Here is a 250,638-nt window from a genome sequence, read left to right as displayed (position 1 = left end):
TTCTGGAGAAGGGATTCCAAAAAAGTTCTCCGATTTTTTCAAATACCCCCAAACAAACTCACAATGTGTTCAAGTCCCCCTTCTGACTAGCTACAATTTTGAAGTCCCCCTCAAAGGTAGGCAAAATTAGGCCGATATAGTGCTTCGTCTAAAAATATCAAATCGTAATAATACATGGGAGTCTATTTGCAAACTAATAAAGGAATTTGATATTCAATAAATTTTCCAGTCCCCCTCCTATGCAATGTCATTTTTTTTCAAAATTCTCCTGGCATGTTATAAATTTTTTCAAGCCCCCCCCCCCCCGACCCCTGAAATCTACCGCACCTCCAGATGTGTTTGAAAATGCAGCCTTTGGAAAAGTAATCTCACCTGCGTTTGTCTAAGGGGTCCAGTTAAACAAAGTTGATTTGGCTACGCATGATCGCCGCATTGATAAAGCCTACGTCATCTACCGTTTTGCTGATGCCGTCAGTGTAATGAGACAACTCTTTGTTATCAGTCCTGGTACGTCATTTCCAAAATTGGCGACGCTATACCATAATATTATTGCCGTGAATAACCAATCAACGATCGGACTACGTCATCGATAAGATTGCAGTCACTGCAGGTTCGCCAGCATTATGGTAATTACTATCCTATATTATCAAAGAACACTTTGACAAAAAATAAGACCAAAAATATTTCGATTGATTTCGACTTCCCCGTTAATGTATATGTATTCTACACGTATGAATGAATACACTATATGCGCGCATATGTTTATGTGTATGTATATGTATGCATACTATGTGTGGCCTTTGTATGTATGTATGTATGTATGTATGTATGTATGTATGTATGTATGTATGTTGTTTTGTATGTGTGTGGTGTTTTGTATGTGTTAATTCAATTTCTTGCGATTGTATCTGTGTACGTGCGTACGTAGGATGTGCGTGTGTATGTATGTATTCTACATGTATAAATGAATACACTATATGCGTGTGAGTATGTTTATGTGTATGTATATGTATATGTATGGACACATATGTCGGCAAATGTATGTGTATGCAAATATATAAATTGAAATTTCCTCTCTATATACATTTTCCATTTGTTCAATATTAATAAGCGTGATTGTGTAAATTACATTTGTTTACATTTGGCGCATCGTAAGCAGGGTGTTAATACACTTTGAGCAGTTTTATTACTTTTATTAACGATACCCACGTTAAAAACCACTGCTAGATTTTCCTTGTCAAGTCGAGGGTACTCATCTCCTTTCTGACTTTATCCATGAAGCATTACTCACAAGTAGTATTTAGCATAAATTTGCTTGGAATGGTCATATTCTGTAACAGCAGAGCTTTAAAAACACGATAGGAACTAATTTTGGATAATTGGATGGTGAAGTAATATTGGTAAAATCTGCAAATGTAAGCTTATCTGCTTTTCTTTTTAAGTTACACACTTGTTTTTAAGAGTAATTTGTAATATTGCAACAGTCAGCTACAGGGCACCTAACTTTTGATAAATTGAAAAATCTGAAGAGTCAATTATCCCAAAATAGATCCAATCGTGTTCAATGCACATTTAAAATCGGCGCATTCTTTTGGTACAACACATTACTTAAGCGTGTATAGTTTTAAAGTATGCCTTCTCTGCAGGAATCCAAACTCTAACACATCAATCTGTAAGAAGTCATTGTATATCATAGTGTAATAAAAATTGCAGGGTGGTGATACAAGATTATTATAAATGCCTCTCTTTCCATATTATCTGTTTTCATTAACTTTATCCCTTCCACTGAGCACCACATCCAATTGGAAAACACAGGCGGAGTAGTATCAACAAAGTATGTACACATCCCAAACATTGAAATGCAACAGCAGATAGAATTCTGTCAGGTTTCTGCACAAACAAATGTCCACTTCCTAAGACAGCGCACAAAGATAGCAAGGTTTCATAATTTATTTCAGTTTCTCTAACAAAAACAAATAATATTATTTCTGATTGGGTGAAATTTCCTGTGATGTGCTTTGCAACGTATGTTGTACCGTATGCATTATCACAATGAAGGATGGCCTCTGACCAGGACAGTAGAGCTATTGCTAAACCTACAGAAGTATTCCATCCCTGTCAGTATGTAGATTATGCACTGTACCTAGTGTAATTGTGAAATTATGTGACTGTATCATATGCTTGCATCATATTGTCAGTCTGAATAAAGGTAATATGAAAGTATCCTGACATCATTTTGACGTAATATCTGTGAAAATATCATTTTCTGTAAACTTTTTAGGCTTTACCAACCTTGCTACAAGATAGCACCCTATCTCATGGTTGACTCAAATTCTTTGTTCTGCAAAATTTGGGCAGAGTGACAATATGCAATGTTCCTGCAGTCCTCAGGTCATTTTCAATTTCTTTCAAAACTCCGCTTGGCATTTTAACAAGACACATTGAAACACAGATGGCAGTGCTTGAGTGTTTGGGTCAGATATTGTCAAAGTCCATTAATGAACATATCCACAACCATAGTTTGGTCCAACCTCCATTGTTTTCAAAAGTGAGCGTGGACCTATGTACATGGAAATGGGTTGGGTGGGTGTAGGGTTAAAAGGTAAGCGTAGAGAGCGTGAAGGTCCAAAAACTACCCGTAGTTATGATAAATGAAACACTGTCCTGGTCTGATCACATTGATTACATTTACAACAAGGTTTCAAAACGTCTGCAATAACCTTCTTGAAATATTTGGGCTTAGCACAAAGCATTTATTAACATACTATATGTCAATCGTAAGACCTGTGATCGAATATGCATATCCTTTATGGCATGACAGCCTCACATTTGATCAGTTCAATCTTCTTGAATCAGTCCAAAAGAAAGCATGTAGGGCATCATTTTACAAGTGGTGTAGCCACAAACTGATGACGTCTAATCGCGGTACACAAAACACAGACGCCTTGTAATTATGACACTGTGTATTGTAAGCGGTAATTTGACGTCATCAGTTTGTGGCTATACCACTTGTAAAATGGTGCCAAATGTAGAATCATATATCCTGAAAAGTCATACCAAGAAGCTATTGGAATTAATGAAAACACACTGAACCAGAGAAAAGAGAAATTATGTCATTCTTTCTTTCATAAAATTTGTGTTAATACTGACAAGTTGAACTACTCGATCAAGCCAGTTTCCACCAGAGAGACTTGCAACTCAAAAACATATGCTACTCCTTTATGCCGTATACACAGTGATTGAATAGTTTTATTGCTTATGCGGACCTTGTCAAGTATGCTGCCAGGGAAGTTCCTAGCGGACTGTACCATTATTTTTAGGGTTACCCGAAAGGTGTGAGGGGCTGAATATAGCCGTTAGACAATTTGCGTTGTTTAATAAGTCATGTGTTCTGTCTTCTGAACACTCTTAACTAAGTTCAACAACATACTAGTTCAATAAATCCTACATGGCAACGGGTTATTTAAAGTCGTAAGAACTTTCTTGTGTTCATTATGCACATTGTACAGATGCGTTTGAACTGTGGTTCAACTACACTGACAAGTACTTCTGTAATAGAATGTGTGCAGAAAGATGCCAAAATAAATAGGTATAATTCTCGACAAAAAGGGGTTCTGCTCGACTACAAAGATGGTTGTAGAATATGTGAAGTGGGATGCCAATATTACAGGACAATAAAATTTGTATGGAATGAATATGTCTTTCCCATCTTCAGGAACGGCAAATTTTCAATAGATGCTCACTGGTCTCTTGGCCTTCAGTGCTAGTGGTATTCTTGCAGTAATTGGAAAGAAGCTGTCCTATGACATTTTTCAATCCTCCAAAAAGTGACATACCATTAAAACAAGTCATTGTTAATGACACAGTCCCCGCCCCATTTCATGTTGTATACACTGGGAGAGGTGATAATGAGTTGGTGGTGGTAGAGTTGTTGAATGTGGGTTATGTGAATTTTTGGGGAGCTTGTTTGAGCTTGGACATTTCTTTGACATTTGTTTGTAATGAACTGAAAATCAGATTCTCTATTGATGTCAGCATGTATAAATGGTGTGTAAGTTTCGAATTCTCTACACAAATTATTATAGTCAGGGTATGAAGAGAAACTGATGTAATTTCAAAAGGTACGGTTTGTTGTAAATGATTACAAAGCCCAGTCAAAGAGTCAACAATAACTAGCACTGCATGTCCATTGGAGTGTAGATAGCCTTCATCATTTCTGCTATGAGATTCAAATACATAGAAAACCATTCTGCTTAGATAATGCCATGCCATATTCTTTGATGAAAAGGATTGCTTGTGTATACGTATGAAAGGCAGTGTGGAGAGCAGAGTATAATGTATAAATGACATTATCAATTGTACAGACGTTATCCAAGAAATAACCAAACATAGATGAGGTTGGATCACAAGCAAAATAATATTGTCCAAATGAAAAGCTCATTTTCAAATCTGTTGCCTGTAATATTTTTACAATGCTTGTGTGGATACAATTTGTCATACAATGACTTTCCTACATAAAGAATTGAATCAATAACAGTTCTTTTCCAATGTCAATTATTTTTAAATATGCTAAGGCTATTACGCTATTAGCCATGCATGTGCCGGTACAAGCAGCACAGCGTGAAAATGTAGATGACCCTGATGCAAGTTGCCTTAAGTTTAATAACCTTTTTCATCACTGCCTTAGTACATACTTGTGCAGTGGCCTGGCCTCCCAAAACAAGTAGAGCTTTCATATCTTGATTACATAAAAGAATTTGGATGATCCATGTTATAGGAAAATAATGTTGTTGTGCTATTTTCAAGTGAACTTTACAGTGAACACAATGAAAACAGCCGATTGATATTGTGTACTGCTGCAAGGAGAGACTCATGATTGTGATATGTTTAAAGTCGTATCAAAGATATTCGTGAAGGAAAATATCAGATTTCTTTCTTTTGATAGCTCACACTGTTGTATATTTTACTTTTGAAAAGTTTTTACACAGGAAGTATACTGGTATGTCTTTGTTTCTTTGACTTTGTTGGTGTTATCAGTCAGTAACTTGTGTTTAGCAAGTGACAAGTTATATTAGTAACATGTGTTTCGAAACCCCTTGTTTTTGACTCCTGTATACCTTGCTATTGACTCCTTATATGCCTTAGTTTTTAGCTCCTTAGTTTTATATACTGAGGAGCTATTAGAATTGTAAAACCAGTATGGCGGTGTCAACTTTTACTTCCTTCTGTCAAGATTTGGCCAATTAACTTCCGTCTGGCGGCGTCAACTTTTACTTCCTTCTGTCAAGATTTGGCCAATTACCTTCCGTCTGTGTGTCCATGTATCATGTGATAAACCGGGGGCCAATTAACTGACTGTCAACTTCAATGTGGTTTTGGTACATAGGGATAACTATGGGAGCAAAGTTTTTCGACAAAATGTCACATGATCAGCCATTTCCTGTGTTAATTATGCACATACCTAATTCTGGGCTTAATAATAGAGCTAGAGGTCTGGTTTTTGGTGTGTAGGGATAACTATGAGATACAATTTTTTGACAAAATGTTATGTGACCTGGATGACCTTTGACCCCAAATATACGTATATGGCCATAACTCAATAACCACAAGTGCTACACCCTTCATATTTGGTATGGTGGGAGACCTTATGGTGCCATACCCTGTACCTTATTAATTATGCACATATCTAGTTCTGGGCAAGCCAATAGAGCTAGAGGTCTGATTTTTGGTATGTAGGGATAACTATGGGATACAATTTTTTGACAAAATGTCACTGACCTCGATGACCTTTGAGCTCGATTTCACAAATACTACTGTAGCCTTTCATCTTTTTTGCATATTTATTTTTCTATTGCCCCTGTGCACCGAGATGTCTCGAAACCTGGTCATCGCTGCTTTGCAGCTATATTTCATTCTGCTTTTAAAATACCAGCAAATCAAGGTTTTTGTAACAGTTATAAACCATTACACACTGACAAATTAAACACTCTACAAACAAAATATATGAATTTATCAGTTGTCATCATTGATGAATTTAGCATGGTTGGTAACAACAGTTAATTCAATTTTATTAATCTCCGTCCCCAAGAAATCAAAGGAAATAAAGATATTTGGTGGTGTGTCAATAGTCAATGTAGGTGATATGTTGTAACTCAAACCTGTCATGGATGGATGGATTTTTGAAGATCTATACAAGGGATATGGCCCTTTATCAATAAACCTCTGGAAAGAGTACTTTACAGTGCATGAACTGACGGATATTATGCGACAGAAAGATGATAAACATTTTGCAGAATTACTTAATCGTCTCAGAGTTGGCCAATATACACAAGAAGATATAAACCTACTTCAGCAAAATCATGCCGTATATACAATTAAATGTATCTAAATGTATCTAATACAAATCTCGTGTATCCCATATCCCAAACCCATGCCTCAAAGTCAATTACTGCTTACCAACAACCAACTATTTCAACTGGCCTCACACTTGAGGATCTTCAGTGTGCTTGACGCTATTTTTATCTCCTGTTATGCCTTGTTTTTGACTTCTTGTTTTTGGCCTTATCTGGCCAGTGACTAACTTGATGCGCTTGCCAAGTTTCACTTTTGTCCCTAATAACTCATGCTTTTAGTAGTGTTTCGCATCAGTGTCAGTGCTGTAGAATGTATATGTTATATGATGATGTGTGGATGTCAAGCCAGACCAGTTACCAATTACTAAAGTATACACCTGCAAAAATAAAAAGTAGAACATTAGAAAATTGAAACTATTTGAAAATTCATTTTGTCCTTAGCTCATTACAGTATATTGGCCTCAAATTATTTGAACCACGCTTGCAATGCTTGAACAAAACTACAAATCAGAAAGGTTTATTTAATATCCGAATTTAATAAAACTATGTGTAAAAAACAAATTGTTCAGGAAATGATTCATTCCTACTATCAGAAGAGCCAAACTTACATGATATGGATGGACTGGCAGTATGTCACAAACATCTGTTGTTGATAAGTTATTCAACTTTGCTGTGTGCACCCAATAGGACATCTGATTACATAAATACAATGTCAATGATGTCAGCAAAAAAAAACTGGAAAACTTTTGCATTGCCCAAAATTGTTCAGGAAATCATTCAAAATTTCTACCGTGAGATATTCCGAACTTATCTGATATAGAAAGGCACTGTGTTACTAACATTTGTTGTTGATAAGAAATATAAATATTGTTGTGTGCATCCATTATTACATCTTATGTCAATGAATGCATACATACACATCAGCGACGTAGGCCTAAAAACAGGAAACTTTTGCCATGCCGGAATTCAAACTCAATTGGCAAACCCTACGCGAATAGTTTGGCATTGTCTGCATTTCCTTATTCAGACCGATCGGTAAACTCGTACAATGAGATCGCACAAATTAATAAACTTTTCATAAAACCTGTTGAACCTTAAACATCACAAATGATCTAATTAAAATCTGCGCAGTTTACGAACCCACTTAGTTGGAGCCACAAAAGTGTTCTTTTTATATCGTCTGCTGCAGTTGCAAAGTCTTTTGTACAGTATCACGCTTCGCTAAAGGTGTAGCGGTCAAAGTACGATTACAATAAGTGCTCCTCCATCTGTGACCACAACTTAAGGTAGAAGGCTGCTCATGGACAGATATTCAGACTCTCAAATTTCTACAATTCTTTTCCGATTTACCACTTGTGGGGATCTTTTTGAAGATCTTGGGGAAAGAAAAATTTGCACCTTCCTATTTTATTTTTCCCCAATAGAGTTTACACACGATTTACTGTTGGGTAATTTGTTTCGCTAGTTCCAGAATTTGCTCGTTAACCACTGACTTTTATCGTTGATTTGGTTAAACAATGGTTGAAAGTTTCATTTAAGAAAGTTTGAGCAAAAGTTGAAGTCTTTGACTTTCGAGATGCAGATATTTTATCTCGTTACTCATTAGTTCTCCATTTAACCTTCGTGGTAAGTCAATCCGTCAGCTTGTACTGCAATCAAACCCCAAACGATCAGATGTACTGCAACAGTGTGATATCTTTTATTCATTTAAATCTACAAACGTCCTCAGCTGCCATCAAAACACACACACACGCACACCACACACACACACACACACACACACACATATACAGACTAAAACACGCCAACCTATGACATAGGTCCACTTAGGTGGGCTACGCCAACCGCATGGGCCAAAAATGAATTATAATCCGGACCTTATTTGTCAAAAACAAAGTATATTGTACTCCAGGTGTTATGGTGCAAGATTAGTTCTCTCTAATTAAGCTTGTTTTAAGGAAGTTAGTTACCACAGCTCTTGTCTTTTTCGGTATCAATTGAAGAATAAAAATGGTTTGAATGCCTAGCCCCCGCCTGAAGGATAGGATTTTTTTGTTCTATTAAGCACTTCCTTAGATTGCTTCTTTTCATCATTTACCCGAGGGAAAATCTCATTTGGTATATAAATTTGTTTCGGGCAGAGTAGAAAACAAAACCGCCGCCAGTATGATAAAAAGGGGAAAAAAGTATTGTATTAAATACTAAGTATTGTATTAAATACTTGTATTAAATACTGAGATTCTGAGAAAACGGGGATATATAACAGTGAATGCCATCTCCCTTCATAGTGCTATGTTTTGAAAATTGGGCATGTTTTCTCACTGAGACGAACGCTAACAAATTCAAACTACGATGAGGTCAGCTGATGAGAAAATGCAATATTGCGTATATCTGTGTTAAGCGTTCAGTGTATCAAACTTGTGAAAAGTTGCTATGAGCAGATGCAATATTGTTTAAAATTGGATAATTTTATTACTTTTACATTACAACTATCCCCGTTTGCCAGACTGCATTACATACATACACTTCTTGGTCTTTTGGCCAGAGGTCCATATATCTTTCTTTCATGAATTTGACTTTGTTTGTGTACCGTCTATTTACTGTCTGTTCTGTGCTGTTTTGTGTCTATGTTTACAACTATTGTCTTACAAATTTTGACCTAGTGTTATTGGATTATGAATTGGTATGATTGCGATTATTTTATTCAACACTTCCAAGCACCATGAAATTATAGCTTGGAACAGAACTAACAAAGTTAATGGATTGTGATTTTTCCAAACATAAATTGCCTATAGAGAGATGTTTTTAGTTGATAAGTACAACTTCTGGGTCATAGCTATAAATGATATTTAATAATTTCGGTTATTTTTAAAATTAAAGAATAAGGTTACTTGTGAAGTAACACAATGTCCTTCGATTGCACAAAAGGATTTGGATATACCAGTGGGAGCATACTAATATAATCATCAGATTATCAAGGGACACTTTTTGTAGGGACAATTTTGGAGTGATATTTATTCTCATCAAATTAATAGTCGGTTTACTGACTTCATATGCGCAGATTCATAATATATTTTGCGAGTAACTGTAAGTGTACCCGGCACAAAACCACGAATTCACTTCCGGGTTCGTCACCCAAGAAGATAGTTCGGAAGAAAAATAGTGCAGACTTGAAGTTTTGATACCTGCACGGATGCATGTTTAGTTTGAACTTTAATGTCAAGAATTTTTGTAAAGATATTTTTCTGCCTGAATCAAAATGCAGACTGTTGTGAATAATGGCTGAAGCATTCGGTGGTAATATGAGGAGTTCTAGGTCCTATAGAAATCATAACAATAAGCCTGAATTTCGTCAAAAACACCATTGTGGGCGCTATTTTCATCGCTATCTCAAAATTTCCGTGGACTTGCCCACACGAAAAATTCATCAGTAATCAAGCTGACATTGACCTAACACCTGTTAAGAGGATTCGTGCCGCTGTATGTTTTAAAATAGGAAAATCGAGCTCAACACTACTGTGGTGGCCTTTGGGAAATTAATTATTGGTCTTGTGCCACCCGACTTAATTCATGGGCGCTTCCATGTTTTTTGAGTGCTCGTAAATGAACAAATAAGAAACGTGCAAAGTGCTATTTTATAACACGCCATTGACAAATATGTCTCTTTTATATAGCCAGTTAGTGTTATTATCCACCTTGTCACTGGTACAAAATTTCGTTACTATCACACTTAAAAAATAGAAAAAAGAGAGAAAACTGTCGTGCATATGAACGAGGACACACGCAATGAATGCTGGAATTGAATTTTAGAAAAGCGCCCTCTGTGTCAATAACTAGATGCAAAAGTTGCCAGTTATTTGACGGAATGCCATAGTTTTCAGCTTGCAAGTGGACGTTCGGCAGTAGTTACTATTGCAAAGATAATGATGGCCACAATACGTTCCTTGTTAAACACAAGAGGTAGTTATCATGGTAAAATTGCCAATTAATATCCAACATTATTACATATGTAACAGAAAGTTTATACCTGCAGGGTCTGACATCGTGTACATGAACTGTTTTTATCAGAGGGTAAAGTGGGCATAGTAGTTGTACAAACGTATATAGAGAGTAAGAATTAGAATAATTTTATCCATTCCTACTATTACTAAAGAATCAGTGCAAATAACAGTTCTAATCTAATAAGCCCTGGTGCGGCAATATATAATATTACTAAATGTTGGACAAAGCCATGGAAGTGTACCATAATCCTATCAGTAGCTGATTTTTTACAGTCCTTTGGCACTTTTTATGTCAAACACATCCCTTTGATAAAGTAAAATTAGTTGGATAGAGAAGTGGGAGCATATAATCATCAAGATTGTCGGGGGATACCTTCGAGGTCATGGGCACACTTTTGGAGTCGCATGAATTCTTTTCAAATCAATACCAAAATTTGAATCCATGGAATAGGATGGTTTCAATCGGGTTCGAACTCACAACGTACGGTACCCATCGCCTAGCGGAGAAGCCACAGACAAAACCGCTCGGCCAAATCCCCAATCTCAAAAAGATTGGTTCAATAACCGAGGTAAGATGTTACAATTCTGACTGCGCCATCTCCAAACTCTGTAGAGTTCGTGAAGCACTCACGCTCGTACACACACTATCATACATCGCACACAAACTTTATCGAAGCGAAGCAATGATACATCGCTTAAACTGGGCGGAAGACAGCCTCGGAGACAATTCTGTCCACCAGCAGAACTATCAACCCAGGGTAGAGAATACGATGATTTCAATTCGGTTCGAACTCACAACGTACTGTACCCAATCAACTAGCGGAGAAGTCACAGAGAAAAAAGTTTACTGAAACACGACGAAAAACATTTTCAAATTTCCGAAAAAGTTAGATTTCATGATATTTTTACAGAAAAATTATAAAAGGGTACTAAATTTCTCTTTAAATTCATAAATTTCTGAGAAAATAACAGCATGAGGCATTTGCAAATCACTTCCTTCTATTTGTACCACAAGAAAAATGATTTACATCATTTTCTGGTTGCAAAATGTAGTAAATTTGTCCCATGGAAATAATCGAGATTTTATCTTACTCATTTACACAGCAGTACCTTTCACTTTGAAATTCAGATTATTTTTCTGTCTCTCTAATCCAGGTTATAATTCTACGGAATATTTCAGAATGCGATAAATGATCAAGAATTTACAGCTGAAAAAATGAAACTGCCAAAGTTGCATTGTCAAACCTTCATTTTTTCAAAGTATTTTCCCTTCTATGTCTTTTTGCCATGTAATGCAGTAATATTTAAAGAAATAATTGCATTCAACCAGTTCAATCCCAAGTCTAGAAAGAAATTGACAAATTGCTTTAGAAATTAATAAATTGTTAAACATTTTGGATTTTGATGAAGTAGTTGCAGGACATGTCTTGCAACTGAGATGGATGTCAGTTGCAGGACATGTCTTGCAACTGAGGTGACATGTCTTGCAACTGAGGTGGGTGTGTCAGTTGCAGGACATGTCTTACAACTGAGGTGGGTATGTCAGTTGCAGGACATGTCTTGCAACTGAGGTGGGTGTGTCAGTTGCAGGACATGCCTTGCAACTGAGGTGGGTGTGTCAGTTGCAGGACATGTCTTACAACTGAGGTGGGTGTGTCAGTTGCAGGACATGTCTTGTAACTGAGGTGGGTGTGTCAGTTGCAGGACATGTCTTGTAACTGAGGTGGGTGTGTCAGTTGCAGGACATGTCTTGCAACTGAGATGGGTGTGTCAGTTGCAGGACATGTCTTGCAACTGAGGTGGGTGTGTCAGTTGCAGGCCATGTCTTGTACCTGAGGTGGGTGTGTCAGTTGCAGGACATGTCTTGCAACTGAGATGGGTGTGTCAGTTGCAGGACATGTCTTGCAACTGAGGTGCAAGATTTGGTACAGCAAGTGTTGGTTCAAGCGAGGTGAATGAAAACTCAATGATGTTTACCATGGGAAAAATTACATTAGGAACATAAAGTTAGGAACATAAAGTTTTTTCTTTGAAAAAAAAGTCATGTTTAATACCTTGTGTTTAATACTTATTATGAAAATACATTATAAATCTTAACTGTATTACAAGTATTGACTGTGCAAGAACATATTGCACTCATGCAACGTGTCAATGAATAACATTTGTACTTTTCAATGAGAAATTTCAAATAAAAAAAGGTTGACAGAGCATTTCCAGAAAACTCCCTGACAGGCTACATTGCAATGGTCATCATGAAAAAAACTATGTACATACATATATAAACAATATAAAACAATAATGATAGCAGAGAACATTATTGTCAACCTTATCAGTAGTCTACATACCAACATCAATATTCTCTGTTAATCTATTTCAGGTGGCAAGAAAGGCTATTTTTAATAAAAAACATGCATTTTTTAAGCAAGTTACCATGATACAGACTTCAAACTCTCAGTGTAGCTGTGGTACATATTAACTGTCATTAGAAAAATGCATAGGTGTATAATCACTGAAATTTGATACCTTTGAAAAATACTCAGCTTTTTTTTCAAATTTAAATTTTTATCTCAGGTTCTTTCCTTGATTTTAAATTAAAATTACCAAAGTATGAGTATAATCCAGACCGTTTATGGCATATTTGTAGTTTGGATGACCCCATTATGATAATATCCATCTGTAAAATATTGATGTTTGTGTAACACAGTTATCAAAAAGTAACAACTGGTTGCATACCAACCACACTCAACAGGAGAAAAACTGCTGTGCATTTATTTAAAATAACCCTTTAAAATGCATTGGAAAAAGATCAGTAGTGTGTGTTGTTTGGTTTGCAAGAAAACTCCAATCTAAAAAAAAAACATAAAAAAGGCCAAAATGTTGAAATTTCTGAATTTAGGCTATTTTCAGGCATGTCTCTAGAGGTCATTAAGCTATATTTTCTCAAAAACTCAGCTCTTTTGAACTCTCAGCAACATTATGAACTGAAAAAGATTACATTTACAGCTGTCCTCCATGTTACATGTATATGCAAGCAATGACTTCCTAAACTTTCACAGATTTGCTTTTTCCTATAAAAACATTTTGGCAGGGAGTTGGGGTTATTACAGTCTTTCCCAAACAACTATAAACAATATTTGTTGATCTAAATGTTATCACAATACTGCAATTGGTTTCAAAAATTTATCCTAATTTTACTTCAGCTGGTGTACTGAGTTGTTGACGTTGTGGTAAAATTCAAAGAGGTTGTATAACAATACTAACAGTGGGTAGTAAACTACTGTCTAACATTAGGTGATCATCTTGCAATGTTTGCTCAAAATAGTCTACACTTTAAAAGCAGGAATATTACTTGATTCACACTCCTATCTAAGCATGGCCAGTCTTCCCTTTTCTCTGTCTAAAAACTGTTAGCTGAAAATACACAATGATTCACAGAAAAAAAGATATACCTACACCATGTACACCACAAGCTGTACAAGAGAAAATTGTTTAAAGCTAGTCAATACCACAAACACTGTCAAGGTCTGTGTTACATTCAAACTGAAACATAAAGGTGACTTCATCAGTTGGTTTCTTTGTGTAGTTCCAGAGCGGAATCCCTTATTCACCCATAAACTTGGACACCAACTGACGCTCTAGCCTTTCCCACTACCTTCTGAAGATTTCTGCTATCCAAATTAAGGCGATCAAAGTTTTTGAGAGCATATAAATTACCCAAAACTGAGGTCATTGCAAGGAATTTATGGAAAAAATAATAGAAAGATCAGCACAAAGATGTACAGTAGCACTGCGTATGGTTCAAACAAATTTTTAAAGATTAAAAAAACTCTTACATGTAATTCTTTGACCTTTTCTCACACATTTTAGCTCAATTATTCAAACTATACCACACAAAATCCCATTACTCAGTACTGTTGTTTATAGTTTCTTCAAGACATTTTCGTTCTTCAAAACATTTTCGAAGACTTGGAATCCAGAGTCAAGAATGTAACTTCACTCAAAAGTTCTGTCTTCACAATTACCTTTAAGATATCAAAACTGTTTCTCACACCTTCTATTATTAAATCTATCTTTATCAAACTGATCCGGGTCACCCCTTGGAATTTACATATCAAATTTTACAGCAATTGAACAAGAAGTAGCAGACAAATATATGTATGCTTCTTGCTGAAAATTTTGATGTGATAAGCTCTGTGCTGCTGACAAAGTTGTACACTAACAGGGTGAATCTAGGAACTAAAAACCAAACTTACATGTAATCTAGTAACTCACTTATGTAAACTGGAATCTCAGCATCAAATTATTTATCATAAGCGCTGTAACAGTATATAGTACAACACACCCAAACATGTCCTGGTATGAAGCTTGTCAAGGATTTCTGTTGAATTACTGTTCATCTGAGTCTGTATCTTCACAAGGGACAGTACCTGATATCACTTCACACCATACTTTGCAAAAGTTAACACATCTCTCCCAGTCGTCGATGCCAACAACATTGAGACCATTTCTCAATCCAAACACCAGGCCACTTCCTGTAAAAGAAAGGAAAGAAATGACAGAAAGTTAGACAAGGGAAAAGTAGAGGTCCTAGGAATTATTTTTTGGGGAAATACTGACTCTTGGAAGTTTAATTTTTCATCATGTGTTGCAATGTCAGAAATACCCTACAACTCTTTCAGTAATGGGGAGACTTCCATTGTCCATTTGTGGGTTATACTAGTTGTCAGCATGGTTACTTGTGATACAGGTTTGACTACTGCCTGCATGAGCCCAATTATCAAATAATTTTAAATCTCAGATTACAATGTATAAGGGGTTGAGACATAGTCTTAAATATTTATTTGATATGTAAGGTATGTGATTCATTTGCTCAGAAATATTTGTGATAAACATACCTGCACCACACCTTCCGTTTAACATCCATTGACCTCGATGAGCAAATTTTTTACGATGATAAAACATTTTTGCAGCATTGTTTCTGAGCAATTGGTAATTTAGAAGACAAAAACAAATTTGAGGCAAAGGACTACACCTGAAATTTCCCAAGCAATGCATTTAGGTACATGTGTATGTTGTGTCAAGATGAACTTTACAACATGATGATGATACAATGTACATGTACAGTGTATCTGGATTGGTGACCCTTAATTTCTGACCTTGATTTTGAAAGAAAATGGTTGAAAGTTTGCTTTGAAAATGTAAGTGTAACCAGTACATTTTGTTATGGTAATTATTTCGATACGACTAGCGAGACAATTGTTTATTATGACTCAGCTAGGGGGTTCAGTTTCAGAACTTTCTAGACTTTCTGGTATGGCGTCAAACTTGGACGCAAGTTTGAGTGTCATTGTGAATTTTATTTAGATGTATCAGTGTTGTGAGCGCACAGACGGACTTGCCTTTCCGTGTCAGACTGTCGCCAAGTCTGACGGGTCGGCAGAAACCAGATTTCCGCGGGATAGACTGTTTTCATGGAACGAGTAGAGCTATCCTGGACAGTCGATCGAGCGCGACTCGATCACTACATGTGATGCAGAAGAAGCCGTGCGCAGTGGTACCAGATGCCGACAGAGCGGAGAGGTAGCCGTTCGTCATTGAGAGTGAAAGCGGACAGTTTTCAGTAAGTTTAGTCAGATTGCTGACATTTTATGTGACCCATAGACACTGGATGTCATTGCGGTAAACATTTAGTGAGACGATTTCAGCGTATTTCGTCGATTGATTGATGTAAACTCTACAGAAGTATCCCGGATGTAATCGCCAACCCAACAAGGAATCCGACGGTTGCACGAAGTTTGCCGAGTACTCGAAGAGATGTAACTGCAGTGTTCGTGTATATGAGACGTCGACCCGACGAGTGTTAACTTCGAGTTTGAGTGTGTGATCAATACGGACATTTGTCGCATGCTTCATACAAGACCCCAAGTCGCGTGTTGATATTCTGAGTATAGTTTCTGAGTATTTTTATGAGTCAAGTGTACCATTTTAGTAAAGTGTTGTGCAGACAGAGGTATTTCAATGTTTATTGACGAACACTTTAACGCATATAGTTTTCGATGACATAGTCTTAACTGAATGCAGTTTTGATAATTCAGTACAGAGATTTTTTATATCTTTTGAAGTCTGTATTCGATACTGATGTTTACGGTTTATCAGTACTAGAACAAAGCAGTTCTCTGACATTGTTGTTATTGTAAACAGTTTTTGTAAACAATTTGAAGTATTTGTTTATCAACATTGCACGTGTTGCAATTAGTAATACAGAGTATATTTCATGTTATATGAGTGTTGTGGTTTCTCATTTCACACCCTGCTCCCTGTTGTTGTATACTTACAAAGCCAACGCCAAATTCGAACCAGGTGGCCCCAGCTCGAGAAATTAATTTGGCTGAGCTTCGGACCGGCTTGTATCGATACCGTTGTCAGGAGCTGGTTACATAAGCATAAGTATTTTGTTTACTACCAGGTGTCAACCACATGTATCTTAACATGTGAGGTATTTAGCCTCGACCCTACTTGTAGAAGTGTGAATATTTGCATGCCACCCCTCCTGAAAATAAGGATGAGTCCCTTATCGTTGGTGACTGTAATGACAAATCATTTCAATTAACATGTCCTAACCTCGGATAACACTGAAAATATAGCTTTGTACGTACCATCCAATAAAACGTAATCTCCAAAGCAAAGGGTCCGTTTGGCAGTGCTTTCACCTCTTCATGAATCATGCATGTTCACGCTGCGATCACAGTTGCCGACATCATTGCTGCCATTCCACAAAGGACCGTGGTAAACAGACATCGAATTCATCGGCGATATCCAGTACACGTATTAAGTTGTATTCCATGTAGTCCTGTCACTAAATCATCGGAGTAACGGACGTCCTACATTCAGAATCAGTAACCTTTCCCGACGAAGGAATTAGTTCAGTGGATAAAACTCATTCAAACGTCGCGCCGTTTATGCGCCAGTCAATGTAAACCCCCACCCACCCCACCTCGGGGTTTAGTGGGGGATTTGGAAATTAGTCCTGTGAAATCTGCCAAATGCCCCACCCCCTGGGGCAAGACAATCTGGAAAATCCCCACCTAAACCAAGTAAATCCCCCACATATGGGGATGGGGAATTTGTAAATTCCTACACACAACCACTCTTTGGAATTTCCATGTCGTAACAACCTGCATCAATATAAAAAGTTCATGTTCAACTTTAGAACAATTTTTATCATTTAAAATAGGGTTTTGTGACATTTATGCTGTTCACAAATGTCTATCACAATCAACACAAATAGATCCAGGAAAATAACATACTTTTCGCATTTGTTTTTCAGCCACTTATACTGTGACCAGATAAAATTTGTTGAGGTGTCACTGTCACGTAATTCACCTATTTTGGAGTAAGAATTTACAATATTTTTCAGTCTAGTTTGCTTGTATGTTGATTTAAAACAAGTAGAGGAATGAAAATTCACAATGGTCCGTGTTTATTCATCACAAAACACGGCAGAAAGATACTGTGTAAAACTCAACAGAACAGATGATCAGAATGATCACACTGAAGAAACAGAACTGTTTCCCTAGCTGTATGGGTCATCATGAATAAATTTGATAATACATTTAGCGGTCATAAAAGGGAATTCCGTCGTGACCGAACATGTTTTCCAAATACATGAGCAATTTAAAGGGACAAAGTCGGCCATTTTTCATGAATTTTGTTTGATGTGAGATACTATATTGTTTGACATGTCGAAAGATACCGCATGAATGGCTGACCATGCTTATATTCGACCCCGGTTTTAGACACGATACATGCAAACCATCAAGGAAAATGAATTCATGGTCATGACCATTAATTCCTTTTCGCGATGGTTTTATTTAATTTGTATAAAACCGGGGTCGAATATATGTATGGTCACTCATTCACTCAGTACCTTTCAACATGTCAAACAAAATAAGTAGTATCTCGCATCAAACAAAATTCATGAAAAATGGCTGACTTTGTCCCTTTAAGTTTTATCAAAATAGAGTTGACCCGGAGGTCTTTTTAGTGCTGGATCATGTCGATGACGCATCGTGAACGTCCGAAATGTCACGCTCACGTGGAAAAATGTGGGAAATTTTGCGCATGGTATGTTCAATTTTCCAAAAAATAAGAATACACGGCGGATGAATCATTTATTTGGTTATCGATATTTCAGCCATCAATCACAAATATACTGTCATACACACCTCTGAATATTGCTGCATCGCGTTCATCAATAGCCTGTCGAAAAGCTGTTGTAACCGGCCCACATGGCCTTGACAGCCACCTTCCGCCATGCTACGGCTCTGAACAACAACATACCATTTCAGGGCCTGAAAATTTCTGTTTTTTCCCACTGGTCCCAGGACCAGTGACCTTTTTTTTTTCACTGGTCCAAAGGTAAAATCCACTGGTCCTCAAAAATTTGCATAACAATACAAGAATGATTCATTTCTCATAATGTTATACATGCTTTTCTATCAGATTTGCTTGGGATTTACATACAGCATAAACTGCCAATCTTTGTAATACAGACACACTGCATAAACATTTACTTGGTAGTTTGCTCAAGTTCTTGTACACACACTTGAAATGTTTTTTTTTACTATTGCTATAAAGTTCACTTCATTTTTATAATTGCCCAGCGGTTGATTCTTTTCCGTTCAAATTGTAAAAAATAGGTTGAAAACACCAAATACCTGAGAGGAACTTCTTTTTCCTTTGATAGCAATAGCAAATTGCCATAACGCTGTTTTGACAAGCTAGGCGGTTCTTGTTAAGGTCAACTACAATCGAGCTAGGGGATCTTGACTATATAAGGAATTCAGCATGGTGACCTTCTAAATTCAGAAGCTTGCTTACTACGGACGATCGGAAAGTTGTAATGAGACTCCTTTCAGAGAATTTTACTGCAAAATACTACTTTGATAGACAGAGATATAATATTTTCACACAATTGTGGGGTTGCTGATATTTTTAGCTGAGGCTATGGTCTGGTTTTTGCCACATTAAATTTTACATGTAAAATGAGTACGTGGCCCGTCATTTGATTTTTGCAGTACAGTGGCTAGTGGAAGCACATCGCCTGGCTCATATCATGAATCGCAAACTGTAATAGAGTAACTGATTTTCCTTTAGAGTTTACGTTGTGATGAAAGAAATAGACTAAATTTTAAATGTTTGACTGACTTAAAGACGCAATAATTATTGTAATTTTGTAGGTAGAAGACGTAGTCTCTCAATGGGCTCTTGGTTTTAGTGTAACCATGGAGCCATGGTGTAACTGGCTTTAGTTCGTCTCTGCTACCTCCATGGTTTCAGTAACTTCGGTATTTTGGGGGGACGTAGTTTCTAATTTTTCGTCAAAAGACACTAGAACACAATCTGGGAAAAACTGGAAATTCCCTTGCAAAATAAATTGGCTCCCGTTTGCACTGGTCTGCGGACTTTTTAGAGGTAATTTGTACTGTTTCGGGATAAAAAATCACTGGTCCGGGACCTCGGATCAGGGTAATTTTCAGGCCCTGCATACGTGCGCATGCGTAGTTATTTACGAACATTTTCTGGGCCTGTCCGTCAAAGGAATAGGGGGATCAAAACGAGGCAATTGCCCCACCCCCTCGGGCACAGTTTTATGGCACACACGGTCTTATCCCCCACATTTTTCCCGTATCGCCCGAGGTGGGGGGGTGGGGGTTTACATTGACTGGCGCATTATACACTCGACTTGAAACGATACAGAGTCTCACAACAATGTTGGCTGGTCCCCGCCTCAGTATGTGCAGGAAATTTGACTAAATCTTTTCAGTGATTCCTCTGTCTGTCAGCTTTACCAAGTAATGCTTGTGAATGCACAAGCTGACGATCGAACCGTGAATCAAGGTAAATGTTATATTTGTTTACAAACCATTGTTTACAAATCCAAGCCCCTCTGATTGTGGAAAGAAGGCCACAGCCTGTATACAATATGGGGGGGGGGGGTATGTCAATATATTGACCATTAGCAAACCATTTTTATGACCAAACAGAACTTTGAAATGTGATCCATACTTTTATTACATTGTAGTAAGATCACTTGATTGCTTTTCTGAGCTGTAATGATGATTTGTAAATTATTACTTGTGTGACAGGAACAGTACACTCAGTGTGACAGTTTTCGGACAGGGTAGTGGATTTCGCCCGAAGTCGTTTCGTAAATGACCAGCAATACGAAATCTTATTACCATACCTTTCGAAACTTAATTGTGATTATCCTCAAACTCAGTTGACACGACAGGAGTGGTATTTCGGGGTCAAAGTTGCCAAAGTTTTGACCCTATGTCAAGGGCGTAGTAATCGGACTGCAATCCCAGAAATCGGACGTCGTGTTTGGAATGTGATTAGGAGCTAAGTATTGATAATTTGAAACTTCAAGCCACCGATTTTTAATTTCGATGTGTTTAGAAAACAGTATATAAGAATATTTCATGATAATTAGTTATGTTTAATCCATGGACGACTCAACTATATTTCGACGTGTATAGCGCTTAGATATCGGACACGGGCTGTCTCTGTATGTGTTGCTTTCGGCACCTTGTACACCCGTGGCCACTTTAGTGTTGATTAAGCCTGTCTGGTACAAACAGAAATTCTGTAAACGAAACAAAGTGGTGGTCGGTGTAATAAATGTAAGGTTCACTATCGGCACCCCACTGTTAGGATTGAGATAACGTTCTACTAAAATGTCTCGCCTGCCCAATTCATATCGATCACAACACTGCACTGTAGACACGCTGTAAGTCTGCGCTCCGACAATGAACATCAATAACAACGGTCGCGAATATCATAAGGGCAATTCCTTCAGTGAGGACATAGCAAGCTTGATTGTTCAAAATATAAGAGATTGTGGTGGCAATCCGGCACCTAGCGAAGTACCATGAGGAGCTTACAAAGAAACAAGCAAGCGTTTTAAGATAAGCGTGGAGGGAGCCAGAAAAGTTTGGAAGAGATGTATATGTATCAGGACAAGTTCCCTTCAACCGGGATGAGAAAAGTGTCGTTCATGGTTACACACATGAGAATACATGTACATGTAAAATGCTACCCCGGCTGTACTTTACTCTTACCTTTTCTCTTGTACCAAGTGAAATTGGAGTTTTATTTATTCACGGTTTTTAGGAAAGAAACATGGCTTAGTGCAAGTGAATGTTTATTTCGAAAGTGTTGCATTCAAGACGGGCGATGTCTGTAATTTAATCACTAACATTTTCAAAGTGGCATTTTCAAAGTGGCATTTTCTCAATTCCCGCGCGCGTCTGAACAAAGTCTGAACACGACACTTGAGATACACGCTATAGTATCGTTGGTATTCATTCACTGCAATATTGAAATCGACACAAAATGTGTGATGTTCTGTAACACTGACTACATTTGAAACACATTAATTTTAGCAGATACTTAGTACTGATAGGGCAAATGCTGTGGTCAACATCATTTGTATACAGTGTATTTTACAATCACTCCCTAATTTCAGGCTAATCGGCGTGTCCATGGGGTACCGATAGCAGGATCATTATCACCACTGATACAGGGTAAAGTAACCGTTTTATCACCCTTCTGCAGACAGAATTTCTGCTTGTACCAGACAGGCTTGATCAACACTAAAGTGGCCACGGGTGTATCGTACGGTGCGGCTAACTTCGCTAAGTTTGTTCAGTGAGTATTACTTATAATTGTTTCCATTGCATATTTTGTTTGTATTAGAATCGCACAGGCATTATTTAATAAAAATCGCGAGTATATTTCATCGTATGGCATTATTTACCTGTCAAGTTTTTACGCGATAAGTCACTTACTACGTTTACACAATTATGCTAAATATTGTCTGTCCGAAAACTTGTACACTTCTTACGTTCATTAAATGTACTTTTTGTTCTCGAAACAACTGCGCAGTTTTCGTTTAAACTACATGCAATCGTAGCGAACAATGGAAAGAATATTTTCAAATCATTATTCTCCCCGACATTCAAAATTCAACGCTAAATCAGGACTTAAGTCAAAATTTCAGTTACTTTGACCTGACGGCAGTGTGTTGACAGTATCACTGACGCGATGTCAGACGACAATTTGTGACCGCCGCTCGTAGCGAACTCAATAGCTTCTACCAAAAAAACTATCGAAAACGGGACAACAGTGTCACCTGACTTAATATGAGGTCACATGACCCGTAAAACGCTATCGATACGGAGCGAAGTGAGTGTAACTAACAGCATGTCACTAAATGTCCGAAAACTGAGGTCGTCCGGAAACTGTCACACTGAGTGTAGAGTTTGAGATAGAGAAGTAATCATTACATTATCAACTCTTTATTTACTGTATTTATTTTTGCCATACAAACTGTCAGGTTTAAGCTGAAATGATCCCAGGAGAGACAAACTGCCCAGTTATTATCATGATTTAGCATAAACCTTCCCTAGGCAAAATTCACAAAAGAAGCCCATCCTTTCATTCTGAGTGCTGAGTATCACATTCCATAAATATTCCATAATTTTGAGCAGAACTTTGTCATTTCTCATCCCATACATATACTTGTATACTGTAATTATTAATTTTATAGACAACAATCCAACTCCACTTTCTGTGATGTAATAAGGTGTAAACTATATCATTTGAGTGTTCAGAGAGGGACTGTGATTTAGATCACTCTTCCAATATATGACTCCTGTAAAATTTTCTTTTCCAGGATTTCTACCCAGAGATGATGCATCAGAGACTTATTACCTGTAAGAGAAGGCCACCAGTACACCAGCCCTTCAGTAATCCTTAAAACGTAAGTGTGATCTTTTGACAAAGATAAAATTTGCCCAAAGTCCTCTTTCTTGCCAGTAATAAGGCTACATGTATGTTCACAAACACTTCTGAAGGGGATGGGGGGGGGGGGGGCAGTGTTCTGCCAAACTTTTGCATCAGTTGGGTCTGAGGGCCAATGGAAGCTCAAAAAGCGGTCACTGTTGAAAAAAAGGGGTCATTCGCAGACAATTATACACTTTATTACATGCCATACCCGTGTTGTTGTTTGGAAGTTCAAACTCACACTCAAAGTTTCTGCGAGTACTGCGGTTTTATGGTCCTACACAGTCGACATGGCGAGCAAGTGTACTCGTTCCGAAATTCATGTTGGCTCAGGTCATCGTATTCTGTTTATTATTATGCTTCATGCATACTTTGCAAGTCATTGAGTTCTTTTTTACATTGTAGTGGAGCCAGCTGAAATTGTGTAACCATTTTTCATAATAATGTTGAACATGCCTAAATGAAGGCTGAGTTTCCGATGAAAGCTGCTCAATGTTTTGAGACTGTACTGTTTTTCACTGATATATGTTTCCAATGTGGATGGCTGTGATCTAATAAGCATTTGATATTTGATATTTGACATGGTACAGTGAAATTGGTGTTGAAATGCGATAAAAAAATCATCAGGTTTGGTTTCCAACAAATTATATTATATATATTCCAAAATGAATTCAATGTTTAAGAGTACCAAGGTTGTAAAAAATTGACACACTTCCTACCATCTGGTCATTGTACAGTATATCTCATGCAAAGATGGTCAATACATAGAGGCGGACCATTTTATCACCTGGGAGGGGGTCCTGGCAGATTTTGAAAAAAAATCCAAACAAATGTCAATAAAAAAAATCAGCCAGAAAATGTTTGACAAAAAGAAAAGGTGGGAAAAAAAATTATGTACAATGGATCGGATAAAAAAGATAATGTACCTTATCAATTTTCATTTGTACTGGAAGAAAACAATATTTACTTTTCCCTGTAAGATTTCTGAGTTAATCATTGTATGTTGAAGTCTCTCCATGTATCTGGTGTATGGGCAAAATGTGAACATTGGTTGCATGTTATGTATTCAGTCTTTGTCAAATATTGTTCATAAAAATTAAAGAACATTTTGCTGTATGGTTGTAAAGATAACATATTTGTCAATACATAAACTGCCTTGCAGATTGATTGTTTTAAAAAAGAAAAGGAAAAGAAACTAATCAAATTGATGTAACATATCCACCCTGAGTGCCTGTAGGCCTATATTTAAAGGGACATTATCGCTATTTTTTGATCTTTTTTCACCAATATTGTTGCAAACGAGCAGTTGTTGATGTTGTTTGATTTATTGAAAGATGTCTTAAAATGGTCGACCATTGACAACTTCCATCCAATTTTGCCTACACTGTGTAGAAAAACCTCAGGTCAGAGGTTTTAGGTTGGCCACTGTTAACCTCTTTAAATTTCAGTGGTTTTGTGGTGCTTTAGAGTGTGCAAACGCTTAAGTAATATTCATGGCATCAGGTTTCTTCAGCCAAGGCAACAGATTTGTTTTGTGTTATTTTTTATAGCTCAAAATATTTTTACATCATTAAACAAGTGACAATCATCTGAACTTGTGTAAAATAATACCTGGAATTTGGACAGTAACGCAAATCCTCATTTTAACTTGACAGGAACTGGAATTTTAGCAGCAGTAAATGTTGGAAGACACTGTATCTACATGAACAGAAATCTTGAGAGGCTACACATTGTCTGCGACATTTTAGGTGCAGTGATGGACATTGAATCTGATGAATGAAGACCATCTTGTTAACCTGTTATCTGAGGTGTATAGCGAAGGGTGATTTTACTGATTAGATGAATTCTGCTGTCCATAAATTTACTGTTCATTCATCTGTCCACTGAATTTGGTATTATAACAGTGTTTAAGCTGTTTTGAATAATTTTCTTGTTTCTTTCTGTATGTCAGTGTTAAATGTGGAAATGAGTTTCATAGATCAAACAGTTTCAAGGTCACATTAGGATAGTCCTTGAGAGATTTAGGGTCACATCTTGATGGTTCCTGAAAGTTTCAAGGACTCATCTGGGTGGTCCATCTCAGTATTTGGTGTACAGGTAGATGCAGGGGTTGAGATGTGAATTTGTTCAAATGAACACATCAGTGTCAAAAATGTACAAATGAGGTAAGAAAAAGTGAAATCCTGCAAATGTGCAGGAGTGATAGCATGCCAGTAAGAAAAAGGCCAACTCCACTGATCTTGAGTCATTGCCTGTCATTATTTATGAACTTTTACATATTAACAGACCTGCTGAAACCATAGACAGTAGAAGGGGGAGACCATCTATACTCAAACTAAGAGGGGCTTGTTTCTGCTGTGCATGTTGCCAGAGTTGACCTCCAGTACCTAAAGTTTCAGACCTTAATTAGGGGCCCAAGCCGACCGGCTGGGACCCTATTGTTATTGCTCAAGTTCTACTACTTCCTCTTCTTCCTCTTTTTCTTCTTCTTCTGCCGATTCTTTGTCGACCTAGATCTCTAAAACGGCTGAACGAAAACTTCTAAAATTTGCAGGGCTAGTAGGTATCAATTAGTACTCGTGCACCTGACCCTTCAAATTTTGATTGGTCACGTGACCTGGTGGCCATATTGGATTTTCCAAAAACCTAAAAATGGCTTCTCCAGAAGACCTAGGGGTCTAGTCGATTTGAAATTTTTTGTATAGTAAGCATGACCTAAGGTCTCTAGAATTTGCAAATAAAATCGCATGCGGTCATGTGACCTTGGCCACCATATTGGATTTTCTAAAATAGTCATTTAATCTTTAAAAATCTTCTTCTCCAGAACCGAAACATCGATTAAGCTAAAATTTTACTCATGTCATCCTTACAGTGATCTCTATTAAGTTTGCAAAAGACATTCGATCGTCACGTGGTTTGGCCGCCATATTGGATTTTTTGAAATCACAATTTAATCTTTAAAAATCTTCTTCTCCAGAACAAATTCACCAATTGAACTAAAATTTAATAAATGTCATCTACAGTGTGATCTCTTTCAAGTTTGCGAAAAGCGTTTTGATTGGTCACGTGGTTTGGCCGCCATATTGGATTGTGCAAATATCGTAATTTAATCTTTAAAAATCTTCTTCTCCAGAACCAAAACACTGATTAAGCTGGAATTTTACTCATGTCATGCTTACAGTGATCACTTTCAAGTTTGTGAAAGGCGTTTTGATCGGTCACGTGGTTTGGCCGCCATATTGGATTTTGCGAAAATCGTAATTTCATCTTTAAAAATCCTCTACTCTAGAACCAACACACCGAGTAGACTGCAATTTTACATGTATCATCTATTGTAATATCTCTTTCAGGTTTGTGAAAGGCATTTGGATAGGTCACATGGTTTTGCCGCCATATTTGATTTTGCAAAACTCGTAATTTAATCTTTTAAAATATTTTCCTCCAGAACCAATACACAGATTGAACTAAAATTTTACACTCATAATCCCTAGTGGTAGTTCTTTCTTTCAGTTAGGAGGTTTGTTCGCTGTAGTGGATATAACGAAAATCGCAATTTAATCCTTAAAAATTTTCTTCTCAAAAACCAACACACAGATTTAACTGAAATGTTACTTCATATCTTTCTTAGTGCGAGCACTTTCAAGTTTGCGAAAGGTATTTGGATCGGTTAAGTCGCCCCAATGTTCATAAGGCAGCAGTTTAAAACTCGTCAGTCAGAAGATCGATCAGTGATGTATGTTATATTGTACACTTGAGAGTCAAAGACGGAACAACAGACTGCAATGCCCGCTGTCAAATTCAACTAGCAGTCGCACGAACCCTAATCTCGGCCCATTGTGTATAGTAACTTCAGCGCCCAGGTTTTGTACGCCAGGATGACGTTGTCAAGTATACTGCCACGGAAGTACTTAGAAGAGCGTGCCACTAACTTTAGGGGTGGCCGACTGCTTTGATTGGGCCGACTGCTTTGATTGACTGAAATAGAGCGGGACAAGGTCCTGCCACAATTACTGGGGTCTACACACAGCTGTTTTGTGAGTGTCAAGGATCATAAATGAAGCTATTCGGGTAATTTTGTATGTAGGTGTCTGAATGCACGCTCACTTGTTCATCACGAATAAAAAAGTAAGATATATGACATTGCAAGGTGTGGTGATTTTTATGTTTCTCTATCTGACATGCATGGAGTGGCCCTGGTGTGTTGTGTAACTGAGAGCATGTAGCTGATTAAAAATGTAAACAAGACCACATCAAAATTGCTGATACACATCGATTAAAACAACACCTTGTGTAATGAAGTTCGTGGTGACGTTGAGATCTAATTGAAACTAAAATGTCAATATTATGAAGTAAGGGTATGATAAACATTATAGGCTGTTTGTCATAAACATTTTGAAATCGGAAAGTGAGAAGTAAAATACTTGTAGAAAAATGTATTGCGTCACTGTTGCTGAAAAATAACAGGCTATCGACTCAATGCCGGCGAACTGCAAAATCGTCACTCACAGCCTGCAGGTAAAATGGTTAATCAGAGCTGGACGCTCTTGCCATTGTTCTAGGTCTAATTAGGTGCGACCATATCAGTTGTTAGTGTAGCTGTTCAGAATGTTTGTTTGCGCAGCTTATTACAGTGGGAACACTCAGTAAATATGCACTTCCTCAATTCCAAGGTTTGAATATTTAAGCATGTGGACTTGAGTGACACCAACGTTCAGAAACAACAATGCTAGAAACTTTTGCTCCAAGTACCACTACTGTCACTATTCAGTTTCAACGATCAACTCCATGAGTAATTTAGAACGTTCTTGTGTATGTTATCCAAACACTCTACATTATGTGCCATACAATAAATTCTTTGTTTGCCGTTCGCGTGCTGGTAGGATTTTCAATGGACGAAATCTGAAAAACAAACATAAATCGCCTGCTTGAAAATAAGGTGCGTTGTGGCCTTCCTTTGTTCGCAATGACGCAGGCAGTGTTTCCGCTGCCTGCTCGCAAAATCGCAAATGCGAGAAAAAAGTAGCGTTTGCCGAGAAGATTTAGCAAATATTATCCAAACTTGCGGATCGAAAATTGCAGATGACGTCATCACTTTGTCTGTCCACGCGCTGTCCTGCATTCAACTTGAGAAGTAATACTTTATCTCTGTGCATCCCCGACCTTATGCGTCAGAAGATCGCATTTGTAACACATACAGTAATGAATAAAATTGTTACGAAATAGCTAACAAACCAAAAGTACCATGTTTACCATGACTATTTGACTAAGATGTTACTAAGTTTTGGGTTGGACAACTTCGCACAATGTACCTACAGATTGCTCCGTGCACTGTGCAGTACAACGTCGTCACAGGCGTGCTGTTTACTTGGTAGTTTGTATAAGTATAGTTTATGCTACGTTCCGACGTTCTCTTCCGTAGAACGTCAGAACATAGCATAAACTACACTTATACAAATACCTAGCTCTGCATGACAGGGCTGTGTGTTACCGGCGTTATACGATGTGGTGGGAGGCCGTATAACGCCGGTAACACACAGCCCTGCCATGCAAACAGCACGCCTGTGAGTGTCATCATCAACACTGAAGGATCGTAGTGACGGTGAAAGTAAGCAAAAACGGCAAAACTTTCGTTTTTGACTTTAGGCAGCTCCACCAATATTGGGGAGAAACCACCCCTAACACAGGTTGTAAGCGCAAGTAAAGCTATGAAATGGAAAGAAAGATTATGATCAGAGTAGGAAAGTCGACTGGAATTTGCAAAGTTAGGAACGGCATGGTTAAAAGCATACGGCTTTTTTCAACGTAGAGCGAGTAAGGCACTCCTGAACGGCGAAAATGTTGGTGGTGTATTGCTGCCAACAAGAAAATATCTGTACTGACGTTAGGAACTTGTGTGAATTGGCTTCCTTAAAGATGAATTCGCAAGAATTTTCAGTGTATTGTGACGTGATATTGTAAACAGATTTTCAGAGAAGGCGCTCGCTCGTCCGCAGAGTACAGTCGACGTACTTCCGCATTCATATTGTGCAAATGTGCAAGTCTTGTCGCGATATTTGAGCATTTAACTTGACCGTCAGTGAAACAAAATGATGTTTCTCCATATCAAATCATTATGTGTTTTATATTTTCGGGTTCTCTTTACGTATTAGACATGAACATTTGGATATATGATCCGTGATTTTCGCGATCCGTGGCATGATTCATATCAAGCTGGCCGTGAATAGGCACTGACGTTTTTTGATGATGACCCCTGACCCAAGTGTCATCGATGCGCTGTGCGCTGCCAGTGTCCGAGCATCGCTTGTTAAATTCATAGAGCTACCAAAGCTCCATGCTAAATTCAAGCGTAAAGCAAATTTATCGAAAGTCTAAAATGCACACATTTCTCAAGTCTAAGAGTATTTTACTTTTGAACTGCTATGAGAATGGATATCTAATTCGTTTGAAAAACTGGTATGCAGAAGCAGGTTTCGTGCCGTTGTCTATAGCGATATGTGCAGTACAGCATTGATAGCGATTACAGGTTTGTAACTATTAAATATAGCTGCATCGCATACGCCTAACTTTTGCCTCAGGACTAGTATTATTTGACACTTAAAAAGGAGGATTCGTACTCAAGGCTGTTATGATTTGTTCAGCTACCCACTCTTCTTACTGCAAAACTTGTAATCTTATAAAAGAGACTGTAGTTTCAACTTTTACCACGATGTTTAGCATTTGTTTCCTGAGTAACAACTCCATACTTTGTTATTGCCAGTAACTTTTGCATTTTAATATTTGGAATTTTCAGGTTTTGAAGAACACCCTTTTGTTCTACCCAACATTTCGAAATTCATAGTGTACAGGTCATTAAAACAACTAGTACTACGCCAAGAAAAATAAAACGTTTCTTTCTTATTCTAGACATATTTCAAAAATCATGTGGTGACGCGGGTTTCTTTTTTCATTCTTCAATCAACAACGCGGGAAAAATGACAACATCATACGAATACACGCAGAGACAAATGTACAGCAGCGTTGCTTTATTATTTTTGTACAGCAACAGTTCAGCGGTTTAAGTGCAGCATTTGCACGGCAGTTTTCACAGAGTAATATAAGAGTGAAATATGTATACAGTTCTGATCTGAATGTTAGTGTCAATAATTTGTACAGTTCTGTTTTATACATGCACTATCGTGATGTATTTTTTGCAGGTTTTTTTCATGTATTTCCTCATTAGCAGAAAATAGGACGCAGAGGAAGGAAAAAAAACTTTATTTTTCTTGTCATCACATCAGTCTGTATGGCTGACAAGTGACCACACAATTAATGGACTTTTATTGTAATACTATTTCCCATTTGTCTATGACACACACTTTTTAAAGTCATGTAAATGGGAAATGGGGAAAATGATCTTTGACACGAAATTTTCATGTATAACAACTAGTTCAAGGATATATCAACACATAGGACACACATTAAATTTACAGAATGAGCTAGGATGGTATACATTAATTTGGCTTAAAATGCTGGTTCGCCTAGACATAAAATGATGTGGTGAGGCAGGAATTTGTTACTGTAATTTTTTTTTATTCTTCAATCAACAACACGGAGTTAAACATGACAACATCATAGGAATGCACGCAGACTGCACAGCAGTGTTGCTTAATTATTTGTGTATAACAACAGTTCTTTGATTAACTTAAGCGCAGCATTTGCACAGTTTTGACAGCGCAATATAAGAGTTACATATGAGTACAGTTCTGAATGGAATATAAGTGTCAATTATTTTTTTAAGCTTCTGTTTTATACATATACTATCGCCGAGTTTTTTGTGTTTATTTGTTTTTTAATTATTTCCCCATGAGCAGAATAAAGGCTGACGCGGCGGATCTGAATTGACGGGCACGAGGATGACAGACAAAATTTTTATTTTTCTTGTCATCACATCAGTCTGTATGGCTGACAAGTGACCACACAATCAGTGGAAATTTATTGTAATGCTATTTCCCGCTTGTCTATGACACAATTTTCAAAATCATGTAAATGGGAAATGAGAAAAATGATCTTTGACAGGAAATTTTCACTTATAACAACTAGTCAAAGGATTTAATTTTGTCAACACATAGGACACATGGTAAATTTCCAGAATGAGCTATGATGCTCTACATCAATTGTACTTAAAATGCTTGTTCGCTCTCTCTGTCAAGCATACTTTTCACGATCATTTCACATGGGAATTGAGATGCGTGAGCTTATAAATGTATTTCCACATGTGTTAACAACTAGTCTAAAGATTTCTCTACACTAGAGACACATGGAAGCTCAAAATTTGCACATTGTATCATCAATGCAAGTACTTTCAACCATGGCAACCGCTTGGGCCCCGCCAACGCTGCTTGCAGCTTTAATTACTTTTGTCATTCTTGTTTTTCTGGTTTAAATATTTCTTGTTGTTTTTCTGGTTGTACTGTGCAGAAATCATTGTCATAACATCAACGTAGAATTTTCCTCCACTGAATAGATAGAAACAACATTTATTGTTGATCATTGGTAACCCATACTGGTATATACCAATTCTGATCAAATTTGAGCGACACCGTATTATTGCGGTATTTTTCTTTAATTGTTAAGGAGAAAATATGTCTTTAATTTTACATACATTCACTTAAAAGTAATCAGCGATTGAACTGTTAAAGCTGTTCAATTATTAATCTTGAATGAAATTTTAATTTAGGTTATTTTCAACTATGTTGATGGATATAGCTTCTTATCTCACATGGCTTTATTAGGAGGCAGTTTAAAATCACATTTTGATTTCTTCACCATCAAATTTCAGAGTTAGATTCAAGCTTCTTTGTGAAGGCTTAAGAAACCTAAATGTAGGCATGAATGCATATGTGTCAGTATGTGTCTAATGGCAAGGACACATGAGTTCAGGTTTATTCTAGACTGATGATTTCATTGCAGTGGACATGCAGAGGAATGTAAATACTTGAATAACAGCATTAACAAAAGGTTATGAGTTGCAGTATTGATGATGTTCTTGTATTGTAATGAAATGTGACTCAGTATTTGTGAAATATGTTTTTACAGTCCTTTACGTCAAAACTTGATCTTTTTACACAGTTTAAGAGTGCCATATGAAATATAATGGAACTCAGTTTGGTACCCTTATGTGATGTAATTTTTCAGATGACATTATAATTTATGGAAAATTTATTATTTCCTTATATTTTTTTCAAACTGATTTCCTTGAAAGGCCCTAAGTAGGTGTTCTTTTTATGTTTCAAGATGTGATTTGACATGACAAAGTTCGGTTGTAATTAGTTATCTTGTTAACAATACAATCATTTCAACAGTGAATAAAAGTCCTGTTTAAACTTATATATCTTCAGCTGGTTTTGTGATTAAAACCTCAGTTACAAGACATGGCCTGCAACTGACACACCCACCTCAGTTACAAGACATGGATTGCAACTGACACACCCACCTCAGGTACAAGACATAGCCTGCAACTGACACACTCACCTCAGTTGCAAGGCGTGGCCTGCAACTGACATACCCACCTCAGTTGCAAGACATGTCCTGCAACTGACACACCCACCTCAGTTGCAAGACATGTCCTGCAACTGACACACCCACCTCAGTTGCAAGACATGTCCTGCAACTGACACACCCACCTCAGTTGCAAGACATGTCCTGCAACTGACACGCCCACCTCAGTTGCAAGACATGTCCTGCAACTGATACACCCACCTCAGTTGCAAGACATGTCTTGATACTGCGGTGGGTGTATCAGTTGCAAGACATGTCCTGCAACTGACACACCCACCTCAGTTGCAAGACATGTCCTACAACTAACACCTCACACCCCCTTCATCAGTACAGTTGCAGTTATTTTCCTAGTCCCAGTTAGAATGTTGGTATTTTTTCAAACTTTTTCCAAGCACAAGCCAAATTTTTATGTATTTTTTTAATTTGCTTCATTTTTTTGGAAACATATGAAATTAACATTTCTGAACTTATACCCCAATTATTTCCCCATAAATTGTGAATTCTGACGGAAGCTGATAGAAATGGTGCACGAATCTAAGGAATTAACTATAAAAAAATTAAAAAGAATACTGTTTTGAAAAATATAAATATTTATCAAGGAAAAAGACGAAGAAAAGCTACTTTTCGGAAATTGGAAAATACTTTTCGGGCTGTTTACAATATATCCTATCAGTAACTGACACTTTACAGTCACTAGGCATATATTTCAGTCAAACGCATTCTTTCCATTCTGTAAATGTAGTTGGATAAAGCAGTGGCAGCATACAAACATAAGAATTATCCGGATACATTTTTACGGTCAATGGGAAACTTTTGGAGTCAAATGTATTATTTTCAATTCAATACTAAATGTTGAACAATGCCGAGGAAGTTTACCATAATCCCATTAGTAATTTAAACTAGTTAAAGCGATGTATTCATTGCTTCGCTTCGATAAAGTTTGTATGTGCGATGTGTGATAGTGAGCATGCGAGCGTGAGTGCTTCACGAACTCTACAACGTGTGGAGCGGTCTCAGTCAGAAAAATGTAACAACTTAGCTGGCCATTGAACCACTCTTTTTTGGGGGAGTGGAGATTTAGCCGAGCGGTTCTCTCTGTGGCCTCTCCGCTAGGCGACTGATGCCGTATGTTGTGGGTTCGAACCCAATTGAAAACTAGCCGTATTTATAGGTCACCAGGAACCTATTTCAGCCAAACACATTCTTTCCATCAAATACTTAAAAGCAGTTGGATATAGCAGTGGGAGCCTTTAATTAGTAGAATTATCCGGGGACGCCTTTGAGTTCATGAGGATAGTTTTCGATAAATGTATTCTTTTCAATTCAATTCTAAATATTGGACAAAGCCGTGGAAGTGTGCATAATTCTATTAGTGACCTTAACTTTATAGGTCACAGGCACATATTTTTTCAAACACATTCTTTCCATTATGTAAAAGGAGGTGGATATAGCGGAGCATGTAATCATCAGAATCATCCGGCGATATTTTTAGGTCATTGAGATGCTTATTAGTCAAGGACATAAATTAGTTCAAATCAATACTTAATGTTTGAAAAATCCATGGAAGAGTACCATAATCCAATTAGTTACTCTACACCTTACAGGTCACGTGGCAGACTTTTGAAGTCTAATGAATTCCTCCAATTAAATAAAAATAGTTGTATTAGGCAGTAGAAGCATATTATCGTCAGAATTATCCGGCTAATCCATCAATCAATCCAACATTTTTCAATGTTGTACTTGTTCAGTTCAGAGTATTCATCTTTGATATGTACCTTGGAAATCTACTGTTAAGTCATGCCCATGAACTTGCTGGACTGGAGCGGGTGTAAGCGAACGGTTGTCCAACAAGATTGAAGAACTAGCCCGAACCCCATGTTAGTGCTACTCATCGTTTGGCGTAACACCGAGCAAAAGATAAAGCTATAATTGTTTTATTATTAGATACAAATATCCATTATTTACTTCCCACTTTCATGGACTATTTTGATAACATCAATTGGGTGACATCACATAGTGGAAATACAGACCTGTATCATATCCTGAAACCATAAATGGTAAAAATACTAAGCCCAGCAAAACGTACGACGAATAAGGAGTACATCAGGTCAACATCAAAATTGTACACAACTATGTTCACATTGATAACGATAGAGCTGCAGACGTCGATATGGTATTTTGACCATATATGCACGGTCGTCGCAGACATCATCGCGACAAGCGGAACTGATGCAGTCATTCCGGTTAATAAACAGTTAACATACGACGTAGAAGATAGGCACAACGTAAGCTGGCAAACGTGACGATAAAATGAATAGGATTTAAGTTGAAAATAAAATATTAATATCTTTCCCCGCGGAATTTAATTTTGTTTGTTGATCTGTTACAGCAGCGAAATAATAGCATCATAAAAGCCTGTCTCAAACGCCTTTTAGTCACAAGTTACTGCTGTAAACAAAACAAAATCGGTAAACGACGGTTTCATGGATGTTTCTATGGAAGGCATTTAAGCAATAACTCACGGGAGGGTATACACGAGATTTTGGTACAATGCACGAGCCGACAGGAAAGTGTTATATGGAGCGACTTGTACCAAAATCGAATGTATACCGGACAGCGGCGGGGGTTATTGCTGTTATATTATTATCAACTTGTGTGTCTTTCATGTCTTACTTGAGTATTTTCGTCACTTAAAACCCAAATGCAGAAAACGGACGTTTGAGAAATCGAACGTCGGAAATTCAGCGCCCGAGACCGAGCATTTTTATAAGTGGGGGGATTACGTTGACAAGGCACGCACACAGAATCATCAGCATTACCAGACTACGTTCACTAAAATTGCATTTTATTCACATGCAACGCGAACACTATATTTGTTAACAGCTACTAGCTACAGACACAGAAAATGGGCCAACAGTTCAAATCAAAAGAAAAAGTAACCTTTTTATCGTAAATTTACATAAAAACAATAGTCCTGGGTTTTTTCGCATACTAAAATTAGATTTGTATCATTAAGTACCGAATGCGTCGACCGTCGCAACATTCAGAGACGGTACAGGGAGGTTATAGGAGCTGTTTTGATGGATAATTTGGACTTTAATTGTACGAGAAAAGAGTTTTGAAATAATCCAGAGGCTGGATGACTACAACTGAGCTGAACAGTTATGCAAAATTTGTTCAGCGAGAGCTGGACGCTGACACTGCTCGTTGCATCTGATGTCAACTTTTCGTCGCAATCGCATTGTTATTTTGAATTTGTTGATCTACATCGTTAGATCACTCTGGTCTGTTACAGCTCAAACTTTGGGAAAGAATATCTGACAGACCGTTATTGTGAGGAAGTGTCAATTTATTCGTGTATGAACGAATACCAGCTTCATTTTAAAGTTCCATTAGCTGTATCTTCTGGCAATTTTTCCGTTAGTTTTGATTGAAATGATCACTGGCTCATGTTGAAGAGCCTGTCAAATAACAGAGAATCGCATATTATTCGGAAACATTACATGCCCGACAACTAAATAACATGTGATTTTACAACGAAAATTTCAATTTTTGTCCGGACAGAAATACAAACTCTGTTGACACGCGGATTCCAACGTAGGCATTCTTCTGCACCTGCGCGAGCCATTTACAGCAATTTAAAAATAAATATTCGTTACTTATGCCCGGTACTTACGTCGTAGTCCATTTTCCGAACACTTTGCGTAGCCAGATGTCTGGCAATCCACGACGCAATGTTGTTTTGATCCCGCAATAAAGGTGAACTTGTACATCTCGCGTGATCGCGGCGTCACCATATCTGCGTTCTCCCTGCACGCTGAGCATGCCAGACGTCAACAAACGAGCTCGGAAGGGCAACACGTTTGGACAAAAATGAGCAGTTTTATGTGGCTATAACATCACTAATCATGGTTGTTTTTTCGTAAAACAACATTTTGCAACAAATATGAGCCCCCAACATGGAATTTTCCGGGGTAAAAATGGTCAAAAGTTACAAATAATGGCCCTTTAAAGAGCGGTATGTTGCATCTCGGCTCACACTAATCAAGCAAAAGTGCACAGTGAACTGTTGCACTAATGCAATGAATTGTGTACATCACACCCTTATATGCTGATTCAGAGATGTCTTTCATCATCGACCGCAGCTTATTTTCACCAAGAGGTGAGTTACAGTCCCATACTTTATCTGTGTATCGAAATTCGGACTTAACGGTATTTGAAACAACACGGACTCTTTCGGATTAAGTTTAGATAGGTGCGTTCAAATGCACCGACAGGGGAATTTTCGAAACTGCTGGTTTTAGGTGCCCGTTTTACCACTGCTATCAGTGCTAAAATAGTATTTCAATATCGGTGGGATAAGCTCTCGTCTAATCAGAATGACGCAACGTAGCATAATATAATATGTTCACTTTTTACTAAGTATATAAGAACACTTCCCCTTCCTAATGGGTCTATAAATCTTGCTTTACTGTTAATAAATTTATTTATTTATTCATAAATCAAATGTCAAACGGCATGTGCCGAATAACAAACCTATTATTCACAATTTTCCTACACAAAAACATGTCAAACAAGCTCAAAACGAAAAAAGTACTCCAGTAATATAAAATGCAGAGAGTAAAATAACGATCTGAAGTGACATGATAAGGAAAGAAATTCAGGAGGAGAGAATAAAACTGAGGAATCACAACAGGGTATTGTAAGCATACATGTAACGACAGACATATGAGCGGTAAAATATGTAGGATCGTCAGTACATTATGGCAAAGGAGTCGGCACAGCTCTTGATTCAAAAACCAACTTGTTCCATCGCATTAATGGTCAAAGCTTCAGCTGTAGATGCGATAGAGAGAATGAGAATGACGAGAATAGAGATATGTGACAGAAAAGAGTGTAGACAGGTATCGGGTGAAAATGGTTATATCCGGCTGTAGCAACCCTGTTTTTCGGTATATATCGTAAAGATTCCAAGCAGAAGTTTGATTCCAAAACCTATGACTAATCCACTTGAGAAAGTAACATTCAACTTTTGACCATATTTCCGTAACTATACCCACTTTCACAGCCCGCAATATCTTGATAAGATGGAACCTTGTGATAGCCAAGAACCAAGTTTTACTAAAAATTGTATCTATATGAATATACAGCATGTATGAGCACAATATGGATGAAGATAAGCGAAGAAGTGTATCTATTGGTGCTTGCTATATAAGTCATCCTTGACTCTGTTCCGTGAATCATGGAGCTCCATGATTGAAGCATGTCAATTTACGAGGCAATGTCTGGATTTATAAAAGAACTAACTTTCCTTCTACCTTTTTCCTGAATCAAGAGATAAAACCTTAAAGGCTTCACCATGAATTCAGTAACTTGTCCATCTATACTGTTATCCAATGTTCCTTATTCAAAAATAACATGATCACTATAGCAACTGAACTTATCAGAATGTAGACCGATTGGTATTTGGCCAATTGTGAGAACGAGATTTTGGATTTTTAAAACATTTTAGTGGTCTGAAAGGGCCCCTTAACTATAATAAAATTATTGAGTGGTATATGTTCTCAAAATGCGAATCGTAAAGCTTGATCTACCTAAAGATTGTCTCACTTAAACAATAGCATTTACGATTTTCAACATTGAAGACTGCATGTCACTTCATACGATTGTCACATTAATATATAGAGCCAACGTGTCACTATCACACTTGAGTGCCAGCCTACCTACGCATCCATTACGAAACTGACATCTCACTTCTCAAGTGGACAAAGCAAGGGTCATAGTACATGTGAACTGTCACACACTGGCCACACGTGTAAGAGGCAAGGTTTCGTCCTTCGCAGACTCTTTGCGCGCAAAAGGTTTTAACCAGTTGTAGTTTTGAAATTCAGAGTCAACCATCACCTGTCTGATATCTCAACCACGAAGTTTCTTTTACACCTCAAAATCGAGATCATTGTACCTCATCTTGATATTTCTGTGTTTAGAAAACTTTAAAACAGCATCATTCTCGAGTGCCGGCTTGCCTCTACATCCGTTGTAAAACCGATACTTGATTTAAATTCATAATTTCCCAAAGACATCCCCCTCATCTAACGGCAAAAAGCTTACGGTGTTACAACTGTCACCCAGTTGCTCCACGTACATCATAAAGCGCTTATGTGCGCAAGACTATATCACAACGCTATATACGGAAAGGTATCGTATTTCACAGAGACAGTTCCGATTTTTGAATCCCGCGTCAACTATTACCGTCTCTGACTGGCACTGGCTCACTTCACTGCAACACTGTTACTTCATTCTTGTATGCTCAAAGCTGATCAAGCATCATGTAGATCCTGTACAATCCGATCAGAGACACCAACTTTCAGGTTTGCATTTTAATAATGGTAATGAGCCTTTCTTCCGTCGCCTCGGAAGCAGCATGTAAAGTTTACAACTTCACTTACGTTGACTGTAGCTACTGAGATTTGACGACAGTGCCCAGAACTTTGCCATCGACAATAACTCACCTTGACATTTCTTACAACTTCATCTCGAGTCTTACACCGACCTCCTTCGAAAATCTTCGCTCGCTGGAGGAGCTGATTATGTTTACCTCTATCAACCTTAATATTGACTCTGAAACATTCGTGGGACTGAAAAAGCTACGGAAGATGGAATTTTCTCTTGATGTCTCCGTATCATTCGGCAAGTGCACATTTAGGCACCTGCAAAGTCTATGTATATTAAAAATTCCGTTGAAGACTTTCACGAACATAATAGAGAGTCCTTTCTCCAATCTGATCAATTTATCTGAGCTGACGTTGTCTGTGTTAGATCTATCGGTTGAACATTCTGCATTCCAACCTTCATCGCTGTTTCAAGGCCTAAAAAGTTTAGAAAAACTCTCCGTGCACGGTCCTACGATGGGATACTTTTTCTTTAAAGCGTTCCAAGACTTAGTTAACCTCAGAAGCCTAGACCTTTTGATCAAGGAAATATATTGTAGAGATATCGAAAACTTGATAACTTTAAAAAAACTTGAAAGTATAAAAATCATGTCTTTAGATGTGGGAGAAGACTGTAACTTTAGCTTCTCACACTTTCCTCTATTGAAAATATTGCTTGTTCAGAATATGCATATGCCTGGTAATGCACTTCCGATATTTCACTTGTCGAAGTATGATTTAAGTGAACTAACAATTACTACCCTCATTTTGATGGAATACCAAACAACACCATTTCCTTTGCATTTTACCTCAGTATCACATTTAAGAATTCTCGGGAGGCATCAAATATATATTCAGATGCTCCAGATTTTTCTTAATAGTCTAATGAACGTGACCATTGAGGTTCTTACTGTTAGTAATATACTTTATGGAAATGAGCGACACAATCTTACAGACTCAACGTTTAAAGGTCTTAACCAAAGCGGTGTACAAGAACTGGATATATCTGAAAACCCTGTGGGTACAATTGCGATAGATTCGTTTCAGTGGCTGCCTGAACTTAAGGTGTTGGATATGTCTCGCTGTCAGGTTGATGATGGTGTTTTTGCACCACTTAGTGGCCTGTCGATTTTAAGAACATTGACACTAAGCGACAACAGCTTACAAGATTTCGAAAACTTCATCATTGCAATATCAGAAATTAAAAATCTTACAAATATTAATGTCAGCGCAAACCTATTTAATGGGCAAATGCCTAAACATATGTTTCAGAGAAATCAAGCGCTTACTTCTATCAACTTAGGTGGTAACAAGTTTACCTCTATATGTCCCAAGAGTTTTATTTTTCTTTCGAATTTGAAACATCTAGATTTGTCTAAAAATAGGTTTCATACCGTGCCTGAAGGGGTATTCCACACGCTGCTGAAATTAAACAGTCTTCTTTTGGACACACAGCAATTTTATGAAAACATTTACCACCCATTACAAAACCTCAGAAACCTCAAGACACTAACATTAAGTTTAGGGTTAAAATACGTATCAGCTCTGACTTCATGGATGCACCAAATCTGGAGAGTCTTTACATAGATGGACGTCAGTACGGAGACGATTTCTTCAAGCAAGAAAAAATTCAACTTAAAAAATTGAGATTCTTAATCATAGAAAATGTGAAATTCTCAGAAACAGATAGCGGTGGCATAATACTAAACTGTGAAGTGATAAATTTAAAATCTGGGCAAAACCTCAAATCTCTTCAATTGCCGAACAACAATTTTAACCAACTCAACTTCACAAGTTTAAACGAGTTTCAAAACCTCAAAAACTTGTCAGTAGCAAATAACAAATTATCAACGATTCATGGCATACCCGACAAGTTAGCTAAGTTAGAAATATTGGATTTAAAAGAAAATTTCATCGCAGTTCTGTCATCTGAAATATTCACATCAATGTCGTCGTTGAGGTCATTAACAGTTTATGGCAATCCATTTGACTGCTCTTGTAAAATTAAATCATTTAAAGATTGGTTAAACAAGGATACACGAGCCGTGATTGTTTTCGATCACTTTGAGAATCCTAATCTGAGGAGCTTGTGCTCTTTACCTGAAGCAAAATCTTCTGATCCGATAGATACTGTTGAACTCGGGGTCGAATGCAATTTAATATTCGTAGTTTCCGTACCCTTGACATGTTTCATTGTCATAGTTGTAATCACCATCACACTGCTGAAACGCTTTCACTGGCACATCCGCTTTGCTTACTTTCTCATTAAACTGAAACTGGGCGGATACCAACTCCAAATCAATGACGAAGAACAACTAATACATAAACGATATGACGCATTTATTGTTTACAACCAACATGACAGCGATTGGGTCATACATGAATTGGTACCTAACCTGGAAAATATTGACCCGCCTAATTTCAAACTCTGCATACACGAACGGGACTTTTTACCTGGGAATGATATTTTTGACAACATTTTTGACAGTATCGAGCAAAGCAAGAAAACCATGTTGATACTATCTCCACATTTTGCTGCTAGTGAATGGTGTTACTTTGAAATGAGGATGGCACAAAGTTGTCTATTTGAAGAGAAACGAGATATCATTGTAATGATATCACTGAAAAGAATTCCTGATGCAGCTATGCCTCGTATTTTACGCAATATTCTGCTGACCAAAAGTTACCTTGAATGGCCTGCAAATGAAATGGGTAGGAGACTGTTCTGGAAAAAGTTGAAAGTCGAATTGCGATCAGACCGTAGAGTGAACAGAGCTGCTAACTTGTGAGTACGTATGAGAAATGATAGTTTCTTTCCACTATAATTATTCCATTTACACATCCGTGAACCATTCCGATTTCAAAAGAAGAAAGGAAAAGGAATTTAAAAAACGAGCATTCTTAAATCTATTATATACTCAACCCAACGCGAAATATATTGTTCCAATAAATACGGTTGAACTCGGGTTAAAAATTCTTTGACATTTTTCCTTACTATTGTGGTAATCTCCGCCGCATTGGGAAAAGTTGAAAGGGAAACTGAGACAAGACAGCAGGTCAACAGAGTAGCTAACTTTTAGATAAACAAATTAGTTCCAGGAGACCTTTCAGCATGTACGAACCTTACATGTAGGTGAAAATCAAAATGTGTATGTTGCAGTATAAAACAGGGTGTACAGTATCGATCAATTTGTACACAACTCATTTAATTTTTGTTTGAGCTTTTCTGAAAGGTACACATACGATTTCACTGTAAAGAGATACCACAAATTTGTTACATCAGAAAAAAGACACCTGAAGATTTGGCATCTAGTCAGGTGTCTATGAACAGATAATAGGATTTGGCTCAAGTTGTTGTCAAATTATAGAATTTCGTTTTACCATCGTCAATATATCAGTAATCTAGGTAATTATGTAGTAGCAGCTTAAACTGGCAAAGTTATGCTAGTTACTCAAAAATATTTATCATTAGACCTGTACATCGATATACTGAACACGATTGGAACTAATTTGGAATAATTGGATATTCATATTTTTCAAATTTCTCAAAAATGTGGTGCCCTGTAGCTGAGTGTTGTAATATTACAAATTATTCATAAAAGCAAGTGTATAATTTCAAAAGGAAAGCAGATGAACTTACATTAGCAGATTAACAGACATTACTTCACCATCCGATTATCCAAAACTAGTTCCAATCGCGTTATTGTTTATACGGGACACGCATGTCGATTTTTGGATAAAACTGAATTTTAGTGAGACTTTTCAAAAGTAATTTTTATTATTTTTTCAATTATTGAGATTTCTTGTACTATCAATACAAATTTTGTAAATTTATAAAAAGGAGAAAGACAAGGATTTCCTTTAAGGGAACTAAAATTTAATAATAACACTTAATTTTAAGACAATAAGAGGTCTCATTACACATGGAAATGCTTTGTTTGGGTAGTTCAAATTTTTCTTAACCTTTACAGATATTTTCCTATGTGTTTTAAAATTTCAAATGTATTGTACCTTGCGTTTGTGTTAATTTTTCTCTGGTAATCCGTAAAAACTGTCACTGGATTATTTGTATTCTCCTTAGTGTAAAAGAATGTTCAAAAGTTGGTATTGGATGGTGGCTATTAACGGCCTAGTAAAAAATTCAATCCATTTAGGTTCCATGATTTTAACATTCTTTTAATAAGTAAATGAGTGTCAAGCAAACATTTTCAAAAATACAGTGTAAATCTTGAAGATACTCTTTGTTGTTTAACTCAAATGTAGGACAGTCGTTCTTACAAATCAAATTGCAAATAGAGTACCATGTTCCTGCAAAACGTTTTCCATTTTACAGGCACGTCTGGTGGTGAACATTTGTAGTCTATCGCTACCTCGTTACTCTTCGAACTTCATTGCAGTGCTTCCTATAAATGAAAGTATTGCAAAACGATGATATAAACTTTCGGTAACAGACGAAGCCGTTTCATAACAAACAGTAGTATATTACCGTCTCACATATTAAGCAAGATCTTGTAGGTCCGCAGTCAGCCACACAGACTTGTCACTTTTTGGAACTGGAACTCGAACAAAACCTCAACGAACATCACACCTGCGGTCTAACCAAACAAGGCACTTCACGCGGTGAAATCATTAAATCTGCGGGCCTCCCAATATCCAGACGCGAGGGCTGTTTCGAAAAGAAGCGTGCGAAGATACACTGTGCAAGTCATAACATCCACTCTCAAAGTAAACTTTGAAATTTGTTCTATTCTGAATGAGGCTGTTTCTGTTCTTGCTGTTTCTGTTCTTGAGCTGTCCTATGATTCCAAAATCGATCAAGGTTACCTGCAGCTGAGGTCTCAAGGTTAAGGTAGTTTCGCCGGAAAAGAGTACTGTAGCCATAGTAGATCTACAGCCTCTGATGCAACTAAGACAATGTCTGTTCATGTGTCAACCGCGTAAACTGTGAAGTACACCTAATGCAAGTAGAAGTCACACGGTATAATTACATGTTTAAGTTGATGAGCTATCCAAGAAGAATACGAGAAAATATGATGAAAGCTACAGATTAGTCCTTGAGGCAAAAGCTCGAAGTGTTTGAACATCAGGTTCGCTTTACATCTGATCTCTTCTGTACATTAGATAAATGCTACTGCGCATATACAAAAATACTGCAACGGTGAAAAATATCGTTAGGATTAAAATCGATAATGTCTTGATCTTAATGCGGAGAGATACCTAGGAACAGCGGCTATGATTCTGCTGGTCTCAATACAATCATACAATAATTGTAACAGTTTAGGCTCTTTGCGTGCTGAACCCCCTAAGGGACTGGACACAAATTACAGGGGGGGGGGTGGGCCGGTGTTTTTGGGGGGTGGGTCGCCATTTTTCGCGCAAGCATTTTTGAAGGGTCATAAAATTTTGTGCAAGCCTATGGGGGAGGGTCACCTTTTTTCATGCATCAAAGCTGAAATTGCATGTGCACGTTATGGAATACTGAAAAAAGAAAAAATACCTCCTGGCACTTTCATTTTCTGCCATTACCATTTTCGGCGCGCCCTTCGGGCGCAAATTTCAGGTATAATAAACAATATATCGATGATCCAAGCAGCCACATTGATTTAAGTTGTCATGATTTCTACTTATTCAACACTATTGTGCATAACTGTCCCCTATAATAACTCTTTCAATAACAATTTGGGAGATTACTTATTTGACATCATTCTCCATTGACAATACATTGGGTATAGGTCGGTGTCAAACGTTCATGTCGCTGTATGTACATTTTTTAATTTTTTGAGGACATTGACAGAATACAAACTGTTCAGAATAGTGCATAGTGTCATCAATAACAACTGGAAGCTTCAGGTCGAACAACTTTTGAATAACAATTTAGGATCAGATAACCTATGAGTTATTTGTAGTTTCCTCATAGCCTACAATGTATAGTGAATCAACATTTTGGTGAAATTCCAAAATCAAATTTCTTGCACAACCATTGACTTGAAACCACTCTAGTCTAACCATGAATATTAATACTAATAATTAGGTGTACATAAATGCACAGGTTTACCAAGTTTTGTATTGGAAAAAAATTATTCATAGTTTCATCATAGACTGCCATGTATAGTGAATCGACATTTAGGTGATATGCCAAAATCAAATTTCTTTTTTTTTTTTTTTTTTTTTTTTTTTTTTTTTTTTTTTTTTTTTAACTCGTTTATTGCTTTTATGAAAGTTTTACATTCTTATTTGAACAAAATTGGTAGCCATCTTATATAAATTCTCCCCTTTTGAAAGCAGCTTTCCTTTCAGTAAATCAATAATCTAAATAAAAATATCAATACATAACTGGTTGTAACTGGGTGAAAAACATACAGAATAGTATTAAATTTTTTTCTTTACTTGTCTTTTACAAGTTGTGAGAAATCACTTTCATGTTCTCTTAATCGCACTTCGGCGTTAAAAAATTCAAATAAATTAATATTTTGCAGCTTATTTGTATCTTTGTAAAGCATCCATGACTTATAGATGGTGAACATTGCTACTACTATAAGAAGATTAACAACTTTGTTTTGATTTGGTAGACCACGTAAAAGTGTCTTCAAGGTGATCTCTACATGAAAATGAAAGTTTTGTAATAAAAAGGATTGAAAGTCTCTCCAGAAAAGCTTAACACGCTCACACTCTATGAACATATGACAAAGGTCATTTGTTGACATACAGATCTGACAAAGACTGGTTTCCATTATTTTCCACCTGTACAGGTTTAAACCATGTGGAAGTATGTCATGTATAAATTTGTACATAAAGTTTGACAGTTTTCTTTCCTTAGTTACAGTTATAACTCTGTTATACCATAGTTCTGACCAATTAAAGTCTTTCCTAAATTTAAAACTCGATTCCACTTTTTGGAAACCCAAGGCTCGACAAATTTTTTACGAATGAAAGACCAATAGTATTCCTTTGTTGTGATTTGTTGACAAATTTTCGTGAAGAAAAACCTGGCAGAAAGAACAGAGGCTGTCAACAAGTTCAGCGGCTCTGGTTGAAAAATAGAAGTTGACTGCTCTACTTGAGCACGCCAGCCAGCTGGTATGGCATTATACAACATAAACAGCTCACATACAAAATTTGACTTGTCATGAATATTACATGAAAGCCATCGTATACGAAAACTACCATCAGTATCAATGACGTCATTTATTAAGAAAATATTAGACTCGACCCATGATTTGAATAGTAGAACTTTACCCTTAAATTGTACATGTTTGTTACACCAGATAACTTGTTGTACGATATCTTTTGCATTGTTGACTGGTGAACAACCCCCACCAGCCTTGTGCCATGCGATGATGGCATATCTATAAAAGTCCGGGAGACCAGGTGTGGCCGGACAATACTTTGAGTCATCAAAATTCATGTGAAAAATCATTTTATCAAGTCCTGCTCTATACAAATAAAACAGGGGAATGCATTTCCATGAAGGCATAATATTATCGGAGTTTTCTCTCAGAAAACGTGAAATCCAAGCAGCAAGGAAGGAGTTATATTGAGAGAATACGTCATACATTTTTAATCCACCTTGGTTATAATCACCAATAATAGTTTTGCGCTTAATTTTGTCGAACTTTGATCCCCACAGAAAGTTAAAGAAAATTCTTTCTAAACGTTTGAGAAAATCTTCCGAGACAGTGCAGATATTTAAAAGAAACATGATTTTTGCAGCTGCCAAGGATTTAATAACAGTAATTTTGCCAAACAAAGTAAGGTTTCTATGAGTCCAAAGATTTAGAGTGTTTTCAACAGATGACAGTTTTTTATCTAAGGCAAAACGAATCCCATCATACGGGTTACTTGAAAAATAAGTACCAAGAGATTTTATAGGTTCTGTTGGCCAACGTATGCCTGCATGGGAGTCTTTTATATTTTTCAAGGAACCAATCCACAAACCTTCAGTTTTACTGATATTTAAAGTGGGGCCTGCTACTAAACTAAAGTCGTTAACAATACCTAAAACCTTAGTTATTGAAGTTTTATCAGAAACAAAAATGGTAGTATCATCAGCTACCTGGGAAATGCGTATTTCTTTTGATAAATTTTTTGAGTAGCATACCCTGATTCCATTCATGTCTTTTTCAGATCTAATTTTAATAGCAAGAATTTCAACGATTAATAAGAAGAGCAAGGCAGATATGGGGCAACCCTGTCGTATACCTCTTTTAAGTAGCAATGGTTGTGATATCCATCCATGATTCAACACACTAGCTTGACAGTCATTATACAGGACTCGAATAAAATTAATAAAATTATCCCCAAAATTAAACTTCTTGAGAACATTGAACATAAAATTCCACTCAACTGTATCGAAAGCTTTTCGAAAGTCAAGAAAGAGGACAGCACCTGGTAAGTTTTCATTATGTGTATACTCAATGATATCGTAAATTAATCTAATATTTTGCCAATAAAGCGCTTTTTCAGATAGGCTGTTTGGTCATGATTAATAATCCTACCTAGAACGGGTTGTAGTCTGGCAGAAAGAACAAAGGCGATAATCTTTAATCCAAATTAAGAAGACTTATCGGTCTCCAGTTTTCAAGTCTGTCTCGTTCATTCTTTTATGAATTAAACGGAGGAGGGCATGTCTTTGTGTATATGATAATTTACCATCTTGCATGCATTTGCATATGGTTTCATGAACTATAGGGCCAACACAATCCCAGAATTCCTTATAGAATTCCGCTGTTAACCCATCACTCCCAGGGGCTTTATCATTTCTTAAACTGGCAACAACTTTAGTGCATTCACTATATGAAATTGGCATGTCCAGCAGTATTTTTTCCTGGGCATTTACACTATATTCTCGACAATGATATTATTTAAATAAGTATTGACACTATCACTAGAAACCTTATTTGATGAGTATAATTGATGATAAAAACCCCGAGTGGCATTTAATATATCCTCAGGATTTTGTAATGTGGTCTCGCCATCCTTCAGACTTACAATATCATTTTTAGAGCTGCGCTTTTTTTCAAGATTTAGAAAGTACTCAGTCGGCTTATCACTTTCTGCATACCATTTTGCTCTGGCCCTTACTTTTGCACCCTTTACCTGATCAGCATAGAGTTGCTCAATCTCAAACTTCACTTTTTCATACTCATTTAGGACCATCGAGTCAAGGTTTGAGTCTATTTTCTTTTCAAGCTCTACAAGTTTTTGTTCTAGCACAGGTAGGCGGTCACGCTTTTCTTGTGCACGTAATTTGGAAAAGTTGATAGAGAAATCCCTTATGCGTGTTTTACAGAGTTCCCAAGTTAAATCAATGGGACAACTACGACTTTCTATTTTTGTTTTTTCAATTACATTGATTATACCTTCTTTGTATTTTTCTACTTGTAGTAGATTTGCATTCAATTTCCAGACTCCCGGTCCTCTCGGAAAATCGGAAATCTTAACGGAGACAAAAACAGCACGGTGATCAGTGAGGATGGCTGGCTGGATTTTACAAAAATTAACACTTTCCATGAGAGTTTTCGGAATAAAAAAGAAATCAAGCCTTGACAGGACTAATGGTGTCTTTTGACGAAAAGTAAATTCTGATACATTAGGATTTTTAGAGCGCCACACATCAACAACTTTCAAAGACGAACAAAATGATTTAAGAGCAGTTATTGAACTCGAAGCAAAATTAAGACTTCCGCCTTTTTTATCCTTGAACTTGTCGAGAAAACAATTAAAATCACCAGCAATTATAAGATTGTGTATCACATTGGAAAAAATCCAATTTGGAGTATTCTGGAGAAAAATATTTCTCTCCTTTGGCCTATTAGGAGCATAGATATTTACAAACGTGAAGTGATTCTCAAAAATTTTGCAATTTACCAGCAACTTTCTGCCATCAGAATCGTTTTCTGTAGACGTAACAATAACATTGATATCAGGATGAAACAAAATAGCAACACCCCTGCTATTTGAGGTTCCAAAGCAATGAAAAGCTTGACCTTTCCAAGAATACTGAAAATCAGACAAAATGTCTTCAGTGATGTGCGTTTCCTGCAAGAAAACGACATGAACCCGTTGTTTAAGAACCCATCGAAGCAGTGATTCACGTTTAATTGTGTCACGAAGACCTCGAACATTTAGAGTTAGACATTTCAGTTCATGGTCATTCATTGTAAGACGAAAAGATGCAAGTTATATACAAATTGATGGCTTACGGTGGTTTATCTCGTTTAGGAGATTGTTGTGAGTCAGGGGGTGATTGTAGTGGACGCTTCCTTCTCGGTGACGCGGTGCCCTGTTCTAGCACGGCATGTTTCGACGATTGAGTATTGCGCTGATGACGCAGGAAGGTTACAATCGATGTTTGTGGTATTGTTTCGAGGGACCTCGTGCGTCTAATGGTGGCACTCGTATTGGACGATGTTGCGAGAACATCTGTCCCCGTAGTCCTGACAGGTGTTTCATTTGCGGCGCTTCTTTGCTGCATCGCGTCTTGGGTTGTATTTCGTTTATCCGCGTTCTTACTTTTCTTCTTCTTTTTCTTCGATTTTTTCTTGCCATTCTCCACCGTATCATCATCCCGCGCGACGGTAGACGCATCATGATCGTCGGCTGGAGCACTTTCAACATTCTGTACATACTGTTTATCAATAAACGATTCTAGGTCAGATATAGTGGTAGATGATATCGATGATTTTTCTGACCGATTCTCGGTTATCTTATGCTCGACATTTTCCATCTCAGTAGCCGTCGCATCAGTACTAGTTGCGTCGTTCTCATCGGGTTCATCACTCTCATCAGGTTCATCACTGAACTCGGCAGCTCCAGCATTGTTCTGTGTTCTGCTAATAGGCTGCACAGATGACGTGTCCTGACGCTCTTGCTGACTGGCTGACGTTACACTTTCTCGATAGTTTTCATTTTGTTGTTTTTGTCCTCTATAATAAATTCTAATGTTATTAGATTTTCCCATTTTGATATTATGAGTTGGAATCGGTCGGGCGACAGATTTTACGAACACATAGCGATTTCCGGTATAGCAGTCCGTTAGCTTGCCATTGACACGGAGCTGTTCATGGTTTATTCCAGTAATCTCGCATCCGTACTTTTGAAGCCCAGCATGAATTATTGAGTTATCTGCCGAAAAAGGCAAACCTTTGAGGGTTAGCCGTACACCTTCAGAGCGACGAATAAATGGATTGCGTTCTCTAATTTGTATGAGTTTACCTCTCAAAACAATACCTGAAGCCATGATCCGCATACGGTTTTCCAGTCCGTCAATATAAATGCGGCAGAGGCCACCAGCAAACTGTATACAGCGAAGGAACTCTGTAGAAATTGAGCCACTTGCGCTGATATAGACCTCTTCATGGGTTAGATAGAGTTCGGTATTTCGTTGTTTCTCTGGAAAGACATCGTTGAAAGTGAAGAACACGGGTCTTACGTCATCGTTGCCACGTTCTTCCATGCTGTTTCTCTTGGTTCAGACTTCTTTTTTGAAGTATGGATATCTCAGCTTGATAAGCAAATTTTCGAGAAATTTAAGCGTAGATTCAACTCTAGGGTATTTACAATACACCTGAGAGTGATTTTGGACGAGAAAATTTGTAGTAATACAACAGTAATCTTGAATCAACCTGAGCGCTGCGTTCGATAGCCGTGGCTTAGTCGAGCCTCGTTCTGGCATTTAGGTGATATGCCAAAATCAAATTTCTTGCACAACCATTGACTTGAAACCACTCTAGTCTATCATGAACATTAGTACCAATAATTCAGTGTACATAAATGCACAGATTTACCTATTTTTGTATTGGAAAAAAATTATTCATTGGGTTTCACCATAGACTGCCATGTATAGTGAATCAACATTTCGGTGAAATTCCAAAATCAAATTTCTTACACACACATGGACTTGTAACCACTCTAGTCTAATCAAGACCATAAATATCAATAATCAAGCATACATAAATACACAGATTTACCAAGTTTTGTATTTAAAAAAAATTATTCATAGTTTTTTCATAGACTGCAATGTATAATGGATCCACATTTCATGCGAAATTCCAAAAACAAAGTTATTGTACACAGATGCACGTGTTACCACCCTCTTCTAATCAAGCACAATTATGTCAATTATTCAGGGTTATATATACACAAATAGTGCCTATTTTTAATTCTGAAAAAATTTTTTTACAGATTTGTCATAGACTCCAATGTATAGTGGATCAACATTTTATGCGAAATTCCAAAAACAAAGTTATTGTACACAGATGCACATTTTACCACCCTCTTCTAATCAAGCACAATTATGTCAATTATTGAGGGTCCATATGTGCACAAATAGTACAAATTTTTAATTCTGAAAATTATTTGACATTGTTGTCATAGACTCCCATGTATAGTTTTGTCATAGACTCCCATGTATAGTGGATCAACATTTTGACAGAAATTCCAAAATCAAATATCTTGTTCACATGTGCACTTGTAAACAACCCATGCTAATCAAGTATATCTATATCAGTTATTAAACATCTGTATATGAACAGATATAGCTAGTTTTATACTGGAAAATACACGTTCGTAGTTTTCTTATAGTCGACTACATGTATAGTGAATCAACATTATCGATAAAATCTAAAAATTACATTTTTGTACAGGCATGCACTTTTTACCTGCCACTTCAAGCAAAGTACATTTACATGAATTATCACACACATATGATTTGATATTTCTTGGACAACGCATTATATCTGCCACATTTTGCCTTCCTTTCGGGAGGGCGACTTAAAAAGTATAGCAAGTCAGAAGGGGGTCTTTAATACATTGCGGGTTTTTTTGGGGGGTATTGAGTAACAGGGGAGGGTCACTTATTTTCATGCACGGATAAGGGGGAGGGTCACTAATTTTTGTGCATGAACTTTTGAAGGGTCACTATTTTTTACGCAGCGGTTTTTCGAAAAACACCGGCCCACCCCCCACCCCCTGTAATTTATGTCCAGTCCCTAACTTTCAAGTAACACGGCACACCATCGATTGCAAATCAAAATACTATTCAAATTGTGATTTGATTTCAAAAAAAACGAGTATCCGAAAACAGAAATCATCACAAAAATAACAAGTTCCAGATTCACCCTGTATTCAAAAATATGATTGCTTCATATTCGTTCGTCACTCAAAATAACACCAGAAAGCTAAATAGCCTCAAAAATGAATAAGAAACTCACTTAGCCGTTGTTGGCAAAGGAGTAAAGTTGCACCCTGCTTACTCAGATAGCAGGATAGGGTTTACAGTTACTTTGATCGATTATCAATCATCAATTTCACCAATTTTGATCGTTGAATTGCACGTTTTGAATCATCTGAAAATAGATCACTTTTCCGTGAATAGATTTTCCTTTTGAAATGATTCTGTTAGCATGAGTTAAAGTCTTTCAAATCTTTTGAACTTATAGCGTCTGTCAAAAATGTTCCCTTACACGTTGGAAAACTGTCGATGTCTAGTTTTTTATTCCCCCGATTGTGAAAACGTACTATCTAAAAAGCCGCACACTACCAGCTCAAATAGCAAAATCATATTTTAACGTATCAGATAATATTGATGAGTTATCAAGCTTCTAAGCCATTTGTTGTTTTGCAAAGGATTCGATCTTGGTGATGCACCTTTGCGAATCTCTGAAAGTGCCTCCAATTTCGGTTTATTATATTGATTTTCTTCAAGTTAAGTTCACTATTTACCACCTTTTAAATAGATTGTGTGAAACTTTGGTTGACTATTTTGCTATATTTTTACATAAGTTTTGGTTTATTGTTTGTTTGGTTTACTACTTTGCACATTTTCATCAGAAGTTTGATTTTCTGTTTGCTGTCTCTTTCCATTGATGTCTTCGAGTTTGTATACTACCAATAAGTGTTACAATTTTACATAGACCTTTTTCAAGTTTGGTTTATTAACTGCCACATGAAATTTTAAGTAGACTGTGGTCATATTCGGTAAGCTATTTGCTACCTTTTTGCACAGATTGTCTGCAAAATTCGTTTTCTGTTTGCCACATTTTACAAACACGGTTTTCAAGTTTAGTATTGTATTTACCACATTTTATATAACGTCTCGGGTTCAGTTTAATATTAAAGATTTAACATTCTAGATTGCCCTTAAGTTTGCTGCACTGTTTGCTACCGTTTTACACAGATCGTCTTCAAGTGATGTTTTCTCTTAACCATATTTTACATAGATTGCATTCAATGTTCGTTTAATGTTTGCAACATTTTACGGTTATTGTCTCCAAGTTTGGTTTAATATTTGTTATACTTTCACAAAAAAAGTCTTAATTCGTTTACTGTGTTTCACAATTTTATATACATCGTATTCAAGTACGGTTTACTTGTCAAATTTGAAATATCAGTTTTCAGTGCGTCTGTCTTAAATTAAATTATATTTTTTCATAAAAGGTCTTCAAATTTGGTTCAGTATGTTTGCCACAATGTCACAAAGAAACTCCTAAATTTTGGTTTACTATGAGTTCAAACACTGTACGGCGGAAATCATATATTCTGGAATTCGTGATAAAATATCACTGTCTGGATAAATGGGCAGTTTTAATACTTTTACTAAATAAGAGTTACTGCTGATATTCCCAGGGGTACAAAAAGATGTAATAAGATTGTAGATTGCAATTCATTATCGGATTAACCTAACACAATATTTATTTAATTGTTAAGTATTGCAATAGAGAACAAAAGTTCACGAAGTGGTAATGAGCACTTCACACATCCACCGATGCGAGAGCACAGCAAGAGATATAGAAGCGCACACTTACTAAAGGCTGTTTAATTTAGAAAAGAGGTCGAAATAAAAATTAAATTAAAAGGTGAATTTCAGATAGGATCATGCCAGTGACAGAACTCAAAAGGTTTTCACTGGAAATTGACAGACAAAAGGGTGCTGAATTGTTTAACACATTTCTCCTGGTAGAATGTCTACTCCCTTTTATGTAAACGATGCAAGGTGTGTGATACTTACCAAGTGATTTCAGGAATGTATTTCTGCTACAAACATATGGACTGTCACAACAACAGGGAGTCCTGTGTGTTGTGTTAGAGTTATCAACAGGCTAAAATTTTGCAAATGTGATCACTTTATTTCACTTTAGAGAGAGAAATTTGATGATATTTCATTTGCATTAATATATAATAACAATAGTTATGAGTTTATCATTATTGTAGCGATGTGTTCAATAAAGTAATGTGTGTGTGTTTGATTGCGTAAAAAAGTTGGTATAGCTCTCTCATAATTGAGTTTAAAGAATGAAGACAAAATATCCTATATTCAGTAAGAATGTGTTCGAAAGATGTATACGTGACAGTTAAGTCGTCTCGTCGAAACATGTTGCAGGCAAATTCTGTGTACGCAAGTATCGTCATTTTGTGTTCTATATAACTTTTTGTAACAAGTTCAAATGGTCGAGATCATCTCAGGATGTCTACATGTTGAAAACAAACAAGAAAACTCCAAAAAGTTTGAAAATAGTTTGTATTGTATAACTCTTCGACCAAACTCATCCACTCTTTACATTAAAGTGGCAGTCGCACTTGGTAACATTTTTAAAACACATTTTTTAAATGCCAACGGTCGATATTTGATGTGGCGACTGTAAAATGTGTTTTAAAAATGTTACCAAGTGGGAGTGCCTCTTTAAATCCCCAAGGCTGTAACATTTTCCGTGATTTGTGTATGGTTTGTAAAGTACAGTTTGTTGATCTACACTCCACATCATGTCGAAATGCCTCGTTGTCAGTACAGCCTGTGTTGTGTTTAAATTCCAGTGTTATTGACGAAACATTATTTATAATCCGGACTTTATTTGTCAACAATAACAAAGACAGAGCGTCGATGTTTTGCCCATAGCGTTTGCTACCACTTAATGGCTATACTGCATAGCAGATGGATATTCTCGAAACGTGTCGGGGGTAAGCGAACGTAGGTCCGACAACATTGGAAAATAGTCCGAACCCCTTGCAATTGCTGCTAATCGTCAGGATTAAAGTCAAGCAAAAGTTAAGGCTAGACTTATTTTATGATGAGAGACAAATATCCATGATGTACTTCCCACTTTTAACGACAAATTTAGGAACATCAAAGAGGAAAGATCGCACAATGGAATATATCTGGGAACCACAAATGGTAAAAAGCTCTCTCTAGCAGAAAGACGGATAAGGGATGACCACATTATGCGGGTAAGTATGTTCACATTGATAGCGACAGAGCTGCATAGGTCGATATGGTATTTTGACCATATATGCACGCTCGTCGCAGACATAATGGCCATAAACAGAACTGATACCGTCATTCCGGTCAATAAACAGTCAACATAGGACGTGGAAAATAGGCACAACGAAAGCTGGCATACATGGCGATGAAATAAACAGGACTAAGTTGAAAATAGAATATTAATATATATCTTAATACTAATATACCTCTTTCTGGAAATTCGGATTTTCGGTTTGATCTCTCATAACAGTGAAAAAAAAGCATAATAAAAGGCAAACAACAGCGGGAGATTCCCAATTTTATGTCGTAAGATGCTGAATATATGCTGAATATAGCATCTCCAAATGACAGGGAGTTTCAGACTAAAATTTATTTCTGACTGCTCTAAACAAGAAAGTCAGTAAACGGCGATTTCATGAACGTTTCTATGGAAGTCATCTATTCACTGTATTACTATGTACAAACACTTCTCCCTTCTTTATTGTTTGAAAGATAAATAGGTTTATAAATCTTGGTTTTCTTATATATTTATTTACAGGAGTAGAGGATTAAACTAATGAATCACAGTAAAATTGTAAGCATATATGTAACGACAGCCATCGGATGGTAAAAAGGCTAAGAACGTCAGTACATTGTGGCAAAGCAATATGCAGAGCTATTGATTCAAAACCAACTTGTTCCCTTGCATTGATGGTCATAAACATGTTCTCAATGCAGATAACATGGAAAAAAGAAAACACAAGAATAGAGATGGATAAAAAATAGGAGTGTAGACGGGTACCAGGTGAAAATGGTTCTATCTGTGTATAGGAATATTTTTTCTATTTTTTGTCGTAAAGGTTCCAAGCTAAAATTAGAATACTATCCTAAAACTTATGACTCATCCATTTTAGAAAGTAACATTCAGAATCTTTGACCTTATTTCTATAAAAACCAACTTTTACAGCCTGCAATATCTTGATAAGATGGACTTTGTGATAGCAAAGAACCCATTTGAACTATCAAATTATATTTATATGAATATACAGCATGTATGAGCACACCGTGCATAAAGATAAGCGAAGAGGTGTGTCTCTCGGTGTTTGCTTTAAGGAACCCGTGAAGCTGCTCCGTGAATTATGGAGCTCCATGCTTGAAGCATGTCAATTTACGCTGCAATGTCTGGATTTATATCTTTCATTAAAAGAACTGACATTCCTTCTACATTTTTCCTGAATCAAGAGATAAAACCTGGAAAGCTTAAAAATGAATCCAGTAACTTGCTCCATCTATACTGTCATCACTGGTCTGAAAGGGCCCCTTAAACTACATTGAGTGGTAGATGTTCTCATAGTGCAAATTGTAAAGCTTGATTTACCTGAAAGATTGTCTCACTTAAACAATGCATTTACGATTCACAGCATTGAAGACAGCGTGTCACTTCATACGATTGCCACATTAATATATGAAGCCAACGTGTCACTATCACACTTGAGTGCCAGCCTACCTACGCATCTGTTACAAAACTGACAATGCATTTACTATTCACAGCATTGAAGACAGCGTGTCACTTCATACGATTGCCACATTAATATATGGAGCCAACGTGTCACTATCACACTTGAATGCCAGCCTACCTACGCATCCGTTACAAAAGTGACATCTTCTCAAATGGACAAGAGTTCTAGTACATGATGTGAACTGTCGCCCACTGGCCGCACATAAAACAAACAGTGAAAATTGAAGCTGCAAGCAGCGTTGGCGGGGCCCAAGTGGTTATCATTGTTCAAGATCTTGTACTGATGATAACATATGTGCAAAATTTGAGCTTCAAAAAGCCAATTGGTTTTTGTAAAGAAGAATTTTGAACACCGTTTCATGGTAACTGTAGCTTTTGCTGGTAATCGTATGTTTTATGCAAAATCCAATATGGCGGCCAACCTGACCGATCGAATTGCCTTTCACAAGATCTAAAGTGCTCGCACTCAGGAAGATATGAGTAAAATTTCAATTAAATCGGTGTGTTGGTTCTGGAGAAGAAGATTTTTAATGATTAAATTGTGATTTTCGCAAAGTCCAATATGGCGACCAAACCAAGTGTGACCAATCCACATACCTCTTGCAAATTTGAAAGTGCTCATACTGAGGATAATACAAGTAAAATTTCAGTTCAATCGGTGTTTTGGTTCTGGAGAAGAAGAATTTTAAAGATCAAATTGCGATTTTTCGCAAATCCAATATGGTGACCAAACCACATGACCGATCCAAATGCCTTTTGCAAACTTAAAAGAGACTATACTTTAGATGGTACATGAAAAATTTCTATTCATTGGTGTGTTAGATCTGGAAAGCAATATTCTAAAGATTGAAATGCTATTTTTTCCAAAATCCAATATGGCGGCCAAACCATGTCATCGATCGAAATGCTTTTCGCAAACTTGAAAGAGAACACACTCAAGGTGATAATTTCAGTTCAATTGGTGTTTTGGTTCTTGAGAAGATTTAACAGATATTTTTCAAAAATCCAATATGGCGGCCAAGGTCACGTGACTGCACGCGGTTTTATTTGCAAATTTAAAATACCTAATAGAGTGCTTGCCATACAAAAAATCTCAAAGCGACTAGACCCCTAGGTCTTCTGGAGAAGCAATTTTTAGGTTTTGGGAAAGTCAAATATGGCCACCAGGTCACGTGACCAATCGAAATTTATACACCCAAGTGCACGAGTACTCATAGGTACCTATAAGCCCTGCAAGTTTGAGCGGTTTACGGTAATCGATCATTGGGTTCTAGTCAACAAAATGTGACGGAAGAAGAGGAAAGAATTAGAAAAGAAGAGAAAGAAGAGGAAGAAGAACAAGAAGAAGAAGACTGAGAAGAAGAGGAATATTGAACTCCTGTAAAAACAATAAGGGGCACGAGCCGCAAGGCTTGGGCCCCTAATAAAGGTCGCTAGTGAGGCGAGTTTCGCCTTTGCTGAAACTTCGCGCGCAAATGGTTTTAATATTGAAATTCAGGGTCAACGATTACCTATCTGATATCTCTTGCAACTCAGTATTGCGAACATTGTACCTCAGCTTGATATTTCTGTGTTTTCAAAATTTGAAATCAACTTCACGCACGAGTGCCAGCTTGCCTCTACATCCGTTTTAAAACCGATACTTGATTTAAATTCATAATACCCATCTAACGGGAAAAGGCTTTCAGTATTACAACTGTCGCTCAGCACAGTTACTCCACGTACATCACGAAGCGCTAAAGTGCGCAAGACTATAAGTGCGCAAGACTACATCACAGTGCTATATAAGATAAGGTATCGTATTAATAGAGACAGTTCCGATTTTGAAATCCCGCGGTCACCATTACCGTCTCTGGCTGGCACTAGCTCACTTCACTGCAACACTGTTACTTCATTCTTGTGTGCTCAAAGCTGATCAAGCATCATGAAGATCCTATACAATCCGATCAGAGACACCAACTTTCAGGTTTGCATTTTAATAATGGTCATGAGCTTTCCTTTCATCGTTTCGGAAGCAGCATGTAAAGTTTACAACTTCACTTATGTCGACTGTAGCTTTCGAGATTTGACGACAGTGCCTAGAAACTTGCCATCGACAACAACTCACCTTGACATTTCTTACAACTCCATCTCGAGTCTGACGCCGACCTCCTTCGAAAATCTTCGCTCGCTGGAGGAGCTGATTATGTTTACCTCTACCAACCTTAATATTGACTCTGAAACATTCGTGGGACTGAACAAGCTACGGAAGATGGAATTTTCCCTTGGCATTTCCGTATCATTCGGTAAGGACACATTTAGGCACCTGCAAAGTCTACATGTATTGAAAATTCCGTTGAAGACTTTCACGAACATAAAAGACAGTCCTTTCTCCAATCTGATCAATTTATCTGAGCTGAAGTTGTCTGTGTTAGATCTATCGGTTGAACATTCTGCATTCCAACCACCATTGCTGTTTCAAGGCCTAAAAAGTTTAGAAAAACTCTCTGTGGACGGTCCTATGATAGGAACCTCTTTCTTCAAAGCGATCAAAGACTTAGTTAACCTCAAACACCTAGAACTTTACATCGGAGAAATGTATTGTAGAGATATCGAAAACTTGACAACTTTAAAAAAACTTGAGAGTATAGTTATCATGTATTTAGATGTAGCAGAAGACTGTAACTTTAACTTCTCACACTTTCCCCTACTGAAAAAATTGTTTGTCTACAATATGCATGTGCATGGTATTGCATCTCAGATATTTGACTTGTCGAAAAATAATTTAAGTGGACTATCAATTACTACCCTCATTTTGATGGAATACCAAACAACACCGTTTCCTTTGTATTTTACCTCATTGTCACACTTAAGAATTCACGGGGGTTTTTCAATAGACATTCAGCTGCTCCAAATTTTTCTTAATGGTCTACAGAACGTAACCATTGAGGTTCTTACTCTAAGCGGTATACTTTATCAAAATAGGCGATACAATCTCACAGACACGATTTTTAAAGGTCTCAGCCAAAGCGGTGTACAAGCACTGGATATATCTGGAAACCCTCTTGGTAAAGTTGCGAAAGATTCGTTTCAGTGGTTGTCAAAACTTAAAGTGTTGGACATGTCTGGCTGTCAGGTTGATGATGATATTTTTGCACTACTTAGTGGCCTATCAAATTTAAGAACATTGACACTGAGTGACAACAGGTTACAGAATTTCGAAAAATTCATCACTACAATGTCAGAAATGACAAATCTTACAAATATTAATGTCAGCGCAAACCTATTTAATGGGCAAATCCCTAAACATTTGTTTCAGAAAAATCAAGCGCTTGCTTCTATCAACCTCTGTGGTAACAAGTTTACCTCAATACATCCCCAGAGTTTTATTTTCCTTTCGAATTTGAAACATCTAGATTTGTCTAAAAATAGGTTGCATAGCATGCCTGAAGGGGTATTCCACACTCTGCTGATATTAAACAGTCTTCTATTGGACACACAGCAATTTCATGGAAAGATAGACCACCCATTACAAAACCTCAGAAATCTCAAGACACTAACATTAAGTTTGGGGTTAACATACGTATCAGCTCTGGACTTAGCGGATGCACCAAATCTGGAGAGTCTGTACATAGATGGACGTCAGTACGGAGACGATTTCTTCAAGCAAGAAAAAATTCAACTTAAAAAATTGAGAACCTTAATCATAGAAAATGTGAAATTCTCAGAAACAGACAGAGGTGGCATAATACTAAATTGCGAAGTGATAAATTTCCAACCTAGGCAAAACCTTTACACTCTTCATTTGCCGAACAACAATTTTAACCAACTCAACTTCACAAGTTTGAACGAGTTTCAAAACCTCAAAGACCTATCTGTAGCAAATAACAAATTATCAATAATTCATGGCATACCCGACAAGTTAGCTAAATTAGAAATATTGGATTTAAAAGAAAATTTCATCGCAGTTCTGTCATCTGAAATACTCACATCAATGTCGTCGTTGAGGTCATTAAGAGTTTATGGCAATCCATTTGACTGCTCTTGTAAAATTAAATCATTTCAAGATTGGTTAAAAAATGATAGACGAACCGAAATTCTTTTCGATCTCTATGAAAATCCTAATTTGCGAAACTTGTGTTCTGTACCCGAATCGCAATCTTCTGTTCGGATTGACAGTGTTGAACTCGGGCTTGAATGTAATTTATTATTCGTAGTTTCAGTACCCTTGATATGTTTCGTTGTAATAGTTTTAATTACTGTCACAGTGGTGAAACTGTTTCACTGGCACATCCGCTTTGCGTACTTCCTCATTAAACTGAAACTGGGCGGATACCAACTCCAAATCAATGACGAAGAACAACTAATAAATAAACAGTATGACGCATTTGTTATTTACAACCAACATGACAGCGACTGGGTTGTAAATGAATTGGTCCCTCACCTGGAAAATATAAGATCCGCCTAATTTCAAACTTTGCATACACGAACGGGATTTTTTACCCGGTAATGATATTTTTGACAATATTTTGCACAGTATCGAGCAAAGCAAGAAAACCATGCTAATACTCTCTCCAGATTTTGCCTCTAGTGAATGGTGTTACTTTGAAATGAGAATGGCACAAAGTTGTCTGTTTGAAGAGAAACGAGATATTATTGTAATGATATCGCTGAAAAGAATCCCTGATGCTGATATGCCTCGTATTTTACGTAATATTCTGCTGACCAAAAGTTACCTTGAGTGGCCTGAAAATGAAATGGGTAGGAGGCTGTTCTGGGAAAAGTTGAAAGTCGAATTGAGATCGGACAGTAGAGTGAACAGAGTTGCTAACCTTTAAGTACGTATGAGAAATTTTCGTTTCGTTCAACCGCAATGATTCCGTTCATACAGTGGTAAACCACCCCGATTTTATCGTCCATATATCAGTGAACTGGTTAATTATGTAGTAGCAGGTTAAAGTGACAAAGTTATAATAGTGAATCACAATATCGTTAGACCTTTACATCGATGTATTGTTTATAAGGGACACACATGTCAGTTTTGGGATTATGTGTGATGTATGTAGTAAATGTCGAACCTTTCAAAAGGGATTTTTATTTTTTCCCCAATATTGAGATTTTTTGTGCTATCAAGAATAATGGACGGAATACAACTTTTTTAAATTGATAATTTGTAAACCAAAGATTAAATTATGGTTGGGTTCACCTTTTACCTTGTAAAGCTGTCGTAAGTTGCATGATAATGAATTGTTACTTTATGCAAATGTATGCAAATCACCCGATTTCCTGACTTCTCTTTTCTCCCAATTTCAAGATTACTAAAGAATTTAACTCCATTCTGGCTGAGTCAAATTTTTCTGAAATGTTCATATTCTGTTCTTTCATAATTTTACGTTCTTTTGAAAACTAAATAAGCGTAAAGCAATCTTTTTCTAAATTCCATCGTTCGTCTTTGAACTTCATTGCAGCGCTTCTCATAAATGAAACGATTGCAGGACGATGTCATAAACTATCGGTAACATAAATTACGTCGAGATACCCCATGTGAATTGATCTTTATGCGACGAGAGACTTAGGAGCAGCGGATATGCTTCTGCTGGTCTTAATACGTTAACCCGATAATTGTAACAGTGTGTGTGGAGGGGTTTTGTGTCAAACCACCTGAATTTCAGGTATAGTGGCACATCATCGATAGCATATCGAAATACTGGTCGTGATTTGACTTCAAAAACCGCGTATCCGAAACCATCAACTATCGCCAAAATAGCAAGGTCAAGATTCACTCTGTATTTAAAAAAATGATTGCTTCATTTCGTTCGTCAATCAAAATGACGTCAGAAAGAGAAGTAGCCTAAAAATGATTAAGAATTTCACTTGGCCGTTGTTATAAGCCACGACCAAAGTTGCACCCAACTGGCTCAGATTGAATAGGGTTTACAATTACTATCTTGAATTATCAATCGTTGCAATGTTTGTTTCACCAGCTTTTGATAATGGTATTGGACCATTGTGTTTATTTGAAAATATGCCACTCTTTGAATAGCCTATTGAATGGTTTTGTTAGCAAGAGTTAAAGTCTTTCAAACCTATTGGACTTCGCGACTATTCAAAATATCGATTGTCTAACTTTTAATGCTCTCGATTGTAGAAATATACTATCTAAAAAGTCTCCCAATACCATATCATACTGCCAGCTCAGATTTTAACGTATCAATTAATATTAATGAATTATCAAGTTTCTAGCTTTCGATCTTGATTATGCACTTTTGCAAATGTATGAAAAGTACAACTTTTTTCACATACGGTAAATTGTCTCTAATCTTGATTTATTACATTGACTTTCTTCAAGTTTAGATGACTATTTACCACATTTTAAATAGATTGTGTGAAACTTTGGTTTACTATTTTGCTACAAATTTTCATAAAGTTTGGTTTATTGTTTATTTAGTTCACTACTTCGCACATTTTCACATGAAGTGTGCTTTACTTTTTGACACCTCTTTACACCTTTTTATGTCTACAAGTTTCGAATACTACTAGTACGTGTTACTTTTTTACATAGACTGTTTTTCAAACTTTAATTTACTATTTGCCTCATGAAATTTCGAGTAGATTGTTGTCAAATGTGAAACTTATTGTCATCTTCAAGTTCGTTTTTTATTTGCGACATTGAACATGTATGGTCTACCAGTTCGGCATACTATTTGCCAAATTTTTATAGAAAGTATCTTTTATTATTAAGATTGTTGTCAGGTTTATTTCCCATTTGTGATTTAACATAATAGATGGTCCTAAAATCTGATGTACTGTTTGCCCACTTACACATCCAGATTGTTTACTGTTAACCATATTTTAGATAAAATTTCTTCAATGTTCGTTTACTGTTTCCTCCATATTACGGATATTGTCTTCAAGTTTTGATTAATATTTGTAACACTTTTACTACAAGTTTAAAATCTGTTTTGGGTACATTTTACGTACATTGTATTCAAGTTTGGTTTACTCCTTTCACATTTTAAAGACCAACTTTTCATTATATTTTTATAGACGGGCTGAAAGTTTGATTCAGTATATTTGCCACATTTTTACAAAGTTAGTCATAAAATTTGGTTAATAATTATGCCAAACACTGTAAGGCGGAATCCATATATTATGGAATTCTTTTTAAAATATCTCTTGCTGTATAGATGGACAGTTTAAATACTACAACTTAAATGAGAGTTACAACAGAGTTACAAATATATGTAGTAAGTTTGTACATTCAAATTTATTATTAGATTTACCTAACACGATTTCCATGTATTTCTTAATTATTTCAACAAAAGATTAACAAAGTAGTAATGGGTTTTGGAAGGCACACTCACTAAAATACTGTTTAATTTCAAGTTAGGAAAGACATCGGAATCAAAAATGATATGGAAAAATGGTGAATACCTGTCAACAGTAAACAGGGCCATGCCAGTGATATATTTAGTTTATTACATTGATGTTATTGAAGTTTTGTTCACTTTTTACCACATTTTAAATTGACCGTGTTGAACTTTGGTATACTATGTTGATACATTTTTACATAAAGTTTGGCTTAGCGTTTGTTTAGTTTACTACTTTGCGCATTTTAAACTCAAGTTTGATTTTCTGTTTGCCACATCTTTACATAGATGTCTTCAAGTTTGGTGTACTACTAGTATGTGTCACAATTTTACACAGATTTTTTTTTCAAGTTTGGTTTACTAACTGCCACTTGAAATTTTAAATAGATTGTGATCATGTTCAGTCATCTATTTTCCACCTTATTAAACTGATTGTCTTCAAGTTTCGTTTTCTGTATGCAACATTTTACAAACATGATCTTCAAGTTTTGTATACTATTTGCCACATTTTATACAAATTATCTTTTATTATAAAGATTGTCGTCAGCTTCAGTTTACTATTTAAGATTGTATATGCTAGAATATCCTAAAGTTTGGTGTACTATTTGCTGCTTTTTGACACAGATCGTCTTCAAGTGATGTTTAATGTTAACTATATTTTACATTCATTATATTCAAAGTTCGTTTAATGTTCTTCATATTTTATGGATGCTGTATTCAAGTCTGGTTCTATATTTATCACACTTTCACAAAACATTGAAATGTGTTTACTGTGTTTCAAACATTTTACATACATTTTATTCAAGTTTTGTTTACTTATCAAACTTGAAATACCTTTCTTTTCACTACGTTTGCCTTACTTTTAATCGTATTTTTTATAGATGATCGTGAAGATTTGTTCGTATATTTGCCACAATTCCACAAAAAACTCTTAAATTTTGGTTTACTATATGAGTTCAAACACTGTAAACGGCAGCCATATATTGTGCACTTCTTAAAAAGTATCACTTTCAGTATAAATGGACAGTTTAAATATATTAGTGAATAAGACTTGCAGCTGGCATTTCCAGAGTTACAAAAAGATGTAAAACGTTTATACGTTGCGATTTAATAACAGATTTACTTAACGCGATATTTATATAATTGTTAAGTATTTCAATAGAGAACAATAAGTTCACTAAGTGGTAAAGAGCACTTCACACATCCACCGGTGCGAAACCACGGCAAGGGATTTAGCAGGGCACACTTACTAATACGCTGTTTAATTTGGAATAGAGATCGAAATCAACAATGGCATGAAAAAAGGGTGAATATTTGTCAACGGAATCAAAAATGGCATGAAAAAAGGGTTAATATTTGTCAACAGTAAATAGGGTCATTCCAGTGATAGAACTAAAAAAGTTTTGACTTGAAATGATTAACGAAAGAGTGTCGAAGTTATTGGAACATGTCTACGGTAAAATGTCTACTCCCCTTTTATATAAACGTTGCAAATTGTGTGATACTTAAAAAGTGATTTCAGGAAAGTATTGCCAATAAATATATGGACTTTCACAGAAACAGGGAGTCCAAGGTGTTGCGTTAGAGTTATCAAAAGGCTTAAGTTTGCAAATAGATACAGAGAAATTGGATATATTCTTATTAGCTTTAATATGTAATAAAAATAGCTATTAGTTTATTATCATTGTAGCAAAGTGGTCAATAAAGTAATACTAAGAATTCAAAAAAAATGAGTTTGAAAAGGAATTCACTGTAAAATCAAGTAAAACTACTCTGAAAAATGTAAATATCGGTAAAACATTGTTACCTCTGGAGAATTTTAGATGTACAAATTGTGTAATCAACATGGACAGCACAACAATAATCAGTCAAGTAGAGTTTACAGCCATCCGTCAAGCAGTGGTGGCGCTTGCCAGAGTGACCACTTGAGTTGGCAATTTTAAAGAGCGCCACCAACAGAGTGCGGCAAAAGAATACTGTATTGTACCAGGCCGCTAAAGAACTTCCCTTGTCAACCCCTAGAAAGTAAGAGCAATCTCTTCCAAACTTTGAATTCAAATCAAGCCACGGTCAACTAGATGGTTATTTGTAGCATTTTCCCGTTACGTTTGTCAAATTTAAAATTCCGCCTTCAGAAATCACAGCTGTCTACGAACATGAATTTGGACACAGGAGCGCCTTTGTTCACATACAAACAAAATGTAGTCAACTCAAGTCTCACTGCACCACGTTCGAGAAAGATACAAATTCTTCCATCTCTCTCTCTCTCTCTCTCTCTCTCTCTCTCTCTCTCTCTCTCTCTCTGTTTTCTTGTGCTGAGACAAATAATTAAACAAGGAACGCTATATAATGTCCTTGCCTAATTTGTCGATGTGTGCAATAACAGGCGTTAGTCACTGAACTCGGAAAAAAGACATACCGGCGAAAAAGAGAGAGAATCCAGAGCAAGAATTTCGTGTGAAAACTGAAAAAGGTGATGGCACGGAAAGGCGCTTTTTGACTCAACAACACAATCTGCAATGTAGTTTGGCCGGGGAATAATACAATGAATAGATAAACAGTCATCAGAGAAAAGAAAAGTTATTGTACACAAGAACATCACTTTGTACATTTCCAGTGACAAATTGCCATATATTGACATTTTCGACAAGGAAATTGACGAAACCTATTTCTCTCATTATTTTTTCGAACACTGTTTGGTATTTAACACTGATTAAATATTTGAATCTAGGAAATAACTTCTGAAGCCTCAACTATACTCACATATTATGCTTCAAACACATTGACATTGATTTATAGTGGCCGTGGGAGATTTTTGTATTGAGATGTTTTTAGAATTAATTATTTTTTTATATGGATGCACATATAGTGCACAGTTTATTGTATTCAAGGCCTCTTGCCAATATACAAAGGGCAATACAGTGAATAGTATCCATGTGACATGAGAATACATATACAAGCGTGAGCATCGATAGTAATACTGAAACAAAGTGTTACATATGCATGGGGAAAAGAGGAAACTAATAACAGGGAAAATGTAAACCTCTTTGATAAAGAGTAGGATCACAAAGACATCCTTATTGACGATTTGCAGCCGAATTACATTCAATTCCTTTACTTAAAGTCAGTTTTGCAATTTAGCCAGAGACTAATATCAGTGACTGAAAAAGCAAAATAAAATAGTTAATCTCGGCACAACGTACATTTACACAAAGAACCCGTCCATGATTGCACCATAGCTTTGAAATCAAGTAAATAAGTAAATTTTTTTCATATGTTGGGTACTGAGTTCCAAAGCCTTGCATCATAATTTGACAAATGACTTGTCAAATCAGTAACTTTTGATCTAAGTGTACACGCTTTATACACAAAGTGACAAAGATTCAAGATGCTATTCTTGATGGTATTAGTCTTCAACACATTGCTTACAAATTCTGTGGTAGAGTCGATGTTGTTTCGCCTTCCTTCTTCAATGACCAGCGGTAATGTAGAACACCGAAAACATGCAAATATTTGTATAAACTTTCTGTTACATTTCAAAAGTATATACCTTTCGTGTTCTAGTAAACTCCTGCATTGTCTATACGTGGTAATTTTAATATTTCTGAGATATCACTTATCCACTGCTATTTATGTAAGTCCCGGATTCTGGTTTCGAGGATATTGAAAAAACTTGTTTGGTTTTATTTCTTGGGAAAACCAAACATAACCAAGTCAATTTGGAAAAAAGTGTGTTTTTACTGATGTACGATGTTGCCAAGTTTGCCTTCCAAAATCATCAGATAACATAACATTATATAGGCTTGCTTCGGAAGTCTATCCCAGGGCTTTTCAAGAAGTTTAACCCAGAACTTAATACACCGACGTAGAGTACAAAAATAGATGGGGTAGCGACTACATTCACCCATGATAGCTTCACTTAAAGTATGGCTTGAAACACCTTAAAATGTTCTGCACCACTTTCTTTGACCTTTCTCGAGTATTTCGTAATACTGAAACCCCCAAATTTGGATCCCGTAAGAATAAATGAGTAATATTAATGAGTTTCATGAGAGAAGTGATCTAGCTGCCACCTTGCAACCGAAAGGACGTTTAATGCTCTACTGGCCTAGCTTGCTAACGTTTGCACAGCCTTCCACCATACATTTCCTGATGAGAGAAATAAACCTAGATTTTTGAAGTATGAGACTATTTCCACTCTCTGGTTGCCAAAATGCCACTTTTTATGTCTGATCTGTGACAACCCTACGAAAAATACTCTTTGTCTTATTCAAAAAGTAATAATCCTCTCTTATAAATTTTATCAGTTATCATTTCGTCTCAAATCATTTACCATCTTGTGTACATTTCAAACATATTAACAAGTTAACGATTAATTATATGTTGCGAAAATATACAATTCTGCAGACATCATTAATGTTGGGTTGACAGTGTATTTGTTATCGTACATCGTTCAGCCTTCAAAGGACAAAGATAAAGTGTATGTATTTGATTGCGTAAAATAGTTGTACTTACAGGCGTAGCTTTCTCATAATTGAGTTTACAGAATGGAGATAACATAACCAATATTCAGTAAGAGGATTACGTGACAACCAAGTCATCTCGTCGAAATATGTTGCAGGCAAATTATGTATATACAATGCAAGTATTTGTGTTCTATGTAAGTTTCTGTACCAAATCACTTGAGTTAAACTGGTTGACATCATCTCAGAATGTTCAGAATGTCTACGCGTTGAAAAAAAAAAACAAAAAACTTCAGAATGTTTGAATTTCATAATTTTACAACCAGACCCAGCCACTATTTACATCAAATCTCAAAACGCCGTAACTTTTAATTTATTTCCGTGATTTTGTACATTTTCAAAAACTGTTTCTTGATCTCCTCTGCAAATCATGTCAATATGCCTACTTGTCATCTTGTCAGTACAGTCTGTGTGTGTTTAATGTCTAGTGTTATGTGTCAACAATAAAAAGCATATTGTACTCAAGGTGTAAAGGTTGCAAGATATGTTCTATGTAATTCAGCTAATTTGAAGGGCGTCAGTAACAGCTTTTTTATGGAGTGAGTGGCTTAATTCATTTTCTCGATGGTTTCATTTAATTTGTCTTACGACGGGGTCGAATATATGCATGGTCACCCATTCATTCAGTATCTTTCAACATATCAAACAAAATAACTAGTATCTCGTATCAAACAAATTTCATAAAAAATGGCCGACTTTGTCCCTTTAAGGATAAGTATGTCTCCTGAAATTAGGTGAATAATCACATTTCATTGGCAATAAATCCCTACGGAAACTAAAAAACAACGACTGTACGAGTGATGCGCTTTTTCTTGGCTTTTTTAATTTGCGATGTCCACTGTGTAAGTGATTATTTAAAAAACTCTAGACAAGAAAGAGCGTCGTTGTTTTGCCTTTGGCGTTTGATACCACTTCATGGCTGTACTGCATGGCTGATGGATATTGTGGAAATGAGGCGGGGGTAAGCGAACGGACGTCCGACAACATCGACGAATAACCCGAATCCCGTGTAGTTTTTGCTCGTCGTCTGGCGTAAAATCACGCAAAAGTTAAGGCTACACTTATTTTATCGTTAGAGACAAATATCCATGATTTACTCCCGACTTTCATGTACTAATTTAAGAACGTCAATAAGGCGAGATAACACATTGGAATTACAGACCTGTAACATATCCTGACACCATAAATGGTAAAACATCTATCCCTTGCAAAACGACGAATAAGGAATGACCACACATAAGCGTCACAACTGTGTGCAACCATTATGTAAGTAAATATGTTCCTGTTGATAATGATAGAGCTGCATACGTCGATACAGTATTTGACCATATATGCACGTTGTGGCAGACATTCATCGCCATAAACAGAACTGATACATGTATGTCTGTCAATAAACAGTCAACATACGGCGTAGAAGATGAGCACAATGTAAGCTGGCAACTGGTCAAAAACAAATCTTATTCCTTCCATCGTCATGGAAGGAATAAGATTTGTTTTTGATCAGTTAAATCAGTGAAAAGATAGCGTAATAAAAAGCAAATACAGCAGCAGGAGATCCCGACTTTTATTCGCGAGATGCTAAATACACGATTGCATCCCAAAATGACACGGAGTGTGAGACGAAAGTGCGTTTTATTTATGACTGCTGTAAATAAGAAAATAGGTAAATGACGATTCCATAGACGTTTTTAAGGAAGGGATTTATTATATGTTTCAGATTACGAACACTTCTTCTTTCTTTCTCGTATGAACCATAAATATATCTACAAATCTTAGTTTTCTATTATTTACTTATTCATGAATCACAGGTCAAATGCTGCATCCATTGTAAAACTGAAACATGATTTAAATTTATAATTTTCTTTAGACCTCCCATCTAACGGACAAAAGGTTTACAGTGCGTGTCACAACAACTGTCATCGAGTTGCTCCTTGTATATCGTGAAACGCTCGTGTGCGCCAGATTTTATTACAAAGCTAAATAAGAGATAAGGTATCGTTTGTCACGGAGACAGTTCCGATTTTGAAATCCCGCGGCAACCATTACCGTGTCTGACTGGCACTAGTTCACTTCACTGCAACACTGTTACTACCCTCTACGCTGAAAGGTGATCAAGCACCATGAAGACCCTCTCCATTCCAATCACAGATACCAACTTTCAGGTCAGCATTTTAATAATGCTCGTGATCTTTCCTTCCATCACTTCGGGAGCAGGATGTAAAGTGTACAACTTCACTTACGTTGACTGTAGTTACCGAGAGTTGACGATCGTACCCAGAAATTTGCCATCGACAACAACTCACCTTAACCTTTCATACAACTCCATTACGAGTTTTACACCGAACTCCTTCGAAAATCTTCGATCACTGGAGGAGCTGATTATGCGTACCGATGCCGATCTTAATATTGACTCTGAAACATTCGTGGGACTGAACAAGCTACGGAAGCTGGAAATTCCTAAAGGCCCGGTATCATTCGGTAAGGACACGTTTAGGCACCTGCAAAGTCTACAGGTATTGGAAATTCTGATCAAGACTTTCCCGAAAATGACAGAAAGTCCCTTCAACAATCTGATCAATTTATCTGAGCTGGCATTGGGTATGCCAGATCTTTCGGATGAACACCCTGCCTTAAAGCTATCGTCGCTGTTTCAAGGCCTGAAACGTTGAGAAAAACTCCATTTGTACGGTTACATGTTAGGACATTGTTTCTTTAGAGCTTTCAAACACTTAGTTAACCTCAGAAGCCTAGAACTTTTTCAACATGTATTGTAGAGATATCGAAAATTTGACAACTTTAAAAAACTTGACAGTATAGCAATCACAGATTTGCATGTGGGAGAAGAATGTAACGTTAGTTTTTCACAGTTTCCTCTACTCAAAGAAATACATTTCGGCTTTATTCATATGTCTAGTAATGCTCTTCCGATATTGGACTTGTCGAAGAATAATTTGAGTAAACTTTTCATTAGTACCGACATATTATATCAGTACCAAAAAAGACCGTTTCCTTTATTTTTGACCACAGTGTCACACTTGGCAATTTACCGGACGTCTGACATAGACTGTCAGGTCCTCCAGAATTTTCTTAATGGTCTACAGAACGTAACCATTGAAGTTCTTACTGTAAGTTATATACTTAATCCTACCAAGCAAAACAATCTTACACACACAATTTTTAAAGGTCTCGCCCAAAGCAGTGTACAAGAACTGTATATAGCTGCAAACTCTTTGGGTACAATTGCGAAAGATTCGTTTCAGTGGTTGTCAAAACTAAAAGCGTTGGACATGTCTGGCTGTCAGGTTGATGATGATATTTTTGTACCACTTAGTGGCCTGTCGATGCTAACAATATTGACACTGAGTGACAATACGTTACAAAATTTCCAAAAATTCATTACTGCAATGTCAAAAATGAAAACTCTTACAAATGTTAATGTCAGCGCAAACCTATTTAAAGGGCAAATCCCTAAACATGTATTTAAGAGAAATCCAGCCCTTGCTTCTATCGACCTAAGTCATAACAAATTCACCTCTGTACACCCCAAGAGTTTTGTTTTCCTTTCAAGTTTGAAACATCTAGATTTGTCAAACAATAACTTACAAAGCTTGCCTTATGGGGCATTCAATACTCTGCTGAAATTGAATACTCTTTTCTTATTGGGTAATGCATTTCGAAACATAGTCGATGACCACCCATTACAAAACCTCACATGCCTAACAACGCTAACATTAAGTTTACATTCCCAAAGCACGCTTTTAGCTATTGACTTAGCGGATACACCAAATCTAGAGAGTCTGCACATAGATGGACATAAGTATTTACGTTATTTCTTAATGCCAGAAAACGTTCGATTTCAAAGATTGAAAAAATTAATCATAGAAAATGTGGACTTCATAGGAGCAGAGAGCGGTGCCGTAATATTGAATTCTGAAGTGATACAGTTTCAACCTAGGCAATTCCTCAAAAATCTTCAATTGCCGAACAACAATTTTAACCAACTCAACTTTACAAGTTTGAACGACTTTAGAAGCCTGGTAAAATTGTCAGTCGCAAATAACGAATTATCGATAATTCATGGTGTACCTGACAAGTTAACTAAATTAGAAACATTGGATTTAAAAGGAAATTCATTCGCCGTTTTGTCGTACGAAATACTCATATCTATGACATCGTTAAGATCTTTGACAGTTTATGGCAATCCGTTTGACTGCTCTTGTAAACTGAAGTCTTTTCAAGATTGGCTAAAAAAGGATAGAAAAGCCATGGTTGTTTCCCATTTAGATAGTGCAATTTATCCGCAAGAGAGGAACTTGTGTTCTCTACCGAAAGCAAAATACGGTGTTCGGATTGAGTCTGTCGAACTCGGGCTCGAATGCGATTTAGTATTCGTAGTTTCAGTACCCTTGACATGTTTCGTTGTCATAGTCATAGTCACCGTCACATTGGTGACACGCTTCCACTGGCACATCCGCTTTGCCTACTTCTTCATTAAACTGAAACTGGGCGGATATCAACTCCAAAATAATGACGAAGAACAACAAATAAATAAACAGTATGACGCATTCGTTGTATACAACCAACATGACAGCGGTTGGGTCATACATGAATTGGTTCCACATCTGGAGAACATTGATCCCCCTAATTTCAAACTCTGCATACACGAACGGGATTTTATACCCGGCAATGATATTTTTGAAAACATCCTGGATAGTATCGAGCAAAGTAAGAAAACCATGCTGATACTGTCTCCACATTTTGCTGCGAGTGAATGGTGTTACTTTGAAATGAGGATGGCACAGAGTTGTCTATTTGAAGAGAAACGAGACATCATTGTAATGATATCACTGAAAAGAATTCCTGATGCTGATATGCCTCGTATTTTACGCAATATTCTGCTGACCAAACGTTATCTGGAGTGGCCTGAAAATGAAATGGGTCGGAGGCTGTTTTGGAAAAAGTTAAAAGTCGCACTGAGATCAGACAGTAGGGTAAATAGAGTGGCTAACTTTTAGATGAACGAATTAGTTCCAGGAGACCTTTCAGTACGGAATGAATGTGCTACCCTTAGATGAAAATCGAAATGTTATGCGGCCGACTGAAACAGGGTGTATAGTGTCGGTCAACAGCTCATTTAATGTTTTACGTAACTTTTTGTGAAAGGTACACATACAAAGTCAAAAGTAAAGAGACTGTCAATTTGTTACCTGAGAAAGAGAAACCTGATTTAGAAGAACTGACATCTTGTTACGCTTCTGTGAACAGATAATTTGATTTGGCTCAGATTTTCGTCAAACGATTGAATTTCGTTTTCCCATCGTCAATATATCAGTGATCTAGTCAGTTATAGAATAGCAAGTATACGTGGTGAAGTTATGATAGTGATTGAAAACATTTACCACTAGGCCCATACATCGATATATCATTTATACAGGCTACTATTTTACATCGATTTTTGGATTGAGTACCAGATATGTAGCAAATGTGGAGAGTTGGGTGAAACCTTTCATGAGTAATGTTTTATGTAAATATTTCCACAATGAGATTTCTTGTACTAGCAAAAAAAATGGAGCGAACACAAATTTTGTAGAATGTTGCAAAGGAGACCGACAAGGATTTCCTTTAATGGAATTAAAATTTAAAAAATGTAAAACACATTTAATCCTAGGACGATTGAAATCTCATTCCCAATGGAAAGGCTTGGCTTTAGTAGTTAAAATCTTTCTTAATCTCCATTTCTGTTTTGGATATTGACTCATGTGTTTGGAAATCTCGAATGCTTCTAGCTAGCGTTTGCCCTGGCAAGCAGTAAAAGCTGCCAGTGGATTATTTGTAATGATTCTCCTTTTTGTAAAACAATATTCAAAAAGTTGGTCCTTGGATGGTGGCAAGTGACGGCCAAGTGAAAATTCAATCCATTTCGAAATGAACATTTTCATGATTTTACGGTTTGTTTGAAAAATAAATAAGCGTAAAGCATCCGTTTTCAAGAATGCAGTGTGAATCTGGATATTGCTTTTAAACAGTCTGTAGTTTGTTACTCACAGTTCTGACCGTCATTCTTGCAAATTAAATTACAAATATAGTTCCATGTTCCTGCGAATAGTTTATTTATTTTCATTTTACAGGCACGTTTTGTAGGGAGCATTTGTCTATAATTGCCACATCGTTACTCTTTGAACTCCCTGCAGTGCTTCATATAAATAAAACGATTGCAGGACGATGCCATAAACTGTCGGTGACAGACAAAAGGCCGTTGACGGATTTTGTGCCGATCTCCCTATCTTTAAAGAAAAGTGGCACATCGTCGATAGCATATTGAAACACTGTTAATGATTTTGTTTTCAAAAACCGAGTCTCTGGAAAAAGAAATCATCGCCAAATTACCAAATTTAAGATTCACTGTGTATTCGAAAAAGTGATCGCTTCATATTCGTTCGTCACTGAAAATAATGTCAGTATGTGAAATGGTCTCAAAAATGAATACGAATTTCACTTAGCCGTTGTTAGCCACGGACCAAAGTTGCACCCTACTTGCTCAGACAGCAGATAGGGTTTACAATTACTCTGATGAATTATAAATCGTGTCAAAGATTGTTTCACCAACCTTAAACTATGGTATTACAGCTTTTAAATCATCTGGAAACAAACCATTGTATCTAAGTTTGGTTCACTATTCACCACATTTTAAAAATATTGTGTGAAACTTTGGTTTACTGTGTTGTTACATTTGTGGATAAAGTTGGTGTATTGTTTGTTTAGTTTACTATATTTCACATTTTCACATGAAGTTTGCTTTACTGTTTGCCACCTCTTTACACCTCTTTCACTCCTTTACACCCCTTTATACCTCTTTTATGTCTTCAAGTTTGGGGTACTACTAGTACGTGTCAATTTTACATAGATTTTTTTTGAAACTTTGGTTAATTATTTGCCACATGAAATTTTAAGTATATTGTTGTCAAGTTTGATCAGCTATTTGCAACCTTGTTGTATAGGTTGTCTTCAAGTTTCGTCTTCTGTTTACCAGATTTTACGTGCATGGTCTTCAAGTTTGGTATTAGGCCTATATTTGCCACATTTTTATACAAAGTTTCGTTAATTATTAAGATTGTTGTTAGGTTTAGTTTAGACAACATACTTAGTTGTTCTCAAGTTTGGTGTACTGTTTTAGGTCTTTTTACACAAAAAGGTTGTGATGTGATGTTTACTGTTAACCATATTTTACATTGTCTTCAAGTTTGTTTTCTGTTTGCCAGATTTAAATAATTTGTTTTCAAGCTTGAATTGCAATTTGCGAAATTTTATTATAAAGTGTTGTTTATCCGTAAGATTCTTGTCAGATTTAGTTTTCTATTGTAACATACTAGATTGTTTTTAAAGTTTGGTGTACTATTTGCCACCCATAGACACATTTAGTCTTAGCATTTAGTCTTATTGTGATTGTCTTCAAGCTAGCTTGGTTGAATATTTGCAACATTTTCTCGAACATTTAGAATTTAATTTTGAGCACATTTTACATGGATTGTATTCAAGTTAGGTTTGCTTGGCATATTTTAAATACCATTTTTCCCTACGTGTGTCTTACTTTTAATCATATTTTAAATCGATAATCTGGAAGTTTAGTTTAGTAAGTTTGTTATAAGGCTGCAGACATATATTATGGATATATAAATATCACTTTCTGTATAAATGGACAGTTTTAATACTTGAACTGAATAAGAGTTATCACATAGTTACGAAAAGATGTACTAAGTTTGTAGATTCCAATTTATAATTAGATTTTCCTAACACGATATCTATGTATTTTTTTAATTTGAACAAAACGATTGACAAAGTGGTAACGAACACTTCCAACATCCTCAAACGCGAGAGCAGAGAAAGGAATTTAAAAGGGCACACTTCCTAAAACGCTTTTTAATTTCAAGCTAGGATAGAGATAGGAATCAAAAATGAAATGGAAAAAGGGTGAATATTTGTCAACAGGAAATATGTTCTTGATAGTGATAGAACTAAAGAAGTTTTCACTTGAAATTGACCAACAAAAGGGTGCTAAATTGTGTTGAAACATTTCTACTGGTAAAATGTCTTCTCTCTTTTATGTGATAGTGTCAAGATGTGTGATACTTACAAAAATGATTTCGGAAAATTTATCTGTGCTATGGATATATTGATTTTCAAAGTTCAGAGTACTCAGTATTGTGTCAAAGTTATCCATTGGCCCAATTTTGCAAATGTCATCAGTTGATTTCACTTAAGAGAAAAAAATTACATTATTTTTCATTGCTTTCATGCATAATATATAGAGATGAATTTGTAATTATTGTAGCAATGTGGTCAATAAAGTAATTCTACTCTGAATTCAAAAGAATCAGTGTAAACAGCCTTGTTGTCTCGGGAGAACTGTCTCCAGTAGATGAAAAAAAAAGTTATGAACAGGGAAAGGAAAACAATGATCAGCCAAGTACGGCTTATATCAATGATCAGCCAAGTACGGCTTATATCACAGCCACACCTCAAACATTGGTGGCGCTATCACAGTGACCACTAAAGTAAGCCTGTCTGAATCAGTTCAATCTGACTGATGTTTGGAGAAGATTACACCCACATCTTCTCCAATACACGTGGCACAGACTTTGCAAAGACAAAAAGAACTATCAGACAAAAGTCAGACTGGACCGGTGGCTCTTCACGAGTGACTTGTTTACCGAGGTTAAAAAGTGTGAAATTTTATCTTGTGTTATTTCAGATCATCAACCAGTTGTAGTTGATATGGAATCTTTAGAAGGTGTAAAACGTGGGAAAGGGACATGGAAATTCAATAACAGTCACCTGTCATGTACTCATTTCAAAAACCAAGTAGAAAACCTCTGGAAATTTTGGCAAAGTCAAAAGCCTCTTTTTGATGACATTTCAGTTTGGTGGGACAAAGGCAAGGATAAACTTCGAGAATTGGCCATTAAGTATAGTTTACAGAAAAACAGAAGTAATAAGAAACACCGTAATCTGTTGGAAAAAAGACTGCACAATATGATGACATCAGATCAATCTGCAAGTGATATTGAAGAGGTTAAAAACCAGTTAAAATCATACGAATTAAATCAAATACAAGGACAGCAAATTCGATCAAGGGCCCAATGGGTTGAACAAGGAGAGAAGTCTTCAAAATATTTCCTCAATCTAGAAAAACAGAGAGGTAAAGAAAAACTATTCAAGGAGGTTAGAGACAAGAGTGGCAAAATAGTCACTGATATTGATTCTATATTAGACATACAAGCAGAATTTTATGAAGATCTTTACAAACAAGAAAATGTTGACACCCTACTACAGAGGGAATTAATAGATAAAACCAACATTGTTTTAAGTAATCAAGATAAACAGAGTTGTGAAGGTCAAATTACACAGGAAGAAGCTCTTAACGCTTTAAAGTCGATGGCCAACAATAAGTCACCAGGTTCTGATGGCCTTTCAGTGGAATTCTATAAATGCTTCTGGCATATTTTAGGGTCCGACCTAATTGAAACATTTAACGCTTGCTTTAATTCAGGGGAATTAACGAACAGCCAGAAACTTGGTTTAGTTTATTTGCTCTATAAAAAGGGAGATAAGGCAGACTTAAACAATTGGAGACCGATAAGTCTCCTCAATGTAGACTATAAGATTCTTGCAAAAGTAATTGCTAATAGGGTGCGGAAGGTAATTGGCAAAATATGTAGCCCAGATCAATGTGGATACATCCCCGGGCGGGAGATAGGTGATAATATTGTCTTTACTAGAGATATTATTGAATACGCTAATTTTACTGATAAACCTCTTATTGTCATAAGTCTTGACCAAACAAAAGCTTTTGACAGGTTAAACAGAGACTTCCTTTTTCAAGTCCTTGACAAATTCAACTTTGGCACTGACTTTATCAAGTGGATAAAAATTCTTTATAATAATACTACATGCAAAATTAAGTGTAATGGCTTTCTTTCTCGCAGTATTCAACTTCAGAAGGGTGTGAGACGAGGGTGCCCCTTATCACCATTACTGTATATCATGGCAGCAGAAGTGCTTGCCGAAAATATTCGTAAAGATGACAGCATATCAGGATTCATACTACCAGACAAACAAGAGGAAAAAATTAAGAGTTTTGCAGATGATACGACTCTTTACTTGAGAAATTTGAAAAGCATTACTCAGTCATTGAAAATGTTCAACAAATATGAAAAAGCAACAGGTGCAAAGCTGAACAAAAAGAAATCCAAAGGTTTATGGGCTGGGAGTTTTAAAAACCGCACTGATTCAGTGGAAGGGATCGATTTTTCAAACAAGGTTTTACAGATCTTGGGAGTTGGGTTTGGAAACAGTAACACATCTAGAGAAAACTGGAAAACAGTGATGGAAAAATTTACGAATTGCCTTAAGATCTGGAATACTAGAAATCTGTCGTTTAAAGGCAGAGCAATAGTAGCTAATATGCTGGCTGCATCAAAATTATGGTACCTGGCATCATTTGATCACGTACCTAAGAAATTATTAATGAAGCAAATAGTAAATTATGGAAATTTATTTGGAGAGGTAAACGAGAAGTTATAAAAAGGGGTATTTTCATTCAAAGATATGATGACTGTGGCAAAAAAGTTGTCGACATTGAAGAAAAAATTAATGCACTCCAATTAAAGTGGCTTATGAAACTATTTGAGAAAAATCCAGATAAGGGGACCCCTAAATGGGCCAGCTTATCAAAATATTTCATAGCGAGTTATGACAATAAACTTAATAGTGATTATCACTACCTCCATCTCAATTTCAAAGTCAACAACAAACGACCCCAATGGTGTATGGGGATATGTTAAATACCTGGAAGTCACTTAGACTTACAAGAGTGAATCTGCCAACATCAAAACAGAATCTTCTTAGAGAAGTTCTGTGGTATAACGACAATATTAAGAATGAAGGAAGTGTCCTCTTTTATGACAAATGGTCAAAGAGTGGAATTTTAAGGCTTAGGGACATCTGGAATGATGACAGAAATGACTGGCTTCAACAATGGGAAATAATTGCAAAAATTAGAGGAGGTACAAATAGACATGTGCAAGAGGAAATCAAAACAGAGTATGAAACACTCCTCAATGCTATTCCAGATTCCTGGAAACAAATCATCTCTTCAAACATCCAAAATAAAGAAAACAATGATATCTTAGACTTAGAGAATTATGGTCTGACAAAAAGTGAGGTCAAAACCAAGTCACTTTATTGGAAATTAGTTGATAAGAAATGGCATGCAGTCAGAGGTCAGATTGGTCAAAAATGGGCTGAGAATCTAAGTCTTACTGACAGTTACAAAGCTACTCTATTCAGCCGTCTTAATTCAACAAAAATTGTCAGCAATTCAGTAAATGATTGAAATTGGAAGATTTTCCATCGAGGCCTAGTCACAGGAAGCTTGGCCAAAACTTTCAATTTAAGTGATGGGAAATGCCATATTTGTGGCCAAGAAGAAACACTGGAACACATCTTATTGAGTGTAAATATGTTAAAGAAATCTGGCAGAAATGTATTTCTTCTTGTCAGAAACCACAACTTTGATAATAATATCAATATCAAAAGATTAGCAATTGCAGGAATCGAAAATGATAATAATGCAACATCTGACATTATTTACTGTATTACTTCCTACAGTTTGGAATATTCGAAATTCGGTTACTCTTGATGGGATTAAAGTTTCCTTCAATCCTATGTCATGCAATTGAAATGTCATCTCTCCTCATGGATGAATACATTGTATTTCATTTATAAGATGATGAACAAAACTGAGGATTTTATCACAAAGTTTTCAAGCCTTGTAAGACTGGAAGGAGAAGAATGCATCCTGAATGCATTCATATGATGATCTTTGTAATCAAACAGCTAATTATTTGTTTTTTCACACAAGGCGCATTGTAATTTTAACGCATTCACAGTTATGTAGATTTGTTTTATTTGTGACTATGTTGAAATAAATTTATCTTTTTCAAAAAAAAAAAAAAAGCCTGTCTAAGGAGCGCCGCCAAGAGTGTGCCATAAGAATGCCGTGCAGAACTCAGCCACTGAAGAACATTTCTTGTCATCCTCAAGAAAGTAAGTAAACATGTTTAAAAGACTAGAAACAAACAGAGAGTCAACTCGGTTTCACTACATTACGTTCGCTGGAGAGACAAATTCTTCCAGTCTCTCTCTCTCTCTCTCTCTTATGCTAAGACGAAAGAATTGACAAGGAGTGTTGTGTAAAGTCCTTGTCTAATTTATCGGTATGCGAAATGCCATGCGTTAGTAACTTTAAAGCAATATGCATGAAGCTGGAAAAAAAGAGAATCCATATGATGAATTTGGTTTGTAAACCTAGAAAGGTAATGGGGAGAAAAAGGCGCCTTTTGATTATCAGGCAGCCAGATCATGTATCAACATGATGGTATTTGCATCTCTGGATATTGAGCAGTGTCCATTGTATTGAATCGCTTTTCATGGTAGAATCAACAACACAATCTGCAGTGTAGTTTGGCTTTTGGAATAACACAATGCGTTGACAAACAGCCGTCCAAGAAAAGAAAATATGTGCAAAGGAAAATTACTTTGTACATCTAAACTTACAAAATTACCGTATGTTGACACTGTCGACCGGGGAAAAGTCGAAACCTACCCTCTCTTGTTATATTTTCGAAGCCTTTTTTGTATTGAACAGTGGTCAACCCTTTCGACTTAGACGATAACATTTGAAGCGACGAGACGGTATACTAGAAGCGGGCATAATTTCACACTATAACGAAGGCTACGAAACTGATACGATAATGATCAATTTATGACAAAATGCAATCTTGCTTCAACGAATGCCTGTGTCGTGGACAGCGTGATCAGAAATGCCGTTCATATGTCGTTCGAGTACCGGTACATGTTGCAACATGTTCTTCCTAAAATATCGACCACCACTGAATATGGTCAATCAAAATAATCCACTTGTGCTGCAATGACAGCTACTATCGTCAATAAATACGGTAGGAAAGAGATGGCAATACTATTGCCTAACTAAGTCTAACAAAAAATGACCCTTTGTTGAACTTCTTTGACGCCAATTGATCGGTAGGGTAGAACATCTGTTCATGAAATTTGCATATGCATTGTTTACAACTCTACTTGATTTGACCTGAATTGAAACAATATCTGACCTGAAATAAAATGTCTCTTCTTTGTTTTGACACCGTCACTTCTTGAACATTAAAGTTATTCTCCGTTTTTTTTGTGTTTTTTTTTTTTGCAGTATCGCTTACGTAATCTTTCTTTTCAACAATAAACGGTTGTGGGTGAAGTGGGCGGGTGTATATTCAAAATGGAACAGTCCATTTATGTTTTGGGAATGAATGATATGACATAGTTATTAATATTTTCAAATTAATGTAATATTTAGGAAATGTAGAGAGATTAAAGGTTTCAACAAGATCGACCAAGAATTTTAATTCGGTAATTAGGTTTTGCTAGCGTCAACGCATTTATCGTATTCAGTCGGCAGTACATATCGTTTTAATGATGAAATAAGGGAGCAGCATTAGTAACTGCAAGAATTGTTTTTTTCTTTTGTTTGTTTGGGAGAGTCAAATCCTGCCATTCAATTACAATAAATATAAGTCAAACAACCAGAACTGACTTGTACCCCATAATCACATATCCAACACTGTTTTCTCTGCATCTTCATTCAAAGGTGCAATTTCTGCCCGATTCATCAAAATTACGGGGCAGACTTGACATTTGAGTGGGCAGTCACTGTTTATGTTGATTTTGCCTTCTTCGTTGAACTTCTTTGACGCCAACTGATCGGTAGGGTAGAACATCTGTTCATGAAATTTGCATATGCATTGTTTTACAACTCTACTTGATTTGACCTGAATAGAAAGAATGTCTGACCTGAAATAAAATGTCTCTTCTTCCTTTTGACACCGTCACATCTTGATAATCAGTAAACTTATTCTCCGCTTATGTTATCTTTCACTTCAACCATAGACGGTGTGGGTGAAGCGGGTGGCTGCCTCTTAGTAATGGAACAGTCCACTTATATTGTGGGAATGAAGGATGTGACATAATTATTAATATTTTCAAATTCATGTTATATTTAGGACATGTAGAGATTAAAGGTTACAACAAGATCGAACAAGAATTTTAATTCGGTAATTACGTTTTGCTATCGTAAACAATGTGTTTCACTGGCCTTTGAGTACGTAGTTAATTTCGCCCAATATAAATTATGATATTATATCCATCGTTTCAAAATACCGACGCTATATCAAAAAGCTTAGTTTTGTCACCCGCAAGGCATTTGTTTTCACTCTATCGAAGTATTAGCATCGTTGCTCTAAGTATTCAACCGTGCCGATCATCCCACCCTCATGTAAAAGTAATGGTTATCCCTTGAAAGGGTCTCAACCGCACTTATCTCCAAAGTCGCTCTCAAAGCCCTAAACGGGGTGAATTTTGAGATGAAAAGAAACGATCAGCAAAAACTTTACCTGCCATTACGAAAGGCCGGATTTCAAGACTGTTACACAACGTACAAACTATGGCTTACTGTCACCGTCATCTCCAACACTAGATCTATGATATAGGTGTGTTGTATATCGTTATGTCAACGACTAAGGCGACAAAACTTGACTATTTTACTCAAAATCGGACCAAATTTACTAACGGTGGTGGCGTGATTCCTGGCCGGAACCACTCGTCCCAATTAAGGCACTGGCCAACTGAAAACCTCCGGTGGGTACAGACAGTCCGTTGATCGATCTTCAATTCTGCCGTTAGCTTTTACAACTCTGTAAATGGAAGAAGAAACCTTTTATACAATGGATATCGGTGATGGGCGTCAACGCATTTATCGTATTCAGTCGGCAGTACATATCGTTTTAATGATGAAATAAGGGAGCAGCATTAGTAACTGCAAGAATTGTTCTTTCTTTTGTTTGTTTCGGCGAGTCAGATCAGAGTCGCTCTGTCAAATCCATAAGAACATGTTGTATCTTAACGGAAGTTGGACCAAATTTACTAACGCAGTGATTTACAGGAAAAAGTACTCCAATCTATCTCGTCTCCTTAATTGTGATTTAAATGTTCTCATGTCTCGAGATTATGTTCTATGAAGTTCAATTAGTGTCGCTCTGTCAAATCCATAAGAACATGTTGTGTCTTAATGGAAGTTGAAACATTTGCAGTGATATACGGAAAATACTCGAACCCTTCTCGTCTCCTTGCGATTCAAACGTTCTTATGTCTTGAGATTATGCTCTTTAAAGTTCAAAGCAAAAACACATCCATTCTCCTCTGCCCATCTCAGCAAGCCTGCCTGACGTACGGGCCCTGCAATATCAATTACAATAAATATAAGTCAAACAACCAGGACTGACTTGTACCCCATAATCACATATCCAACACTGTTTTCTATGCATCTTCATTGAAAGGTGAAATTCCTGCCCGATTCATCAAAATTACGGGGCAGACTTGACATTTTAGGGGGCAGTCACTGTTTATGTTGATTTTGCCTTCTTCGTTGAACTTCTTTGACGCCAATTGATTAGTAGGGTGGAACATCTGTTCATGAAATTTGCATATGCATTGTTTTACAACTCCGCTTGATTTGACCTGAATAGAAACAATATGTCACCTGAAACTAAATGTCTCTTCTTTTCCGGGGCAGGGGAAATCGACAAGCTTTTTTCGCCACAGGGCAGGGGCGCTTCAAAAATTCACAGTGGGAGAGGAAACAGGCAAAATATGTTGGGAGTGCGTAAAAAATGAAGTTTGAGTGCGGGAGGGTAAGTCGAAAAATTTTCATTTGGGGGGCAAATTATGAACAGCAAATTATTACTCTCTCGACTTAATATTAGTCAGTTCACATTACTTGCCATGGTCAATATATGTTATCATAATAAGGACCCCCTTTAAAAGTACATTGTTCGTTGTCTGCACCTGATATAACGTTACAGAATATAGCTGTAGCATTGCGCAGTAACTTGATGCGTGGTGAGGGGAGAACCATTTGATTTCTAGTGGGGTGTGAAGGATTTTGAGGAAAAAAATGTAACCAGGTGAAATAGAAGAAAAAAATGATCCTGTAATGGCCTGAGGAAAAAAATTGTCATAACAGACAGAAATGAAAAAAATTGTCACAATGCACCAGAAATTAGCAAAATTTGGAAACCTTATTCTCATGTATTCATTGCTGGCGCCGCCATAGGCGGCGCAAATGTTTTTACCACAAGCAGTTCTTATGTTTTTTTCCTAGCACTTATGATACAAGCATGCACTACATAGGTCTACTTTACACTTCAATGTTTTCCTTCCCTTTTCTGACCCAAGAAATCATATTTCAAGATTTCTGTTGCAATATCTCAATGGCATAGGCACTATCTAAAGGGGACTATTTGACTTCTGTAAATTGTGAAAATTTAAAACACAAGACAGGAGTCAATAAACTAGTGTTAAAACCAATGTATTATTCTCTCAATATAATATGTTAGAAAGATGTACAAGTTGACAATGGAAAATTGAGGAACAACAAATATAATAAAATACAATGTGTGAGCCTTGTTTCTCTGACCACAAAAGATAACATCTTCCTGAGAACTTAAAATCGATGCTGGGTCATGTTAATTATAATACGACACCACTCACCGGATCGCTCACTATAGAGTCCGTCACTATAGAGTCCGTCAATAGTAGCTAACTCTCTCAATAACTAATCTACCTTCTCCTCTTTGAGGACTAAGATGACTTACATATAATCACACAACCAAGCGGATGGGATACAAAACAAGAGAGCGACTGATGAAGGAACCCCATTTTTGGTTCCGAAACACTGTTAAGACGAATCACTCAATCAACAAACCGGTTTACCATGTACAAGGGACTCAGATCACATGACCAGGGTCAAAGCACTATCGATTCAACGGTGTCTCCCCATGTATTCGGAGGAATGTGAGGGGGGGAGGTCACTCAAAAAATTGAAAATTTCAGGGGGGCGTTACCCAAAATGTGGAGAGGAAGAAGGGCGGCCGGGGTTACTCAATTTTTTTATGCGAAATAAATTGAAACACCTCTCAGAGTGCACCATTGCACACATCCATTTCTCAAAATTACCAATACGAGAGGGGGAACCCCCTCTCATGCTCTCCCCCTTGGGGTGTTCTAACAGTTTCACTTAGTAAAAATAATTAAAAACCTCTCAGATTGCACCAGACTGCACCATTGCACACATCAATATCTTAAACACTTCTTTGCTAGATAGGGGAAAGACCCCGTAACTCTTTCCCCCTCAGCCTCTCGCGTGTTCTCCCTGTACTTTCAAATTCTGCCCAGTCATATATCCCAGTGAAAACCTTGTCGTAATACCCATCCAAATTAAAAAATATACTACATGTATATGGTTAGATACTGGTTATAGCGTGAGCTTTTATGTCTGTATTTTGTTGTGACTTGAATTTGCACTGCTACTCCATTTGAAAAAAAAATTGATGCAGGTCTGACAGAAGAAAATAAATTGCTGTCACTCTGACAGGAAAAAAACATTTGTTCCCATACCCACTTCCTCCATACCCCCCCCCCGCAGAAATCAAATGGTTCTCCCCTAACCGTACTGCCTCGGCAGTCACTCTAAACATCTTATTATTTACTGTTTGGAGAGACCGCCGATCCAGTAATGTGACTGCGCATCGAGTGCACAATGTAATCTACTTCGCCTTGCTACGATGCCAGAGATCAAAACCACATGCACAAAAAATGTATACAAAATCATATATTTATCTATTATCCGCACTCCTGCTAAGACAAATCTTACGGCCAAGGTGACTTTATACAAGTACTTGGCAATGATGAAAGAATCCGGAGACTAAAAAAACATTCTCCCTTTTTTCCGCCACAGTATCTGTCACTGTGAGATCAAGTTAGTAAGTTACAAAGAGCGTTATAACATAATATAATCCTTATACTGGTTTTTTTTTCAGAGGAGCAAACTATGTGAAGAGCTAAATTTTTTTCACATGCCTGTTCTTCTTAGACTCAGCTAAATCTGGTGATTAATAATGACGTAATCTGATAGTTATAGTGCACGTCACAGTTGTGTGTCTGTGCCACTGAACCTTGATTTTGAACTACCCGAAAAAAGTTCAGTATTTTTCCACAGTTAGCGGAACACTTTGCTGCAGAGGCCTAGCACAGATAACCTGTAACTGGTGTCAAAGCTTATTTTTCTGAACGAACGCGAAGCATGTAACACACACATCATTTCATCAAACATTTTTTGTCATGGCTGGCCCATGTCCATCAAACTCTCGCATTTCCTATGAAACAAAAAAGTTGAAATGAAAAATGATAACTTTCGGGGATTAGGCCTACAGTCGTTGAAGCAATATTCCAACAATGCACGCTTAGATAAACGCGGCGGAAGCGTTGGGAGGGGAATGAGTGTGTTTTCACTAATCAGTAGAGATGGAAGAAATCAAAACGGAAAACAGCAACACCACTGTGATTCTCTCAGAACCTAGCAAAGCTTTATCCCTGGAACCGAATATCATCACCGCTGAATTGAGATGAAGTATATACAAGTTTTGTCTCCATAAGATCTTGTCTCCCTACATCGATCCGAACTCAAATCATATCATGCGTAAAAGTGCTTTGTATAGTCTAAAAGCAACACATAATACTTAATTTTTAACATTCTACACTTTTATAAAAATATTGATAGACCTATCTCGAGTGTTTTGTGTGTCTTTGTACATGCCTATGTGTCTCTGTCGTATACTAGTCATGTATGGTCTCTTAACAATAATGTTACACCATCGCATCCTCAGTCGATACTGACAAATTAGCAGTCGCTAAATCGGGTGAAAGTCATCACCCCACATTCCATAAGCTTAGTATATTTTTATTCAGCCAGACATCAAGCCCAACTCGTACAATCATGAAGTGTCCATACAGTTTTCGGGTGTGAAAGAGCAACTTTAATATTTGGCTCCCAAACTGCACCAGGTGCTCTTCTCATTTCATCATCCGGTGTTCACCGTGAAATACAGGGAATTTAGAACCAGTGTTTACACTCGCATATTCATCACACACATTCTCTTCAAAAGTACACACAAAATGTGTTGATAAGTCAGACATTAAATTTGCCGACTCATTTAATTACTGGTTAGAAAAACATGGAAGTCTTTCGGGGTCTTAGGAAAGACGTATCTTTAATTTGCACGAAAAACATACCAGGGGTTATAATAAGCGGTTATGATCTCGGCAGAGACAGATCAGTACTTTATCCAGAACACAGGGTGCCAGCCTGTTTATGATCTCTTTCACGTAAACAGAAACGCAATTGACTGCAGACACACACAAGTTGACCACACACAAAAATTGAACAAGGCACTGCATTAAATAGTAACGCGACGTTTTCACTTGTATAAAATCTCTTTTCATAAGCACTACGGCTATACAAATCACAATAAACAACAATTTCTCGAAAATTTCTAAATCGTTGTTTCACTAGTCCATATTTTCTGCAGATGTGTGAAATACAGATATGGCTGTAGAATGCATTTCGCAGTGAATACACTAGAAATGCATAAAATAAGACAATAAACAAAAATAAAAAAGTTTAGGCGGCATAACCGCTTCCTCCTGTAATAAAACCACATCGGGTCGGTAAAACCTCACCATCGCTTTTCTTGCATAATTATGAATACATGTAATTGCACACACATATGTTTGAGGTAGGAAAGTATAATCTTTTTCTTTAATGTGATCGATTGTCTTTTTAATATCGCCATGCTCTAAATTGTGAAATTCTATTCGTTAAGATTCAATGAAAACGTGACACAGAAAATACTCATGAACTAAAAGTTGCCTGTGGAGTGCAGATCAGTAATCGATGCTAGGAGGAAAGGCCCATATTCCTGTCTGAAATTTTTCACTCCCCTTTTCCAAAATTACTCTTGTAATCTACCTTCAATCCCTTGATTACACCCTTGGAAGATTGAGGTCAGGATGGAAAGTCGTCGAGCTCCACCTCTACTTATTGGAATTTTCTGGACGTTTTTCAAACATATCAAGAGTAAGTTTGCTATGTTTTTTCACACACCGGCCGTGTGGGGTTCATGTCGGGCCAATTCAACGGTGAGCCACTCCAATGCTAGAGTCGAAGTGTTTCACGTTTGTTCTTCACTTCTCATCGCCAATATACCTAAAAAATCTGACACAGAATCTTCTCGATTCCTTCCGTACATGCTTCTGGAGTTTCTCAGCATTTTTTAACGTCTGATCATCTAGAGTGTATGAGAAGAAAGCGAAGTTTCTCGATAGGGATGAGTCAGACTTAAGCTACTCGATTTGTGTGCGCTTGCGTGAATAAATTATTCAGCAACGTGACCCGGATCCGAACACAGCTATATATGAGCGTGTGAATATTGGGAGATTTACTGGTGGTTTCTATTTTTGTCGGTGTGTGACTGGCCTGAACAAGTGAATGTACGCCTAGGCTTTTCAGACGATTAGATCCGTTGTTCCCTGGCTTTTCACGTTACCACGCAAGTTATTCGGAACAAGGCCTTTACATCCAGTCAAACATGTCGCGAATTCCTTTTAGCCACCCTTTCTTCGACGATTTTGACTTTCCAAGCTCCCGTGTTTTTGATGACGACGTTGTCGGGCGCATGGAGGACAGGATGCGGAGTATGAGAGCGGCGATGGCGGAGCGATCGCAATCCAGCCCCGGTGGCGATCCCAACTATATTCGCGGATATTACGTGACGCCCATGCCGGAGTCGCGAGTGTACCAACGACAGAAGACTCGGCAAGAGGATACAAAGGACATGTTTCGCGTTATGTTGGATGTCCATCACTTCACACCTGAGGAAATCGAAGTAAAATTGACGGAAAATAAAATATCGGTGCACGCGAAGCACGAGGATAAAGAAGACGAACACGGGTTTGTTTCCCGCGAATTCACCCGCCAATACATCCTGCCTCCCGACACTGACCTCGACCAGATCAAGTCACATCTCTCAAAAGACGGCATCATGACGCTCGAAGCGCCCAAGTTAAAAGCAGTCGAAGGACAAGAAGAAATTCCTATACCGATCCCCATCAAGCGAGAAGAGCCAAAACCAGTGGAGGGCGCTGGGCCTGCTGAGTAGTGCATTGATCACACTTGGATGCTCGTTATCAGGTTTCATGCAAACTGTGAGCGATTCATCGACTGTTTGTCTAAAACTTTTCTGATTTTGTGAAGTTCTACCTGAACTTAGGTATTATCAATATTATCTTCGGCCTTGACATCATGCAAAACACGTCATTTAACCGTTGAGCAAAACTCGCCATGTAATAGGTGAAACACGTCGACTGGTCTTTAAAATACAATTTTCATAGCTAAGAACCATCTTGTAGATGATAATTTATGAATGCAGCTTTCATACAGCAGCATTTGTTCGCAACAATTCTCTCCGTAACTTGACACTTGCAAATGGCATAGCACGCATACGTTATGCATTTTGTAATTTATCGCAAAGCAGTGTCATTTGCATAGTAATTTCTATGGTCAATCTCCAATTGGTCATCGACACGGTATGAAGAAGATATAAAATGACAAGGAAAGTTTTGACAAGATAAAGTTATAATCATAATCAATTTATGTGTCGGATATTGATAATTGCGGTAATTTGCATTTACTGATTGAATTTCTTAATTGATTGTACCAGAAGATATATCATGTATACATCGCATTGTAGACTTATGAGCTTACCGAACAACCGTCAGCAGTACTTCATGTAGTGCGGCGTAACGTTTTAGAATTAGTTTACCATTAATAAATAATATTGTCTCCGATTTAACCCCATAAACTCGCCATTATTAGATACCAGGCGTAAAAAACAATATATGAGTTTAACTGATTTCAAATTTCGAAGCGAACAAAACGGTGTGAAAAAATACCTCATGTTTGTGATGTGTATGTTAGTAATATTGCAGAAAATTCGAGCATTGGGTCTTCTTGTTTTGACACAATCGCAGCTCATAGCGAGGTCATCGCCGTGGGCAGGGACTACTGATATCGTATTGAAGTATTGCGAGGTCATCCGGGGACAATATAAAAGCCTATCGCAGTTAGTCGTCATCTAGCGAGGGCGCCGCCGTCGGAAGGAATGGAACAGTAAAGGTCATCTGTCGATGTGAACTGTTTTGTATACAATGTTTTCAACTACGCACTGTAATTCGGATATGTGTATAACAGATCTACCTTGTATGCGGAATGATTGTTCACGTTAAACATGAAAACGCAAGGTAATAAAACTGCTCTTCATTATATGTGTGTTTGTGATGTATCTGTGGCACTTTGAGGGAAATCCGTGAAAGATTCACTTGTGGGCCAATTCACAAAATGTTGAATAGGAACGCTTAGCAAGGCTACGACAAATGGATCGGATAATTGAGTTCAAATAAAACAATTAACCTAAGCAGAGACTCTAATGCCGTGCGGATTATCACTGCATAGTCCCCACACAAGAATGCAGCACTTTAAATGAACACCATTCAGGAGTTGTTTACTGTGAAAATAATCTTTGTCAAGGAAAATAGGAAATGTAAATTGGAATTTTTACTTATAGGAGACGCTCCATGCATGACTTAGCACATGCACAGGTTACCTGTACTTATCCCCAACAGTTTACATAGATTGAAAAATACATAGATAGATACATAGATACATAGATACATAGATACATAGATACATACATACACACATACATACATACATACATACATACATACATACATACATACATACATACATACATACATACAATAGACAGATTGATTGATTGATTGATTGATGATTGATTGATTGATTGATTGATTAATTGATTGATTGATTGATTGATTGATTGATTGATTGATTGATTGATTAATTGATAAAGACATGCACGCATAAATAAAAGTTTGGGAGCAAACCGAAATCGAGCAACCTTAACTCTGAAGAAGAAAACAGAGAAACAAAGAATTGTTGCAAGTGAGTGATATTTTCTTGGTCGCTTTATTATGTGTAATGAAATTTACAAAAACTGACAACCCAACACTCTTTACAAATCTGAATAAAATACTACAATAATACTACAATATCTAGAAGGGAAATAAAATCATCCTCCAACATGACTGACCGAATGTCCCGCATTAACTTCTAAAACATCAAAATAGTATACATACACGTATATATACATCAATTACGAAAAAATGGTTGAGAAAATTACTACTCTAAAAAAAGTTAACATAGTTTCTGGATAAACATGTGTACATTTAAATACAGAGTGTTTAATAATTACGTATTCAAAAGTGGTAGTATGTTACATTATCTGCTGATGAAGTTTAAGCACATTTAGAAAAACTTTTATGCAGACAACTCAATGCGGTGATTGTTTGAAATTTTGCTGACTGTCAACAGAGGGCTGTCACAGATATATTCTTTGGGCCAGCCATTATCTATGGTCTTGGCAAAGAACAGACCGCAGACTTTAAAATTATTTCATTTCTTTTCTTCTTTGTTTGCCATAGTTAGTAGATAAAGGTAAGCACAATATAAAATAATTCCAAGGCAACAAGCACAAGCTATTCTTAAAATTCGCAACTTTCTGAGGAAAGTTACTATCTTCGTGGTCATAATGTACTCTTCCACTGAAAGCTTTCTGCCATAGAGAGCCAGACTTGTCCATTCCTCCGAGGAAGTTACCAACTATATGCTTTATTATATTGCTAGCATTTTCGTTTTTACAAAATGAGCAAAAAAAACAAGCAAGACAGACAGACTAATAGTAGAGATGGAGACTAGGTTCCCTGCTGTACTACACAAGGTAAATAAATGTGGCAATAGTCAGATTAATCTGTTAAATTTTATTTCAGTCAATTAGAATCAAATATTCTTGAATTAAAACATGACAACAGTTGCGGTATGTATATTCGCCTGTTTGAAAATTGTAGCAGACGTTCTAAAAAGTGACATGGATCTTTGTACAGAGTCATTGACAATGCATGGAAGTGAAGGTTGGCTACTGTGTTACGCTGAAGCCTTTGACATGTTGAACTTGTTCGGGGTATAGAAAGCGACCAAAATGAAGTCACATAACGTTTTGTTTACGAAAAGTAACGGGTGACAGATAGATGAGCATGCGCATCGGACAGGGCGGATAAATTATGGCATTGATAGTCAAATAAGCGGTGAACATTATTGATATCGGTCATTATTTGATCAACACTAGAGGTCCCCGAAGGATGTGAATTTAGCAAAAAAAAATGTCCAGAAGTTAAAAAGGAACATGTGCCTGCAGACTGAAACTTGAAGTGAGTGATTTTTCCATAATTTCACAAACGTTGGAAAGTGTAAATAAGTAGCCACTATAAAATCGTGACAGTGTGCTAATTGTTAATAAATATGTAATTACATTAAGGTCTCGGGTGCAAGCATGATATATAACACAATCTGAACTAATTTTGGATAATTGGATTTTCATAGTTTTTAAATTTCTCAAAAGTATTAGGTGCTAGATAGTTGAATGTTGCAATAATACAAATACTAATAAAAACAAGTGTGTAATGTAAAAAGAAAAGCAGATGAGATTACATTTGTAGATTAAATCGACATTACTTCACCATCCAATTATCCCAAATTAGTTCCAATCGTGTTATATACAATCAAACGGCCGTATGCTCGTTCCAAAGAAAGGAAAGTTTATCTATTGATGTAAAGAATACTTTTTAAGAAATTCAATCATACTTTTTTCCATTTCCATAGCATTTTCTTTTTTACATTTGATCTCACATTTGTCAAAAAATCGTTTGATCATCGCAGATACAGGATTCACTTTAACTCGAAATCAGTTCGTACACTGTGATGAAAGACAACAATTCCTGATGTAAAAATGACCCCCATCGTGAATATTCCATTTTGGTATCTAATTTGCAAAGACTGGTCGCATTCTTTCGGTAGACGGAACGTACCCTCCTCCCCGACGACGCAGGAGTGTTCGGATGATTTCGGAAACGACCTTCGCATCGTTCAACGCCTTGTGCTTTGTTGTCGAGCACTCGAGACCGAGACCCGCGCACATTTCGGACAGCTTCGGATAACGTCGGTTATGACGTTGTTTGTATGATTTGTATTCTCTCTTCAGCTCGACGAAATTACGGGCGAAACTTGGGAAAGTCATATTAGAGACATCAGTGAATTGAATGAAAAAGTATTTTCCACAATCAAACGGCCTGCGGATGAAAAACAATAACAAAAACAAAATAAGAAAGACAATTGAACATAATCGTTTTTTCTCATGTGCAGTTGGCGATGGGGCAACAAAAATGAGTAAAAAAGTAAAAATACCAAATGTTCAAACGAAGAATGTGATGTAAGGTATGAAGGTAAGATACAACAAGAATCATGGTTATACAAAAAACAAACAAACATAGGTCTGCTGTTTTCAAAATGTATCAACATACATTCACAAATTTCAGATTCATCAGTTTTTATAATATAATTCCACCAAAAGAGACAAGTGTGAAAATGAAAACGGTTACAATTAACTTAAAGGGATACAGTCGTCGGAACTGTGTACAATGCAAACACTGTATAAAAGGTACGATGGTGATTGATGAAGTTAAAACATGTCTGTCATAATCTACATCGTACAATTTAAATATTTCAGCTATGATAATGTGCATCTACATAGCGTGTTTGAAATACATTATTTGTAAACAAGAAACTCGCATAGGCGCAGTTCAGACGACTGTTTCCCTTTAAAGAGTGTAGAAGCGTGTAGACAATAAATCTACATGTATGTGACGTAATATACCACAGATGGAGCAAACAGTAATTACACTGTCTCAGGTATTAAAGCCTCATCGGCGGTTTTTTTCGACAAGAATAGTTTGAAATCAAAAGCATCTTATGTAAAAAACGCTTACCATAGTGTGGCAACACAACGTTTTTCAAAGATTGACAAGGACGTAACACTTAAATTTTAACGACTAAATGATTTCATTCTTGCTGCGAGTCATAGATGGCCGCTACGAGCGAGCGAGACAGTACAAATAAACTGTGAAAAATCGACCGAATTCATCGTCAAGGGTGAAAATAATGACAAATTCAAAGCAGTGTGGCTTAGTGAAGGCAATGAAGATTGGATAGTGTTAGTTTGGTAACTAAGAAGCAAAAAAAGGTAAAGATAACGGTGCTTTGAACAGTGCTAAGGAAGTGCTATTGCCGGATTTATTGGAGCGGTAGACTTACTCCAAGTCTGTAGGCATATAAAGTATCAAAACATATAATAAATCGAAAGACTAAACATCAGTAGACCGTCGCGCTAAGTGGTAGGCTGTTGTGCAGATCGTGGGGTGAACGCATTGGCTAACAGCCGGTTACTCAGCTGCCGAGAAAAGCCAGGCGAAGGGGGCCAGTCTGTGGGAGTGGCAGAAACACCGAAAAGTTGAATAAATGTAAGAAAGATTTCCTTAACATAGCAGAAATTAATCACTATATTTTCCTTCTAAAATTGTTCAAAAACTCAGGGCTACTTAGGGGCTGCAATGCTCCGACCGCAGATCATGGCAATGATGTTTGCGTTGAGATGATTTAACAAATTGGAGGGTGGGGGACGCGAAGTTTTGAACAACTTTCTGTGGTCACACTTCGGTAAGCATATTTACATGAGTTGCGTTTAATTTAAAACCGTCTTATCGACAAAAATTCAAAAAGAGACAGCTAATGGCGGTTTTAATCACTATTTACCCTCTCTACCGTACGATGCCAGTTTGGTTAAAGGAAGCGAATGGGTTACACTTTGAAATGAATTATTATGTATTTCATTGTAAATCCTTATCGTAGGAGCAGGCTCAATATATTTTTCTGCATTCAGCAGAACCTTTGAAAAAAGGCCGTGAATGAAACTCGATTCTCACTACAGCTCGTTACTCTGATTAAGCAGAAATACAAAGCCAGTTGCCATATATGGACGTATAATTCGCAGAACGGGACAAAGGTGTCACCATGACAGTACTAGTGTTACTATCGCAATGTATTGTCAGCTACACCGTAAACCTTCGTTGCCAAGAATTAAAAACAGATACACTGACTTAACAAGTCCTCAAATGATAAGCTTAACTTTATTCTCAACAGACAATTCCATTTCTATCTGCATAAACTCACCCGTCTGTGACAAGCTGGAAATTTGGGGTCTGGCTCTGTGTTTTGAGACCTTTGGATTTCATCCAATCCATAAAGCGCCCCCACACGACAGAGAATTCATCGGCATCGTCAACAGTTTCCTGGAAGCGGTAAATTGCCGAGAAATTAAAACGAAAGCTGAACGTGGCTCGTAGAATTATATTTTTACATATCGACTATTCTAAGAAAGGTATTCCTATATTTTAAGACAAAATGGAAACGTGATGAAAATGAAATAATCACAATTATGAACTTTTTCGCTATTTTTACAGTCGTTATCACGGTCGTTGTCACCGGGCCTGTCTGATCATTCGGAGGGACTGCATCGTAATGATTTAAAATCGAGTGAATTACTCCCGCCGCTGATCACACAGGTAGGTACACACCAGAATTTGGTACAAAATTCAGCAAGAAAAGTAACACGAGCGGCTTGGCGAATTGTTTTTATTTTTACGGAAACAAAATAATTTACAACCGAAGAAGTAAACTCCAACAAAAAAGTTTTAAATTGAAATGCGTCGTTCGTTTCTCGTTGATGGGAATAATTAATGGATGATTTTGGAGCATTTTTATCTAAGCCTGTCACCGAATCTGTCGACATTTTTAAAGTAATTTTTCGTGTGTCAACTTTGTTTTTCATTTCTGTTAAAGTACATTGAAATGAATATTTGGTTTGTGAATACAGTGCATGTACCTGTCAGGAAGAAATTCAACCGCAAACTTCAATGCCGCGCCGGCAAACCTGACAGATATGTGTAGGCAAGCGTTGACAAATCCATTACTGAGTATTTCAACATACCCGGGAGTAGTCCTAGACACTGTGTATGATAACGATGGAGAAAACTTGCAAAAATTGCTAAAATTTGGTCCTCATTTGCCGGAGATGTAATTCGTGAAATACACCAAAAATAAAATAAAATATCGAAATATGTTTGTTTAGTATAAGCTTATAACGAAAAAGAATAGGATACCTGTGAAATCCTGGTTAATTGCAGACAAAATTCAGACAATTTAGGGTGTTTCACTGGACGGCAGTAGGACTGGAACTCACCTTTCTGGAATCACAAAACAGATGTACAGGATAGAATTGGGACAGGCCATTGCAGAAAGGGGAAAGGCAATTGCAGAATGGGAAAAGACAATTGCACTGAGAATGGATTGCAGAATGGGGAACGACAACACAATTGGGACAGACAATTGCAGAATGGGGGCAGTCTATTGCAGAATGGGGACAGAAATGGCAATAGGTACACGTACAAGAGGGACACACATGAATAGGCATGATATTAATAGACGCACAAACGCAGTAAGTATATTAAAAAACTTTCAAAGTGATGTACGCCAACGATTTCCACGATACAAGTTTTCAATCATTGCCTTACTTATTAAAGCAATAATGAAATCACAGGTACATGGCAAATACATGATCGATGGCAGTTTGAATAAAGTGTTTACAATTTACGAGGGCAAACCTGTTCGAGAGTTTTGGAATCTAGCAAGACTGCCCCGATGTCGATAATCTCTGGTTTGAAGCCATCTGTTACACGATTTGCCGGACAGGCAGGATCCACGCAGGTGGCTTCTAAGTCAACGCAGAGGTAGTACTCCGGTCGCGGCATGGTACATCCAGCTGTACCCCACTGTATCTGTTCCCCTCGTCACCGACAGCGGCGAGTCTCAACTGGTCTTCCGACGACCTGTACACGAACTGCACCAGAAGCCGTGGCAGGTCTGTCGTGAATGACAACTCATTTCGTAAACTACTCTATTGTATACATGGGGTCACACTCACGTGGTTCAGTAGACCTGGTCCCATTCGTGACTGTTGGTTTCCTGGAAGTGGGCGTCAGCGGGGATCAGATGAGGACATCGGCTTTTGATCGAGTACTCGTCACAAATTGTCAAAGTCGATGACCATGCGAGGGAATCAATTTACATGCAATCACATCTGTCCATATCTGTTGTTTTTTATTTTGGTTTTAGATATTTGCTGGATAAGTTTTCTTTCGAGGCGATTTTGTTTTCCCCAGAAACACAGAAACATAAGAGGGCAACAATGTGAAAACGACGTTTCGATTATCAAAGTGTGGAGGTACGTTTAGCGTCTCCCTACCTCCATGATCAAACACTGAAACTGGGCAAAAAACACTTTACGGGGACATATAAGCTGGACACGCGTAAACACAGTTCACGGTTCTGCTTGACAAGGGTTTTGTTTTAAAGTGGCCAAAAAGGCGAAAAAGAAATGCAGTTTTAACTCTCACAATGTAAAATACATGCCTGATAAAGAAATCATTTCTTCACTAATATAGAAACTAAACGTGAAAATCATGATGGAACCACAGAATTACGTCATGCAAATTATTAATTGCAATATAATTAGTATCAGAATGTAGAATATAATAAGTATCAGAATGTAGAATATATATATATATATATATATATATATATATATATATATATACAACCAGACGGACCCGGGAATCAAAGTGAAAATACAATTGCAACTTTATCAGGGACAGGGATGCAAATCAGATGTAACCATAGACCCTAAAAGGAGAGATCTATTAAATAACCAGTTGCGAAGGCCATGCATCGGGATCTGGATGACATACAGAGGAGCATGCCAGTTTTATGTATGGATCCCTGCAAATTTACATCATATTTGCATGCATATTAATTTCTAATCATACAAGATTACACATAGCGGCGCTTGTGTTTTCAGTTTGGATTCTAGGTACACAGTATAGTTCTAGGTACCAAATTCTATTTCTAGAAGGGCTGTGACTTATTATATTTGGAATGCTTTAATCTCTGGACATAGCCAATTTAACACTGTATGTGTGTATTGATAAAAAAAACATCATTGGATTGTTGCCCATTTGAGGAAGAGAAAGACCACTACAGGTAATTTACACGAGGTGGAATGTAAATTATGTACCTAAGTGCATATTGGACACCTTTACAGTTGCCAGATTTGAATTCGGTCAATTTTTTTAGAATCAAAGGGAAGAATTTGCAATTACAAGAATGTGGTCAGATACGGCAGCTGCCCTGAAGCTGCAATAATTGTAGCATGAGGCTGTGTGCTTCCTTTTTCGTGTTTTTCCGTTTGCTGAGGGCCAGTGCGACAACAGTCTGAACAAAAAAAAAGCCAGCACACAGCCCTAGGGCTACAATTATTGCATCTCGCTGCCGTGAAAGTCAAAAAGTCCTCTCAGGTGTTTGTTTTCACTGTTTTAATGAGAGAAATCCTTTATTGTAAAAAAACCCTAACCGATTAAAAAATTAAACTGCACTGGAGAAAATTATAATAACAATTGTGAAATGCTGAACATGACTTTATTCTGCAAGCTTTAGATATTAAATGATCACAAATAAAGCACTTACTTTCGAATTGATGCTAACACTTCAAAACATGGCTACCTTTTACAACCATTTGCAGTAATAGAGCGCGAAGCCTCTGCAGTGAACTGCAATAAAACTGCTCACACTAATTAGTTTCAGCTGTAGCCGTGGCCACTTTGGTGTTGAACAAGGCTACTTGATAAAGACCAAAAAGTCTGCTTGTACAAAGGCAAAACTAGCTCTGTCTGAGGCTCGAGTTGTAACTGAGAGTTTACGATTGGCACCCGGTGTTCAAGATTAAGATACAATGTAACATTACCATGCACTGGTCCATGTACAAATCTTTTTTATTTCAACTTCCCCAGACAAACTGTCTGCATGGGACATACAAAGTTGTCGACTTTGCCAGCTGGCTACAGCCGAAACTAATTAGTGTGAGCAGTTTTATTGCAGTTCACTGCAGTGGCTTCGCGCTCTATTACTGAAAAGGGTAGTAATCTCTGAAAGTGGCCGCCATCACTTTTTGCAATTGCTACCAAGCGAGCAAACCTGACAATCATGGCTTGATGGCGTCTTCTGAAACCTTAAATGTTTTATCTTCAGATACCCTGATTGCTACCTTGTCTCATTTTTTTTCATTTTCCCAATTTATCAGACTGCTGGGGTCAAGTACCCCTAAACATGCCACCTAGGTGAACTAGTCAGTGTGTGTGACATTTGAGCACTGAAACTGTCAATAAACACACAAGTCTTCCAACCTTATGTTTCTCCTGTGACCTTTGACATTGCCATATTCCATACAGGCACAAACACAAAGCAAGTAAATTCTGAATGAGACTGAAGACTGTATTTGTCGACATATAACATAATTTATTACACAAACTGTACACGGATGGGCAGCTTAGTACAATGCAAAAAATATGGCAAAAACATACAGCACACACAACTGATTTAAGTATACATGTTACAGGGCCAGCTGAAATTCCATTGGATGGAATGGTATAATGAAGATATGAAACAAATACACCCTCTACTTGTTTATTTCAAAATGGTCATGTACCTGACATTCATTTTTAAAGGAAATGTACAGCAATGTCTCAGAGAACTTGGCACCTTATTGAAATACGCACTAAAATTGATTTTAATTTATTTATTTTATCCCATCATAAGCTTCTAAAAATTGCAACTCCATGACAGGGCCAAAATTCATATTTTTTTCCAGACATGTTTCATTATGGTGCACCAAGAGAATTCATTCATGATGTTGTCTACACACTATATCAAAATGCCAATCAGCATGGAAGCTTGCAGCACAGATTTCCTACAGCATGGTTTGGTACATTGAGGAGCAGTGTGCGGGATCAAATTGACAATTCATCGCATGAGTTACATTGCATTACTTACATTGATCAACATAAAATGACTGAATGGCTGAGCATAGTAACTTGGAAGTACAGGTACACTTATTGAAATACAACTTGAAAATTTTGTATATGACACTAAAAATGGGTGAAATATATACATCAGATGTTCAGAAAATTTGAGTTAAAAAAATTCAAAGATGGTTATTCTGACAACTGTTCAGAGTTTTGTTTTCTATGGCCACACTGGTCTATGTAATGATGGGGTTTCAGGAAATTCAAACTATCAGGAGTCAATACTTGAAGATTGTCTGTCTCTGTTGTAGGCTGGTAGAATGTACAGTTTTCACTGAACTGGCTGGAAACCAGTAGTAATTTGGGACAGACCAACAACAGCAGACTTCTCATGATAATGCTTTAAATTGTTAAATAGTAGAAGTCTATAAAGGGACAATAGTTGTAACTTATGTTTTACATTTTTTCATTCCAGTCATATTCCTACAGTATGTTGATATACAAAGTAGTAGATTTGTGTACACAACGCAATTCCCACAAAATGCCATGTTATTGTTGACAACTGAATTCTAGACCGAAATTGAATTGGCATCAATAACATTGATCATTAAATAATTTGCAGCTGTGTTGACAAGTTGTAAACACTATGCATTCTAATATGATTGTAGGAGAAGAACAAAAACACTGTATTTTACCAACAGGACAAAATACTGAAAACTGTGACATAAGTTACAGCTGTTGGAGCTTTAAGGTAGAATGCGCTTCCAGAGAGTTATTCAGACTCGAATATCTTTCCAGAACTTTCCAAATCTAATCTACCTCTCTTGTGAGGGCTAATTTTGAACCTCTTGAGGTAATGTAAGTAAAGTTTCAACAGGCGAAGTTTTGTAAAAATTGAAAATTTCATATTTCCCCATAGAGTCAACACGGGGATGGAAGCCATTTTAATTCCAAATATCAGTAAATGCGGGTAGTTTGTTTCTTTGTACCAAAATTTGCATGGTGCACCCAAGATTTTGATCCTTGATTTGGTACACAGAATGGGTTGGAATGTCCTGGACAAAAGTTTGAGTAGCAGTTTGGGTATTTCAATTTGAAGGTGCATACTACCTTAATCTGCTCACCCCCAATTCCAAGTAAAAATGGCCAACAATAACCATTGGTAATAATGGGTTTGGGTCAAACCACTGAGGTGACAGGAAACACAATGTGGTTTTTATTATTACCAGTGTTTTGGGGAAAGTCTCAAAATTCATCTTGAAATCGCAGCAGAATCTGCACTGCCCACAGTGTGATGCATGGCAACTCACATATGAGGCTGTATAAATTTGGCAATAATACTTAATTCATCTATACAAGACTTTCAGTTTCGCTTTCATCACAAACCCCCTTTGAAAAGATGCTTCTTGTTAAATGTACAGTGAAAAGAAACAGACTACATTCAAGTAAAATGCAATAGAAAATGAAAGTTCATTGATAAATGTCCAACAGATTCTGACCAGAGATATGCAATTTTGTATTTGATAAAACCCTGAGGATGGGAAAGCCAGTTCATTCATAGCTTTTTGATTTCATTGAAAAATGACACCCTCCTGGTAAATCTCAGCCTGCATGGGATGTATGGTAGTTTATTTAACCCTTTGAGCGCTGTAGTTTTTCCCACCAAAAATGTTAGTGCAACATTTCACCAAATTTTATGAATTTTTCTGTAATTTTTTTGATAATTTTGGACCAAATGGAAATCACATTTCCTTGGCTACAGTTCTTTCTCAAAATTTTGGCAAAAATCTGAAAAAAATTTGACTGAGGTATATTCTGTAAAGGTGACAAAAATTGACTTCGGCGCTCAAAGGGTTAAGCAGTCCTGATAGCACACAATCAAGAGATGGATAGTACATCAAGGATTTTCAGCTGACTGTAAGAATTGACAAAGGCTCTGTGAAGGGATGAACTGGGAATTATACAATTCTTTACAAATAAAAGTATTGGGGCAAAGTAATCAACTGAGTTTACAATATACATGTGACCATCATTGATGTCTACAAAACAATTCATCAAAATATTGAACAATTTGTGTAAATCAATTAAACAATCTACGAAATCAAATACCTTTCCTAGAAACTGGCTTATTATCTTATGACATAGCAAATGCTTTGACTATATGATAATGGAAATTTTACTCTGAATTAATGTCGATCGAATGATTTGGTGACATGCATTCCATGGGCTTACTTGGTATTTACATGTTTGCAGCTATGGTGTTAAAGTTGGTGAATTACATCTTATAGTAGAATGTGCTTTGGGTACAGACAATCAGACTTAAATTTTTACACCACTTTTGTGATCTATCGGTCGTGAGGGGGGGGTCCATTTTGAAGCTCTTGGAGTGTATACTATGTATTTTTTGTGAAAATTGAAAATTCAATTTTAAATATCAGTAAACTAAAGGTTATTTGTTTCCATATTAAAAAAATTTGCACCGTGACTCCTGATTTTTACTCTTGATTTTGAAAATGAAAGGTTTAAAGTTTCATCGGGGAAAGTTTGAGCAAAAGTTTTTCTTTCAATTTCGAGGCACATACTACCTTAACTGCTGCAGTGATTGCTGATAACAGAACTAGCATATAAGAGTGAAAGAACTCCTGAAGAGTCTGTTTTGAAAGACAGGACTAGCATCAATTTCTTCTGAACACGATACAAAGCTACTGTTAAACCATTCATATTCTCTGAGATTCATTCTGACGGCTTAAACTTTCTGGAGACTGGGCATCAGCTATATTTGTGAATTTGATTTCCTGTGAGAAACTGAAAGCTTTGCCAGTTATTCATACAAAGTGTCACTAGACCGAATGTATTTTGATGAAAACTGATACTTAAAAACTCAGAATGGATACAACTTAGAATTGAAAAATCACAGCTTCCTTGATGTCACTGATGCGAAAACGAACAAGTCCTAACTTTTTTAATGTTCATTTAAATGGAATTGTTCAACAAAAGCATGTGATTGCAATTATTTTTGGACAAACTAGTTCAAGTCCGCAAAACAGAAATACGAACAACTGCTTTGATCTTACTCTTGAAGTACCTGGAGCACAAGACATGAGACTGATTATTTCAGAAGCCCTGGCGAGCATTACAAGCGATGAATAACACCACTCCGTTTGTGGAGTAAAGTTCTACATTCCCTTACTTTGGACACAATATTACTATCACTGCATGGAATGTCAAATACAGATACAGAGCTACTGCCAAGTTGTACTCTAAGTTCACTTTTCAAAATTTCAAAACAAAAGTAAATTTGCCCCTCCAATTTCCACATCAGTTATCAGGCATTATGGTAAATCGGATGCTCCAATGTGGGTGTTCTGTCCAAGCAACAAAACATTGGCTTGGATTAAAATCTTACAAAAACTGAGACATTAAATATTTACATCAGACAGGAGTAAGAAGTTTCAATACTAAGACTTTTTTCTGATGAGTTGCATACCATCAAGGTAGTACAATTATTCTGACAAATATTCTTAGTGGACTGTATTCAAACTCTAATGCAGGCCATTAGGTAACTTTTGAATCCATGGGTGAGTATGATCAATATTTGACATTTCAATACCGTTGGGATTACAACCTGACAACTTGGTTTTAATACTCAAAAGTCTTCTGACAAACACAGCATTATACATGTATGTAATTCACCAGATCAATGATTTATAAGTTAAGCCGAACATGTCATGTGTTTTACCACATACGTACACAGATGAGCTTGTATTATCGATAAGACCAACATGACAACGTAGGCCTGTTCTAATAGCACATGGTTAAGACATAGGCCATCCACCATCCCCTCATGGTATGTGTTCTACAGAGCTCTGTGTTGCTAACAAGTACACTATAACAGTTTGCATGCATCAGCTTGGAGAGCTATATCATCAAGCCACCTCACTTTTCCCTTGTGATAGATCCAAGTCTCAAACACTGGTGACTAAACCCTCAATGGTACAGTCGATGGAAGTTGATGAAATGTTTGCTACAGGTTTTCAATACAGTGTCAGGCTAACAAAACCACATTGATAAGATTTTTTATCTTGTTTCAGATGACATACCACTGTGATACCACTACTTGGTTGAATTTTATCAACATAAACAGCAATGTCTATCTGCAACAATCGGTGTTAGGCAGCCAGTGGTTATAATTACATGGAACACCATAACACCAAGACCCATGGCTACTCCCTGTTTCTTCGGCTTCTTAGGTATATACACTAAGAGAATCAGTCAGCAGAACTCTTGAATGGGGATGATATGAGGTAGACAACAAAGCATTCACACACTCACTGGCTTTCATGACGTTGTTGACGATAGCTGTTTGGATTCTGATGGATCAGGTTTCACAATTTGATAGGTGATCAAGTATTCAGGATACGCCTGGAAAAATCACGGAGAAAGATGGATGAAGGGGAGACAATTGTATGTGAATCTGAACTTCCACTGGCAAGGAAAAATCACTGATAAGAACACATGTGATGTTAGAAAATCACTGCCACATATTGTTTTTACCCTAAGAAATGGACGCTCATTTTAACAAGCCTGAAAACAAATACATACATCAATTACTATTTCTTGACTCAAAGGTAAATTTCACCATAGACATAGGCTAAAGCAAGCGCAAACTAAAGTCAAGGAATGTACTTGTTTGTGAAAATCTAACAAATTAAATTCAGTTTCATCCCTCAGAACTGACAGTTTAACAAACAATAGTTGCTTATGACACCTTTGAGTGTACGCTTTCAAACCGATCTTCTGTTTCCTGTGACTGTAAACTGAAATCAATGATTTCATTGAAAAGTGAAATATTTTCATCTCTGAACAGTGTGTCTCATAGACTTTTTGAATTAAAGGGCCTATGAGTTGCAATGTTTTGCACTGATTTCACAATTTTATTGCTAAAGTAAAATTACATCATGTAAATGTCTGTACTAACTAGGAAATGTGTGCTATTCTTTGCCACTGACAGCAACTACATGTGCCGGGTGAAACAAAATAAATAATAATGTTTAATACAGATTGAGATAATGATGTACCTGTTCTCCTCTGTAAATGACATACTCTGGGTAAGAAAGTCCTCCAACGCTGGGTCGACCAATCACAGAATGATGGCCTGGTGGTGCATGTGCTAACTTCATTGCACTGAATTGAAGGAAAGACTTGCCCAAAGCCACACGACAGAAGACTAATTGTCTATTGATCAGAGGGAGAAAAGTATGAAATAAGTTTAATGTAAGGTGTAATTCCAAATTCCAAATGGTATTCTGAGAAACTTTTCTTTCATGTTTCACGAAAACAGGTGTAGTTCTCAGTATAACAGCCATTACTAGGAAGTTAGCCTGTTGTTATTAGCAGGAACTGAGTCACACCTTGTAACAAAAAGGCCAAAGGTCAAAACCATTCGGATAAGGTCAGTGGGGTGATACAGAACAGATACATAACAACATTCCGACAGAGATTGTGTGGGTGTTGTAAAGTTGGTGCATTCAAAGATCCGAGTAAAACAAATATTCTGTGGTTGGATACACTGGCTGAGTTAGTTACCATAAATGGAGTGGCAATGAAGAGACAAGACAAATAGGTGACTCGTTTTAGGTACTAGGTAATCACGTAACACATGTAATTCCAAAATTTGATGTAATTCCAAAATTTGTCTTTTTCACAGTGGACAAAGTCCTTTCCAGAATGTATGTGTACACATAATAAAACCTGTAGAATTTTTCTGCCAAAATGTCATCATTATGCATGTACAACTATTGAATGTCTATTATATCAAAAAACTAACAGACATTCAAGTTCAAGACCATAACAAACAGTTTTCTCTAACAACTTCAATTTACACAGACGTAAGTATTCAGGTTATTGATGTGCATTGAATGAATAACTTATCAACATCAAATTATATTTGTGGAATATAGTTTGTTCTGCAAGTTCATCGAAAACAGTCTAATTTCAGATAGATTCAGTCTGGTAATTGTGAACTGCTACATCTGGAGAGAAAAAGGGTTCAATTTGTCAGCGGAAGTGACAGAGACAATATTTTTTTCCCAGGTAAATAACTTAGAGCATAATCTATAAAATATAATTTACAACACATATAAAGATATAATACATAGTCTCAGAATTGCAGTGAGAGGTTTTTTTCTTCAATTTTGGAAATAAACATGGCATAAAGCAGAGAGCAAGTATATTTTGTTCTGTGAAGACAGATTTTAAAAAAATCTTACTTGTAATAGACAAAGGTACTTAATACTATGGGCACAAGGCTGCCATGAAAGATCATATAAAATATGCACCTATTTCTGTATTTCAAGTGAAAATGTGAACAATAAAAAATCTGTGAATAAAGTTCAGTATGATTTAAAAGTACTAGACAAGGTTCAGAGAGATTGAAGAAGTTCTAAGGTTCAGTGAGATTAAAAAAGTACTAAATAAGGTTAAGTAGGATTTAAAAAGTGATGGATGACTGACCTGTGACATATGTAACATGACCTATCTTTGTGCGCAGGACAGCCTGTACCGCCGCCAATACCATAGACATATTGATTGCTCTTGGAAGAATTCTCAGCAAAGTAAATTCCAGCTCCAAACATTCCACCAATGTAGGCATGTCTCTCATCAAAACCTTTATTCACAATGGCATTGATGAATGGAGAACCTGATAATAAATTGATTATATTACATGTTTTAACAGTTTAATTGAAAAACATGAAATACTGATCTGTACTTATATTCACCTAACACATCTGCCCAAAAGAAAGAAACAATTATGTGCATTATGAGGCTGGCTGTAGCAAAACTATTTACTTAGACAGGCAATCTTTTTTCACTATCCTAGTGTTCCTAGTGTTCCAACATGTACTGGGACATGTAGAATTGTATACTGTTTAAGACAAACAGCACTGATGTATGTCACTTAATCTCTATTACAACTATCGCACATGAATGGCTGAGCAAAGACACACCTATATTAATGATGAACTGAAATTTTCAATCTGTCAATATTGACAAGTACTTTTCAAAGCTATATTGTACATGTCCAATTCATCAGAGTCTGACGGGGGCACAGGCAGATTAGTATTATTTTGAGCTTTGAGACTGTATCATATTCTATCAGACAACGATCTGCACACAAAACCACTTAATATACAAGTTGAACACTTGAGGGCGGTAGAGCATAACTCACAAGAGTTTTTTGCTTTTAACAGTACCAAGCAAAAACTATACTACACAAACAAGTATGTGTCATAAAGAAATGAGAGAAATAAGTTTTAACTTTGAAATTCAAAAAGAAGAAAGTTTTATTAGAAAACATATCGAATTGGTTGGGCAGTCTCAAACTGAATTGGGACATAACAGAGATAGTTTAAACGATAGCTTCACTGATTATTGCATATTCACAGAAGACTACAACTTACAAGTCCTACTTGTAATGCACCAGCAATTCAAGTTCAATTACTTTATTGAAATATAAATTTACAACGAGATGAAACCAACTGCCTGACTTGAAGAGTGAAATGTACAGTTTCATTCTTTTAGAATGCTATGTTGCTATCTTGTTCTATAAGTTATCTTAGCAACATTACAGACAGAAAGTTGCAATGTATGTTATCACGTCTGATGACATCCAATCTTCAATTTCCTAAACAAATATATTCATTTATGCAAAGTGTATTTATGAACATTGTTTGAATATGCAAATCAACTGTTAATGAGTCACTATCCTTTGAGAATATTCATTAGCCTAAACTCTTGCACTGTCTACTTATTTATCCTCATTTGATAAGAGTAAAATCTGAGGAAGTACTACCCTTCATCATGTGCAAACAATTCTGTACTGTCACAATGATATATTTAAACACCACAAAAAACAATACAAAACCAAACTTATATCTTAAAATTTGGTGATCATAGGCCTCAGCCAATCAGATTTTGTTTTGCTTTAGTTAGTTAACCCCTAACACACTGACCAAAAGTATGTGATAGTTGATACTTTTAAATCAAGGACAGCTAAAATAAAGATTACTTACCATGAAACAACATTCTTTCATTGTGATGGTTATGATTTTCAATGGCAATCTCTTTCCTCCTGTGCACATAACGTTCCCAAAGCCTCTTGTTTCTCACTTTCTGTACTTTGATTATGTTATACCTGTTGAAAACACCGCCTGCATGGCCGTTGTCTTTGTGTTCACGCACTGTGTTCTGCATCTGCAAATGCATGGACAGAGGTCTCCATTTTAATATCGTACAGTATATATACGTGTAAATTCGGTGAATTCTTGATCAGATTTGAACTCACAACGTAGGGCACAGAGTTACATTGCAAAGACATAGCAGTGAAAACCAGTACACACTTGGCAATGATGTCTTCACAGGGTAATCAGAATCACCACTTTAGTTTCACGATCCTTTTTTGAAAGTCTCTTCTCAATGTAGTTTGCAACATATTTGAGTCTACCTGTAACAACAAAATGGGCTTCCAGAAACTTTGACAAAATAACTTGTTAACACTCTTACTCTTATTAATATAAACTTTTAAATCATAATATTATAATAATATTTAAATTTATAATATATATCATTACAGATAGGAAAGAAAGCCCTTTTCAGTACAACATAGTTTAAAATTGCATTACAATTTACTATATCACAAATTTTTTCATCAAAGTAGAAAAAGTTTTATACAATTGAACTGATGTGTATCTCCAACTAGTGGTCCATTACTTCATGGACACACATCTTACAGTAACTGTTTATCTATTACACAGAATAATACTGTCAATACTAACCTCTTCTGACACTTGTTGAAATTCCTTATCGTCATGGGTCAAATCCACCAATAGCGTACCACTTCCCATGGAGCTGGCCAAAGTGATCAGTGGATTTCCACCGCCCTGTCCACCCAACACTCTCTCCATTCCCTTGATCAGTTTGTGCCGGTGGCCGTAGGCATTTACTCCTATGTCCTTCAGTTCCTCGTGCCCCATGTCCATCAAAATATCCATTGATATCTGGAGAGGCGGCGAAAATAAATCAATATTCGGAAAAAATACAAAGTCACAGTAAAAGTATTAAATGTTTGCCTACTTGGCCTTTATTAGTTGTAGAAAAGACCAACACCATACTAATTACATCATTACTTGTGTTTAGCAAGGCAGTCTAGTAAATCTGTAATTTTAAGAAATTATGATAAAATACAAATTTAATAAAATATTATGTATCACACAATGCACAAAAGGTATTGTTTATAGTTATTATGTTGCCAAACATTAGAATGCTGAAAAAAACTACACTGTCTGACGTATTTTAAGTGAAACTCACTTGTTCTTTTTCAAAGATATCTCTCAGATGATCAAGCCCAAGGTTCTTTAAGAAAGTGGTGATGTTTATATCCAGAATGCCCTCGCTGCCTTCAGATGCTGTCCTCTCAACTGCACCATCTCCCGCACCTACAGGAGCGATGGCGACGGGAGCAGCAGCTGCAGCAACAGCAGGTGCTGACGCAGCTTGGTTAGCGATGGATAGGCCTCCCATGGCACCAGCTAACTGTTCAGTGCTGGACGCAAGCACGCTGGAAGGTGTTCCGTTGCTGGGAGTTGATGAGAGAGACACTGATGCTGACGATGCTACGCTGCTTGGCGATGTCTTTGTCACTGCCATTGGTTGAGTTGGTGGCATGGCGTCTACTAGCAGTGATCTGACATCTTCTGCAGTGGCAAGGTCTAGAGGCGTTTGGCCTTCCTGGTTCTTCATGGTTGGATCAGCACCATGTGCAAGCTGAAAAATTCAATAAATTTCTTTCTTTCCCATTGCAATCACAAATATCAGCTCATTCACTTTTTATTGAGGTTACAATTCCACCATTGGAAAATACATGTAGATGCAGTGCAAAGCAACTGCCTCACTGTGAGCTGCTCACAGTATTTCTTTTTTGTACAAACTGATCCGATATACAATCCCTTAGTGCCCATGTGTGAATATCAATCTCATGTATAAAACCTCAAAACAAACAGCACAATTCACTTACTTTGACCTTGAATTTGTTACATTGTAAGAAGTGTCAAGGAAATTGACAGGTATTCAAAATGATTTCATTTGATCGAAGGTGATAGGACAATTCACTATCAACATCAAAGCTGACCTTTAGGTTAGAACAATTCATAATCAACATCAAAGCTGACCTTTCGGTTATGTACACTACCTACTGTGATGACATTTGTGACTACATTGATATTTAATTGCTTTACAATTGCTTGTAAAATGTAACGATTGCAGAGGACAGGAATGGTGCAACCTACCAGCAATGCACAGAGTTGAGTTCTACCCTTCTGAGCTGCTTCATGTAGCGGTGTAAAACTCCATCTATCGGTGGCATTCACACAGGTGCCGTACTTGATCAGCAATGCTGCTATGTCAACATGCTGTGAATGGAAATGGAAGCAATTATTTCATTTTTGACGACCACAATGAAATTGAAATAGACCATATGACCTTAACTCACACAGCAGAATGCTAGTCTCTGGGTTCAGTTTGCACCATATCTCAAATACAAAGGTTATGTCACGTCCATAACTTGACAGCAGGATACACTGTGAACTGAAAACTACCAGGTCTTTGTTATTTTCATGTGACTATGTGGTGCAGTAATGGTCTGTTTGCATTAAAATTTGATATTACTGCTGTGTCAAGATTGCAACTAGCTTACCCCATATGATGATGCATTATGCAGCGGGATTAAACCCCCTTTATCCCTGGCATTGACATCAGCACCATTCTCCAACAACAATTCTGCTACCTCTACGTTGTTGTAACCCGCTGGAATCAGAAACAAAATATGTTGTCAGAAACAGATAAAGTTGGATTGGCACATTGTCCAGCAGAACTCAAACTGAGATACACTGTAGTTCTAAAACCAGCTAAAACTTATGTACGACACATTCCTGAATTGCACATTCAGTATCTGGCTGATATCAAAAGTAAGACATGTAATGGATGCACTATAATACAGTTAGGATCAAAGTATGATACATGCTTTATTGTTGCCTGATCACATATTTCAAGATCAATAAGTGAAAATCTGACACTAATATAAATCACATGGCAATTCAAAACTCCATCAACTATTTGAATTTTGACATCAGCAGCTTACCAGCTAAGTGCAGAGGAGTTGAATTCCTGCCCTGAGAATCACGGCAATTGATGTTTTCAGGACTGACTAATTTTTGTACCCTGGCCAGACAGCCCTTCTTGGCTGCGTCTAGCAGTGCAGCATCACCACGCAACAAGTCCTGGACGTCTTGGTCCCCTTCTTTGACAAGATCCAGTGGAGTGTTACCGTCGCGATTTTTCTTATTTGCGTCAGCACCATGCTGCAATCAAAAGTGATGTATTCATGTTGTCATACAGCATGCACTGAGAACATGAACTTGGAAATTAAATTGCAAAATCATGGAAAAAGAGGTCTGTCCACTGTATGGAGGTATTATTAGTAGTAAACTGTTCATTTTGCTTTGCAAGATTAGTGCAAACATCAAGCAAACAAACAATGCAATTTCTTGCTAATGTATTTCAGATACTCAGACTTTTTTCATGGTACTTTGTTCACCCTGCTTTCCTCAATACTAAATAATAACTAATGTACAATTATTTGATGCACTATAACTTGAAAACAATGTTTACATTGACAGCCTGCATTCAAAAGCAAACTATAGTAAACATACATCCGCACATACATGTACATACATACATACATACATACATACATACATACATATTTACATACATACATACATACATACATACATACAAACATACATACATACATACATACAGACGCCACCGACTCACCACATAGGCTCTTTTTGGTATTTATATACATACCAAATATGAGCTACAAAATTTTCTGAAACTGTGTATGACTGAATTTTGATCATCAAAAAAGAAAAGATACCCTGAGAACTTTATTTGAACTAGTTCTGCACAGATTCTAATTAAAGGTCTTGCCACAAAGCACTTTTGACAACAAAGTTCACTTGCAATTAAAGCAACAGCATTACTCACTTTGAGTAAGAGTTTACAAATTTCATATTTCCCTTTGGCAGCAGCTTCATGGAGCGGAGTGAACTTCCAGAGATCTGCAACGTTGACTACAGCACCATGTTTGACTAGCAACTCAGTGACTTCATAGTGACCGTAAGAACAGGCATTGTGAAGAGGAACTAAACCACTGGGAAATAGAAATGAGAAATATCACATGCTGAAAAGATGCTACAGATCAATAATTTGTCGTTTAATATCAAATACACAAGAATGGTAAATTTGGGGCAGTTTATTCCCCATTGAAGAAATCCATTTATTGTTTTAAATTTCAAGGCACTCATTCACAGTTTGCTCGAGAAAAGAGTCAACACAAATTACAACTTACATTTTCGAAGAATGTAGTAGTGAGATCTGAAGTATGAAATTTTTCATAATCATTATTGGAAAATATAACATTATGCAGTCTTACATGTATGTCTTCAGTCCATGACAAAGTAAACACTGGAACTAGTACTTAAAATACTTAGTATTGAAACATTTGATGTTAAATACAGCTCATTTCAGGGAAAATTACTTTAGGAAACTGTTACATTTCTAAAGGTTTAACTCACCCTTTGTCCTTAGCATGTACATCTGCGCCATTTTGTAGCAAATACTCGACTACAGCAACTCTGTTATAACCAGCAGCAAAGTGAAGTGGAGTGGAATGTCTCCCCTCAACGTCTCTACAGTTGACCAAGTGTTGCCCTTTGGTCAAAATTTGCTGCAAGACAAAAAAGTTATTTGTGAAACTAAAGTGTGATTTACACAATGTTGGCTTTGTTTGTTGGTCATGTCTTTACAATAGTGCTGATTGCATATAAAAATCATTTTTTCTCTCATTAATATGCACAAATAAATATTAGTCTGAATTTTCCGCATAAATGACAAAACTAAAACCTGCTAATGTTACAATGCTCACTAAAAGTCACGCTAATTTGTATGAATTTATGGCTCAGACTACAAGCTGCAACAACACCCGTGCATGCAAACAACAAAATTTGTCAGAATTTTAGGCAGTGTTGTCCGATGTTGCGCATGTGCAGCTATATCAAGTAACAAACCTGAAATTGCGATCAATGCTATTCAAACACCTTTATTATATTTGGCACAACATGGTTTTGTGTTTTATGCAAAATTCACAGCTGGTGAATACAAAATTTTCAATGTTTCAGTCCTTCTTCTGGTATTTCAAAGAGTGAAAGGAATGATAGTTTTCTAATATTATGGATCAAAGTTTGAAAATTCAACAATTCCTTTATTAAATTCATGCAAAGAATGACTTTGCTTTGTGATACACTGTTACATACTTATACAGAGAAGAGAGTTTTTAACAATGAAAATTTTCCAATGGCTTTACCTGGCATGTCTCTAGATCTCCAGCTTTGGCTGCTTCAAGAAGCTGATAATTTTCATCTGGAGTACTAACTGGTGGCTCTTCTGTTACGGAAAATAATATAATTTTCACAAATGTAAGCGTACAATGCTCAGGGCATTATTGCGAAGGTCACAATTCACACAAATGACCAAGGTTCAAGGAGCACAAGAGCTGAAATGCTAGTTTGCATGCTTCAGGCCTAAACACTGATAGTAGCATTATTTACACATACACCAATATTCCTTTGTGGCACATATGACTTTCTGGGGTTTTGCTGTGGGAAGTCACCCTGGTGGAAATGTTATAAGGACTCCAATGTCATTTTATCAGGCTTTCAGTCACTACATCACTTCAACTGGTGAGATCAGAAACATCACACCAGTAACAAAATCATGTATCTGTTATCCCCTGTTTATCCATGTTTATTTCAAATCTGTGATTGATTCATTCTCTTCATGCTTGTAGAAAAAATTTACATGTGTATAAAGGTCTAAAAAGCCATACAATACATTCTTGGGTTTTCCATACAATGCACAGACTTCAGAGCAAATTATCTTGAAAAATTGAATGTGCTTCAAAACTGGGCAGGGTTATCTCAAATACACTGCCTTCATCAAAGTCTTTTAATTGCCATAAGTTTAGTACTGCTCTCACTGCTTATGCTAAGCCTGTCACACAGCTGAAAACAGTTTAGGTCATTGAGTTGAAATAACGATTTAGTTCACAGGAGTTGATGAATGTTTTTCAGAGAATTGAGTTTTTACAAAGAGTTCTCACAGTAGATATTGTTTGCAACACATTTTTAACAAAACCTTGAATACTTCAAATTTGTAAGTGTTACTGTATATTTAGATACTAGTATACTGCCCATTTGCCTTCAAATGGTTATCTTAATTGAGCTTGATGCCACCATCCACGCTAGACCGTTTTCAATAACTCAACAATTTTATGAACTTCATTGATATTTCATGTAACTCTCCTGAGATATACACTCATTCCATGAAACACGACTATCATGACAATACAGACAGGCAATAAAGCTTTTATGGTGAACAGTGTTTGTTGAAAATTGCCAGTGAAGCATATCACATATTATGAGAGACACACTAATGATGGTGGCACCAATGCTGATTTCAATTTAATCCCAGCTTATATTTCTGGTTTCATGCCAAAGCTATTACAAAAGACCCATCCATTCTGGGCATAATGAGGTTGCCAACAGCATTGCAAGCACACTGAATCACTGAATACCAATGAACCATAAAACATTGATCAAGGCTGATATCTGCTCTGATGACAGATGAACACTGATGTTATTGAAATTTCAAATTTAATGGCAACTATTGTGGCTTTGTCCACCATCAACGTATACATTGATTGGTTATCCACTGATGCATATGTGTGATCCAATACGAAAACGACATCTAAATTGCTGTCTGTACCTTGTAACATCAGTTTGATGTTCTCGGTGGCCATCTGGGCTGCAGTTAAGCCTTGAAGTGAGACAATACTAGAGTCAATGCCATAGGTCAGCAGCAGCCGACAAGCCTGGCTGGAACCATCGTGGGCAGCTCTGTGCAGGGCTGTTTGTCCAAGACTGTCCAGTGCATTTACCTAATATTCACAGAAACAGAAAATTTTGACTGAAAGTAAAATTGCACGTAGCCAAAATTGGGCAACACTTCAAATATTCAAGACAATGTCTGCAAGTATAAATGCATGCATACCTACTGTGTACACTAGAGGATGTCGGTGAAATTTGTGACAGCCATGTATTGACACAGTGCGTGTCTCATAGATTAGAAACAGACTGAAAGAACAGATCATTTGACACTACTGAGCACACGTTCAGAATAGTGGTTGTCAAAAGTAATTATCTGAAGGGGATTCATTTCAGTATTATGTTAGGGTTAGTGTTTGGATTGCAATGCTAATCTTGAAATGTATACTGTTAGTTAATAAAAATCTGACAACTATTACCCTAAAGGGTTCACCAAGCTTAGTGTGCAGTTAGAGTCGAAGGGCGAATTGATTAAATTCCATTGATCTAACGTTCAATTCAAAATACATGTATCCATTATGTTTTCAGTATCAAAATCAAACTCTATCCAAGGAAGAATATTCTGAAAATGCACGTTACATTTTCAATACACAAGACAAGACAAGACTATCTGCTCATTTTTTCTTCACCATCATTAATGCATGTAGAATTATTAAAATAATGATAATGCATTTGTAGCTTTGTATCTGTCTGATTTTTGTGATTAAAGGATTTGTTGAATTTTTTCATCTCTTCCTTGATCACTATAGAAGCAATATTATGTTGATAGAGTTTGGCATCAGTGTTAGATAAGATAAGATTTTCAATTTCAATTCGCTGATTGGAAAGTGCAGCTGAATGTTTTTGCTAAGACCTGTGTCAAGTTTGTGCAGTAAAACCAGCAGTTATATATTTTTTTCTGTGCAGATTAATGGAATGATGATTAGTTTTTTTGTTGATTGTAGCAAAGAAATGGGTAAATTGTCCAAAATTGCCCTAAAAATAGTGTTCAAATCATTACCACAGTAATGATTAAAATAGACAATGGAACAAAAAACTAACCTTTGCATTATGTTTAAGTAGTGTTTCCATAACATCTACATGATTCTTTTCCGTGGCGACATGTAGCGGTGTCAGAAAACTGAAACATAAGTAACAGATAAGTTGCAATATCAAATCCCTTTCTCTGAATATGATACAAATCCTAAATGATTTCTACAGCTGCCTACACAATTTTTATCAGGAATGACTACAGTTATATTTTAAAATATACAAGTACACATAAGATTTGGAGGGTGTATAACATATGGTAACTATGGCTTGTATGACCTTGAAGTGAATCTCTGAGAATCAAAGTGATTGCACAAATTGAGAGATCAATTCAGAATAGAGCTGATTATCACATCTTCATGCTAAATTAAATATTCTTTTCTTCAAGGACACAGACGCATCTTTACTCACTCTTTATTCTTGTCATTCAGATTGGCTCCTTTCCTTATAAGCAGCTCAGTTACTTGTTTTCTCTTGGGAAACCCTGATCCCACCGCACAGTGCTACATCAATGCAAATCAAACGTATCATTAGTCTCCCACTACAGAATGATGAAATATTTTATTTTATGTACACAGGACATATTTTTAACATAAGAAAATGCAGGTATAAGAGGCATTTGGACATCATTCACAAATGGATTATAACAACTGGAGGCAGACCTTCACACAGCAATTTTGATTCAAATCTAGTCTAATTTGTCTGTGCTGGATACAAATCACTACTTCCCATCTCATTATTAAACAAACAAAGTAACATATATTCTATTAAGAGCTAACTTACCAAAAATATTGTAAAAATTCCAAAAAGGAACTAGTGATTTTAATAGTCTTCTCCTCAAACAGGAGTTTCAGTTCACATTTGCAAATTTGTATTTACCAGTAGTTAAAAGTGAGCCAAATGTCAAATTTTCAAGGAACTAGTATCTCCCACTACTTCCACTTGATATAAGGTAATCCATGCAGTGCTCATCAGTAATCCAAACAAACAAACACTATTGTTCAATATCTTTCAAATTTTCATTAATTTTTCATGGAAAGAAAACAAATTCATCAGCATTAATGATTATAAAAAGAGAATTCAATTTGATGGCTGACAGTTGTACCTACCATTGGTGTGTCATGAGTGTGGGGATGTTTAAAATTCACAATATCCAATGTCAGGTGTTTCTTCACTTTCGCTACATCACCTTGGCGACAGGCTTCTAATAAATTTTGGCCTTTGAACTCAACTGAGAGGGGACAAAAAGGGAGGAAGATTATTACAATAACATAGAAAGACAATTGAAACTTTAGATAGAAAACAAAGTAAATTTATTTTGGCAAATATTTGCCTCTTTTACATCACCGCTCACTATGGATGCATGAAAATTTTTCTATCGGAATTTGAGATTTTTATCATGTAATCTCCAGTTTCACAGAAGATATTCCCATTTTCATGGATCAAATTAATCTCAAAAACAATATTGACTTGTTACATATTTTCATTTGAAAGACTTCCCTTCTTAGGTCAAGTATTTTGAAGTGTCGACGCCATTATGAGTTTCAGATGTTTGATAGAATCTGATTCTTAATTAAGATAACAGTCTAACCTGCTGGTAGGTTTGATATTAAGGTAGTATGCAAATTGAAAATGTAAGACTTTTGCTCAAACTTCCTGCGAGGAATCTTTCAACTATCGTCTTTCAAAATCAGGAATAAAAATTGGTGGTCACCATGCAAATTTTGGTACTAGAGAAACAAGTTACCCAAGATTTACTGACATCTGAAATTCAAAATGGCCACCACCCCCATGTTATCTCTATGAAGAAAAATGAAATTTTCGATTTTAGAAAAACTAAGACTGAAACTTTTCTCACACCGAAAGTTTCAAAATTAACACCCACAAGTGGTAGATCAGAAAAGAATTGTAAAACTTTGAGATTCCAAATATCTGTCCCCCAGGCACATTCTACAGGGCTTGGGGCAGTCAACCAGTAAATTTAACCAGGGTTCCAAACTCAGATTATGGGGTTGCAAGGGTACATTGATGTATTCATACAAATTTGAAATATTACAACAGTTCCCTTAACCATCTATGCACATTCCCTATCACAAAAACACTGAAGACTTACACTGCAATCTCTCCTGTAGTTCCCTGGTGGGCGCGGCATCAAGTGCATTCTTGGAATGGCAGTTGACGATGGTTGGATCAGCACCATGACTGAGAAGCAAAGAGCACACTTCAACTCTTGACTTGGATGCTGCTTCATGTAGCGGTGTAAACTGCCACAGGTCCATGGCATTGACATTGCCCCCATGTTTCAAGATCATCTCTGTGACTTCGTAGTGTCCATAGGAACAAGCATTGTGCAGTGGTACCAGTCCCCTGTTATAAGCAATGGCAAATATTGGAAAGATGTTCTACACAAAAGATGCAATAGTCAAACAGGATAGCATACTCACAGGCAGATTTGAGCCACTGGTAATTCTGAGATTTTACTCTTGTACTAAACTATGACCATATGAAAACACTGAGAATAAAACTGAAATTTACACAAATACTGGAAAATATGGAAGCTAGAAGACAAACAAACATGATCAATATGAATCTTTTTCTTTATACAATGCAGTGGACTCCTTTTCTCCAGGGTCCACATTTTTCATGTTTACATAAACATATTCCATGCCAAGTATTAAAATTCTAGTCAGAGATTATAGAGATAATTTACGATGTCTGTCTGTTAAAGCCGATTAGAATTCATAGCAATGCTTACCCTTTGTCCTTTGCATGTACGTCAGCTCCATGCTGGAGCAGCAGTTGTACAATTCTTGTCCTGTTATAACCCGCAGCTAGATGTAAAGGTGTTGACTAAAAAAACAAAAATACATGTATGAACTAAAACGAATGACCTGCACTAGACCATGATCTTTTAATACTCATTGTAAAATCTGACATAAAATTTTTTGGTAAAGAATGAAATGTTAGTGCTCAATTGATGTTATAAAATTTTCTATATTTTCAATAAAGTTTTGAAGTTTGAGCTCCTGGTTGTAGCCACCTAATACACCCATTATTATGATTAATTTTGTGGTTTCCCACGCTCCATTGACGACTCAAACACTGTGGTTGAACTGAATCTTTTTGGAATACTGAACACAATGCCATTATACATCACCACATTTCAATGTTCTAACTGCATGATAAATTTTGAAAGCAGAGAACCTACAGCTGTAGTGCCATGTATTGTTCAGGACACAGATTTACTAAATAAGCCATACCGTATTACTAGTGAAAAAATATACACAACGCATAATATTAAAGAAAAAGTTAAATAGAAACACAACACACAGTGTAGCTGCATGACATCACGATCTTATTTCTTTACATGTATATCCCATGTTTTCCTGGTAATGTATTAGTAATATTACAGGCATAGAGACATCTATATTTGCTATGAGATTAGCATGTTTCTGGATAGATGTCACTCATGTCATTACATGATGCTTGCAAATGTATCAAAAACTCACAAAGTCAATAAATGACGTTTAAAATATTTGCTTCTCTGTGCCTATTTACTTCATATATTTTTCCTGTTTACCTAATTTTTTTTCTTCATTGAACATTACATAAAAACAATTGTAAACAATTTCTACATTCAAGAGTTTATTTGATGAAACCAGAAAATTTTGTTTGATTGAGAAAGACACAGACGATAATCATTAACAGATTGTAATGAAGAAATGCATGTACAAAATAGGTATTTTCTTTGTTTTGAATTTCAAACTAATAACCCTTTACCCCTCATCCTGCCAAGTCTATGTCAATGTCAACATCAGGTCAGATTGGTTAAAACCAGTGAGGCGTGACATTTCCCATATGTTACATTTTAAAAAGACTAAAACACTGAAGGCATCTGAAAATACACATACTATAAACATGATTTTTCCTGACTCAATTTGCTATAACATACCACGCCCAGAAGATGAAAATATGTATAGGATTCAACTCAATACTGCTTTCTACTGATTTGGCAGATGGGGAAGTGACAGGTCTGGCAGGATATGGGATAAAGGGATTAAATAAAATATGATGCATCCACAAGTACATATATATTACCAATATCATTGATAAACTTCTTGAATTTGAGATGTAAATGGTGACAGATACTATGGATTAGACCTTTGCAATAAGAGGATTCATTGAACTCTGATAGATTGGTTACTATAAATGTATAAAGAGAGAGTGAGAGAGATGGTGCCATCATCGTTTACTGTAACTCATTAAGTGGATGAACTGTTACCTTTCTTCCATCACTTGCATGACAGTTGACATTTAATGGTGTCAGCAGACTCATCAATTTATCTTCGTTTCCGCTACGAGCAGCTTCCAACAGCTCATCTTTTTTGTATTCCCCAGTAAGTACAGCCCTTGCAGATGGCTCAGCTAAATCCAATGCCGTTTTGCCATCAGTGTTCCTTATATTAGGATCTCCACCGTGTTGAAGTAAAACTGGTAAAACGATAAAAAGAGGTGGACTTGTATGTGTATTTTAATTCATTTCTCCAATATTAATGACATAACAAGGCCTCAAGTAATATGACTGACTGAAGTAATATTACTATTATTCAGTCTTGCAATTTTCTACAGATTAAACGCATGGGAAGTGTTTATTTTTATAAATCTCCTTTTTCAGTAATATTTTATTTAGTCATCATTGATTATCTATTATGGTTGTCCGTACAAAACACAATAAATTTAGTATTACAATTGCTATTTTAACTTACACATGTACTAATACCAAATTGCTTCTTCTTGTCACAATATTGATAAAAAGTGTTTGTGTCAGCAGTAATAACTGACAAAAATATATGATCGCACAAGAACAAAGCTTAGTCTATACAGCACACTCAATTTTGATAATGATATGCAAGATGACAGGAAGAGTACTCACCGATGCATACATCAATCTTTCCTTTGATGGATGCTTCATGCAATGGCGTATAATTCCAGTTATCTCTTGCATTAGCATCGCCTCCATGTCTCAGTAACAAAGTCACAACTTCAGCATGCCCGAATGAACACGCATTATGTAATGGTATCAGGCCACCGTCATCTCTAGAGTGTACATTAGCGCCATGCTGCAGCAGATGTTCCACTACATCTTTACGTCCAAATCCTAACAATTTAATGAGGACAAATCAGTGAACTTCACATTATGGATTACCATGTATATCTTAATCCTCCTTTATAGGCTTTTAGCGTCCATGACTGAATCTTGTTAGATAGCAGTATGAGTAAAAAGGGCACGCATTCAGTGTTTTGGAGCACTGCACACTCACAGCTCCAGTCAAATATACAATTAAAAATTTTTCCTACCAAAACAATTTATTTAAACCTTGTAAATATTTACTTTACATATGTTGCACAGATAGATAGAATGTATTTGTTTTCCTGAAATATTATACTGATATACTTAAAATCTTTATTTTGATAATTCCTTTACATGGTAAATCAATTACTAAGCTCTGTCTATTTTTACAATGAAGATTATGTGGAAATATAACGGGAAATGAATTCACTTATGACATGGTAAGCCGAAATAAATCATTCTGCAAACATACAAAATTGTGGATGTGAAATTTTTCGTGTAGAAGATAATCGTCAATTTGATGTAAAATTTGATTTAATCTGACGTATAATTAACAGCTCATAGCAAAAATATTCTTGACAGACGAAATAGTAAGGATACTCTAATAACATTCTACCAAACTGAAACACTTGAGGTAGAATGGATGACAAAATATGTCCATAGTAGTACAGTGTAATGTATGATTTAGCTTATTCCCCAAATTTATACATTCAGTAAATTTCATTTTATCTGTATTAATTCTGTTTATCCCCAGCTATGAAAAGTAACGGCTCATAGCAAAAACCATACAAAGCTTCACTTTCAATTAGCACTAAGATAATATTAGAATACATGAAGATAAAGCTATTCCATATAAATGAAAATATTGGCAGACTTCACAAGACCAGACAGCATGCATATATCCTGAAGTGCCGAGCATGACTGACTTTTGTAAGGCCAAAAAAAAAAAGAAATGTTTCTGGTCAGGCCTTTCTTAAAAAAATGGTGCGGCGACGCGAATTTTTTTTTAATTTTTTTTTCCCCTCAAGGGAGGGAGGAGGGTCAGTTTTATAGTTTTATCAATATAGTAACATTTAACTCTTCATGCAGTCACTGATCATGTGCCCCAAAGAATTTTCTCTTTCTCTTCAGCCATTTTGGTTTGGTGTCATAGTAATCAGTACGTAGTTTGCCGCGGCCGCCGGCCACAAACCAGGAAAAAAAAGGGTGACGCGCTGTTGTTCAAGTGACGGGCGCGCTGACCAGAAACATTTCTCTTTTTTTTTGGCCTAAGAAAAGAATAATATTTGCACAATTGGTAATGTGGCAATGAAAAAGTCTAGTGATATTCAAAAAAGACAGGCTTCTCTTCATTTTTGGTAGTGTTAAATTTGTGGCCAAAGGTCAGCCGCCTGAATATCAAATAATACAGGAGACATTCAGTAGACATATCCTGCTGATAATCCTTGGGTACAGAGCAGACAGATTAAGTGCCCTAGGTGTGAAGTGTAGTATTTTAGAAGCAACACTGAGAAAATCTATCAAGGTCACAGTAATAACATGCAATTGACTTTATCATTCTCTTCGGCCCTTTACACTCAATGAAAAATTTGTTTTTGTGTATTGGTATCTAAATAATCACTTGTAGAAATTCGAATTTATGGACTCTTTCTTTGACGTATTTACTTGGTTAAATAAAGTAACATTCATTCCTGGTATGTGCAATTCTCAAGTCAGCACTTAAATATTAGCTTTAGTTAAAATACTGAAACTTTAATCACTTTGAACATTTTTATTCATAATTTACCTTAGTATGTAATAATCAATTAATTTGGTTTTCTTTAATCAAAGCAAAATCTTTGCCTTTTAATGTTAAGTTTGATTTACAACATGGAGGTAGCTATATTAAATTTGAATTAAATTCTTCGAAGGATGAAACCATTACCCCCACTGTGCACCACACGGCAATTCAGTCATCAAATACGCAATCGAAAATGTGTTGGAATGCTTTTATGTTTGAAGACATCTGAATTCTCATTGTTAACTATAAATTACAATTTGGCCGGATATCTCTGAAGGACTTATCGAATTGTAATGTAAACAAGCATACATACAAAAACATGTGTACCATGGCTGTAGCAACGAAAATCAATGTATCATAAAAAATTCTCTCTTAAAATAAAGTATCAAGGCTACTGGTAGTTTTGTTGGTACAGAAACAAACGTTCGTTTTTCTCTCAAATCAATCCCTACATGGACGTCAAGCGATTAGAGTTATTTGACATGTGAATGTTTTGAGAAATATGCAATTTTGGGTGACTGATTCATTTCTGACGGCGTCGAAACGCGTCGCTGCGACTTCACGACTGTACATAGACGCTGATTCATCTCAAGTTTGCGAAATATACATTTCATCAATAATAGATAGCAAGGTAATTTTCAAAGCTACAGACGATTCTAGTATATTCCTTCTCTCATTGTAAAAACATTACAGAAGAGAGATTGGAAAATCACTCAGATCGGACATAACTTTAGCCCAGCTGGCCTCTCCCGACACCTCTTACCTGCGGCGAAGTGTAGCGGTGTACTTTTCCTCCCGGCTGTATCTCTAGCATTAACGTTATGTGAAGAAACAAGTTTCTTCACTCGAACGAGATCTCCATTTCTGCAGGCTTCAAAAAGCTCTCGATTGGGGTCTACATTTTCAGACTGCTGAAGAAGTGACACCGACCGTCGGGAGGCCATATTTGATGTGTCCTTTCCGCAAGATCACGCATTTTCTCGCAGAGAAAGAAGTCTCGTCCGACAAACTATCAAGCGGTAACTTATAAGATTTATTTGTCACCATGATTAGACCGGAAATAAATCATTTTATTTCCACAAATATTAATAAATTTCACCTAAAAATATTCACAATTGGGGATAAGGATAACTGCATGAACAGGTACGCTGGCATCTATAGTCACGTGACTATATTCATGCATGCGAAATTTCTCGAGAACGAATTACTCGCGGGAAATATGCATATCATCATCACTCAGACTGTCTGACTCTGTTTAATAACAACGTACGCTACTCTTAAATTGTCGCCAACCGCTTCATCGGGAAAATGGCTGATCAAGACAATAATGACGATTATGACAGCGAAGAGGAAGTTGAAATGACGGCAGCAGACGTTTTGGAGAAGCTTGAAGAGGTAAAAAAAATACACGACCACATCTAATACAATGCGAGAACAAATCAAACTCCGTAGTTCCGTCGCCCACAACTTCTCCGGCTATTTGGGGTGCCGGGTGTTTTTTCCCACCATTCTATAATCGCCTGGGAAAGTTGTGGACTAGCAAGACAAGGCGGATTTGTATGATTTTGATCAATGCTAACCCCAAACTAATCGTATAATCCAGCACTGGGGTCCGGATTTGCTGCATTTTCGTAGCCCACAACTTCAACAGTTGCCTGGTAAAGTTGTAGGCTATGGAACTGCAGCAAGCACAGGCATAGCTGCAGTACAATAGCTCGAGGTTTTGCCTGGGTAATTGTGTCGGGAGGCACAAATACCCAGGCAAAACCTCGAGCTACTGTACTGCAGCTAGAACAGGCACAGTCAGGGGGATAAGGCATTATAAGTCATGGCAAGAGTGTAAAAGAAATAATAAATTTAGGATTATTAATACTGTTGTAAAATTTGACATTTTTATCAATATTGTTTACTTACAAAAGTACCCTACTGAATGATTACCAGTATTTATCCCAAATTCACACAGTTGTAGCACAGATCCTGTTATTTATAAATTTATGATTATGAATATTGTTGATAAAAATTTAATATTTCTGTCGTTATTGTAAACTTGCAAAAGTACCCAACTGCACTGGAATTCTGAATGATGATGGGTATTTATGCCATATTCATGCAGTTTTAGTTCAGACCCTCAGAAATGTAGTCGAAATCAAACAATATAGTTACAGCTGTAGCATTGCATAGTAACTTGATGCATGGCCACATTACTGACTTGGCGCTCTCTTTGAATAGTGAATAATAGGAAGGGGGTTGATTCTGAGCATAACAGCAGTGCACAGGCCTTCAAATAACCCACATTTTCTTCACCACTGGCTCTTGATTTAAAAGTTTTACCACTCAGGGCAGCTTGATAGGTCAAGCATCGAACCAACCTTGTTATACCCTCAGCTATGTGATGTGTAAACCTGGGCCATCGAGAAATAATGCGTCTTTGAGAGTTCATGCAATTTTTTAGCGCATTCACATTTTAACAGCAATATGTCTGATTTGCATTTGGGTAAATACTACTATATTCAAACTAGCGTCTCACACATGCAGGACATCTATTAGAGGTGGACCAATCATTAGCATTCATCAGGTATGCTTACATCACTAACAGCAGACAGAGATAGAGGCATTCAGCAAGTTGCCATTATTGAATAGAGGCATTACCTCCTAGCATAATATGAGGCATGTAATAAAAACATTATAGCCCAAACATGGAACTATGTTCCTGAGAGCATGTGACCATTTGCCCGACGTAAGGAGGGTAAAAGTTCTCCTGCCTCGATATGCTCGATGGATATGCTAGATGGAAATGCCTCTATTCAATAATGGCAACATGCTGGTTGCCTTTCTTTCTATATTAAAAGCTCAGGATAAGCAACAGTGAAAACGTTTGCCATCTGATTTTAACCACACAGTCTTTGCCTGAAAACAAGAGCAGTAGATAGGACAATATCTTGGAAAGTGTAAAAAAGGCATATCCTCAATGTGACCAATCCCTGTAGTCTAAAGATGAAGGGTCCCTCCCCAAAGCCACAGGGATCACTGACCTCATGTCAAGTATACTGAGATTATGCCATATGATTATTGTTTTGTATGAAAACATTAGAACTAGAACTTGTTTATACCATAGCTTGGCCGCTTTAATATGTTGAAATTAAGAATAAATGTCAGAAAGTACAGAAACACTTCAATACTGTCATAGATCTGTAATTGCTTCCTCATGAACTTTAATTGATACTTTTAAACTGGTATGTGCATTCATACGGACCTGACTCCTGTACAAATATACTCAGTCTGTATGACATACACATACAGCAGTGTTTGTCTCATTTGTTGGCCCTAGTTCTTCCAACATAGATAATAATTTTCAGTGCGCAACACAATGGTCCAATGAAGTGAACAGATTTTCTTATCCAACAATTATTCCACATTTTTTGAAATGTAATACTTTCAGGCATGGCTGAATGAGAAGTTTGCTCCAGATCTGCTTGAATCCAAATCTGAATTGGTGGAGTGTATGCTGGAACAGATTCAACAAATGGAAGAAAATCTTCAAAGATGTAAAAAGGGAGATTTTAGGATTATTATCCATCGAATGGAGGTGAGTATATTTCTGGAAAATGAAGATGATAATATGATATCTGGTCAGTTTGGAACGATAAGGAGGTACTGAAAAATCAAAATCAAAATTCAAAATCCACATTTTCCTTGCTTACAGTATACATCATGCTATCACAGTGTTCATTCATACTTTAGTGTTAGTTATAATTCCTACTGAAGATCATTTTATTGTCCTAATAACACAGGGTATACATGTATACATTTCTGTTTTGAAAAAGATGAACGTGATAGAAACATGTGAAATTGCCAGAAATTTTCATGAACTCTCTTTCTCTAAGATGGTTTTAGGGTTGTGGTATTCAACTAACATAACATAATCTCTGTAATCTATCACATGGTAGAACTGGAAAAATATATCAAAATCACTTCTCCTTGAATAAATTTCATGTTTTGCACAAATCTCAGGAAATCTTTAAGCCAGTAACAGTTATTAAGGTTCCCTGTGTAGATCAAAACAATCATTTTAAGCAGGAGAAGAAATGCTACAAGAGTTGCAAACTGTGTAAATACATGAATGTTTCCTATCCAAAGTAAAACAACTTATGTTCCTCCCACCCTTTGTCAGTTTGTATGATGAATATGTAACAGGATGAAAGCAAGGTTTGCAACAACCCAATCATCTGAACACTGATTAAAGTATGCTGTAAATGTTTTTAGCTCCCATAGCCATATGTATATATGGCAATGGAAGCTATTCTTATAGGCTAGGAAAATGTCTGTATGTATGTATGTCTGTATGTCTGTATGTTGTATGTCTGTATGTCTGTCCGTCAACATCAAAAACTCCAAAACCGCTGCACATTTCATCTTGATATTTGGTGTGTACATGGATGATGGGCTGTAGATGAGATTTTGTTCAAATGAAGTTGTCATTGCCAAAAATATGCAAATTAGTGCCAAAAAAGGCGTTTTTGGTAAAAAATCTCCTTCTTCATAACCGCTGGTCAGACAGCTTTGATATTTGGTGTACAGGTCCCTAGGGATAACCCAACTTGGATTTCTTCAAATTGTGATGAAATATGCAAATCTGTATTTTAAGGAATTTTTTTGTCATTTTTGGTCAAAAATTTATTTCATCAAAATCGCTTGTCTGACAGCTTTGATATTTGGTATACAGGTCCCTAGGGATAGCCCAACTTGGATTTGTTCAAATTGTGATGAAATAAGCAATCTGTATTTTTAAGGAATTTTTTTGTCATTTTGGTCAAAAATTTATTTCATCAAAACCGCTCGTCTGACAGCTTTGATATTTGGTATACAGGTCCCTAGGCATAGCCCAACTTGGATTTGTTCAAATTGTAATGAAATAAGCCAATCTGTATTTTTAAGGAATTTTTTTGTCATTTTTGGTCAAAAATTTATTTCATCAAAACCGCTCGTCTGACAGCTTTGATATTTGGTATACAGGTCCCTAGGGATAGCCCAACTTGGATTTGTTCAAATTGTGATGAAATAAGCAAATCTGTATTTTAAGGAATTTTTTTTGTCATTTTTGGTCAAAAATTTATTTCATCAACCGCTCGTCTGACAGCTTTGATATTTGGTATACAGGTTCCTACAGATAAACTAAATATGATATACAGAATATATGATGAAATCTGCAATTTTGTATTTTTGGTGCAATTTTTGCCATTTTTGGTCAAAAAATGTGTTTCTCAAAAACTACTTGTCTGATGCCTTTGATATTTGGTATACAGGTTCCTGGGGGTTCTCTTAGTGTGATATAGTGAAATTTGATGAAATCATCAATTTTTGTATTTTTGGGTCAGTTTTTGCCGTTCAGTGTTCTCCCCAGGCCATTTTAGCGTAGCGGTCCCGCTACGCTTTCGCCTCTCCCCGCTACGCTTTGATTCTCCCCGCTACGCTTTAAAATATTCCCGCCATCCTTTAGTTCACACGCTAGCGCTCTGCGTAGCTACCAGCTGTTGCATGCATTGTCTACACATTAGCGCTCACTGCAACTTTCAACCTTGTGAAAGAGTGGAAGGTGTGAAGTATGGTATGCGTCCGATAACTTGTCCGTAAGTGTTGAGAGGAACGTTAAAACAATAGAAGAATCGGCTGGGTTGTTCACAAGTTTTCATTCTACAACGACTAATACGACCAACAAAGACCTTTAGTCGGTATACATCGAGGATAAGTATTCACAGAGTTAGGCGGTGTAGCACTAGCGGGGCCTTTGATCACATTCCCATGCTTTGATCAACGAAATGGACCTCAAAAGAAACAAAAGAAGCAGTTGACTATTGAGGTTGATTATGATTTTACAACGATAATCTTTTTTTTTGTCCGAGTACGATCACGATCGCGATCGAGTTCACATTGCATAAATTCCAATATGGCGGCGGCCATGTTGGCCGACGTGTTGACATTGATCCTGGCGTCGCGTGTGGTTCCACTCTGACACGTTCTCTGAAAGATTTTACACCTGATTTTTGAGTGATTCTAGTCGTACTTAGTTCATGTCTTGTGATCATCTTGGTGGTATTTTTAAAATCAAGAATTGAACGACGATGTTCAGCGGCAGTGGTAGTTACGCGGGGGGGGGGGCGGCTGGTTGAAATTGATCCCCGTGATGAAACATTATTCGCGGTGTTTGTCGTTCAAAAATGATATAAAACTCAATTACATTTGAATTGTGTAAAGCTTAAACTTACGAATTTTCCTCTTTGTCGGCAATTTTTGACAATTTTATTAGCAATATATGTATTAAATGAAACTCCAATCAGACGAACCATTTCTTGCTTTCAATTTGAACTTGCTGTTACTGTGTGAATCTTCTATTTTAATTGAAATTGTACTATACTGTGATGATTTATTTAAGTGTAATAAAGAGTTTCCATGATGTTCAAATTGCATACTTGTGTGTTACCATTGCATTTTGTTGTGAGTGTACATGAATGCATGGGTGCATGCGCAAGCTTATATCCATATGCAAATATAAATTAATGATATGCAAATGATTATGCAAATTAGCCGCTACGCTTTTGCTTGATCCTGGGGAGAACACTGCCGTTTTTGGTCAAAATATTTGTTTCTCAAAAGTTACTCATGTGATAGCTTTGATATTTGGTATACATTTTTATACATAATTATGATGAAATCATCAATTTTGTATTTTTGCAGCTAATTTTGCCATTTTAGGTCAGGCCATCCTGAAATGAGCTATCAAAGATCTCAACCTTCTTCATCAATACATATGTCACAAAACGTTGCTCTCTTCATAACACAGCAGAGCTCTGTCGACCATTGGGTCGTTTGTTAGCTCCCATAGCCATATGTCTATATGTTTACAAGTTTACATTTTATTGAAAATCTCAATAGCCACTGAGCAGATTAGATGAAAAATTAGCATGTAAGTACTTTGGGCCAACCTGAAATGATTGTGCACATCTTGGGTCAGTATCTTGGACTTGCTATTTTTCATGAATTTTTTTGTAATTTTCTCCCATTTTTGGTCAAAAAATCTTCTTCTCTGAAACCACAAGTCTGATTGATTTGAAACTTGGTATGGAAGTGCATAGGAGTGACCTTTCTCAAATCTGGGCAAATCGTGGTGAATTTGCATATTTGCATTTTTTGGCTATTTTTTTCATTTTTGATCAAAAATTTTTTTTTAACTCTGAAACCACACGTCCGATTGAGTTGAAACTTAGTGTAGAGGTTTTTACGGGTGACGTCAGTAAGATTTGATCAAATTCTGGTGAAATTTGTATAATTTTATTTTATTGGGGGAATTGTTTCTATTTGTGATAAAAAAATCTTTTAGCTTGATTTTAGCTTGTTTTGATAACTATATTTTTTATTTTGTTTCAGATTGATCGCATCAAGTATATAATCAGTAGTTACCTAAGGATACGACTTGAAAAGGTTGGTAGTTTATTTTACGTGTGATCTCCAATATTCAAGTTATCACTGTATATATTTTGTTTGGTTTTTTGAGAAAATTTTTTCTGGTCCAATTTTTTCTGGTCCCTTTACTCTAGATATGAATGGTAAATCACCATATATTTTTGTTAATGTTGGTAAAATTTTGCTTCACTTTTTGAAAATTGTCTTCACTTCATCCTTAACAATATAATACTGATAATTCTAGGACTGTGTTATATTTGATATACACATGAGTAATATTAAGAACAAAATTTCAAGTCATTGAATGTGTCTCACTGTTGCTATTCGTGCTGCAACAGTGTCTAGGGTATTTTCTCTTCAAAAGTAGTCATATGATAGCCAATTGAAAGTTTAGGCAACTATGTTTTGTATACATATAGTAATTTAAGTCACTCATGTATATATTCTCATGGAACATACTACAACGTAATATATTTTTGTGTGTCCCTGTAAATTTTGATTTGTTGATGGTCTTCACAGATAGAGAAATATGTTCATCGTATTTTAGATGAAGAGTTCAACAGAGGAGATGATACAGTGTCTAAACTTTCCAATGAAGAATTTGTATTTGCAAAAGAGTAAGTGCTTCAAGATGAAATCTGGAACTTAAAAAAGACAGCAGATTAAAATAGCCATCATCAAAATTGGATTCATCAGCATTGGATTAAAACTCGGACTCTGCTACAACCAGCTAAATCTGACTATGAATCAGATTCTTTGATATTTCTCAACTTGTGGCTTGGATTGTAGGATTATGAATTATAGCAAAGTTTAACAGTTTTCCAGATTCTGATGTAGCAAATTCTAATGTTTCAAATAACAGTTTGAATGTGCCTTCTGTTGATAAATCCATTTATTGTTTTGCAGATATGCAGAAAATTTAGAATCTCATTTGAAAACAGTTGCAATGAAACATATGCCACCTAATCTACAAAATTTAGACAAAGAAAAAACAGGTAAGTCATTTATTTAAATTGATATATAGTATCCAAAGTCTGGAAAAACATTTTGCCAAGTGTTTCAAAAGTGCGAAAGGATTAATCTCTTTTCTGCTCATCGTACCTCGCTCCACTTGAACATAATTCAGGAAAAATACAATCTTAAAGTAAATTACGTAATTTACATTGGTTTATTAAAGGCTATACCAAATATGTGGAAAAATTTATCGAAAAATGAGACGTTTATACACGTAACTGAAAGAGATGATGGGGACTGTCTCAGACAAATTAATATTAACCCTTAAAGTGCCGCGTCGGTTTATAAACCGACATGGCATTCTCGCTCTCAGCGCCACGTCGGTATATAAACCGACAGTGGTTACGTTCTATGCTTATGCCTAACTTAGCTATGCATTGCCGAACTCCGCCAGAAGGAGGGTATTCCTGACCCTTTGAACCCACTTTAGTACCACATAAGGAATAAAATAATGACATCATGCAGCCTAACGATCGAAAATTCCAGTAATTTATGCGAACTTTCTTCAAAAGAGGTCAGCGGTTTACATGAATATTTAATCAGGTCTGCAGCGTACGCGGATACAGCCACAGTGCATTGAACGAAACACGTACGTACGTTTTGAAAGCTTTACCATGCCGTAGACACGGAAGACAACTATATTATGCCAAGCTACTGCCCTCTGGGTGATAGAAATGATAGATTTTACAGTTTTTTTGAGAATATTTTACGGAAAAATGACGCGATTTGGTGACCAAATCGATCGCGATAGTGAAGTTTTGAACGGTATCGGCGGCCAAGATGGCGGCACTGTGTGATGCCTAACTCTCTACATTGAACCCGAGGTTAAGGTTTTCGAAGTCCAAAACATGCAAGATTGAGAAATTTGTAAGAATTTTGATAAATTGAAGTGTATTTTGTGAATTTTCAAGCGTTTGACTGCCAAAAGGCCCCTTTAAACTGTTGATATTTGACCTCCGGCCGTCCTGAAGCGAGACGGCCATGACAGTCGACCCGGTTTGTAAATGAAATGTAGTTGTTCCGAACTGCTGACGTTGCGAGACATTTCCTACGTGTTACGCATGTTTTTAACTGAAATAAACCGGATATGAAAATTTTTCCTCAATACTTAGTGGTTTCTTTCCATTTCGTGGCGGATTTTGTGGCGTGCTTGTCAAAAAACGTGATCAAACTTGGCGAACGGATTGACTAGTATGTATGGTAGTACGAGTCCGTGACTCGATAAGCCACAGATATGTGAAATCAACTAATGTAAGTTGGGTCAAACACCAAAATTAATCGATAAAATGGTTAGTGAAATGTGTTTTTGTCTTCGACTCTTCATTATAATTATACTGGCGGTTCAAACTATACAGAGTCAGTTGAATATGCCCTATAGTTGTGTGCATGTGTTGCACAATAGTTACCCCTCCATTTACAATATGGAACCTTGTTGTCTCTGTGTATGCAAATTAATTGTTTGTGTTTACAGGCAAACAAGACTATAATTGATTTCTTCTAACTTTGAAGACAGATTTTAAATAACAACAACAAGAAATCGTATGATAGATAGTTAACTGATGACAAAGTGGATATGTACACTGAATTTTTCTCTGGGAAATCATTTCCACTAGAAGAAATAAAAATATATAAACAAGCAAACAAATACAAACAAACAAACAAATACAATAGACAAGTAAACGACAATGCTTGGGCAATGCAATCATGCCGATGCTTCATACAAAGTAGTTGTCAGTCTACATCTAGTGTACTGCATGTAAAATATTATTTGTATTTTTGTAGAGATGCATTTGCACAGGAAGCATTTGTATTATTTTGAAAGACACTAATTGTTTGTTTGTTTTTGTTTATTATTTACGTATGATGTTACATGATGCTGAAATCGTGTCTCTGAATTCGTGTCTTTCCATAACATGAAAATTTTATTCAAGTTTGAAGGCCGATGATGAATTTTTTACATTTTTAGAAACTTTTTATCATTTTCAGTGAATTTTGAACAAAAAACGAGCATTTTAGCCCAATTTTACACCTTCAATGTGTAAATTGAAACTTTTCATTGTCATAGAGAGCTTCTTCATATCCTGAGCTTTGGAAATAATAATGGGTTGTTAGGGTTTCTCGTCACAGAAAATGAACTGCACCGGTCTGAAAAAAGCATAACATGTTGAGAAGTTGGGTTCAAAAAGTCCTTGGCCTGGCAGTTGCATTGCATAGAAAGTCTATGGCACTTTAAGGGTTAATAAAGCTTCCATGAAAGGAATTTTATGAACTATTCAAAAACCGTACGTGCCAGCCTGCATCATCAGAGATTGCATATACTAAAAAAAATTATGCAATCAATACAGAATGGAAAAAATCATGGTTACTAATTTATTCAACAACTAAAGAGACCAAACTGAGAATTTTCCAATATAAAGTTATGCACCGCATTTTAGCTACAAACTCGTTTCTACATAAACATAAGATTAAGGATTCCCCACTTTGTTCATACTTTAATTCAGAAGAACATATAGAACACTTGTTTTGGAATTGTCAAGAAGCTAGCAACTTTTGGGCCGCTTTCCAGTCATTCTTTCACAAAAAGACAAATCATGCTTTAGATTCGACATGTAAAGATGTTGTTTTTGGAGTACTACCACAAAAGGGGAACAAACTTTTAAACCACTTGTTGCTAATAGCAAAATATTAACTGTATTCCAACCGTTTTTCCCTTTCCCATCTTCCTAGAAAAAGTAAGAAATGTCTTTTTCTCAGAAAGAAGTATTGTTAAAAAGACTGGGAAGATGGAAAGCTTTAGATTGAAATGGAAATCCTTTTTCCCTTTTTTGAAGTGACTCTTTAAATTCCTTGGTACTTTTTTGTAAAGACAGTGCCTCTTTGTTGTTGTTTTTTGTTTTTCTTTCCTTTTGTCTTCTGTTTTTGTAATTTCTCTGTTTTGTATGTTTTTCTTGTCTTGTTTATTTGCAATTAAAAAATTAAGAGAAAAAAAAATCTCTTTTCTGCTCTTGAAATGTTTATGTCAAACATGTAGCATACTTAATATTACAGCAAGTTCTTACAATTTTTCTCAGTTACATGAAAAGAATTTTCAGGAACTGAACATTTCTGTTGTTAATTTTTTTTCAGAACTCTTCTAGTCAAGAAATTGGTCATTTTCCCTGTATCAACAAAAGGAATTGTTAATAATTATAACAGCTGCCACATATGTTTTTGTCTGAATAATTTCGGTCAATGAAAGAGGGAGAAATTTTGGTTCATAATGGTAATTTTTGATCAGTTAAGCAAGGCAACAAGTATGGTACATACAGTATTGTATGTGGCATTGAAGTTAGCTCAATGATGTTGACATTGTCCTTTAATTATGGAGAAGTACTGTTAATGTCATTTCACAAATTTATAAAGTTGAAATTTAATTTCCCCCGTTGGCTTTTACAGCACCAAGACCAAACTTGGATAGCTATATATTTTTTAAAGTGAATGAAGATCAAGAGGGTGTCCTTGTGGAAGAAGAAACAGATGAACATGAGTAAGTGTATCTTGTTCTGGCAAGCGCCCTCAATGGGACATTTGGCAGTTTTAGTTGTTTTTAAGAAAATTTTTCTTCGGTCTCATTTGTGTATGGTCAATCTACAACACAGTGTTAATGATGAAACTTTTTTAGAAGCTGTTTTTATCTCATTTTATTCCTTCACAGAAATGAAGTAATTAATTTAGAAAAAAGTGCACAACACATAATGAGGTATCGGCCTGTGGCCAGTCTTGTTGAAACCGGGAAAATATCACTCATTTAGGAACAAGGTAAGGAGAAAACAAAATGATCACTGCATTTGAGATAATGCAGTTTACATGGTTGAATAATGAAATGTAAAATACAATTGTCCTAACATTGCCTTGTTTTGAAAATCACTTTACAATAAATTGTTTTTTTCCCTAAATGACTCACAGCTCAGAATTTTGAAGAAGTAGTACGATAGTGATGCCATGTAAATGAGTGTAGGGAAATTGTGGGAAATACTGCTGAAACTGATCCTGTTACTTTATTAATTAAATCAGAAGCATGAGATCAAAACAGTAACCTAGTAGAGGAATAGCAGAAGTGTGATTTTTGAACTTTGTGTCATACTCTAATAAAGCACACACCTGCTTTATACATATTTGTAATGTTTTTCTAAGGAAGTAAACTGCAGACTGAACAAGTTTCGCATGTTATAACATTTAAACTGATCACAAAAGAGCTTTAGTGACATGTATTGTAAAATCTCAGACCAGACAATGAAGTGTAGCACTTGTTTAATCAAACCAATTATATGAATTGATGGAGAGATTTGGGTTAACAGTGTTACTAACAAACCAGGCATGGCACTAACATTTTTTAATTCCTATGCCATTCACAGGTGTCCTTTCAGAGTAGTTTACAATTCAAATTAAACCTGTTGACTTTTTCTCAAATATGGTAACTAAGATTTACCATATTCAGTTTCGTACAAAGTATGTAAGGAAGCTTGTGGAATGCTTCTGATCTATTCTGGAAAAAGTTGGAAATTTCAAGAACCAAAGTGTGAAAAAAACTTCGGGCAGCACATGTAATTTATGTTTCTGTCGTTGGTGGCGCTCTTCTTATTTCCTGACTTATCTTGACCTGGACTTGCCCCTTGAGTGAATGAGTGCACATATTTCTGGTGGCGCCTATTCAGTTGGTCACGTAAGCCATTAACGTCAGCAGCTTTGGTATTAGGTTTCTTGTTTTTCACTGCACTGTGTAAAAATAGCCCAGTAACGATATTTGAGGCATACTTGCAGGCTAAACAATCTGAAACTAAGTAGAACTCACAACATGGTTCATCCCAGCTATAGAAATCAGATGAAAGAGGAGAAGTCGACTTTTCTCTGTCCACTTTGAAATGAATGTATAATAATCCTTAGTCCTTTTTTTCATGACTGCCCTGAAATGTTTATTGTATTGAAAAGATTAAAGTATTATAGTCAGAAACAAGCATATATGAAGTCAATTTTGAACTTCTGATTTTATTATGTTGCATGTATGTAAGGGATCTGTCACAGATTTGTGCTTTAAATCTTGGGGCAACTTCTCTATTGATGTTGCACGTATGAATAAACAGCAGTTTGAATGTTCAGATTTTAACCATGGATAGGAAAAACAATCGCAGCCAAAAGGTTAATGTAGAAAATACCAAAAAAGCCCCCGCACGTTGAGTAACCAGGTTGTGTAGTTTTCATGTATCATCTTAGTAAAACCTAAAAAATGTCAGCAATTTTGCAAACTGACCGCTGGCCATTTCTTTGTAGTGTCACTTTTTATCCCAGCTGCTGATATGAATGCAAGATGAAATACTTGAGATGGTTCATGTCATGTTGATCCTATACTGTACCCGTGTTACCCATGGCCATGGCTTGGCTGTTTTGAAGCATTGCATATCTGCTTCACAAATTCATCAGGGAGTTACTTTCAACTTTGGAATATGGCGTGTTATGATGGAAAGATGTTTGTTTGAGATAACTGTTTTCCTCTGAGTTTTGATGATACCACGTTAGTATTTACCAAGCTCAAGCAACTGTAGAAAACATTTTTTATGCTCACGATCTTGTTGTACTTTTGTCGAAATACTTCTCAGGTCATATGTTGTTTCTCATCTCCTGTTTTCTCATTTTGAATTCATTCACTGACTCAGCCATTTTCTTTTTAGTTGCAAAAGTATACACCAACCAGAACTTGTGTGTGTCTCCATAGGTTTTACATGGAAGCCTGCCATGAGGTCAGTTGTGCTGTGATCACACGAAAATCAGTTGATGAAAAAGTGCTCTTGAGTGTGTGGAACTGCAGCTCTTGTTTATGAAGCATATTTGATACTGTGTGACTGAATAATAATGAAATCAAATGATATCCTTGCTCATTTTCATTTGTTTCTCATCTTCAATGGCTGAACTGACCCCTTGACCTTGGTGGAAAGGATGATTGGTGTATTTTTTGTCCATTTTTTCTCCCTGTTGTTTCAAGCATTTCTCTGTTGACAGAATAGAGAAAAAAATTGGATTTCTCAAAGATCGTTTTTCTTTATTTTATTTGTGTATTTTGTGACATGTATACTACCGGCACATCTGTACATGAGCAGTGAATTGGAGTAGTGAAATTGATTTTTCTTCAGCCAACAAAGGTTCTAATTATTGAGTTTTTGTACAAATGTTGTACGGTATGCTTATCAAAGATTCCGTGAATTGACTCCTGTTGCAAAATATGCAAAGAGAAGCCATTATAAACTGTAGTAGGGAATCGTTAGGCTGAACTTTGTTATTGTAAAGTAAAGGGACATATTGCACTGTGTATTAGAGGTATTGATTTTTATAATGGATCTTATGGATTTACACAAAGTGATAACCTCGCTTCATTCAAGTATTGAAATTGTGATAAAGTGGCATTGCTGTTTTTAAAAGTTTTAAACACTTTTATTAATGGAAAAGGCCAATAATTGACCCCGCCAACATGCCCAGAAATAGGTAAAGAAATGAGCAATTGAAGGCAAGTGTTGTCTGGATGCAACCCTTGAAAAGCTGACATTCACGACCTTTTGAGCCAATGCATTCAGTAAGTTTATATCATACTGTATATCCTATTCTAGGGTAGTCCACAGGAAGTAATGCAGGCACCATTGCAGTGTGCTATTCCGTACTTTCACTAGTACTTGAACACATTCAAACTCCATGCTTAGATAGCAAGAGTGCCAGAGATGAACATCTGCCCTTCAGGACATAAAATTTCCATCAAACTGGCCATCAAATTGCAAGCTCCTCCAAAAATACTCTTTTCTTTCATTGATTTCTTGCCATTTGCACGTAGTGGCAAGGTCCAATATTGTAATTGCAAGGTGAAAGACCAACTTGGTAGACAAAACCAAGTTCAAAAAGCCAGAAAAAAGGGCAATGTAACTTTAAAACCCCCCGTTGAATTTGACGGAAATGAAACATCATTTGAAATAAACTAAACCTGTTTTTCCTCTAAAATGTGTTTACCCTGTTCAATAATATACTACCTGTCTTAGATTTTATTTCTACATTTACTGCCTCTAAGATTTCCCTTGAAAGTTTTATGAGCTGTGTCCTATAATATTATATAGGGCTCAGCCCTTGGTGTCGCGCCAGGGGTTATTAAAGATTGGCAATGTTATTTGTATTGATTCATGATAAACTGTAATTGTTACTTCATAAACGTTTATATGACAACTACCGGTATGCCCAGTTTCCCTCTGATGAAAGCAGTTCACGTACGTACACGACGTCAAACCTCATCATCATTTTAACATACATGACGTCAAAGGGCAGGTATAGATTTTCTGTAGCGTGTAAAAAAATTGGACAAAAATTGGCAATTTTTACAATGATAACAGCCTATTGCGATAAACAAGGGACGTATTATGCAATCATTATCATTGCAATGGTAACCGCACTGCCCACCTTCCACTTGCAAGCTGAAAACTATAGCGTTCCGTCTAAAAACTGGCAATTTTTGAATCTAATTATTGACACAGGGGGCGCTCTTCTATAATTTAATCCAAGCATTCTTTGCGTATGCTCCCGTTCAGATGCACGACAGTTTTCTCCCTTTATCTATATTAACGATATTTTGTATCAGCGACAATGTGCATAATAACGTTTACTGGCTAATAAAAGAGGTATATTTTATAAAAGGCATGTTATATAATAGTAATTTGTTTCGTTTTTGTTTATTTACGAGTACTCAAAAAAAAAAACATGGCGGCGCCCGTGAAAGAAGGGTACACTTCCGGTTACTCGCATAGTATATTATGAATAAGCGCATGCGTAGTCAGTAAGCCGCTGGCGCGACTATTAATAGCTTGCAACCTTAGGTCACTCGATTTATTGATTGATATGAAACACTATCATCAAAACCACAAATGGTCCTTGCATTTCTGCCAAACACATCATTTATTTTTGAATTGCTCTCATAAAATTAGTGTCAATTGAATGCCTATTTTAATTTCTTAGTTTTCAATACACGGATTGAAGGGTGTCACGTTTCTGAGCAGATGCCCTTGCTTAATGTATCACATCTCAATGCATGCTGGGTAGGGTTTAGTTACCAGAGCTATTGTAGGACTAGTTCGATTTGGAGTGTGGCCAGAACACTGAGTGTGTCTGTTACGTCACTGAGGCTGTAGCATTAACTTGGAATGCTTACAAACAGGCATGATTTAATTTTCATGTATGTATTTATAGCAGATAGGAATTATGGCGTGAGCAATTTCTCAAATTGGGAAAAACAGCCACAGTCAGAGAACAGTTTGAGATTTGACTCAACCCAATTAATTCTGCAAATAGCTGTATGTAAGTGTGATTTTGTCAATTTGTTTCAATTAGTGCTGATATTAGAAATAGTTATTTTAATCATATGGTGCAATTAATTGTTGTGTGACCATTTCATTTAATTAGATTACCACATCAGTATGGTTAAATCAATCTGATCTTGTAAAACAATATGGGAACATTTTATAAAGTTGTTGCTGATTTGTCAGTATTCTCGACCGCGGAGTGACGTCAGTAGGTGAAAAGAGTACGAGCGAGGTGAATGAGAGATCAGACGATACAGAAGAGTGAATGATACAGAAATCTTGTGGAAAAAAGGAGAACTAAAAGTTATATCATTTAAGTATTTTGAAACTTTGAATATTGTTTTGGCGGTTGAAAAATCAGAACCCCTTCACGGCGCTGTGACGCAAAAGTTGACGTAAAAAAACGCAAGTACCCGGATGATCCGCGGTCGAGAATGCTTCTTCTCATACTCTGTGTACACTTCCAGCACTTCAAGGGAAAATTGCAAGGGAGCATTGCAACCTCACCAGTGTAAAAACTCAACCATGCAATAATAAACACAGGCGTTGAACCATATAGTGCAAAGGGTGACACATAATTCTACCCAAAAGATAACTTTGACAATGAAGCAAGGCAAATTTTCCATTTCTTACTCATCTAGGGTAAGGCGCATTTGTATTCTCAGGAAAACCACTGCCATTTAAACCCCAGTAGCTGTGAATTTTATGCATAATTTTCGTGATTTTATTTTCAAACCAAAGTTGGTTCATGTAAATGTGCTAACTGAAGAACGTGTTTCAAAGTATCACTGCTCCCTGATTTGGACCATACCTACACGTTTTAACAGTCTGAATAATAAACGGGTGCCACACTCATAAAATGGCATCCCACGGCAAAGAACGAAAAGCAGTATTTCCTGCTCATACACATCATGATCATACCAGAAACAAGCATGATGCCATTTACTTGCATGCGCACAATACACGATGACCAACATTTTCTCTATCACATGATGTTTTTTAAAATGGTGGGAAATCTAAAATGATGTTAAAACATTTGAATTTACATGCCACTTTCGACACTTGTGACAGTCTCATGCACTTTTTCAGTCCTTCAAAGAAAACTCAAAAAACAGGATATTTTGAAATAGGTTTATTACACATTATTGGGGCTTTGAATTACTGTAGTGTATGCCTTGCAACTGAATCTTCTCAACTTTTGCTCAGACTTTCCTCAAGGAAACTGTAAACAATGCTTTCTCTTGATCAACATAAAAATCAAGAGTTACCTTGCAAACTTTGTTGCAAGAGAAAAAAATTACCTAGCTTTTATTGATATGTGAATGAAAAAAATTGACGTTATTCCCTGTGTAGAGGAAAAAGTCTATTTCTGATTTTCACAACTAGGTTAAAATTAATTTTCAATTTGCAAAATAAACTAGAGTATGAAAATATCATTTACTCTATGAGTCCACACAAGTAACAAACCAGTTGTAAGTTGTAAGAGTTTGAATCTGAAAATCTGACAGTCATAGGTGCTTTGTTCATTTGATCAAAAAATGTAGTCTATCAACTTTTGAGAATTCAGTCAAACTTTCTTAATGTAGAAGAATGCATCTAATGCAAGGTGTAACTGAAAACCTGACTTTTTCTGTGTCTTATTCTACATAAAGATATGCAACATATCACAAAATGTAAGTCACCACTTGAGGGCGCTGTTCACTGGGTGGTTGCTCTGATGGCATGTTGAGGGTCAAACAGCGGACAGTGGCCAGTCCCAGTTACCGGCTATTGACACTGACCTCAATTTAGGATATGTCGACCAGACAGCATTCAGTTAAAGATCGCTGGGCTACTAAACATAAACTCTCACGTAAAATAAATTTGAACACTTACAGGGCCTGGATCAATTCACCCAGCTATTAAATCAATTCTCGTAGGTAGGTTAATTGATGGAAAATAATTATGTATCTAGGCTTGTCAGTCAGTGTGTCATTGTGTTGTGAGCACAAAAAGGTATACCATTTGTCATTTGTTTTACTTAAAAATAAAATTAAAAGTTATTTTTTTGCACATGGTGACAGTAAGATCTGAAGCTAATTGGGAATATTTCAAAGTGGAACTGTCAGGTTGCATGGTTGCTATGCGAAACTCAAACCATGTCACGTACGTTCTTTTCATTGTTACTATTTAACCAGCATTAAGTGTTGAGTCAAACAGCATGCATGTCAGCATGTGGCTGTTTTCAGACAATGTCTAAAGAATTTAAATGAAGATTTTTTTCACTGGACACAGAATGGTAAACCAAGCGGGAATGCTTTAAGATACAGCTGACTTTATTTCAGTGTCTTTGCTTTGAGATGTCAATGGTTATTATTGCATATCCACATTTGATGATTTTTTTAAAAATAATTATAAGGCTGACACAAGGAAGTGATATTTTCTTTTCTGAACTTCTGCTTTTCATTTGCCAGCATTTTTACAAGGCCTGTCATAATTTGAAAAAATAACTGGAAATAAACCTTTTTTGTTTTTTTATCTTTCTTTAGAGGATATTACAATCTGAAAAATTTTTACACTGCGGTTATTTGGTATTGTCATGGTAACAGTAAAGGACACTACCTTCTCACTTTCACTACAGTGCAGGGCAAGGTCGATGCCATTGTTGCATGTACTCTGCTGCTGAAAGGAAGATTCTAATTGTCAGCCTGCGTTGAAGTCTATTGTTGTTTCAAACAGCAGACAAGACAGAACCCTGCTTGTGAAATAAATCAATGAAAGCAATGGACAGCATTGGTATTGTTGTGGACAACAATCCTAAAAGGGTTTAACTGTACTTTTATGTTGATTTAAATAAGTAACCTTGTCTGCTTAGATGTACAAGGTCATCTTCATCCATGGAGCTGATGATGAAAGGTGTTATCAAGCTTTATGTTTGTGTATTCTTTCAGTTTTATATATGAAGGGTAACAATCAGGGCACAAGGAAGCAGTGTAAACCAATCCCAGTTGTTGCAAGACATGGTGGCCAGGTTGGGTCATATACCATTCTCAAATAGGCAAATTACCAGTACTTTTCACCGAGTCAAAGGTCATCCTCATTTATGTCAGAGGGCATGAAATGAGAACTCATAATGTTTGTTTAACATAGTTACATGAAACATTTGATGTACTGACCTCTTGTTTGTTGGAGAATGAGAAAGTGGTCAAAATTAACAAATAAAGATTCTTCATTTTTCTGTATTCTTTTTTCACATATTTGATTCAGCCAACTTCACCATTGTAGGTGCTCCCTTTGTCTTTTCTGGGATTGCAATTAAGCTAATACTGTCAAATTAATGAAGTAGGACTACATCACTTTGAACAGAAAACATATTAAAATCTCTTTCCAATAAAAAGTTCATTATCGCTTGTATCTGTTGGTATGTTGCCCGAAACATGTTTATTTTCTGAAATGTATAGAAATAAGAACGACAAGGACTATCTTTGTTTGCGAAAAATAACTTGATTGATAATTAGAGAATTTCATTTCAGGAAAATGCTTCTGCCCCTTGCTGAAATCATCTTTGTATAGGGTAGTTTGCCAGTGCAATACGTTATATAGGTGTTTATTTGGAATATGCTAATGCAGTAGTAGAATTATATCATGGTGCATTGGTTCTGAGATGAAGCAGTCCGTAATGGTTCAGGCTGGTTTTGAACACAGGAAGACATGTTGTAGGAAAAAATCTTGATTTCCTTCCTGACAGTGTTTCCCTTCGTTCAAACAATAATTAGCTGTTTGAATTTGATTATATAGATTCTGACCCCATGTTTTCAGTGAAGGAGTAGTTGTGTTTGTATGTCAAATACAGAATCTATTTTTGAAGAAAGTACCTCATCTTCCATTTATGTACACTACAACATTATGATTGATCTGTTTTCATTCTTCATGTCTTCCCCTCTGTGTTATGTATTAACCCTTTTCCTGCTATACGTTATCATTTCCCCATCAGCCAATGCAGTGAAAAGCAGTATTGAGCCAAAACCATATCTATTTCCACCCATTTGGCTTGGTCTTTTCCAATAGCTTTTGTCCATAAAAATCATGTTTACAGTATCTGTGATTTCAAGTGGCTTCAAATGTTCACTTTTCTGTTAAAATGCACCAAGTCGGACACATTGTACTTCACTAGTTTTAGCGATCTGGACCTGATGGTGAAATATGGACTTTAATAGCAGGAAAAGGTTTAAACCAATATGAAGAGGACTTACATGATTCTATTTCCATTCAAGGTCTGACACAATGTTTATTATATCAAATACTGAAGTCAGTCGCTGCCTTGCAGGAAGAATATGTTTATCTAATATTCCTCAATTGACATAACGTTACATGGTTGCAGGTCTAAAAAGGTCCAAGTGACTAGAAGTGCAGTTGCATCATGGGATACAATGTATCCATGGCAACCAAACCAGGGATAAACATAATGTGTGTGCGTGGAAACCTGTGAAATGTCGTTTTCCATAACTTACTTGACTTTCAGAGTGAACAATGTCACCAATAACTCTGACATTCCCAGTTTGATCCATGATCCAATTGTGTTAATGACATTAGGGCCCTGAGCATGTTGGCATACCTGATTAGCATGGTTGGAGTATTTATTTTGCGGTGTGTTCAAAATCAGAGCATTTGCATATGTCATCCGTGCATAGTGTGATTTGACTTTTTCGCCATCTTGGCGCTGTGGTTTGTCAGGAAATCCAATTACATCATCCCATACGTGGAAAAATTAAATGTGGTCGCTGGCTATTTCTAGCCAGTGTGCTAAGCTTGTTTGCAGAGAATGAAACGTGATATCAGCAAATCAGTTTCAAATTACAGTTGATGAAGAAAATGGAACAGAAGCTGCTATGCTTGATGTAAAAATACATGTACATGAAATAAAATAGCCTAGGTACTTTATATAATATAGTTTGAGAAACACAAAGGTATAAATTTCACTAGAAATCGCCTATTTGTCTGTTATCTTTTTACACAGCTGCAGGACTTGCTAAGTGAAATATGAGAAGAAAGTTGTTCCCAGATGACCTCTGACATTCAACCATCAATATCCCAACTGCCGTCCCTGATATGGAACACAGGGCAGATCGTCCATGTAGCCGACACGAACACGAAGTGTCTGTTACCGGCTACCAAAAACTATGAAATATAGTAAAGAATGAGCTACAAAATCACTATCAGTTTTAAGTTGCAGGTAGAATAAGTCTGTGCCTTTGTAAAAAATAATATAAAAATAGTAGAAAGTGAAGAACCAGCTGAAAGTTAGTTGAGGAGACCTTGACCGCATATCATTTGCATCTCATTGTCGGCTACATGGACTGTGTGCCGAACACAGTATGAGCATATCCACTAACACTAGTAACAGTCAGGCATAGCTTTTAAGTGCAAAATCTAGAGTCTGCCTGGGGACGCAGAGAATCTTTTCCGCATTCTAAGACTGTGACACTCAGATTGGGCAGACCACACATATGTTTTTCCTGGATTTCCATATTTTCCATACAGTTTCCAGTCCACATGAATATTTGCCTTTGCAAAAGCAACAGCACTACTATTGCACAAAACTTGTTTTAAACACATTTTGTTCTTGAGGTTTTTACCATGTCTGACCATCACCGCTCCAAATCCTAAAGACTGGCCCCTTTTAATCGTCTATCCCTGTATGGGTAAATTTATCTTTCTTTTGATGATAATATGCATGCAAGGATTTCTTGTGTAAGAAAAATGCAATAGCCAGGAACAGTGTGTTTCAGATCCTTTAAAACTGATGTCTTAACCCTTGAGCGCCAAAGTCAATTTTTGTCACCTTATACAATATGCCCAAGACACATTTTTTTTTATAATTTTGCTAAATTTTTGATAAAAAACTACAGCAAATGAAATGCAATGTCCATCTGGTCAAAAATTATCAAAAAAATATTGAAAAATTACTGAAAATTGGTAAAATGTTGCAATAAAATTTTGGTGGAAAATTACAGCACTCAAAGGATGAAATAAAAGCGTTACAAATTTATAATTTTCAATTTCATTACAACGTTGTAAAGCAAAAGCAGAAATCAAGAATCAGAAGATTTGGATTTCTTTGCTGAGCTTGCTATCCCTGCAGTCAAGGAAACAAAACAGTAGTTGGAATATGAGAACAGATGTAATGGAGACACTATCAGCTTCCCAACGGATGTCATTGGATCATTTATTAAACCTCACATGTCGATGACCTTGTCCAACCTTAAAAAAGATGCTTATGGGTAATTGTATGCAGATTTTGCCATCTGATTTTAAGATAAGAAACAGATGACCCTTTTCACAAACCAATCATTTTGTTCCACTTTTTTAGTTTGATAAGGGATGAATATACCGGTAGATTGAAGAAAAATAATGCAATTCAAGGACAATCAAACAATTGTTAGGAATGATTTGATATGTAGCAAGTCTCTGCTATCAGATGAAATCTACCATGTTGGTAACTCTGCAGTAGTTCCTTAGTTACAGACACACCAGAAGGAGAAGTTTGATAGATAAATGATTGTAACTGTTGACATTTTTTTTTTGCAAAGCATACAAAAACTGAATTGACTGAAATTGAGGATGATGTACATCAAGTATCTGGGAATGTCCGACAGTGCCTGAGACTGAAATATATGAAGTTTGTTTAGTGAATCAGTCACACCATCGCCATAGTGTCCTTGCTGTAAAAATACATGTCTGACGGTATGTTTACCAACAACACATTGTTTGTATTGATCAGCTCTAGGGGACCTAATCAATACTCCTTTCAGAGGTTATTACCGTCTTAACTCGTGTAGAGTAAGGCTGTTGACACACGATTACAGTCTCACGTTTCTGTCTGTCCAGTCAAGTCTTTCTGATTCAGGTGTTAGTCAGCCATTTAGGGGGTAACATCCCCAGTTCGGGCTGCAAGTTTTGCCAGAGCCATGCCCCGCTCATATCTCTTAATACTATCCAATTTTCTACTCTGTTGACAAAGTCAAGTCCTTTGGTCCAGTCCAGGTTTTTAAAGCCCTCCACCTTCTAATTTCTTTGTTTACATGCAGGAAATGAAGGTGAATGTCTGGATCGTGATGGAATAAAGGGAAAACTAGTTAGATTTGAAAGAACAGATGTGATAATGGGGAACAAGTGGATATGTTATCAAATGTAACTTTTTGCTGCTTTGCTAAGTGGTCTGCATATTCCTGGCATACACAAGTACATGGTAAAATTTGTTCACATAAAACCTCTACTACACTAACATCATTCCACTTACTGTTATGTGGTAGGACCTCTACTGAACCAGGTTGGGAAGAGGGCTGGCTGTGAAGCGCACTTGAATTCTAGTGTAAATGGTACCACTAACTTCATTTATCAAACTTTCTCTATGCTTCCAAATGCCATAAAATGAGATTCAGTCATGTGCTGATTACCGTACATGGGCCCATGAAAATACCTTTTTGTCCTTTGCGCAGTATGCAAGTATGTACATATGTTGCCAACAAAATGTTGAAACTGTGACAAGAAAGGATCACCATTTGTCTGTCAGTGACTTTGTTCAAAATGTATATCCTCTGTTGATTTTGATGTTTACATAGGCAAGCAGTATATCACTTCAGTTGTATAATTTTCTAATGAACAAAATTTTGTCTAAAACTTTATTTTTCAAGATAACCTGGCCTAAAATTTTCCAAAAGTCTGGAATGAAAAATGTGCTAAATGTGATTTTGTCAGGAATATGCATGGCTATGCCTTCTCATATATAAGATATGAAACAAATGTGATTTTAATTTCAAGTGTCTTCAGCGAGAAAAATGCCATAGATATGAAGAAAAATAGAAAAATGTCTCATTGGTACTTATTTGACGAGGATAAAGAGTTGATGAATTGCGGCAATGAAAGACAACAATGATGGACCAACACACTTGTATAATAATAATAATAAAGTACATTTGTAGTGCGCCTAATCTCTTAACAGAGCTCTAGGCGCAATAGTGACAATACAATATAACAGAGGAAATGTTGAACCACCGGGACTGGAGACTACGTAAACGAAAAAGGTTAAACTACTGTTTAAAGAGAAAAGTCTTGAGGGAACGGCGGAAGGAAAGGGTAGAGTTGGAGTGGCGAAGGTCAGAAGGAAGTTTGTTCCATGACTCTGTCTAAATTTTCATCACACTCTTGGCGGTGGCAGATATGAGAGCAGTGTGTACGATTTATGTTCAATCCTTGTAAAAGAGCACATACTGCACAATGTGGACTCATATTAAAGCTTTGTCAATGAACGCAACCAAATAGTTTGTTTGTAAATGAGCATCTATTTACGGACAGTCTACTGGGAATGCAGTGTTATGTAACATTTTGTCCTTCAGGTGTGTTGTTACTATCTTGGCGAGGTCATTAAAAAAATGTAATGAATTGTGTTCCATACAAATGTTTACTTGACTTTTGTAATTAAAACGATATGTGTACCTGCTATCATGTACTGGGTTGACGCCATTTTTTATTGTAACATTATTGTTTGACCCTAGGGTTCAGCTATGTGGGTCAAGATATTTATTTTTTATAACTTTGTTCACCATGTGCAAGTTTGCATCATTTTCTTATATTTCTCTTTGCACCTTATGCAAATAATTACACATCAATATTCATTTAAGGTAGAACGCACCTCGGGGACAAAAATTCAGGCCTTCAAGTTTTATCAATTTTATTCTGACCTGCCACTTGTGGGGGCTCATTTTGAAGCTCTTGGCGAAAGAAAGGTTTTCACCGTCTTACTTTTTCGAAAATCGAAAATTTTATTTTTTCTCATAGAGTTAACACAGGGGTGGCAGCCATTTTGAATTTAAAATATCGAGAAATCACAAGTTATTTGTCTCTCTAGTACCAAAGTTTGCACGGTGACCCCTGATTTTTATTCTTGCTTTGGTAAGAGAATGGTAGAAGTTTCACTAAGGAAAGTTTGAGCAAAAGTTTAAGTCTTTCACTTTTGAGATGCATATTACCTTAAGCAAAGCATAAATGAATGTTTCAGTATGCAAATATGGAGATAATGAGTCATCATGGATGGAGAATTCTCATGTGCCTTGGATTGTGCACTATATAATTTTTTTTTTTCATCCAAGCTTTGTAATTGAATATAAATGCAAACGTATCCCATTCTGTGCAACCAGAAGCGATAACTTTATGTAATGTTTATAAGTAATTTATGAATGAAAGAGTGACATTTGTGAAAAAGTGATGCAAAAGTTACTTATCGCAAATCATAGTTTCAAAATGACAGGTAATGTTTGAACCTTTTGTAATAACATTATCTTTATTCTGTTTGCAAATTAGCATTATCATAAACAACAAGTTATAATATCTGACAAATCAAACATCTTTCTTACAAACTTTGCAAAAAAAGGGCTTCACATTCGACAATTTTGTAAGGTGTAACTTCTGAAGCAATGGACAAACAAGCTCTGTGCATTGACATCAACATTGTACATGTTATAAACTTGAAAGCTTGGAGTTGTGTGACTCAGTTAGGATGTCTTCTTTTTCCCCACATATGGCTGTTCATAAAATGAGAAATCCAGATGGAAGATAATTCAAAAAGTGGAAGAAAACGGTTTTCTTAGCGAGATGAAACATGCAAGAACTCTTGACATTACCATTTCAATCATTTCTTGGTACAGAGAAACCTATTTCACAATTCACCATTTTTGGACACCGTGGTGCGAAGCACCAAAGGTGTCCTATGTCGCCACAATGTCTGTGTGTGTGTCCGTCTGTCCGTCCGTCCGTCCGTCCGTCCGTCTGTCCGTCCGTCCGTAGACAGATTTTGTTCCACTCATAACTTAAGAACCCTTAGGTCCAATGTCATGCAATTTGGTATTTGGTATTATCATGATGAGACTTAGATCTGATTAGATTTTGGTGGGTGTGGCTTATTAATTAATTGCTCATTTGCATATTTTATGACTTTTTTCGTTCACGCAGATATCTCAGAGACGCCTGGAGCGATTTCGTTCAAACTTGGTAAAAGGATAGTACTCTACCTCATACAGATGCACGTTGATTTGTTTCACAATGCGATCAAATTTGGCCGTGTTAGAGGACTTTTTAGTTTTCGCCTCCATAGACTCCCATGTATAAGGCAATCCATAGACTCCCATGTTTAAGGCAGTCCATAGACTCCCATGTATAAGGCAGTCCATAGACTCCCATGTATAAGGAAGTCCATAGACTCCCATGTATAAGGCAATCCATAGACTCCCATGTATAAGGCAATCCATAGACTCCCATGTTTAGGCAGTCCATAGACTCCCATGTATAAGGCAGTCCATAGACTCCCATGTATAAGGCAGTCCATAGACTCCCATGTGTAAGGCAGTCCATAGACTCCCATGTATAAGGCAGTCCATAGACTCCCATGTATAAGGCAGTCCATAGACTCCCATGTATAAGGCCAAGAAAAATAAAAATTTAGTTTCTCATCGTATTCATATTGCAAAAAGGATGCAGTGACACAGTTTTTAGTCCCCACAGATAAAGTCCAGGGGGCTCATAGATTGGGTCATGTCAGTCCGTCAGTCCATCCATGTGAGTCCATCCTTTCACGCAGATATCTCAGACGCTTTCACAAAATGTCGCGTGACCTTTGACCTCAAATATACATATTTGTCCATAACTCGGTAACCACAAGTGCTAAACCTTTCATATATGGTATGATGGGACACCCTATGATGCCACATATTGTACTCATTAATTATGTGCATATCTAATTTTGAGCAAGCCAATAGAGCTAGAGGTCTGATTTTTGGTATATATGGATAACTTAGCAATACAATTTTTTTGACAAAATGTCACGTGACCTCGGTGACCTTTGACCTCAAATATACATATTTGTCCATAACTCAGTAACCACAAGTGCTACACCCTTCATATTTGGTATGATGGGACACCTTATGACGCCACATATTGTACCTCATTAATTATGCACATATCTAATTTTGAGCGAGCCAATAGAGCTAGAGGTCTGATTTTGGTGTATAGGGATAACTTAGCAATACAATTTTTTTGACAAAATGTCACGTGACCTCGGTGACCTTTGACCTCAAATATACATATTTGTCCAAAACTCAGTAACCACAAGTGCTACACCCTTCATATTTGGTATGATGGGACACCTTATGACGCCACATATTGTACCTCATTAATTATGCACATATCTAATTTTGAGCGAGCCAATAGAGCTAGAGGTCTGATTTTTGGTATGTAGGGATAACTTAGCAATACAATTTTTTTGAAAAAATGTCACGTGACCTCGATGACCTTTGACCTCAAATATACATATTTGTCCATAACTCAGGAACCACAAGTGCTACACCATTCATATTTGGTATGATGGGACACCTTATGACGCCACATATTGTACCTCATTAATTATGTGCATATCTAATTTTGAGCAAGCCAATAGAGGTAAATGTATGATTTTTAGTATATAGGGACAGACTATAGGATAGAAATTTTTTGACAAAATGTCATGTGACCTCGATAACCTTTTACTAAAATACACGATTATGTCAATAAATAAGTAACCACAAGTGCTATGTCTTTATATTTAGTAGGATGGGAGACCTTATGACAACACATGCTTTACCTCGTTAATTATGCCCTATATAATTGTGGGCAAGCCAATAGAGCTAGAGGTCTGAATTTTGGCATATATGGATTAATTAGCAATACAATGGGGTTTTTTTTCAAAATGTCACGTGACCTTGATGACCTTTGACCTTGAATATGCATATATATGCATTACTTCATAGATCTAAACATATACACTCCAGTGATACTTCTTAATGACCTCATTTCCCTGCCCATCAAGACTAATACTCCTATTACAAGTGGGGACTATGTCAATGTCAATGACTTGTTACTTCTATACAGAATATTATCTCACATAGTGAGTGTCTGAATATTATTCTGAATTGTATTCCAAAGCACATTCTGAAAGGACTCTTCTGGAATATACAGAATATTATCTCACATAGTGAGTGTCTGAATGTTATTCTGAATTGTATTCCTAAGCACATTCTGAAAGTAACTCTTCTGAAAATTTCACATTCTTTGCCACTGCACCATCTCCCTAATACATACTGGTGACCCACGGTGTCCACTCAAGTCTCACTTTGATTTATTATTTATGAGAAATTTCAGGTTTTAATTTAGGCAGATACGATACTAAATTGCATTTTTGTAACTATTTATAGGGACACGGAAACCTGTTGATAATCCACCATTTTATTTACTGTTTAAAAAGAAATCCATTTTGAAATAAAGTACAAAGATAGCAAAATATATTAATTCAAAATTTACCATGAGTTTCCAAACACTTCTGCTCTCTGAAGTTTAATATTTGGTTGCCCTCAATATCTAATTGTAGTATCTTTCATTGCTGTGGTACCCCTGAAGGCTGCCAGTGTTTACATGTACTGGTACATGAAAGTAGTCCAGGTTATGTTTGCATCAGTGAATGTGTCTGTGTTCGCGCTGCCCATTCGCCACGTTCGCAAATGCGAATTGAAATCAGCAGTGGCGAAGAAAAATCGATCCTAATTCGCCACAGTGGCGAAAGTGATTTTTGTTGAAAAAATTCCGCAAAATAAGCAAAAACGTGGGTTTTTTTAGTCTTTTGTTGATCTGCGCTTCTCTTTCGGCGATTCGCGAAAAAAATAAATACTTCCGTATTGTTCTCTCCGACGTACGCAATTGCAATCGAGCCAAGTCTCGCGAGAGATTTGACGTAAATTTGTGTACAGCATGCACATAAATGACTATCGCGAGAATTGTAAATTGCAGGCAGACGCAATCGAGCCCTAGTCTCGCGATAAATTTGACGTCATTTTGTCTAGTGTACAGCAAGCAAAGCGAACACTCGCGAGAATTGAAACTTTTGCTACAGCAGACATACGCATTTAATCGTGGTCACAACGTTCGGTGTTGAAATTTATTTGCATCGTGGTCTAGACGTTCCGTGTTGCGCATTTTAATCGAGGTCTTATTTTAATGGTGGTCGATTTGCATCGCGGTCCTCATGGTCCCGTATTGATGTTCATTAAAATCGCCATCCCAACGACGCGTTCCATGTTGCTGTCAATTTGCATCGCGGTCTCGACGTTCCTAGTTGTTGTTCATTAGACAGGTTATAATCTAATTTACGTTTACGTCTGAAGGCACACAGTGGCGTACGCGTAGCCATGCTCAGTTGTGATATTTTTGGGTTGATTTTGCAGTATTGTTTTTCAGAAACATACGAAATTCGTCTTAGTTTTAAGAAACAATTAATTTCTCTACGCGAGGACTATTCAAGCTCGTTGTATCCTCGCATTAAATTTACCGATTTTCTGTAATACAGTTATTTATGTGGTTTACGGAAATCTTTGTGACAGCTTCAGGTAAAAAGTTGAATTAGACGACAACATTTCATTTATGTCAGGAAATCATAGCACGTACGTCTTGTGCAGGTGAACTCTACGGAATTTTCTGATATCAAAGATGTTTGCTAATTTACAATGATACTCATACTTAACGAGATTTCCTGTCTAAATTCCCGAAAATCACCAAGAAAATCTAAAAATTACTACACGTAATTAATTAAGACTACGTGTAGAAGTGTCGTTTGATGACGTTCCGAACGTCTGTGCCACATGTACGCGACGTCTTGTATGACGTGACAAAGACGCTACGTGTACTGATAGAACGTAATTACGTGTAACCAAACACGGTCCCTCTTCTATTTTAATCGCAGTCCGAACGTTCAGTGTTGCTGTCATGCTGTTGATTTGCATCGCGGTCCCAACCTTCCGTGTTGCAGTTCATTTTAATCGTGGTCTCAACGTTGCGTGCTGCTGTCGATTTGCATCGCGGTCCAGAATCAAGCAATTTCCAGTGTTAAAATGAAGACAATTGGATACAAGGTTGATGTGTTGATAGTTTATTCTTGTGCATGCAACCGACATTGGAGATTATAGCATTATAGAAAGCTTTGTTTTCGTAAAAATGTGTGGCTAATAAAATTTGTCTGTGGCTAATAAAAATTTGAAAATATTCGCCACAGTGGCTAACAGCTTTCCAAAGCCAGCGCTAACACAGTGTGTTGTTAATTTTAACAAAAGAAATTCCAATTAAGACTTCTGGTCAGTTAAATAATCAATCACTTTGATGGACATAATCATGAAAGTAATTGTGGAAAAGAGCAGTAATTTCAGTTTAATCAGAACTATCTCATAAATACTATTTTTCTTCCTGTCATTAAATTTTATGAGAGAAAGTGTGAAATGCCATACCTGGAAAACTGAAGGACTAAGACAGAAGAAAACAGGGAAATACGCTTGTGATGGAATGTGTATCTGTTTTTGTCATGAGGGTGTTCTTCATCAGAAACAGCAGGTTTTCTGTAAGAATTTGACAGCAGTCAATTGAAGTTTTTTCAAATATCTGTTCATTTATGAACACAATATTTTTTGCATTTTGTCCAAGTTTTACACTTTCTTTGCTGTGATTCAGATGAGAGAATATACATGAAAGTGTACAAAACTCAAACTGTGTACTTTGTCACCTGTAGTACAGGATTATGTACAAAATCCAGACTTAATATCCGAATATGCCGCACAACAGAGGTATTGTTAAATATCTGTATTGTGTTACGTGCAGAGAAAACGAACAAAAGGGTGAACTCAGCAGTTAACGTTTAAACAAAATTTATTACGAAAATAAAACTAATTGCTAAGTCAGGGATAGAGTACAAGCTTTAAAAGTGTACAGACTACTTATCTCAGCTGGGACGGCAAAGCTCCAGTCTCAGAGTTGTAACAGTCAGTTGGATGAATGAACAGTCCTTTGGCTTGCAGGCTTGAAGTTGCACAAAGTCCACAGTATAAATCCAGCGTTGGCAGTGAAGGTCTTGAAAAGTCTTGAGAATGACTACTGCTGGAGTTTAGTAACACACAAGAGACACATCCCAAAAGTCTGACTGGAAGCTGAGCACGTCCCTTTTATAAAGGCATATAAGAACAATCTAGAACTTTTATTGACATGCTAATTACTGTTCTAAAATTATCTCCCTTACACAACTAATCAACTTTCCAGAACATTCCAAACATGACTAATTGAATTCAAGGTTGTGAGGTCATTAAGGGCAGTGACCTTGAGAATGTTCTAGACTAATTGAACTCAGGTCATGATGAGTGTGGGGGAAATGACCTACATAAACACACCCCTCTTCAAAAAAAGAAAATTTTTCAAAGAAAAATCTTTCTTTTGCAAATGTAATCTTGAAAAAGATTTAAGTACTCAATTTTTTTTTCTTACTCTAAAGTAAAACTTCTTGAAAGTGAACAACAATAAACTCTAAATACGAGAGGGACAGTCTGCAATTAAATTGTCTCTGCCTTTGATATGTCTAATGTCAAGATTAAACTCCTGTAACATTAAACTCCATCTTAGCAATCTCTGATTTTTGCCTTTAAATTTCTGCAGAAAAACAAGAGGGTTGTGATCAATATAAACCACTATTGGCTGATTTGAAGAAGTAACATAAACTTCAAAATGCTGTAAAGCTAATATCAAAGATAAACACTCTTTTTCAATTGTAGAGTAGTTTCTCTGGGATTTGTTAAATTTGCGTGAAAATAGCAAACAGGATGATCTACCCATGACTATCCTCTTGCAATTTGGTATTGGAAAACTTGAAATGGCACTGAATTTGGCATAAAGTATGCATGGCAAAGTCCGGTTATTTTTATTGAGTTCGATAAAGTCATTGTTCGGCATATACTTTGCTTCCTCCTGGAGATATTCCGCTTTCGCAGGATTCAGTCTGTCTGGATGTTGTTCCACTGGATGACTGTCGCAGACATCTTCGTTGTGATAGATGACGTTTGTCCTTGTTGGAACATCTTGAAACAGGTGTTTATATTCATGGAGCAGTTCTTTCACCTGTTGTTGTTGTTCTGGCTGGAGGTGTGCCAACTTTGTAGACTCCAGCTACTCCAGGATTTCTGAGTTCTGAAGCTTGACCGAGCCCAGCTTTGAGTTTAGAGTATTTTCACTCAAGTCAGTTTCAGTATCACTATCTTCATAATGGCCAGAACTGACTGTACTGACAGGCTTTGTTTTAGTAGGATTATCCCTATCCAAATATGGCTTAAGCATATTTATGTGACATAGCTGTTTTTGTTTTCGCCTGTCAGGTGTTGTTATGATGTAATTTAAATCACTCAATTTCTTATCAATTAGATATGGCCCAAAGTAACGAGCATGGAGTGGTTTGCCAGGAATTGGAAGTAGAACAAGAACCTTTTGACCCGGTTCAAACTTCCGTTTTGAGGTGCTTTTATCATATTTGGTTTTCATTGACTGCTGAGATGACTCAAGATTTTCTCTGGCTAATTCACATGCTTTAGAGAGTTTTGTACGAAAATCTGACACATATTGCAAAATATTCAGACAATCATCATCGTCTGATAGGAATTCTCTTTAACGAGCTTAAGTGGGCCACGGACTGTATGTCCAAATACAAGCTCAAATGGGCTAAAACCAAGAGACTCCTGAATTGACTCTCTAACAGCAAAGAGCAGAAAATGAATTCCTTCATCCCACTGCTTCTCTGTGTCAAAACAGTAGGTCCTAATCATGTTTTTCAAAGTTTGATGAAATCGCTCAAGAGCACCCTGACTTTCTGGATGATAGGCGGATGACCTATACTGTTTAATGCCTAGCTGATCCATTACTTGTTGAAAAATACCAGACATAAAGTTGGAGCCTTGATCGGACTGGACACATTTAGGGAGGCCAAATAAAGTGAAAAATTTGACTAAAGCTTTCACTATAGTCTTTGTCTTTATGTTTCTCAGTGGTATGGCTTCTGGGAACCGAGTTGATGTACACATAATTGTCAACATGTACTCATTTCCTGATCTTGTTTTTGGTAGGGGCCCAACACAGTCTATTAGTATCCTACTAAATGGTTCTTGAAATGCAGGAATTGGCTGTAAAGGGGCCTTTGGAATGGTCTGATTGGCTTTCCTACCATTGACATGTGTGACAAGTTTACAGAAATGTGTACATCCTGCCTGAGATTAGGCCAATAAAAGTGACTGAGAATTTTATGATAAGTTTTCCTCACTCCCAAATGACCAGCCCAGGGCGTTTCATGGGCCAGGCGCAATATTTCAGCACGATAGGGCTTTGGAACCACAATTTGATGTTTTATAGCCCAATCGTCATCAACCAAAACATCTGGAGGTCTCCATTTACGCATGAGAATACCAGATTTTGTATAATAGGAAACAGAGCTATCTGAAGTTTTACCTTCATCATCTACCCTGTCAAACAAAGACAAAATATCTGGGTCTTTGTGTTGTTCTGCAATGAGATTTGATCTAGAAAATGTCTGACTTTGGTCAGCAGAAGTTTTACTGGAAGTTTCAAATCCACGAGGGATAACGGAATGATCCGTGTCAAACACCTGACTGAGAAAGGTGTCATTTAAGTCAACATCTGTGACATTATTTTTGAGAGTATTTTGATTCTCGGAAGTTTTCTTTGACATGGCTCGAGTAATGGCACATGAAGGAAATAAACCGGGTATCTCTTGTTCAATTGGCTCTGGATCCTGATCTAAACTAGGATTATCAGTCACAAGTGGATTAGTAATGACCTTGTCCCCAGCAAGGTCGTTTCCAAGAAGAAGGTGAATCCCTTCAAAAGGCAAAAAAGGCCTAATACCTAAAGTCACAGGTCCAGAAACAAAGTCCGAAGACAAATAGACATTATGGAGAGGAACAGGAATGTAGTCATTGCAATCTACCCCCTTAATAAGAACTTTAGAACCTGAAAATGACTTTTCAGAAAACGGCAGGGTATCTGCCAACAAAAGAGACTGGGAAGCCCCGGTATCTCTTAAAATTTTGACAGGGGTAGCGGAAGAGAAAATCACTAGAAAGTGATATAAAACCATTATGAATAAATGGTTCAAAAATACCCATAATGCTATCTTGAGAAGAATTGACCTTGACCTCATTAATTGGGGATGAGAGGGGTTTAACCTCAGAAAATGTGTTGCACACATTATTAGACTCTAATTGAGTTGATGAAGAAATAAAGCCGGTGGGCTTAGATCCACTTCGACCACTTTGACCTTCACGTTTTCTTTTCAATTTGAAACACTCTGACATTAAATGGCCGTCTTTCTTACAATAATTACAAGAAAGTGTACCAAACTGTTTGTCAGAAGGAGATTGAGACTTGGGATCTGATGATGTGGGAGTGTTACTTGAACTGTGTGAACTGCTGTCATTTGATTTCCTACTCTCCTTTGAGAAATTCTTGGATGAAAAGGAGGAGTTAAATTTACCTGCATTGTTTCTGTATGAAAAGGACTGGGATGGTTTGCTGAGAAATGAAGATTTGTGGGTCAATGAATAATCATCGGCCAAACGTGCAGCAACCTCCAATGTATCTGCCTTTTGTTCATTGATAAACGTCTTGATGTCACTCCGAATGCACCTTTTAAATTCCTCAATCAAAACAAGTTGTCGTAATTTGTCATAATTCTGTCTGACCTTTTCAGAAGAACACCACACGATCAAACAGTTGTTCTTTTGTTCGAGCAAATTCAACATAAGTTTGATCCTTCACCTTCTCACAATCCCTAAATTTCTGACGGTAAGCTTCAGGCACCAACTCATAGCCCTTGAGAATTAATTCCTTCACAGAATCATAATTTGAAGCCTGCTCTACTGACAACTGAATGTAAATTTCTCTGGCTTTACCCACCAAAGCACTCTGCAAAAGCATAGACCAGGACTCCTTAGGCCAATTCAGACTCTGAGCAATTTTCTCAAAATGGAAGAAATATTTGTCAACATCCTTTTCTTGGAAAGGGGGAACTAACCTGAAATGCTTAGTGATGTCAAACTTGTCTGAAGGGAAGAATTTTCCTGACTGTCCAAGCTCTAAACGTTTTATTTCTACCTGCAATCGCTGTTCTTCTAATCGCAATTCTTTTTCTCTCTGTCTTTCTTCCATTTCTAATCTTTCCTGCCTTTCTTTTTCTTTCATTTGTAATTGCATTTGTATTTTTTCTTTTCTAATGCCTGTCTCTCTTTTTCCATTTGTAATTCTAGTTTCTTGATCTCCAAATTTGTCTGCATTTCTAATTCTAATTTTCTTAGTTCAAAGGTAGACTCGGGCTCATAATCTTTCAAGGTGGATTCCTCAAATTGGCCTAAATTAACTAAATGTTTTGCAATGTGGTACTGTATTTCCCGCTTGCGCATAGATCTTTTGACATCTACTTTAAGGAAATTGGCCAGTGCAATGAGGTTGTCTTTTTTGAGGGAATCAAATGCGTCCTGATCAAGGTCATCCATAAATTCGTCTGGCTTGAATTCCGCCATGATTGAATTTTGCTGAGTTCACAGTATACAGTAGTTTTGAAAAGGCAGGCAAAAATGTTGTCAAACGGCTCAAAATATTCGGCTCCGGACGAGCCCCCAATTTTGTTACGTGCAGAGAAAACGAACAAAAGGGTGAACTCAGCAGTTAACGTTTAAACAAATTTATTACGAAAATAAAACTAATTGCTAAGTCAGGGATAGAGTACAAGCTTTAAAAGTGTACAGACTACTTATCTCAGCTGGGACGGCAAAGCTCCAGTCTCAGAGTTGTAACAGTCAGTTGGATGAATGAACAGTCCTTTGGCTTGCAGCTTGAAGTTGCACAAAGTCCACAGTATAAATCCAGCGTTGGCAGAGAAGGTCTTGAAAAGTCTTGAGAATGACTACTGCTGGAGTTTAGTAACACACAAGAGACACAATCCCAAAAGTCTGACTGGAAGCTGAGCACGTCCCTTTTATAAAGGCATATAAGAACAATCTAGAACTTTTATTGACATGCTAATTACTGTTCTAAAATTATCTCCTTACACAACTAATCAACTTTCCAGAACATTCCAAACATGACTAATTGAATTCAAGGTTGTGAGGTCATTAAGGGCAGTGACCTTGAGAATGTTCTAGACTAATTGAACTCAGGTCATGATGAGTGTGGGGGGAAATGACCTACATAACAATGTCTTCTGCAAGGTTACAATGTGGCGAACACTTTCTTTCTGTGCTTCTTCACTAATTGCCAAAGAATGAGAAAAATTTGCATACGTCTCCAAGGAATATAAGGTCATGTTAAAAGAGAATTGTGTTTTCTGTTAAACAAAGAATATCACTTACTGGCACAGGCATAGATTTCACAAGACGCAATGTGTACCTTTAATTTGTGAAAGATTTATGGTTGAATTAACATTGCATTTGAACTGTATGTACATTTTGTTTTCTGGTTCAGTGAGGTTGTTGACCCCTAATGATACAGTACCTGGATGTTTTCACTGACAGCTTGTGTATCCAGGGGCCTATAGCAACATGTATTTATGGCTTCCATGTGCTACCAAAACACGTGTTTGTGGGTTTTCTTTCTCTGCCAAGTGCCATATCAGTCTGCCAGCCATACCATTGACACTGCGGCTGTCTATTGAATCCAGTGCTTTTGATCTGTAACAGAGTATGAAAATGTAAGTGAAGTGAAAGTCGAATGTAGTTTCAAAAGCAGACTGATTCAAAACACTGAACATCCTGTTAGATAACTTGGTGTAGTTTATTTTCAAAAGCCATTCTATTGTCTCATCTTTTTCATGGAAACAGTCGAGTGAAGACATTGTTGAATCATGGGAGAACATAATTTTCTTTCAAAATTTTGACCTTTTTGTATGGTAGAGACCTTCATTGCTCGATGTTTTGCATCAATTTAATGTGGTTACATCACCAATCATAAGTCAAACCAGATCTGAAACAAGTGTCTGACAAGGCAATTTATCCCTCCAGGGTACCTCTCTTTTAAAATCTTAGGTCTCTATGCCACGCTGTGTAAAGCCTGATTAATGTAAATAGATCCGTATTAAACTTGTCACTTCAATGATCTGGTGTCAGCATGCCATCAGTGTTTAGTCCAGGTGTTGTTTTTGCTCATTCATCTTCAGTCTGCTTGTACAAACGTACAGTTGATTTGAATTCTCACAAATCATTGCAAACAGCAAAGCACCAGAAGTAAATCTTTTTATTTCTGTTCAGTGGTAGCATAAATATCTTTTGATAATCCACAATGACTTTTGCCACTCAAATCTGTCAAAAACTTTGTACCCAGCATTGCAGTGGTAGTTTTTGGCACACCGGAAGATCTCGAACATGGGGCCCATCTCCTATGCAATGTTAGTCGGTACTTACTTGAGGATGCTTTTTACGATAATTAATACATAGAAACCCCCTAACATGGTGTTGAATTATCCTGTAGCATAGTACAGACCCAGCATTTCTTCAGTTTGGCAATCATTTGCTAATCGAATTCTCACATAATTTTCTGACGGGTATTTTTATTATAACTGCAGTGAGGTACTGCTTCATGAGCGGATGCTAAGCCTTAAAACGGATCACTGTACTGCAGGATGAAAAGATTTACAAGAGGCCAAAGTTTGGCCACGTATTCTGAAAATGGTGAGCAAATCCTGTGAAATTGTCCAGCTCATCACGCATACAACCCTATCTTTGAGTCTGTTCATCCTGATTCCATGTAAATAGGTCCTCAGTCACCATTGATGACAATAGGCTTGGGCCAAACCATAGCAGTTACAGGGTAACATCAGTAGTTTATAACAATACGTAAGGGAGGTGGGGGGGGGGGGGGAGTGTCAGAAGGTCAGTCAATCAATATTTATCTCACTGAGAATTACAGTGTCCTTCAGAGTTTAAAATTAACCATTATTGTCAGTTTGTTTAAAAGATGTCTGTGGTGACATGAGAACTCAGATATGTTTAAAACAACATGGACATTGCCATTATTATTTGCAATTTTCCAAATGATTTGAAATCATCCGTTGTTGAATAAATCAAAATGATAAATTATCACCCAGTCACAATAAGAATGTGCTGCAAATGATAATCATTCTAAACTTTGCTTTTACATAGGTTTGTGGTTCATGCTTACCAATGGCTATCCTCTTCCACTGTGAAATATCTTCTCCATACATGAACTGAATGTTCTATTCTATCTCTATTTCAGATCTCTTTATCTGTGAGACCAGAAAAAAAAATTTGTTTTGGCTTTTCAACACAACTATTATCATACTCTGTTGCATTGAATTCATGTTTTTGTCACCACTAAACCATTAAAGATACGTCTGATCAGGTTGAAGATGATTTTTTCTTACAAACAAATTCCTTTTATTTAGCATCATGGCTCCATGGAACTGTTGATAGATCATACAAGTGAATAAACTACAAAACAGGCCTATGGATTCAACAGTGGAGGTTGAACTCGTCATTAATGTCATATCCTGTTCTCAGTCACTTGTAAAACGGCAATCCTATCATGCCAGTGCCGATTTGTCCCACAACTACTGTACTGCCTACAAAGAGAGTATGAACATAATTAAACTGACAATGAACAAAATTTGGACAGAACTTTTTGAATGAAAACTGATGCGTATTGGGAAAAACTTGTTTTCTAGATTTCTCTTGTGAATATGAATGTTCAGTGACGTGGCATTCTAAAGCAAACAAAATTCTGCAAGGACTGTCCCACTTGAGGTTGTTCCTGAGCCTCAATACACATAATCGGAAATATAACAATACCTCATTGTGTATTTCCACTGAAAAAGTGTCCCAGCCTTTTCCATGTCCTTTGATGCATCAAATGAATAACTTCTGATAATAGGCACACTCAAAGCTGAGTGTATGCGCCTTGGGACTGGTAAAATGGTGAATCAAATGGGTGAATTTCAAATGTTAATGTGTTGAACCACAAAGAGAGAAAATGTTAGTTAGTACAGTGAAGACATTGTAATTTGTATCCCCTTCCTACACTGTCACCAAGTCAATCAGTTAACAGCAGAGCCTGCACGTTGTCACAGGTTTTAATTTTATGACCAATGTGTTCAAAGTCATTTTTAATTAAAAGTCACAATTAAATGTCCTCACAAGAATACTGGCCCATTAAATATTTCTATTCACTGCAAATGGTGATGAGATGTCCTGGGAAGGGTAACATTCCATTCTGAAAAAGTTTACTGGCTTATGAAGTATGTCAGTGTCTTGATGAGATTGGAGATGTTTAAATGGTTTTTGTTTAGATAGATATTACATTTCTGCTGTCATATGATTGCATTTAGCAACATTTTTATGTAACATGAAGCGCTGGTTTCATGTGCAAAATAATTCTAAAATATCCCAAAGCAATAGGGTAAATTCAGAATCAATTGTATAAAGCCACTTGTAAAACGAATAGTTTATTAAAACGGGTTGATTTTAAAATGTCACACGAAATGATATTAAAGTTGTGAAACTGGTTCTTCTTGTTTCAAAATCCTGGCATGTATCTCACAACTGCTCTGTCAGTACATGTTGAAAGACAATTCAAAGATATCCAGCAAATTTTCACCTTTTTGTAATAATTGGAAAACTAAAGAGCGACAACCTAATACATATGTATGCACTTACAGAGGGTAAAGTGTTCAAGCTCTCCCAAACTTTCCTTGATCAGCTGTCATGTAAAACAAGGGGGCAAAACGAAAACTGTTGTAAAATAAGCTCATTTTCTGTAGTCATCAGGTTGAAAATAATTTCTGCAAAAGCAAAAATGCACTAATTTGCATGTCTATTGTCATTGAAATTACTGTTCAGGTCATTGCCGGCCAGTCACCCTAAGTCATCAAATATTCATGAAATAAGGTTAACTGGAAGGAGTCTGCAGTTTATACTTCAGGATGCATTGTTGGATCGATACAGATCTCCTGTTATGTCAACAAAATAATGGCAAGGAAATTATTTGCATCGTAGACAGTAGATCTTCCCTCTTCTACTGTCTATGCTTGCACCCTGAAACTGTGAATGTCATCTATATGCACAACTAGAAACTGCTTATCTATTGATCTATAGTTATCCATAGCAATATTGACTGCATTCCCCCTGTCTGTTACAAAGGAATACCTAGATTGCAAACAATAGATAAAGAAACAAGTAAAGGGTAACAAATGTATACATTTACAAATAAAGTACTACCTACGTTTTGCAACCATGATTTGTATTTCGCACACTCGACTAGAATTCTTTTGTTAACAATGAGGAGCATGAATGAAGAGCTTGAAAGCGTCAAGGCCAATTTCAGGCAGGCTGTGCACACTATCACTCTTTGTCTGCATGATAGAGGGGTGAATGCCCTCTCAAGGCAGGGCCAGGGGGGGCTCCTCTCCATGCACGCACCATGTGAATGCCTCATGCCCTAGCAGAATGTACCATGCATGTATGCAAATGAGCTCAATACTTGGGACGCTGCTGCACTTTATGATTTCAGTTTGAAAGATAGCAAAGTCACTTAAAAAAATACGTTCTATGTTCAGATTTTGTGACCATGAAGGACAATTGCAAGAATCAGAGTTGAAAATTCAGTAAGACAGAAAACCTATACAACTATCATGTGAGTGGACCAGTGGTTCTTTAATCAAAGATCATTTCAAGCTTTGAAATTTTAATTTTGTTGTAACTGACTTGGTAAAAGTATTGTAACAGTTACTCTTTTGGCTCTTTTGCTAATAATGTCCCATATCTGTTTGCAATGTTTGATTTTGTGTCTTACAACTTGCATCTATATTTTAGCTCATTTCCAGAATCTTTACTCCAACAGTTTCTTTTGCACAACATACCAAGATAGCGGTTTAATTGTTGGATTGTGTCCCAAGATATCCTGCTTGATGACATTCATTATTGTAAAGGGGGAAAGTTGAGACCACTAATAAATTTTGAGTGAAGATGCCCGTACGAAAGCTACCAGGTTGTGACAAGATAATGGTGCAAGTTTGCAACATTATTTGTCTTACAACTTTGTTACCAGGAGGTTACTAGAATGGTATTCAAGGTTGGTATTCATTGTTGACATGGGAATGGCTAGAACTGGGGCCAACTTTGTCAGAAGCTTGTAGACTTTACCTTGTCTGAACCTTGGAGACTCCCCTTATCGCTTATGGCAATCTTTGAACAGAGATTGGATAATGTTACATAACAGTTTTACATATCCTCCTTCCCCCCTCCCCCCACCCTTTCCATTAATTTGGGGATTATACCAATATTCCTGCAGGCATTTTAGCAGTATATTGAACCATCACAAGTGCATCCTCATCTTCTTTCCTTTACAAAACTGTAGTGATAGTTATACTGGCACATTAATACTGCACAGGTGTATGCATAAGTATGTTTGAAAACTCTTACCACTTAGGGACAGTGTCACTCATACATTCCACAACAGTCAAGTACAAGTTCTTAATCATGAACCAGATAAGACCTAATGTAGGATGAAAGAACTTATTTATTGCTAAAATGAAAAGGAATAGCAGTGTAAGTGAATAACACTACAAAAATGAGAGACAAAGCTTATATTGAAACTTGAAATAACTTTTGTCAATTGTCCACCCTTACAATATGCTCAAAAGTGAAGGATATTCAGGACCAACTTGTCAATACATGAAAAAACCTGACATACTTTCCTTTTACACATGATAAATATATATGTATGAATGCAGTACATTATAAAGTGAAGGATAGGTTTATATTGATTACATCATGGAAATGTAAAAATTATTGTTAATAGGAAAGGTTAATCATACTCATCTCGTTTTTGAAACACGAGTTTGGTAACAGCAATTACATTTTGTGAATGTAAAATGCCCAATGTATAAAAATTATGAAGCCTTCTTCATCATAAAAATTTCTATCATTTAGGTATTTGTTGCATGCACTTGTTTCTATGTTCCTGGTAAAATTTGAGATGCCTCTATTTCATAATTATATTAATTTTAGAGATTAAACTCAGAATTCTAACTATCAATGTCATACAGTTCTCAACATTAGGTTGAAGTAATTATATTAGGTTGGTGTTTGGATCAGATTCTTAATATCTTACTATCATATCATTGTCAGCTACAAAAATATTTCTTCATGTAAACTATGCAACTGCAATATCAAAAATTTGTGGCAGTATGACTCGTAATGTAAATTACCTTTGCAAATAAAAAAATGAATACAAAGCATAAAAACAGTGCTTTTCTCGTTAGTTTTAAACCTATCATTACAAAGCAACTTAGTAAGCTAGAAGTTATAATGACAGCACAAAATTGTAGACAAATCTGTGAATTATGCAAAGCTTTCATTTTATGCCAGTGATGTAGCTTGTCATGATTGAAGTCAAATTGACTGAAATAAAACACTCGGTACAGTAGCGTCAAAAGTCCCATAGATCTACAAATTACTGAAATTTTTCCTCAGTGGAATTATGGCTCACCAATTTATATGTTTTTCTCTTTCTGCATTGTCTTGCTTGAGCACATTAATCATTGATGATATCGTTGAAATTTGGTACACTTAGTCTGTCAGTTTGATATTTTTTGTGACTGAAAGCTGAAACGACAGAAATTTGGAACGTAAATGATGAGTAATATAACCTTTGTCCAGTGCAGGAGTACAAGGAACAACCTCTGCTTTTTCATCTTGACTAAAGCCACTGTTTGTTTAAAATTTGAAAATAGTAAGTTGAACTTACTATGCCTATTAATATTCATACATTGATTTAGAACCCCACGAAATTGGTCCCCTTGTCTAGATCTACGTACATGTACAATCATTGTATGAGCTGCAGTATTTCTTTCAAAGGCATTTGCGATGTGGTGATTTGCACTGTTTCTTGGGCTTCATGATTTTACTTTGGCCTTTAGCACTCCATTTCTTACCAGTTTTCACAGGCAGTGTGATTCCTTGATTGGTGTATTACTGGTTTGGTTTTGGTGACCTTCGACCTCTGCCCATGTGTGAGATTGATTCATTGCTATTTGATGTTGCCTCATTCAGAGTTTTCCTGTCTCCTGAAAAACAATGAAATCATGCATGAAACATAAAACCTTGATAATTTAAAAAAAAAACAGTATTCAAGTGTCAGAGTCCTAAAATTTTTTTGCAGTTGAAAGAATTTACAATACAACTGGCAGTCCCCATGGTAATTAAATGAGCACAATTTTTTTGGTCAGGTTTTCACAAACAACCATGCATATTTAAACCAACCTTCCCTCTAGGTCTTCATAGTGTTGCAATAATATACACAGTCTGAAAGATTTTTTATTACTACCAAGATTACTTATTTTCAAAATTCATCATGGCTCAATTGCTTTTTGATTAAAAAATAAAGAAAGAGCATTTTTCACAAGTTAACAAAAATGATAAATAGAAATCTTTTTTCTTTGAAGTTTACAATAGTAAGCTGACAGTCATTTCACTTCACAACCGTAGACGAGCAGTCATAAATGCAAGGTTAGTTTGTAGGTGACTGTTACATAATACCGGGTGGATATGCGTTCTCAGATTTGGAAGGAGATAATATTCCTCAGCTCACAAAGTACAATGGTATAAATTACGTTGAGAAATACATAATTCACTAATGACTTGCAGAAAGTTTTCTGCATAATAAAATTTTGGAAGACACACAGTATGAATTCTCAACCATACTGATTAACGCAACATTCAGAAAATATGAATGAAATGATCATGCTTGAAATGTGGAGAATTGTAAGCTGACCTTCACAATGATCTGATGTTACTGAAGCCCTACAACCACTGTCAATAGGTGAAAATGTACTTGGGATTTTATTCCCGTTCATTATCGAGTGTAATGTATTTAACACAAGACTGCACTGCTCTTGCTCTGCCAACCTGACGTTTTCGGAAATACTGGGCACAGAATATGATTATAGAGACACTGATCACTGATGGGGTCAATTGTTGTTTCATTTGATTAAATGTGTAAACAGTTCTCCAAAACCCAGCCGATACTGCAACCTTAAAGCTATCTCTATAAAGGGAAATTGAAGAAGACAACACTTACCTGATTTCTTTGCTATGGCGCGAAAATAACGCTGATTAAATTACCACCAAATTTCCATGCGATGCTGTACGGTATTTTCCCCGACCTTATACATTTGTCCTCAGTGACAACGATGAAAGAAACAGTCTGAATACTCCATGTTTCTTCAATTCACCAATACACGACAGCAAACTTGTTCGAAGCCAAATAAATATCAGTCAACGAGAAAATATTATCAAATTATAACAATGAAGTAGTATTTAACGCAGCAGAGCCTAGAAGCAGATGTAGTATATTTCAACGGTAACTTTGTTCAGTTCAGATATTTGATTTGCCACCAAAGATAACAGAGCACATCACGTGTTTGATTTGGACCAATCAGTAAGAAACATTCATATGATTGCTGATGTCATCCAGATTGATCAGGTTGATTGTAGTTGTTTTGTTCATGTAGTTGATTTGGCACAAGAGATAACAGGCATATCACATGTTTCATTCGGGCCAATCAGAAACATCAACATGATGTATGACATCATCGGACCACTGGACTTATAGTCTTAGATTTGATGTAAACAATAATGGCAGTCTGCAGGTCTCATGTGGTAGAAGTTGCTTTGGTCAGGTGTGGTGTTTTTCTTCCAGTATCTTCAAATTACTGTGACAAGTGTAATATTGATGAATGTAGCTGTAAAATGTAAACTTTGCTGTGGTTAAAACACATTTGTTATTCCCGTCAGTGGTATAAGGGAAAAGTGTATGTTTATTATATGTAAGCAGGTGCAGATGAGCCCCTGGCTTTGAAGTAAATTTCCAAATACATGTGAAAGGGACTAGGACAGCCAAGTTTTGTAAAACTAATGAATCTGTATTGTAGGTGGCAATGCACCTACTATTAACATTTATCATCTGAATGGAGTTTAAATGCCTTAACATATGGTTCAGTATTAAAATACCCCTGTTCAAAATATAACAAAAACATCTCAAAATATTTCTGTAGCAATTTTATGTTTCTGAAAAAAATACATTTTTTGATAAAATAATTTGCTGCAACTATAGGTTCATGAATATCACTGGATGAAAAGTGAACAATTACTTCGTAATAAGTCTTTTTTTTGCTTAAATGTAAGTGTGTTTGTTACAAAAGACAGAATATTTCAAGAAATTAGAAAAAACTACAAACAATTGTTTTCCAACTGAAATATCTCAGTATCAATGTTTTCATGATCTAACATTTTGCCAGCTCACTGGTAATCTTATATTATGGACTTACTACAAGGCTCACACATCCTTATGTAATCTCCATACGCCCTGCCTGAATATCATACAAGCAAGATGGACTTTGTACATGGATTGCACAAGGTAGCCAGATTCTTGTAGATATCGTGTGAGGGTTGTTACAAAGATGGGCAACTTCTAAGTCAGTATCAGGCAAGTTTGTCAAGGATGTCACAAAGTCTACACTACGTTGCAGTTTGTTGGGGCAACCTTGTAACTTTCGTACGGGTACATTTGAACAGCTCCTTTATCTGAAAATGTACCATTCACAGTCTCAATGTTGGAATTTCCAAACTGTCTTCCAAAGTTTCAACTTTGTTCTATACTTGCCTTGACATATGTCATAAAGTAGACTCAAACAGGTGATTGTTTGTCAATGTCAAGCATCCAGTGTTGGCTGTGGACTTTTACAACATTTTGAACTGAATTCTCTTACACACTTTGAACATTACATATGATATTTTGTACACATATTTGTTTACATCATATTATGTACTTAAAATTCAAGCACTGAGCCTCTTGACTTTTAGACATTTAAGTTAAGATCATCTCTGTATTTCTGGGTGCCATAGAATATTAGTAGTTTGTCCCCCGCTGGCTATATGTTCCTGTAAACAACCCTTTACTGAGAAGTTCAACAGCCTGAGAAGTAATACTTCCACCTGAAGTTCAGAGAAATTGTTACATAATGATTGTCGTAGTACATTCTTGCTAACACGGGGATAAACAGCTTTTAGGCTGGTTGATCAATACAAAGCTGTATTGTCACGAACAAACTACTCATTCAGTCGTGTAATGAATGTCTTGCTATGTACTTCTTTCTGTTTTGACCTAGACCATGACGTCACACTGATCAAGATCCATACTTTAACAAAGCACAGTCAGTGGAGGGACTGTACTTAAATTTACAACGTCAGCAGTTTTTCAGGGTCATACAGCAGTCCTGTACTTCTGCAATTGTTGGTTCTGGGTGTTAATCCCGGTCTATCTGTAACAGCAGATGTGTAAATAAAATATAATGGTTCCAGTCATAACCAACTCAGGTTTCTTCCAAAAATAATGTTATTCCCCTTTAGTTTGATTAAACATTGCCAATATTTTTACATATGTGTGTGTCAGTTGCTTTGTTGTTTATTCTGAGCATGCGAGAAATATTAAAAAGACCATTTTCCCATCATATGTTGTGTTATTTCCAAAGTTGAAGTTTAATATGATGGGGATAATGAAAGTGAAATTTGATTATTTGCTCAGATATTAAGTTTATTCAGTGATAATGAATTTCCAGAAATCAGCTGTGGAGGTGATGATGGACAGATTATATTCAACAATCAGAATTTTCACACCAGTGTATACAGCTTGCGTCTTTGTATTTTTCTATTATTTGTGAGAACTAACAGATGTAGATGCATAATGGATAGACAGGTAAATAAGGGTAAAGATGGATGAATGGATAAAATATGTGATTTCTGACTTAAAAGTTCAGCTTCTATAGTTGCATTATGTCACCCAATCTGTTACATGCACCATATGTAGCAACATGTCTATGGTTACTGTGCTGGGATCTGATGATATTCAAGTGATTTTATTGGTGGGTTTGTATCACATGAATACAGCTTGCAGCCAATCAGCATAGCAAGGAAGGCCCACAGTCAAAATCATTGACCCTAACCTTGAACAATCCTTGAAGTTGACTTTCTTTAAATCAATATTCATTAGACATATTGCAATATATCAGATGACAGGAATTGAAAGTAATGTTACCATGACAAATTTTCTTCTTTGCACAAACTCATTTCGACAAAAAATACCCCTGACATTTTTATGAAAGTCAGACCTATAAGTATTCAGATTATGATAATTATATTAATTCTTTATTTGGCCATTTTTATCATAATCTTCTTTTTGTATAGAAAACTGGTTCACATGATCATCAGAATTTAATTAAGAAATTTGAAAAAAATGTATCAAAGTGAAAGAAAGTTAATCCTGGTTACTGCTGATGTTGTCCACTGATGGTACATCACTTATTTCAGTATTCAGTCGTTCAAGTGTTTACTTAGCCACAGCAAGTGTTAGATTGTTTTCTGTGATACTTGATGAGAATATTTAGCGTAAAAATTCCCATTGAATATTTTTCTAATCGCAAGTATACTGAAATGTTGAATACCCTGAGATCAATTAGCAAGCTATAGGCTATCATGTGAAATGTACACTGGAAAATGTCAAAATCAAGTGGAAGGCATGCTGGCTTCTCATGACAAGATGTCTGAAATTGTTTATTCCAAGTATGTAAGTGTTGGATTGTAGGTTACTTCAAGTGGCAAGGATAGTGTGTGAGAAGTCATGGTGAAAACTGCCCCGATAACTTTGAGTCTTCAAATATGTCAAACATTTTGAGTTCAAGTGGCAAGGACTCTTGGTTCAAGTGAATGTTTAAAGTCATCCTGTATGATGTGATCACTTTCTGCAATGAACACACCACTTCAAGAAAGTTGCAGAAGTTACAAATACAACAAAATTCATCAATTGTCAATGTCTGTTTGAAATATGTAATGGTCTTTACATGAGAGGTAGTCATAACAGTTTATTAAAATATGTCATTCAAAATATTCCAATATAATTCTTCTTTATTTCAATTATTTCAATTGATAGCATGCCTTGAATTTCATTGTCATTTTTTTTTTATTTCACTTTAGGCTTACTTATTTTGTTTTGTAAATAAATGACCTTTTGCTAAGACTCCACAAATGGCACACGATCGTGTGAAACTTAGCAAAACCATAGACAGACTTTGTCCAAAAACATTTACCTTTTTTGTTGAAAATTCTTTTTTCGAGTGTGTCCTTGCCCTGCAGGAGTTATATAAGGTCATTTGTTTCGATGTCACTCAGAAACTAAAGAAATGATCTGTCCTCATTCATATCATTCATCATTCCTTAGATTGATCAGTCAGTCTTCACGTGGTGTTGCATCAGCCAAAAATACAAACACACCGAATCAACCAAAACTGAAAAATGTTTTCCTGTTCTGGACTTCGTCACTGAGCCATAAGGCTTCACAAGAGTGATCATGATGCCTTCACGTGGCAATGCATGGGCCCTTTATGTTGGCCCTTTGCTGTATATCACAGCAGTGAAAGCTATCTTATCAACATACACTGAGCGTCTAGACATGCTGACTAACTGACTGCAAGTATTGGCAAGTGTACACATGTGGCCAACAACAAGATAAACAGTGCCATGACATGGGTGAAAAAGTCTGAAAAATATCTTACATTAGATATTAATATCAGTCCAAAGCTTCAATACTGTAGAAAAATAGAGAAAGTGATTATGTATGACCATTCAATAGCTGTGTTTTTGTTTCTGACACATATTTCATAAAATATTGTCATTTTGTACTCTGACATACTAAAGTCATCTGTGTTTATCTTCATTTGTGGTAAAAAAATGTTTTCTTGAAAATAAGCCTTTATATCCTTAATAACTAGAATGAAAGTATCGTTGTGTTGTATTTTTGGCAATTTTGAAAGTAAAGGTCAAGGAAAGTGTTGATATAGAGTTTATCTATCATCTTTTCTTCACGTGTTCCTGCCTGTGACAATGTCCCATCGGCACAGGGTCAGTGCATGCAACATGGCTGTCTCACTCTACATCAGAGGGAGAACACAACTTCTGAGTCAACAGTCTGGAGGCAGAGATACAGAAAGGCGTTGAAAAATATTTGCCATTTAATTTGATTTGCTTTGTAGAAAATTACATCGGCAAACTGTACAGTTTCTGTAAAATTAGACTAATTTCTCCCCTCCTTTTGTACCAGCAATAGAATAACCCTGGCACAGGACATGAAGGTCATACCAAACAGAATGCAGGGTGGGTAATAAGCTTGTTTTGAACAGGATTCGCCCTTGCTCAGACTTTTTTTAGCATGCAAAGATTGCTTTCAATCAGGGACAGTCATAATCTGAATTTAATTCACTTTGCACCATTCTGTGTTCATGTGTCAGTGTGCGTGGTCGATTGATGACAGTAAAGTGAACAATAAAGTTGAAAGCTGTCTTTTGTGAATACCCAAATTAAAAGACAGAACAGAAGAGAACAAAGGGCTTAGATTATGATTAGAAAAAATTGAATGGAGCAGAATTTGTTCTGTTCCTCAGTTATTGAAATCTCATGTAAGCTGTTAGTCTATTGTGTAATTAATTTGAAATGGATTTAAAATGTTCTCTAGGTGTAAATTTTGAAAAATCTGAAAAGTTCATCAGCATTTTACAATAACCAGTTGAAATACTGATTTCTCAGACTTTTTGAAAACTTTTAAGCTCACGTGTACAGCCATGTGCTCAGCAATTAAATAAGCTTATGTTTCTATCAACCGTTGACAGATCCTTGAGAAATTTTATGTTGGTAATTTGCATAGAGATCACGTGATCAGCTCCGACAATTGCAGTCATGGTTGTTCTTGCAAGCCAGAGCTTTTTTCAAATTTTTGCTCCATACAAAAATCAATCAACCTTAGCTGCAAGTAGCTGTTGCAGTAAAGGGGGCCTGTGGTCTACGATGACTGTCATGGTAATGCACTGTACAGCAAATCATCAATCCCTTACCATATTTATGTATTAATACTTTGAAAGATATTTTGCCTGGTGCAGCAAAGCATACATATAGACAAAGAACTGTCAAGGGTTGTACATTTTATTTGTAAAACTGGGGGTTTTTTGTTGTAATGCACATGATCTAATAATGTCATTCATAAAATTCCTATCATCATAAAAACATTTCAATGATAGAGTTTGGACCTCTGCGAATGAATTCTTTATCGATACAGGCTTCATTTAGACTAATTGGTTAGTTCATTTAGGTCTTGCACATGTCAAGGGAGTACAGATCAGACCTCAGAAGGTCTCATCATGACTCAAACACTTGAACAGAGTGATCGATGTATCTGTGAAGTGACACTTGCAAGATTAGGATGAGCCGTCAAGCTGACAGTGAAAAATCCTTCACTTAATTAAGTCGGCTTGAAATGTCATCAAGGCCTCTACCGTTGAATTGTGTATTGTAAAATCTCTGTCTAGGTCACTGTTTTCAAACTTGTGTACAAATAAATGTACTACGTGTTGTCTGAAGGTGTTTATCATATGAAATTCGGACAGTGATGTGAAACTTGCAACGGAAATGTACAGATCCTAAGTTTTATTCTTACCTGTTCTTTGCAAATGGCTTCTACCTTTTCTGCCTTGGTAAATGTAAATTTTCACTCTCGATATTGCTTGAAAATTGTACAAACATAGAAAAACGGACTTTGCATCAAAAAGAAAAAACTCAATGTCAAGATTTCTGTCGAAAGTAACTTTCAAGTAGTTTGGGAAAACCTAATGATTTCAGTGTTTATGGCATACACCGATATGAATAGCTGTGATAAGATCTGTGAAACAAGAAGTACACTGTGACAATGTTACACCTGTCTTTGAATAAGCAAGAAATTCCATGCCACTTCATTTAAGGTCGTGCATGTGTCATGGGTGTGCAGATCGGACCTTGAAAGAACTCATGACTCCAACACATGATCAACACATGAACAAAGTGATAGATGTATCCGTGAAATGACACTTGCAATATTAGGGTGAGCGGACAAGCTGACGCTGAAAATCTTTCGCTTAATTAAGTTTATACATGGTTTGGAATGTCATCAAGGTCACTACCGCCAGATTGCATTTCCAGTCAGGATCATTGTTTCCAAATTTTAATATTTTAAAAATAAATATCACCACGTGTAGTGAGTGGCCATCTGTGCAGTGCACAAGGATGTGCCAATATCTGGATTCACATACATATGTATATACATCATATTCAGGTATAGTTCTCAATTTCTTTGTGCTGGTCAATGACCGATTAATGTTCAGTCATGGTCAAGTTTCATTCAAATTAGGAAGAAAAAGGTCATGTGCAAAACATTTGCAAAATAAAATAAGTACCAGTCCACAACATGTAAACTCAATACTCCACCTAGATAAGCTCCTCAAACATTTTTACCATCAATAACATATCAATGAAGTCAGTCTTATGCCTCTCTGATGAAATTGCTTTTAAAAATGGTGGTATTTGTACATTCCTGCAAGGGAGGATGGGTAATTTGCTCAGGTCAACTTGACTCAGAGTGCTGCAAGGACAAATGCAGAGCATGTCAGTTCATTGACATTCTTTATGGATTATTGTCACAGAGGATAACGTTATTCTAAGCCTATCCTTCCTTAATATTTTTAGTTTAGCCATTCAGTATCTCTGTAGACAATCCAATGCCGTCTGCAGCTAGCTTTCTATCTGTAAATTTTATTTTATATTAAGAAATCAGTGAAAAGTATGAAGTCTTTTAAATATTATTTGAGGGGAGATTTGATTTTGCCGGTTAGATTTTTTAAGATCATATTAGGGCTGATTTGTGATGACATCCATGTTCTATCATTAATACTCAAAAGTAGATATTTGTCTAAAAAATTTTATGAGATGTTTTGAAATTAATGTGACAGGGGTCTTTAAAATACATGTAGTATTTTGATACGGCCAGTGTTCTGAATTAAATTATAAAAATTACATGTTAGAGGTACAACCACAAACATTTACAGTTAAGACAGGTATACAAGGAAAAATATGTTCAAATTTCAGTCAACAGCATAAAAAAATCACAGGCGTCACAATATTTAGCAACAAACCTTCTAGCAAAGACTATGAATGATTTATTGATAAGTTGAACAAACAGAAACTTCATTGTCTGATGTTTAAAGCCGAGACTTTGAAGGTTAATGTCCTTTTTTGTGTAAAGAATTGGGATGTTTTGATCACTAAAACTATGTATAGCATTGTGGAATGTCTACATCACTCTATTTCAGCTCTAAGTATGCTCAACTGCTCTTATTGTCCTTGTGAAGCAGCCATGATAAAAACAAATGAACACATCTCCATGGCAACAGTATTGACTGGGTATATTTGCTTTATCGAAGGCCCAGACTTTACCTCTCACGTTCCCCAGTCTGTGTGCTTGCAAAAAGTATTACCGGGTAATTGTGTATGCCAACATCTATCAAGCTGATGAAATATGTGTTATTGAAATCATTCAGAAAATACCTGCCTAGCCAATCACATTGACAGGGTATATTTAGATTTCAATATTGAGTTTTCTCCGAGGGTTGACATTTCGTCTGTTGCATCATCTAGCTGTAAAAGTGTCAGTCATTGAATTGCAGGCACATGTGCAGACAAAAGAAAACAGTGTGTTCATATGCATTGAACAGCCTCACTATAGAACAGCCCCAGTAATAATAAACAGTGTTTGTGAGCAAGTGCTTTAACTTTGCTGTACATCTATGATCCTGCTATGGGCCCCAAGGTATTGACTTGGAACACTCACTGCATCACTTTCACTGAGCTTTAAGCTTTTATGTAAACTCTGCATGCCGCAACCCAGGGATTGCAGCCTTCAGGATGTCAGGACATAATAATATGAAGAATTCCTATTCATTATCGTTTAATTGTTTTATTGCATAGTTTTGCTTTCTTTTTGCTTGAAAATTTTTGATTTTTTAGCTCATATTTTGCAAAGGAGATTATAATGACAATGGAATACTGTCTCTAGCAAATGCACATTCTGATATAGGATTAATGCTGTTGCATGATAAGGAATTACAAAGATGCAGCAGGGTTGTATGATTTTACAGACTGTAATTGCTCACTTTCATTATTCTATGGAGCGTTGAAACATTAATGATTGATTGTTTTTAATTTGTCAAAAATTACTCAGCGGTTGAATTCCACATATTGAAAAATGTCATGGCAACTGACAAGTTTTTCATACACTTCCCATACATGATTTACATGCTGAAATTTCTCATTTACATCTTCAATAACTAGTAATTGGATATAAAATCATTGTTGCAAGCAGTGCAAATAACAGCTGACTTGATATTCTGGTAACCATGGAGATTTTAACACACTTGTCAAGGTTGTCATAGAAACCTGTGAGTCTTCTCATCTGCCTGAGTGTGGATCAATATCTTGACGATTTCTTTGTGAAGAAAAAGGCCTGCAACATTCATCTCAATGGTATTTTTCTGTGCTTTATTATATTGTGATTCAATGGCATACAACGTTCATTTTGTGATAAAATTTCACCCTCGGCACTGGTAGACTGACAATAAAATGTGAAAATGAGCAAATGAGTAGCCAGTATTGGTTGTTTCCTGTGAAAAAGGCCAGTATAAGAGAATCATTTACAGTGTATCAACTGTTAGAGCTGATTGTTGTGCAGGTATGCCAGCAAGATTATTTTTATCACTGTATGAAGGAAGATAACAGGGAACTGTTATCTCAGCTATATCACGAACCATTGAAAGGGAATGTAAAGTACATTGAGATCTGCATAAATGATTGCATAGTCTACTTCAAGTTTGCACGTCACAATTAAATTTTCATTTACCAGAGAGAAATGCTCTCTGAATATACTTCAATATCCGATAAAACCTCTAATGGATGATAAATTCTGCCATTTTAGTACAATGAAATAATGCTTTTAATTTTCAAATGTATATGTGTGCATGTCTGTATCTATACCTTTGTCTTTACATGCTTCAACAAAGAAGGAAAGGGCTCTGAACTTTGTAATCTGCTCTCAGACTATAGGGTGGTGTGATATCCACAAACACTTGATGTACCAGGTTGTGATTGGTTTGTTCAGGTCGTGGAGGGGTCAGACACCACACCTACAGGACAATTACCCTATGGAGTCAAAAGGCCACAAGTATAGGCTGACCCATGTCGGCACCATTGCTAAAATATGTCTTGATAGCTCAGTAAAGTAAAGATATGCTACAATGTTTATGTAAAATGTCAAAAAAGCACGTTCTTGTGTCTAAATTGCGATGAAAAGCTAATAAAAGTGTAAAGTGGCATCGTCTGTTTTCTGGTAGTCATATGAACTTGTATATCCCTAAATTTAGACCTGTAATGTCGTCATGGAGACAAGCACTGTTTTGAGGAAAACCTGAAACCACCAATCATGGCTACTGTAACAAATGAATAAATGGTTGGCTAGTAAAGGGAAGGTATTATTTTGCAGTGCCCAAAGCCAGAGGGGTTGTGACCTTAGTGTGTCTATTGTACCATATGATACTTAAATTACTCCCTTCTTTATATTGTGTACTGGCAACTCATTTTCGTAGACCCCCTGAGGTAAAATAGAAAAGTGCCTTCATTATTGGTTTGTTATTGCGATTGTTTTCTGTAAACAGAGAAATAAATTACCTCGGACAGCCTGCTCAGAATATTTAGGCAGCAACAGTAGATTTATAAATGAAGAAAATTTTAGAAAGAGAACCACTTACATGTAAGTTGCAACTAGTTTAATCCTAATTCCTTCATTCATCAAAGCAAGTGTTGACATGCAGAAAATCTTGCAATACTTTTCAGTCCATTTAACTTTGCCCTGCCGCCAATTTTAGTGGGACAGAAATCTTTACAAATGGCTGCATTGCTGTTACAACCAACATTTTGACTAGTTTTCAATCAGTGTCTTTGAATTCCATTTATTATGTAAAGTTGGTGATGTCTTTATAAATACCTGTTTTCTGGAAAACAGCAATGATGAGATCTTCATGCACCTTTTGCCAATTATTGACCATTGCTTGATATTTGTGACTTTTGAGTTCTATGTGTTTCTTCAAAGTCAAGTTCATTAACTGAGCTTTGCAAGAAATTCAGTATGTACAGTACATGACACAATTACAAATCAGCTGTACCAAGTTGTCTCCAGGTTTCTCTCAAAAGGGGGGCAATGTCTCCCTTGCTTGAAGATTTAGGGGATTTGGGTCTGATTGAGGGGGACTACAATAAATTATGCAATTAAGATTTTTTCATGGTATTAGCAAATTAAGGTTATAGCATCTATCAAATATCAAATAAAAGACACTCTTGTTTCTTTATATTTTCCATCCAGTAAATGTTGAATAAATTAGAAGCCTACACAAATCATACACACTTCATTCAATTTTGTAATCTTGAGGCAAACTCTGGTTGACAGTCTTTCAGCTGCGTCACATCCTTCTGCAGATAGGAAGCTTATAGTTGTGGCTAAAGATAGTGGATTACATCAACTGTATGATGTTACATCATAGACAGTAATCGTGAAGTGCAATGCTACTATAAATACTCTGTGTAAATCATAATCTCAAACCTCAATGTAGAAGGGCAAAACGTCACCAGCTTGTGATTCTTAAAGGGGGACTTTGATTTAAGGGGAGAACCATTTGATTTTGGAGGGGGTATGGAGGAAATGGGTATGGGAGCAAATTTTTTTTTCCTGTCACAGTGACAGCAATTTTTTTTTCTACTTTCATACTTGCATCATTTTTTTTTTTCCGAATAGAGAAGCAGTGCAAATTTTTTTTTTATTTGTCATCAAGTTTGTAATGCGTTGTATATAAGGGAGCCGTCTTATTTACGGCCTGAAACTCAGAAATTTCGAGTGACACCCAACACACACATCCCCCCCCCCCCCCCCCCCCCCCCCCGTCAACCATGATGAATTTGAGTAACTCCCCTCTCTAACTCTGAAATTTTGACTGATCCCCCCACTTAGAAAAGTTAAATACAAATACATGTATTTGTAAAATTTACGAAATACAGCAACAGTGAAGACCTTTGAAATCCTGATGTACTCTGCTAGACTATCGTCAGTTATCTCATGATGGTTCAAAAAAGGTGATTCCATCAAAATGAAATTGAAAGTCACAATAAAATAAAGATATAAAAAACTCACGCAGTATCTAGCCATATAGTATATTGTTTAATTTGGATGGGTATTATGACAGAGTTTTCACTAGGATATCTGACCGGGCAGAATTTGAAAGTACAGAGGGAGAATACGCAAGAGGCTTAGGGGGAGAGTGTCACAGGGGCTTTCCCCTATCTTGCATGGAAATTTTTAAGATATTGATGTATGCAATGGTGCAGTCTGGTGTCAGTTTTGTCCTAGATCCTGTGAAAATTTTGAGAATTGATGCAGTGTAGTGCAATCCGATAGGTATTTTAAATTTGTCTTTTACTAGTAAAACTGTTAGAAGACCCAATTGGGGAGAGCACGAGAGAGGGTGCCCTCCTCTTGCATTGAAAATTTTGAGAAATGGGTTTGTGCAATGGTGCAATCTGAGATGTGTTTTCAATTTATTTCGCACAAAAAATTGAGTAACCCCGCCCCCCCCCCCCCCCTTCCTCTCCACATTTTGAGTAACGCCCCCCTGAACTTTTCAATTTTTTTAGTGACCCCTCCCTTGTATTTCATTATATTTCTTGTTCCTCAATTTTTCATTGTCAACTTGTACATCTTTCTAATATATTTATATTGAGAGATAATATATTGGTTTTAACACTAGGACTCCTGTCTTGTGTTTTAAAATTTTCACAATTTACAGAAGTCAATAAGTCCCCTTAAGATAGTGCCTATGCCATTAAGATATTGCAACAGAAATCCTGAAATATGATTTCTTAGGTCAGAAAAGGGAAGGAAAACATTGAGTGTACTGAGGTGTAAAGTAGACCTATGTAGTGCATGCTTATATCATAAGTGCTGGGAAAAAACATAAGAATTGCTTGTGGTAAAAACATTTGCGCCGCCTATGGCGGCGCGCCGGCAAAGAATACATGAGAATAGGGTTTCCAAATTTTGCTAATTTCTGGTGCATTGTGACAATTTTGTTTTTCACTTCTGTCTGTTATGGCATTTTTTTTTTTCTCAGGCCATGACAGGATCAATTTTTTCTCCTTCTATCTCACCTGGCGATAATTTTTTTTTTCTCAAAATCCTCCATACCCCCCCCCAGAAATCAAATGGTGTTCCCCTAATAGGTGGGTTCACACAACTGGATGTCCCGCAGAAAACACCGGCTGTAGCATGTGTCGGTTGTAGATGGATTAAACATCAGTGCATCCATTTCCAAAGGATCTACTGAGTATTAGAATCCATCCATCACACCCTGGTGAAAGTCACTTAGACTCTACTCTGTGATTGATTACAACACTGCACTATGTGTTGCACAGACTTCAATACAACCTCTGAAAAACTCTGTACATACACCAAATACTGTACTCATTACAATTGGAAAAAAAAGCTAAATTAAAATTATTAGAATAAGAAGTGGGACTTTTAAGAGTGCCAGTCATCAAAGTAGTAGTGTATTTGCAAAATACAATTTTTATTGTATAATTGACATCAGTATACACATCAATTAAATACAGTATTCATAATAAGATGTTTTGCATCGCGCTGTACTCTTCTCCCTTTCCCACAGACTGTAGAAAACACTTTCTATGGCATACCTGGAGAACAGTGGGTAAACTTTTCTTTGACGTAATAATCTGCTTGCCTAAGGATGCCATTCATAATAAATATATTGATACACACCCCTTAAGGTAATGTTAATTTGTAATGCAATCATTTAGCCTGCTTTTCATTCCTCCTTTTACTTTCATTCATGTATTTCCTGATATAATTATTTCCTTTGAATTTGAGGTTTTATTGGTAACAGTATTGAAAAGTCCTACAGTGTTGGTCATAATTTTCTCAACTGTGCACTGTTATCGTGTCTGCTTAGATTTTGTCAAAATTGTAGAAGAGGGAGAAGATTTTAGTTTACAAAAAAGACATGTTAAATCAATATCAGTTATGACTTTGAGAGTAGGTAGCCAGTCCTGATATGAGTAGCAAATATCCAGGTCTGTAATAGCAGTGACAAGTTTTGTGGCATATGTCCAATTTATACTCCATCAGTAAACAGTAAACTGCTTGATCACCGTGAGTTGCTGTGTTGTCTGATGTGAATTGAGTGGGAACGAGGTCTTTCTAATTTAGTTGAATACCAACCATATGGTTTAAGTCGCAATCTATGTTGCCATAATAACATTCAAACTTTACTTATACATTTATTTTTATTTTGTAACTTTACAACAATTTAAATCTGGATAACAAAGCCCGCAATATTACACATTTGAAATGCATACCTTCATCTTTTGTTGTCTGCCATAAAGTGTAGAGTTTAGAAATACCACCGATTATCCATGCTGGTACACAAACAAAGCCATAAATGCCAAACGTATACATCTGCAGAATTCAGAGAATGAATTCATCTTTGCATAGTCTGGTTGTCAGTCAGCTCTTTGAAACAAAATTTGTTATTCAAATTGTAATTATTGTTCTTGTCAATAATTTATTATCGATATTTTTTTATATGTCTGTTTCTTGTACTTAGGGTGTTTTGCAGTTAATAATTCTTTTATGTTATTTTCTATTTAGCATTGAAGTGAATGTTGTTTATATATTTAGTGAAGAACAATTAAGATCTTTGATAGTTTTGCTTTTGATGTCTTGTAAGTCAATAATTTCCATGGGTTTGTTCCTAGCCTTTACTATGATGAGAGAGATCATGTTTTGCCTGCTGAATTCCATGTTAAGTAGTCGTAGAAGGGATATCTGCTTCTGTCTCTCTCCTTGGTTTTCCTGCAATCAGGTCTGCACTCACCATAAAAAACAATGGGGCTTGAAGCTTGGTAACCATTGTGAAAAGGTTTAAAATTTGACATGTATATAAGGAAAGCTGTGCAGCATATTGTCTACATATGTCTAAGTCACATGTCACTATAGATATCTTGTAATGAAAACAGTCATATGTTTACTAAGTGTTGAGTTGTGTGTGAACAAGTACATTATTACATGTTGAGCTTATCCTCAGGGTTTTGAAATATTTGCTGAAAGACCTGCAATTTAAGAACTAGTTGGAAATAAAGCAATAATACATGTACTTGAATAGTAAACATTATATTTAAAGTTAAACAAATTAGTACATGTCTTTCGTATTGTTATTTCTCGATCCTTATTAAGTTTCAAAACATCTCGCTAGCGATTTCTTGTTTGCTTTTTTGATGAAATCCTCCAAAATTGTACACCTTGCTTGATGGTAAAACCTGCACCATATTTGGCAAAGCTGTGAGCTTATTTTGACCAATCCTTTCAGTTTACAATGTGATGTTTAGAAGGAGTTCTACTGCACGTTATTGATAACATCGGACAATCTTGTTTACGTGAAAGTGTGGATGAAGAAACCTGCATAATACCTTTTGTCATTCTGCTATTCTTACTGCAGTGTATTGTTCATCATACAATACAATACATAGACCGTGGTACAGGTAACCTTCTAATATTACGCTCTGACTCACAGGATCAAATGTATGCCATGCATAGTATTTTCAGTCAGCCGCTGAGCTATTGGTAACAAGAATGCTTCCAATGTTGTTTTCTTTGTCATTGACACCTATGGAAAAGGTAAAAAAAAAATTGTCTTTTTAGCAGTGGCTGGCCCATGAGTTTTGACCCTATAACCCAGTAACCACATGCGTTTATTGACCTCTTGTGGTTAAGTGTGTTGAGCTTTGGAACTGCCTCCCACATGTATTGTTGTCTGGACCAGCTGAAGGAAGGTCATCAAAGTACAGGCAGTCATTCGTTTCCAAGGCATTCAAGGAGCTTGATCACTATGTTCATTTGAAGCCAGTCACTTTTTTAAGGGTTTCTGAACTGCAGCCCATGAGTTAAACTTTTTCTACCTTTTTCTTCTGATTTTCCTTCTATCTTCTTTATTCAGTCATGATTATTATGTGACAGAATATCACTGAATGTGACAAATGTATGAGTATAGAATTCAAACTCAAGTGATAGACTGTATGAAGTGCTGCACATTTTCATCATACACTGTTCAAACTAGAATTGGAAAGCCAGTCCCAAGAGGAAGAAGTGCCCTGCCTATTGTGGCAGCTATTTCAGTCCATTAACCTAGGAAACCCTGTTTAATTTACCATGTGTTCTGTCCATTTCAGTTTCCCAAAGCTGTAAGTACCTAAACTAAGGGAAATAGCTGTATTGCATGGAACAAAAGCACAACAGTGAGAATTTTCATTGTTAACTCAGCTATGTACAAAGCTGGTAAAACTTTCAGCAACGTCCTTCACATTCCCAGTGGTGAACTATAGTTACCACAAATAAAACCCAGTCTAAGGCAGTTGAGAGGTTAAATGTTTCGTAGCAACAATATTTATACCACTTGAGGTGACGTGACACAACGTCTTACTGATGATTGCATCATTCAGAGTAATTCAAACTTTTGCTATAGACTAACTGCTTAATGTCCAGCAATAGGCAACTTGAAATGAAATTGAAACTAAAGGCCACTAAAACAATTTTATTGAACCAACACCAAGATGTATTTGGAATTTCAAATTTTTCATGATGGCTTTAATATCACATATACTTTCTTGATCTGTCAGTAATTTTTGTTTTTTCAAATGTGCACCCTTATGCCCTAAATGTCTGGCAGCGGGGTGATGAACCCTTTGGAAACAGGATGTGCCTAATGGTTTCAGTTGCAGTTGTGCACGTAGTCTGTGGTAATTTGTATCCTAACTTCGCTGGCAACAAATTTATGTGAAGATTCAAAGTTAATGTTTAATTTGTTAAAAAAATAGACAAAGTAGTGAGATTGCTAAAGTGAAAAATTTTCACCTGTCCATTGACACCTTGGTATGAATTGGATAACTGTTTTACAGTTATGCTCAACGGAAAGTAGACGATGAGATTAAATGATACCTTACTCAATTACTAATTTACATCAGACACTTTATTTCTAAAACTACACTAGTACCTCACAATATTGCTTGCGAGCGGCAAGTTCTCAAAGACAAGAATAACAAATACCAGACCTAAATGATTCCTTAACATAACAGTTGCTTGCCTGCTTCTCTGCCGACATGAGTGCCTTATCTCTTTCCACTGGTTTATTGCCGTAATCTTATACCACGATACTAATTACACAGCGACAAAAAGACAACTGTAAGTTGGCTGAAGCATGAAGTAACGTATATGCCTCTCAAAGAGATATATAAAAGGCAAATAATGAAACATCTTCATCATTCATGAATCAAACGTTTTGTCTGAAAAGCTCTTGCAAAGATATCTTGAGACAGACAATAATTATATGGTTTCTCTGGTTTGGTGAGTAAATCTTGTAGAGGATTATACAAATCTGTAATTGACCCTCATCAATTTTGAGCCATTGAATAACAGATAGACAAAGTCTCATTTGATTGGATATAATAAACACAAAACGTTAAACATCCCAATCAAATGTACTTGGAAGAGTATGCATGAGAATAGTTGCACCACTGTTTGACTGCTAGAAGAGATACACAGAACAGTGGACACATAGACAGTATTTCACATTAATCATCAGTAGCTTAGGTAATTGTAAAGTTGGCGATATGGTACATAGCTAGAGACCCCCATGCGTGATAACATTGCCAAATTAAGTCAGTTTTATCCAAATGTTTTTGTCCACACTTATCTTCACTCTAGCACAAATTACAGAGTGGCAGTTGATTGTAACATTTTCACCACCATGGTTTGGCAAAATACCCATTGTTATCAATTGTAAGTGTGGACCTGTTTTACAAAGAATTAGGGGGGTTAGGTCGAGGCATTTTCATACAAAGAATTAGGGGTAATCTGTTTTAAGGCATTTTAGTGTCAAAGAAAATGAAAATTGGCAAAAGCAGAAGTCAAGATTTTAAAGATTGAAAAATCCAATCTACTTGACACTTACTGAGCAGTGTCTCAACAATGTCGACCGGTCTACCCCGGCGATGACGTTCATTTCAGCAAGAACTACAGTTGTCTTTTTGTCGCTGTGTAATTAGTATCGTGGTATAAGATTACGGCAATAAACCAGTGGAAAGAGATAAGGCACTCATGTCGGCAGAGAAGCAGGCAAGCGACTGTTATGTTAAGGAATCATTTAGGTCTGGTATTTGTTATTCTTGTCTTTGAGAACTTGCCGCTCCCAAGCAATATTGTGAGGTTCTAGTGTAGTTTTAGAAGTAAAGTGTCTGATGTAAATTAGTAATTGAGTAAGGTATCATTTAATCTCGTCTACTTTCCGTTCAGCATAACTGTAAAACCGATTCCTTACAACAGCTGCCCAGATTAATTTTATGGCTTGTGGGAGTTCTGGAGGGTGCGGTTTGTACATATTGTTGGCCGCCAGTACTGTGTTGATTACAGGTACCTAAGTACCTCCCTCCAACAAATTCACTCTTGTAATAGTGTGGGAAATATGAACAGTAGTGTGAAGACCAGTGATTATAAAACTAGAGAAATATACATTTGAACAAGTGGTAAGAAAGAAATACCCTTCAAGCTATGTTTACTTCACAAATAAAGTTTGCAGAAACTGGAACAATGTTGTTTACCTCATACAGTATTTGTAGACTGGTAAATTTATGATTTTTTTCAACTAGTGCAAACTTTGCAGAAACTTTAGGCTTTGTAGTCAGAGTATGAGAAATCACATTTTTTCGTCAAAATTTAGTTGTAGATGAACAGTGCAATATTGTTTGTTTGAAACTTGACTGTTGTTTTACTGAAATGGCAATTTTTAATGAAAATTGTAATATTGTCAAACCTTTCTTTAATACACCTGCTGATACCTTTACACTTTGGTTAAGATGTTTGAAGATTTGATCTCCACATGAAATTATTTGAAGATAAGTAATCTTTTGATGGGTATAATGACAGAGGAATTCACATATAAATTGCAAATGAGTTTTTGACAGATAGTCGAACTTGAACTTGCCATTATCCCTACATGTAGCCTAATGAAAAGATCGCTAAGTACATTTGTAAGAAAGTTTAAAGAAGATTTTGAATACCAAAGTCTTTTGTCTCTGCAATTACGCCTTTTAAGCTAATAATATGAAGATATACGTACTGTAGGCCATGAAGTTATTGATTACACATTAGTTCTGGCCATTCTTCAAGCATATTTTGTCATTGGCAACCAGTCTTCCAGTACACGTTGTACCGGTATTAGTAGCCGCTGCAAATAACCAGCAAAATCTGTCAGCTGTGAGTGCAATTAATGCTCTCTGTCCAGTTTGTTTAGTAAGCTGCTTACAGCCAATTGTCCCTTTATTATATAATGCCCATGAATTGAGGACTTTTGACTGTTCATAGACAGTAGTTCCATTCCGCTGTCTACGGTTCAATAGCGTACTTGCATACAATAGCAGTTGAAAATCACAACATTTCATATGGAATTGGTTTATCACTGGCCGAATGCTGTCTGGACAGAATGCACATATAATAGGTGACAGTATATTGATTTTAACTTAAAACATCTCACTTTTAAAAGTTGAATTTTATTTCAATATTAAGCACAATCTTAACACAAACTTTGGTGAAAAAATTTTTGGGGGCAATTGCAGGTTGCAGCTTACTGTGCAAAACGAGAATGGTAAAACTGCATGTTTTCACTATAGTTACTGAACTTGGAATAGTCAGAATAGTGAGAGGAGTTTAATGCGTGTATGTGGTCCATGTATGCGGTGCATGCATGGATGTACAAAAATCTATTTTTGTACATGTACATCCATGGTGCTTGTTACATCATGGAGGTAAAAGCAAGACATGTACAATTAGATCCAGCAAAGGATTTACCCAGACTGGCAGTTGCAAATGTTTGATTATGCACATGTCATTGACACAGTTGTTTGACCCTTTTACAGTGTTTCACACAGGGCAATGACACTGTCTACCATAGGACCAGTCAGCGGTGCGGCCTTTGTTCTTGATACGAGTGAGTTGCGACACTTCCAGTTACATGTAGATACAGAGGTTTACATTACGGTGTTATCTTATCTTGGAACTAGTGGTCAGATAGTGTATCAATAGTACAACCACAAGTAGCACCCCATTACCAATCATGCACAATGTCAAGTCTCCTCCTGACTGTCACAAACCATGCAGTCAGAGCGTGAAGGATAATTTGATTACAATACTGGCCCTCAAAATGTCACTGAGGTCTTACCCATTCCATTCCATTTCAACAAAGCTGTTCTGTTTCTTATGAAGTCTCATACAGGAAACAAATAGGGATTTCAGATTTTGCTAATTTCAAGGTATTGAATATGAATTTAATTTTACTTTTATAATCCTTCTACCAGTTAGAAATCATGCAAATTAAAATTATAAAATTTGCATAACATAGTGGTCCATATGTCCCCCCCCCCCCCCCCTTACAAAATAGTTAGGGTTAATGGATGTGGCATTATATTGCAGTATCAAAAACATTTTGCAGTTTGCTTTTGCAAAAACAGTAACTGATCAAAAGAAAGAGTGATCATGTCAGGTATGATGAACACCAGCCATGGTGGTGACATCATGAAGTTCACAAAGAAATTGGAACGAATTGAGTGGTTATTGAGAGAAACTGAATGTGTACAAATAGTTAGCTGGCTGAGAGCATACATCTGCCAGGTACCATCTATGAACAGTTACTACAATGAAGACAAAAGAAAAAGAACCAGCCATATAATATCACTTAAAATGTAAAGACTTTTCTGGAGAGTAATGGATGGAAATCTTTCCAAATGGACTGGCAACATTAGTAGTTTTTGGTAGCACATTGTATATGATAAATTTCAAATATTATTCATGTGTAATATGATAATGATTAATTTATAATTAAGTAAAATTACACGGACTGGCAGCACTATTCAAGCCTCCCTTGTTATATTTCAGTCAAATCTGTTAATCTAAATCCGTTCTTTCTTTTTCAAAGGGAAATTATTTTACTATACATGAGTAAATAGTGTCATTTTGGACTGACCTTTGAAAACACAGAAATATCATATTGGTAAATTTTCTTCCACATACACTGTCTGTCATTTTTGATGCACATCAAATTTGACCATTGCACAACAAATTGGGTGTCTGCAAATACAAGAACTTTCCTTTCTGCAATCATGATTACATAGATTATACGACTGCTTTGTATTTTCCAGCTCGCAGAATGAAATGTTTTTGCATTCAGTTTGCAATATTAGTACAGTACCCATCCTTTACAATGGCTACCATAATAACCTAAGCACACTTAGTGTACATGTATTGTACTGCTGCCTTTGATCACACTGACTCAACCCAATCCTATCACAATCCACAAGCCTTTGTTCTGATCACAATGTGCATAATTTAATTTTCATGAAATAACACTATGTACAGTCAAGTATGCAATGGATGCTGGTATTGTCCAAGAAAACTGTACAAACCATCACTTTCAAAAATCTTCTCAATCAGATAATTTTTTGCAAGTGATGGGTTATTATCTTTTCTTTTCTAGGTTTGGATAAAGCAGGCTCAGCAACTAAACATGGTATAGATTACATGTGTACAGCTGAAGGAAGAGAATTACAACTTTGAAGAGATTTTTTTTCATTTAGACTGCCTTTGGTAATTTAATACAAAAATTTGACAATTATTGATCATGTAGTTTTTTTATAGCTATCAATTATAATTTCTGGATTTTTAACATTGCTGCTTATCCAGAATGTAGTGTGTAACATTGTTAATGACTTCTAATATTAATAAAACAAATTATTTAAACTTCAATTTTGTTACGAATTTCTTTCTTTCAAATCTTTGTGTCCAACGGATATTTCATACCTTGTTTCATTATGAACTGTTCAGGTCAGTATACCTTGTAAGCCTAATTATGATAAGAACATGCAATAGAGAAAACATATGATAATGTCTCCAAACTTTACCCAACACACACACCGGTAGTACACAACGATAGCTAGTCTGGGCCGTAGCCAACTCTCGACTCCTGTACATTGTGTCATTTGAGTTTTACATTGATTCTGCTTACATGTGAAACAATCATTGTCAACAAAGGAAGGTTGTTCAGTCATAAAGAAAGCAGTAAGTCCATAGGTGCTATATTGATTTCATCATTGTTTTGTTGAGCACATGACGCTTGATTTGCAGTTCAGCCAAGTATTGATAATGATAGCACAATAAATAGTAATGAACCTGACTCCACCTTGGACTTGCATAGTCTCTTCTGTCAAATGAAAATATGACTGACAAGTTTCATGCTTGCCAGTGACATCATCAGGTTTAAGCCACTATTTCATACATTACTATATTGTAAGTTTCATTGCAAGCAGTTGAGGAGAGTACAATAGCTGGTAAAACTTGATTTCAAAATTTTAAAGTGTTGATCATATCATAGAAGATCATATATGGGACTCTCATCTGTCATGGATACTGTACATAAACTCAACTCTATTTAGGTATTTCATGTATATTTCCAGAGCTAAAGCGAACCGAAGTGGACACAGTTAACAAGTTAGCTCTTTTCGGTGGATAATAAATAATGATTTAGCCATATATTTAGCTAAGAATCCAACAAGTCATATGCAGCCCAGTCATAGACACATGAAAACTATAGCTTTTCTTGGGTGGGCAATTTTTGGATGGATTGAATCAAAAAGGGAGGATGGAAACGTGGGTGTACAACATAGGGTAATGAACAGTGGAAAACAAGAACACTTGCAGGGAGGTTCTGAGCCTATCAAAACTTTCTCTTGAAGTTGCTGTCCAGTATGTAGATTTTCTGATGTCGTATTCCAAGTAATTTAAATATAGTCTTTGAAACACCTGCTTGATTTCATATCTTGAGAGTTGTGCTTATTTGATGACAGAATGTTTGTGTTGTGGCAGGGGTTAGAGTGCCCTGGAAGATTAAGGAGCTTGCAGGGACAGGGTAAAATCTCATGAATATCAGATTTTGCAGGGTTAACAGGCACTTTTGAGGAAAGTCTTGAACCTCAAACCTGCCTTCAAAAATTTAAATCCTTTCCCAATTGAAAAAATTCAAACCAATGTGAAATTAGAAATGTTTTTTTAATCAACAGATAATTACATTAAATATCCCTAGAATCATCCTGATGTTCTTTATTGTTGGTATATATTTTATTGACTTATTTACATGTTTTGAAAGAGGGAGAGAATCTATTTATAAACTGTTCGCTGACCAGACAAAAGATGAAGATATGCATTTTATTGGGTTATCCTTGTAGGCTTTGTGATCAGCTACTGAAGTGTAACAAACAGACCAATTACCAGCAAGGGACAATCTCAATTTCTGTCAAGGCTGCAGTTAAGCTAAGCTTTAATATTTTTACATTTTTTTTTAATTTCAATTGTGAAAGATTTTATGAAAAGTGACTTTTGAATACTCGTTATCATAGTAGCAGTCTAGAACCTCTCCATAGTTTCTGGGCGATAACTCAACGCCATACCAAAACTATGGACAGTCAAAACAACAATTTTGACAATTCCTCATTCTTCTAGAGAAACAATGCCGTTTCCTTTGTCAAGTCAGGCTCAGTAATCTTGTTAATTCACACCTGGATAAATTTATCCTTTGTTATTGCATGTAATGTTTCATGAAAATCTGAAAGTGTGACTTTGAATTCAAGAGTTTAATGTTCCCTGATACATAGACAGAATAAAGATCCAGTGCTACCATAGTTAATCACAGCTTTTGGAATATGGCAGTACAGATAGGTGTTCCAACCTGAAGATTTCATGTATTGGAGTATTTTATCCGATAAGCAGTGACCTTGTGTTGTAGCATCTTTCTAAAAAAGGCTTTTAATTGTCATGTAAAGAAAACAAAACATGATCAGGCTATGCAGTATTGGTCACTGCAACAGATATTCATTATTTCAACATTTTAATAAATAAAGAAATAATACTTTATTGCTTAACAGCACACTTCGGAAAGTGCAGTATAGCAAGAACAAAACTAAACATTTATGCATGCAGAAACATTGCTGTCAATGTCTTAACCTGCAGCTGCTGGGGGAAACTGTGTGTTTGTAATATAACTCATGAGAGAGTTTATCATCTGAACCGTAAAGGTAAAAAACTTATCTTGCATTTTAACTATCAAATCTTGGACAATACAACTCCATTGAAGAAAATAGAACTTTTCCATTATTACTGTATTAAATTATTATATTAATGTTCCAGGAACTTGTTGCAAAACAAAGCATTGTAACCTTTTATTTTTTTTTCAATTTCATGATATGAAAAGACCCTCATAAAACACTTCAACAACAAAAGAACTTCACAACTTAACCAAAACTTCAGGATTCAAGTTTGGTTCCCTTTAATCCTATTTACCAAGTGATTCTATCGTTCCAAAGTTCCAGTGTCAGGTAGCATCATGACTAGTATGTGCTCACTGGAAAATAAAGTTTCAAGCTTATTGGAAATATCATTATATGATAACCACCTTGAGTAAAGTGTTGAGTGGTACTTTCCTTGGATCCGGATTTTTTACACTTCATACAAACTACATTGGTTTTGGTCTTGCGCTTCAGAATTAAGGGGCTCAAAAATGTCCACTTTAAATTTGTATTCTTGTCAGTATTTATTTATTTACTTACTTATCTGTTTGTTTATTTTTAGATTTTCAAAAATATTAACGATTTCATATCTGGCCTTTAAGTTGATTGTCCCATTTTAAAAATTTCTAGCCCCTCCGAAAATATAACGTCTCGATGAGTTAAACCGGGGTTGAAAGGAATTGAGCAACGTGAAATGCAGATATTTGCTGTACAAGCTGACAATCGAACGGGGCAATATTTTAGCCGATGCGCTCTGCAGCGCTGCAGGCATGAACAGATGAACGGATCATGCAGCATATTAAACGTGGCTACATGTTCGCGTCACCCGGTATCCTCATGCGGTCTCAACCCAAATTTGGATAACCTGTTGCGAGTAAACAAAAACATGATCACGAGCTAGTAGGATGTATGGAGCTTTGCTATTGGTAAAAGGCTAGATCAGTTCCTGCTGGAGTAGAGAAACGTGTGCTAATTGGGTGAGCGACGTTGTTCACGTGAAGCGACATATTTAAAAATGTCAGGCCATTTGGGTTACTACCATAGCTATTGATGGGCAGATATTTGTAACGTTGTATTCCACCATATTTTGCCAACTTTTAAGTCAGTTTGATTGATGTATACGAAGAGATGGTGCATAAGGTGTTAAAAACTGACGAATGAAACCAAAATTGATGCTGATGTGAAAGATTACATATTGATTCAAAACCCCTATCAGATAATGCAGTAGTCTGGTTATGTTAATTATTTATTCCGTCACCCTCAGACAGACTTGTTGTTCACTCCGAACTGCCAGTGGACAGACGAACTACCTACAAAGGATCGGTACAGTTGGCCGTATCGATGATGCAACGTCAAAAACCGTGATTCCAGTCTGTTTAGAAGATCTACCGTTTGGTGATAGACACACTTGCAAAGTATACCTCTCGACGTGATGTGACGAGCGTTCTCGTACGTCAGTAGGATCTTTGGTCGACGTGTGTACGTGAGCCATCCATACACATCTGAAGTTAAAGTGCAACATCGAAACAACATCGAAAATGCCTGTCGATTGTTCGTTATTTTTGCTGAGCTCAAGTCCACCAACTCACAACTATTACCTGAAGAACCCCTACGATTTCACCGGCTTTAAATTGCGGCTCAACGATGTCGCCCAAAGGCCAGTTACGCTGCGATCCTGTTTGAATGCGGAATTCGAGAAAAGAAGTAATAATATCATGAATTCGTCCATAAGTGAATCTACGGAAGCCAGTCCCGTATCAACAACTGAAGTAAAAGCGAAGACCAAGAAGAAGGTATCGTTCGCCGACAGTAAAGGACTTTCCTTGACATCTGTTCGTATAATGCAAGAACCCAGTGATATGCCTCCAGCGCTCAATATTCAAGCTATCGGCGACCTCATAAGAGATGAAACTCCCCAACCGTCGTCGACGACCAACTACATACTTGATTTTGAGCAACCGGCATCGAACTATCTTGACTTCCGAGACAGGTTAGAAAAGAACAACGTAAGTCTAGAAAATGTGATTATGAAAGACTCGCACACCATAATGGGAACTGTGAAGGTACGTAATATTGCCTTCGAGAAATACGTGAAAGTCAGAGTTACCCATGATAGCTGGGCCAGTTACAAGGACGTGTTGGCAGTTTATTCTCCACCCAGTTATGCATTTGGTCTTATGGGCTCCGCAACTCCAGAAAAGTACGACACCTTTTCTTTCGAGTTTCAGATTCCGTTGAACTGTAATGCAAAGAAAATTGAATTCTGCGTCTGCTACGACGTCGGTGGACAAAGTTACTGGGACAATAACTGTGGGAAGAACTATAACATTGTGTCGGAGCAGTGGAAGACTGTATCTCAACAAGAACAGTTGCGGGATGACTATCGCAGTCTCCGAGCAAATTCAAATTACGAGTGGAGTGGTTTCTCATATTGGAAGACTACGGCCAACGAAAGTGATTCGCCGTACTGGTGACTTTACGCGGAAAACCTAGCTGCTTGAAAGACAAATTTGTCCGCCACCAGAGATACCAATATTTGATAGACATCGAGTGTGCTTCCTCGTTCTGTAGCGGGCGACATGTACATCAGCTGTTCGAGGCATGATCAGCTGAGTCAGCCAAGCTGGGTAGCTCTCTGCAAGCTGCAATCTAACCACAGGACATTTGCATAACAAAAGGAAACACGGGGTCAGTTCACTGATGACAAAAGCACACAGTCACATCACCACGGACTACCCACGTGTGCATATTTAAGATTTTTTCGTGAAAACATGATATGCGTCCACAATAACCTGAAATCATGATTTCTACATGGTCACAGCGAAGATGGCCGTGAAGCTGTGCAAGCGTAAGGACATAACACCGTTTTTTGTTTGTGAACATCAAAACATTACTAAATCATGTATCGTGTGAAGTGAAGGACTGTGGGTGAAATATAATCTGTAGTACATTACAGTAACTGCAGACACTGTAGAAACAAATTTACAGGATATTTTACATTTCATATTTTGGCAAAATGAGTGCATCCACATTTGTTCAAAAGGCAAGGGAGAAACCTTGGACAAAGAATGACCTAGCTTTGTTACTTCTTATTTATATGTGTAATGTATTATTATAGTAGTTGGGAGTGAAAGGTTTACAACTCCAAAGTTTATTTGTCTGTAAATACAAATGTGCCGATATCTTACAATATAATTTAGGTTTTTGGGTTTCGGCAAATTTAGTTTTGTTTTTGCCATTGTCATGAAGTATTTGAGAGCAGGTGCCACATGTACTGCTGTACATGTTTATTGTGTAATGAGGATATTTTGAATCTTGCAAACTTGGCATTCAAAACAAAAAAAATTGTAATATTGTCAGGAAAGTTCTCGCATACAAGTTTTCTTTGACAACTCTGAAGTGTAGTGTCATTCATTGTCTGGTTTTTGTGACGGACATTAAACTATATGGATTGGTTAGGAAAGTCTGGTGAATGCAACTGAAATGTAGATTGTCTTTGTATTTAATACTTGACCATGTAAGCACTGTCGTTGTGCTTGCAATTTACTGCTTGCCTTTTCAAAGTAAGTTTGGAAAAGTGACATGCACGATAAACAATCGCTGAAAGTGAGCTTTGGAAACTGACATATCTAGGCTGTGCCTCGTCTGGCTTGTAGCTGTTTTGCCAGGAGCACAATACTGCCAAAAATCGGTTCCAATGCAAACGAAAAAGTGAAAAATATAAAAAAAAACTTCTTTGCATCAAACACTTTGACTGTCCTTTAAGTGTCAAATATCACAAAGAAAGTACAACTGGAAGTGGATAGAGAGAAGATGGCCAGTAAACAACCAACTTCAATGGACATTGCTATTACAAGGACTCTGTTGAGACCAGTACTACTGTGCATCTCCACTTCCAGTAGCATTAGTGAATCAAAACTTGATAAAGGACTTGTTTCAGAGCACAGAAGTTGAAAACCTGTCGGCTGAAAACCTAAAAAATGTCCTTTGACCCGACATTTACACAATTTTTTTTATTCATTGAAAATGCTTGCATTATCATAAAACAAAACTACATATAGCAGGCATATCAAATGACAAATTTGTTTTTGTGTTCAGCATGGAAAGATCATACAAAGGAATGATTTTACTTACCCTTTGTGTATAAAGAGATCCTTTTGATTGTACACATGTATATAAACCTCATTGTAGTTTGTGTGTCAGAGATAGGGCGTTGTGATGCCTTGATGACAAAACCAAATATTTTGTAATAAAGGTAACTGCGGATTTTTCATGGTACTCAATGTGTGTGTGTGTGATTAATTTGCCTTATGTCGCAAAACTTGTATCTACTGTTCCACATACGTTTTCATTGAAATCATTTATGACAATCAATGGTACTCCTGTCTGTATCACTATAGACCCTAGAAAAAAATTCCCGTTTTCTTGGGTCTATGGTATCACTTGGCTCTAAGGAAATGAATTTATGATACCTCTATAGGCCCAAGGAAACATTTGTATTTTATGATTGGAGGAAAAGGGTCATAGAACAGGTTACATTGTCAGTAACGTTTGATAGATTCTCTAGATCAATTATTGATCCGTGTTAACCTTCATGAATCCATTAGAGCATTTTGTAGAAGGAGACTAGAGTCCTGTTGTCCGGGTACCATCCCTGAACAGCCAGTGACAAGTAAACAATGCTGACAATTTTATGTCGGGCAGTCTATTGATATATGCCAACTTTAAGCTAGGAACTGCAGAATATTTCAAAACTATCAGCTGTAACCAAGAGGTGAAAACATTCCATCAACTCAAGGAAGGGATGTTATGTATTTATCTTTGTAAAAGCAGACTGTTATCAAAGGATTAAAAATTTGCTGATGCAGCAGAATTACATTACAACGTGCAACACAAAGCCTACGTCACCTCTCTCCAGGGTCTGTACCAAAGGTTGGTTAATACTCTACTTTTGATTACTCTGCCATCTGCTGTTCACAATTTTCAAAACCACTGTTCACTGTGCTTTTTTCCCCTTTAAATGCCAGCATTTTCTCTTTTATAGCATGTTAACAAAAATGTTCCTTGAGCTCGATCACTTTTTTCATCAACACATTTGATGTGATTCTATGGCACATGATGACAAAATAATAGTTCATCAGCAAAACGCAATAACTGATGCTTATTGCTTGTGAAAGGCAATTATGAGATGGAAGGGGCTCCATTCAATTAGCAATAAAATATTAAACCAAAGGAAAATAGAAACTTGGTCACCATCCTTCCATATTAAAAGTTATCACACCAGAGTCATAATTTCACAAGATAACTAGTGGCTTGATTGTGAAATCGTGTTACTCATTAACCGGAGTGAAGAGCGGGATGAAGTCGACGTCTCCATTCTACCGAGTCAGCTGTTCGCCGGGGTGGCATTTTTTTGTTAATGGCGTGATTAATATTTCCCATGCTGTCACTAGTACAATTCCAATAAGAGCTTGGATGATTATAAGTGTGCGTGTTGGGTTTTCGTACGGATTAATGATGACGGCTGGGTGGGTGCCTGGAAATACGCGAGACTGTTGCTACGCAACATCCATGAACGCATCCCTTGAAAGAGACGTCAGGTAGGATTTGTAAAACCCGGCCGCATGCTTGCGGTGAATACATGATTGAAATATAAATATGCTTATGATGAATTCACATTACAAAAGTGAAGTCTTCTATTCGCATATGATAAGTAGCTAGGGCGAACATCAACGCGAAACCCAACGAATCACGTCACGCGATGCGCTACTACCTCCGTGCGTGGCGGGACCACTCGGAAATTGGTCAGCATAAAACGTAACCCCGTCCCCTTGAAAAAAAAGAAAATATATTTTTGTCGAAAGTGATTAACTAGGTGAAAGAAACTCGTGTTCGATATGGTTGATGTAATCGATCAGCGACATCGAAAACCGAAATTTAGTAGCCGAATTTACACGAATTACATGCAATAAATCACGGAAACCCGGTTATCGGTAGATGGTATTCAACCGCAGCATAAAAAAAACACTGAATCATGGCCTCTTGCCAACACAGCTTCATACAATCATGCCGGTTAACGCACCCTTTGTCGTAAACACCGAGCAGACAAGTAATACAAGTATTTGTGCAGTACTCCGTGCCATATATGGGCAGTATAGGATGCGAAAGTTGCCGACAAGATAAAAGTACCGAACCACGGGCGCTGGACACGTCGCTTCGCGATCGGTAATGATTCTTTTCTCTCTCTGGTTACCGATCGCGAAGCGACGTGTCTGGTGCCTGTGTACCTAACTGCCAGCGATATTGCATAATCAACACCTAAATGCAAAAAGATTGCCAGGCGATGCCGAATACCAAAATGTCGCCTAATTTATTGCATCTGTAAAATTAATAAGTGTTTGATTGTGAAAGCGGTTGGGCAGGCGAGAACATTAAGTTGTGGCCGGAATAGGCATGACCCGGAACGGCCTGTGATCAGAGTCACCACCCTGAAAATGTGGCTTTAAATTGGCCAAACTGGCTGGAGGGGTTGCCAACATTGTTGCAGCAAAGTGATGGCAACCGCCCACTCATCATGATCATCCCACATCATGGATTTCCCGTTGTCAAGCACGCGTTGCGGGTACTGACCCGGAACTGCGGGAAGTATCAAGCCCGCAGTCTGCGTCAGACTCCCTGTCACAAGCATAAGGGTGTCCTGGTTGTGAAACAGTTTTTATATATTCTTGATATGAAATTAAATAATATAACATTTTACACACCGCGCTGGTTCATCGACTGATCTGATCAAGAACAGTGCTCGCTTAATTGATAAACGTGAATGTTTACACCTGATAGGCCTATTTAGTCGGAAATTTTAAGCGCGCACCATCAAGATAAGACCATTTAGCCGAAAGCTTTCGCTTTTCTATAACTATGACTGTAAACTTAATTTGCAATAGTTTTTCTCAGAAAGACGGGAAGTCTGTTTTACATGGCTTTATAAAGCTTCTGATAACGCTTCAAATGTCCGATGTTACAATCCACATTTTCGTTCAGATAAGAGGGTGAAAGTTGTCGACATTAGAATAGGGATTCCCGTTGTTCAGTTGTTGGTCAAGGCAACATTCTTTGCCATGTTCTGTCAACTGAATATTGTTGATGATAGCAAGAGATGAATAAATTGAGACTATCTTCTAAGTGGCAGGTAGACCGACACGTGGAAAGGTCGTCCGGGGCATCTTAAATAAATTACCCGACGGACCAGCTAAAGAAGGTTGTAAATCAAACCCGGCATGCGGCAAGTGTATTATTGTTTGTTGTCTATATGCCGGTAACGGTAATGTAGTTTCGTTGTTAGGATCAGCGTCTAATAGGCTCACATTGTTTTCGCAAGTTATAATATCGCAAGGTTCATCGACGAACGCGCCCATGAACAAACTGACCTTCCGTCACAACAAAACAACACCGACAGAAAGATTTGAAAACAACAACGACAACAACAAAGTAATTGGGCGCTCCTGGCAAAATGTTCGCACGGAGATAACACCCACGCAATTGCCACAGCAACCACGCATCAAGGGTAGCCGATTGGCATGCCTGTTGCTTGTACCGATACCAGTGCCGTGTTGCAATATGTTCAAGTTCATAGTCCCGGCTCCGCTCGTAATTCCAACACACTATGACGCTCACTGTGATTCAGACTACAGGTACAAAAAGGTGGTAGGGTTGAAAACACGAGTGCGGACAGCATGGAAAAAATATCGTGACACTACGGGTAGAAAAAAAGTTAAGGCCGGAAAACAACATCCGTTGTTATATTTTTTGGAATTTCGTAGGATTCGGTGTAATACTTGAAGATTTAAAATTTCCACCAATTTTTGTTGTCCTTGTCGCAAGGAGGCGCTATTACAGATGTGGCGCTATTCGCCCTTGCTACCCAAATTCTGAACAAGTCAGCGCAAACTGAACTACATGTCCATGGTAGTCATTATATGAGTTTTCAAAAAACTGGTCCTATATCATATATAGTGATAATGATGCGAAGTTATCTGAATTAAAGTGATTTTTCCAATTAACCTTGAACTTTGAACTTTGGAACTGCTTTGTATATGAGCAAAGTAAACATGTGGCACAAGAATATTGTCAGATGACAACAGAGTTTGTTTTACACTTTCTGGGATATTTTAATCGAAAACCCATCTGCCTTTTAAAATTTTGAGTGAAGGATAAAAATAAGAAAAAAAGCTTACTTTTGCCTTACTTTTATCGAAGTATTAAATTTAATTTTTACACTGCTTTGCAATTTTGCCTTGCACACTTTACTCCCTTAGAAAGATACTACCTGGTAGTAGCATATAGATGAAGTCTAGAATTCCAGGATTCTTGTGTCAACAAGGTAAAAACTTCACCAATCCTGTATTTGTTTATTGAGGTTTTGGCTGCCTTTCATGTCGGGATGACCTTTAGTCCTTGGCGTTTAGGAATACAGGATTGTGAAGGATCGAAACTTGACTTACTATCCTCATATAACTGAAATTTCCAAGTGAACAGTTACTGACAGAAAAGAATAACTAGCACCTGTCCATAAGATTCTGCAAAGAAAAGAAGTAACTGTAAGGCAAAAAAACCCAGTGTTTCTGGTACTTGACATTCAGCAAAAGTGATGCGGTGATGTTTTTTTTTTATTTTTCTTGCTTTTTTCCTTTCTTTTTTTCTATTCCTAACAATACTGGTTTGGCACTATTGTTGCAACAGTTATTGTCTTTTATTAATACTTTCGTTTTCTTTTTAGTTTTATTTTTGGGCATGCAAACAGGGATATCAAGGATAGCTATACAGATGAGTATGTAACACCCACCCTCCTCACAACCCCCCCCCCCCCCCCCAAAAAAAAACAACAAAAAGACATGATGCTCAGGTTCTAAAATCACGTGTGCAGTGACCAGAAACGTTCCTTTTTCTTTTTTGCCTAAGCTGTAACTGATCATTTTTTCCGCTATTTTCGTTTTCACTGGTAACACAATGTCTTGTTCCACCTCAAGAGGACGTTGAGATACACAGTATTCAGCTTGTCAACTCAGCTTATATACCGGTATGTATAGACTGCATTGTTATTGTAGACAAATGACTTTTAATCTGGACAAACATACAAACAATAATGTTGCCCTTTGCACACATAGACAATCATGGGCAATAGTTGGTGCTTCAACATGCTTTGGGAAGTTGAACAAGAATTCGCAGTTGACATACAAAACAAAAATAGTGACTAAAAATCATCAAAAGTTACAGCTACTGTCCCTTTAATTACCATACCATCTATTTGAAATAATTCAAACATAATAAAATGCCCATGTTTTCACCTTCTGAACTGTTTACTGATCAAATCAGAGAAAGACATGTTTTTACCGACATTACATTTCATATATGTACATTTCCTTGAGTGTGAATATGACTGACAATACTTTGCAATGGCATTGTCTGTGTCACTGTACATAAAGAACCAATGTGTCATCAAAGATTTCTCCCTCAGTGTCCATACCACCATGTATCAGTATCAATTGATATGTCCTTTGTTCTGCATTACTTTCGGCTGACTTGGTCGCATCATTGCTACTAGCACCAGCAGCAGCAGCACCTGCCTCTGCACTGGGAGCCTCACTCCCACCCTCACTTGCACCCCCACACGCACCCTCATCCCCAGTATCGTTCTCCTCTTTCTTGCTTTCTGCACATGAATCATTTTCTACAGTTCCTCCGTCATCCCCTGTTTTTTCAGTATCTTTTATTTGATCTAAACTTTCAGAGTGTGGCGTCACTGAATCCCCAGGCTCTCGTGATGTCTTCTTCAATTCAATGACACACATGCAGTGATCTAGTCTTGACGGCGGCGGTGGGCCACTGATGTCTACTTTACTCCACTTGAAATTACCTGCATTGAGAGGAGAAAGAAACAACATAAAATATCATTTGCAGTGCTTGTGATGTATTTCATTTGAAATATACAAGGCTAGAGGTAGGAATCATTACAAAAGAACATAACAACGTCATGGTTGTGCTATCAATGAGATTGCAATTTCAACAAGATGGCCCTGACATTGTGATGTGAGGTTGAGGAAGGAGAGCAAACTATTCTTTCATTTAAAATTCAGAGAAATTGTGCTCAGATGATTGGGTATTCATCCTTAAATGAACATGCACAAGACTCAGATGCATCGTATAACATTTAGTACTGTAAGTGCGGACAATGACTAAATTGATGAACTCAATGATACAGACTACAAAATAATCCTTTTCAACGGTGTGCATCATAAACAGCATCACTCATCCAAGGCAGTTGTATCATCATTGTGAGTTGTCAACAGCTAGCTTTTGGTATGAAATGAATTACAGCTATTTTGTTGACATTGTCACTGCCATACCTTTCCCACAGGTGACTGGCACCAATTGTGTACCAGGCAACAATGGAGTGTTTATTAATTGTGTCCTAGATTTGTGTTTATGAAAACAATTTTTATTGTCAAACCCATCTAATCAGGACTATTCCTATGGTGTCTACGTGTTATGATATTATTTCTCACAGCATAACAATTTTGTTTTCATATATTTCGGCACTCCTGAACGACAGGTAACAGTTCATCAACATATTACCTTTGACCCCAAAACTAACAGAAATGTCTAAACCAAATGGCACATTAGGTCAAGCGATGGCTTACTATGTTGTCAGATGCTGAGTGGCATATTTGTGCAATATTACAGTCGTTATCGTTACATGATTACAGACTTGGCAACATGTCTGAAACATTTGCGTCAGAGATAGGCAAGTTGCTCAGGTCAACCACTCAATGCACCGTGACGTTCACAGATGTATAGCAGATTGACCTTTGTTCCACATTGAGAAAAGGTCCAAAGTGAAATGGGCAGATTTATTGGCAGGTCATTGTCCGAAATTCAGTTCACCTAAACACAGAACCATGACGTCTATTCCAAACCTTAATGACTTCCTTTGTACTTTTATACAGGTTAACCCTTGCGGACACAATTTTGTCATTATTGTGACGCATTTCAGAAATAAACAACCATAAAAAATTACAAAAGACTATGCACATAAAGATAACAATAAGTTAGGCGATATTTTCAAATAAACATTTGAATGTCGACAAGTTCTGCTTGATGCATATTAACCTCTGTGTGTAGTATCAACTGATAAGAAACAAATATTTCATAACCTATTTCATATTTCCTTCTATCATTTGTCTTTTTGAAAATCAAAATATTTTCTCAAATGTGTACATTTAAACACTCTACTGAGAAATTTTTTTCTGGTAAAAGTTTGTGAACAGCACATGAAAACCTTTTTAGGTCACTGATCAGAAAATTGCAATCTTGACATTTAAAAGTGTAGTGTTTGTCTACCTATGTTTTTACCTGTCCATACATATTTCTTAAATACAACAATTCTTTTGAAAACAGTACAAGCAGGAGATTTTTACAGAAATTGTATTCTTTTGAGCAAAGCTGGATGTAAATATTCAATCTGAACAATAAGTCTGTTGTCGATGAGCAGAAAATCTTCAGATGTCTAGGTCCTAATAAAATGTATGTAGAAATATGATACCATGGTGTGTATTGAAGGAATTTTACAAAGTTAATTTCAGCAGCATTTCGGTAGAAAGAAGCATGCTGTACATTAACCCTTTTCCTGCCAAGTCCATTTCACCACCAGGTCAAGATGGTTAAAATTAATGAAACACAACATATTCCATATGGTGTATTTTAATATAATACTGTACATTTGAAGGCTGTTGAAAACATAAATACTGTAAACTGATTTTTATGGACTAAAGATGCTATAACAGACCAAACCACGTGGGTGAAAATACGTGATGTTTTGACTCAATACCGCTTTTTACTGACTTGGCTAATGGGGAAGTGATACTGTCTGGCAGGAAAGGGTTAAATTTAACAGCAAAAGGACTTGACACATTGCTATGATACAGAAATCATTGAAAGGAAAAGTTGTGCTAAGTCATGCATGTCTTGTTTCATATGGTATATACTACATGGTCTTACATATGGTCTAACAGTAATACCAACAAATTTTATTCTAAAAATATCATTGATTTTACCACTTTCCAAACACTGACAGGTAAACTGCTGGCAGAAAGATCTAACCCTTGCAGGGTTTATTAACCTTGTAAAATATTAAAATGCAACATCACCATGACACAGCAGTTTTTAGTTTCCGCATGACGCACATTGTCATGGGACCATAGAATTTCACACGATAACACACCTCAAACCACTCAACTGAATCGTAAACACAACTGAACTTGTTTGGGAGTGTGAGTTAAGTCTAGAGCACTTTTCTGACAATCATGTTCTACATCTACAATGTTATTGGCTGAAAAACTACAAGTGAGCCATAAGTGCAGTGTGATATACATGTACATGTAAAACTGACGATTATCGTTCAAAAGTGTGTCATATAGTGGAGAAATATCATACTGATACCAGTATATGCTAAACTTGTCATATTCAGTACTACTGTAGGGAAAAAACACCCTCAGCCTCTTCTTACAAAGACCTTTTGTGACATACATTTTGTAAAGCCATGGGTTCTCTGATTTGAGACTGGGACTAAAAAATATCTGAACAACATTAGCTGTATACCAATATTTATTGAAAACCAAAATAGTCCTCTGTCAGTATATGCCATTAGAGCCCTCACTTCACGCCCTCACTATTACCCGCACTTTTATTGAAGGCCCTCACTTTGGTCCCGTGCTGGTCGATTTCCAGTACCCTTACATACCTCAGTTACGTAGTGATTATTTGTGAACCACTTTTGCGGTTTATACTTAGCCTATGAAAAATATAATACAGGACATATTTCTTCAAACAAATGAAAAGTCTTGTGCAGTGGTTCTACTGATTACAAAATTTGGAACACAACAGTTGGAAATTTGTGTTACGACTAAAATTTATTTTGGCATTTAAGTTTTCTGTATCAGTCCTGAAGACTAATTTTGAGTGATTTTGTATTATGTAATCAATATTTGTCTGAAAGTACAAGGAGGGCCTCTTAAAGTTTGAAAAACTACCGGCACTTTGGTGAAACCATAGACCCTTGAGTCTTCTTGAGGGTCTACAGTGAAACCAATGTGCAATCTGGACTGCTGTTGTTAATATATCTACTTTGAATACTGTGCATAGACCATGCATAATACAGTATTAAGATAAAATGGGCATTTGTAATGCAGCAGGAAGCTGAGGAGGAACTGAGGCGAAGCAAACGGAATTACTCATTACAGACCCATCTTAGCCAGAAATTTTTCAACTCACCTGTGTCGAGGACATACATGTCATCAAGAGCGCCCTCTCTGTTCATTCCACCAAAGATGTACAACTTCTTGTTCAATGCTACTCCTGTGTGGGCTGTTCTGTTACAGGGTACATTGCCTTTGCATTTCACCTGCCTCCATGACAATGCCACTTGAAAAGAAACAGAAAATATAATAATGTCAATAGCTTGCTAGGTAACTTACATGTAGATGTCAACTGATACTAGCAACAGAGAATGCGACATAACAAAATAGAACTTATTGACTTTTAGCTTGTAGTGTGATTAACTATCATTTTTGGCTCTATTGTCACAGGTGTCGCAGTTACAATCTTGATATATTGAAGTCTACAAAGCAAAACTTCTATGTCAAGAAAAAATGTAAGACAACTCATTGCAGTGTCAAATACTTTAAATAAATACCGTTTGACCCTACACTTTGCACTTACATCTCATTTTTTGTATTAAAGGTACATGGACACTTTTTAATCCGCAATCGACTTTTGTATTTTCTATTCAGGTTACTAGTAGTAGACTACTGGTACTACTACAAAATTATATTTGTATAATAAACTTCATATTTGTATTATATATTTATAATGTAAGCAACATACTTCAGAATAAATACCCATGTTTCAACAGCATGGGTAAACATTTCATTAAAGGAAGTCATTTACTGGTATGTATTTCCATCCTTTTCAACATTTTAATGATATTTTTGTTCATTAAAATCTGACTCTGCCACTAGGTCAGTTTTACCATGAGATGACAACGATCAGATTAAATCTCTACAATTTCACATGATGAGGAATAACAACATATTTCCTTTTTTTTATATAATCTATGATCTAAATTAAGTACAATACAATGTTTGAAGTAGCACAATGAAAATTTGCTTACCAGTGTCTAACTCATGGACGTCATCATAAAATGTTGTCCCTGCCATACCGCCATGGATGTAAATCTTGGTTCCTATGGCAACCATTACATGACCATGCCGTGGTTTGGGTGAATTTCCTTTTATGTTAGGTTGAGACCATGTCTGTGTACCTTGCATGAATGGGAAGAGTCATGGGGAGTAAATATCAAAAGCAGGATACGAAATTACAGAGCCAACTGTAGAGGGCGCTACACCCAATATTCCTCTCAATGCAGCAGACTTCAGCAAGTACTATGAGATTTTGATAACAAGTTATTGCACATAATACCTGCAATTGAACCTTGCTTCCATGCCACTTGCAGCATCATATCATATGTTGCCACACAAACTTTTTGTGGGTAAATTAAAAAAATTATTACAGTGTTACTAAATTTACAGCAGTTTTGATTCATTATTGGAAATTGAAGTTCATGCATGTATTTTCCTGGACTGTCTTCTGTGATATTGCTGTGGAAGGTGAACTTCCACATTTTCCACAATTTTTTTCAACTCATTTGTCATTCGAGGTTTGTAGACCAGACTTACATGGATACAGCTGGAGGGAAAATACCAATAAACTGAGTTACATGCTTGATAATACCTCTGATCTGTTTTATTATAAAGGTGTTGTTCTGCTACAGAAAACAAAGTGTCTTGAACCATTTATATGTGAACAGACTGAGATCATATGAACACTTACTTGCATCAAAAACATGAACTTTTCTGTCTCCAACTGGTTCAGCACCAGCCTGGCCACCACTAAAGATGTACAACTTATCTCCAATGCTGGTCATAGAATGGCAAGTCCTGACACTAGGGGGCTTCCCTGATGCACTCACAACACTCCAGGTACCTAAACCTTCAAAAAGAGAAACTTAATATCTGTATACACTGAAAATCTCACTGTGAAATATTATGTTAGAAAAAAGGTTAAATATATGTCTTTCACGAAGTTGTTTCAGCCTGCTTCAAAATTGAAACTGATGAGAGTGTAGATTACTGGGATCACACTACACAATATAATAATTCAACACTGTCCTAGGTGGTATAAATATATTTATTACACATGAAAGCCCCCTAAAGACAAGCAGATGGCAATAATAAGGAAGACTGGACCCAGTATTCTACACATGTACCAATATTTGATTATTGATAAACTTACTTGTATCAAGTACCTGCACATCGTTGACATTGACATCTTTTTCTGCTCCTCCAAACACATATAATTTCCCAGGTTGGCTCTCTGGTACATATGCACTGTGCTCATAGCGAGCTCTGAGACCATTCCACTCAGGCTCATCCCATTCATAAAATTCTGTCAGGGAATGATTATAAAAACTGTCATCATTTACAGTGGAACAATCCCATTTAAACAGATGGTACACCTGTATGTTCTGACATGTTCTCTCTTGTCAGTGCACTAATGACAATGCTAATTTAAGAAGTATCAACTCGTATCATCTGAAAGTCAAACACAATTAGATGTAAATTGGTGTTGAGTAAATGAGCGACGGATCTTTCAGTCTAGTTGTACAGAGGCTACAACCAAAACCGTTTTACTCAATAGATTTGCTATCCTTAAAGTTCTATGGTCCAATGAATAATAGAGCAACTGTGCAACAGACAATAGAGTTCAAAACTACTTGACAGTGTTGCAGAAATACAGGATCAATTCTTATCCATCTTGTTGGGGATTCCAGTACATCTACACACACGGTTTGGTCAGTATTTATGTTCACATAATAATCCTAAACTGAAGTTACCATGGCAGCAAACAAATTTCCTTACTACTGGAAAGCATTAACTGCAGAAAATTACAGCTTGCAGCTTTTAAATGTGATGTTGACATCAAAGGTTTGATAGAAATAAGCAGACTGAAAAGTTTGGAAACAGGCTACGCTTTTTACAGCATTCAAAGATAACATCTTTGATAGTAAGTGCAAGTTAAAACAAAAATATTAGAATCCACAATATAACTTCCTCAATAACATGACAGCATACCTAGATTAAGTACATGAGTTTCATTGAAAGCTCCACTTGGATTAGCACCACCAACAATTATCACTTTTCCTTGAAGATTATCTTTTCCAGGTAGAAATGTACATGTATGACCAACTCTCATTGATGGGGGCTCTCCTTTTGGTGAGAGGACATACCACATCAGAGGCGATGGTGTGTCACCCGGTTCTAGGATCGGATGCAATTCCATTGGAACAAGCTATTCTGTGGAATCTAATATCAGACGAAAATATGTTAAAAGTGGGTTTAGTATTAATGGCTGTAAATTCACCTATGCATAGAGACAATGATGCTATGTATTTCAAAGAATAAATACAATATTGCAAAGTTAACAGTATTGTAATCGATGCATCATCATCATCATTTAGTGTATTCCAAGTTTCTATAGCTGTATATACATGGTACTACAGTAGTTAACTTTACTGGCAGGTTCTCTACCACTTCCTCTGTTGTGCCAAGGGAATCCCCTACAGTTATGTAGCCATTGTAGGTACTAATGTACTCATTGCAGAAAAATGGGACTCTCTTTACACCAATCAGTAATTGTTTCCCTTCTCCCAGTTCACCTGTAAATATTGATGGAGAAAGTTTTAAGTACACACAATCATACATTCACAGATTTTTTGAGAACTAACAATTGAGTAGACATATGTGATTTAGATGTTATCAAGGCCCTTGAATAGTTTTCTTTTATTTCTTGGAACTTCTGGGAAATATGCACAATGTCCCCTAACCCCAGCACAGCAGATCAAACTGGTTTGTTTACAATATACTGTACATGTACAGCCCCATCTAGCAATGGCTAACAATCACAGAAGCAAAAATATCAAAACAATAAAAAGTATCAATCACTAGGGATCAAGATGTCAATAATTATTTTCCATGGAGTCAGCTCGGGTCGAGTCCTACCGCTACTGTTATTATTACTATTTACTGCCCGTTTATAGGAGAATACCTGGGGACTGCGCTTCTAGTCGGATCCCCATGGTGACGCGATGAAACAACATGTGCTGATAATTATTTTCCTTTTGTTTTGGCGGCTTAAACGATTCGATATATTTATTAACCTTCCTACAGCGTTCTCTACTTACCAAAGTGACTTTATACTATCCACCAACGAAGTGTTACTTTCGAATCACGCTCGCTCCGGAACGTTGAATTTTGCCCGGGACGTTTCAGCTTGCCGTGTCATGTGTCAAAGGTCAAAGTTAAGACATAAATGCATCTAAAACTATCCAATTAGTTTATACTTCTAGTTGCGAAAATATCTTTGAAAAGAGGGGATAATTTGATTAGATTTGCCCTGCAGACCTTAAATAGAACTGAAAGCAACGTCAATGAGAAGTCATGAATTGAGTAAGGTGCAGCGCTTGTATGTTGAATTCCCATGATGCTTCTTTAGCCACCATATTGGATTCTGGGATTGCAAGCACACCACGCTGTCTGGAGAGATTAACCTGAAAAGAAAAGAACTGTTGATCGTCGGTTGCTTCCCCGTTTCGGGGTTGTAAAATCGCCATGGTAAGAAAACAGAACAAAATGGTCATAGTCATTGACTTAAAATTAACTGTCCGCCGTTACTATTTGCGTGTGACTGAGAGTTCACTTCAAACTTTTGCGCCGAAGCCATAGCGTGTGTCCACCTTCTGAACACGTGAACCGCACTGCTGTGCCAGATTGGAAGAACCAACACCTCAAATTTTAAGGCCAGAGTTGCAATTGTTGATCAAGCTGCATCACTTTTGGAACTCGATGCTTACCCCAGCGAGCTTGTACGACCTTCAGGTTTATATTAATTTATAATTTACGCTGTGGAAAAGTACTGTCTCCAAAACGGATTGGGTACGATCATTGAGGTGCAATTAGACTCTCCACAGTCGCTGTGCCTTGTTTTGTGCGCGCCGCGATGGGCCTGCATTCGAAGGCTGTGCAGCTGTGAGCACGCGCTGCCAGACACAGCGACTGTCGGTTCTTGCAAGTATATGAATATTCATAAGGGTAGTGACCTCAAAAGAAACACCTATCTAACTGGGCGGAGAGAATATATACTAGTAGCTGGTAGACCTATATACGCGGTATGTTTTTATTTTTCATTTTTAATTTTATTTGGCTATGCTACCTGTCATTTTTGTTTTGATTAACGGATGTGTGGAGTTCTATAAAGTACCCGGATCAGGCAGAAATCCGACCGGTCGCTTGCAAGAACGTCCAGACCCTGGGATTCGCGTCGCGTCTCTGAAGGGCGCGCGCTTGTTCCAACAGGGAAGAACGCGAATCGCAGGGTCTCTGCCAGACTAAGGTGCAATGTGCGTAAGACATGATGATGGCAATTTTTATCAGGTATATTCAAAACCTCTAATAATGGGCAGGGAGATGTCTTAATCTGTTCACTGATTGATACTGGTCAAGCTTGGTCACTGAATTGTTTAATTGTTCTTGAAAATTTGGAAAGTTCTAAATTTTATATGAATGACTGAACTGAAGGAGTCTGATGAATATCATCCTGTGTGCAAGGCATAGCACAGCTGTGGAAAAGCCCCTCACCCTTGCCTTCCCAGGCAATTTTCCCCAGTGGATGATAGGTTTCTCTATATACATAATTTATTTTGGAAGGTTATTCACTTATTGCTTATAATATAACCACTGAAATTTTCCAATTCACTGTTTTTTACAATCAAAAGCATAGGTTATAAAGGTCATTAATGATTTCATAAATAATGGTCGTGCCCATTAAACTTGGAACATCGCTGAATCCAAATTACTGTTGGCAATAGAGAGACTCAAGTGATCAAGAGGTAGGGGCTATAGGAGGGCTTCATTATGTAGGTTCTGTTTTGACAATACTATGTGGGGCAAAAAGTTATTCTATATGCAGATAATGAGATACCTTGAAATGTTAAGATTTTTACATCTGCAAATCAAGTTGCGATATTTGCTATGGATGGTATCATTGACCCTCTATACTGTTCAATGTTTCATGGGTTTTGATATAGAAATCAAGCTTTTGACCGCCCATACCAAGCTCTATTCTTGATTTACTCATGTCTCTTTTCAGGGTTTGTTGGTTCTCTATGAGCATGCATCGGGTTATGGCCTGTTCTCAGTCACTGAAATGGAGGAGATCTCCATGCAACACCATCAAGTTGAGCAGAGTGTGGTAGACTTCGGTAAATTCTCATCCATGGTTAAACTCCAGGCATTCTGTCCATTCAAGACAGCAGGTGATGCATTGGATAATATAAACTGTATTTCAGAGGGTGAGTATTGTGTACAGGGGTGCATACATATGAGGTTGTCAAGACAAGGAGTCTCCTGATATCAAGGCACATCACCGGATATAGACTAACTTGTATGATTCTTTTTAACTTCACTGCTGGCATGTAGTGAGAATCTGCATACATTTTTCAACTGTAGATGGAAAAACATGGTGGAACCACTTTTACCCAATCTGATTAAAATCAGATGTAGAGTACGGCGACGTCTTTACTTACACGGTATTCTCTTGCTGTCGCCTCTCACTACATCTGACCAACTCCCATAGAAGGTCGCGTTCAAATCTCGCGCTCTGGCCAGAACAGCCGACCTATCAGAAGGCGCCTTACAGAGAACAATAGGTATGACTCGCAAGCATGCATATGCACGAAGAAGACGCACGAAAATCAGAAACATGCCTTTTATTAACAACTGTGCAAACAGAAATCATGTGGACCGACTTTGAGACTAGCCCTGCGTCCGATATGCTGTGTGTTCCCGGCGTAAACGCGGCCTCCCACTACAACCCTGCTGACTCTCACAGGAATACACAGCAACATCGGTCCCGAACTACTTTCGGCCAAATAACTCATTAGATAACGCCATTAGATAACGTTCATGCAAGATATGGCCGGTCCCTGGACACCTGACCGACCGTGAATCGCTGGTTAACGACGGTTTGGGACGAGAGCAAATTTTTGAATACACGGCTCAGAGGTCGGCCAGTTACGAGCTCGGCCAGTTACGAGCTCGGCCAGCTGGAGATGTCAGCCAGTAGGCGAACTCGGCCAGTAGGAGCATGGTTATATGATGAGACTATAGTGTTCTTCTATTTTCAAGGTCTCACCAAAGTTATAATGTGAAAGCGATGTCAATGTCATTCATGAGTGCGATAATGTTTGCAAATTTCCTTCTGCCATGGAGGTTACCTGGCTTCAACGCTAATTACACGATGACATCGGACGCAGTGTGGTACATCGTGTTTTGCTTTCCATTAAAAAACCTTTAAACCTGCAATTTACTACAGTCTAACCATAACATAAAACGTTATTCATCCAAAGTTCAACGATTAAGTCATTGTTACTGCCAATTTTTACCTCTCATCGTACGCCCTACTCACGGTCAGCAGAAACGCTGAGGCCGACCAATGTGTTTTTCAGAGTGGAACGTCTTCTCGTTGTTTTCTGAATATTCAACAAAATAACATCAAAAAACTAAAATTGGCATGCGTATAAAAGCATCTGTTGACTGTGAAGAGAAAATGTACGCCAGTGTTCTCCCCAGAAAAAAAATCATAGAATAGCGGCTAATTTGCATAAATTTACATAACAATACATTTGCATAGTGTGATATTTGAATTACTTTACCTAACATTTGTTAAAATGTCAAATCAAATGTACATGTACTGTACATAGCCATTTCCTAGGTTTTTATGTTGAAATATACATATTCTGAATGAGTTAGGTGGTCTGTAATCACCAACCAGCATCTTAGGGTATCCACCTATGATGTAGCAAAATGGCGATGTCTGCATGACTTAGACAGTGGTCCCAGATACACAGTAGACCTTAGTTGACAAGATTCACGACTTGAAAATGTCACATTTTTTCATTTTATGTTGTTTTGAACTGAATAGAGATGGATTCTTTGAACAACGGTTTGTATATGACTGGTTGGTAGATTATCATGAGTGGAAAAGACGTACCACTCGGTATACATTACAAGTATGTTGACGGACGGATGCACGCGGACATATGGACATGAACAGACACTTGCACATTCTGGAAAAGTAATTATTTTGAAGCATGAGGTTAATTTCAAGGGCCAACGGCTTTTATTTCCTTCTTTGGTTACGTTGACAAATTGAATTTGACAGCAGAGTGTATTTAGCATGTCCGTCTAAAAAAAATCAACAATGACTTTGAGCGTTTCACTCTGCACAACGTGCCTGGTAATTATGTATTCACGACATGACAGTCAGGCAATGAGTGGTCGGTCCAGTCCGTCCGACCGAAGCCGGGGGAATTACAAGTCGCCGGTACCTTGAAAGGTGGAAGGTGTGAAATTGTTCTGAAATTGTTTCAACCATTCATACAGATTCAAATGAGTAGCTGGCTGTTGTTGAAAATAAAGGACAGCATGTTGACAAACTGAACGAAGTTAGTCAAAACAAGGGTAGCGGAAACTGTTCTAAGCGTAGCGGGAACAATGAAAGAGTAGCAGGACAAAGTGTAAGCGTGGCGGGGCCACTACGCTAAAACTGGCTGGGGAGAACACTGTACGCAATCATGGCAAACCTCTCCCACTGGCCGAGTTGGTCGGCGCGGGCACTGGCCGACCTCTCTGGTCGCCGTACGCTACATCTGATTTTAATCAGATTGCACTGTTACCATACCAGAAATGAGGTTTGTTTTGAGGAATAAGATTTTGAAGACATTTAGGCCATCTTTTCCCCTTACCTGTCATAGAATATGGTAGTTTACTTACTGCCTCAACAGCCATATGTGAAGCATTTCTTTCGGCAAACATTTTCAAATTTTACAAAATAAATTTTAAATCTCGGTAGATTGTTTGCATACTGAATATAACAACTTTTTTACACTCTTGTAATGAGAATGTAAAGAGTACTTGGGCTATCAAACATCAAGTCAGCTGAAATCTTCCAAATTTTTTTTGTTCAGAAAATCTGCTAAGCCCGTGTATATTTAAATAATGATGCCTAAGATGCAAGGTGTGTAAATGCACAATAGACTCTGTACTGTCTGTATTATAATGAAGTCTGACAACTTTGAAGGGAAAACTCCATTGTCATAATCAAGTTTTGACCTGTTACAGGTATTCTTAGCAATGACTTGAAACTCTTTCTTGAGACAAATCTGCCAGCAAAGAGAAAGAAGGTCACCCTTGGTGTTGCTGATACAAGAATTGGAGGTGCTGTTACTGAAGCACTCGGTGTGTCTTGTCAGGCGTCAGGAGTGGTTCCTGAAATTATAAGAGGTAAGAAAACGGTGATGTCTGAAAATTTGTCTGTAGAAATACTTACAAACTATACTGTCATCTTTAAGTCTATGATATCTTATAGTAAGTCTGTAAGATATAATCCTTCATGATATTTTTAATCGGCATTTTCAACTAGAAAATGTCATTTGTAAAGCTGTATGATATCATACAAAGTCTGTAAGATATTATTTTTCATATTTTTTAATCAGCACTTTCAACTTCAGAATCCATGTTTCATTGTGCTCCCGACTACCGATGATATTCATGCAGCTAGACATGAACTTGATTTTAGTTCTCGGGATACCAACAACAGTTCCCCACTACTAAAGATAAACATAAGTTGTCACTGTGATTGATAATATCACATTCTGTAAAATCTCATCTGACTCCTTGTGTATTGTAGGTGTTTTTTACCACTTCCACAATGATTGATAATAATTAATATCACAAACTTCTGTCAAGTCTCGTCTCACTCCTTGTGTATTATAGGTGTTCGCTACCACTTCCACAAGTTACTCAAGGGCTGCACTAAGGAGGCAGAGTGCAAAGCACAGCTTGGACTTGGACACAGTTACTCCAGAGCCAAGGTCAAGTTCAATGTCAGCAGGGTTGATAACATGATAATCCAGTCTATCAGTTTATTAGATCAGTTGGATAAAGACATAAACACATTTAGTATGAGAATAAGGTAAGAAGAAAAATGTTTATTTTCCTTTTGAAATAGTGAGTAGCTGAGTGTGAAGTATGACTTTGTAAAACTGAGTGACTATCTCCATGAAGTATGTATTTGTCTTGAACCGATTAGTTGGTACTCAAACCTATGAAGGTGTTCTCTCAGACAGAGTGTGTCGTTGTCTAATGGTACCAAAATTGTGTGTAGTATTAATTTCATCAGCATGGATTGGAAGAGTCCTCTCATCGGTCAGAATTGCATATTGCTAACTAGTCATATTGGGTAAAACAGTAAAGCATAACATGTCCTGTGTACAATATTTTGAAGGACATGTTTTACTGATAGACCTTAACATTTGAAGACCCCTAAAAACAAAGAGAAGTAAGAAGTTTCTGACTTTTCTTACATATGTACAAAGTGATGTGTCAAAAGTGATTTTTCAGGAACCATAGTTTCCATGCTTGAACAAATTGAACGGCAGCCATATTTATATTTTAGCAATGTTATTGTTTACTAACATTTCTTTCTGTTACCAGGGAATGGTACTCTTATCATTTTCCAGAGCTTGTGAAAATAGTCAATGATAACGTAATGTACGCCCATGTTGCTAAGTATGTGAAAAGTCGCAAAGATTTGACAGAGGAGAAGTTGGAAGGCTTGGAGGAAATCGTGATGGACAGTGCCAAGGTTAAAGCCATCTTTGATTCATCAAGGAGTTCTATGGGTAAGCAGTATAGATGTGTTACATCATTTACTTTTTTCTGGTGGGTAGTAGTTCTGTTGAGGTATGTGTATGTGTTGATCGTACCCATTCACAACTTGCTCTTCTAACACAGCAAATACACAGAATCTGTTCCAGCTTTGGATTAAATATTCACCTTGACATGCTAGTACTCATTAGAGCAGATTTGACACTATCCTGACAAGCTTATGACAGTGTGAAATGAGAAAGAACGTATGTGGGTAACCATTACTGATTGAAGTGACATGAGTGTGTACAGTAGATTCATTTGTGTCACCATCTTCTGCCAGCCATAACACTTGCAAAGTCTGGTTGATATATTTAGTGATCATCTATGAGTGAATTTCCCTGTAAACTTCAAACCATCCACAGCATGAATATCTGTTTGCATGAGTGAAAAGCAATACTCCACTTTACAAATGAATGGTACACTATACCTTAATCTTACAATACATCTTTTTAGAAATGCACATCACAAAACCTTGCATGAGAAAGACTCTTATCTGTTTGGCCATGAAATTGAATTTCTTTCATTTTCTTGTTTCAGGTATGGACATATCACCCATAGATCTTATAAACATAGAAAGCTTTGCATCAAGGGTGATAGCACTGTCAAATTACAGAAAACAGTTACATACATACTTGAGGGAGAAGATGTCAGCTGTTGCGCCAAATTTATCAACACTGATTGGTGATCAGGTAAAATTTATTCAGTGTTTTTTGCAGTTTCACAATTCATATTTTTTTTGCCCACATTGACATTGCACACATTTGTCTTGACAAACCTCTAATTAATATCACCACATGTACGATACCTGGAAAACTTGTTTGTTTGATTACCGTGTAAGCTGTAGTGATGTTTTGTTTGGTATTTCAGGTTGGTGCCCGTCTAATATCGCATGCTGGTAGTTTGACCAATCTTGCCAAATATCCGGCATCCACTGTCCAGATCTTAGGTGCTGAAAAGGCTCTATTCAGGTGAGGAACTGTGGTCATCTATCGTTGTTTTGATGATATTACATGTCCACTGTTTGCCATAGCCCAGTAAACCTAATCTATTACACTGTCAAAGATGACTGGAGGAAAGTTTAGATTTTATATCACTTTCATGATTTTCACTCACTGCATGATGTTATACTTCACACTTGTTTGTATATGTTCACAGAGCACTGAAGACCAAAGGAAATACGCCCAAATACGGCTTACTGTTCCATTCCACATTCATCGGTAGAGCTGGTGCTAAAAACAAGGGTAGAATTTCTCGCTACCTTGCAAACAAGTGTTCAATAGCATCCAGGATAGATTGCTTTTCCGGTAAGTTGATGTCTTCCATGTAAAATACCCCACAATATTTTACAACAGCATTACAAAGCATTCTTGATTCTCATTGATGTGTTTGTTCCCTAGTTATAGATGTTCTTGAAGATCATTTAGCAAATACTGACAATACTGCATTTTGTATAGTTGTAGTAATATGCTCATTAAATTACAACACGCCCTCTTTCGTCTGCACAAAAATTACTGCTAAGTATCGAATTATCTGAACTGAGGAAGCATTGTATTGTTGTGAATACAACTGATTGTGATACAAGTAGTATTAATTTTCATATTTAGTGATTACAATTTATATATGGATGTAGTGAATGAGTTAGTAGTGTTATATACGTTGATAGGTTTGATCGTCGAAAGTCACTTTTACAAGTAAGGTAAATACACCTTAGGGATAAAATTCTGACTCTCAACATTTTGCTGTTTTGCCTCTTGTCCGGACTTAATTTTGACTCCCGTGGAGTTTTTGTAAAAATCACAGTATAGCAGCCATCTTGAATTTCAAACATCATGAATTTTAGGTAATTAGTTTCTTGAAAACCCAAACATTGCAGGGTGACCCTAATTTTTATACTTGATTATGAAAGGGAATGACACGTTGAGGCAAAAGTCAAAAGTGTTCAGTTTCAAGGCTTATATTACCTTAATATCTAATAGACTAGTACGTTGCTGTGTTCTCAAGCTTCCTAACATCTGTGTAGAATTCAGTCACCTTTTGATAGATATTTCAATATTTATTTTAACTTTTCTGTTTCTGTAAATTCCAAGGAAATAGTTCACCAAACATAGTTTGTACATAAAAAATATTCATGTTTATAGATTATGAAGGAATGAAATTGTTCATAACATGCAATTTATGAATATTCAACAATGAACCATTATTACGGCATTGCACATTTTAAAACATTAACAAATTTATACTTGTTGCTGTGAGGCTGTGCTTTGAGCATTGGAAGATCACGACAAGTGATGCATTTTGACTTTGTCTTTGTACTGTCTCAATACAGTACATTATGCAAGACAAATGCTAGATTAATCCCAGCTTCCCTCTCCACCAAGATTTCTCTTCGAACAGTGAGATCTCTTGACTAAATCAGGAAGCACAGACATGTCTAAGTTGAGGCAATAGTCAAAAGCGTTCAGTTTCAAGGCTTATATTACCTTAACATATAATAGACTAGAACGTTGCTGTGTTCACAAGCTTCCTAACATCCGTGTAGAATTCAAAATACCTGTCCTCACTTGTCACACTTGCCCTCCTGACTGTTTTTTTTCTCATCAGAGTTTCCAACATCGGTTTTTGGTGAGAAGTTGAGAGAGCAGGTTGAAGATCGACTGAAATTTTACGAAACTGGTGAAGCTCCGAGGAAGAACGTTGACGTCATGAAAGAAGCAGTATCTGCAGTGAGTCAACACAATCACCTTTGATTGACATTTAACTTTTCTGTTTCTTTAAATACCAAGGAAATTGTTCACCAAACATAGTTTGTACATGGAAAAATATTCAGATTTATAGATTATGAAGGAATGAAATTGTTCATAACATGCAATTTATGAATATTCAACAATTAGCCATTATCACGGCATTGCACATTTTAAAACATTGACAAATTTATACTTGTTGCTGTGAGGCTGTGCTTTGAGCATTATAAGATCACGACAAGTGATGCATTTTGACTTTGTGGTTGTACTGTCTCAATACAGTACATTATGCAAGACAGAATGCGAGATTAATCCCAGCTTCCCTCTCCACCAAGATTTCTCTTCGAACAGTGAGATCTCTTGACTAAATCAGGAAGCACAGACATGTTTCAGGATGAAATTTTCAAATTGTTCTGTTAGTTACTTGCTGTGTAGCCTGTATGTTAATCACGGCAGTTGTCTGTTCTTACAGGCAGCAGAGCTGGAATCAAGTGAGAAGAAAAAGAAGAAGAAAAAGAAGCGGAAATCAGAAGCCGTGGAAGAGGAGGAGACTGAAGAACAGACTCCAAAGAAGAAAAAGAAAAGAAAGTCAGAAGCTGCAGAAGAAGCAGTGGCTGATGACAAACCAACCCCAATGGAGGGAGTCACTGAGGGTGCAACTCCTAAGAAAAAGAAAAAGACAGAAGATGTTGAAGAAGTTGTAGAGGAGACACCAAAGACCAAACAGAAGAAGAAGAAAAAGTCAAAAGAAAAAAGTGGTGGTGGTGATGCAGACGAAAGCATAATCAAAGATGCAGATGACAGTGTTGTCATGGAAACACCGACCACAACGCCAGCTTCAGGAAAGAAGAAGAAGAAAAAGTCCAAAGAGAAGAAAGAGGGTGATGCAAATGTTAGTGTGACACAAGACGCAGATGAAAGTATTGTCATGGAGACAGAGGTTACGTCAGCGTCAGGGAAAAAGAAAAAGTCCAAAAAGTCTAAAGAGAAAAAAGATTCAGAGGAGAACTTACCCAATGGTGGTGATGACAGTGTTGTCATGGAGACAGAGGCCACCCCAACCTCAGCCAAAAAGAAGAAGAAGAAAAAGAAACAAGATGACTGAATGAAGAATTAAATTCTTGGATCCTTTAACTTTTGAAACATCAACAGAAGTAAACAATCCTAAGTCAAAATGGCTGACAAGAAGACAGATTTTAGGAAAAACTCATGAAAGGTTGTGAAAATGTTAAGATTAGACTTTTGAAGTTTAGACTCCTACTCATGTACTGCTTCACACAAATATTTTATTTTCATATTTCTATACTTACACCGTCACAGCTGTCTTTGCTGGTGTTGATTTGAACCTCACATAACTTAAGATCTCATGGAAATGGTTACATGTAAGCATTGAATATCTACCCTCCTGAAATATTTTTGTACTTTACATCTGAAGTTGTCATTTTTCTTTTCTGAACATCCACACTGCCCAGGCCAAGTTATCCTTCTCCAGACTATTTATGGAATACTGTACAAGCCATTGATGTGTTTATCTTTTGTTTGATCCAAGTAAGTGAAGCATGATGGGAGTTGACTGGCGTGAGATTCTTAAATATTTTAATGAAGAAACCTTTACCTTCCCATATAAGATGACCAGGGTACAGAGAATGGGAAACAATCAAGGACTTCAGTTGGTTGACCTTTCTGAAATTTTTTATGAAAAACTTGAGTCCATATTTTTGTTTTTGACCTTTAAGCATACTGAACTGCTTCCACAACTTGGTATCTGCGGCATCACATACAAACACAGTAATGGTAGTCAAGATTTTAATCCCAGGCCAGTTTAGTATGCCATCATCAACACTGCTATTACATATATTGGTATATGTTTAGTCTCATGTCTTACACAAAAAGATTGCTTGGTAATAACTTTGCCAGAGACCATTTTGTCGTACTGTAAAAAGTAGATGATAAAATATGTTGTGGCAGTCAGGTTTATTTTAACAAATCATGACTGTATGAAGTTGACTAAGTACGTACATTGAATATTAAACATCTTATTAAATCCATCCTATTTGTGTTGTGTAGTACTGTCATCTTATTTCAGTAGACCTACACATGTCAAGCATGGTTCTGTGTCTGGTCAGAATATAACTTCAAATTACCAAACTATTTACCTCAAGACTGCCCACTCTGCAGAGAAAAAATTCAGACACTTTTAATACAGTCATCACAAATGCTGGCTGGGATGTCTCCATTTTCTCCTTGTTTACACATTTTCATAGAGTGCGTCAAGTGATTCGCCGGAACATGTGTGTTGCCTTTTCCATATTCCAGTTAGTAAATTCATAACCCTGATCTCTTCTCCTCTAAAATCTATGAAACCAAAGGAGAACTACCAAGTAGTCTGAAGCAGATTTAAAACAACTTCATTTTTCACTCTTCACTTTCTGGTCATTACACTGCAACCATCCCATCGCCATCCCAGACTCCTTACATGTATGCAACTGGTGAAACAATACCTAATTAACTCTACGCATGAGGGATATATTGACATTTCTAACACCACCTGTACACAAGTCTAATCACATCCTCACAATACTGAGTGACTGACTATATGTTTCTCTGAGTGCAGTCTTGAGTCCTGAAGTGGTTGATCCAGATCGCTTTCCTTTTTTTTTTTTCACAATGCCCAACTTCGAACAACACTTAATGTTTAATTCTTAAAGTGTAATAGAATTCATTTACAGAAGATGCCAATTAAGTCTTGTTAATATACAAATCTAATGAGCCTGGTGTTTCATGCAATAGGATTTACCACACAACACACACTGAAGATCCCTCATTTGAGTGAACAGCCAAGAGCGCCCTCAAGTGATGGATCTTGTCTTCCAACACTATTGTGACCATTTCCCAAGTCTGTATTAAAGCTCCATAAGCTGTATCTTTTGGCTATTTTTTCAGAACTTTTTTTCGTGGTTTCCCTACACTTTCTGCATTGAATGCCAAGTATTTAGCTTATCAACACAGCCTATATGAGTATAATCTCCATTGTTATTGTTGAAGATCGCACTAAAGTCTGGACTAGAATTCATTCGTAAACAATAAACAATGATCACTACACACATACAAGCTGTGTTGACAAAAAGAATACTCGAAATTTCAACATGACAAACAGATTAGGGTCAGACAAGGTAGTTGATATACAGAAGCAGAATACTGAGAAACTTGCCACAAGTTACAGCTTATGTCCCTTTCACAGTGCATCTTTGAGACACTTCCAGCCTCTTCTTGGCAAAAAATTGCACTAGTTTAGCCAAATCACAGTCCCTCTATCACAGACCATGACCAAATGACATTGATGCAAATTTCGGGATTCTCCAAACACCTATTTATCCGTACATGGTGTATAGAGGGACTGTGCTGAAAACAACTGTGAAGCACATACATACATAGTTCTAGTACAGTGTTGGCGTAACCCATGGCATGCACAATTATTTTAAAACCAGGACACTGGCACTTCTTTGAGGAAATACCCCTTGTTAAACCAACAGATCCATTTGCACCTGGAAAGAGATTTCCATCAGGCAGTCAAATGGTTTTAATAATTTAATATTGGAGTAAACTTTTTACAATCAGAAAGGAAGGCCAATCTGTACTAGCCTGTAAGTATGAATATTTAATTTTTTTACAAGGCCATCAGGGACAGGGTGACCAGGGGTCTTAAATTGAAGTTTTGGTTTGGTAAGTACAGTGCGATCTCATCTAGCCAAATTACAAGGATCTTTCAAACTCCTCTTAGGCACTGTTTTTCTATTACACGAACACACAAGAAAAAAATAAAATTTAACACACGAAATGTTTCAAATAAACAAAATTGTTTATTGTCATGATCGGAATTCCTTAATACATGGCATGCAGGTACAGATTAAAACAAGACAAAAGTGAAAACAAAAGAAAGTTTAGAACACACCCTGCACAACATGCCTCCATACCAAACACTTCAACAAAGTTGAAGAAAACAAAATGGGGCGGGGAGGATTTTGGTAATCATTGCAATTATCAGATGACGACTATTGCACGAACGTACATTTATATTAAGAACTGAGATGTAATATTATGAAGTATTCTGTCAATACAAATCTGACCTGAATCTAAATCCCTTTCAGTTGTCAAAAGACAAAAGTGAGTTAACTGCATTCACATTCTCACATTACAATTTGCATCTAAACCATATTACCATCAGCAGATGTTCAGACACTTATATGCAAATTTGGTGAGTGAGCAGTAAACATTTACATTCCAAGTTGTAATCTGCCTGTAGTATTTTTATTAATTACAAGCCACTGAGAACTAGCTTTCCCTGGCATTTCGTTGACAGGTGAATGGAACTGAATCATATTTGGGGAGGGGAATCATGCATCAACTTACAGAATTGTCAAATCAAAGTGTTTTCGCTATTGCAATGTTGATAAAAATCACCCTGAAATTGATTCAATACTGATCTATTCAACGCTTGACTAGCAGGCATTTCAAATTCACACTTGGCAAAAAAGTAAAAATCCCATCCTCTCAGGACAAATTTTTAGCCAAACAAAATTCAAGAATTTGTCATGCATGTCTAGTCTACAATTTCTCTGGCATTTGGGAACAAAAAACTACCTTTTGGCCCAAGGACATGCCAGAGAGATCGCAGACTAGATGTATTAAAAGGTACAGAACTATGGTCTTCAAACAACACACTGGATTAGGATACTGTGAAACAGGGGTGACAGGGTGATAAACTTTTTTACTGCTAAATCTTGGTACAACCCTATTGTGTTCAAAGGGACAGTTGGATCTCAATATGAGTAAATTGGAGGGGGGGGGGGTCAAAAAATGAAAGGCATCATGGAAATATAGTCTTTATCAATTGAATATCAGAAACATAACACCTAGATTTAAAGGTCTCACAGATGGAATACTGTAAAGTATAGTTTACAATAAACATCTTGATAAATACAAAACAAAACAAACACAACCTAGATAAAAATCGGTGGCATATGAAATAAATATTTTAAAAAACCCTTATACAGAATTATGAACTGTAAACTTTTTTTAAAAAGTTCATGATAGGACCACAGTTCAAATGGCTGATTTTGAAAAACATCTTGGTTTCAATAAAGAAAGAGTCAAATACAAGTTCACTGTCTTGTCTACACTTGTACAAAAGTTGACAATTGACATGTCGCCGAAAGCCTAGAACTGTATCAACTTATCAAGTAGCGGACTAAATTAGTAAACAACAACTTAAAACACCATTGCATCACAAACTAACATAAATTATAAAAAGTTGAAACATGCTTTCATTCAGTTCATTTCAAAATAGGTTGTAAAAAGTTGACTAAAACACCGACTTTGATATGTGTACAGCAAGCGCCAAAAGCAGCATCGAATAATGCCATTTTGAAATTTCTGATTTCCTACATTACAATGTTACAATTTTCTCCAATTATTATTGTCACATTCCTGAAAGTTTGAAAAAACATTTGGCAAGTACTTTATAAATTTTGCCTTGGTGCTAAGATTTTGAAGGATGCATAAGAAACACCAATGTGCAAACACTAGAAAATGTCAATATTTCTGACGTGACAAATAACGTAGAGAAAATGTGATTATAACTGTTAGTGGATGTATTTGAATCTAAAAATTACTGTGTATCACGGGCAAGATACAAGATACGCAAAACTTTCAATGTGAGTGAAAAGTACGTCACAGAGTTTGAATCAGCTGTAGCCAGATTTGTCATTTTGATCAAAAACAAAACTTGTTTATTGGCATCTCCAAGAAAAGTCACAGAGCTAAGGTGAATAGTGATACTTTGACTGGGTCACAGATCAAAGTATTGTTATGTACTGAATTTTATTTATAGCTGAGCTCCATTGAGGTTTTCTAGCCTCGAAAGCCTCGAAACTGCTGAGAAATTTTCAAAAGCGATGCATTGCTTCTATGTCAACCTAGATTCTTATGCTGAAACCTGACAAAAAAGGAAAGTGTTTTCAAAATAAAGTTGTGAAACTCTGGCAGGGGTATGGCTTTTCCTGACCACTAAAAATTGTAACAATCCCATGGATTGATCAATTGTACTCACATGATGGAAAATTCCAGAAAACTGGAACATGAAGACGGGTTCAGTGACACCAAAATAATAAATGAAGTATATTATTATTATTATTATAGACTTTATTTCGGACTCATTGTCCATATAACAACAAAAAAAAGAATAATACAAAGTTGATAATGCCCTATGTGTGCCACTTTGACTACAATCTGACTTTGAACTTTGATTTATTAAGGGGAAATTGTAGATTTGACAAAACAGCAGGATGAAAAGAATCCTTATGAAATAAGTTCTTGTATATTATAGCAACAAGTGTGGATATCATGACTGTACTCTGTCCATAGGATTTTATCACACACTGGGATAAGAAATGCTAATATGACAGAAGAACTTTTGTACATGTATTCATTGTTGATGTGATCTCTTCAAAGTGAAAGTGAATCTGGAAAACTGCATTCATCATTCATGATTCACAGTTTTATGATCAAATACTCCTGTCAACAGGTACGTATATATTGAAGTGACTCCACTGAACTACAGCATGGGCGAGAAGTGTTAAGCTGGTGTAAAAAAAATTATCAACACCACAGTAGTAATATGATCAACTGGAAAATCCTGGCTGCCAAGTCTTGCTGAAAACTTATGAAAATCAAATGAAGATGAAGAAATGCTCTCTTCCGAGTTCTGTGCAAAGTCCCCAAAGGACATGAGTTGTCTCTCAATTGCTGGGTCATATCAGTAGGAACCATTGGTACATGTCTAAAGCAATCATGCTTTGGGTGTTCATGGTAAAACAATCTCTGTGTTGTGAGACTAAAACTTTCTCTGATTCATTTTGACAGAAACCTTGGTTAACTCGGATGCCAAACATGTATTATCTATGCAATAATAAAGCACACCCAGCGATGAGTATACCACAAGATTTTGACCAGTTCACAAAATATATGCACATGCAATAGTCTATGCAAATGTGTTGTGAAGTGGTCAACTGTAAGTGATATATTCATCGCTGAGGTGATTTATAACTATATCAAAACAATATATTGAATTTTTGGCATGGAACATTATAAAAGGCATTTTTCTCCAAGAGTTAATGAGTTCCATCTGTGCATATCGCAAATATACCACTGTTATTTTCATGTCAAGACCAACCAGATTGCAGTTAACAAACTATTCTACCATACAGTATATTGATGGTGCAAACGCAGTGATCTGACTGGTAAAAATGCGAAAAGAACTATGGTATATTCACGATATAGCACAGTTGGCACACGAGCAAGCTCTCAGCAAGAGGAAAAATTGTCTTTTTGACATTCCATGTCCGAATTTCAATATATTGTTATGATATAATATTGCTCGTGCATATATGTCAAAAACTGGTCAAAATCTTGTGGTATACCATTGCTTATTACTTAAGTATACAGAGGAAGGTACTGCCATGCAGGTATAGCATCGGAATCAAAGCATCCATGTTGATTAGACCATGACTTAAGAACAATAATACTGAAATAGAAAGCAAACTAAGAGAAAAATTACCTTTGCATTATCATACCAGTTCACCTGCCTACTACAAACATCTTGAAATAATACAATTTTACAAGTGACTCTGATCACTGATTTATCACTACAACTCATATATATGACTAATATTCCTCAATAAAATACACACTATGTACATGTGTAACGTGCAATAAATTAAAATTACATATTGCAAGTACACTATAAAAGTGATATTACAATCATATCACACTTGGGACAAAACGCCAAATCTAAATGAAAGATATACAGTTGGTATGGTGCCTATTTGACCTAAGACCTCAACACGGCTGCCCTTGTTTTCTTCCCATATCCCCACTCTTTATTCATTATCTATAGTTTAACTTGAAATTCCCGTCACATTATGAAATTATGCAAATTTGACGTTAAATATTCCATCCAAAATGAAACCCCTTTACCCTTTCACCCCCAGTTCCCTGTGTACAGGTCCAACTTTACCATAGAAAACAATGGATTTGGGATAAACCATAGCGGTGAAAGGGTTAAACCGTGACTTTCATTTCACCTGCCACTGCTGTGCATTTTAACATCTTAACGGATCTTGATTTTACAATATTTTGGCTTTCAACAATAATGTGGTATTCACCCTAGACAGAGAGTATTAATAAAAACGTCACACAAGATAAATTAAACTGCTCAATATATTAATCTAACATATTATATTTCATCACCCACAAGCTTCAGTTGTAAGCTACATATTTCCCTCACCACTCTTCAAACACTATTACAGATTTCTCACAACACTATTCACCCAATCTGCAATTCATGTTAAGTTGAACATGCTCATGTTTCTGAAACTTCAATTCGTTCACTCAATAGTTGACCTGCCATTACCCTGTGACCTGACCTTTGACCCAACAGGTCACAGCAGATACTTAATCCAAATCTTATGATAATTCCCTATATCAGCATTACTTATGATTGTGAATACAGAAATTTTACTTTGCATCCATGTTCCTTCAATGCCAATACCTTATTCACCATCTGTGTTAGAGTATAGCTGTTTTATGGCATTTCAAATATAGTGTGAATTGATGTTTGAAAAGTCATCCAAGAAAAATATATTTTGAGAAGAAACTGGAAACAAGATTGCATAATTGCTGGTATATGCTACAGCACAGTATACATATGAGTATAATCATGCAGCAATGAAGCAATTCTGACAAGGTGTGTGAACTTTGATAGCCATAGCTAAAAACAGAACCTACCACTGCACTGTTCATTTCTGTTTCTTTCATTTCTGTTCATTTCAACAGTCAAAGTTTAACCTCATAATCTTTCCACTTGATCACTTAAAATCTTTATTTTCATCAAATTAAATTATTGGATCATCACAGAGCTCGTCTTTATACTTCACATAACTGGTTCATTCCACATTTACTTTAAAGTCCAAAATTTCCAAACATTCCTTTCTGTAGAGTAGCTTACAGTGTGAAGAATCAGATTTTTCCCAGAAAAGATCGAGTCACTTCACTGTGGCAGTAAGCTAAAAACTATCGCTTGAATAATCTAACAACAGGTCAACACAATTTATATTACTATTGGAATTTTTTATGCTACGGTTTGCTATGAATAAAACACACATTCCTAATGCTCCTTCTTGTAGTACTGTGTGTAATTAAACAATGCGGTTACTCCAATGCAAGCTGCCAGCATGAGTTTTGCCATGACCTCCCTATTCTAAAATGGACTCACCCAGCCCTAGAATACCATAGGATTGTACCATTATGCCAACACAAACAGAGAGTGACAGAATCAGCAAGATGCACATGAGGAAAATGCCCTGAGCTAAAATATCATCTGGTACCTGAACTTGAAATATGATAAATCATAGGACAACTGTCTTTAACCTCTTGCAAAAAATTATTATCCCATTTTTCAAACCCATTTATCTTTCAGGTTCAAATGCTGCTGGCAGATGATATGTACATTGCATTTGAAAGAAAAAGCTGAGTTTGGAAAACCTGATTTAAATGGCTTTGAACATTACAGGTATTCTATGTTTACAATTCCACACTCCTTCAATGTGGAAAAGCATCATTAAATTTGGAGGTAATTTGAGAAAATGTGTTTAAATGGGTGATAATCCTCACTAGGCATTCTGCTATGATTCTACATTATTATTATTATTTAGTACCAGTAAGTTTGTTAAAATGTAGATTTTTTAAATCTATTTTACAAAAAGATCAAGTTTAGCATCCTTTTGAACTCTTTCACATCACTCAGCACTGCAAAGACGCATCATCAGCATGCGTACATATTCTCAAGAGATTACAAAAGAGCAGCATGGTTGCTTTCATAAATACAGGCCGGCAATGCCTCCCACAAATGTGACATGCCCTGTATTATAACACTTCATGGTGAGATCAACCTGTATTATGAAATATCTAAAGTCAAGGTCAAAGTGAACTTCAATGAAGTATCACACCAACATGGTATAAAATATCAGCAGTATTAGCGGACTATAGTCAATCAGAAGTGTTAAGCCTTTACTATATCATTTCATGACATTCATTCAATGTGTCATCAACAGTATAAAAAAATTCAAAATATTCTGCATTGCATTAGACCCTGTTTTGCTCTTTTCTTTTGGTATTTTTTTAAATTTTTTTTTTAATATTTGCTGTATGCACATTTTCTTCTGACTACGCTGACAGTAATCTGTTCAGAGTTGTCAGAAAGCAACTACTATGCATACATTTCTAATTGAGCCACAAAAGTTTGGGGTTTTGATTCCGATAAACCTTTTTTTTATAACACTTCACAACTTGAAAATGAAAATATGACACACAACACATGCTTTGAAAACTGACACCATTGATGAGTTGAGCAGAAAACACATCAAGCTAGCATTTCCCTGGCTTGCCTTAAGTTATAAATTACTTTTTATTCTATTTTGTTGTTATAAATACTAATTATCATTATCATATCTTATTTTTGGCAGCAAACCACTTTCTTATCAGCACAAGATCATTCCAATGTACACTGGTATTAAGGATGTACAAACAGAGTATCACAATTTGCATTTGCGACTTTTTTTGAAACTTCACGCAAGGCAAACAAAACGAAATGATGAGGTCAAACATCATATTGCGATCGGTGAGTTGTAGAATGATCAACTTCATACATTTTGTGCAAAAGAAAAAAAAACATTGTTGTAAAAATGCTGACTTAGTTTTTTTTGTGCCAACTGTCCTACCATAGTTATCATCTGTTAGCAGGATAGTGACTTAACATTTTATTGTAGGCTGAGAGAAATATTTGTATGCAGAATATCAAAACAAAATGACAATGCTTTCAATTGCACTGATTGTACATCCCTAATACCTCGTACTAGTATAACAAGCACCCATACGTATGCAAGGGCAGTTTGAACAAGACTTTACTACCATCATGTATACCAACTTGCCAGCACAGGTCAGGCATCTAAATCTCATCCTTTCTATCACTCATAGTCAAATGTTTCATTCCTTTTTCGTTTGTTTCCATGGTAGCAACAGCATTCTCTTTCACTCACAAAAAGTTGATTACAAATAAATTATTTTCAGAAAATCTTCTCAATCATGTTCTTCTGCTCATCTTGCGATATCTCTCCAGCCATTCCTCAAGCATCTGACTGACTTGTACCGGACGTTTCCGTTTGTGTATGATCTGTTGTGCCACCAGATTTCCACCTTCTGTCACCATGCAATCCATCCACTCATGGAGAAGACGTTCTTCTGTTCCAGCCTGGAAGGGATATAAAATATAGTATATCTCTATATTAACAACCTATCATACCCACTTCCCTCTTTCAGAGATCAAACTTTGTCACAGAATCAATTATGATTGCACTAATATTTGGAATAAAAATGTTGACCAGTGTTTTGATGGCATATTCTGAAAAATATTGTCTGTTATTACCAAGTATTGGATTTTTGCTATCTTACAGGACCATAGCGATAACAAGACAAGGATACATCACTTTTGAACAGAGAAATACACATAAGGTAACTAAATATTGCTAAATCAAAGAAAAGTGATGAAAATATTTACGTTGGCTATTCTCTGGACAAATTTAAGTAGATTTTTTTTTTACAGGATTGCAGGGTGAAAGCACAGTTGTCATAGAATACAGTTATCTCCTGTCAAGACAGGATTCACAGTATGACACTAATGATTACAAGTAGGAACAGTGCGTGACAGCTACACCATAGTTGCTGTTCATGTATAAGTTATTGCCACTACATTTAATATGTAGGACAGATGCACAGAAATTTCCAGACATTTCTTATTCCAAATGATCTGAAATTGTGTATGTGAGACACAGCACACTGCCACGAAATGAGTGATCATGATGAATTTCATCTATATCTGAGCCATATATTGAAAAATTACCTCGGCAGCTGTTATGAAATGAACTGGTAGAAGTTTTCCTTCACTGTCTGTCATTGGTAAATACGTGACTTGAACATCATCAATACTGTCAACATAAGCACCAGCACCAAGATTGCTATCTGTGTCCATCTCTATTGGAACCAATGCTGAGAAGTGACCACGCGTGTATCCAAGTGCCACTGGGCTTTTCCAGCAAAAACTAGATTCCCACAGAAGGGGTAGGTATACACCTTCATATGCAAAAGAGAAAGGCAAAATAGAAAGAAGTGTTCATACTTACCACTAGATGGCAGTATGGCTGTTGGTGAACAGAACTGAGGTTAATCTGGGTTTACTTCGGGTTACACATCTGAATTATTTGTATTAAACATGCAGTGTATTGTAAAGATCCGGAAACAAAAGGGTTTGTGAAAACTTCTGATATCTCTTATTATCAATGACTACAACAATCTACCCAGTGTAACCCTCAGTATAATGATTTGAGAACTATAGAATTGACTACCTTGAATGTCAAAAATTTCTGGCGCCATATTAATGTAATACTACACATATACTTTGTATATACTATACATATTCATATTGTGTTTGGTACATAATATAACATGGACAATGATAGTCACGACATTAAGCCTAAACATACCCATAAATGGATTAATGTACATTTATAACATACTAGTACTCTATTGATTGTTTCTGTCTCACAAGAAAACTAATTTATTGTACGGTATATTGGTGTTTTCGTTGCAAGTTTGCCTCTCAGCAGACGTGATTTCACTCATGTGTGGTAAAGAAATGTATTCAGGTTCCATGACAAATAATTTCATCTCAAACTGATTACATAAACCTAACATATTATATTTTTTGAAAGTATATAGCTTTCACGACAAAACTTTGCAACAGAGATCACGTGATGGGAAATTTAAAATCTACAAAAGAGATCTTACACAATTCTTTGAGATTTTTCATCGTTAGCATCTGTTGTAACATTCTTTGGAAATCTTATATTATTTTCTTGTGCTCTTATCATTAAATATCAGGTTGTCACAGAATTTTATCTATAGTTTCAATTATTTAAAAAAAAATGCATTTTGGGTCTGAAGTCAAAATACTGTACCATGACATACTGTTTTGAAACTTTCACAACACAGACATATCGGATGCTATACATATGTAGCATTATAAACTTTTGACAGCCTCCAATGCCTCATTTCATAGTTTACACTTGTTACATAGAATCAGAGATTAGTCATAGGTATGTACTCAGTACACTGGATTTCTGATGACTTGCTGAAGGCCAAAGGTTATTGACTCATTCCACAGTTTCACCTCAAGATTAATGAAGTTCAGGCAAGATCTGCACAGGCAGTTGTTGATGATCTGTATTAAAATAATATGGCAGATCCAGAAACCTGGCTGGTCATGTCACGGAAATCAATTTTTACGGATTAAGAGAACATTGCTCAGGACGATGACATACATGTTTTGAGATCTTCCCATCATATTTCTATGAATAAAGACGATGTGACTGGCAGATATCACCCTACTACCGACAGGGACAAACCATTATGCAAAGATACACAGTCACAGGGGGTAACAGCTTACCTTGAAACCTGGCATAACCCAGAGTCTCCCCTCGGAAACTTTTGATGAATTTGACACCGTAGACTATAATGGGTCTTCTCAGTATGTGTGCTAATGCAAAGATGTGTGTCTGTTCCAAGGCAGCTCCTGGCTGACAAGCTAGACTCAACATAATGGCCCAGTCTTGCTGCCATTGTTCCTCATCTAAGCTGTACTGTAAATTCTCAGCTTGCATTCTCTCATAGTCTTTCCATCTCACATAAAACCTGCAATAAAACATAAAAGGACATGGCTCCCGGGTAATTGAAGATCGACAAAGAAAGTTCTAATGTATGCCACAGTGCATAGATATACTTGTCACTGTATTTAATCCAGTGGAAGAATCTCTTATTCTTTATTTTATGGACCATTTCAATTTATATTTTTGCATAAACAGTGGTCTTGAGTTCCAGTGTGTTTGATTTTTTGCACAGTAGCTTCCTATGCATTCGAATGCATCTTATGATGTCCCTGGCAAATACAATTACAAGTTTTGTATATCAGCACGCAACATTTTATCAGCACATTTGAACTTCCCTCATCTATAACAGTGTTGAACCTCGCCAAGGGCAAACTAACATTAAGACATAATAACAATCCAACATTGCATGGAATGAAAAGCAGAGCCATAGGTAGATTACTTTTGACTTTCTCTCACTTTACAATATCTTAAGGTAGAACGCACCTCGGGGACACATATTCAGACTCTCAAATTTTTACAATTCTTTTCTGATCTACCACTTATGGGGGTTCATTTTATAGCTCTTGGTGTGTAAGAAAACTTCTCACTGGCTTAGTTTTTCAAAAATCGAAATTTCTATTTTTTCTCCATAGAGTTAACAGAGGGATGGCTGCCATTTTGAATTTCAAATATCGGTAAATCTTGGGTAATTTGTTTCTCTAGTACCAAAATTTGCACGGTGACCCCCGATTTTTATTCTTGATTTTCAAAAAGAATGATTGAGATATTCCTTTAGGAAAGTTAGAGTAAAAGTTTAAGTCTTTCACTTTTGAGGCGCATACTACCTTAATAGACCCTTCCCTAACCCAAAGTATATGTGTACACACTCTGTATCCTAAAAGCAGATAGAACATCAAAGCTTTGCTGTTTTCATGTGTTACCTCATCAGGGTAGCTGAAGTGATACCTAGTTGGTGACACTCCTCCTTACTTTTAGTTGGCAGATATTCATCGATTATGCTCTACAATTTGAAACTGACAATGGCATATCTGATTATCAGGAAATTCAGTGAAATCAATTGGTCTTCTTAATAGTGGATTGTACATGTATTTACTTTGGAGTAGTTGTCTATGACCAAAATATTCATAATACAATAAAAAATCACATTACAATTTTTTTTCATGAAAAGATTACAGAGTGCATTTGCACTGATGTTAATGTCACTGTAATCGGTAAAGATCAGATATTGTACAAAAATGTAACGGGGTCATTGACTGGAAGTTCATTGCCCCTCAGTGGACCAGACAGACACTATTGTGGAAACAATACAAACAAAATAGAGGAAAAAACCTTGGATTTCTCTCATTGAATGCATGCAGAAAGGAAACGTTACATAAAATACAAAGATTTATTGCAAAGAAATGCTAGCCTGTCTCTAGATCAAATGACAAATGAACTGCGAAAGTCTTGTCAGTTTCACAGATCAAGTGAATGTATATCTGTTACCTTGCAGCTCCTTCATTCAAACTATCACCCAGGGCTCTTCTTAGACTATTGTCTTGGTCAAACACACCCCAGGTAGCTTGTAATACTGAATCCAATAGACAATCTCCAGCTGTACGGTTCCACAGTGAAAATAGACGACTGCCTAGTCTTTCAGTCAATTCCAAACTCCAGTTTATTATAGGAGATTCTTGTTCAAGTTCTGTTCAAAAAGATGTATCGATTTAATATTCTAAATTAAAATTTTGCTCAAATTGTCCTTTGCTCTCAGTTGACACCAACAATTTTCAAGTACTTTAATCATTGGCTAATATCATTTCAGCCTTCAAAGTTAGCAGACACAAAGCATATTGGACAACTTTCAATGAACTAGTTGCTGGATTTTAGCAACATGTCTATGTCTGTGTAAAATATTACCATTGTATCCTTGACGGGAAAAAATTATGTTCTGGTTTGGAGTTGGTGGTGTCAACAGATGGTTACATGTATATTACTCTCTTTGTGTTACGGCTGGCTAGCTGAGATGGGCTATTGCATAACAGTGTAAACCCTGGAACTGAACATGAATAGCTTTCTGACAAATGACTGTATAAAGATTCAACATACATAACATGCAGTCACACACAATCTAAACTTTTTCTTTGGATAAGCAGCTGCTGAATGAGATGTTGGCATTTACTTGCAACAATGACACAATCTGACTCAGATTCTGCAGAGAATGACTCTTGCATGGCAAAGCACTCTTAAACCTTTGATCTGAAGCTATAGTGTCACAATACGTTACATCGATCCATCATTAATGCTTCATTCTAATGCTGTTGCTGACTTCAACGTAAGGATGTTTGCCCAGGGGTTGCACTAAAATGGTTGAATTGTCGGTGAGATCTAGTTGATTAATTTCCAACAGTCATCGGCTCGAGGAATCATCTAAATGTTTTCTCACAAAGATTCCCTGAGAAAGACTGCCTGTAACTCAATTCACATCAAAGATTCCGTGACTGTTTCTGTGAACATATGCCAGGTACATTTTTTAAATGTAGTAAATGCAATGAGTAATAATTACCTTGATATTAAGACCAATTTGGCACTCATTTAAGTGTTAATTGGCATGAATAAATATGATGAAATTTAACCTCTTGACCACTAACTAATTACGTTATGAATTTAATGTTCTCTGATAAGGAGAAGGGGCATTCCAAGAGATAAAAATAACACCAAGGTATTTTCATTGCTGACAACTTCCCTTTTTTTGCCAAGACAATTTCCATGCTGTTTACTGTCAGTAAACTACAGTACATGGTTGATATGGTGCGCCTCACTTTTATAGAAAACATATAACTGATCTTTTAAAGCATCAGCAATGAGCTGGTGCTTTAAATATATATGTACAGACTTACACGTGTAAATCAATTATTTGTGTAGACAATCAAACTGAAAAAAAAAATTTTTGAGCAGTAAAAATAAGTGCATGTGTGTGTGTGTCACTCTTAAACAATTCTCCACAACCATGAAGGTTGGACAACTTTCAAGTGTGCCCTTACCCTTTGACAATGGCTACTCTAGAAAAACATAAATTTTCCCCTTTCCTTTGTTTGTAATCAACATAACATAAATAGTTACATGTATGCTTGCAAGTGTATCAGTTTGTATCGATGCCTACATACATGTACACAACTTATATTAATTTATTTTTTAAATCAATACGCCTACCAAGTTGGATTTACTAATCTGTAGTTTCTGTATTAGACTTTGGTACACAGCGATGTCACAGTGTACCCGGTGATGTCACACTGTACTAATTTGCATAGCTTAGTGGACCTTATCCTGGGACCATGAATAAATCATGCTAATTACATAAACAGAACACCTTGAGATTTACAAATGTGTGAAGGATCCCATGTGTTGAGATATCGCTTTATCACATTTCAGAAACATGAAAATGGTTGACAACTATAATTCTGAGGATACTGTTATGTAGGTCATTTCCCCCACACTCATCATGACCTGAGTTCAATTAGTCTAGAACATTCTCAAGGTCACTGCCCTTGATGACCTCACAACCTTGAATTCAATTAGTCATGTTTGGAATGTTCTGGAAAGTTGATTAGTTGTGTAAGGGAGATAATTTTAGAACAGTAATTAGCATGTCAATAAAAGTTCTAGATTGTTCTTATATGCCTTTATAAAAGGGACGTGCTCAGCTTCCAGTCAGACTTTTGGGATCGTGTCTCTTGTGTGTTACTAAACTCCAGCAGTAGTCATTCTCAAGACTTTTCAAGACCTTCACTGCCAACGCTGGATTTATACTGTGGACTTTGTGCAGCTGCAAGCCTGCAAGGACTGTTCTTCATCCAACTGACTGTTACAACTCTGGAGACTGGAGCTTTGCCGTCCCAGCTGAGATAAGTAGTCTGTACACTTTTAAGCTTGTACTCTGTCCCTAACTTAGCAATTAGTTTTGTTTTCGTAATAAATTTTTGTTTAAACGGAAACTGCTGAGTTCACCCTTTTGTTCGTTTTCTCTGCACGTAACAAATTGGGGGCTCGTCCGGGAGACGAATATTTTGAGCCGTTTGACAACATTTTGACAGCTTTTCAAAACTACTATATACTGTGAACTCAGCGAAATTTAATCATGGCGGAATTTAAACCAGAGGAAATCAAATGACAACAGTTCACAAAATTCAAGTAACACTTCCACATCATCAGATCCCAAGTCTCAATCTCCTTCTGACAAACAGTTCGGTACACTTTCTTGTAATTATTGTAAGAAAGACGGCCATTTAATGTCAGAGTGTTTCAAATTGAAAAGAAAACGTGAAGGTCAAAGTGGTCAAAGTGGATCTAAGCCAACCGGCTTTATTTCTTCATCAACTCAATTAGAGTCTAATAATGTGTGTAACACATTTTCTGAGGTTAAACCCCTCTCATCCCCAATTAATGAGGTCAAGGTCAATTCTTCTCAATATAGCATTATGGGTATTTTCGAGCCATTTATTCATAATGGTTTTATATCACTTTCTAGTGATTTTCTTCCGCTACCCCTGTCAAAATTTTAAGAGATACCGGGGCTTCCCAGTCTCTTTTGTTGGCAGATACCCTGCCGTTTTCTGAAAAGTCATTTTCAGGTTCTAAAGTTCTTATTAAGGGGGTAGATTGTAATGACTACATTCCTGTTCCTCTCCATAATGTCTATTTGTCTTCGGACTTTGTTTCTGGACCTGTGGCTTTAGGTATTAGGCCTTTTTGCCTTTTGAAGGGATTCACCTTCTTCTTGGAAACGACCTTGCTGGGGACAAGGTCATTACTAATCCACTTGTGACTGATAATCCTAGTTTAGATCAGGATCCAGAGCCAATTGAACAAGAGATACCCGATTTATTTCTTCGTGTGCTATTACTCGAGCCATGTCAAAGAAAACTTCCGAGAATCAAAATACTCTCAAAAATAATGTCACAGATGTTGACTTAAATGACACCTTTCTCAGTCAGGTGTTTGACACGGATCATTCCGTTATCCCTCGTGGATTTGAAACTTCCAGTAAAACTTCTGCTGACCAAAGTCAGACATTTTCTAGATCAAATCTCATTGCAGAACAACACAAAGACCCAGATATTTTGTCTTTGTTTGACAGAGTAGATGATGAAGGTAAAACTTCAGATAGCTCTGTTTCCTATTATACAAAATCTGGTATTCTCATGCGTAAATGGAGACCTCCAGACGTTTGGTTGATGACGATTGGGCTATAAAACATCAAATTGTGGTTCCAAAGCCCTACCGTGCTGAAATATTGCGCCTGGCCCATGAAACCCCTGGGCTGGTCACTTAGGAGTCAGGAAAACTTATCATAAAATTCTCAGTCACTTTTATTGGCCTAATCTCAGGCAGGATGTAGCACATTTCTGTAAAACTTGTCACACATGTCAAATGGTAGGAAAGCCAAATCAGACCATTCCAAAGGCCCCTTTACAGCCAATTCCTGCATTTCAAGAACCATTTAGTAGGATACTAATAGACTGTGTTGGGCCCCTACCAAAAACAAGATCAGGAAATGAGTACATGTTGACAATAATGTGTACATCAACTCGGTTCCCAGAAGCCATACCACTGAGAAACATAAAGACAAAGACTATAGTGAGAGCTTTAGTTAAATTTTTCACTTTATTTGGCCTCCCTAAATGTGTCCAGTCCGATCAAGGCTCCAACTTTATGTCTGGAATTTTTCAACAAGTAATGGATCAGCTAGGCATTAAACAGTATAGGTCATCCGCCTATCATCCAGAAAGTCAGGGTGCTCTTGAGCGATTTCATCAAACTTTGAAAAACATGATTAGGACCTACTGTTTTGACACAGAGAAGCAGTGGGATGAAGGAATTCATTTTCTGCTCTTTGCTGTTAGAGAGTCAATTCAAGAGTCTCTTGGTTTTAGCCCATTTGAGCTTGTATTTGGACATACAGTCCGTGGCCCACTTAAGCTCGTTAAAGAGAAATTCCTGTCTGACGACGATGATTGTCTGAATATTTTGCAATATGTGTCAGATTTTCGTACAAAACTCTCTAAAGCATGTGAATTAGCCAGAGAAAATCTTGAGTCATCTCAGCAGTCAATGAAAACCAGATATGATAAAAGCACCTCAAAACGGAAGTTTGAACCAGGTCAAAAAGTTCTTGTTCTACTTCCAATTCCTGGCAAACCACTCCATGCTCGTTACTTTGGGCCATACCTAATTGATAAGAAATTGAGTGATTTAAATTACATCATAATAACACCTGACAGGCGAAAACAAAAACAGCTATGTCACATAAATATGCTTAAGCCATATTTGGATAGGGATAATCCTACTATAACTCAGCCTGTCAGTACAGTCAGTTCTGGCCATTATGAAGATAGTGATACTGAAACTGACTTGAGTGAAAATACTCTACACTCAAAGCTGGGCTCGGTCAAGCTTCAGAACTCAGAAATCCTGGAGAAGCTGGAGTCTACAAAGTTGGCACACCTCCAGCCAGAACAACAACAACAGGTGAAAGAACTGCTCCATGAATATAAACACCTGTTTCAAGATGTTCCAACGAGGACAAACATCATCCACCACAACGAAGATGTCTGCGACAGTAATCCAGTGGAACAACATCCAGACGGACTGAATCCTGCGAAAGCGGAATATCTCCAGGAGGAAGCCAAGTATTTGCCGAACAATGACTTTATCGAACTCAGTAAAAATAACCGGACTTTGCCGTGCATACTTTATGCCAAATTCAGTGCCATTTCAAGTTTTCCAACAACAAATTGCAGGAAGATAGTCATGGGACATCCTGTTTGCTACTTTTCACACAAATTTAACAAATCCCAGAGAAACTACTCTACAATTGAAAAAGAGTGTTTATCTTCGATATTAGCTTTACAGCATTTTGAAGTTTATGTTACTTCTTCAAATCAGCCAATAGTGGTTTATATTGATCACAACCCTCTTGTTTTTCTACAGAAATTTAAAGGCAAAAATCAGAGATTGCTAAGATGGAGTTTAATGTTACAGGAGTTTAATCTTGACATTAGACATATCAAAGGCAGAGACAATTTAATTGCAGACTGTCTCTCTCGTATTTAGAGTTTATTGTTGTTCACTTTCAAGAAATTTTATTGTTGTTCACTTTCAAGAAATTTTACTTTAGAGTAAAACAAAATTTGAGTACTTAAATCCTTTTCAAGATTACATTTGCAAAAGAAAGATTTTTCTTTGAAAAATTTTTTTTTTTGAAGAGGGGGTGTGTTATGTAGGTCATTTCCCCCACACTCATCATGACCTGAGTTCAATTAGTCTAGAACATTCTCAAGGTCACTGCCCTTGATGACCTCACAACCTTGAATTCAATTAGTCATGTTTGGAATGTTCTGGAAAGTGATTAGTTGTGTAAGGGAGATAATTTTAGAACAGTAATTAGCATGTCAATAAAAGTTCTAGATTGTTCTTATATGCCTTTATAAAAGGGACGTGCTCAGCTTCCAGTCAGACTTTTGGGATCGTGTCTCTTGTGTGTTACTAAACTCCAGCAGTAGTCATTCTCAAGACTTTTCAAGACCTTCACTGCCAACGCTGGATTTATACTGTGGACTTTGTGCAGCTGCAAGCCTGCAAGGACTGTTCATTCATCCAACTGACTGTTACAACTCTGAGACTGGAGCTTTGCCGTCCCAGCTGAGATAAGTAGTCTGTACACTTTTAAAGCTTGTACTCTGTCCCTAACTTAGCAATTAGTTTTGTTTTCGTAATAAATTTTGTTTAAACGGAAACTGCTGAGTTCACCCTTTTGTTCGTTTTCTCTGCACGTAACAATACACCAATTCCAAAATGATTTACTCTACAATTTATCATACCACTATTTATAGTGAAGATAACCCACTTTTTCTGAACCACTTTTGTAACATTCATGTCCTGAACATGCCCTGCCTTCAACTTATTTTAATAACCAAACGTGGTACTGCTATTTATTCCGAAAAACAATCTACTGTGCGTACCACTTAAAAATCTGTAATATATTACAATATGTTCAATAAGGGTAATTTCTGGAAAGTGGAAATACTACCATTGTGAGTGGAATTGTTCATACATGTATACTGGTAGCCAAACAAAGAAATACTAATTATGATTATAGATATGCAAATTACATAACCAAATATTACATTGATATGCAGATTACTAAGCTTTATATTACATATTTAGTTACGAATAAGTGCAAGTATATGAAGTACAATTACAACATGCATGTTTGCAGTTAATACAAAAATATTTACAAGCCATACTGTTCTGATTATTTGAGCTGGGTTCCCATACTGATTTTCACTTGTGAAAACGACTGACAATTTCACGGATGGTTGGTCAAGAATGTTAAAATTGGAACACCTACCTTTCTGCACATCTCTGTCCAGAATTTCATCGAAGAGTTGATTACGGACTGGCAAGGGGAAATCCTCAATTTCTGGTTGAAAAGGAAAAGAAGAAGGGTGACGCAGAAATGAAGGATCAAGTACTGTCACTTCTTGGAATAGCAATCATTGAATACTGTAACCTGAGGATGCGAACACTGCATCTTGAAAGAAAGATGATCTCCTTGAAGACATGCATTATTACTTTGATGTATTGCACGGACTGTACAGTTGTTTTCACAGGACAGAAATAAAATGCCGAAAATTGTAATAATTCAAAACAGATATACTGTGCTCCTGCAAGCAATTTTAATTTCCATGTCATCTCGGTAATCACGATGATTTATCATATAAGTCGTAAACTGAACAACCTCACTCAGAGAGATAAATCTTACTTTACTTTCCACAGCACCTCACTCACTATATCTTTAATTTTCTTCAGTTCCGAAGATTTTACGAGCCGGCGTAAGTTGATTTCAATTCATGAGGGTGACACACAATGAATAGAGAATTGTATCATGTAGTGTATGCAGACGTTGTAAAAATGATGTCAGGCTATGCTCTTTGTACTTGATACTGAGTAGTTCTTGATGATTTACATTGATATGAGCAATCTAATTTGGGTATTTTTTGCAACCTTATCATTTTTGTGCATGTATAATAACATTTTATAAACATGATCAATCCGTTTTATTATTTAAAGATGCAGTCGCTGTAACCTCTGATGCATTTTCTGTTATTTTTGCTGTGTTTGCAAACTATATTTTCTTGAGCTTGTCTAAATATAATGCCAAAAGGCATAGTACTCGACTTGTCAAAACAGCCTGTGTGTGTGTACTCTACAATCTTATCATTCACAACTGAATTTCTGCCAAGCCTGGCATTTCATTTGTCAATAATCAGATCACACATTGTATACAATGCATTGCAACTGCAAGCCATACTCTGTATGTCAACATAATTTCATTTTATGGAGAAGGAAATTTGAAATGCTCCTTTTTCCTTGAACAAAGACAATAAAACATTATCAAAAGTTATGGCTATGATGCCTTTGAGTCACACTAATGGCAACTTGACAACTTTACAGTATTATCAGTAATGTTGATCGGTGTATCAGCAAGTTTCCTGGTCAAGTCTCATATTGAAATACCTAGTATTCTGCATGTATGTCAACACAGCCAGGCAATGAGCAATGTTTACTGTCCAAAATTGCATAACTGTCCGTACAAAAATTAAACTGTCAATGATTAAAACACCTGCTATATGTAACCAGGCTGAGCTGACAAGCAAAGTACCCTACATCATAATGTAACAATAGCTGTAACTGTTCATAACATTTTTAAATTCTTGTTCTACAGTGAACATTGTTTTCTTAATAAATTCTGTGAGGTGCTGTATGCTGTGATGCAAACTGCTGGCCTTGCAATTGCAATGCTGTTGAAAATGAGTTGAAAATGTTGAAAATGAATTCTTGGAATGGTTGAAAATGAATTCTAGCCTACACTAAAATTCAGTTTTCAACAAAGATATTGAAGATAAACACAGGATGTATTTACCAGTCAAACACAAGTATTTCAACATTGCTTTGGAAGTAGAACAGGACACTGTATTTCACAGAAAGAGATATCAAGCTAGTACTAGAAAATACACTGGGTTATAAATCTATGATGGCTATAGAGTACACCAAGAAACTAGGTTGATACAAGGAATAACGATTGGAAAATTGTCAACATTGAGTCATACACACTGAAATACATATCTAAGTTTATCATACTGATCTCAGGATTGCTGGATAAAACTGTCCCTGACTACATGTCCTCAGACAGTCACAGCCGGAAACCCCAGATCAAGTCTGTTCTACACTGTACACACTGTAGCATCTCTTGACATCAGAGAATGAAACTGAATGACATCATCGCTGTTTTTCCTGTTGTGAAAAGTGACATGGCACCTTACTGTCAAGAGCTTTGCAATCAAAACTCTGAGTCTGACTCAGGGAAATTTTGAAGTGCAGGATATGATAGATTTCATAAGGTGAACTGACTTTCACTTTCACAGTATTACTTTATCACAACTATAAATCTACTTGTGACCAAGGAATGGATTACTTCTAATATATTTAAATAATTGTTATAAGTTTCAGTCCTTTTTTTCTGAAACACTCAGTCACCCAAAAAACTCTTATCAAAGATAATCTGCAAAGTAAGTATTGATATCACGTTTGTTTGTCATTTTTGTCAAGGTGAATGATTCAAGAAAACGCAACTTTTCACATAGGTGAAATATTTAGATTTTCAGGGGCACATCTAAATTTATAATATGGTGTCGGTTTAAAAACACGCCACAATTACAGTTAGCCTACACTTTTGTTTACTTTACAATGCATTTATGCAATATGTTTTGCCCAATACCCTCCCTACAAGTCAAAGAAAGGAACAACATTGAACAAACATAATATTTTAAACTATCCATGTAAAATATCAATATGGTTGCAGATTTCTGGTTGAGATATAAACTTTGCACACTTCTGTCTCATTATAAATTGTCTTGACTGCTGATTGTTCAGTTAGACTGCTTTAGTAACGGCTTTCCTTGTTGATCATATTAACAAACAGACAACCCTACATCTACACTGCATCATACATGTATTGTTTCCAACAGATCAAGTCATAAAAGTCAATGGCTTGTGAATGGCTTCCCAAGATGTGATTATTTTTTTTTTGCTGGGAAGCCCTACAAAAGTATATTTAGTGACTTTGGTAAGTGTTTTTGTTTTTGTTTACTGAGTACAGCATATGTTATTTTCCCAATGCTTTGGAAAGTAATTTGTTGATATACAAGACTGGCCTTGCTGGGATTGTAATTTGTGTCCCATGATGCAATGTGCTCACTGAAGGTTACTGACTTCTCATGAAATTCAAACGTTCCAATGGTGAATTGTGAACTGAATAAGGATAACTGAACCTAAAAAAAACTACATTTTGCTGCATTTGCAATGAAAAGGTAAAATAAGTTTGGTCTGATTTTATTCAAAAAACCTTGCATTGAAACTTGTTTCATAAATTAAACATGTAATTTGTATGCACCAGTTACAGGTAGTTTGGTGCATTCATAAAAATCTACAATTTGAGAATATTTGTATCTTCTGACTTTTTTGTTTTCACGTGATGTAAAACTGTGAAGAGAAATGCTAATATTTACACTTAGTTAAAGGTCACTACTCTTGTGAGGGGCTGCGTGATACATTAGCTGCATTCATACTATGAGTTTTTGACTATTGGAAGTCAACAGCAGATTTGCTGAGATGAACACAGCCCTGCTGTGCCTTAATGATTGTATTTCATGGTAAAGTTTCTCAGGTAGAATGACGGGGTTTCTCTGTAAAATTTCAAGCTTTACTCCACTGATTGATCAATTAATTGATTGATTGTTACAAAAAATCAAACTGGCATTATCAAGCATCAGAAGCAATGAAAACCACATTTCTGAATTCTAAATTCTTCAAATATAGACACACATGTGTGGCTGATGCTTTCTTGCATATTTTCTTCCGAGGGCAAATGGTTGATTTTCTGCCATTGAGAGAAATAGGTATAGGGTACATGTCCTAGAAACAGTAAATGCTAAGCTAACCTACATGTACTAACATTGACTGTCTTGTTTTGGCCCTGTTCAAAGTTTAACTGCAAGTGTTGTGGATCATTTTTAGCGAGTTGATTGAGAATTAAAACACACTTTGCGATATTTTCCAAACATTCCACAAGTTTGCTTGAAATCCCATGGTGATCTAATCACTGTAGGGTTGAACTGCAAGGTCATGGACCTTGCAGTCAAAACTTCAATGAAACAATCTCACACAAGTTCAATTTTGACATGTCATCTATCAAATTTGCATAATTTTCAACATCCCTATTTCCGAAAAGAACAGACTATTCATACCATGGCAGGGCAAATAATAATTATGCTCTTATTTACCCTTTGAGGGAAAGCTAATATGGAAATAGTTTATGGGCAACCAATAAGAAGAGGCCTCTAAAGCCCATCATACTCAGAGTGATGCACTGATATCCATTGTGTATTTCTCATCTTACTTAGCCTGCAACAGTGTGAATGAGGACTCAAAATATCGGAATATCACAATTCGCCCCATGGTGGGGCAAATAAGCATTGGACAATCATAATTTATCCCTCAGCCAGGCAATAAGGACCCAAAAATATAAATTGTGATTTGAATAAGGACTGGAATATGGTAATTTGCCCCATAACGAGGCAAATTACAATATTTCAGTCCATATACGTCCCAGCAAACATCCTATGCTTTTCTGAAATATCAATCTTGCACTTAAAATGCAAATGTAATGAACTTAAATTTCTGATATTTTCAAAAGGGCCTCGGGCAAAGATGCATGTTTTAGCAACGCTAGACTTGATAAGAAAATGATTAAAGTTAGCAACAAAATTGTTGAGGTCTATGAAATTCTGTACTTACCAACTGGAAGAGCAAAGGTAACACACTCAGTCATAAAATAGCAACCAAAGTCTCCCTTCCTCTGTCGAAGTGATCCAGCTATATCACGTCGTATGTCAGCAGCTAAATCTAGACTCACATGGCACGGCATCCTCTTCAGGGCATGACTTGCAACTTCAGGGGTCAGCAGCACAGCCAGAAGGTCCTCCCTCTGGAACCTGATGGCTAGGTGAACCAGTGTAAATCCAATGTCAAAAGCGCTAGACCTGTTCAGTAAGGTGACTTCGTCTTGAGTAAGCTGACGGCCTTGGTCACCTCCAGAGGTCAAATACGCCTCCACAGCTTGGGTGTCGTTCTCCACTACACCAATGCAAGCATTGAGAAACAGCCAGTCAGATTTACGCATCCTCTTGCGCAGCTGTTTTAATCTTCTCTGCTCTCGCTCCTCTTCATAATTGCTGCTGCTGCTGCTGCTGCTTGCAGATGCTGTGCAGGCAGTGGCTGCGGCCAGTTCAATGGTCTGTACACCACTGGCACCAATTGGGCTGGGTAGAGTTGGGGAGATGCGTGTAGTTCCATTACCTGTATTCGTACGATTATTGTCATCATATTCACCTGAGGTACTTGGTTGGTCGTCAGATCTAGTCCGATCCCTATCCCGAGGGCTATGGCAGAGCACACATTTCTTTGCCTTGGGCCAGTTGTCATATGTACATGCTGAGCAAGTCCATTTCACTGTCCGATTTTTGCTTTTGTCACTGTCGGGAGAGGTGGGCGGTTGTCTTCTGGACCCAGTGCGGGGACTTCCGCTCTCGTTGGCAATGATGGTACCACCTTTTGGAGTATAGCACTGCAAGCATTTATTAGACTTGGGCCAGTTCAAGTACGTGCACGTCCTACAAGACCATTTGGCCAGGCCTGGCTTGTTGTTTTCATTCTCGGATGCTTCAGCACAGATGAGTGGGGAGGATGGGCCGCTCTCCGGCCGAATACTGCTGCTTTCGGGTGGTATAATTCGTAGGGGTTTGGGTGCGCGACAGAGGGTGCATTTCACTGCTGACGGCCAGTTCAAATACGTGCAATAGTCACACTGCCACTTCTTGGAGTCGTTCATCTCGAAGAGGGATGCCGACTGTGATTTCTCCACTGGCCCTGCACACACCTGGACTGGAGCGTCGACACGGATTGTGGGAATGCGTACGTCGTTACTGCAATGTTTGTTATATATACGAGGTTCTAGGAGACTTCGCTTTTCGAAACCAGGAGCAACAAAAATTTTATCCAGCAATTGCTGCAGCCGAAATACGGGGTACTTTTGATAATTTTAGGACTCTGCGACTCTGGGAAAAATTACGGCAGCGCAGAGTGAGTTAGAATTTTTTTCGAACATTTAAATACCCCACTATCCGAGTCGCCCGATCTAGGCCAACATACACGATCATTAACAACACTGCCTTCAGCTGATCGAGATAACTGGCTATATTTACCTTGTTGCTGGAGACAGCATTTTCGCGCAACGCTATCTTAGCTCTGCGATCTTTGAAGTTCTCATAACGATAACCGATTCACGGCAAATTGCTTGATTCAAATTAGGATAACAATCGGCAGTCACCGTCCTGATTTTTCACAAACAACAACAAAGACGGCTATATGTCAGCCATCTTAAATTCATAGTAATGACGTCACTTCCAATCGACAATAATAAAACGTTGAGGGCGTACATACCTCGCTTACAACTTCCAGTTTTAACAGACGCATTCCACCTTTGAACTACGATCACCGTATATCAGGCCGGTTAGTATGTTTATAAATTGCTTGATCTGCAAGAAGTCGACTTCCATCATTTCTTCGCATTAGAAACAAGAAATACTAGAAGCAGCACTGGAAAAGAGTTCAAATCAACATTTAGTTACTGTATTTGCGACTGCCCATGATGGATTAATCTGAAAACTGTTCGATGATTTTGATGCGTTAATTTTTTTTCAAATTTAAATTATGATATCATGGTTCGCTATATCAGTTTGTAGGTATTATGCAATTATATCACGAGGGTTTGAGTAAGCGACAGGTATGTTCAACAGTTACTGTAAGACCATCACAGTCCCTCCACTGACAGGGACTGTAAGTCCGAATCCAAGAGGGCGATCGCACTACACGAACAGGTGTGTTTGTCATTTGATGTTTTCGTGTATCTTGCTGAATTTCTATTTTGTTCAGTTTGTTAAAATATATTTTTGATATTTTAGATACAGAAGACTCATCCGGTCGAGTTACAGCCCGACTTTATTCTGAACAAAACAACCACCGCTTTTCAGAGAAGTTACCGGCGGCCAATATAGGCTTGACTGACAACATTGTGTTCAGTCCATGATCCGATGACACAGTTTTCCACAATTTCACATCGCAGTTCCGAGTTTTTTGAGGACAGAGCAGGTTTACTCAAGCTATTATTGAATAGTCGATCATAATTTTTTTTCAAAAGCAATGAAGTGAAATATGAAATAAAAGGCCGCCAGAATGCCGCAAGGTATGTGTTTGCATTGTTGTCGTGACAAATAGTGACAGGGAAAGCTTTACAAAATCAACAACAACAACAACAACAAAACAATAACAACAACGAAACATGTCTGACTTTCAAGAAATTATAATAATGCGGCAATAGTAGTATTTACTTGGTAAGTTTGCTACCCGGCCGTAAGAGTAATACTGACATAGCGTGCAGGAAATGCATCGTCCGCTCGCACGGGTCCGTTACTTCGACTAAAGTCTCCCACCTCGGGGAGCATCCAGTTCCCCGGACAAGAGACCTTGGCCAGCGAAGATGGGAGGAAATTACGCTTCCAATCACGTTGAGGACTATGTTCCAATTTTATCAATTTCATCTGCTTTTTCTAATTCTTATACTTTAGTTTTAGTCAATAATTGACAAATAATCTTCAACGTTCTTTTAAAAAATGTTGTTTCTCAAAATTAACACGATTAGAACTAATTTGGGATCATTAAACACATGTCTAACTTAAAAAGAAAAGTAGATGAGGTTGCCTTTGCAGATTATATCGACATTACTTCACCATCCAATTATCCCAAATTGGTTCCAATCGTGTTACTTTTGCTTTTAATGCCACCATCGTGTTTGTCTTCGCTTTGTTCATTTTTTGGTGTCTCTGTACAATGTTTAGAGAGCCTGTGCCTTCACGGACCAGCACACAGACTGCCCGCAGCTCTCTCGCAAGGGTTGTATGTTGGTGATTCACTTCTGTACGTGTCTTTGTCGCACCGACCTGTGATTTCGTTTATGTATAACAGGTGCGTGAATCTTCTTACCCAAATCACAGAGTAATATCATAGACAGAGTGGCAACAGCTATTGTTTAAGGCGTGAAGCGGTTACGTAAGCAATCCATGTTTGCCTCGCCTCACGAAGCTCTTGGCTCTCTTTTCCGAAGAGTGCCGACCATGCACCCTTCGGTAATTTTCGGATTTTCACCAATTGTTAAGCGAAAGTATGTTCGACAAAGCTTGTGTTGTAGTTGTCGTGTGGTGCTGATCGGAATTGATGTGCTGGCGAAAACGCGAGTGTTTTGAGCTTCAGGAAAGTGGGTTTTACCGTTTTAAAAATTCCTCTCATATTTTCATGAATATATAATGAGTGTGTTTGAACCGAATTTGAAAGTCTTTTATATAATGAGTGTGTTTGAACCAAATTTGAAAGTCTTTTATCGATACTGTCTGGTTTTACTCAATGGTTTACGGTCAGTCACACCGTCTTTTACACGTGCGCCAAGAAAGGACATGTTTATGAAACTGCTGGCGTGTTATGTTTTGATTGGCGTGAGGCAGTGTTTCTGGCCTGAGAGCTCACGAAGTAACTATGGTTGCTACGCGACTGGCAGTACGATGCCATCTCGTCGTATGTTTCGCATAATCTCGTGTAATTATCAACCACAAACCAAGCCTCCAAAAAGTTTAACACCTTTGAAGCTCATTTTAATATGAAAAGCCAATAGTCTACCGAGACGACCATGGAACAAAAGGCATGCAAGTGTTGCCACTCTATGATATTACTCTGTGCCCAAATCTAACGGTAAGCTGCGGGTAAGCCAATATTGTGCAGGGTAGGGTTTTTTGCACGGTTCATACTTTTTTCGGCATTTACGCTTTCAGGTTGTTCTGGTTTGCAAGTGACGGCAATCACTCATTGTCAGCACGTTTTGGACGATGCGTGTCCGACAGTCGCTTGTGAACCGATACACGACGTCCGCTGTGTGGTGTGCTTTAGAAAAGTAGGTGCATACCGCACATCGGCCGTCGTGTTTCGGTTCACAAGCCACTGTGACGCATGTTATCGATAGCGATAGGAAAGTTTCCACCAGAGTACCGAGGGTAAATGTCACCAAGTAATTTCTGGTCGTTGTTTCATCACAATTATCCATGATCTAGGATGGAAAGTAACAATTTACCACATCGGGACATTTCCAGGAAAATGGAACCTTCGTTTCCGTTACTCAATTATTTTCCTCTTGGATGGATGCATGGAT

At 36.7% G+C, this 250,638-nt stretch overlaps 8 protein-coding genes and 3 long non-coding RNA genes across 17 annotated transcripts; 5 read left to right on the top strand and 6 right to left on the bottom strand.

The window, feature by feature from the left end:
* The first annotated feature begins 20,162 nt into the window (after positions 1–20,162).
* LOC139120588 (uncharacterized) lies at positions 20,163–25,091 on the top strand. Its single transcript, XR_011549120.1, has 3 exons — positions 20,163–20,254; positions 23,094–23,180; positions 24,859–25,091. It is a non-coding gene; the product is annotated as an uncharacterized lncRNA (long non-coding RNA).
* A 64,170-nt stretch (positions 25,092–89,261) lies between these two features.
* On the top strand, positions 89,262–90,109 carry LOC139120585 (alpha-crystallin B chain-like). Its single transcript, XM_070685093.1, has one exon. It carries the CDS (start codon positions 89,406–89,408, stop codon positions 89,973–89,975), a length of 570 nt encoding a protein of 189 aa, XP_070541194.1. The 5' UTR covers positions 89,262–89,405; the 3' UTR covers positions 89,976–90,109.
* Positions 90,110–92,554: 2,445 nt separating this feature from the next.
* On the bottom strand, positions 92,555–97,789 carry LOC139120583 (3'-5' exoribonuclease 1-like). The gene is made up of 4 exons (XM_070685092.1): positions 97,507–97,789; positions 97,006–97,089; positions 96,017–96,135; positions 92,555–94,080 (listed from the first exon to the last, which is right to left on the bottom strand). Exons 1-4 carry the CDS (start codon positions 97,651–97,653, stop codon positions 93,774–93,776), a joined length of 657 nt encoding a protein of 218 aa, XP_070541193.1. The 5' UTR covers positions 97,654–97,789; the 3' UTR covers positions 92,555–93,773.
* Positions 97,790–100,231: 2,442 nt separating this feature from the next.
* Positions 100,232–124,729, bottom strand: LOC139120581 (poly [ADP-ribose] polymerase tankyrase-2-like). Its single transcript, XM_070685090.1, has 21 exons — positions 124,524–124,729; positions 121,783–122,007; positions 121,132–121,340; positions 119,605–119,699; positions 118,963–119,216; positions 117,959–118,080; positions 117,261–117,352; positions 116,862–116,940; positions 115,702–115,873; positions 114,242–114,321; positions 113,454–113,605; positions 112,864–113,029; positions 111,953–112,172; positions 111,509–111,618; positions 111,102–111,224; positions 110,125–110,580; positions 109,593–109,814; positions 108,831–109,011; positions 107,272–107,458; positions 105,837–105,993; positions 100,232–105,180 (listed from the first exon to the last, which is right to left on the bottom strand). Exons 1-21 carry the CDS (start codon positions 124,702–124,704, stop codon positions 105,097–105,099), a joined length of 3,567 nt encoding a protein of 1,188 aa, XP_070541191.1. The 5' UTR covers positions 124,705–124,729; the 3' UTR covers positions 100,232–105,096.
* Positions 124,730–124,942: 213 nt separating this feature from the next.
* On the top strand, positions 124,943–190,290 carry LOC139120579 (DNA replication complex GINS protein SLD5-like). 5 transcript variants are annotated; one of them, XM_070685089.1, is made up of 8 exons: positions 124,943–125,155; positions 127,200–127,346; positions 131,183–131,236; positions 131,738–131,835; positions 132,125–132,213; positions 135,668–135,758; positions 135,927–136,030; positions 182,204–184,493. In XM_070685089.1, the coding sequence occupies exons 1-7, from the start codon at positions 125,069–125,071 to the stop codon at positions 136,021–136,023; spliced, it is 663 nt and encodes a 220-aa protein (XP_070541190.1). In that variant the 5' UTR covers positions 124,943–125,068; the 3' UTR covers positions 136,024–136,030; positions 182,204–184,493. The 5 variants fall into 5 exon arrangements, with proteins under 5 accessions (XP_070541190.1, XP_070541187.1, XP_070541188.1 ...); XM_070685086.1 differs by lacking the exon at positions 182,204–184,493 and adding an exon at positions 147,663–149,255 and having other exon boundaries at positions 124,946–125,155; XM_070685087.1 differs by lacking the exon at positions 182,204–184,493 and adding an exon at positions 145,592–147,649 and having other exon boundaries at positions 124,946–125,155.
* Positions 136,801–164,668, bottom strand: LOC139120580 (uncharacterized). Of its 3 annotated transcripts, none has more exons than XR_011549117.1 (5): positions 164,190–164,666; positions 163,326–163,440; positions 162,679–162,763; positions 161,017–161,192; positions 136,801–138,255 (listed from the first exon to the last, which is right to left on the bottom strand). It is a non-coding gene; the product is annotated as an uncharacterized lncRNA (long non-coding RNA). The 3 variants fall into 3 exon arrangements; XR_011549118.1 differs by lacking the exon at positions 136,801–138,255 and adding an exon at positions 149,896–150,155 and having other exon boundaries at positions 164,190–164,667; XR_011549119.1 differs by lacking the exon at positions 136,801–138,255 and adding an exon at positions 154,564–155,039 and having other exon boundaries at positions 164,190–164,668.
* On the bottom strand, positions 166,033–168,699 carry LOC139120578 (uncharacterized). Its single transcript, XR_011549116.1, has 2 exons — positions 168,613–168,699; positions 166,033–167,599 (listed from the first exon to the last, which is right to left on the bottom strand). It is a non-coding gene; the product is annotated as an uncharacterized lncRNA (long non-coding RNA).
* A 3,690-nt stretch (positions 190,291–193,980) lies between the features above and the next one.
* Positions 193,981–196,197, top strand: LOC139120577 (protein phosphatase 1 regulatory subunit 3B-like). Its single transcript, XM_070685083.1, has one exon. It carries the CDS (start codon positions 194,252–194,254, stop codon positions 195,185–195,187), a length of 936 nt encoding a protein of 311 aa, XP_070541184.1. The 5' UTR covers positions 193,981–194,251; the 3' UTR covers positions 195,188–196,197.
* A 5,850-nt stretch (positions 196,198–202,047) lies between these two features.
* On the bottom strand, positions 202,048–210,196 carry LOC139120575 (rab9 effector protein with kelch motifs-like). The gene is made up of 7 exons (XM_070685082.1): positions 210,064–210,196; positions 208,955–209,185; positions 208,116–208,268; positions 207,654–207,812; positions 206,935–207,084; positions 206,037–206,186; positions 202,048–202,623 (listed from the first exon to the last, which is right to left on the bottom strand). The coding sequence occupies exons 2-7, from the start codon at positions 209,160–209,162 to the stop codon at positions 202,178–202,180; spliced, it is 1,266 nt and encodes a 421-aa protein (XP_070541183.1). The 5' UTR covers positions 209,163–209,185; positions 210,064–210,196; the 3' UTR covers positions 202,048–202,177.
* Positions 210,197–210,376: 180 nt separating this feature from the next.
* On the top strand, positions 210,377–221,438 carry LOC139120574 (nucleolar protein 56-like). The gene is made up of 10 exons (XM_070685081.1): positions 210,377–210,493; positions 212,028–212,229; positions 215,060–215,221; positions 215,714–215,912; positions 216,434–216,621; positions 217,187–217,338; positions 217,517–217,617; positions 217,805–217,953; positions 219,251–219,372; positions 219,863–221,438. Exons 1-10 carry the CDS (start codon positions 210,491–210,493, stop codon positions 220,493–220,495), a joined length of 1,911 nt encoding a protein of 636 aa, XP_070541182.1. The 5' UTR covers positions 210,377–210,490; the 3' UTR covers positions 220,496–221,438.
* An 8,202-nt stretch (positions 221,439–229,640) lies between these two features.
* On the bottom strand, positions 229,641–247,785 carry LOC139120573 (ubiquitin thioesterase ZRANB1-like). The gene is made up of 6 exons (XM_070685080.1): positions 246,123–247,785; positions 241,615–241,686; positions 234,711–234,909; positions 233,006–233,250; positions 231,404–231,633; positions 229,641–230,755 (listed from the first exon to the last, which is right to left on the bottom strand). The coding sequence occupies exons 1-6, from the start codon at positions 247,213–247,215 to the stop codon at positions 230,588–230,590; spliced, it is 2,007 nt and encodes a 668-aa protein (XP_070541181.1). The 5' UTR covers positions 247,216–247,785; the 3' UTR covers positions 229,641–230,587.
* Between the last annotated feature and the right edge of the window lie 2,853 nt (positions 247,786–250,638).

Source organism: Ptychodera flava, chromosome 20 (assembly GCF_041260155.1).
Source record: "Ptychodera flava strain L36383 chromosome 20, AS_Pfla_20210202, whole genome shotgun sequence".
NCBI lineage: Eukaryota > Metazoa > Hemichordata > Enteropneusta > Ptychoderidae > Ptychodera > Ptychodera flava.
This window is presented reverse-complemented; position numbering and strand designations above follow the sequence as displayed.

Bases quoted from the DNA above. Each gene is read 5' to 3' on its own strand.
- LOC139120585 (XM_070685093.1), top strand. From the start codon at position 89,406: ATGTCGCGAATTCCTTTTAGCCACCCTTTCTTCGACGATTTTGACTTT.
- LOC139120583 (XM_070685092.1), bottom strand. From the start codon at position 97,653: ATGCCGCGACCGGAGTACTACCTCTGCGTTGACTTAGAAGCCACCTGC. The intron at 97,090-97,506 runs GTTTGCCCTCGT...TTGTGATTCCAG, and splicing joins ATTCCAAAACTCTCGAACAG to AAAGGTGAGTTCCAGTCCTA. The intron at 94,081-96,016 runs GTGAGTTTATGC...TTTCATCCGCAG, and splicing joins TTCCAGCTTGTCACAGACGG to GCCGTTTGATTGTGGAAAAT.
- LOC139120581 (XM_070685090.1), bottom strand. From the start codon at position 124,704: ATGGCCTCCCGACGGTCGGTGTCACTTCTTCAGCAGTCTGAAAATGTA. The intron at 113,606-114,241 runs GTAAAGCCATTG...TTTGTCTTGCAG, and splicing joins GAGATCTAGAGACATGCCAG to CAAATTTTGACCAAAGGGCA. The intron at 111,225-111,508 runs GTAAGCTAGTTG...TTCCATTCACAG, and splicing joins ATAATGCATCATCATATGGG to CATGTTGACATAGCAGCATT.
- LOC139120579 (XM_070685084.1), top strand. From the start codon at position 125,069: ATGGCTGATCAAGACAATAATGACGATTATGACAGCGAAGAGGAAGTT. The intron at 131,237-131,737 runs GTTGGTAGTTTA...TGGTCTTCACAG, and splicing joins TAAGGATACGACTTGAAAAG to ATAGAGAAATATGTTCATCG. The intron at 135,759-135,926 runs GTAAGTGTATCT...ATTCCTTCACAG, and splicing joins GAAGAAACAGATGAACATGA to AAATGAAGTAATTAATTTAG.
- LOC139120577 (XM_070685083.1), top strand. From the start codon at position 194,252: ATGCCTGTCGATTGTTCGTTATTTTTGCTGAGCTCAAGTCCACCAACT.
- LOC139120575 (XM_070685082.1), bottom strand. From the start codon at position 209,162: ATGGAATTGCATCCGATCCTAGAACCGGGTGACACACCATCGCCTCTG. The intron at 207,085-207,653 runs GTAAGTGTTCAT...CATTCATGCAAG, and splicing joins AGTTCATGTTTTTGATGCAA to GTACACAGACATGGTCTCAA. The intron at 206,187-206,934 runs GTAAGCAAATTT...TTTCTTTTCAAG, and splicing joins CGTCCATGAGTTAGACACTG to TGGCATTGTCATGGAGGCAG.
- LOC139120574 (XM_070685081.1), top strand. The intron at 215,222-215,713 runs GTAAGAAAACGG...TGTGTATTATAG, and splicing joins GGTTCCTGAAATTATAAGAG to GTGTTCGCTACCACTTCCAC. The intron at 217,339-217,516 runs GTAAAATTTATT...TTGGTATTTCAG, and splicing joins CAACACTGATTGGTGATCAG to GTTGGTGCCCGTCTAATATC.
- LOC139120573 (XM_070685080.1), bottom strand. From the start codon at position 247,215: ATGAACGACTCCAAGAAGTGGCAGTGTGACTATTGCACGTATTTGAAC. The intron at 241,687-246,122 runs GTAAGTACAGAA...CTTTTCAACCAG, and splicing joins TACCTTTGCTCTTCCAGTTG to AAATTGAGGATTTCCCCTTG. The intron at 230,756-231,403 runs GTAATTTTTCAA...TATCCCTTCCAG, and splicing joins ATTTCATAACAGCTGCCGAG to GCTGGAACAGAAGAACGTCT.